This window comes from Chiloscyllium punctatum, chromosome 49, assembly GCF_047496795.1.
Source record: "Chiloscyllium punctatum isolate Juve2018m chromosome 49, sChiPun1.3, whole genome shotgun sequence".
Classification (NCBI taxonomy): Eukaryota; Metazoa; Chordata; class Chondrichthyes; order Orectolobiformes; family Hemiscylliidae; genus Chiloscyllium; species Chiloscyllium punctatum.
The window spans coordinates 58,862,597-59,078,550 of NC_092787.1; the positions used below are offsets into that span (position 1 = coordinate 58,862,597).

Genomic DNA, 215,954 nt, shown 5'->3' on the forward strand with positions numbered 1-215,954 from the left:
CGAAACACAGTCAGGGTGACTGTGAAGAAGATTGAGGATCATACACCACTCGACCGCACCCTGTTTATTAAGAAGGTATTGTTGGGATGCTGTGGGTTTGCTGCAGCAGAGGCACAATGTACAAAGACCGGTGCAATGGGGGAAAAAACACGCCAAATGCCACCCTCACCCTGATGGCCACCTTTGTGTGTGGCTGCATCAAGCTGTGCGTAGATCCCCGGTACGCAAACACCAAGTGTCACTATGTACTGAGGTTCTACCTGTCCCCGGTGTTGTGAAGGATGGGCCTGGCCTCGCTGCCACGGAACGCTCCAAGTAGTTGGACCGTTCCATATCACCTGTCCTTCGTGGAGAAATTTATGAGGAAAAACACCTTTGACCACAAGTTCATCAGGAAGTGGTCAGCAGGTAGTGTCCTTGAGACCCTTCGGGAAAAGGAGAGGGCGGATCCTATCGAGCGGTTCCCTGAGCAGACTGTCAAAGCCATTTGGCAGAATGCCTCATCGCCAGAACTTTCCAACAAGCACCAAGACGTGGCTTGGCTGGTGGTGAGAAGGGCTCTGCCTGTGAGATCCTTTATGCACGCCCGGACTTTCTGCCGCACCGCCCGCTGCCCTCGAAGTGGCTGCGGGGGGGACGAGACTGTCACACACCTCCTTCTGGAATGTGCCTACACAAAGGAAGTCTGGAGAGGAATGCAGTGGTGCTTGTCGAGGTTCGTCCCGAGCAGCGCCGTGACGTGGGACTCCGTGCTCTACGGCCTGTTCCCTGGGACACACACCGAGACGAACATTAACTGTGCCTGGAGGATCATCAACTCGGTGAAGGACACTCTCTGGGCGGTCAGAAACCTGCTGATCTTCCAGCTGAAGGAGTTGACCCCGACTGAGTGTTGCAGACTGGCACATTCCAAGGTCCAAGACTACGTGTTGAGGGATGCGCTGAAGCTTGGCGCAGCTGCTGCTGCCAAGGCGCGGTGGGGAAAGACAACCGTGTAAGATCGGCCTGCCTAAAGAAGAACAGGTGGCCCATGCGGACGTTTCTTGGGCTCTGCTGATGCCTCAGCCAAATATATGTGCATAAGATTGAGAAATGCACAGACCTGTGAAAAGCAATGATAAATTCTGATCTGTGTTTGTAAATTTTGACATATGTATGGCATGACCAAATGTACAGACCATCAAATCATTTTACGAATAAAGTATATTTTTGAAATAAAAAAAAGATGTATACTGCCTGCAGGAATTCCCTGGGGCAGGCTACTTTGATGTGACCTTCAGAAGTGTGAAGCGTGAAGCAGTGCGAACAGCTCCTGAAGGTCTTCAAGGAGAAGGAAGGGGAGCCGCTGTTTTCCATCGTGTAGGCGACCCCATTGTGTGTGCTTCCTGCACAGAGGAACCGGGTTGTTACAATCCATATGTACAACCCTTACGTTCCAGCGGCTGATGTCCTGACCTTCCTGGGAAGGTACATCCAAGTTGAGGGAGAAGCCACTGATGTGATCGACCCCTTTGGGATCTGGACCAGTAAGCGGCAGGTCAGGGTAACTCTGAGGGCCAATGACAGTGGGAACATCCTCCACCCACCCTCGAGCTTCGCAATCGGAGGGAGCAGATGCTACCTGACATATGCAAGGCAGCCGAAAGTGTGCCGAACCTGCGGGAAGTCGGGACACGAGGCGGTGGATTGCAAAGTGACCATCTGCAGGAACTGCAAACAGGAGGGTCACTTGACTAAGGACTGTCAGGAAGAAAAGAGCTGCAACCCGTGCGGAGAGGCGGGCCACATGTACAAGGCCTGCCCAAGACGGGGAGGCCCCACTTACGCACAGATGGCTGGAGGTGGCAATGTGAGCCGTGGACCCCCAAAGACCAGTAAGGTCCACCCGGACAGCAGGGAAATGGAGTCTGGTGGCACCCAGAAAGAAGAACAGGCTGGAGTGGAGGAGGCGGCAGCCAGCGGAGAGACACAGCAGCTGATCCTATCTCTAGCCGGGCAGATGGAAGAAATGGAGGAGGAGGTAATCAAGCAGGCGGAGGAGTGGATACCTGTTAAAAACAGGAAGAGGAAATCTTGCCAGGCCCCCAAAGCCCCCCAGCAAAAGGGGAAAAGACAGCTGCACGAGGGAGGGACGGCCAGCTCTTCGGAGGGGGAAGATGGACGCAAAGAAGGCCATCACCACCAGAAGAAGAGACAGAGCGCCGTCGGTAAAGAGGAGGACATTTCCTCCCAACCAAGAAACAACAGACCCCCCCGAAGTCCACCCTCCACCCAGTGAGAACCAGGGGGTACCCACTGCCCCACAACTACAGGCAACCGAGAGCTGTGATCCTCTGACAGTCCCATTGTCAGACACAGAACTGGACAGTGAGGACCCTTGCCTTGGCTCAATGACACCAGAGCGGGTAAATGACCCCAGTGAGGAGCTGGATAGCTACCTCAGCCCAGCGAAGGTCCAGCAGTTCGTGCTTACCTTGGGGATGTAGACAGCCACCCCAGAGACAGGACAGTCAAATGGACAATGGGAACCCCATAAACTGGGGGTTAAAGAAGTTTCATTTGCTTTCATATAACAGGGGACCCACTCTTTAGGTGGGTTCCGCTGAAACCACAGCCAAATACCAAGAGACTGGATAGTTAATAAAGGTAACTGTTAATAGGATAACTGTGAATTTGATTAATTCAATTTGTTCTTTGTAATGTTAAGACATGCAATGTGTATAACTATAAACGACATGGAAAATTGTACAAGTACCAAAGATTTATTTACATGAATAAAGTATATTTTGAAATTAAAAAAAGTATGCATGCTGTCTGTGCACAGAGTCTTGGCATATGTGACCAGTTTGAACGGGCCTTGGGGGCCAAAGTCAACTGAGGCAAGAGCAAGGCTATGCTTTTCAGGAACTGGGCCGACCAATCCTTGATCCCCTTCACCGTCAGGACTGACCACCTGAAGGTACTGGGTGTTTGGTGGGGGGTGTTGGGAGGAGTGTATCTGCAAAGTGAGGCAGAAACTGGGCAGATGGAAGCTACAGTCGCTCTCCATTATGGGAAAAAACCTGGTCATCAGGTGTGAGGCAATGTCATTGCTGTTATACATGGCACAGGTCTGGCCTATTCCCCGAACCTGTGCCGCTGCAGTCACCCGGGCCATCTTCCAATTTATATGGAGATCAAAGATGGACCGGGTCCGAAGGGACTTGATGTATAAAGATCTGGGCAACAGGGGAAAAAATACACCCAATGCCACCCTCACCCTGATGGCCACCTTTGTGTGTGGCTGTATCAAGCTGTGCGTGGATCCCCGGTACGCTAACACCAAGTGTCACTACGTACTGAGGTTCTACCTGTCCCCGGTGTTGCGAAGGATGGGCCTGGCCTCGCTGCTGCGGAACGCTCCAAGTAGTTGGACCGTTCTGTATCACCTGTCCTTCGTGGAGAAGTTTATGAAGAAAAACACCTTTAACCACAAGTTCATCAGGAAGTGGTCAGCATGTAGTGTCCTTGAGACCCTTCGGGAAAAGGAAAGGGCGGATCCTATCGAGCGGTTCCCTGAGCAGACTGTCAAAGCCATTTGGCAGAATGCCTCATTGCCAGAACTTTCCAACAAGCACCAAGACATGGCTTGGCTGGTGGTGAGAAGGGCTCTGCCTGTGAGATCCTTTATGCATGCCCGGACTCTCAGCCGCACCGCCCGCTGCCCTCGAAGTGGCTGCGGTAGGGAGGGATGAGACTGTCACACACCACCTTCTGGAACGTGCCTACGCAGAAGAAGTCTGGAGAGGAATGCAGTGGTGTTTGTCAAGGTTCGTCCTGAGCAGCGCCGTGACGTGGGACTCCGTGCTCTACAGCCTGTTCCCCGGGACACACACCGAGATGAACATCAACTGTGCCTGGAGGATCATCAACTCTGTGAAAGACGTTCTTTAGTCTGTCCAAAACCTGTTTATCTTCCAGCTGAAGGAGTTGACCCCGACTGAGTGTTGCAGACTGGCACATTCCAAGGTCCAGGACTACGTGTTGAGGGACGCGCTGAAGCTTGGGGCAGCTGCTGCCAAGGCGCGGTGGGGAAAGACCACCATGTAACGTCTGCCTGCCTAAGAACAGGGGCCCACGCAGTCATTTGGGCTCCACTAACGCCTCAGCTAAAAATATGGATGGTCAATGTACAGACCTGTATATACGAATGATAAATTCTGATCTCTGTATGTAAATATTTACATATGTATGGCATGACCAACTGTACAGACCATCAAATTATTTTATGAATAAAGTATATTTTTGAAATTTAAAAAAAAAATGCTGAGATAAACATCAACCGCACCTGGAGGGTCATCAACTCTGAAAGATGCTCTTTGGTCTGCCCAAAACCTGTTGGCCTTCCAGCTGAAGGAGTTGACCCCATGTAAAGTGTTGCAGACTGGAATGTTCCAAGGACCAGGACTGTGTGTTGAGGGACATGCTGAAGCTTCGGGTAGCTGCCACTTAGGCAAGGTGGGGAAAGACCACCGTTTGAGGTCTGCCTGCAGAAGAAGAATAGGGGCCGACTCAGTAATTGACCTCCACTGATGCCTCAGCTAAACACCTCTATGGTTAACATACAGACTTGTAAACACAAATGACTCAATCTGATCTCTGTATGTAAAGACATGCAATGTATGCATATGAATGGCAACACCAAATATACAGATACCAAAATATTTTTATGAATAATGTATTTTTTGATATAGTAAAAAAAATTCAGACCTTGGGGCTCTCATCGCGGATAAAAACCTGGTCATCAGGTGTGAGACACTCCTAGTGTTGTTTGTTATACGTGGCACAGGTCTGGCCTATTCCCAGAACCTGTGCCGCCGCAGTCACCCAGGCTATCTTCCACGTCATGTGGAGATCAAAGATGTACAAAAATCTGGGCAAAGGGGGAAAAAGACACACGCCCATTGCCACCCTCACCCTGATGGCCACCTTTGTGTGTGGCTGCATCAAGCTGTGCGTGGATCCCCGGTACGCAAATACCAAGTGACACTACGTACTGGGATTCTACCTGTCCCCGGTGTTGTGAAGGATGGGCCTGGCCTCGCTGCCATGGAACCCTCTGAGTAGTTGGACTGTTCTGTATTACCTGTCTTTCCTGGAGAAATTTATGAGGAAAAACACCTTTGACCACAAGTCCATCAGGAAGTGGTCAGCACGTAGTGTCCTTGAGACCCTTCGGGAAAAGGAGAGGGTGGATCCTATCGAGCAGTTCCCTGAGCAGACTGTCAAAGCCATTTGGCAGAATGTCTCATCACCAGAACTTTCCAACAAGCACCAAGACATGGCTTGGCTGGTGGTGAGAAGGGCTCTGCCTGTGAGATCCTTTATTCACGCCCGGACTCTCTGCCGCACCGCACGCTGCCCTCGAAGTGGCTGTGGAGGGGACAAGACTGTCACACACCTCCTTCTGGAATGTGCCTATGCAGTAGAAGTCTGGAGATGAATGCAGTGGTGTTTGTCGAGGTTCGTCCTGGGTAGCGCCGTGATGCAGGACTCTGTGCTCTATGGTCTGTTCCCTGGGACGCACACCGAGATGAACATCAACTGTGCCTGGAGGATCATCAACTCGGTGAAAGACGCTCTTTGGTCTGCCCAAAACCTATTGATCTTCCACCTGAAGGAGTTGACCCTGACTGAGTGTTGCAGCTTGACACATTCCAAGGTCCAGGACTACGTGTTGAGGGACACGCTGAAGCTTGGGGCAGCTGCCGCCAAGGCGCGGTGGGGAAAGACCACCGTGTAACATCTGCCTGCCTGCCGGGGAAGAATGGGAGGCCCATTCAGTAATCGGGCTCTGCTGATGCCTCAGCTAAACACCTGGATGGTTAACATACAGACTTGTATATACAAATGACTCAGTATGTAAAGACATGCAATGTATACATATGATTGGCATCACCAATTTTACAGATACCAAAATATTCTGGGTTGAGCTGAAATCTAAACTGCAGACATTGTGTCACTTTGGGGAAAGGGAAGATAGCCTGTCACATTGCTTCACATCCCACAGGCTAAATAATGCAAATTTAAACTTGCTCTATGATCAGAGACAGGAGGGTATGATTACAGCTGAGGCAGGTATGACAACTCAGTGGACTGGGTTTGAAGACCCTCGACCTCTGCAACTGTTCAACAGATACAAGGTACTTGTAAACTATGTGGATGAGAAAGGGGACTGGGGTGTGATGGAAAAACAGATCACAGTATTAACGTACAGGAAGCCATTCAAGATGGGGAGGAAAGGTAAGACCAGAAGTGATAGGAACACAAATAAAAGCAATAGTAGCAGAAGCAGGAGTAGCTGAATTAGGGGAATAGATATTGTTCTCTGCACTCATGAATGCAAATCCCAAAGACTATGTTCCTTGCTTGGTGCCAGGGTTAAGGACATCCTCAAATTCCCTTTCAAGCTATTCACCATCCTGACTTGGAAATATACCACCGTTCCTTCACTGTCAATGGGTCAAAATCCTGCAATTCCCTCCCTAGTGGCATTGTGGATCAACCCATAGAGAGTGGACTGCAGCAGTTCAAGGAGGGAGCTCCCCACCACCTTCTCAAGGAAAACTACGTTCGGGCAATAAATACTGGCCTGTCAACGACGCTCACATCCTACAAAATGAACAAAAAGAAAATCGCCCAAGGCTGGAGAGGAACTCTGAGTGAGAGAAGAGGGAGCCAGTTGTTAACAGCCACATTGGTATTAACAACATTGATAGGATTAAAAGAGTTTGAATAGTTCGAAGGTAAATTGAAAAATGGAAAATCTAAGGTTACAATCTCAGGTTCACTACTTGAACCAAAAGCTCAAGTTTAATAAAGTCCAGCAGTGAAATACACAGCTCAAAAATTGATGTGGGTGGAATAGATTTTGGTTCATGGAACACTGGTACTAGAATAGAAAGGAGATGTGTTGGTGGGATGGGCATTATTAGAATCATTCTGTGACAACTATCCTGGCAAGTCAGGAACTAGGGGCTTAGTAAACCTTTAATTAGAAGATGGGGGGTGGGGGTGGGGGAGGTGGAAGAGGGAAATGTAAGTTTACTAAAGGATTTGAATACATTGCAGGACAACTATTTGGATAATACCCAGAGTAAGACTGAAGGGTCAGAGTATACAAATTTAGAAAAACAGCAGCAAATAAAGTCAAAGGGAAACCAGAAGAAGAGTGTATTTGTGATATTTGCAATAATGTTAAACAGGTAAATGACAAATCGATAGCCAGTTCACATCTCTGCAAATTCTTATTTCTATTAGAACATAAGAACTAGGAGCAGGAGTCGGCCATCTGGTCCTTTGAGCCCACTCCACCATTCAGTAAGATCATGACTGGTGTTTTCGTGGCCTTAGCTTCACTCACCCACCCTCTCCCTATAACCCTGAATTTCTTTTCTGTTGAAAACAGTATTGATCTTGCTTTAAAAACATATATTGAGGAAGCCTGAACTACTTCATGGGGCAGGGAACTCCACAGATTTACAACCCTCTGGGTAAAGAAGCTCCTTCTCAATTTGGTCCTAAATCTGCTCCCCCTAATCTTGAGGCTATGCCCTCTTGTCTTGGTTTCACTCACCAGTGGAACATGCTCTCTATCTATCTATTTCCTCCATAATTTTATGTTTCTTCAATCTTCTAAATTCCAGTGAATATAATCCCAATCCACTCTGTGTCTCCTCATAAGCCAACCCTCTCAACTCCAGAATCAACCTAGTGACCCTCCTCTGCACCCCCTCAAGTGCCAGTACATCCTTTCTCAAGCAAGGAGACCAAAACTGCAAGTAGTACTCCAGGTATGGCTTCACCAGCACCCTATACAGTTGTGACACAACCTCTTTGTTTTTAAATTCAATCCTTTTAGAAAATGAAGGACACAATTCCATTTGCCTTTTTAATTAGCTGTTGCCCCTGCAGACCAATCTCCTATGATTCATGCACAAGGACACCCAGGTCCCTCTGCACAGCAGCATGCTGTAATTTTTTTTTTACCAAATAATAGTCCTTATTACTGTTATTCCTACCAAAATGGATGACTTCACATTTATCAACATTGTACTCCATCTGCCAGACCTTTGCCCATTCACTTAAATTATCTATGTCCCTCTGCAAAATTCCATAGTCCTCTGCACACTTTGCCCTACCACTCATCTTTGTGTCCGCTGAAAACTTGGGACATACTACACATGGTCCCCACCTATGTAAATTGTGAATAATTGCGGTTCCCAACACTGATCAGAGGCATTCCAATAGTCACCGATTGCCAACCTGAAAAGCACTCATGTATTCCCACTCTTTGCTTCCTGTTAGTTAACCAATTCTCTATCCATGCTAATACCTTAACTGTAACACCATGCATTTTCATCTTGTGCAGCACATTTTTGAATGCCTTTTGGAAATCTAGGTGCATTACATCTACTGTGTTCCCATTTGTCCACTGTGTTTGTTATGTCTTCATAGACGTCCAGTAGATTAGTTCAGCAAGACTGCCTTTCATGAACCCATGCTGCTTCTGCCCAATGGGACAATTTATATTGCGATGTCTTGCTATGTATTCCTTGATAATAGATTCAAGCATTTTCCCCACTATAGAAGTTAAGTTAATTGGCCTATAATTCCCCATCTTTGGTCTCCTTCCTTTTTTCAAACAGTGGTAAACAGCAAATATGATGCCAATCTGCTGAAACTGCTCCAGAGTCCAGAGAAGTTTGGAAAATTTCCGCAAATGCATTTGCTATTTCCACCACCATGTCTTTTAGTACCCTGGGATACATTCCATCTGAACCAGCAGACTTGTCCACCTTTAGCTCCATTAACTGGCCCAACACAACCTCTTTCATGATAATGATTGCTTTCGGGTTCTCACCTACCTTCATCTCCTTGTCAGTATCTGGCATGCTATTTGTGTCCTCCATTGTGAAAACCAACACGAAATACCTATTGCCTTGAATAAATGCAGACCTTAGTAGGCTACTGATTTGTAATTTGTTGCTGTGCGCAATCACACAAAGGTAAAAACAATGACTGCAGATGCTGAAAACCAAATACTGGATTAGTGGTGCTGGAAGAGCACAGCAGTTCAGGCAGCATCCAACGAGCAGCGAAATCAACTTTTCGGGCAAAAGCCCTTCAGCAGGAATAAAGGCAGTGAGCCTGAAGGGTGGAGAGATAAGCTAGAGGAGGGTGGGGGTGGGGAGAGAGTAGCACAGAGTACAATGGGTGAGTGGGGAGGAGATGAAGGTGATAGGTCAAGGAGGAGAGGGTGGAGTGGATAGGTGGAAAAGAAGATAGGCAGGTCGGACAAGTCAAGGAGACAGTAACTGAGCTGGAAGTTTGAAACTAGGATGAGGTGGGAAAAGGGGAAATGAGGAAGCTGTTGAAGTCCACATTGATGCCCTGGGGTTGAAGTGTTCCGAGGCGGAAGATGAGGAGTTCTTCCTCCAGGCGTCTGGTGGTGAGGGAGCGGCGGTGAAGGAGGCCCAGGACCTCCATGTCCTCGGCAGAGTGGGAGGGGGAGTTGAAATGTTGGGCCACGGGGCGGTTTGGTTGATTGGTGCGGGTGTCTCGGAGATGTTCCCTAAAGTGCTCTGCTAGGAGGCGCCCAGTCTCCCCAATGTAGAGGAGACCTCCCATTCTGGCACTTTCCCCTGCCACCGCAGGAACTGTAAAACCTGTGCCCACACCTCCTCCCTCACCTCTATCCAAGGCCCTGGATCACCTGCACATCCAGTTTCACCTGCACATCCACCAATATCATTTATTGTATCTGTTGCTCCCGATGTGGTCTCCTCTACATTGGGGAGACTGGGCGCCTCCTAGCAGAGCGCTTTAGGGAACATCTCCGAGACACCCGCACCAATTAACCACACCGCCCTGTGGCCAAACATTTCAACTCCCCCTCCCACTCTGCCGAGGACATGGAGGTCCTGGGCCTCCTCCACCGCCGCTCCCTCACCACCAGACGCCTGGAGGAAGAACTCCTCATCTTCCGCCTCGGAACACTTCAACCCCAGGGCATCAATGTGGACTTCAACAGCTTCCTCATTTCCCCTTTTCCCACCTCATCCTAGTTTCAAACTTCCAGCTCAATTACTGTCTCCTTGACTTGTCCGACTTGCCTATCTTCTTTTCCACCTATCCACTCCACCCTCTCCTCCTTGACCTATCACCTTCATCTCCTTCCCCCACTCACCCACTGTCTACTCTCTCCCCACCCCCACCCTCCTCTAGCTTATCTCTCCATGCTTCAGGCTCACTGCCTTTATTCCTGATGAAGGGCTTTTGCCCGAAACGTTGATTTCGCTGCTCGTTGGATGCTGCCTGAACTGCTGTGCTCTTCCAGCACTACTAATCCAGCAATCACACAAAGCCAAGATTATTGCATAAAGTTAAATAAAAGCATTACTTCAAAAGAACACAAAAGACTTTTTTCACGTACCAGTTTTAAGTAAATGTTTTACACAATCACGTTTCATCGTTTCTGGAATATTTTGTGGGTATTATAACATGTGCAATATCACAGTTAAGACTCTATATCCATTGTTCTTTTGATCTGTCCATAAGGAAACCACATGCTGGAGTAGAACAATAGTTTTCACTTTTGTGGTGCTTGTATGATGGGAAAACATGCCAAGGTTGGAAATAGGACACCCTGTGCAAGGAAAGATCAAGATGGTGACTGACATCAAAAAGAGATGCATTTTCTGGTGTTTAAAGGATGAGATATGTGGGTAGGCAGAGACGCGAAGTTGGGAAAGTGAAAGATTAGCCTCTGATTAAATAAAGGCCTCAAGGTGGGAAGATGTTTAAGTCTCACAATTCAAGGAGAGTTGGGGTCTGGTGGCAGCAGGGAGATTAAGGAGATAAGAATGGACAAGATAATAACGGAACTTCAGACAAGAATGTCAAGTTTGATTTTGAAGAATTAGGGGATTGGGACACAATGCAAAATAGTGAAGTTGGATGTGATAGGAACTTGTGTTTTATGGTGAAGTGAAAACAATGCAATGGAATTTGAATGAGTTGAATTACAAAGGATACAGGATGAGAAGATCGTGAGGATACCATTGTAGTCAATAAATGTTGACAGCTTTTAGTGACTGATGAACTGAAGTGGGTGAGGTTGCAGAGATGAAAGCACATGGTGTTTGTGATAGGCATGGTACAGAGCACAGGGGTGAAGTGCACACTGAGATTGGAGACCATCTTATTCAGCATGATGACATAGTGACAAAAGACAGGGGGCATGTCCATAGAGTTCATGTGGAGGGGAATAAGAACATGTATTCCACACAGAAACCAGACAGCAGTGAACCAGTTAAACTCCAGCAGTTGCTTTGATACCACCATGTGCATCTTGTGAGTTTTTCTACATAGAAATATAGTAAAGTTATGGGATTCTATTGCCAAATAACATGTTTAAAGTCTGAGTAATGTTTAACTTACTGAGGTTAGAACTCTGTTCATGGACATGTAATCAAAGATAGGAAAGGGTTCCATCTAATATTGATACCCAACGAGAGGTACCAGATAAGGTTGCGTCTCAAATCTGGTCAAAAATCTGAAGTTGTCGTCTTTAAGTTATGGAATGGACTCCTACCGTACTGTCCAGGTTTCCAGTCTCTCCAGAGCATTTTATCAAGGCACCACAAGGACTGAGAGGAAACTCACTTGTATAATTTGGAAGACTGCCAATTTTTGTTTAAATTAAATAAGAGCACGTGATTTTACTTGCTTGCAGTGGGGCAGACAGGAAAAGTTCCTTAGTTATTTAACGTCAGTGAAGTATTTTTTGAGCTCACATGGAAGTACGTAGATGGTGCAGAATGAACTCAACACTATTTACAGGTTGGACCTTTGAGATCCTGAAGTTGAAAAAAAAGTGTTTTGGCAGTCTGGTACAGATCCTGATCCAATTCAGGGATAAGCCTGCTTTGTTCAAATGAAGGAATGATTAAAATTCTCCACCATGTCCAATTTTAGGTCAGGTAGTTGTGATCAGTGTGGCCAAAGGTAGGTCACATAGGATTCAGAGTGAGCTTGCCAATTGGATACATAGTTGGCTTAATAGCAAGAGACAGAGCATGGAGGAGAGTTGCTTTTCAGACTGGAGGCCTGGGTCCTCTTTTGTTTGTCATTTATGAAAATGATTTGAATGAGAATGTAGAAAGCATGGTTAGTAAGTTTGCAGATGACACCAAAATTGGTGCTGTAGTAGACAGTGAAGAAAGTTTAAGATTACAAAGGGATCTTGATCAAATGAGTCAATGGGCTGAAAAATAACAGATGGAGTTCAATCTGGATAAATGTGAGGTATTGCATTTTGATACAGTAAACAAGGGTGGGGCTTATACAATTCCTTCCCATCTATCCGCTCCACCCTCCTCTCCAACCTATCACCATTACCCCCACCTTCATCTACCCATCGTGCTCTCATCTACCTTCCCTCCACCCCCACACCCTCTCCCATTTATCTCTCTACCCCCTTGGCTGACAAGCCTCATTCCCGATGAAGGGCTTTTGTCTGAAACATCGATTCTCCTGCTCCTATTGTGCTGCCACATTTTCCAGCACCACATTCTTGACTCTGATCTTCAGCAACTGCAGTCATCACTTTCTCCTTATACAATTAATGGTAGGCCCATGGGTAGTATTGTAGAACAGAGGGACGTAGGGGGTGCAGGTACATAAATCTTTGAAGTTTGCTTCACATTGAGACAAGATGGCTAAAAAGGCATTTGACATGTTTGCCTTCTTTGCTCAATCCTTTGAATATAGGAGTTGGGACGTCAACTTGAGGTTGTCCGGGACATTAGTGACGCCTTTTCTGGAATACTGTGTCCAGTTATGGGAAGGATATTATTAAGTTAGAGAGGGCTCAGAAGAGATTTACCAGGATGTTGCTGGGTATGGAAGATTTAAGGTATAAAGAAAGGCTGGATAGGGTGGGACTTCTTTCACTAGAGTGCGGGAGGTTGAGAGGCAAGTGTGTTTAAGTTTATAAAATAATTAGGGGGTATAGATAGGTAATTTTTTTTCCCTAGAATGGGGGATTTCAAGAGTAGGGGGCACATTTTTTAAAGGTGAGAAGAGAGAAAGTTTAAAAAAAAGACAAGAGGAGCAAATTATTTACACAAATGATGGTTGGTGTGTAGAATGATCTTCCTGAGCAAGTGGTGGATATGGGCACAGCTGCAATGTTTAAAAGATATTTGGATAAGTTCATGTTTACGAAGGGTTTGGAGGAATACGGGTTAGGAGAACACAGGTGGGACTAGTTTAGTTTGGCATGGACTGGTTGGACCAAAGGGTGTGTTTCTGTGCTGTATGATTATATCCAGTGAGAAAGACATTCCAAGATGGCAGCCACCAACCTGCCCATGGAGGCAGCCTGATGATTGTATGATACACTGCAGCACTGGACAGTAAAGAAAATTGTGTCCCACATAGCTGCCTGCTCCCCCTGCAGACACCACTCTCCAACAGCACAGAGGCCCCGCCAACCTGGGGCTGAGCAGAGGCCTGGGATCTAGCAATCCTGCGTACCAGTGGCCTGGGATGTCTTGCCCTAAACCAACTGTTTAACTGATGGCATGGGGTGCTATCCATACTGTGCTCTCATACTTTCTACACTGACATTCCTAATATTCCCAATAAGATGTCAGTATCCAAGCTAGTTGGGGGAGAGGGGCGTGCAGCTTTGTTAATGCTTCTTGAGACATCCATACACGTCCTCAGAGACCAAAGAGGTGACTTCTGGAGAAATTGATCATTTCACCATGGTCTGGTGGAGATACTGGTGACAGCTGCAAGACAAGGAGGAGGATTAGGCATCATAGTCAGGGATTAAAACTAGTGTGCAATGAAAAACATTGACAGCAGGGTTACTGAGAGTGTTACAGTGGAATAAGGAGTGGGACTTACTCTGTTGGTGAGATATGGATGTCTCAGCATCCCCATTAGAAGCAGTTCTCATCTTTTCATGTGAGGGCCTGGATTCTCTCCTAAAGTCCAGTACCTCTCCACCCATATGGGCTCTCTCTGTCCCATTATAGGCGGTTCACTCCTGTAACGAAAGGGAGGGACTGAGAGAGGTGAAATTGGCTGGTATGGCTTTTGGTACTAATGCAGATGGAGGAAAGGCAGTGAGGTGTCTTAAGGCAGTACAGAGGCCATGCAAGGTTAACAGTGTGGGAGATGCAGGAGTGAGCGAGTGAGGGAAGATGCAGGCAATAATGAGAGGGGCAGATCACATGCCTAGTTGGATGCAGTAGAGTGTGTATGAGACAATAGAGAGGAGTGCAGCATTCACCCTGACACAGCCCCAAAAGTAATCAACCTTCTTTCAGCACTGCTGGTGAATCCTTCTGACTGTATAGCTGGCACTGACTTGGGTGGTGCCCCAGGTTCTGGGTTACTAACCTATTTCTAGTCTTTAGCCCATACCCCTCTAAAAACTTTTCATATACCCATCCAGATACCTTTAAAAGCTGTAACAGTCCTCACATCCACCACTTCCTATGGCAGCTCATTCCATGTTTGCATCACCATACATGTGAAAAAGTTACCCCTCAGGCCCTTCTTAAATCTTTCTACTCTGAACTTAAACCTATGCCGTCTAGTTTTAGACTCCCGCACCCTTGTAAAAAGAACTGGCTGTTTACCCTATCAATGCACCTCTTTGTATCGATTTTATAAGCCTCTACAAGATCACTCCTCAGCCTCTGATGGTGCAGGGAAAAAAGCCCCAGTCTATTCAGCCTTTCCCTATAACTCAAACCCTCCAGTCCTGGCAATGTCCTTGTAAATTCTTTTCTGCACCCTCAAGTTTAACAACATTCTTCCAACAGAAGAGCGACCAGAATTGTATGTAATCTTTTAAAAGTGGTCTAACCAATGTCCTGTACAGCTGCAACATGACATCCCAACTCCTATAACCATGTTCTGACCAATGAAGGCAAGTGTTCCAAATTCCTTCTTCTCCACTCTGTCGACCTGTGACTCCACTTCCATTAGAGATAAGAAGAATTTGATATTATTTTATGAAACAGGTAAAATTGAAGAAAGCTCAGTATAATTAATCCATTTTGTACTCTCCACAATGACCACTAACACTTAATCTTCTCCTCTATTCTTTCTCTAGTGTCATTAACCACTCTGCCTTTGTATTGGAACCCATACCATTTGTTCCACTTGCTCCTCTTCCCCCTTTGTCAAAGATATAAATACCATCAATGTCCAGCCACTCCAGTTTCAAAGTCATACTGAACTTGAAGCATCAACTCTTTTTCTCTCCACACATTCGGTGAGACTTGACGGGTTTCTCCAGTGTCCACGGTATTTTGCTTTTAGATGGTGCTGAGGGGGCATGTTTCTGTTGTGGAGGAATCTAGAACTAGAGCAATAGTTTTAAAAATAAGGGGTTTTAAATTTAAGTGAAAGATGAAGAGGACCCACTTCTCTCAGTGATTGGTCTTTGGAATTCTCTTCCACAGACAGCAATGGAAACTGGGTTATTGAATACATTCAAGATTAACTTAGACAGGAGCTAAGTTAGCAAAGGAGTAACAGCTTATGGGTAGCAAGTAGGAAAAATGGAATTAAGGCCACAATCAGGTTGGTCACTATCATTGAATGGCTGATCACCCTTGATTGGTGAGTGAACTTCTCCTTATCTATGATTGAGAAAATTTCAAATTTAATTGGAATTCAACCATTTTCTAAGAATCAAAAGGACAGCTAGGTCATGTTGATAATCTGTAAAGGAAATGGTAAATCAACAACAGAGTAGCGGGAAATTTAAATAGAAGATGGGCAAGGCAGGGTTTAAAATAAATGAGTCAATAGAATAAAGTCCGTTAACCCAAAAGACCACCATTCCACTTGGGTCAGAAATATCTTACTTCGAATATCTGTCAGACTATTACTGTTTAAGTAACATTTGTTCAGCTGATAAACTGGCTGGGTAAAACAGGCCTACATTTGATATTGCAAATTTCAATGCACAAGCATTTCAGTGCACAATGAAATATTTATCTGGATTGTGATCATTCATGATCAGAGCCAATGTTGTTAAATCGCTCAAAATCTGGTCTTTGCTCATCTGTCTGTCATAATATTTCTGCAGCTACTGATATATTCAACTATGACCTCTTCAATAGTAGTCATGCCCTAAACCCTAAGCCCTCTCTCTGACCCCAGTTAATCACCCTGCACCCTCCTTTCTCCAGCCCAAACATGGCCCTCACCTTCATTCCCTCAACTCTGGTGGGTGCAGTCCTGAAGGATAGGACTGTTAGATCTAGCCAGACCTCATAAGCCACAACTAGATCCTACTTGTTTCACAATCAGTGTGATAAAAAAAACAGTAAATATGCGGACAAAACATATTTATGGTCAGTTTATCAACAGTTCACACAATTAATATTAGAGTATATTTTAAACTGAAAAGTCTAAGCTGTTTGTTGGCTATAATGCTTGTGGAGACATTGATGGGGGGAGGGGGGAAAAGAGAGAGAGAAAGAGTGAGGAAGTTGAGAAACAACATGGAGTCAACACACTGGAATTTTCAATGAGGTATAGAGTCCGAGGCCTTATTCATTATGACAGAAAACTACTGATTTCTAAATGGAAAAGAAAACACAATAACAGACATATTGAATGAATATCCCAAGTTAAATCAAAAGGAAGTAATAGGGTAGAGAGAAGGCTACTTTTCTGAACTGTCTCAGAATCAAATGTGATACTATAAGCTTCAAAACCTCAATAACTTCACGAATTGAAAGAATTAGCGATAACTCTTTGTGGAATAAGTTGTTTCTTGAAATGAAGGTGATAAGGAGAAACCGTTATATAGGATTAAAAACAACATGTGAATTAAGCCTCCGTGGGAAGGGGGGAGTTGAAGCAATGTAAACAAACTGTTCCTGGGAGTCTGCAGGTAACACTGTTGATTATCTGCTCCCTTGTGATAAATCTATAATTAAGCCCGCAGAAGGAATATACTGAGGTAAAGGGGTAAACTGCAGGAAAAATGTTCTTAACAGACAGCTAACCCCAAATGTAACAAGGAACAGGGAAGTTACTTCTGAGAAGGTAGCAAGTTACAGACTTCAGGTCTCGAAAAGAGTAATCAATGTTGGGGATGAAAGAATCTATTGAATCAATAATGTCACATTACAAATTTGAAAATTATATAAGAATCTAACACCAGAACAATTCAATGGCAAAACTTTGAAGAACACTGCACAAGAATTGAGTAGCAGGAAGTGAGGACAACAGATGCCGGAGATCAGAGTCGAGAGTGTGGTGCTGGAAAAGCACAGCAGGTCAGGCAGCATCAGAGGAGCGGGAGAATCGACGTTTTGGGCATAAACCTTTCATTAGGAATGGGGCTTCATTTTCCTGATGAAGGGCTTCTGCCCAAAACATCAATTCACCTGCTCCTCGGCTGCTGCCTGACCTGCTGTGCTTTTCCAGCACAACACACAATTGCACAAGGATTGAACCGTGGACACATCCAGAAACAAACACTGTTGGTTGAAATCCTGGCTAGATTGCACTATTAGTTGTGTAGTAGTCGGGCTGGGTTGTGAAATTTAACTTGCTTACTTGAGAGGCCTGTCTTAGTTTGGTTGCTACATGCAAAAAGGTTTAAATCACTGTTTCAGCACTCAAATGCGATTTTTAAAAAATAAGTAGCTAAATTTAAGGTAACTTGTGGTAATTTACCACAATACTAGAATTTATTCACTATGGTGGCATTAAGACATCATATTTGAAAAACACAGTGAAGATGAGGCAGGAAGTTAGCCCTGGTCTAGTTGAACGAGGAACAGACTCAAGGGGTGATATGGTTCCTGTGAAGCATTAGGGAGAAGTGAGAAATCCATAATGAACAGAATTGTCTTGACAGCAAATTCATTTCCAGCAAAATGGCAGAAGCAAAGTCAGTTAAAACATGCCTGCAATAGAGAGAAAAAGCACAAGCAATTTTACCAGCTTAACCAAAATTACTAGTAATGGTGGGCAGAAAGATCAGCTGATCATTTCAAAACAGAGACTGATGAGATATTTGCTTCCATCCATTTGGGAGTGTTTACTGTCCTGTAAATATAACTAGGATCTAGCTCTGCATTATATAGCAGAATATGGCTTCAGTGTCTCATTTTCCACAAGTTCTGGTTAAGAGCCAAGCAAATATATAGTTTAATTTAGTTAAGTTTACATTTGTTTGCTTAGAAAAAATAGATAGATTTTCCCAATACTTCCCATGCTTTTTTTACTCATCTTAACAGTTTTAATAGACGCTCGGTTTGGATTTACCAAGGCCATTCAGCTCCTAACCTGATGTCAGCCTTGGACAAACATGGACAAAACAGCTGACCTCTGCAGGTGAGGTGAAAGTAATTACTCTTGACATCAATGTAGCACATGACCAAGTCAGCAAAACTGCAGTCAATGAGAATTGGGAAAACTCTCCACTGCTTTGAGTCACATCCACAGAACATAATGATTGCTATCCAGGGTTAATCATCTCAATTCCACAATATTGTTGCAGGATGGTGCCACAGTTCCAACCATCTTCAAGTAACATTCACAACTCACAAATGCTGGGAAATGACCAAAACCCTTGACATTTACTGGTATTTCCATCACTGAATCACCACTTTGCTTACCAGGTATTTTTGGAATGTTCTCTATCAGAAAGACTCTTGCAAAGATTTAGTTTAAGTTATATTCCATTTCCCTATTATCAATTCCAGTCATATCCTCCAAACATTCCTGACTCACTTTTAACTGCTCACCTTTTTAAAAAAAAAGGTAGAAGCTCTTGCAGTTTGATTTTATGTTCCTTGCTACTTTACTTTCATAACAAATTTTCTCCATTTTCATTAGCTTGTTAATGATCTGCTGCCAAAACCTCCCAACCCTCTGGCATTCTATTAGCTTTCACCACTTTGCATGCCTTAGTTTTTGATTGGATATAGACTGACTGACTTTTTAAACTGCAATGTTTGCTGAGCATTATGAAATATCTGCCACAGGTCATCTACTGACCTTTCCCCCAGTTTCCTCTTTTAGCACATTTTAGATAAATCCTTCTTCATATCTCTGCAATTACGCTTAAGCCGAGGACACTGGAGTGAGATCCAAATTGCTCTCTGAAACGGAATTTGAACTTCCACCATGTTGTGTCACTGCCCCTTAGAGAGTCCTTAACTAGAAAATCTCTTATTAATCTCCCCTCTCAACACATGAACCCTATAATTGTTCATTTCTGGGTAATTTGTGTAATTACTGCTCAAAGAAATAATCCCTGATGCACTCTTTCATGTTACCCTCATCATATGACTTGACATGTCAATGTACATTTTGAAAGCACCCATTCAAATTGCAATGCCCTTCTTATATGCTTCCAATATTTCCTGATTTATTCTTTGCCCTACAGTGAGACAACACTTTCCAGACTATAGACAATGGCCACCCATGACTTCTTTCCTCATGTAATTTCTTATTTCTACCCAAACTGATTCCACATCTCAATCTATTGCACCTATATCACTACCCACCACGGCACTGATACCTTCCTTTATTAACAATGCTACCACATCTCCTTTTCCTTCTGGACCATCAAATATTCATGAACAATGAGTTCTCAATCGTTCTCCCCCTCAAACACATCTGTCATGGCTATCAAGTCATATTCATGAATTTCAATTTGTGTCGTCAATTCATCTTTGGATTCAAGTTCACTACAAGAGGTGCACACAAATACAGAAGCTGAGATTTCAGTTCAGTACTGTTGAAGGTGCTACATTTCAGATGAGGTGTTAAATGGAGGCCCCATCTGTCTGCTCGGGTAGATGTGAAAATATTTCATGGCACTACTTTGGGGTTTACCCCTGGTATCCTGGCTGATACCTATTCTTCAATCATGGAACAAATATAACTGAGCCATGGTCAAATTGCCACTTGTGGAAACTTGCTGTTTGCAAAGTAGCTGCAAAATTTTCTCCATTAGGGAACACACAAAGTATTTCCAATACAAGGGCTGCACAATCGCGCAATGCTGAGTACTACAGCCTCACAGCACCAGGGACTTGGGTTTGTTTCCACCACCGGGTGACTGTTTGTGTGGAGTTTGCACATTCTCCCAGTGTCTGCGTGGGTTTTGTCCAGGTTTCCTCCCACAGTCCAAAGAAGTGCAGGTTAGGTGAACTTGCCATGCGAAATTGCCCATCGTTGTGCAGGCTAGGTGGGTTGGCCATGGGAAACACAGGGTTACAGAGATAATGGAGTGGGTTGTGTTTGGTGGGATGCTCTGCAGAAGGGTGGTATGGACTTGATGGGCTGAATGGCCTGCTTCCACACTATAGGGATTCTATGATAGTTTGGATTGCTCAATGTTTACGAAAATGATAATGTAAGCCCATTTTTCTTTTTTTTAAAAAAGGGTATGACCCTCATGGATTCCAGGTCCTGAGGTGAATATCATTGTGTTCTTCCTTATTCTCCAAATGAATCATAGTCGAAGCCCTAGTAATCTTCGAACCTTTTCCCTCTGCTTACAGCACAGAGACTGAAAAGAAAATCTTCTGTTTAATCAAACATACACACGAAAAGGTAGTTTGATCCTGACAAAAACTTTATTAAATGTATATTTTGCAAAAAGGCAGCTTAATAAAATACTTTGAGCATTTATAGGAACCCACATCTCAGGGGGAAAAAGGTAACATGATCACTGATAGCATTATAAAACCATCAAATTTTAAGCAGCAATAGAGAGACCAAACAAAATAAAGTGTGCCACATAGCGAACTGCCTGTAACTGGGATTATACAGAACAGTGCTAATGTGCCCAAGTCTGTACATAGTATGCCTTTTAATAAAATTAAAAGATCATTTATTGCTTAAATTCATATCTTTTTCCTTTTCTGTTCAGTCAGCAAAAGCACTTAATCATAATCTATGATACAATGGAAAAGCCCATTTAGTATCAAACTAAAGGTCATGCCATGAAGCATCAACTGCTCATCCCAAGGATATTCCAGCAATACTTAGTAGTTAAATAAGCATTCACACTAATAATATGAAATAAAATCTCTTAAATAAAAGCAAGTTCTTTCTTAATGAGCAGGTCATGGAATATTTGGCCTAAAATCATGGCAAAGAATTGGCAGAATGATGTTTTAAAAAAAACAAATTTGGACCCCTTTCACCAACAGAAACTATACTCCATAATTGTTCTCTCTACTCCATGTTAACCTAAATATTTCTGACAGCGACACAATGTCAAAGCTTGTCATCTTGCACCCTTCCGAACAGATGCAAGAATACCAAATTTCAAAAAGGAAAACAATTTATATTTCATAAGTAAACTGCTCCCCCTCGAAATTCGATAATCTTGCATCAGTCTTGTTTTGTGCAGAAAGGACGACCATCAGCAGTGTGCCACTTTTTCCCAGCAATAGACAAGATCTGACAGGTTTGTCACGATTTGCCCTTCAACCACATAATAATAGGAACTTGCACCCTATTCACCATCTTGCCTTAAATTAAACAATCCTGTAACCAGCAAAATTTAGTGTCTAGGTTGTTTGAGAATGCTGGAACAGACCTGCCAACCTGCTCTGGAGAGACAACTGAAGAGAGATTCTGCGTGTAAAAAAAAATGCATCTGAGAGTTTTTTGCCATCGTTTATGCTAATTCACTTTTCCGTGAATCATTTAATTGATCTACAATATCACAGCCTTTATTACAATTAATCATTGGGGCACTTTAGGCAGATATGTCAACAAAACAATGGATAAGGCTTATTCAATCATTAGGCAATGTTGTATGACAGAACTACTGACTGTCAACATGGCAGCCAATATTTCTGTACAGGTTATTGCTGAACAATCTATGGCACAAAATTCACAAACTGATAATACACTATGAATCGCACCCAATTCTAGATTGTAGGTAGGGTTTCAGAATCATATTCCAGAAAGGTGCATGTTGGCTTACAGTATTTCCCTTAAATAGCTAGCAAATCATAATGTCTATGTTATTTATTCTTTTGTGATGTAATGGTGTCATTTTACATAAAATAAACAAAAGTAGTAATTCTCAGAAATATTCAGATAAGAACATCTACCAGTAACAAGTTAGCTTTTGTGTTTCATGCATTGTAGAAAAGTGTAATACTTTAGTTTGGCATACTAACTGACAATAGCAGTGTCATCCTGATGTGAAGTAACATTTTCAATTTAATTAAAAGGAATCATTTTCTCAGGATGTTATCATGAAGTGAACAATGGCGACAACAGCAGCTGAGCATTTAAGGGGGGGGGGGGGGGTAGAAAAAGGGAGTCTGATCCTGTTGCACATTTGAGTGGGAAGCTAACCACAATGAGAAAATTACAAACCACATTTGTGCAAAAATGCAGGTTTATGTATAATAAACCAATCAGGAATCAAACAAGAAAATACATCAGCTCAAACCAAGTAGATCTACTGAAAATGCTTCAAGCACCAGAAAAGGAACCTACAATGAAGAAGAAAAAGGGTAGACAATAAGCAAGACATACTGTCGTGACATGCAATACAGAACAAGGCAATAATCCACAATGCACTGTATGGCCAATTAGATATTTCACTCAAGTAATCGTAAAATGTGAGAATGAACAGAAGAAAACCCATTTAGAGTGACCCTGAAATTCTGTAGGCCTTCTGCCAATCTCCTGTCATAGTTATGGTAAGGGACCAGTACAATTCTGATTGAATTTCAGGGCCATTCTATCACCACTGCATGAGTTGGGAGACTGCATTCAAGGTGACAAGCCACACAAGTCCTTTTGGAGCTCCAGTACTGATGGCAGACAAAGTGTATTCTCCTACTATTAAGATTCGGATTCTGTTTCTTGTACTTTATGTGCCTCGTGAGAATCTTCTGCTGCTTCAGTGATCTTTGAAGAAATCTCCTCTCCTGTTTCTTTATCATTAGAATCTTCTTGGCAAAGAGTCACATTCCCTGGGTATGACTCCTTTTCTTCATGCAAGGCCTTTTCTGGACCGACTGTAGAACTGCAGCCAGCTTCTGTTTTCTCAGGAGAAGATTGGAGACCACTCTCGCCACCGGAGGACTGTACTGTCGCCTGCTGCTGTTCTTGGAGCAACTTGGGACTGATTTCTTCAGAAGGGTTTCTCTCAGCTACATTTGCGTTCTTACAAACCGCTCCATTGCTCAATGAGCTCTCTGTCGGTGCAGGCACTTCTGTCGTTTCAATTTTAGCAATTGTCAGCAGGTCGCAAATCTCTTTCACACTATCAGGAGATTTGACTGGGCTGCAAGACTCGGAGTCATCATTTGTGACTTGTTCCTCGTCAGATACTTCCTTGAGGTCATCCATAACTTCAACTTCCTCGGGATGGGAAACACCATCATCTTGAATCATTGACACGACCTGCTTCATCCTTTTCCGTTTATCATTTGCATCAGCAGGGCTGCCACTTTCTTGGTTGCCAAACTCATTGTTCCAGTTGATAGGTTGCTCTTCGAGAAGCAAGAGGTTGGGATCGCTGTTGGACAACACTATGCTGTCTCTGAAGAGGTTGTGCTTTCTTTGAACAGCTGCTTCTTTCACAGCTAAAGCAAAAAGAAAACATTGTAACAGTTACTAACATTGTATCAAAGCAACCCTTCTTAGGCTGATCAATTTATTAAGCAATGTACAATTTGCTGCGGAAAGTGAAGCATGCAAAAATAAATTTTGTTTTGTAACCTGTTAGGATTATTAGTTGCAAGACAACAAATACAAGTGCCTATAACAGAGGTAACCATATAGGTCTTTCACACAGGATTTTTGCAATTCATGATGTCAGTGATTTTTAAGATATTCTACGCTGGCTAGCAAAACAGTCTGCTTCAGTGCAAATGCTCACTATCTACTTCTTACCAGGTAGATTCTCTATACCAAACTGTGATACAGATCTACTTGGGTGAAAAAGAGTTTTGTTTACAGCTCAGTACATACCAAATAACCAGTGTTTTATGTAATTACATCTTCGATTATACAGCAGCAATGGGGCAGGATTGAGAATACTTCACTGAATGGTTTCACATCCATGTTGGAACAGGAATTCCAGTGTAAAACCACAAGTGGTTAATTCTGAGCCTGATATTTATCCCATGGTTGTTTGGGAGACCTTGCTATGCACAAATTGTTTGCTGGCTTCACTCCATCACAATGCTCACTGAACTTCAAAATAAATCCCATTGGTTGTGAAGAACTTTATAACATTGGATGCTGTGGAAACTATCATAAAATCAGAAGCTTTCTGGACACTAACAATCCTGACAGGTAGTCAATACTATTGCAGTGCTTTTTTTTTTGAATTGGTCAATTCCAAAGCAATTGAACAGTTTTTTCCAAATTAAGTGACATAACCAAGTTGGCACACCGACCACACCCATAATTCAAAAAGGAAAAATCTAACCATAATTGAAGCTTGGTCTGATAAGCTCTCTTCACAGTAAAACTGAAACTTACATGACTAGATATGTGCAACAACTTAAATTTTGAAGGTCGGATCAGCATTAAAGGGAAGGGAAATAATCTATATTTGGAGATGCCGTTGTTGGACTGGGGTGTACAAAGTTAAAAATCACACAACACCAGGTTATAGTCCAACAGGTTTAATTGGAAACACACTAGCTTTCGGAGCATCGCTCCTGACGAAGGAGCGACACTCCAAAAGCTAGTGCGCTTCCAATTAAACCTGTTGGACTATAACCTGGAAATAATGTAAGTGATGTAAAGTGCCAAGTACCTTTCTCGACAAAGGTCTCTCAATTAATCATGTTAGTGAGAAGATGGGAGGGATTGGTGTTGGCACTGGATTATTCTGTGCCAAGAACTAGTAGTTATTGGATTCCTAGATCTGATCTTGCTTTGTCTTGTAAACAGACAAAGGAAACAGAGGCCAACTACTTTGTCTCATTAGCAGGCAAAAAGACCATTCCAAATGCAATCAAAAATGCAACATGGAGACAGCCTGCGTACAAAGGGGCTTATTGCATGGCGATAGAACTACAAATAACACCACCCAGGGTCTTCTCAAATGAAATTCTCAGGAATATGACATTTATTCGACTTGTCTTGCACATAATCATCCCACCCAGCAAATAGCTAGCAGACTAACAAACTAAACTGTATTAGGATCAAGTATTCTGATGAAGTGTGACAAAATAATCTGGCTGAACTAGTCCACTCCCTGTTGTACCTGCTCAAGTGTACTACCTTTCAAACCATTGTAAATTATCTTGCAAACCCTATTTCAGATCCATATCTAAAACTGGGTTGTCGAGCTGGGAATCCTCATTTCCATATTATGTAAGGGAGCAGTGTTAAATTTGACAGAGCTAGTTAGAAAATTGTGTTGGGCAAGGATCCTAATTTTTTTCACTGTTGGATACTTCACAGTTACAACACAAATGTTTTTCATGAATTACCCTACAATTCATCATAGCCAATTCCCTTTGTTTAGAAGCCTTTAGTACACATACAGTTGGTGACATTGTTTTGTTTTTAAGTACATATATCCAAACTGAGAGGAAGCAGCAGAAGTTTGTGCTATTGGAAAAATGTAAGGGATGAGCCGAATATATCTTACATCTTATAGTCTGACCTGCAGCAAAGCCAGAAGGGGATACTATGAGTCCAATCTACCAAAGATGTAACTTCTCTCAGAGTTGGTAACCATTTCCCCATATTGCCTGTTATCATAATTGATGAGAAAACCACACCTTTATTTCTGTAGTAAATTCACATTAATGTACATCACTTTAAGGTTCTAGTTTATTAAATTATCTCAATTTTTCAGGTGCCTCATCTTATGCAAACTAATAAACTCCTGCCGAAACATTTTCTTTTTCACCTTACAAAAATAATCTTACCTAACATTATGTCTTTTGAGACAGATTGGAGAACCACCTCTTCAAATATATTATCTACCAGGATAAACTTGGAAAAGTCCTCAAAGATGTATTCTTGAAATTTAGGTAGAGCCTGTGGAAAGGGATTAAAATCAGTCACTCACTAAGGACATGTGTGGAAGAGCTTTCAATGTGACTTGAAGCAAGACCGTCACAATGTCATCAGTCTGCTTTAGATTTAAATGCACAATTATCGTTAAAAATACAAATTCTTCTGAAAATAATTGAGGCTTATAAGGAAATTAATTCAAAGTCTTCCTGGGTTTGAACATTCTAAGTTGTCCTTGGATAATTTATTTAGCTTTGTGAATCACAGTACCCCTACAATGTGGAAGCAGGTCATTTGGCCCATTGAGTCCACACCGACCCTTTGAAGAGCATCCCTTCCCCCCCCCCCCCCCCACACACACACACACACACACACACACACACAAAATATCCGTGTAACCCTGCATTTCCCATGGCTAATCCACCCAGCCTGCACATCCCTGGACACTATAGGTAATTTAGCATAGCGAATCCACCTAACCTGCACATCTTTGGACTATGGGAGGAAACCCACATCGACACGGGGAGAATGTGCAAACTCCACATAGTCATTCGCTGGAGGGTGGAAATGAACCCAGGTCCCTGGCGCTGTGAGGCATCAGTGCTAACCACTGAGCCACCGCCTGCCCAGAACTTGGAATGTTTTAAAAACAAGGATTGATCACAATGAGCATTGCGCATTTCACTTCTTTTTGGATGTATTTTGCTTAGGATTGATCTTGAAGGAAATAAACTTTCATTACAATACGCTGGTGCATCAGATAATAGGGCACCAAGTGTTAATGCAAAGATATTGCTGCAAACAAATGTAAAAATGTGAATTTGCCAAAAACTTGAAGGGAGCAAGAGGCTCTCATTATTGTTTCAACAGATTCACATATTACTCTTTTGTTGGTGACAGATGTATCACTTCAATACAATGGGTGACATTGTAGTTTTATGAAGAAAACTCGAAAGCTCACCGTGTTGACAGATGATGAGAGCTTCTTTAGCATGTATGGAATAGTAATCTGGAGCAGTGCTTCTCTGAAAAACTTCTTCCTGACGGTGCTGCTGTCGTAATCATATTTCTGGACAAAAATAAATTATTATTTTATTGAGGCCAGTAACATGGAGACAGTGGGGACTGAAGATACAGGAGAAATCTGAGTTAATAAAGTGTGGTGCTGGAAAAGGCACAGCTGGCCCAGGCAACATCCAAAGAGCAAGACAGTCTCTCCTGTAAAAAGAGTGCAACACAGCTTACAGGAGTCTTAACACTTATTTAGACTTCTATAATGCTGCGCTGAAATGCCAGTTTTGTTTATCAAATCTGCCAACTTATTTCTGCTTGAGATTTCCAATGATTAGAAGACGGTAAAGTATCGAAATATTAATCCAGTCTGTCCACTCCAACATTACTCCAATTTTAATGTTTGTGGGGAAATCTCAAAGCAATGATCAGAGAATTAACACTGGAATATTCAGGAACTAAATGTTAGGCTTATTTTTCTGCATTATGAGCCACTAATGTATCCTTCTGGAGGAGATTATTGGTTGCCCTACAACTTGTCCACACTTGTGAATTATGAAACTTGACTCAAGTGTTAGCCAAACTGATCAGTGAACAATGAAGAGAAAGCAGGCTAAAAAGTATCTATTACAAACAAAATTTTCAAAGATATCTTGCTGAGACAAAAATAAGATTCACTCAGTGTATACAAAAATAACACCAAAATACTCGAGTCACTGGAAATCTGAAATTAAATACACTGTAGGTTTGACAGCATCGGTGGAGAAAGAAAAACCATTAACATTTCAACTTGAAATGTAAGTTGTTCCCAGAACTTCTCTCTCTACAGATGCTGCTGCCAGACCTGTTGAGTATTTCCAGTACACTGTTTTTATTTCATTTGGTGTACAATGGTTAATTTTATAAAGTAATGTTCACGTCTGGACAAGTTATAAATTAGTTATTTTCATGCAACCATTTTTGCTAAAGTATGATTACAGCTAATTAGTAACAGCTGTGGTGATTGGAGGAATCAAGGATTGTACTCCAGACAACAGGAGTCACTCTCCAAGCTGGTGACTAATGAAAAGTTTACTTTGTTATTGAAATAATTACATTGGGTAGCTTTAATTTCTACAGTTTGAAAAAGGGTCTCTCTTATCAAACCCCATTGATTTACAGTAAGATTCCCACACAGCTACAGCAATGCTCAACGTGAAGTTGTCCAAAAAATGAATTTACCTTTCAGCTACCGTGATCGGTTTTAAAAGTTATATATCCAATAGGCAGAAACTAAAAATTGCAAGACACAAAAAGAAAATGGTCTGACTGCATAATTTACATAGTTAAAGTTGCAGGAGAACTTAAGAGATACATTAACTAGTTTCAAGTTAGCTTTATTGGTTCAATTGAATACAAACTGACAAAAGTCCCAGAAAGCCTAGTCAGCATTATTGAAACTGCGATAGTTTGACTCATCACTCACATTTACCAAATTCAAGTTTGAATATCCAAAGAATATATGTACCTTTGCCATAAATCAAACCAACACCCCACATTCTGATGCGACTGTACCTCATTTTTAACTTCAAAAAAAATCGTACTCATATTTAATCACCTTCAGGATCTTAAAGTGTTCTATAGTAAAAATTGGTAACCCAATTGTATTACATTTACCTAAATCAATGTGTAACAAAATGGAACAATGGCACAAATTCAGCAACCGTTCAGAGATATGGTACTCTTAATGGAAAGTTGCTATTACAATGGAATCTGAATGCTTCCTTTAGCTATTGGCTTTAAAAAAAGATAATTTTGCAACTTATTGAGGGAATGCAGACTGCAAAAGCAGAAGCCATCGTGAAGAGGATTACCCTCAATTTCCTGTGGTGGGGTGCAGTTTTGATACAGAATGGAGTTGAGCAGAATCCGAGGTCAGAACCTCTTCCTGAATCTTGGGGTTGGAATCAATTGCAATGACTAAGGTGGGCACAGGGCACTGACGTTTAGCCCAACAAGCTTGGAGTGGGCACGGTGTCTCAACACCACTCCATCTCAGAAATCACTATCACAGCTAAGGACTAAGAAAATCTCAGGCTTCTAGAATGCCTTGGTCAAGTAAAACAACTGGGGGTACTAAAACGGGGCTCTGAGGTCAGGGAGAGGATAGTGTAAAAGGGAAACTGTCCATTGATAGGAGGGTGAGGTGGGTGCAAAATCTGTCTATTTCCCACACTCACTAGAATTTAGGAGTCAGGGCAAACAGGCTCAAACCTCAGTGAAGCTGCATCTTGTCACAAACTCCTGGAGCTACAACGGAAACCTTATATTTTTATCATTTCCATTATGAGGATTTCAGAGTCAATGTGCTCAGTTACCCCAGTGCGAGGTTATACATTATGTTGATGCAGTGATAATCAGAGACTTCCATCTACCCAATAACCCAATTGGCTTTCGGCCTCACCTTCAGAACTCTCTCCTGGATGCGCTGGATTGTCTTGCACAGCTGTTCCTTGTCTGGGGAATGGCCAAGATCTTGGTGGAGAAGTTGCTCAAATGTATACACGGCATTATCCAAAAGCTGAAAATAGAATATAGTATCTATAATAATTTTCCATGCCCCAAACCCATTCATTATCCACACACTGCTCCCCATGATACCATCCAAAAACACATGAATTTCCATAAGTACTCTGACTGTCCTCCGTACTATCCCATCACCATCTCCTGCAAACCCCTCCACTGTTTCAATTGTCAGATTGCTCATCCAACATTGAGGACTGAGGTTGAACATAAATTTGAGTAAGTTAAATATTTGGAAGTCTGAAGCCATCATCTTTTGTCTCTGCTCCCTTGTCACTAATTCCACTTCCCTCCCTGTACAGGCCAGAATGTTGGCAATCCCGGTCATATTTGACCCCAAGATGGAGTTTTCAGTCACATGACGACACCATGACTAAGACTGCCTATTCCAAATTCTGTAGCATTATTAGTCTTCAATGTTGTTGCAGTTCTTCTGCTTTTAAAGCCCTCTTTCAGGTTTGGCTAAACTGACACACTCTGCATCCCATGCTCCATGGACCATAAGTAATCCAAATTGTAGCTAACACAAATTCTCTTCACACATCGCTTCCTTGCTTACTGACCTACCCCAGCCCCCGCAACTTTCTTCCTTCTCCAATTACTCCATAGCCTTCCCCTTTTCAACCTCTAACCTTCTCAGATTACACTCATATCTGCACCAGTTTGGTCTCTGTGTACCCTGGATTTTAATCACTTCATCTGACATCCTCAACCCAGTCCCCAAGCTCTGGAACACTCTGCTGAAACTTTCAGCCCCTCTGCCTCACTTCCCTGTTTCAGACACTATGTAAAAATCTTCCAGTGACCAATCTTTTGGCTGGCTCACCATGCATGTACGTGACTTGCTATGACATTTTATTTTATAATGCCTTCCTGAATTACCTCAGGATAATTTCTTACATTGACACAGTGCCAGTAGTTGTTGTTGTAAACACAAAAAGAAAGCAGGATGCACTGAATGAGTTCTAAAAATATATATAATGCAAATAGAGACACTAGTCCAGCTGATAAAAGACTAATCAGCCAATGAAGTAGCTGAACAGACGAAACAAAAAGTGTAATGAGCACACATTCAACAATCCAATTTCAAATATGCTCCTTTCAGCCAATGGCAACACACTTTGCTTTCTACCTATTAACTTGTGAATTCACTTATTAATGTCTTTTCAACTAAGCCTTCTAAACATCATTTTGTCACTCAGATATTTTCTATAACCATTTAGGTTTGGTGTTTAAGTCTGGGTTACTTTATCCTCATTAACCATTACAGGTAAGCCCACCAAAGTTGGAGAGGAATCAGAAATTAATCAGACAAGCCTTGTAGAATACATCTCCTTTGATAAAGATAGCCATTGACATACAGACACTGTATTCTCCAAGCTTCAGATTTGGATAGTGCAATTATGGAGTCAGAGTCATACAGTGTGGAAACAGACCCTTTGATCTAACTCATCCACACAGACCAAACATTCCAATCTGACCAAGTCCAATTTGCCAGCTTATAACCCATATCCCTCTAAACCCTTCCTGTTCATATACCCATCCAAATGCCTTTTAAAATGTTGTAATTGTAATAGACACTACCATTTCCTCTGGCAGCTGTACAAGCATCAGCCTCTACATGAAAAACTTATCCCTCAGGTTCCTTTTAAATCTTTCCCCTCTCACCTTTAAGCTATGCCCTCTAGTTTTGGACTCCCTTAACTTAGGAAAAAAGACCTTTGCTATTCATCCTCTCCATGCCCCTCTAGAAGGTCACCCCTCAAGCTCCGATGCTCTAGGGGGAAAAAAAAACACAGCCTCTTCAGTCTCTCCCTATAGCTCAAATTCTTCAGAATTGTTTAGCAAGGAGATTTTAGTCATATGCCGTATTGAGGATTGACCCAAGAGGTAGTTGTGCAGAAAATCAATTTTCTTTTTCATCTGGTTTTAATAATAATTTAATGTTCATCATAAATCAATGCTCAGTTACCTTTGGCCAAAACGATTTGAGATATTTTCATCATCTCTACCTCAACACTAGAGGGAGTGAAAGATACTTCCTGCCTACATTGAAGAACTAATTTGCCAACGGCGTGTTATTAGGGGGGGAAAAAAACAGGAAACAAAACAGGTGGCCTAACTTAGAAACATTAATTTGAGAAGAATCTGAAGGATATGAGCATTTCTTTTGAAAGGATGACAGGAATCCAGAATATAAATTAGATTGTGACTTAATAGCTTTGATCTAAAATAGATTTTATTAGCAACTATTGGAGATTGGAGAATTTCCTCGAAGCATGTTCAGTTTTAAAAATCAACTGAAAAACCTATTCATTTTCTGAAACCCAAGAGAAAACCACCTTTTTACACGTGGTGTTAATGGAGTTGACATCGCTACCCATTTTGTAAAAACAAAGACAAGTAACAACAAATCAAGCTCTTAATTCAATCAGGCTAGGCAAACAGAACAGACCTCTCTCAAAAACACAGACCCATTTTATAATCCCAATTTGATTTTCTTGCCGAGAAAGGATATATAAGCTAAGCTTCCTGGAGGCCAATAACTATTCAAAATGTAACTCCATTTGTACATTCTGAAAAGGCAGTACTGCATTTTCACTCTTAAAGGGAAGTAAACTCCACTCTGCTACCTTTTATTTGTGCCAACATCAGGAAATTTGGTTGGAGCACATTTAATCTGTTCGCATGGTTAGTGCTGATTACTTATTGTCACACAGCACGGAACAGATGCTTCAGTTCAACTTGTCCATGCTGACTAGACATCCCAATCTGATCTAGTCCCATTTGTCAGCATTTGGCCCAAATGCCTTTAACCTCTTCCTATTCAGATACCCATCCAGATGCCTTTTAAGTGTTGTAATTGTACCACCACGTCTTCTGGCGGCTTATTCCATACACTTACCACCCTCTGCATGAAAAGGTTGCCCCTTTTAAATCTTTCCACCCTCACGTTAATCCAATGCCCTCTAGCTTTGGACTCCCCAACCCCAGGGAAAAGACTTTGTCCATTTATCCTATCTATGTCCCTCATGATTTTTAGAAACCTCTACAAGCTCTCAGCCTTCCACACTCCAGGGAAAAAAGCCCCAGCCTTCAGACTCTCCCTATAGCTCAAAACCTCCAGTCCTTGTTCAATGCTCAAGCTTAAATCACACAATCTTTAGTTGAATCTTCATCTCAGGCAAAAGCCAAATATGACTTTTTCTGAACGAAGTTAGAGCTTCAGTCTTCTGAAGAGATTCCTGGTATCAGTTTAGCCAAGGAGGCCATAAAATTGCTGCCATGTAGGCCAGTGCAGTTTGAATGATGTACAGGGGTATTAGTCATTCAACATGAAAATTCACAGACATAGCTAATGATTTGGCACCATTGAAAGGATGTATATCACAAAAGAGCTTTACTACTGCTACAAAGTTTGGGAGGTAATAATTTTATGTAGATTTAGTACGGTCTCCCAACCCAAATAGACTTTCCAATTCTTAGATTTCAAAACACAAACCGCCCAGATGCTCCTCCAACAGGTTTGCCAACGTATTTACCCTTCCACATCTGTTGGACAGCCGAAAGATGAAACATTACTTGACTGAATGACATTTAACAGCCATGTAGTCTTTCTCCCTTCTCTCGTATTTTTGAATATTTTCTTATAGCACCATAAAAAAGCAATAGAAGAAAGAAAATAATTATTTTCAATGCTCCTATAATTTTCCTCCAGCTTTGCTCAGGATTATATCCTGGAGACTTGGCAAATCCAAATTCAAATGAATAACAGGGGGCCAGACTACATATATAACAACAGCACTAGATACTTTGTGGGTCAAGTGTGAAGGATAATTTTCATTTGTCCATCATTCTACATTAATCCTGAGGATTTTGGTTCTCTATAATCCTTTGACTTGCAATCCACACCAAGCAGTACCGTCTGGAAACAAATGGTTTGAACCTCTTCACTAACAGTCATTAACAATTGACTGAGCAGATTGCCAAAGCTTACCTCTCTCATCAGAATCTGACCGCGCTGGACAAACACCGCTGGACTGGAGAGATCAAAGCGTTGCTGAAGGCCCTCAAGCTGTGGCTGCAGCTGCTCTAGGTGCTCATAGCAGCTTTGCATCTTCACTGGGTGGTAAGGTAGCACGCTCAGCTTTTCCATGTACTGGAGATCACAATATAACAGCAGTCAAGTACTCTTCCTGTTTTAGGACTTTAGCCTTAATGTCTGCTGCTCATCAGAAAATGGATCCTTTTACCCATTATTAAATTTAGTCTATTACAGAGTCTTATCTTTTTATTTGAAATTATGCCTTTGCAAACCTAAATATCAATTCTGTGGAATTTGCAGGGGTCTTATATTTTGTAGCTTTATATCAGACAGATCTGTTACTGGTTCAGAGATTGTGCGCAAATTTTCTTCCCTTAAGGACATTAATGAACTGTATGACCTTTTACAATAAACAGTAGCCATTAGACTAGCTTTTTTTTAATTCCAGATTTTTATTGAATTAAAATTTCACCATCTGTCATGGTGAAATTTGAACTCATGTCCTCAGAATGTTAGATTGGGATCTCGTTTACTAATCCAGTGATAATACCATTACACCACTGTCTGAAATAATGTCAACTTTCAAAAGCAGTTATTTCTTTGCAAAGTAACTATAGAACAAACATATAATTTGATTTCATTATTTTGTTTCTAAATATGTTACTAATATTCTATTCCAGAACGCAAATTGAAGGACAGGACTTTAGCCAATCTTCCGAGAGTTCTGCATTTACCTAAAGAGTTACACATTACAAGCAGACAACTCCAAACACAAACCATACTTTTAGTCTCATCTACGCATAGGAAACTAACTTTAAAAAAAAAAGTCAATCTGTTCAGAGATGTCATTACACACCTCTGGAGTAGGTAAGACACTACCACTGTGCCACAAGACCTCTACTAACTGAATGTTCAGTTAATTCCCCCCCACCAATGTAGAATAAAATGCAATTAATATGGCATCAGCAGTTGAGGGAGAAAGAGACAGAGGGACAACTTGAATTTATAATATACCTTTCACAGCCTGAGGACTCAAAACGCATTACAATCAACTAACTGCTTTTTGAATTGTATACAAACACAACCCATAAAAATCTGTTAAATTATTAGTTAACCAGTTTTGGTTGATAGTTTAATTCTTTATCTGAAAGGCAGCACTACCCACAATATCATATCCTCTCAGTTGTGACAGTGTAGACTGAGAGCAATGTCTGAATTTGGCCTTGAACTATGACATTTCTCTTCTGAAGAGAACTTTTATCGCTTAACCAAACCATATGAATTAAAACAGTACGCTTTGACAAATTGCTAAGGAAACATTTTGACCTTCTATTTCACCAACTTACAGAGAATAAAACAAGAATTTAAATTGTGAAGACACAATCTTATGACAGAGTACAACAAAAACTGAATATTGGAAAGAAAATCAATTATAAAGTTTATAGACCTTTTCATTGAAATCTGATTAGATTAAAATTTAAGCAACCATCAGAGTAGGGAAAATGTGGAGGAAATGGACGGGGATAGTGGGGATGAGACAGCAATTTGAAAGTTGTGCTCCGCATTGTTTTCTCAGGTCAATGTATTACTGACCCCACAGGGAAGGGAAATTACTTCACTGGATTCAGTGTAAAAAACCAGAGTGTAGACAGCATGCAGCAAGGGAACTTTGGGAAAACAGAGACCTGGATATAAATTGTTTCAGTATGGGAAATTAAGTAAAGGTCATACAACTGGAAAAAAAAACAAAAAGCTAAAACCCGATCCCAGAAGAAAATGGAATAAAGAATTTGCAGCTACAAGCATATATTAGCAATAGCAATTGCAATAAAAACACATTCAGTGCAAGCCAGTGAGGAATACCAGAATTGTGTTAAAGGCTGGATTTCTGGAGGAAACTACATTTGAAATGGAAAAAAGTGATTTTTGCCTGCATGGCAGATTTAAAAATACACATGGAACCAGGATAAATTAGCACAGAATTTTCCATTTTACTGCTTCCCTAACAATGAAAAGAAAACAAAGAAAAGTTAGCAAAAAAAAAGTGAGAAAAGGTACTGTCTTTCAAATGAAAAATTAAACTGTCACGCAAAATTGCCCAAATTGACTTAACTGGTCATTATCTGATGTTTGTGTGATATTTGTATACAATTCAAAAAGCAGTCATTTGAACGTAATGAACTTTGAGGCCTCCTAAGGTTGTGAAAATTATAATGTAAATACAGGCTCTGCCTCAATTGCTAAGTATCTCAACTTATTTTTCTCCTGGTCTAGTCTCTTCCCACCTATATAGAGCACCCTTGATCATTATAACAAATTTCAGTTTCCTAGTCCCAACTATCTCCTCTTCAACATGAACATCCAATTCTTCTACATCTCAGTGTTCACCATGGTGGTCTCAGGGCCTCCACTTCTTCCTTCAACAAAATCCCAAACAAACAGTCTCCATCTAACACCTTCCTCCATTTGGCGGAGCTTATTCTCAGTGATTAGTTTCTCCCTTGAACTGGTCTTGTGTCCTCTAAGTATAAGCTGTGGTTATAGGTTCCCAAATGGGCTCTAGATATGGCTCTTTTTGCTGGTGGGTGAAAGAAATTCCTTGCTCCAATTCTACTTGGGGCCACTCCCACATCTCCTTCTGGTATATTATGCCTGAACTGGTGCTGCTCCCAGCTCTTACTTGGAACTGGGGAAAATAAAAATCAATATTTCTTTCTCCCCCTCTCTCCCATAACCATGATAATGCTTCCCTTGTCCTTACTTTCTATACTACTAGCCTCCATATTCAAAGGATTGTCCTCTGACATCTCCAGTTATGAAACCATCACCAAATGCACCATCTCCTCTGCTATCAGCATTTCATAGGGACTATGCCTCTGTGATATCTTAGCTCACTCTTTGATTACCTCCAACACCTCACCAACCTCTCATGGTTCTTTCCTATCAAATTACAGGAAGTCTAAGACTTGTTTTCTTTAACCTCCTCAAAATGTTCATGGTCCCAAACACACACTCCAAGTGTGGCAGGGATTTATTTGAATTTTCTTTTCAATCTGGTATTTGCTGCTAATAATGCAGTCTCCACTACATTGTGGAGACTAAATGAAGATTGCATGATGGCTTTGCAGTACAGATCCACTCAGAGTGCAAATATTACCCTCACCTTCTAATGGCATGCCAATGCAAGATACCATCTTGTTTTATTTCAGAGTTCCAAGATCTGAAGTATTTTGCTTTTCACCAAGGAATAGGGTGGGTTTATCCAATAGGTAGGTCACTGGTTTTATAGTAATCAGTGAAGGGGGGAGCAATCACACTTGGCTTTTATCAAGGTTGTGAACACTAGGTTTGTCGAACTACTAAGACCATTATCAGCTGGTTACAGAGAAATTAGGTCAAAGTAGTTGCTCTATTATAGAAAAAGAAGCAAAAATCACCGGGCACCCAATGGTTCAAGCAATCCCATGTGGAAAGCAGAAGAGGAAAGAAAATGGAATCGGTGAATGTAACTGTCCAAAATGCAGCACCTCACATTTATCTAAATTAAACTCCATCTGCCGCTCCTCAGCCCATTAGCCCATCTGATCAAGATCCTGTCATAATCTCGGATAACCTTCTTCGCTGTCCACTACATATTCAAATTTTGGTGTCATCTGCAAACTTACTAATTATACTAACTGGGGGTTCAGTGATGTTTTCCTTCCAAAGGCAAGAATAAATCTAGGAATTTCAGCCAGTAAGGTTTCTTCAGCCATTGCCAAGTTACACAGGGTACAATTTATTCTGGACTCTCGCCTTCCAAATTTGGAAACACAAAGTCCCAACAATGCTAGTGCCAGGTAGCAGGGATCTGGCTTTCCTCCCAAGTCATACAAATGGAATGTGTTACAAAGTGTATTTAGAGCTCATCAGCAGCTAAGTTCCATTTTTTCACAAGGCTGGACAACATAAGCTCACTTGGTGCTTGAAGGAACAAGTTAATTACTACAAGTCATACTTTAAATCTGATCAAATTCACTCATACCCCAATAGAAGACAGCAAAAAATTCAGTGGATATGGTTTGCATATCTTTTCAAAAAGCCATTTAAATATAGCAGACCTAAGACAAAAAACATTGATGTGGAATTTAGAGGTATGTGCCAGACAGAGCAAACAATGGACAGTTTGTCAGTTTCCTCAATATGGACTACATGGTTACATCCAAGATCCAGTCCCATTATGCAAACCAGATTTCAGCAAAGTTAGTTATCTTCATCAATTAGTTTCTCCTCCTCCTTTCTTAAACCTAATCAAGGGCAAGGTGCTCACATCTAAGAGGACAAGAGTTAAGTATTGAAACTTGCCATTGTGATATTCAAAATCCAAAATTAACTGCTTTACTCAAACCAAATGATTGAAAGAATTGGCATCTTCTACACCCTAACAGCAGCCAAGAGGTCAGTGTTATGACCTCATTTCTTTTCCATCCCCTTTCCTCAAGTCTTAACTTGCAATAAACCAGCTAATCCTACTTCAGCACACAGTGCTGTGTTGGAATTTCTCACCTCTCCCAGCTTGTGCTGGCCTCCTTCGTTCAGAACATTCTTGTTCATTTCCACAATCTCCTTGAAGAACAGGTCTCTGACTTCAGCAAATCCCCTGCTGGTTGGGCCCATCAAAGCATCAAGGATGGATGAGATATAAGGCTGCACTTGATTTCGAACACAAGCTTCGGCTTTAGGCATTACGTAAACTAAACCAGGAGAAGAAAGCAAGTTAGTATGAACTCGGATCAAGAGATGTTAAAATACAGCAATGTATGAAGCAAAAGAACAAATTTGCATGAATCATCCTTACAGATCAGAAAGACCCACTCGGATTCCAGGAAGACAGAGCAACACCCAACATAAAAACTACTAAGTTAATGCGGTTTAATATTTGGATAGGAATTATATATTTATTTTGCAGCTTCTGAAAAAAATGTCAATTGTGGTCTTGAAAGTAATACAAGGCATATGGGGTATCAGAGAGATGGAGGTTCAAGAAATCTGTACAGGGAATTAATAGCAACACAGAATGGTCAACATGGAGTCAAAACCCTACAAAACTGGAAGCAAATTCATCAAGCAAGTTGTTTAGCATGAATCCTCTTCAATGTCTGATCATAGCTTCTGAAGGTAGGGGTGTTTGTAAATTCTGAATCTGGTGTTATGGTTTGATGGCAGAAGTAAATATCAATTAAATTTTCAGATGAAAAAACATGTAATCTTTCTTTTGTGCTTGATATCAGAACTTGCATTTGGGTTAGTAGAACAGGCATGAGCTTCAGAATGAAAGTGAACATTGACAAAACCAAAATGATACACATTTGAATAAAAAGAGTCTTATTCATTGAAGGAAGGCAACTAAAACAGCAATGAAATAAGTAGTGAGATAAAGGGTAATGACGGATGAGTCTGTAAATAGAAAGACTAGACAAATACGAACCAGAAAACTGAAGAAACAAAATCAAAAAGGACTTGTTTTGGAGTGTTAGGCAAAAGTGAGGACTGCAGGTGCTAGAAACCAGAGTTTGGATCAGAGTGGTGCTGGAAAAGCACAGCAGGTCAGGCAGCATCCGAGGAGCGGTAAAATTGACGTTTCGGGCAAAAGTCCTTCATCAGGAATGGAGGGTTGTTTTGGAGTACTGCTTGCTATGGATGAGGTTGACAGGCAGGAGGCTAGAAGAACACAGGAAGCCAGGCAGCATCAGGAGGTGGAGAAGTTAATGTTTTTGGTGTAACCCTGCTTTAGCACTGGGGGTGTGTGTAGGCAGAGCTGCAGATAAAGGGGGTGGCAGGGGCAGGGTGCTGAAGTGTGGATAGGTGAAGACAGGTGGAGGGTACAACCTGGTTGGTCAATGAGAAGAATGAATCTAGTTGGTAGCAGGGAGATTATTTGAAATTGGAGAACTCGATGTTGAGTCCTCTGGTCTATGGATGAGGGACTTGGACTGTGCAGACTACCCAGTTGAAACTAACTTGCTAAATAACATTGAAATGGGGACTGGAAAAGAATAGAAAGGATCAGCTGGATATTAAAAGTAACAAATGAAGTGTGGAGAATAGGGAATGAATAAATAAATTTTTTATTTGTAATTAGGAAAAGACAGAGACTGGATAAGGCACATCTTGGAAAGTAAAAAACTGGAAAGAGATATAATGAAAGGGGTGGGGGAGAAGACTAAACAAAAAAAGGAAGAGAATGGAAAAGAATATCAATACTGGAGGACTTGAAAATTGAAGGATATTATTGAAAAGTGAAAAGGGCCCATGACAAGAATCTGCCTTCTTGTGTGGAACACACATTATGGTGCTGACAAATCAGACAAAAAAAAGATGCAAAAGCACATAATAACAATTAGTAGAAACAAATAAAAGCAAGAAGTAGAAAGCTCAATGTAATCGAGAGAGACTGGAAAAAAAGCTACAGATGGAAAGGGAAAAGTGACTATAATACAATCTGCTCTCATAATAACACCATAGCTCCATTCCTGCGCGATCCCACATTGTAAGAAAATTGCATAATAGCAGCACCACTTAAACTAACGGGACCAGAATCGGGTTATAGCCAATACAGATAAGGAAAGCTCACATTCTACAACTAATGGTCTAAATTCTTCAATCGCATTATAATCAATTCACGTTGAAGACACTCGTGTTATAGCAGAACCTACAGTAACAATAAATGGCAAAGCAAAAGGAACTGAAGATCTGACTAGTGAATAGGGCAGGAATGCACAAGAATTTGAAAAAAAAACTCAAGATGAGACAGAAGATCATAAGAACCAGGAGCAGGAGTAGGCCATCTGGCCCTTTGAGCCTGCTCCACCATTCAATATGATCAGGGCTGATTGTTTTGTGGCCTCAGCTCCACTTACCCACCTTCTCACCATAACCCTTAATTCCTTTATTGTTCAAAATAAAGTTATCTTCGCTTTAAAAACATTTACTAAGCAACGTCAACTTCTTCACTAGGCACGGAATTCCATACCTTTACAACCCTCTGGGTGAAATCGTTCCTTCTCAATTCAGTCCTAAATCTGCTCTCTTTAAACTCTTGAGGCTACGCCCTCTAGTCCTAGTTTCACCTGCCAGTGGAGACACCCTCTGTACTCTAGAGAAACATCTTTTACGTTTCTAGAAGATTCACCTCCCACCCCAAGTCTTCTGAATTCTAATGAATATAATCCCAGTACAAAATCCCGGTCTTTCTGCAAAAGCCAACCCCCTCAACTCTGGAATGAACCTAGTGAACCTCCTCTGTACCCCCTTTAGTGTCAGTATATCCTTTCTCAAGTAAGGAGACCAAAACTGCACACAGTATTCCAGATATGGCCTCACCATCATCCAGAACAGCTGCAACATAATCTCCTGCTTTTAAACTCAACCCCTTTAGTAATTAAAGACAAAATTCTGTTTGCCTTCCTAATTTCTTGTTGTACCTGCAAATCAACCCTCAGATTCATGCACAATGACACCCAAGTCCCTCTGCATAGCAGCACACTGCAACTTTTGCAATACAAATGACAGTCCTTTTTACTGTTACTCCGACTGAAATAGAGGACTTCACATTTATTAACATTGATCACATCTGCCAGACCTTTGCCCACTCACTGTATCTATGTTTCTATCCAAAGTTTCACAGTCCCCTGCACACTTTGCTCTGCCACTCATCTTTGTGTTACCTGCAAACTTTAACACACTACACGTAGTCCTCAACTCCAAATAATCTGTACAAGTTGAGAGCCCAGAGAACTTTGGAAAATTACCACCAGTGCACTTGCTATTTCTCCCAAGAGACAAGTGACAATTGTGCCAGCAATGATCATCTCCCTTTGACATTCAATGGCTTTACATAGAATCTCAACAATGTGGAAACAGGTCATTTTGGCCCAACAATTCCACACTGACACTCTGAAGAGGGTCTCACTCATTCCCCACAACTATTACTCGACAGTTCCCTTGACTAATGATTCTAACCTACACATCCCTGAACACCATGGGCAATTTGGCATAGCTAATTCACCTAACCTGCGCATCTTTGCTCTGTGGGAGGAAACCGGAGCACCCAGAGGAAACCCACGCAGACACAGGGAGTGTGTGCAAACTCCACACAGACAGTTGCTAGAGGCTGGGATTGAATCAGGGTCCCTGGCGCTGTGAGGCAGCAGTACTAACTACTGAGCCACCGTGCTGCAAATTGACACAATGGTGTCCATCTCACCAGGATACAATGGTGAATGCATTTGAAGTGGAAGGGATAAATATCTCTAAATTGATAGACAGAAAGTAATGATTGGGAAAGGGAGGAGAGAGAAAGAGAGGGTAAATGGAAATGGATAAGTGTTTCTTTTTGAGTAATGGCATTCCTGGGCTTTATGTTGTCATTAATGTGATGCTCTCTATTAGAGCAGCAAGTGTGTGGAGGCTAGCTGAGAAAAGCTAAATCTTGAAGTAAAGGTATCATTGGAGTTAGCAGAGTGGTGAGCAGCTGTGTTGTAAAAGCAATCTTGATGAAATGGAACAGACTGATCCAAGTAGTGTTACAGCAGTTCTATTTCGCTGGACATAACTAGTAAAATTATTAAGGGAGATGGAGTTGGAGGCAAATATTCATATTAATGAGAGAAGCAAAAAGAATAATTTCTGATTTTTCCAACAAAAAGTGGCATAGAAATGTGTTCTGTTTTACAACTGAGAAAATATGCAAGTTTCTCACCATTAGAGCGTGAAGGCAGCAGAGAAGAGGAATTTAGATTAACTGAAAGTTAACTGTAGAATGGTTTGTGTTTTATACCAGGGCAACATGATATCCTGAGATGTTCAAGCCACATCTATGCTGCTTGTAGTCAGCATTTCTGATACCTCAAAGTGGCCAGGTTAGTGACAAACATCGAGTTGAAAACAGAAAAATATAAGGAAGAGACAATGGCAAATAACGCGGGATTTAGAAATCACAGCCACAATATAGTTTAAAAGAAATTGCTAGAAAAAAAAAGTAGTCAGTAGGCATCAACACAATGTAAGTAACTGACCATTAGTCCAACTGTACAGTTTCAACTCAAGAATTTAGTAACTTAAAAGAAATAATCCAAAGAATTTCCTGGTATGTACTATTATGGTTTCAAGGGTATAAATCTTTTGAAAACAAGACAAAGCCATGAAGTGGATGAATACATGTGCCCTAGTAGAAATCTCCATTAACAGGGCAGTAGCCAATTTATCATGAATGCTTATGTTTAAAATCCATGTTCAAAACACTGGCAGCGTTCAACGTCATTTTATAGCATTCAAGTTTAAAAACTCCACTTCTCTGCTTGCACTTCAGTGGGTGTCAAATCAAAGGCTGGGCTACCCATTTTTATAAAACTTAGTCTGTCAAGTTCTATACTTTGCAGGCAGAACCTTTTTTCATTAACGGTTCTTTTCAAAGAAAATACTTATTCATAATACAGTTCTACCAGTTGTGGAATAACTGATTGAATGTTTGGTACTAGATGGACCGGAGGATAAGTAAACATGTGCAGATCAGAGTCAAAGCTCAAAGCTTGGTCTATATTGTTCCAGTTTGCCTATGAATGGTATCAATCTTGTGATAAAATCTATTTTTCTTTTGTTTCCATTTACACTGCCAGCCAATCAGTATACATTGCAGCATTCAGGGAACAGTATATTCCACTCTTGCTTAGTCAAGTGGCTGGGGTTCGTGGCAAGTCTTTCAATAGGTTAACAGCATCAGTTCAAGGTTGACTGAATAGTCAGTAAGGAGAAAGTGAGGACTGCAGATGCTGGAGATTAGAGTCGAGTGTGTGGTGCTGGAAAATCACAGCAGGTCAGGCAGCATCAGAGGAGCAGGAAAATCGATGTTTTGAGCAAAAGCCCTTCATCGGGATGAAACCATTTGTCAATAATCATTTCATCTTTGCTTGATTAAATTTGGATTAACTTTAATGAATTTATTTTGTTTCCTAAAGAAACCCAGTGGACATATTTCCATAACTGAACTAAACGCACACAGTCTGATAGATTCACTTACATAACTATCAACCACTACTTTTAAATTCAAGCTTTGATAGGACCACTGGAGGAATGGGACAAGCAAACAAGTCAGTTTACCCCTTCAACTTGTTCTAAAGCTTTTACACAAGAAAATGACTTGTGAAACATAATTCATGTATACAGTGACAACTTGCAAGTTGCATTATTCACCAAAAGATGCTCATGAGCTCGGTATCATCGATTCTCTGGGAAAAAAAAGACAACGTGAAGTCAGTCTGACTATTAACTCTCAAATATCCCCAATCCCATTGGTTGGAGATGTGGCCTGACCTCTGATTTTGTTTCCCACATGCTCCTTTGAACTGATAATTTGGTCCATATCTGGGCGAATCCTGCTTTCCAGTCCAGGACGGGTTTCCTCACACTTCCGTAAGACAGCTTCATATCGGGCCTTTGTCTGCGCCAGAACCATTTTATGCACAGCTTCGGTGAGCTAATGAAAACAAAGGCAGCAAAATTCAAATGCAAACAGCTTTATGATGTTAAAAGTAATTTTATCTTGCTTCCAGTCAATTTGTGAGCAGAATCATAAAAGACTGTTAACCATGTTAAACGCCAAATGTTTTACAACTGCCAAATGAAATGGTTACATTTACAAATGTAACCATGTTACATGACTCTTGGATATCATCAGGCACTTGGAATCTCAAGGTGACATGAATGCTTGACCATAACTTTATTTTAACAATTTAGTACAAATTAACCAGCAGCAAAACTGACTCTCATTTGGTGATAAGTTACTTGGTAGATATTCTGAACTCAGTTATAACCACAGATTTACTTGATGTTGGCCATTGTATTTCAATTTTTTTAAATTCACTTACCAGGTCTGGGCTTTGCTGACCAGGCCAGCATTTATGGCCCATCCCTAACTGCCCTCAGGGCAGCAGTGGCAAGCTGCCTTCTTGAACTGCCACAGTCCACTCAGTGCAAGTACATTCAAAGTGCTGACAGGAAGGGAGCTTCTGAATCAGAGCATTGCACAAAGGACAAAGCAAAACATGAAGCATTAGAGAAACTCAGAAAAAAAGAGTCAATGTAACAGGGTCACAGTACACAGGGGAAAGGGTTGAATCAATTTGCTAGTTAAGGGTTAAATTTAAAATACTGAAAACTAAAAAAGGGGGAAGCCACAAATATACAAAGGCAGGCTCAGAGTGGAAGAACCACACTATCAGCAAGATAGTGCCAGCCTTGTGTGAAGTACAGGTCATGCCTCTATAAACTGTGGAAAAACAATAGAAATGTGAACATGTCATAATACTTTATAAAAAGCAGATGCTGTTTACATCCAGAGTTGTTTTTACACTTCATAGTGATAAAACTAGCACTCCTTGTGTATGCATGAGAATAAACAATTCTTTGACTTGTTTCCTGAGTTTATCAATTCATCAAGTTGTATGGCAACAACTGGCATTGCAGAACACATAAGCAAACCTATCAGGGGGGGAAAAAAAAAAGTTAAAACAAAACAATTCTTTTTCACAGCCAGCTTTAGAAACTGGTTACTTTTTAAACTGGGCTGGCTGTGTGTACACCAGAAAACATGGAGGTAGCTCTGTCTCAGGAGGAACTGTCAGGGTAAAGAAATGTTGGGAATGTTAATAACAGAAACAAGCTTCAAGATAGTAACTCATCCAGAAAATTAGATGAGAACTAATCTTTAGCTGCATCTAATTTTTCCAGACGTTTGTTGGGGTTCCAAGTTTATTTTGGGGGTAAGCAAGTTTTCTCATCGTTCTCTTGTATTAACCTTCAAACATCTTTTTCAAAAATGATAATATCTTCATGAGAAGCCTCACAAAGCAATTTTTCAACTTCCTCTCTATATAAAAAGTGTTGGTGTAAGCAAGTTTAATCTTCAACCTGCTGTAAGAGTAGATGCTTAAATTACAGATTCTAAGAAAAATAAGCATTCAATCTTTTCTGCTCGTTGAGAAAGATTATCACCTCAAATTCTGAAGCAGAAAGCGTTCATCATGTGAGAATATTTACTGAAATGCTGCTAAACAAAACATCAAAAGCCAGAAATAAAAGCAGTTTTCTTGTCTTTTGCTTATTTAAATGGTAATAACTTTGTCCCAATACAAGTTATAATAGAAGTTGTTTGCAGCTGCTGCCTGGAGGCATCTGCTTTCAGAATGCAAGTGCCCATTTGGTGAGCTACATCAACAAAATTGACAGATGGTTGGCTGAAACCAATTTCAAAAGACTGGCTCATCCAACAATTATTGGCACAAATCTAAAGATTCTCATACTCACATAACTCAGACATGTTTCAAGGAGCAGGCATGCATGGCTACAAGTTCCATCCCATTCACAATGGCATCAGACAAATTGAGAATAAGGATCGTGTCTCATATAGTGGGGCTTTACACAGACCAGTGATACGATGCATTGTTTGTATTGTACTAAAATGGTAAATAAAAGCTACGTCCCATTCACCTTACCCCATAATTAAGTTTGCAACTTCAACTTCTACACGAACAGAAATCTTCAAATAACAAAGGAGGCACATGAAACCTGAAGAGATTTCCATTTCATTAAAACCAAACTAACCCTTTGACTCCTGAAAACATTAGTTATTGGTGGAAGCATAAATTAAATTTAAACAAGATAAATGCAGACCTGACTTTTTTTCAGCTTGAATCACTGGCTGTCCAGTAAAACTCTCGATGTTTTATCATTTAGTGCTGTATTGCTTCAGAATTGAGAAAGCAAGCAGCAGACGAACATGAATGCAAGAGGTCCACCTTGAATGCAAGTAATACAGACCGAAATTCAAATCTCTTTGAATCAAAAAGGGGAGGCAAACTACGTAGTCTATCTGAGCAGAAACTAGAGTCGTCTTTGTTTTCATCCCGACTTCTTAGCTGTTGCTGGATGCTAGATTGACACAGAAAAGACTGCTGCAAAAGTGAATGCTCTGATTTACTTCAGGCATGTCTATATCTTGACAAATATGAAGAAACCCTGGTGTGGACTGAATGAAGATCTTTTATGTGATGTAGCTCTGTGTGATATGCTCATTTCAGGAGTACAGAATTATACTCTGATATTGTATTACATACTAGAAGTCAGAAGGAAACAATTTCATTTAACAAGTTGACAGACCAAAACATCACTGTTATGGATCTTGCTGATGATCTTTTCCTTGTTCAATGGAACATGTGTTTTTAATCTTTTAGTTCCCCACCCAATTACCCACCTCCAAAATCAATAAATGCTGTGAATATAACACAGCAAGTTCAGGTAAACAGATTCTGGGCTACACAATGGCTCAATCATTGTGAAAAGGCACAATGCCAGATTTAATCCTTATGTGCAGTAACCCATTGAAGGAGCCAACAAAATAATATCTTACACATTTCAATTCATAGCAAAAAAGGATTGGCTATTGTCAGCACATTAATAAATATCCCAAGTTGCAAGTTTAAAAGTTAAAGATGCATATAAATCACTTGAATGGCAAAAAGGAGAAAAAATTGGTCTTTTCACTATCTATTTAGTGAGCTGCACACTTTAGGAAACTGGTAACAATGCCCAAGTGGCCAGGGCTTTGATGCTGACTCAATTTGTTATGACCACCTTTTGGGGGAGGTAACTCTCTCCCACTTTAGACTTTCCACTTGGTCAGCCACAATAAATACTTTGATTTCTATTTACATACAGCTATCACATTCAATTGAAAAATTGTATGAGCTAACATGAAGGAACTGATTATAGATTTGAGTGAAAGATATCAATTTTATCCCAAAATGAGAGAAAAAGAGGCAAAATGAAACAGGAATAACAATTTTAAAACATTTCTGACACAGACAATGCAAAATAAGATCTTCTAACTGCACCAGTTTTAGAGTGTTGGAGCTGTTAGATGTTAGCAGGAGATCAGAGTTATTTAACAGGTGATTTGGATTCTTCAACAGTACATAGAACATAGAACAATACAGCGCAGTACAGGCCCTTTGGCCCTCGATGTTGCGCCGATCCAAGCCCATCTAACCTACACTAGCCCACTATCCTCCATATGTCTATCCAATGCCCGTTTAAATGCCCAAAAAGAGGGAGTAGTGAAATCTGTAGCTATATCTTCATAAATGATTGTTTCGCTAACCACTGTTTGGGATAAGGAGGGAACAGGAGGCAATAGAATCCTTACTACTACCTAGCCATCTACCTTTCTGTCAATTTTGCTCAAAAGCAGCTGCTGAAATACAGTTTCCTTTGTATTCCATAACTAGCTTATTATTTTCTTGCAAACTGGATAACACAAAGGCAACCCTTCATGTCCAATATCAGGCACATGGAAACAAACAGAAGATGCCAGTTTCTTGACCTCAATTGACTTGCTTCGGTGTCTGTAGACAAAATTATATTTTCAGTTCTGATGGTTTCACTTATTCCACCTTAGTTTCCTAGTGTCCCCTCAATTTATGTTTGGGTGATTTGTGGAACTATTTTAGGTCAGCATTTTCTCCATCCAAAAGTCATTTTAGTCCATGAAACATTGCCAGTATTTAAAACCAAATGATACATGTTGAAGATTGATAGCTCCAAAATTTAACAGATCTGGCTCAAATTTCAAATTTTCCTTTCACAATGTCGATGCTAGTTGACTGCAAGTACAGAAGTGCAGCTGTACTGCTATGGGACTCAAACTACAAAACATCAGAAACATTTCACTGATTTCTTTCATTAGTGTATAAAAAAAAGTGTCTTTTTTTTTAAAACCTGCAGCACAGGGGTGTTCAGTGGCTGTGGTGAAGCTGTGACCATTACAGCACACCTAGTCCACACAAATACATCAACCCACTAACACACAAATCGGGGGGTTTCAGTTGGTTTTTAAACACCATTTTTGCATATTCCTACAAGGGTAAAACATGCCTTTCAACTTATGCCCAGAGCCAGGAGATACGATAGGAGATACGTTCCTGTTGAGCAAGTAATTAGATTGCTTTGCAGCTGTGCCTTTTGAAGTCTCTCTCTTTGAAGCTTCCTTGGTCCCTGCGAGGTGCAACATTCCATGGATTCACACAATCCATGGATTCCGGTTTTACAAGTTACATTATCATCAAGGCTTGGCTTGCAATCTTTGTTTTAAAAGAAAATACATTTTGTCTAAAAGTTCAATATGGCCATAAGTTATTCAGGGTTCTGATCCACTGCTATTGCAATGAGGGGCAGACTTGATATTAGTTATTTTTCTCCCTGCAAGGGGGCACAAAGCAGTCAATCATGCATTATCCAGATTATTTTAGTAAGACTGGGAAATGATCTGGGAAAGAAATCACTGCTCAAAATAAACACATAACAGTATCAATATATTTTGCTGTTGTATCTCTCCTATCAAGCATGCATATGTACTCCTAATGGGATGCAGGGAAACTAGTAGATACTGCATTTGGACTTCCGGATGCATTTGACAAGATACGTCTCAAAAGGTTAATTCATAAGGCTAAGAGCCCATTATGTAGGAGGTAGTTTATTGGCATGCATAGAAAATCGACTCATGGGCAGGAAACAGACTGGGAATAAAAGTTCTTTTTCAGTTTGGCCACCTGTAATCAGTAGTGTTACACAAGGATCAGTGCTGGGACTGCAACTTTAATGACTTGGAGGAAGTGAAGATATAAGGGAGGGTAGGCTGGGATGTTTATTCACAGAGGTTAAGGATGATCTTATCACAGTCTATAAAATCATGAAGGACATAGATAAGGTGAACAGCAAAGGTTATTTCCTTAGAATGAGTTCAAAAGGAGGGGGTGTAGGTTTAAGGTGGAGGAGAAAGATTTAAGGACCTATATAAATGATTTGGATGCGAGCATAAGAGGTACAGTTAGTAAGTTTGTAGGTGACACCAAAATTGGAGGTGTAGTGGACAATGAAGAGGGTTACCTCAGATTACAACAGGATCTTGATCAGATGGGCCAATGGGCTGAGAAGTGGCAGATGGAGTTTAATTCAGATAAATGAGAGGTGCTGCATTTTGGGAAAGCAAATCTTAGCAGGACTTATACACTTAATAGTAAGGTCCTAGGGAGTGTTGCTGAACAGAGACCTTGGAGTGCAGGTTCATAGCTCCTTGAAAGTGGAGTTGCAGGTAGATAGGATAGTGAAGGCAGCATTTGGTATGCTTTCCTTTATTGGTCAGAGTTCTGAGTACAAGAGTTGGGAGGTCATGTTGCAGCTGTATAGGACATTGGTGAGACCACTGTTGGAATATTGCTGGCAATTCTGGTCTCCTTCCTATTGGAAGGATGTTATGAAGCTTGAAAGGGTTCTGAAAAGATTTACAAGGATGTTTCCAGGATTGGAGGATTTGAGCTATAGGAATAGGCTGAATAGGCTCGGGCTATTTTCCGTGGAATGTCAGAGGCTGAGGAGTAACCTTATAGAGGTTTATAAAATCATGAGACATGGATAGAATGAATAGACAAAGCTTTTTTCCCTGGGGTGGGGGAGTCCAGAACTAGAGGGCATAGGAGAGGGGAAAGATATAAAAGAGAGCTAGGGTGCAACATTTTCACGCAGAGGGGGTTACATGTATGGAATGAGCTGCCAGAAGAAGTGGTGGAGGTTAGTACAATTGCAACATTTAAAAGGTATTTGGATGGGTATATGAATAGGAAGGGTTTGGAGGGATATGGGCCAGGTGCTGGCAGGTGGGGCTAGATTGGGATGGGATATCTGATCAGCACGGAGGAGTTGGACCAAAGTGTCTGTTTCTGTGCTGTACATCTCTATGACTCTATGACCTAAGGGACAATTCTTTAAGGCGATTCTTAAGGTGATTCATTTCTGTGTATCAAGGGGATCAAGGTTTACGGGGAGAAAGCGGTAGAATGGGGTTGAGAAACCTATCAGCCATGATTGAACGGAGGAGCAGACTTGATGGGCTGAATGGCATAATTTCTGCTCCCAAGTCTTCTGGTCTTCTAACATCTTTGTCATCTGTAAATTTGGCTATAAGTGGAAAGGCAAGTTGCAAAACAGATACAAATAATTGGGAGAGGTGTTGAGAGGTTACTGAAGTGAGCAAAAAACAAATGAGCAAATGAATTAAAATGTGGGGAAACATGAAGTCGTTCATTTTAGAAAGGTGAACAAAAGAACAGGATTATTTAAATGGAGAGAAATTGCAGAACACTGCAACACAAAGGAGGTACTTTTACATGAAAAAAGATGCAGCAGGTAATCAGGGGGGCTAATGGAATGTTGGCCCTTATTTCAAGGGGTTCAGAGTAGGAAGCCTTACTGTGACAGTGCAAGGTGTTGGTGGGTGCGACCACATTTGAAATATTATTTAAAGAAAGATGATTTCATTGGAGGCAGCTCAGAGAAGGTTCACTTGGATAATCCCTGGTATGGAGGGATTGTGTTATGGGCAAAGATTAGACAAGTTAGAACTCTACTCACTGGAGTTCAGAAGAATGAGAGGTGATATCATTGAAATATATAGGATTCTTAAAGGGTCTGACATGGTAAATGCTGACGGGATGATTCCCTCATGGGAGTAAGGTGGGTCAGAGTCAAAATGAAGGGATGCCAATATAAGATTGAGATGAGGAGGAATTTCTTCTCTCAGAAGAGTGTCTTTGGAACTGCTTACTGCAGAGAGGTGTGAGGACAAGAGGACTTGTGTAAATTTAGGGCTGAGATAAATAGATCATTGACCAGTAGGACAATCAAGGGTTACAGGCAAAGTGCAGGAAAATAGACAAGAAGAATGTTGGATCAGCCATGATCCTCTTGAAGTGTGGAGCAGGCTTGAGGGGCCAAGCAGCATTCACCTGTTCCTGTTTCTTCTGGTCTTAATGTAATCACAAACTATTAAGCAATTTCAACAAAGCTAGCCACAATGTGTGTTTATAAAATTTGGCCATAATAAATATTCAATTCAGGAGAAATATATATGCTACAAATAGTGTCTGAACATTTACTTGGACGTGTTTTTTTTAACTAGGTAATCATTATTTAAAACCAAGCAGGCCAAAACTTCGAGCTCATTATCATTTCTTAGAAGTGAATGGCGCAATTAATTTGGTGGCATCGTGTCCAACTGTGACATTTCAACCTTCCAATTAGGAGTTAAATACCTTCCAAACAAGAAATTCATCACCATTATGATATTGTAATGTTGTATTCCCAACAGTACCCTCACCACAAGCTTCACAAATTTGTCGGAGGTTTAATTATTTTGGAAACAGCTACAAAGAAGGGAGAAATTCAGTGAATAGGGCGGACCAATGACAATGAAGATACTTACCTCTTCTTCATTTCATGGCTGCAATCTTCATTAATCTCTGACTGAGGCACAGATCCCTCAATCTAAACTCTATGCCTACTCTTTATAATGCATCCAATTCAGATTGGTGCCCAGCATAACCACATGGATATTTCATTAGAACAAATTGCTAGAACAAACAAGTTTTTGATACCAATGTAATTGTCAGTTGTTTCCAATTAAGTTGTTATTTAAACACGAAGAATGACATTGCAACAATGAAGACTTCTGTACTACATTATCAGCATTCTGTCTGGCACTTATAATTGGTGACATATCTCAACTGCTGTTGTACTGTACAGCATCACAGTTTGTGTTTCATTAATTTGTATGGAAGCCTTCCTGACACCAAAACCTGTAAAAGCACCTTGAAATCAAGTTTAACATTCAATTCAAAACACATCAATACATAAAACTTCAGTTATGTCTCACTTTGATAACAGTCCCACATTACAACCAACTTCATTCCTCAAAATAGGATTGGCAATACTGTTTGCTTACTCAGTGATACCCCCCGCCTAGTAAGTTAAAGCACCAACTAACCCACCTTCCATTTGTCATCAAGCAATGTAAAGGAGTTGTGTTGTATTCAACTATAGCTCAATAAAACCCATGAGAACACAGCTTCACTGTTGTCATGTCTCTCCATTGTTACTGCATGACACACACCCAGCCAATAATCACAGAACATAATTACATTGCACTCTCAGCATGTTACAATTTAATGGATTCTAAAAAATCAGAGTTCTGACAAGTCAGTTTCTATTCTGACTAGAATAGTAGCTGTGAACTCAGTTGTGGACCGTCTGTTGGTATAGATCTTCAGCATACTTAGAAACGCTTGCACTGGTTTGGATAGGATAGTTTCAAAATGAGCTATTTTATTCTGAATAAAGTCTTTATGTCAAGCACACTAAGGATTTTCCTTGGTCCTATTACCACTTGTCAGAGCCCCAGTCAGAACCAGTGAAAGAAACTAGATACCAAGCGATAATAAATGGTAGCTGATCATTCTGCTCAGAACTTTGACTTCATTAAATTACAGGCTAGAAAAGGATTTATCAGGCATTTCTGATTTCTAGAGACTGGATGACAAACAGTAATTACCGCTGGGAATTCAGCTCAGATTCCATGAAGGTCTTATGGCACAGTCCCAAACTCTGGGCTAGAACATATGGCTCAAGTCTCACCTGTCACAGGTAGGTGCCATAACGTATCTGAACAGGTTGGGAACAGGTCTGACTGAAAATTATATGGCATTGGAGGACATTTAATCCACTTGTACTTTGGAAAAGATGTTCTAAGTAATCCCACAAGATACATTTTCCTCAGAGCAGAGACTAGAAAGGTTGGGACTTGTTTCATAGACTGTAGATGGTTGAGGAGTGACCTTAGAGTTTTCTCGAATAATGAGAGGTTTAGATAAGGTGAATGGCAGGTGTCTTCTCGCTAGGGTGGGGGATTTCAAGACTAGGGACCTATGTTTAAGGTGAGAGGAGAGTGATTTAAAAAGACATTTGGGCAACTTTTATATTAAAAAAAACAGGGGTTTGTAAGTGGAATAGACTTTCAGAGGAAGTGGTGGATGTGGGTACAGTCACAACGTTTAAGAGACATTTGGATAAGTACATGAGTAAGAAAGGTTTGGAGGGATATGGGCCAAGCGCAGGCAGGGTTAACTAGTTTAGTTTATGGTTGCTTAGATTAGTTTAGATTATGGTCCAACTAGTCCATGCTGACCAAAGGATCTGTTTCTGTGCTGTACGACTCGATAACTCCCTGCACATTCACATTTCTCTGCATGCTCCTCCAAACTTTAGACAGCCATACAAACAGAAATTGCTAGGGAAACTCAGCAGGTCTGGCAGCAGCTGCGGAGAGAAAGTGAATATCTCTAAAGACAGCAGTGCACAAATCTCTCTATAATTTCTCAGTTCTCAGGAGAATGTAAATGCACGTGCCTGTGCTTGTACAAGAACTGATAATCATTCAATTTGTTTAGATACATACATTCAATGAATAAATACTCACCAGAATCCAGGCCCTCTGTCGGTCATGAAACTTGCCCTTTAACTTTGGTTGGATTGCAGTTCCCAGTTCTGGTAAAAGCTCCTCCATTACCAGATTACTTATGATCTTGAGGGGAGAGAGAAAGAGAAAGAAAGAAAAAAAAGACTTGATAATGATCTTTGCCAATAACTTTGCACCACTACAAGTGCTTCAAGTGGCAGTGAGATATTGGATTCATCAGTTTTACATCACCTAAGCTCAGATGGCCAACCAACATTTCCAGAAGAAACTGGATTCATTATCTTTGCTTCCATCACCAACACAGCCTGAAAAATCACTCATCACTGATGGAACTTCTTTAGTTTTCTTATCATGATGAATCAAATTAAAGACATTACAAAACTTCAACTGCACAACAAACTTTAGCTTTCCAATACAGAATGAAACCTAGATTAAAACAAATAAAAAGTAATATAGTCGTCTAATGTTCTTGATTCCTTTGTCCCAGGTTTCCCTTTATGCCATTAACACTCCCGAGAGAGCTTGGAGCAAAGGGGCAAGCAAGCGAGTGTAAAGTGCAAGTGTCTGAAAGTGGAGATCTGAAAGATGCCTTGACCAAACAGGGCCATTTTTAGTATCCCTCACATAGTAACACTGATCAAAATTTATTTTGAAAATAACTGCACTAAAATGCTGGGTTTATGAGGTGATCTTGGCCTACATTACAAATGCGACTCTTGCAATAAGTGGTTTAAGAAAGGCACACAGCATGTGCTATAAACAGAGAAAAGACATCTTTTGCACATTAGAATACTTGAGCCAACGTAATAACCAAAAGAACTTGGTTGTAAAAGTAAATTTACACAAGCCATCTGCTAAAAATGATAACTTTCCATATCACCCATTCACCTCGAATGGTTCAGCAATGAACACTTTTTTTTTTATTAAGTCATAAGATGTTTGCTGAATAAAACATTTCAAATTAATGAAGAAATTGCATTCTCTTACATAGTACTTCCATAAATTCCACCAAAGGCCTCATGAACAAAACAGAACTTTTTGGTAAATTTTAGTTGACAAGAACATTACCAGATTTTGACTGAAAATTAAACTTGGTGAGCTTTTGGAACAGAAGGTTTGAGAACAAAACCAAATGAGGTCATCGTGTTTCTGTATAAAGGCACTAGTTCTTTTGGGAGAACACTTGAGGGAGGAAGAAATAATACTGAAGGTCCCAAAAACTGATCAACATTTGCAAAGATTGGATGAAAAAGAAAACAGCTTCCCAGCATATGCAGCTTTTCCTGTGGTTGCATTTCCTATTTGGAATACTGGAGGAAATTCCAACCTATTATTTACAAAAATGGTACATGCATAAGAAAATATAATTGCAGGAATTTACTTTGAGGAAGGATGGAAATAATTGTACTTACATGTTTGTTTGCTTGGGGAAAAGGATATTAGTGATTGAGCAAGTTTCAGATTATAAAGAAAACTGACACTGAACAATTTGCTGTTGAGAGAGTTGAAATGAGGCACAACAGTTTAAAAATGTCAGAAATAAGGGGCATTCAACAGGGGAGGATGGGAAATGTTTCACTCAAATCCTAGGCATTTTGTCGACTGGTTTCTGAGGAAAATATTACAGCATAGACAATGATAAAATAGTAACATCTATTAATCAGCAGGCTGTGGGTTACAAATAACTGCATTTTGTCCATTGGGTTAACTTTAGCTTTTGCCAACAAACAATTGGGACTGGCGCTATGGTAAATGTTTGCCATTATTTCGTAGAGCACCAGCTGATAAGAGGTTCTCCTTTCATTGGCTAGTCATGGTACACAAAATTGCCAGAAAACCCCCAAGTAAAATATTTTTTAAAAAGTGCATACTTGTTTTCCAAATTCTCTTCCCTTTCCTGAAGGCATTGGTTTATGCCACTGCAAAGATTTGCCAACCTGGGACGTCCTTTCTCCCCAAAGAGCAATCCTTCATGAAACCCCACACACGCTAGCACCTGTTAAAGACCAATTCCGACTGCAGACAAACACTTTCTACTACGTTGAGGAAGATGGATTTTTTTCTGCTCCCAAATCTGGTATGGAGGCTAATTCTTAATGATTCAACATGCGATCTGATAATGAAAGACTCCTGGTAAAAAGAAAGAGATTTATTCATAGAAATCAGGGCAGCCTTAATAAAAACAGGTGGCTTATGGTGGGGAAAACAAAATCTAAAATAAGTTTAAATACTCATTGCCCCTATCATGGTTCTTGATGAATTCGTAACTTGGTGCTCAATTTCATTGTTCAGCCAATAAACTAAAACTTGTTTAAAAGACCACTCAGCACTAAAGTTGAAAGTACAATTGGGGACAAACTGAAGTTAACGGCCAATTATTATTACTGTATTAAAAGGAAACAAACAATTGTGGATGCTGAAAACCTCAAACAAAAACAGAAAATGCTGGAGAAACGAAGCAGGTCTGACGATATCTGTGGAGAGAAAGCAGATGGAACTTTCTAAGTGCAGAACTGATTGTAGCGAGGAAAGAGGGCATATCAGCAGGGCACAAGTGAGACTGACAGACGAAAAATGGATAAGGGGAGCCTGGGAAAAAGGAATGCTGCTGATGGGGACCATTAGCAGATAAAATTGAGTTGGCTGTGATGACAGTAGCCCATGTGATGACAATAGCCCATGTAATGATAGGGTCTGGTGATTGAGAGAGTACTCAGGCCCTCAAATTATTCACTAACTATTGGGCACACTACAGTCTTCAGAATCCAAGTAGAAAATGAGATACTGTTCTTCAAATTGGACTGAGCACAGCATCAGAAACTTAGGGTTGTTTTTGTGACCAGAAATTAGGTGTCTTGCTTTGTTTCCCCACTTTGTGGAACACCAACATTCTGTCTGCAAAAACTATCCTGAGCTTCCTGTTGCCTGCCACTTCAACACAGTACATTCTCTGACCAACACTTGTGTCTCGGGCTTGCTGCAGTGCTCCAGCAGCGCTCAGTGCAAGTTGGAAGAACAGCATCTCATCTTCCGCTTGGGGACCCCGTGATCTTCAGGATTCAATTTTAAGTTCAATAATTTGAGGGCCTGAGCATCTTCTCCTACACACCAAGCCTCGTCAGCACATGGGCTGCTTTCATTACAGTCAAGCCATTTCCACCCACTCATGGTCTCCTATTAGCAACGGTTCTTTCTCCCAGGCTCACCCGAATCCATTCTTTTGTCTGCGCAACCGCGGTTCTCGCTTTCTGGGCTCCATTTCCACCTATTTCTCTCTCCCCCACCCCATCTTCAGCATATACCAACATTTTCCTCGTTACAATCAGTTCTGAAGGAAGGTCACTGCACTCGAAACATTAACTCCATTCTTTCCCTTGACAGATGCTGCCAGACCTCCAGCAATTTGTTTTTATTATTACTTTACTGTTGTTAGCTTCAGGAGAATGGCAGGGAGGTCCGGAAAGGGGCCATGTTATCAGAAGGTCAAGAAACACTAGGGGATCGATGGTATAATTTCTCTTTCTTTATAAAGCTTTTGCCGAAATTTCAGCTGTGGCTTAGTTCTTTGGAGAAAACATGGCAGGCAATCATGAACAGAAACTTTGGGAAAGGGAGGAGGAGGATGTGGAAAATATCCAACCTTAATTCAATTTGAATGTAACAAAAAGATAATAGTTGGCTTGATACCAAAAGCTGACAAAGTTTAAAAAGTACAGAATGTGATCCATCACCCTCTCAGTATTCTGAATTACACCAAGTATGCTTTGTGAGGATATAATGTTACTGGGAAAAGTAAGTGAATACATTTAATGGACACTCCATTATACCTGGGCATATTCAGAAACATATGGACATAATCCACTGCTCCATAAAAGAGACAGATTTTTAGCTCTCCATTTACATTACTGCTGAGGACTTGATACTTTACAGCATCTCAAACTAACATGTCATATGACAACACTTTTGCAGGGAAAGGAAGGAAAGACATCTTACAGCCTAGCTTCACAGCGGCAAAGTATGCACCATAAATTGAACAACTTCGCTGCATGGAAATAGAAATTCACAGGATTTCTTTAGCTGTTGAGGTTAAAGCACCTCAGGCAGTGGAACAAAAAAAAAACATCATTTCGCATGACCTCTGACTACACCCATCAAATATCTGAAACCACAAACCTTGCAGTGGAAAGAGTCACCTGGCTTCACTGCTCAGAAAAAGTCACCAGTAGCCAAATACTAGGAAAAAGTGGGGCCTGCAGATGCTGGAGATGAAAGGCTTATGCCCAAAACGTCAATACTCCTGCTCTTCTGATGCTGCCTGACCTGCTACGCTTTTCCAGCATCACACAGTAGCCAAATACTGTCTGTCCTTTTAAGACTGCATCATAATTCACAACTTAAACCCAGAATAGAGAGGAGACTTTATCAGAAAACAGAAAAGTTGCAGAATAGCTGAATTTCCATTTATCATAGCATTAGGGCTTCTACTTAATTCATGACCACTTCCACCGCATGTGAATTTCTTTCTTTGTATATAAATAGCAATCATGAAAAGTTTAGAGTGTCAATTCATTATGCAGATCCAGACCCTGAGCAGACTGTCAGGATTACTGATGCACATGGCTCTTCAGCCAAGTTATAGAAGCAACAAGAGTTACCAATAGTACAAATGACAGACTGGTCAACTCATGGCTCAATAAGCATTAGTGCAACTGTCTCCAAATAAAACTGGTCCCATTTTCTTTCGAAAAAAATGTCAGATCAACAAATTGAAAAATGTTGAATTTAAATAAGTGCATAGGTTTTATCTTATACCTTGCAAACCGCTAAGAGAAAGCCAATTAGCATCTGAACCTTGAATTGTAGAATCCTTACAGTGCATAGGAAACCATTTGGCCCATTGAATTGACACCAAACCATGAGAGACTATCCCATTCTAGACCATCCCTGTAACCCCACAATTCTTGTGGCCAATCCATCTAATCTACACATCTTTGGAAATCAGACACTTGGACGAAATCCATGCAGACACGGGGAGAACTTGCAAACTCCACATAGACAGCAACCTGAAGCTGGAATCAAATCCAGATCCCTGGCACTGAGGCAGCATTGGTAACCACTGAGCCACCGTGCCATCCCAGTCACGAGAACAAGTCTTAATATTTCTTGGTGAGCATTAGCCCTCCTGTCTAGATCCAAGTACAATATTCTTAAAATCTTCATGGAAACAAGAGAAGCTTTGGTTTTATTCCATTGAAACACATGGTCATAGGTTCAATGTTTAGGAGATGTGGCATATAACTATGTTAAATTTCTGCAGAGAGCTTTACAGTTAACTTCCCAAAAAGTCAAAAGGACACAAACTTGTACTGTGGCTCTTGAAAGTACAACCACATCTGTACCCTATAAAGCAATGCCAAGTGATTACTAATAACGGTCCCAATCAGCAGTCAATACCCACATTCACAATGAGCGCAATGTCTGCCAGGATCCAGGAACTCTTCACTAGAAGAGAAGTCAAAGCAGTCTTTTTGCTTCTTTACAAATGCATTCCAGGGACCCTGTTGGTTAATTTTCTAAATTTGTTCAAGCAACAATTGTTCTAGCTGACTACCCAGCCTAAATGACTGCCATCCTCCACTCCCAGTGAGATACCACTAGTCATCCATTTGGTATCTTGCAAAGATGACACACAAGTCTAGTGCCTTGGTTGGGTGAAAAGGCTGGCATAAACACACCTGACACATCATATCATTTGCATGTGCCACACCCCTTGTACCTCAATAGAATAACAACATCTTATCATTGGTGATCCCTTGCAGATCAGGGTGAGGCTGCAGATGGCTGTACTGATCAAAGCAGCTACTTCAAGCTCCATTACACCTGGGGCAAAACATGGCCATGGGAACAGGGTGGGCGGGATGTTGGTGTGGCAGCACGCTCCTTCCACTTGGTTTCTGCTTTTCTCCCCCCAACGGTAAGTCTCTAGGTGCTCTACACCTTCCCAGATGCTGCTCCTCCATTTTGGACAGTCTTGGGCCAGTGATTCCCAGTGTCTATGGGAATGTCACACTTCTCATGCGAGACCTCGAGGGTATCCTCTATGCAGCTGGGGCTAACCTGCCTTTTCGGGGCTGGGAGTAGAGAACCTGCTTGGGGAGTCTCATGGCGATCATGCTGACGACATATCCAGCCCATCGCAGCCAATCTAGGGAGGTGGGGGGGGGGGCATGTCAGTGCCTTGATGCTTTGTACCAAAGGGGGAACCATTCACCCCTTCATACATTATCACATCATGCTCAGCACAAAAGCTCATTACAAATGGAGTGGGTGCACTGAGCTTTAACTCTAACTTTCTCCCCTGTGCTAAAATGCAAATATTCCTCTTGAGATTAGCCTGAAGAAAGGCCTCTTGTTCAGATTTTAACATGGATTAATTTCATTCTCTGAAAGCAGATTTGTTTTGGCAAGAACTTTTTTTGCTGCACAAATTAATCTTTGTAAGTATTCATCACTCCAGAGAGGTTTGGCATCACTGAACTTTAGGAATTTTGAACTTCTTCACAATACACAGGGATTTTTTTTGTCGTCTTGTATCACCTAGCTGACTTTGAGAAGAATGTCTACAGAGAAGACTATGCACAATATCAACTTGGGTAGTAGGCCTTTAGAGTAATAGAATTTGGTTATGTGGCAAAATTCCACCTTCTCCCTCAGAGAGCTTTGGACAAAAAGGATCATAAACTCTGTTTGTGCAGTGTATAATTTATACTCTAAAGTCTGCAATCTTCTGCACAACTTTAGGGCAAATTGTTCCCAAAGATCTCAGACCACTAAGTAAAAAGGCCAGGGTGATGCGGTGGGTGTGTGGTACGATTTTCATGAATTGTGACTATGTCGAGACTTGTGCACATTGGTTGGTTCTGGATCGTTGGCATCTGTAAGGGATAGAAGCCAAGGTGAGCTTCTATATTGACACTGCAGTGTGATTCTGCCAACGCACAAAAACATTGATCCATTGCATGCCATGTTCTCCTAGCTAGTACCACTTGCTGAGGTACATGTCTTTAAGATGCATAGTGATAATCTTATGTCCTCTGTTGATTTTAGGATTGAGTGGTCACTGTCTTTTACAGGATATTAATCGTTGGAAAAGCTTCTGATCACCATAGATCATTGACATTTTATGTGAGATTAACAATATGGAAAGCTTGGCCAGCTTCTGAAATTTGTCTTTTGCTTGATCCACTCTGAACTACACTGATATGTTTGCATTTGTTTTAATTTATTCACCCCTGGGAGATGGGCATCATTGACTGGGACAGTGAACCCCTAGTTACCTTGGAGGTGGTGGTGAGCTGCCTTCTTGAACTGACATGAACCTTAATTTTCTCAAAGCCAATAGCCATTCAACAAAGGTGCAGAAGTTGGCTATTAGGAACATCTTTTTTCAAGCCCAAAAAGATCCACTCTAAATACATTAACTGATGCGAGGCAATTACTAACTTAACCAGCCTGTCAGACAGCTCCTCTTCAGAAAACAAAATCACATTCATTTGCTTTATTGTGGCATCTTCCAACCAACTGTTCATTCTCTTCATGATAGAAGTTGGAATATGTCCATCTTCAAGTTTTTTTTTGGGGTGGTCTGAGTTTAGCAGATGTTTTTGGAATCTTTGCAATTACCTACAGAAAGACTAGATGGGGTACTTCTGTGAAGCACTGACCCCTGCCATCATTATTGGCAAGCAAAGTTTCTCCACTTCGTTTCTCAGGATTAGTTATTGCTTGATCTGTACAATAGAACTGCATACATGGTTTGAACAGCTATAATTCAACGATTGTGTCACTAAACGCACACGCCACAATGCGCATGTTTCTGTTATCTATGATTCCGCCTTAAATATTTTGCCTTGTCCACCCCTGACTGTGTGTCTGTAATTAAAAACTGCCACTACAATGGCATTATTCCCTTCAAGACTACTACTCAACTGGCCTCAATCCTTTTAAAACTCCTGCTTTCCTAACAAAGTTCTTACAGGAACTAAAACAGAACTTGCTGTCAAAATCCCACACGTCTGGCAGTATCTTTGGGGCAAAAAGCAGAGTTAACATTTTGAGTGGAAAGTGGAGTCGCAGGTAGATAAGATAGTGAAGGAGGCATTTGGTATGTTTCCTTTATCGGTCAGAGTATTGAGTACAGGAGTTGGGAGGTCATATTGCGGCTGTACAGGACATTGGTTAGGCCACTGTTGGAATATTGCATGCAATCCTGCTCTCCTTCCTATCAGAAAGTTGTTGTGAAACTTGAAAGGGTTCAGAAAAGATTTACAAGGATGTTGCCAGGGTTTGAGGATTTGAGCTATAGGGAGAGGCTGAACAGGCTGGGGCTGTTTTCCCTGGAGCATCGGAGGCTGAAAGGTGACCTTATAGAGGTTTACAGAATCATGAGGGGCATGGATAGGATAAATAGACAAAGTCTTTTCCCTGGAGTGGGGGGAGTCCAGAACTAGAGGGCATAGTTTTAGGGTGAGAGGGGAAATATATAAAAGAGACCTAAGGGGCAACCTTTTCACACAGAGGGTGGTACAGGTATGGAATGAGCTGCCAGAGGAAGTGGTGGAGGCTAGTACAATTGCAACATTTAAGAGGCGTTTGGATGGATATATGAACAGGAAGGGTTTGGAGGGATATGGGCCGGGTGCTGGCAGGTGGGACTAGATTGGGTTGGGACATCTGGTCTGCATGGACGGGTTGGACCGAAGGGTCTGTTTCCATGCTGTACATCTCTATGACTCTGAGTCAGAAGACTCTTCATCAGAAGTTAATCAACTTTACAGGCATGTAATAGCAGGTTTCTGCCTGTCAGTGGTGCAAATATTTAATAGGTTGTAATGACGACATCTCTAGCATTTATTGTTTTGCCCGATTTGGTGAACACAATTTCAGAACAGACTGATGTCTGGATATTATTAAGTGCTCTTAGGCTGTAATTATTTCTATAGGAGGTCTGCAGCTTTGCTTTAGGATCATTTAACTGTGCCTTTTTAAGAAATAAAGGTCAGCAGCCTATAGTGTTTGCTTTCAATAAGAGGAATAGGCACTGTGCTTCAGTAGTCAATAAAGTGTGGCACTGGAAAAAAGCACGGCAGGTCAGGCAGCATCTGAGGAGCAGGAGAGTCAACGCTTTGGGTAGGTCCCATCATCACGACGAGAGAGGGGGAAGGGGGCTGAGAAATAAAGGGGGAGGGGGGAGCTTGGGGAAAAGAGGTGGGTTGGCGATAGATGGATGCAGGTAGGAGATGGTAGTGATAGGTCAGTGGACAGGTGGGAAAGACGACAGACACGTAGGTCAAGTCTAGAGGGAGGGTTGGATTTGGGACAGGGTCAGGGGAGGGGAGATTTAGAAACTGGCGATTTCAATGTTGAGGCTGTGTGGTTGTAGGCTCCTGAGGCTGAAGATGAGGTGTTCCTCCTCCAGTTTGTGGGTGGCCTGGTTTAGGTGGTCTAGGCCCAGAATAGATATGTTATTGGGGGGAGATGGTGGGGACATTGAAATGGATGGTCACATGATGATGGGGTTGGTTGGTGTGTATGGACCACAGATGTTCCTTGAACCATTCCGCGAGTTTACGCTCAGTCTCTCTGACGTAGAGGAGACCACATCAAGAGCAGCAATGTAGTAAACGAGGTTCGAGGATATGCAAGTGAACCTCTGCCAGTTTTGGAATGATCCTTTGGGGCCTTGGACAAAGGTGAGGGGAGACGTGTGTGCGCACAGGTTTGGCACCTTTTGTGGTGGCAGGGGAAGGTGTCAGGTCTGGAGAGGGGGTTGGTGAAGAGTATGGACCTAATGAGGGAGTCACAAAGCGAACGGTCCCTACAGAACACAGATTGTGGTGGAGAGGGAAATATTTGTTTGGTGACAGGGTCTGACTATAGGTGAAACTGGGGGAGGATGATGGGCTGGTTTAGAGATTAGTGGGGTGGATTCTATCCTTATTGTGGTTGGGGGATGGGGTTTGAGGGCAGAGGTGTGGGAAATGGAGGGAATGTTGATCACTGGGGAGGGGAGATTGCAGTCCTTGAAGTATCATTTCGTAGCATTTAGTTTTAATTGTATATGTAATTTCAGCAATTTTGAACAAGACACTAGATCAAAAATGCTCTTCAACCAGTTTATCCAATATCTACCACTAAGGTACTGGCCTTTCTTTTAGACAGCAATTGCCTGCGCCATGAGTGTGACTCCAGCAAGATGTTTTATCTGATGCAGCAATGATAATATTTTCTCCTTATAACATTGTAAACTGGATTGGAGAGATTGAATATTGAAGAATCTAACAACTGTTTATTATAGCTAATTATTATATAAAACATTTCATTATCAATCATCTGTGTGTCTGAAATAGTATTAAGTTAAGAGCAGTTTGCTTTCAAGTGATACTAAGATGGAGTACGAGATCTTTACACTTTAAACAGTGATGATTTCCTAAGCATGTATCTTCCAGGATTCGGGATGGTGGGACATAATACAATAGCTATCTTCTAATTCTTCAAAACACCTTTGACAACTGTGCAAAGGTCCACAGGCAAGGAAGTCCCATTCTTTTGGCAGAAGTGCTGTTAGGGTATTAAAAAAAACTTTAGGATTATTAGAGGAGATAAGGGGAGCCCCACATAAAACTGTAAAATTTTCTTTATATGAAGAAACAATAAAATATTTCAAATAATGTACAGGAGAATTAGTTAATTTTTCTGAGGCAGGATGTCCTCACCTCCACCATCTGATACCGACCTATGCCTTGCATTTATATAATTCGATATTGTAAGCTAGAAGGAAGATGGCATTTTAAGTTCATCACTGATTAAAGCTCCAAATGTATCTCAAGCTCATCAGAGATTCTCAGCTCATTCACTGTGAGCCCTCTTCTAAGAGATTCACTTCACATGGCTACTCCAAAAGTACATCTTGGATATTCAGCTTTTTATTTCAGCTTTATTTTCCAAACTGGTCTTAAAAATCACACTTCACCAGGTTACAGTCCAACAGGTTTATTTGGAAGCATTGCTCCTTCATCAGGTGGTTGTTGTGTGCTTTTTAACTTTGCCCATCCTAGTCCAACACCGGCTCCTCCAAGTTTTAAGACATGGACAACAGCTTTTGATAGAAAACAAAATTCAAGTTTTGTCTCTTGAATTGAAGAACTGTGTAGGAGTGTATTATTACATTTGTTTGTTCTCTGGGCCTTGGGTTTAATTCGGATTGTTTGATAGGCCACAGTGAAATACGCTCCACCTGGGTAAGAGTCTGGTGATCTTACTCAGAATGGTTATAGGTTAGAAGTGTGGTAATGGGAAGTACACACACATGGATTTGAAAGTAGGTGTAGTGACGCTATGTTTCAACAAAATAAGTGTATACAGACTTGAATTTGATTACGGTCAAGATTAGAGTGGCACTGGAAAAGCACAGTAGGTCAGGCAGCATCCGAGGAGCAGAAATTCGATTCCTGATGAAGGGCTTTTGCTTGAAACATCGATTTTCCTGATCCTCAGATGTTGCCTGACCTGCGGTGCTTTTCCAATGCCAGTGTAATCTTGACTCTAATCTCCAACATCTGCAGTCCTCACTTTCCCCTACTTGAATTCAATTTTGCTCATCCTGGGAATCGTTTAAAGAATACAAAGCTCTTCTAGAAACAGATTGAACCAAATCGATATTCTATTATTCCTGTGATAAGCGCCTATTACAAAAAGGGTAACCCAACTGCAATAATGATAGTATCACTGTCACAACACACAAGCTGAACAGTTCTAATACAATGACGACTAATGCAGACCAGAGGATGAAATAATGCAACCGTGAACAATATTTTCACACAAAAACTTTATAGGGAAATAGGTCTTCAATGAGCCAGATGATCCCTTCAGTTTTCTCATTTCCTGTTTCAAAAAGGTGACAAAGTACCCCTTTGTTTCAGGCATGGTCCTGGAGCAGACATGAGCCATCTAAACCTGTGGATCACTAATTTCATATCATAGGACCAATATATCCATTCTCTCACGACACACAGTGTCACATGGTCAAACATTAAAAAAAAGCATGGAACAACAAAACTAGCTGTGGGCTCCACTGTGAGTTAGCAAACTGCTAATTCTGTACCAGAGTAAAATGGTGCTGGCTCAAGTAGAACAACAGTAATCATCATCACGCTCCACAGTGCAATAAGCCTGTTCAACCACAACCATTAGTTTGAATTTACTCGTGCTGATGAATTTACAGCTGCTGGTATAAATCTAACATGTAGAGAAGCAAAAGGAAATAACTGCATCCACATCCTTCGGGATTAGGGGCTCACATGAGGGGTGAAAGAAGAGGTGCCACATGTACACAAGAACAGTCTAGTCTTGTAAAATGACTGCAAACAGTAATTGAAAGTATTCTCCCCATATATTGTTCCAAAGGCCACTACAAAGATCAATACCTTCTACAAACTATGAAGTCACCTTGCTTTGGTGGGTTTAAGGCCATTGACAGTGATCATGTTTGATTCTGTTATATTGTTGTTTGGTTTTAATACATTACAATGCAAATGCTTTCATCTGTAACGACACTACACCACTCCAAAGACCATGACACCACATCCTTCAATTCCTAAATTCTTGCAATTATAATCTTAGAGACAGAGAAGAGGATCTGCTTTGGAAGATTCAGATGACATGTCATCTGAACCCCTGGGAAGTACTTCCAATTAGTCAGGTCACTATAACGGACTAGCTTCAGTCATTATCTCACTGACCCTGCTGACACAGACCGCCAATCTCACTTGCACTTGTCAAACACACCCCAAGTCCTTCAAATGCTTGGGATTTAATAATGTGATCATCATAAACAGTGTTGGCATTGGTGAAACTGAGATAGCTGGTATCAACTACAGGCCTGTACTTCATATCCACAAAGAAAATGGAGAGGACAGCATTAGTTTGGAGTTGTTTTCTAAAGTAGTTTCCAGGCTAGAAATGGAGACAGCTGTATATTTGGATTTGCATTGGCTGCTGTTAATTAGCAGCCCCATTAAGATGTGACACTCTACCAAATTACGTAAACCACTTCATGTCCTGAATCAGTCAGTGGGAATGAAGTGTGGAAGAGAATGAGTGGAATATCTTTCACACACTGATGTGACTGGTATCTTTGATGGGGCTACTGGCACTTTATTTTCAGTGGCAACGTAGAAAAGAAGTTGAAGCCTGAATAAACTATCTGGCAGAAGGGAGGTAGCGTTTAATGTATTACAGAATGCAAGCACAATTAGGATTTGACATCACATTATAAGTGAGATATAGTCGAGAGTGTGGGGTGCTGGAAAAGCACAGCAAGTCAGGCAGCATCCAAGGAGCAGGAGAATCAACGTTTCAGGCATAAGGCCTCCTACTGCCCCCTTGACTATGACCTCACTTCCCATCACCAAGCCATCAAAAATGCTGCCTGACCTGCTGCACTTTTCCAGCACTACACACAACTCTGATCTCCAGCATCTGCAGTCCTCACCTTCTCCCCATTATAAGTGAGATAGCTTACCTGTGCTTGATTACCACACAGCATGTCCCATGTGCCATACTGATCTTTTGACTGACGGTACAATCGGACAGCATCTGAGAAGGCTGGAGTCTCTACTTTGCAATCCTCAGGCAATCCTGTAATACAACAAAATGCTTACATATTAAAATATTACATTGAACAACTCAGGTTTCACACAATTTTAAATGGTTTATATTGCTGCATGATTGATATATGGCTGACCAATTGATTGAGTCATGGGGAAGAGGGGGGTGAAGAGCAGAGGTTTACAAAAGGAGGCTGTAAGTCATATATTGCTCACCTTTTACTTGCGCTTTCCAAACCTATTCCCACTAGTTTGCCCTCCCTTCACATTCTCCACACCTTTCTCAGCTTCAAGTGTTTATTTCATTTTCCCTTAAACAATGGAATGCCTATGCCTCACTCAGTAATAATTAGCATTGCAGATGCCAACAATTGTCAATTAGATTGTGCATAACCTTTACTCTCACTGACAACTTCCAGTGAAATACTTGCATTGACTCAAAAAAAAGGCCTTTTCCATAAAATCCACAATGTTGCTGCACTTCTACATGCAAAGGATATATATACTGACAGTATTTAGCTCATCCCGTTCATCAGCATCTTTCTGCCATCAAGTGTCTGATCCTAGTTTAGAATCATAGAATACCTACCACAGGCCCTTCATCCTCTCAAAACATTGCAACATAATTTTAATGTGAACCAAAAAAAACCTGATTATCATTCTATTAAATGCCTTTCTGAAGAATGTTTTGGTCTTCCTTGTTGTCTTCCATTTCCAACAGCAGGTAGTGTGCTGAGATTTTAGTTTGCCTGGAGTGAGGGGGCTCAGAGGAAAAGGATATTTGGTCAAGAGAGTGGAGATTTTCGTTTTGGGCATTGCTGGTCAATCTGGCATTTGCTTTTGAGATGGTGGTGAGGAGCTGCCTTCTTAAACTGTTCACGTGCTGCATGTAAACCTACAATGTCCTTCGGAGGTAATTCCAGGAATTTGATGCAACAAGAGTGAAGGACAACTATACACTTACGGCTCAGGATGGTGAGTGGCTTGGAAGGGAACTTACAGGTGGTGCTGCTACCCTAGACCTACTAGATGAAAGTGGTCATGGGTTTAGAAGGTAATACCTAAGCATCTTCAGTGAATTTCTGTTGGACATCTTGTAGGTAGCAGCAGCAGCAGTGTATATTGAGTAGTGGTGGGGGTGGTGATTAGATTACATTACATTAGATTACATTACAGTGTGGAAACAGGCCCTTCGGCCCAACAAGTCCACACTGACCTGCCGAAGTGCAACCCACCCAAACCCCTACATTTATCTCTCACCTAACACTCCGGGCAATTTCGCATGGCCAATTCACCTGACTTGCACATCTTTGGGACTGTGGGAGGAAACCAGAGCACCTGGAGGAAACCCACGCAGACACGGGGAGAACGTGCAAACTCCACACAGGCAGTTGCCCGAGGCGTGAATTGAACCCGGGTCTCCGGCGCTGTGAGGCAGCAGTGTTAACCACTGTGCCACCATGCCACCCACCAGTGGTAGTAGTGGAGAGAGTGGATGCAGTGTCAATCAAGTGACTGCTTTATCCTGGATGGTGTCACACTGCTTGAGTGTTGCTGGGGCAGCACCCATCCAGGCAAGAAGGAAGTATTCCATCACAATCCTGACTTGGGCCTTTAAACGGACAAGCTTTGGGAGTTAGAAGGCGAGTTATTCGCAGGATTCCTAGCCTCTGACCTACTCTTGTAGCCAATCTGTTCATATGGTGAGTCCAATTGAGTTTCTGAGTCAACCCCCAAGCTTGTTGATAGAGGGGGATTCAGTGATTGCAACACATCGAATCGCAAGGGCAGTGGTTGGATGGTCTCTTATTGGAGATGGTGATAGCCAGGCATTTTTGTGTGTTGTGAATATCACTTGCCAGTTTTCAGCCCAAGCCTGGATATTTTCCAGATCTTGTTGCATTCAAACATTGACTACTTCAATATCCCAGGAGTTGTGAAAGTGCAATGTTCAGCACCAAATCAGCAACCATCCCCACTTTTGACCTTATGATGGAGGGAAGGGCATTGATGAAGCAACTGAAGATAGTTCGGCCGAGTGGCCTGAGCGTAACCCAAACTGAACTTTAGTGAGCAGGTTATTGCTGAGCACAGGTCGCTTGACCGCACTTCCATTATTTTACTAATGATTGAGGTGTAGTCCTCTGGGGTGGTAATCGACTGGGTTGGATTGGTCTTGTTTGTGGAGACGTCATACCCGGGCAATTTTCCATATTGGCACTGTAACTGTCCTGGAAGTGGTTAGGCCAACTTCTTTTTTGAGCAGTCAATGAATATAAAAGTTTGTTCCTTTTGCTGGTTGCAGGATCTCAAGCTATCCTAACCTCGGTTGCAATGACGTAGGTTTACAGCATAACAGTTCAATTAATTCCAAACAACCATCCTAGAGAAGTTCCAAAAAGAAACACAAGGTAAAAGGGCGTAATAGATGCTGATCTTCAGGAGTTTTGGCTTAGAACACATTGTTGGTGCAGAGTAGAATGAAGCTTCAGGTCAATTGCAAAAAAAGGTCAGCAATGTAGTAAAATAGTGAACTTTTTCAACAGTGTTCTTCACCCCCATTAAATGACACCCCCACACAGTCTTATTCTCCCAAAGAAAACAAAATCACAAGGTTTCTCAAAGTCATGGGATCAGCATAAACCACATTAAACACAGTATTTATAACTGCAGAGGGAATTATAAAAGGATGCACCAGTGACAGCAAAGGGGATTAGATTGGAATAAGGGTTTACTTTGTTCATGATGCTGACATCAAACATCTCAAGTTTTTGGACTCTCAAAAAATCTTTACACAAAGAGGATTTTCACAGAAGCATAACAACTGGTACATATATAAGAAACAGTTAGCGTTTACAATTTTGTGACCAAACCCAATTAATTAAAAAAGGGAGAAATTAATGACGTTCAGCTTTGAAACATTTTGCCTGAAAGCAACTGTACTCATGATCTTATGCTTAAGGCATAAGATATCAAATAAGAACTTCAGTACTCTAAATTATCAAGCCTTTAGAGAGCCTTCTGTTTATTGTGCACTGTGTCACACTTTGTCAATAATACCCTTTTTTTAAATAAAGAAAACAGCTTATCCTCCAAGGAACAAAAAAATGCAAAGAGATCAGCTAGTGGGGTTGAACACCTTTTACGCAATCCTCCGAACTCTCACTGTTCAACTGCTATGTATAACCCATCAAGCAATGTCCATTCAATGCAGATTAAGAAAAACAAAGTTACTTACAAATCAAGGAAAACAATTGATGATAGCAGAGAGACTGTTTAACTTCTTCACTTGCTATCTTTGAGAGATGCTGAAACGGTTTCTGAATTTGGACAATCAATTCGCTTTAGTCAAAGCCAAATTAAGTCTGCAATGTATGAACCTCAGCTCCATAGTGGCACTTTTGACTCAGCCAGCAGGTTCGGACTTAAAGTTTCATTCCAGGGACTTGGGTACAATTTTCATAAACATTTCTGAATTACTGATCACACTATACAGACCAAGATCACATCTATCACATGAATCATTAAACGAAGGTCCACTCCCCGGTCAGATGGGCATAAAAGATCCGATGGTACTTTCTTTTTAATAAAACAAAAAGAGGAGCAGGGGTATTCTCCTGTGTGCCCTTGTCAACATCTGGTCCTCAATCAAGAATCAAAAGGATTGCTAGTCATTGTATTGCTGTTTGAGAAACCTTGCTGCATAGACGTTGACTGCCATGTTCTACACTTGATTTTAAATAAACCTCATTGTAACTCAAAGAATGTTACAGCCAAGGGTCATGAAAGGTGCTATATAAATGCAAGCCTGCCTTTCTCATACTGACAACATGTAGAGGGGGAAATAATTATCCTGTGCCAGTGACACTAGCTTGGGAATGCGTAGTAAATACACATTTGCAAAGATGGGAGGAAGTTTGAAAGCCGCTCAATTAAAAACAAGGGCAATAAGCTTGTGGTCCTCATGATAGCTTCCAAATTCCAATCCATTTACAAGTATAAACCATCAGGGGAATTTAATACTAAATTGTTTCTGTTGGCAATCAGTTATTTGTAGCTGTAATGACATTACTCAAACTGTTCCATCAGGACTTTCAAACTTGATCAGCAACTGTGTATTGATAAGAAATATACAGCAAATTTTAAACCGCTTTGGTTCTTGATTATAGTAAAGATGATGTCAGAAATCTTTATGTAAGTCAGAAACATCTGCTTTAAAAGCACAGCTTTGGAAAGTTTCCAAAAGTCAGGATCCTCCAAAATGGCAACTGTTCACTGAACTGCAAAACAAAATCTCTTGAGTATTGTTGTGATTTGGCTAGGTTGTTTACTTTTTTTTTCACAAATAGAGCCAACATGTTGTGCTAGTTACATGTATTCCTTATACATTCCATTTCTTTACAGAGATCGGAATTAATCATTCGTATGTACAAATCGACAGGTTGTCACATTGAAAAATTATTAAGCAGCAGGATCTAAACTCCAACGTATAAATAGGGGTATTTAATTCAAGGTAAGATAATGTCCAGAAAGGAAAACAGTTAAGAAAAGAAAGATGGGATTCATGGGGAAGAGATGATGAGGACAAAAATTAAAATTAACCAAGCTTTGTGCCGTTTTAAATGAATGAGGCTCCGCATTTATAACATGGAACGTTCAAGAACGTAGAGTTTAATTCCCAGTAATCAAGACTTAGCATACCATCCAAAAACTTCCTTGTGTTCAAATACACAAGTTCTCACATTTTCTACACTGTTTGGACAGTAAGTACCACAACTTTGTGATGTTACCCATGCTTTCAAAAGCTGATGTCATTTCAGGGTGAGCTGCTGTGTGCATGAAAGAACTGATTTCCTTCTCCCTTTACAATTTCCAAATTTATATTGAGTGTCCATTTGGCCTCTTCTGCTAAGAGGTGAAAAAGGGTTCCGTACCAGGTACATCTTTCTGGTACTCCCTAATTTTAAGAATTAAATTGACTGAGCTATAATGAAGACACTCAGTCCAAACCACATCCAATCCTCCTTTTCTTATCTGTTCTGCACAAGATTCCACACATTCTTATATGAAGATTACACATACATGTTTAAATCTAGTATACTGACATTTTAAAAGTTTCACAAGATGACTGGATGGGTTGGGTTTGTTTTCCTTGGAGCAAAAGGATGTTGTGGGGGTATCTGAATGAGGTTTACAAAATTATGAGGCACAGACAGGATAGATTGTGAGAATCTTTTCTCCTTGCAGATGTGTCTAAACCCAGAGGGCATAAGTTAGTTGAGGAGGAAGTGGCTTAATGTAGGTCAGTGGAAGTATTTTTCACCTAGATGGGAGTAGAAATATGCAATGTGCTGTCTGAAAAGGGGAGTGGAGGCAGGTACTCTTGCATCAGCTAAGAAGCATCTACATGGGCCAGGGCATTGTAGGCTATGGACTAAGTACAGGTAAATGGGATGAGTGTAGTTTGATGTTTGTTGGTTGAATTAGACAGAAATAGGCCCTTCAGCCCATCATATGACTGAATTTTCAGCCTAAGGTATAGGAAGGATGAAACGATGGATGTTCAAACAATCTCATGGACATCTCCTGTTGTAGACCTCAAATAAAGAAAGTGAGGCATATTACAGCCAGTAGCTAGGATGTCATTAGGTTCTGTCCATCAGAAGCCAGACTTCCCCCACATCACCTCTCCTTCTGCCTTTCTCTCCTTCCAATTTACCGAGTCTCAACAAGATGCTCAGAAGCTCCTCTGAAAGGCATATGCTGGAGCCTCACCCCACCTATGAATAGCTGACAGGAAGCCTTATAATCATGTGAAGAGAAAAAGGACAGTGTACAAGTTGGAAAGAATAAATCATGCAGAAGGATTACAAAGGGAAATAGGGCAATTTAGTTAAGTCAGGAGTTATGAACCATTACCCACAAGTAAGAAATCATAGAAAAATGAAACACATGGAAGTGGTTACATATCAACGCAAGTGCAGATTAAACTATAACTCATGCACGGTCATCCTTCGGAAACACTTGCATGGGAAGGCAGATAGACAGCATCTGGCATGACTCATGTCCTGTATGGTCAGGCTTTTCTAAAGGACAGCAGATGCCAAGGAAATACTACTGCAACTTTACTGTATGCAAATATAGATAATGCCTCAAAAGAATATCCTCTCCCCTTTGGGGTTCCATGTTCAATGCAACTCTGAAATTTGATAAGACACAATGTAATTATTTCTCTGGCTTGTGTCAATGAATCAATGAATACACAATACTGCTGGCAATTGACATTGATTATTTCCAAAAAAACTGTTGAATCTTTTCACCTTGTACTGATAATTCACAAGAATATTAAAGTTAAGTAAAACAACATTTTTATACTACACGTTGACTGGTTGGCAAGTGATTGGTAGAGGAATTACCATGGAGAATGCATCAGTCAGACCGTGATTGACAGTTCACTGCATAGCTTTGGTTAGATTTCAACCAAGCAAGTTGTCTGATCAGTTTATTCTTTCGGGTAATGGCTTGACTATAGAATGGCTGTCACCAATTTTGATCAGTTGAAACAGGAGCAGTACAGTGTGTGTGTTCTATCTGTCTGAACATAACAGGACCCCATGCATTCACTTATTTGGCTTCCTTTAAGCACAATGCATCACACTGCATGTCAGACTGGCAATCTTAAATTGGTCATCAGCGTAATTCTAGTACAAGTGTGATTTAGCAAATGTTGCCCGAAAAACAAAATCATACATCATTTGGAGTTTTGTAAGCACGTATTCATTGGGTGTGGTCAGCATCTTGCCTGTCACAAAGCCAAATTAATTCAATTTGCTTTGACTTAACACAAGGTTTATGCCATTTGATACAACCCCCCAGTTTATAGAGTCAGAGTTTTAGCTCAGAAACAGACCCTTTGGCCCAACTCATCCACGAGGCCAGATATCCTAAACTGATCTAGTCCCATCTGCCAGTATTTTCACCCATATCCCTCTAAACCCTCCCTATTCATTTACCTTTCCAAATGTTGTAATTGTACCAGCCTCTATTATCTCATATGGCAGCCTATTCCAGACATGCATCATCTTCTGTGAAAAAGTTGTCTCCCAGAACCTTTTAAATCTTTCTCCTCTCACCTTAAACCTATGCCTTTGGAGTTTTGGACTCCCCTATCCCGTTCATGCCCTTCATGATTTTCTAAACCTCTATCAGGTCACTCCTCAGGTCTTTGGGCCATCCAGCATATCTATTCAATATCATACTCGCACTGAAATGCATATATCACAAAATTGACTTAGGAGTTACGTAGAATGCCATTTTGGCTTGATGGCAGAGCAGATCTTATACTGTATACTGCACACACACACAAATAGGCTTCAGGCTGGAAGGCAGAAAGCATACAGCAAAAATTCCCCAAAATCAAACCACTAACCTGCAATTGTTTAGCACCTTTAACGTCACGAAATGTCCTGGCAAAGTACTGCAAAGGACATTATAAACCACAGGAGGAGATATTAGGTCAGTTGACCAAAAGCTGAGTCAAAGTAGTAAGTTTTTAAAAAGTTTCTTAAAAAGGAGGAAAGCAACCTAGATAGATAGGGATGGAATTCCAAATGTTGGGATCCATACAGTTGAAAGCATAGCACCAACAGTGAAGCAATTACAACTGGGAATGCAAAAGAAATCAGATCAGTCGAGCATGGATATCTTGGAGGACTGTGTGAGTAGAAGAGCAGATATAGGCAAGCACAAGGACTTGGAAAGATGGGAAGAAACAAGGAGGAACTTTCACGTCAAGACATGGCTATGAATTAAGACAGCGTAAGCATACTGGATGACTTCAAGTTGATGTAATGCAGAATGTGGGCGACCGGTCAGGAAAATGAAGTAATGAAGAAAAGCAAAATGAAACAATAGAGAAAGAGAGATTTAGCACAACATGCCTATACTGAAAGCAATGTAAAAGATTGTGTGGAGCTGTGTGACAGAGTCCATGAGGCCAAGGATCTCATGTTCCAGACATGCTATACTTCCAAACTTGTAACCTCTTCCAGCAGAAATGGAGAAACTAGAATTCGAACAGTCACTGTAAAAGGGTATGAACAGTGATAAGGTGATATGCAGATGTTGATTGTTAACCTGGCAAAGAAAGCAGCCTGTAAGAATTATCATTACAAGGGAGAAGTTGGAGGACAATTCCCCCTACTGTGATTGAAACAAAGAAACTTTTATGACAATTTGCTTTGAACTTGGAACTACACAAAAACAGTAACATAAATGAGAAGGGAATTGGTGAAGTACTAGAAAAGGAATACATTAGCATAGGGAAATAAAAGCAAGAAATTAAGATCAGAATCAATTCAGGTTGACGAACTAGTGCCAAGAGACATAATTAGCTGATTAGCACCAACACCCATTCCCCACTTTGCTCCACATTCTCTTCCCATGAAATACAAAGAAAATGATCCATTTGAGTAGTTTGTAATACTCAGAAAGACCAAGTTAAAATTCCATTACCATGTGTACTGTACACACTAGCTCCTTTCAGGACAGTGACCTTATGAAAATCTTTTCCTTCCAAATTAAATCTGCACTCAAATACAAGAACATTTGTACCAAAAATTACTTAATCCAAAAGGGAATGATTTAAAAAAAATAGAGTTTATGGAATGCCTGACACAACAAACTTTTGCACTGCATGCCTATCAGAACCTTGGACATAGTCTAACAGCTGAAAAGTGAAGAATCCTAGAAATATGAATCACTTGACATTTCTCAGAAAAATTGCCTTAAAAAAAAACTCAGCTAGAAACCAAGGCTGAGAAAGGGCAATCGTTGAGATCAGCTATTCTAGTTTTCTTCCCTTGGTGCTTGACCAGATCAGGGCGAAAGCAAATATTGGAGCCATATCACACCCAAAATAAAACAGTTAGTGAGTTGAGCCCCAGGGAATGGAATGTCATGTCCAATGATTACTTGCTTGGTGAGAAGATATAAACTTGATTATAAATTTACATTGCTGCAAAAAAATCTAAAATAGCACTTTCCTTCCACTCCCAACCCTTGAAAGTCTCTTTGACCTGTAGGAAGTGCAGTTTGGTCTTTGAGGTCAGGATAGGCAGCATTCCAAGAAGAATCGAGCATCTTCCCCTACTGGCCATTGAACCTGTGGAGGCTGTTGTACAGATCCGGGTTCTTTGGCACCGTCCTATTAGCTGACAGCCACAGAGGCCATTCTGAACAAAATGAAACTTGCTTCAGTCCCTGCGAAATGCATCAACCAGTGAGACGAACAATTATACCAATCACAAGCAACTATTGGATTAAGCCTTACCTCATGAGGCTCACAGATACATTTTGGATTGAATGCAAATATTCTCCCAGTCTAGGGACTGAAGTCTCAAATTTAGGCACTATTATTAAAACGTGTTAGAGCTGGATGAAGTACAAGATATGCAAATACAGCTGATCACAACTTTCATCTGGAGCAGGATTACTTCCTTGAAAGAAACTGTCTTCACATTTAAAGAAAATCAATTCTCCGCACATCTCTGGATATTGCAGGGTGCATGCTAGCACACTAGAGGGAGCACAGAAGAGGTTGGTTGGGATATTGCCAGGAATGGAGAATTTTAGCTATGTGGAGAGACTGGACAGGCAGTGTTAATGAATTTGGAACAGGGGCAGCCAAATGGAGATTATAATTGAAGTGTTCAAAAATGATGAGCCTAGACAGTGGGAATATGTGGGACTTTAATTAACAAAGGGATGTCAGTAACCAGGGGCAGACACACAGTAACTGGCAAAAAGATTTGAGGGGTTTGAGATAGGCATTTTTTCACTCAGGTGGCGAAAGGGGGTTTGGAACACTCTGCCTAAACAGGAAGAAAGCCTCATAACTCTGAGATACACACAAGTCTCAATCTAGATGGCAAGAAACCAACTGTGAGAAGGCAGAAACAAACCAGAAAGTTCTTTTCACCCAGCACAGAGACGGTGGGATGAAAAGCCATCTTCTGTGCTGTAAATCTGTATTTCAATGCCTCTCAAACTAGATTTTAAGATTGAAGCAGCCTACTTTCTTCACGAACTCCCACTCAGTGAGGAAGCCTCAAACTATGCCCGACACAGATAGGTAACAGTCAAAGCTATTTTGACATTGGCGAAAGCATGTTCAACATCCCATGTGGTTTGAAAAATATTTCAATCCGAATCATTTAATGTGAGCTTTGCTCCTCTCCACTTCACTATTTAGAATGTTTCCAGATCAACATCATGGCAGTCAATTTCCTGAATCACTTGACAGACTGTCTGCATTAACCAAACCAACTGAAGCTTGCAGTGAAAGGTTCTGTGCAGCTTATTGTCAGTGTTTTGAAATTTTTTAAAAATCTGCTTAAACATCAAGCACCACCAATAAAACCAAGAGGCAGATGTCTTCCATTGCCATGATTCAACAATGTCAGAGGATCTTTGCTCTACTCCCATAATTACACATGGCCATTGAGACCCTCATTTGCTTTAATTATGTACTATAGCGTTTACAACGCAAAAACAGGCCACTCAGCTCTCAGGTTGGCTTTGTGCTGAGTATATGCCTCCAATATCTGACCCCATGAATGCATCCTAGTCCCCTCTCAAGGCTGGATAGCTTCCCTTGAATGTGTCAGTAACATTAATATCAACTATTAGCAGTGATAGCTACACTCTTTGGGGATAGTAAGGACTGCAGATGCTGGAAAGTTAGAGATGATTAATTGTGGAGCTGAAAAGAGAACAGCAGGTCAAGCACCTTCATCAGGACGAAAGGTCCTGCCTGAAACGTCAACTCTCCTGCTCTTCTGATGCTACTTTACTTGCTGTGCTTTGTCCAGCTCCACACTTTATCAACTTCTGTTTGGGGACAGACACATCTTCTCAATTCCACACTGGATATATCAATGACTGTCACAAATATACTAGCTCTGGTTTCAGGTTTCGAAGTGGAAACGATGAGCAGAGTTTTCACTGGAGATCAAAATGAGACTCAAAAACTTGCACTGGTTGGGAATGCGGGGGAAGCAGTCATTCACTGGTGATTAAGGTGATTATCCTCAGACTGGTCAATTCGTGACAGTGGGTAGATTAGTGAACTTACATGTCCAACAGGTAAATGTGTAGATTCCATGCAATTTTGATTTTTGATATTTGATACAGTGACCCTTAGGTGCTCTATGCCCTAATTATGTTTGATTAGTACATTTCAAAAACAGTAGGCATTGGGGAGCCAATAGAAGACTTGCCAACTCAAACACAGCAGCAGGATGTTCTCTCAGGTAAGTGAATGAGAGGGTGCCCCAAGACTGAGACAATCTCGCTCAACATTTTGGAAGCCTATAATGCACAAAGGCCTTTGCAGTGGATCCACCATTACTGCAGGGCTACCCAAACTGGGAAGTATGCAGCTGCTGCTAAAACCAGACCCCATTTCTCAGCCTGTTTTGGGTGCTGATGGTTTTTGTCTGCTGCTAGAGATCTACCGATTGGCACTGTCCTCATCTCTTCCACTGTCTCCCCAACCATCCATGGCAACCTGGAGGCTGATGGGAAAAATTCCAGTCACCTAACGATGGATCATTAGTTAATGGCTACTTGCCATTTCCAGGCATAAAGCTCTGCAGCTCTACATCCCTCCTCATACATTTCCAGAAAAAATTGTTCCAGGGTGGAATACAGCTGGTGACCTGGGACATTGGGCAGGGGTGTGAACTTTCTCACCAGCCCCCAGTCACTTTCCTCATCTTCTCCAATCAGAGACATTTATATAATCTTAAAGCCCTTTATCTGTTATTGCTCTGTTTTCTCTTTATGATTTTTGAATCAGACCTCTTCAATCCTTCCTGAAAGTTACACTCCAGTAACTCTTCCCCCATCTTTAATAACTCAATATCCTTTTTTATAATACAGAGACAAGAATTGCTCACAACGCTATATAAGGGATCCCAGTTACAGAGATGTACATACACAAGACCCAGGCAATCAGCATGGGCTAGTAAGTGTCAAGTAACATTCTTGCTCAGTGCTGGGCAATCATCCCCAATGTGGGGATCTAACCACCTCCACTTGACATTCAATGACATTACAACCAACGGATTCTGCACGAACAATATGGGGGCTTCCACTGCGCAGAAACTGAACTGGACAATCCATACACTGACGAGAGTGATAATAAAGCATAGCAGGTCAGGCAGCATCCGAGGAGCAGACATGAGCCCTTCATCTAAACACTGTGGTGACAAGGTCAGAAGCTAAGATTCCTATGGAGAGGCACTGACATCCTACATCTCCCTATTTCCATACTCCCTCTCTGACTCCCCAAGCCTGTCCAGCACTATTAGCTAGCTTGATGCAATACTCCCCACAAACCTGGATGAATGCAACTCCAACAAAACAAAGTCAACACCATCCAGGACAAGTGACTGACCAAAAATGTCCCTGAACAACAGGTTGTAGCTCTAGTTTCAGAAGAATTGCTCGTCCAAGAGGAATGCTCATGTTAAAAAGCAAAAAGAGCTCTGTGCAAACATTTGTGAGAGCTTTCAATTACATAACTACAACAATCATTTTCATCTTGGTATCACCCGACTACCTCAGCTTAGCTGCTGAAACCATCAAACATGCCTTTTCCACCTTCAGATACTCCACACTCCCGATGGTCTCCCCATATTCAACCTCTACTTTAGCTCATTCAAAACTCTGCAGCCTACATCCCAAACTGCATTGGGTGCCTTTACCCATCACACCTGTATTTGCTAATCTATACTGACTCTTGGCTGAGCAACACTGACTTAAAAATTCTCATCTGTTTTCAAAACCTCAACTGGTCCTGCCCTCCATATCTGCAATCCTCAAATTCTGGCCTCAGCAGCATCCCGACTATTGTTGGCCCATTGGTGACTATGACTTCAGCTGCATGGACCTTCAGCACTGGAATGGTCTTCCTAAACCTGTTTACACACACCTGAATTATATGAAGTGAGAGAAATAGCTGCACTGAGGCTGGTATCCCATCAAGTCACCGTTTATTTACACATGACTAGACCTTGACTTTAGTACTGCCTCTTCAGACCCAGCTACACAGTGTCAATATCTCAGACGCTCCCCTTTTAATCCTCAGAAGCTCCCTGATTGAACCAGATGGGTGGCATGTTGGCTCAGTAGTTAGCACTGCTGCCTCACAGCATCCAGGTCCCAAGTTCAATTCCAGCCTCAGGTGACTGTCTGTGTGGAGTTTGCACGTTCTCTCCGTGTCTGCGTGGGTTTCCTTTGGGTGCTCTGGTTTCCTCCCATAGTCCAAAGATGTGCAGGTCAGGTGGATTGTCCATGCTAAATTGCCCATAGGTTAGGTGCATTAGTCAGAGAGAAATGGGTCTGGGTGGGTTACTCTTTGGAAGGTCAGTGTGGTCTGGTTGGGCCGAAGGGCCCGTTTCCACACTGTAGGGAATTTAATTGTTCCGAGGTCCAGCTGGCTGACCTCATTACAACTACTGCAGTGGAAAATGCTCTGGAAAGTTGATGCAAGCTTGTCTGAAATGTTTCGAGCCTGACTTAGTTACAAATGCTTTTGGCCCTGCATGGACTACACAAAACCCTTGTTTAGAAAGTCTTCAATTTAACTATCTTCCATTATCCAGCTCCTGTCCTGTAATTTAGTCTCACTGCAGCATATAAATAGTTGAGGTATATAAACCATGCTTTTTTTTAAATTGACTCTGGCAGAAGACATGCACTTTACAGCCTTGTACTGTTATCTAATTGTAGACAATGATGGCAAGAACCAGAGCTAAAAATTACAACCACCTGATGAAAGAGTAGTGCTCAGAAATCGAGGGCTTCCAAATAAACCTGTTGGACTATAACCTGGTGCTGTGATTTTTAACTTTGTCCATCCCATTTCAACACCGGCACCTCCAAGTCATAAGAACCAGAGCAATGATAATCTTCTCAAAATGTGCCACCCTGCACTTCATGTTGCATTACTTATTCTTCTCTATGCAAAGATCCTAATCTCTTAAACTGCAGGGTCTCTCTGTTAACATCTGTCCTGTTCCAAGTGTCTGTTGCCCAGCACTGTGGTTTTATGTTGTAGCTGGTTCCAACTTCAGAGCTAGAGCTCTGCCAGGATATCAACACTATACGTGGCTTCGCCTAGTTTACATTGCCTTCACTCTGCAGGGTGCACTTTGCAGCATATTTCATTGCAGTGGGCAGACTGGGGTCTCTTTACTTCTGCAGACTCCACAGCGTTTGCCAGAAAAATGCCAGAAAGAGGTTGAAGTGCCCGTGGCAAAATTAGAGAAGAGTTGAATGTGAAACAGTATTGAAAAGAGACCCCAGCCAAAAGCAGCAGAAACATTAGCTGTAGAACAGAGATCCAAACCTGGAACATGGAATAAACTTAAATTACCTCAGATAATAACAGCTTTAGTAGGATAGCAGTTTAACATTTCCAAGCTATTTATAGTGTACTGCCTCCCAAGTGGTAACTTGGGAAAGAAAACGGACCAAAAAGTAACAAATGTTTTCTAAGTAAATGCTGGCACCATCCTTCTTTCCTTCTCTGGGTCTAAGGACCCACTTAGTTAACAATGGTAGAGGAATACCAATACAGAGTGTTAATGAGAACAAAAAAAACTCACCCTAAACTTTTTTTTTGCATGATTGCATTCAGGTACAAGTTTCATTAGCAAATTAGACATTGCCATTGAGTTATACGGCATGGAAATAGACCCTTCGGTCCAACACATTCATGCCCACCAGATATCTAAATTAATCGAGTCCCATTTGCCAGCACTTGAGAGACCTGGAAGACAATTGGGAGACCTGTAGATGGAAGTCTTCACCCTACAACACCCTAATACGTTCCACCTTTTCACTCACTCAAATCCGTACGGAATCATCAGATTGAGTAAAGCTTAATGGAGGCTCACACTTTGAGAACCTTTGTTTTATCGCGGCAGCATCTTCCAGTTCGGGCCAAAGGAAAGGCTGGTAGGTATAGGGAGTGCTGGATGACTAAAGAAATTGAGGGTTTGGTTAAGAAAAAGAAGAAAGCATACGTCAGGTATAGACAGGATAGATCGAGGGAATCCTTAGAATATAAAAGGCAGTAGGAGTATACTTGAGGGAAATCAGGAGGGCAAAAAGGGGACATGAGATAGCTTTAGCAAATACAGTTAAGGAGAATCCAAAGGGTTTTTACAAATACATTAAGGATAAAAGGGTAACTAGGGAGAGAATAGGGTCCCTCAAAGATGAGAAAGGGGGCCTATGTGTGGAGCTGCAGGAGATGGAGGAGATACTAAATGTGTATTTTGCATCAGCGTTTACTGTGGAGAAGGACATGGAAGATATAGAATGTGGGGAAATAGATGGTGCCTTCTTGAAAAATGTCCATATTACAGAGGTGGTGGCACTGGATGTCTTGAAACACACAAGAGTGATCAATCCCCAGGATCTGATCAGGTGTATCCTAGAACTCTGTAGGAAGCTACGGAAGTGAATGCTGGGCCCCTTGCTGAGATATTTGTATCATTGATAGTCACAGGTGAGGTGCCAGAAAACTGGAGGTTGGCTAATGTGGTATCACTTTTTAAAGAAGTGGTAAGGAAAAGCCAGGGAACTATAAACCTGTGCGCCTGATGTCAGTGGTGGGCAAGTTGTTGGAGGGAATCCTGAAAGACAGGATGTACATGTATTTGGAAAGACAAGGACTAATTAGGGATAGGCAACGTGGCTTTGTGCATGGGAAATCATGTCTCACAAACTTGATTGAGTTTTTTGAAGTATCAAAGAGGATTGAAGAGGGCAGTGTGTTCGAAATGATCTATCTGGACTTCAGTAAGGCATTTGACAAGGTTTCCCCATGGGAGACTGGTTAGCAAGGTTAGATCTCATGGAATACAGGGAGAACTAGCCATTTGGATACAGAACTGGCTCGAAGATAGAAGACAGAGGGTGGTGGTGGAGGGTTGTTTTTCAGACTGGAGGCCTGTGATCAGTGGAGTGCCACAAGGATCGGTGCTGGGTCCACTACATTTTATCATTTAATTAAATTATTTGGATGTGAACACAGGAGGTATAATTAGTAAGTTTGCAGATGACACCAAAATTGGAGGTGTAGTGGACAGCAAAGAAGGTTACCTCAGATTACAATGGGATCTTGATCAGATGGGCCAATGGGCTGAGTGGCAGATGGAGTTTACTTTAGATAAATGCAAGGTGCTGCATTTTGGGAAAGCAAATCTTAGCAGGACTTATACACTTAATGGTAAGGTCCTGGGGAGTGTTGCTGAACAAAGAGACCGTGGAGTGCAGGTTCATAGCTCCTTGAAAGTGGAGTCACAGGTAGATAGGATAGTGAAGAAGGTATTTAGCATGCTTTTTACTATTGGTCAGAGTATTGAATACAGAAGTCGGGAGGTCATGTTGCAGATACACAGGACATTGGTGAGACCATTGTGTACATTGGTGAGAAATATTGCATGCAATTCTGGTCTCCCTGCTATAGGAAAGATGTTGTGAAACTTGAAAGGGTTCCGAAAAGATTTACAGGGATGTTGCCAGGTTTGGACGATTTGATCTATAGGGAGGCGCTGAATAGGCTGGGGCTGTTTTCCCTGGAGCATTGGAGGTGGAGGGGTGACCTGATAGAGGTTTATAAAATTACGAAAGGCATAGATAGGATAAATAGACAAAGTCTTTTCCCTGGGGTGGGGGAGTCCAGGACTAGGTGGCATACGTTTAGGGTGAGAAGGGAAAGATATAAAAGAGACCTAAGGGGTAATGTTTCCATGCACGCACCACCTTCTGCATGAAATGAGCTGCCAGAGGAAGTGGTGGAGGCTGGTACAATTGCAACATTTAAAAAGCATCTGGATGGGTATATGAATAGGAAGGGTTTGGAGGGATATGGGCCAGGTGCTGGCAAGTGGAACTAGATTAGGTTGGGATATCTGGTTGGCGTGGACAAGTTGGACTGAAGGATCTGTTTCCATGCTGTACATCTCTATGACTTTGTATGACAGGTGCTACCTGTCACATTTAATTTATTGGAAACCTGACTCTCTCACCTCACATTTAAAAGAAATTGGAAAGACTGTACAAAGTTATTGATTCCATCAAGGGTATTGCTTCTACATGACAAAACAAATGACTCATATGCAATATGACAAGTATGGTGGGTGATGACCAAAAGTATTTTTTAAATTTATAAAAAGCAAAATAGTTACATCTTCCTCAATAGCCTAGGCTCCCCCTAGCTTTCCAATGCAATCTTTATATCTGACTCTTGAAGCGGTTACAAAAGGCTGGGCCTGTTTTCATCAGCATGCCCAGAATTTCATCAGTACAGCTCTTTCCTCCCAGAGATAACACACGAACTACAAGTAGCAGATGGGATAAACATTGAAAACTCAACTGTCCCATTTGAATGCCTAAGCTTAGTGCAATGACATCACTTTGCTAGTACTGTTGTTGAGTCACAGTGCATGCCTTGCTATATAAATGCGGCATTTTTCATGATCCTTTGAAGTACTGCCACTACCATCATGGAAACATGCCTTATGGAAATAATTAGTCTTTATTAACTGTATATAATTCATTATACAAAAAGCTGATGGTTCACCTTTGGAATGTTCCCTTTAACAACTTAATTAAACTACTCCTACATCGGGTAGGGTGGTTAAGGCTGACTTTACTAGATCTTTTCCTTTGCTTTCTTTGGCATACTCACAATGAACTACTGGAATGCAGGAAATCATTAGGAAATTTTAACAGTGAAGAGATGACATTCAATTACAGGGCCAGCCAGCTTTGGGATTATATATCTTTTAACATTGACTTCAAATGGCTGATGGAAATACTGGACTTGCAGTCAAATGCACTAAAGATGTATTTTATAAAAGTATGGTGATGTAGAAGTACACCATATTACCAGATGTAAGAGGTGGCCTCAGATACCTAAGGGAATCAACTCTTCTTCACGCTTATTAATAGCCTAGAATAGGATAGAAAGCCAGAGTCAAGTGTTGGAGAGGTTCAAAGGCAGCAGGCTCAATGTTATTGGGGAGAAAGCTCAGCCCCCGGGGAGGTATACTGAATCCACTCAGGGGAGAAGGACACTTCAAGGTTATAAAATCAGGAGGGCCATGGATAGGGTGAATAGCCAAGGTCTTTTCCCCCAAATGGGGGAATCCAAAACTAGATGGCATAGGTCGAAGGAGAGAGGGGAAAAATTTAAAAAGGGACCCAAGGGGCAAAATTTTTCATGCAGAGGGTGGCGAGTCAATGAAATGAGCTGGAATAGTAGAAATTGGTATAATTACAACATTTAAAAGACATTTGGCTGGGTATACGAATAGGAAAAGCTGAGGGGGTAATGAGCCAAAGGCTGGCAAATGGGACGAGATCAATTTAGGATATCTGATTAGCATGAAGAAATTGGAGCGAAAGGTTTGTTTCCGTGCTGTATCTCTTTATAATTGACTCTATAAATGGGATTTCAGTGTCAACAGTTAAGGGGTCATCCACTTTGAGCTGTAATCGATTGGGCCAGAGATGTTTTTCTGAATGACAAATAGCTAGAAACAATGGAGGTCTAAGAGAGACTTAGGGGTCCATGGACATGAAAATCAAATATCATAAACAAACACAGTAAAGGCTGTTTACATCTGGAGAGCAAGAACATAAAACAGTGGAAATGATACCACAGAGACAGAAAATCCGGTCGGACCACAGTTGTTTTACTGTGTTCAGTTCTGGGCACTGCACCTCAGGAAAGCTTCAAGGCAGGTACAGCACAGTTTACAGAATGATACCCTGACTTTAAGGTTAAAATGAGGGATTATACAAACCAGGCTGGCATACTTTGCAACATAAAAGATTTGGTGTCAATCAATCCAAGTTTTTAAGATGTCACAATTGAACGAACAACACAAATATTAGAGAATGCTTCTTCTAAGGCTTCCACCGCTAAGGAGCATAATGACAAAAATTAGAATCAAACCTTCCAGGAGAAATATTAGAGAACATTTATACATACAAAAAACAGGTAGAAATTCAGAATGCTGTTTCACAAACAGCATTTGATGCCAGGCCAATTGTTAATATTACATCCAAGACAGTGAAGGTGGCATTTGGTATGCTTGCCTTTACTGGTCAGTGCATTGAGTATAGGGGGTTTGGAGGTCATGTTGCAGCTGTACAGGACATTGGTTAGGCTGCTTTGGAATACTGCATGTAATTCTGGTCTCCTTGCCATAGGAGGGAATGCTGTGAAAGGGTTCAGAAAAAACTTACAATGACATTGCCAGAGTTGGAGGATTTGAGCTATAGGAAGAGGCTGAATAGACTGGGGCTATTTTCCTCGGAGTGTCAGAGGTAAGATAACCTTATAGAGGTTTATAAAATCATGAAGGGCATGGAGGTGAATAGCCACGGTCTTCTCCTTTGAGTGCAGGACTTCAAAACTAGAGAGCATAGGTTGAAGATGAGAGGGGAAATGACTTAAAAAGGGACCGAAGGGGCAACTTTTTCACGCAAAGGATGGTGACGATATGGAAAGAGCTGATGAAGGGCTTTTGCCCGAAACATCGATTTCGCTGCTCCTTGGATGCTGCCTGAACTGCTGTACTCTTCCAGCACCACTAATCCAGAATCTGGTTTCCAGCATCTGCAGTCATTGTTTTTACCGTACGGAAAGAGCTGCCAGTGGAAGTGATGACGTTTGGTAGAATTACCACATTTTAAAAGGCATCTGGATGGGTGCATGAATAGGAAGAATTGAGGGATATAGGTCAAATGCTGGCAAATGGGACTAGATTAATTTAGGATATCTGGTCAGCATGGACGAGTTGGACAGAAGGGTCTGTTTTAATACTGACTCTATGACTCTAAGATTAATAGACTCTTGCTAACCATAAGATATTAAGAGACATCGGGCACAGGCAAGTATACAGGGAGTTCAGTTGAAGTCAGTCACTGACTGACAGAAGAGACTTCAGGAGATAAAAGGTTTACTCTTCTGTTCCTAAACTAATATGTAGACACAGAGCATTCTTACCAGTATAATATTTTACACCAGCAGGAAAATTTCCATGGGTGCAATAGAGCTACCAGCTGCAGACAAGGCAAGTCAACCACAATAGCATTCAAATTCTTAACAGGAGTCATTTGAGTCAAAGGTTGTCTGGGTCATGCTGGATTGGTGAATTTTGAGTGAAAAACAAAACAAAAACTCAGGAAATGTGTTTAGTGATGAGAACAATGCAGAAAAGGAGACCTGCTGAAAGACCTCACTCCCAGGGATGGGGGTGGTGCAGGAATTTCACAAAACAAATCCACTCCAACAGAAGAGTGCTGTGCTGAGCAAACCTTCCCAGAGATGGGCAGGATGTGTTTATTCTCTCAAACTAGTCATATTCTCTTACAGGTTTCCATTACAGTTTCAGAATATGTAATGCAACTCCAAAAAAAAATGTAAATTTACTTCACAGAAGCAGAAGGAAAGTGTTGGCGCACTCTTTCAATTCCCATATGTTTGCATAAAATTGCTTCCTAATTCTCTGCCTTCTAAAATTCTGTTAACTTAAAATCAAACTAGAAGTAAAGACAGTCATGGATTTTAGTTTGTTCACACATGAATGAGGTAAAACCCATACACTGGGGACATTTTGTTTAGTCTGTCTACAAATAATCTTGCGTCTGATCAAAGTAGCCCATCACAGAGCAACTGGTCAATTTCAACAAAAAATGCAAACTGAAGATATGTTCAGTGCACTGCTTTCTGCATGTGATATCCAGTTATCCTACTTCTAAATAAACAGGCCAGTGGAATCTAGCTTGCCTACCAAGCGCCAAGTAAACACCAAACAAGTCAGTACCAATGTATAAGAAGCAGAAAATCCTTGATAAATTTATTGCTTGTTAATTAAGTGGTATTTTAATAGCTTGACGCATCTCCAAGTTCTATCTCCAGCTGGCCTCAGTGACCATGAAAAAGGAATTGCACTATTTCGATTTAAGAATGCCAAAGAATTTGAAAATAATTTTCCGAAAAACATTAAAATTCTCCCTTAATCTCATGTATATCCCAATCTTTCTGTAAAGTTATAAACAGTGAATACAATCCTTTCAAAATAAAAAGCCATAAAACTATTTCACAACAGTATTATCAGTTCCTAAGCCTGGATAGTTGTTACTAGAGCCAGAACGAAACAACCCAGAAAGGTGAAATCCTCACTAATGAGCTTAACAGACTCTTTTGCCAGCTTTCTTCAGAAGTCAGTGCCATCACTTTGCTACTGATCATAATACTTGACCTTCGTTTAATCACAAATGTCTCATGGGTGTGGCAAGCTAGCAATTATACTTTTAGCTCGGGTTTAAATGCTGCCTAAATTCATGGGAGCCAAGTTTGCCTAGTCATAATGGCCTTTAAAATTAAGTGGAGCAATTTTACCAGAGCCACAGCAAACAAATCTTAAAAAGTCATGATCAGCAGTAACTTGACAATGTCATATGAGAATAAGATCAGTCGTGATGCCCATTTTGTGGTATTCAAAGCTTAATGATGCAATGCTTGCTCAAGTAGGTATATAGAATGCACAACAGGAGCAGAAATTAATTTGCCACATGAATTTTATTCCATACGTGCCATGTGCTTGATGGTGACACCAGAAGTCAAACAGTCAAAACTCTCCCGTTCCCCAAAAACCAGTATCTTTTCTACATGAGCCAAGATCAGAGAATTACAGAATCCCTACAGTGCAGAAAGAGGCTATTCAACTCAAGTCCACACAGACCCTCCAATGAACATCCCATCCAGACCAACCCCTGCATCCTGTTCCCCGACCCCGCAGTGGGTTTTTTTTTAAACCATGGCTACCCCATCTAACTTTTACACCCATGGACAAGGGGCATTTTTAAAAAAAAGTGACCAATCCAACTAACCTGCACATCTTTGGACTGTTGTAGGAAACCAGAGCACCTGTGGAAATTCATGCAGAATTGGGGAGAACATGCACACTCCACACAGATAGTCATGCGAAGGTGGAATTGAACCCAGGTCTCTGGCACTGTGAGGCAGGCTGAGCCACTGTGCTGCCCATAAGATTAGAGACTGTCAGATAGTTCTGAGTTTTGAGCAATGAAAGGGAGTGTATCAATGATTCCTGTCTGTCATTTAATTAAACGATATTTCTAACGACCAGTATAATACAATTGATTTAGATACAAAACACCCTGTCTTCACCTTGGCTTCCAGAAAAAGGTTCCTCCAGCAGCATGGGAGGAACTTTCATATGCTACAGTACAAGCACTGCAGCACTTCAACGGTTTAGTGCACTTTAAACATGGTTTTTTTTTCCATTTCATGACCTGCATCTGCTACAACCAGAGAATATAATTTCCTCCTATCCCAGTGATAGATGTTGACTAAAAGTAAAATGCTGCATGCTATACAAACCAGACTCCAATGAGTATATATTGCAAGAACAAAACTATTATTCTTGTTGTTTTAGGAAGTGCTATTTTGATTAAGGACACTCATTTGTGCTGCAAAATAAAAGAAACATCAGCTAAAAATTTCAAAGAACCATTGTTTAAAAAAAAAGTATCTGATCATGCCACGTTGACAAGGCTCAACATTAAAAGGGACAGACTGATCATACTTTGATTGAAGACAGTAACAATTCAGCTACAGTTTAAGCTCAGCTAAAAACTCATTTTACAAATTCAAACAGATGCATCTGCTGATAGAACATAAACATATAACAGTACAGCACAGGGACAGATCATTCAGCCCACCATGTCTGTACTGACTACAATGTCAGTCTAAACTAATCCTATCTGCCTGCACATGGTTCACATCCCTCTATTCTCTGCCTGTTCATGTATTTCTCTAAATGCCTCTTAAACCTTGCTACCACATCTGGTTCTATCACCTCCCCGGTAGTATGTCCCAGGCACCTACCACCCTCAAAATAAAATTTGCCTTGCACATCTCCTTCTAAATTTCTCCCCTCTCACCTTAAATCTATGCCCCCTAATATTTGACATTTACACCCCAAAAAGACACTGTCTATCCACCCTCTCCATTTTATACACTTCTTTCAGGACACTCCTCAGCCTCTGATGCTCTAACAAAAACAATCCAACCTTATCTCACCTCTCCTGACAGCTAATATATTCCAATCCAGGCAACAGCTAGGTAAACCTCTTTTGCACTCACTTCAAAGTATCTACATCCTTCCAATAGTGTCATGACCAGAACTGCACATAATACTCCAAATGTGGCCTTACTAAAGTTTTACACAGCTGCAACATGACTTACCACCTCTTATACTCAATGCCTTGCCCAATGGTGACAAGCATTCCATATGCTTTCTTTACCACCTCATTCACTTGTCTTGTGATCGTTACAGAAAAGTGCATAAACTAACTTCAACACTGTTTCAAATTTACAGCTTGAAGTCAAGATCGCATTGACATATTGCTGTCAATCCTCTGCATGGGCAGCATAAATCTATCCAGTTCACTTACATTCATGATTTTATGATTAAACTATAAACAGGCAAAACATTTGAAACACAAACAAGGGTTAACGTGATAGGCAAACTAATTTGAATCTCCTGACTACACAGATCACACACCCATGACATGGCACAATTTCAAACTAAAGAGATTATTAAAGGCGTGGGCAAGGGTCTGGCAGAAGGAGTACTGTGTTGGCAAATGTGAGGTCATTCAATTTGGTTGGAACAACAACAAAATGGACCATGATTTATACGGTGAAAAATTGCAGCATGCTACTGTGCAGAAGGACCTGTCCATGAATCACAAAAAGTTGGTTTGCAGGTGCAGCAGATAGTTAAGGTAAATGGAATACTGTCCTTCATTGCTAGCTGGATGGAGTTTAGAAACAGGGAGGATATGTTGCAGCTGTAAAAAGGTGCTGGTGAGGACACACCTGTAGTACTATGCCCAGTTTTGGTCTCCTTACTTCAGTAAAGGTGTACTGACACTGGAGGGCCTGCAGAGGAAGTTTACTATGTTGATTGCAGGGTTGAGAAAGTTGACTTATGAGGAGATATTGAGTAGACTGGTACTATATTGATTAGCGTTTAGAAGAATGGGGGGGGGGGGGGGAATCTTATAGAAACATAAGAAATTATGAACGGAATAGGTAAATTATAAACAGGGAGGTTATTTCCACTGGCGAGTAAGACTAAAACTAGGAGGCACAACCTCAAAATAAGGGAGAGCAGATTTAGGATTGAGTTGAGGAGGAACTTCTTCACCCAAAGGGTTGTGAATCTGTGCAATTCCCTGCCCTGTGAAGCAGTTGAGGCTACCTCATTGAATGTTTTTAAGCTAGATTTTTAAACAGTAAAGGAATTACAGGTTATGGTGACAGCGTGGGTAAGTGGAGCTGAGCCCACTCAGAAAAGATCAGCCATGATCTTACTGAATGGGGTAGCAGAGGCCAGATCACCTACACCTGCTCCTGTTTCATATGTTCTTATGACTATCACTAGGTGTTTGCATGGACAACCACTCCCAATAGTATACTGGGCCAGTACACATGCTCCTGCTCTGGAAATAACCAGACCATATTTGCATGATTTGTCAATATCTCATGAGCTTCACTTGAAAAAGCTTGATCTTTGAACAAGTTGCACTTAATAAAAAGTCACATGTCATCAACACCTTACCATCAAGAGACCAGAGAAAACAGCGATTGCAAACAGAAATGAAGTGGAGAGACAACTTACCATTGTTAAGGTGGCGAACACAGTCCTGAAACACAGCATGCCACTTCTGCTGTTCTTTCTCTGATATAACACAGAAATAGTAATGCTGCTCATATGGGTGCCATAAGATGGTGCGATACTCAGTTGGCCACTTCAGAAATGGAGAGTTACTGGCTTTTCCTTTGATTCCTAGAGAAAAAGGAAACATTGCACTATTTATTTGGCATGAGATCCTTTCTCTTCACTGCACTACCTTCATATCCCTCCTCTTGGGTCGTCACACTATATTCAGCACAAAGTTAGTTAGTAAAGATAGTTAAGCAACCTAGCTCTAAAATGACCACAGGATGCAGAGGGAAACTAGGGAATTAACTTATTGTCATTTCCTTTCATTTTGTTAAAAGAAAAGCATCTTTACTTCAATTGAACTTCCCAAATGGCAAGGACAGAGTTGAAAATTATATGCGCAAGGATGACAAGTACAAATCTTTACTTTCTAATATTACTGACAAATTCAAAGCTAAGCTTCATCCAACTTTGCAGCTGTATGAAAGTTGAATACAAACATAATGCAGATTCCACTACAATACACTGCATGCTGTGGTTCTATTCTGTTGTCCAAAACTCCACTAAAATCATTTGTCTGACCCGCATCACTCCAGAAAGCAGAAATCTGACTTGAGGAACTGTAACATTTAGCTACCTCGAGATAGAAAAATGCTCTCCAAAACCAGAGCAAATTAGTCAAATGATCTTTTCCAGTTTCATTCTTATATTAGACACTGAGGACATTTGTCTAAATTGCTGTTGCAAGAGATCAGAAAAGAGCACATCTGCTTCAAAGCCTCAGCTCCAATGAGCAACAAGTATGAACAATTTGAGGTCAAAAATTACATTTGACAGGCTGAAAAATAACTGTTGAACAACCTCAATTTTACATGGACAATTAAAAACTGCAGCAATCCTGAAATCTCAGTAACAAAAGAGGAAAATGTTCAGCTGCCTATTTTAACTGCAGGGCCCTGTATCTTTATGGCTTTCTATCCTTACAAATGACTTTGCAAATCAAGCAACCTTGCTAGCAGCTCACCTGGGTTCATTGACAAAAGGTGTCAACATGAGCTTAAATATGTGCAATAAGACAATAGCCCCCAGTGACAAACAAACCAAGTATTTCAGCTTTAAGAGAAGAGGTTGGAGGGACACAGTTTATTTAAGAGGGTAATCCAAAAGAACAGACACAGTCACTTAGTTGTAAATAATCCAATGTTCAAAAATCCTTTACACATAAAATCATTATACGGAGGTGGCTTTTGAAGGTTCGATAGTCATAGAATAGGATTTCTCAATTTCCTCTCCAAGGTTACTTCACTCCTCATCCCACTTCTTCATTAGCCTCACTTTCCTTGACAATCCCACAAGTGATTTCTCATTCTTTCTCCTCTAACATGAGGAAGAGCCAAAACACAGTACTGAAAACTTCAAAAAGAATAAACACAGTCTCCCAATTTCCTTCGATCTTTATCAAGCTAAATATTGCAAATTCAAGGGTTCTGGAAAAAAGTCATATTGGACTCGAAAAATTAACTTTCTTTCTCCACAGATGTGGGCAGGCCTGCAGAGTTCCACTAGCAATTTCTGGTTGTCTCTTCAATCGCCTTCCCTTGACAATCTCAAAGCTTTTAAACCAGCTTCTACTCCCTTCAACTTTGATGTTCTACAACATACACTTATTTTTTAAAAATTAGAAAAACAGTTTCTTTGAAAGATGTGCCAAAAAAGCGAATGAAAGGATAGGTCAGGGTACCTTCTAGAGGCTATGAAGTTAAATACAGTGGATTTTCAAAGAGACTTCGAGTTCAGGTGCATAAGTCATTAAAATGTCACAAAGTGCAGAATATGATCAAAAAAGCGAATGCAATGCTGACCTTTATATCTAGAGAACTGGAGTACAAGAATACTCAAGTTATGCTGCAGCTGATAAAAAACTCTGGTCAGACCCCACTTGGGTACTGAGTGCAGATCTGGGCACTACACCTTAGGAAAGATATGTTGGCCTTGGAGAGAATACAGTGTAGGTTTATTCACATTCAGCTCCTCTATTCTTCCTGCTAATGTGCACATTATATTCTGACAAGTTTTTGACCACTTCTTAAATTTGTGTATATCCCTCTGTAGATTATACCCTTTATAATGACACGGAGGAAAGAAGCAAATGCACTGCAGCCATAGTTGCAGGTGAAAATTTACATGTATTTGGAAAGGCAAGGACTAATTAGGAATAGTCATCATGGCTTTGAGTGTGGGAAATCATGTCTCACTAATTGAGTTTCTTGAAGTAACAGAGAGGTTTGATGATGGCAGAACATTGGACGCGGTCTATATCTATACAAGGCTCTGCATGGTAGACTAGTCAACAAGGTTAAATGACATACAAGGAGAACTAGCTATTTGGAAATAGAATTACCTTGATGATAGGAAGCAAAGGGTAATGGAGGAGGGATGCTTTTCAGACTGGAGCCTGTGACCAGCGGTATGTCCAAAGATCAGTGCAGCGCCCACTGCTTTTTGTCATTTATATAAATGATTTAGATGTTAAAATTTGGAGGTATAGTTAGTAGGTTTGCAGATGACACCAAAGTTGGAGATATAGTGGACAGTGAAGATGATTACCTCAAAGTACAAAGGGACCTTGATCAGGTGGGCCAATGGGCCAAAGAATGGCAGATGGAGTTTAATTTAGATAAATGGGAGGTGCTGCATTTTGGAAAGGCAAATCAGAGCAGGACTTATACACTTAGTGGTAAGGTTCTGGAGAGACCTTGGAGTGCAGGTTCATAGTTCCTTGACTGTGGAGTCATGGGTAGCCAGGATACTGAATAAGGCATTTAGTATACTTGGCTTTATTGGTCAGTGCATTGAATATAGGAGGTCACGTTGCGGCTGTACAGAACATTGGTTAGGCTACTTTTGGAATATTGCATTCAATTCTGGTCTCCATGTTATAGGAAGGATGCTGCCAAACTTGAAAGGTTTCAGAAAAGATTTACATGGATGTTGCCAGGGTTGGGGGTTTTGAGCTATAGGGAGAGGTTGAATAGGCTAGGGCAATTTTACCTGGAGCGTCAGAGGCTGAGGGGTGACCATATAGAGGTTTATAAAATCATGAGGAGCACAGACAGGGTAAGTAGCCAAGTTCTTTTCGTCAGGGTGAGGAAGTACAAAACTAGAGGGCATAGGTTTAGCGAGAGAGGGGAAAGATTTAAAGAGGACCCAAGGGGCAACGTTTTCAACAGAGGGTGGTGCATGCATGGAATGAGCTGTCAGAGATGGTGGTGGAAGCTGATATAATTACAGCATTTAAAAGGCTTCTGGATGGGTATATGAATAGGAAGGGTTTAGAGGGATATGGGCCAAATGCTGGCAAACGGGACTCAATTAGATCAGGATATCTGGTCGGCATGGATGGATTGGACCGAAGTGTTTGGTTCTGTGCTGTATATTTCTAGGACTCTGACTCTAAATGCCTTCTGAAAATGTTTGCCAACATCCTATCGAATCCAGTGGACTTATCGTTCTTTAGCCCCAATAGTTTCCTTTTGTCCCTAATAGACACAACATCCTCCAAGACAAAGCAGTTCTCCTGGTATCAAAGGATCATGAAGCCTTTGAACGTAGCTGTTGTTTTTCTTCCTTCAATCCCACAAAAAACAGGGCCAATGAAGCAATCTGAAGGCCAAGGATAGAATGCTTGAAAAATTGAGCCATTTCCTGGATTGGGGCACAAATCAGTCAAATTGTGGCCTTGTTTTGAAAGCAAATGGGGAAAAAGACCTCAAAAATAACAATGAGAAAGAGGAGAATTTCAGGATTTAGGCTTCCCTTTTAGTTCAGCCTGGACTGAGGAGTTCCAATTTCCACAGAAGTGCAGTTAAATGAGGCATTAATGTATAAATCTCGTTTGATCAGGAAACAGACTACAATGGAACGCAGAAAATATTGTTTATTGCCAGTCTTCAGTTTTCAAATAGAAGAACGAACAACATGTTACTTAGACATTAATTACAATGCATTAATTACGTATCCTTTAATCCTTTTCAATTTCTGAAACCACTCCATTAACATTATTGCAATTTTAAAATGTAGCTACTGCGCAGAATTAAACCTGCAACAAAACACATTCTGTCTGATGTCAGCATACATGAACATAAAGGAGCAATTGGCTTGGCAATCTTTCAGATTGGCACCAGGTCAATGGTTACCTAAATTATTTATAATTTATAAAGTTTGGCACTGCAAAGAGAAGTGTCAGCGTGGAGCACACAGCATTAAGTTTGCTTGCATCTGCCTCAAGAACAGGTTATTGCTTACAATTTGGGTCAAATCTAATTAGGCTAAAGTGTGACGATCACTATTGTTAAGAGATCAGAAATGTTGAAGAACGGGTGAATAATTGCGTACAAAAACTACTTACCTTAAAACAGAAAAATGGAGGCTGGCTGAAAAAAAGGGAGGATCTGAAAGCACCTCAAATAATATTGGAGAATGTGTCTGGATGAATTATCTGATCAAAAATATCATGTTTATGTGGTAGGGAGGAAGGAGAGAAACAGATGAAGTGGGGGTGGTGAAAGAAAAATCAATAACAAAAGGAAAGGCCTGAAAAATGAGAACACAATACTGAAGATTCATTCTTACTTTGGCACATCAAGTTGACACTTGTCCAATTTCCTCCTTTATGTATGAGGAACACAGACAGGGACATCAACAAAATGGAGGTGAAGGAAGTCAATTAATAACCTGATTAAGCCTTATTGTCTTTTAGGCAAAAGTGAAGACTGAAGATGCTGGAGATCAGAGTCAAGATTACAGTGGTGCTGGAAAAGCACAGTAGGTCAGGCAGCATCAGAGGAGCTGAAAAATCAACGCTTCAGGGAAAAACTTTTGTCTTTTGTCAGTTTTGGACTTCTTTGCCAACTGAGTTTTTTTTTACAGTCACTATTATTGCAATGTGGTAAATTGAGGAGAGGAGTAACATTGCAAGCAGTGGAAGTGTTGAATTGGTTCCAGTAAAAACCACAATTCTATGAATAGTGAGTGGTGAATGGTCTGTAATGGGAGGTTTTTGGTTCTATTAAAAAGTCACCTGGGGAATAGCTTTCCTTTAATTTCAAAAGTTGTCTGCTAATAGCATTTAGTCAGTGTTGCTTTTAGTTCATTTGTTACAGTAGAAGTTTTGAAACTTGAAAATCATGTCATGCAATTCCTTTAAGGTAATCACTCTTTGCAAAAGTTATCAGTTTCTACAGGATACTAACAGCAACAATGTGCAAAAAGCAAAGTGTTCAATTATAATGCCAAATTTTAATAATGCTCTTTGCTTTACATTTCTACCCATTTGAAAGATGTGTCAAAAGACTTTAACAAAATTCGACAGTCAAAAATTTTGACAAACGTATCATTGATTGTCAATTTTCATTCAAATAAAATAATAGTCATTTATCCAAAATCGATGGTCAGGAAAAGGCTAGCTGGTTTATTAAGTCTATTATCCTCCTCACCATTTCATTTCAGTACTTCACACTAAGTATCGTTAAGAATCACTCTGCAGTAGTTGGACCAGCATAATTCAGCACTTCTTGGATGCTGCCAACCCAGCCCACCCATCAAGCAGTAAAGATCAACTTCGGCCAACACCTATCTCAGGATGTGCAGCTAATTACCAAACCTGGGCCAATTTCCTCTTTCACCTTCATTTGTGTGCTCCTCTTTCTCTGCCTAGTATTTACACCTTTGTGGGGTTTACCTGGCATACTGTTGTTAATCAATTCCAGATACCGATCCATCGACTTCAGCACCTTGTAGCCTGCGCAATTAATTACTCCCTTCGGACTTGCTCCTCTGTCATAGGCCTGCATAGAGAGGAGATTGACAATGTTAATAACCAACTATGTCATTTATTTTAAGTACAGAGTAGTCTTAATTCTTTAAAACCAACAATTAAAAACTCAGTAGGTGATTTACAAAACAAGGTTGACCTTGAAGGAACAAACTAATAAGAAATCATTGCTTTCTCATTTAGCTTTTCCACGGAGCTCTATTAAGTTGTCATGAAACCACAAAGAGCTCTGCTGTGAACTCCCACCAGCAACAAATAAAATCTGAGTAGATATAAAAGGCTTTAGCCAATTTAATCATTATGTCTTAAAATCAGGGTAGCCCAACCAAAGGATAAATTAAATGCAGCACTTCATCTCTCCAACATCCCACTCCTTTGACCATGTTGCCCCATCTACCCACCCATTAAAGTCCAAGCAACTCTATTCTTTTCATATTTGTTCCTCATTCACTAGTTCTTCCAATTTGAACTTTGTCACCTTGGCAAGTGTAGTGTTTTCCCAAATGGCCATTCCTGGTAATTTGTGGCATTTGCCACCTCTATCAGTATGTGGTACAGGGCAAAAGTCTAGGTAGTTCACTGCTACCAGTCATCCCTTGTCTTTGCTGATCTAGTGATTAGTGCAGAGGGTACAACATAACATCTACAGACACTTTTTTTGATAACAGTATGGTTATATCAGGTCTAAAGCACTGGATTACAACTGAGCAGTGTTTCTTCTAACATTATGCCATGCTTCAAGTGATCCCAGACATGATGGACTATGTGTCCATTATAACTCTGGTCAAATGCCATGAGACAATGATGTCATGAGCATGTCAATGATATACTGACATACTAATCTTGAAACACAAGCAGAGTCAGAGTCAGTGTATTTGGAAGTCATCTCAAAAGCAGTATAAAATTGATTGCCCATTAATCCATATCATAGACGATGGGAAAGCAAGGATGTCTAACATGCATAAACAATGTTTCTATTCTAACACCTCATCCAAAACAGAGGGAGGAATGCTCACAAACAAAATAGATTACGTTGCATGAAATAGTTTTTCTTACTTTTCAGACAGATCCATTCTATATAGTTACTTTTCAACAATTAAACAAATCATAGAAATGTCCATATTCAATCTTGCAAGAAAACCACTGAACATAAAATATTTCTCTTGTTAAAAAGTTGAATATGCCATGGGTGTCAAAGGCCATGAATCAAAAAACTGACTCCATCAAATAGTCTTGAATTTCAAATGTTATTTAATCAAATGATTGAAGCTCCACTTCACATTTATGCAAATACATCCATCAAACCAGAGTGGATATTGCAAGACTCCCAGCAAGAATGAGAGGTCTACCATAGTCATTTTTTATCCAAGGATAGAATTGACCAATTGACAGATAGAGTTGTGTTGGGTTCTCATCTCCTTGGTCAGCAAAAGGTACAAAATTCAAATGTTTGTCTAGTATCATTAATAAACACCCATCAGCAGCGAGTAAAAAAATGACAAGAATGGTTAAAAGGTAGTTAGAATGTAAAATCTACATGCATTTGGATGATTTTCAAATATTACTGTGTGGGGTACACTGCCTGGCTTGAAGCCTCTTCAGCAAGCTAATTAGGTCTCTACTTCAAAAAAAATACAGTGACAGAAAGAGATAGTGTGTATTGGAGGGAAGGGGGAAAGACAATCAACTCTCATAACAGAGGTGGTAAATGGTTTCAACATACTGCAGACTGCACAAACAAACCAAGAATTGCCTGGATGGATACCCTTAGGGTAAGGCAATTAAGGGGCACAAAATCTAAATCTATATGGAAACAGCTTTAAAAAAATGTTAAAGAAACAACAGCAAAAGAAAGGTTCAGGAGCTGGAACAAAGTGGGCAGAATTTTACTTTGGAGACTGAGTGTGGCGGTGTGTGGAAAAGCAGGAACTTTTAGGTAGTGGGTTGTGTTTTCCTATGCAATTATATTCTCTGCAGCTCAGTACATATCTGTTGAGTGTGGGGTATGGAAAAGCACAGCAGGTCAGGCAGCATCCGAGGAGCTGGAAAATCGATGTTGTTTCGGGCAAAAGCCCTTGTGTGCCTGTGTAGAATGCCAAATATTATAGACAAGCAGAAAGTTCTGCAGCCCTCTGAAACCTGAAGGTTTCAGACATCTGGGTACCATATTTACAAAGGCATCTGGATAGGACTTCACTTCATACAATCTAGGAGCACTCAACCTCAGCTCAGCCTCTCCACTCATCTCTGGAGATGGAGGGGACCATAAAAGAGTTGTGTCACATCCTTTAACAATGCTTCACGTAGGCTGTCCCAGCAAGACAGGAAGCTCTTTTCCCCATGGATAGCCACAAGAGGCCATTCTGATTGGCAAAAGCCAGCCTGAGCAGAGGTGGCTGCCAGGATATTACTTAAGGGTACCTCAAGATGACAAATGGTCTGCATGCTGTCCACTCGATGCTTCACGCTTTTATACAAATGAGTTTACATTGTAAGATTACGAATGCAGAGAGACGTCATTGGAGGTTAGGCACTGGGGGGGGGGGTCTACATTGTAGACGTGAGGCATCCAACCAATATCTACATGTTGTTACAGTGACCAATGGAGCAAGCACTAAAACAGTACTATCGCTCTCATCTGCCAGTTTTCACTCTAAACATAAAAAGGAGCTATAACACACAGCAATTCATGCTCCACCAGATCAGTAGCCTTTCATGTCAACTAAGAGAATGTACAGATCTGATATCCCATGAAAGCCTTTGGTAAAAAGCTGAGGACGTATCAAAAAACGGTCTTTTGAGTAGGGATCCCTTGTGAGTACAGCCTTGCTTCCTTGCCCTAGTCAGTTTTGCTGGTGCTAGCCTTGCTTGGGTAGACTCATTAGTCCAATTAGGCTTCAATCCTACAAGTGCAAGTGCTCAAGAATAAACCAGGCTGCATATGACTGGCTTCTCATGAGGTGATCAATGTGGAAAGATTTCAGCCTTAACACCAAGTGCTTGGTTCTGAGGAAGCCAAGTAATCAAAGCAGTTGGAGCTTGGAGGAAGAAGTCTATTTTGTTTTTTGTACATCGGTTTATGAACACAAAGTTGCCTGTTTATGGCAAAGAATGCTACACCTATGAATGCAATTCCAGTGGGCTGGGGTGCTAGTAAATATTCAGGATATGCTTATGAATGTAAAACATGATTATGAAAAGCCAGGAAAGCAGCAATACCAAACTGAATTTGGTGTTTCCTACACAATGAAACCTTCCCCTGCCCACCCTTCTGAAAGCTCTGAGCAATCGTGGAAAATTCTATCCAGTGTGTTAAAAGCGAACCGATTAAAATATATTGTTGAACAGAGGAAGAAAAATTCCACCACACTTACTGCAGAGCAAAATCCCAACAAGAGAGAGGAGAACAATGCATCAAGGTACTGTTCTGGTTACTGCAAGGAGTAGGAGAACAAAGGAAATTTCACAATTTTCAATACCTGATTTATGAAATGGTTTTGGGGGGAAAATGAGCCTTGTGGTCATGTGCCTGGTCGAGTAACCCAGAGGGCTGGATTAATAATCTTACACCCAAGTTCAAATCCCACCACAGCAGATTCAAGGACACTGAAGAGGAGATTACGGGTGCACAGAAATGAAATTCTTGATTGGAGTAATGCAATGTCGAAGCAGTCATAAATACAATCAAAATGCCACTTGTGATCTGTGGTTGCTGTTAAATCATTTGATAATTTGTTTGGATTAACATTTAACTTTTTGCTTGGGTTTATCTTGCAGGGACATAAACTGAAATAAACCATACAGTCCCACAAGTCATTTTTGCAAAGTAGAAGGACTCATTGACCACAGCAGAAGCTGCAGAATGGAGTGTACATCAGTTCAATAGGCAGATGTCTATTGGTCACCTGCACATTTTGTGCATTGGGAAGACTTGATGTGAGATTTGAATGATGACCTATCATTTCTCAGGTCACCTGTTCGCCCCATATTTAAGGAACCTTTTTAACTTTGGTTCAGAATCTCTCATATAATGTGTATTTATCAGTACTTGAAGCTAACAAAACTCATTTGCCATGGGTGGAGTTTAGCTGTTTATCCAAGACATTTAGTCATCTGAAATTATTGGATTTACTTAGTACTTTTCACAAGTATAGACACTCCCAAAAGGTTACATAAAGTATCTTTGTGCCTTATTCCTCAGACTGAAAGATATTTGACTTGTGTAGAATAATTAAAGTTAAAATTAATGTCACAAAGAATAGGCAATAACATCTGTCCATTTTCAATAAAGCAATTACTTGTTAACCCCAACCTGACTTGTGTGCTAGCTACAATATCAATGTTTTTCTTAAGCTCTCTTCAAGGATCTACAAAATGGCCCAAAATGTCACCACATTTCAACAATGAGAACAAATAACAGGTGAATAATGGATTCTGGAATAGTGGTGCTGGAAGAGCACAGCAGTTCAGGCAGCATCCAAGTAGCTTCGAAATCAATGTTTCAGGCAAAAGCCCTTCATCAGGATGAAGGGCTTTTTCCCGAAACGTCGATTTCGAAGCTACTTGGATGCTGCCTGAACTGCTGTGCTCTTCCAGCACCACTATTCCAGAATCTGGTTTCCAGCATCTACAGTCATTGTTTTTACCTAGGTGAATAATGAAGGTAGACCTCTGGAAGGACTTTTGTAGTGGTAGTGATCCTTTGAGCCAGGAGAATTGTGTTCAAGCTCCACCTGCTCCAGGAAGTATGTAATAATATCTCCGAACAGGTTGATTAGAAACTAAACAGAACTAGAATTTGTCAAACGGCAACAAATTCAAATTAATAAATAGATTGGCAATAGAACCTGTCAAACCTTTTAGCTTTATTTTCATAGTTTGCTGGTGTTGTCCTTTTAAAAAAAAAATGCTGCACTTTATCTCTTCATCTGTTATAGGTGCAATGCAACTCCCATAGAAGATAAATTTGAGGTGCTGCATTTTGGAAAGGCAAATCAGAGCAGGACCAGGTTCTGGGAGTGTTACTGAACAAGGAGACCTTGAAGGAGTGCAGGTTCAAAGTTCCTTAAAACTGGAGTCCCAGGTAGACAGAATAGTGAAGATGATATTTGATATGTTTGCCTTTAATGGTTAGTGCATTGAGTATTGGAGTTGGGAGGTCATGTTGCAGCTTTACAGGACATTGGTTAGGCCACTATTGAAATACTGCATGCAATTCTGGTCTCCCTCCTATAGGAAGGATGTTGTGAAACTTGTAAATCTTTTCAGAACCCTTTCAAGAACATTTGAGCTATAGAGAGGGGCTAGTAGGCTGGGGCTGTTTTCCCTGGAGAGTCGGAGGCTGAGGGGTGACCTTATAGAGGCTTATACGATCATGAGGGACATGAATAGGGTAAATAGACAAGGTCTTTTCCCCAGAGTATGGGGAGGGGAATAAGAAAAAGTCCAAAACCAGAGGGCATAAATTTAAGATGAGGAGGGAAAAGATTTAAAAGACACCTCGGGAGCAACTTTTCCCACACAGAATATGGAGCGTGTAGGAATGAGCTACCATAGGATATGGTGGAGGCTGGTACAAAAACAAACTTAAAAGACTGTCTGGATGTGTGTATGAATAGGGAGGGGTTTAGAGCGATATCAACCAAATGTTGGCAAATGGGACTAGATTAATTTGGTCTGCATGGAGGAGTTGGACTGAAGGATCTTTTTCCATACTGGACATCACTATGACTATGACACAGATGGCCTGTGCTAGATCTGCTGCATAAAATGAGACAGGAGACCACAACCTATTGAGAAACTATTGATAATAAGGAACAATTAGAAAGACCAACCTCTTATCATGGAGTTCAGTTACTAATACTAGTGAAAGCGACTCTTTAAGTGGTTTATACGTTCAACAGGTTGTGAGAACTCACTGACAGGTGGGGCCTGAACCTAGCCCTTCTAACCTAGAGGTTAGAATGTACAACAGAACCTCCTGAAATACATTGTATCATTAGCCAATCAAGAGGCTTATACCTATATACAGATTAATGACAATTTACAAATGATTCCGGAATTGGTCATTAGTTACCACCATTACATGTTTAAATTCAGCTATTTTTCAGCCACATTCCTGGGAACACCATTTCAGATGGCTATCATTAAAATACATTGTGGCTCCTTGCTGTAGATTTAAAATGGATCCTTTAAGTGCCAGAATTTACAAAGCACACAGTTATTTATATTCCCAAATGCATTGTATTTAATAGAGGGATAATATTTTCAGTTACCGTACATTTCAATATATGGGTGAGAGCATTGCGTCGGGCACAACGAGAAAATTGGGACATTATTGTCGACAGGTAGCCCTGGCTATCCGAAAGTGGAGCGTCCCCCAGAAACTTTTTGCAAGCCGAAAATACTCGCATCCATCAATTTTGGTCCAACATAGGTGTCCCCTCAGTTGCCAGTGTTGAAATCCAGTTCCCTGATCAAGGAACTGATCAATGTCTCTTTAAAACTGGTCTTCAAAGTTTGAGAAGATTTGTAGCTCGGGTGCTCGTTGTGGTGGCTCTGTTTGCCGAGCTGGGAATTTGTGTTGCAGACGTTTCGTCCCCTGTCTAGGTGACATCCTCAGTGCTTGGGAGCCTCCTGTGAAGCGCTTCTGTGATCTTTCCTCTGGCATTTATAGTGGTTTGTCTCTGCCGCTTCCGGTTGTCAGTTCCAGCTGTCCGTTGCAGTGGCCAGTATATTGGGTCCAGATCGATGTGCTTATTGATTGAATCTGTGGATGAGTGCCATGCCTCTAGGAATTCCCTGGCTGTTCTGTTTGGCTTGTCCTATAATAGTAGTGTTGGCCCAGTCGAATTCATGTTGCTTGTCGTCTGTGTGTGTGGCTACTAAGGATAGCTGGTCGTGTCGTTTCGTGGCTAGTTGGTGTTCATGGATGCGGATCGTTAACTGTCTTCCTGTTTGTCCTATGTAGTGTTTTGTGCAGTCCTTGCATGGGATTTTGTACACTACATTGGTTTTGCTCATGCTGGGTATCGGGTCCTTCGTCCTGGTGAGTTGTTGTCTGAGAGTGGCTGTTGGTTTGTGTGCTGTTATGAGTCCTAGTGCTCGCAGTAGACTGGCTGTCAGTTCAGAAATGTTTTTGATGTATGGTAGTGTGGCTAGTCCTTTGGGTTGCTGCATGTCCTCGTTCTGTTGTCTTTCCCTTAGGCATCTGTTGATGAAATTGCGGGGGTATCAGTTTTTGGCAAATACATTGTATAGGTGTTCTTCTTCCTCTTTTTGCAGTTCTGGTGTGCTGCAGTGTGTTGTGGCCCTTTTGAACAGTGTCTTGATGCAACTTCTTTTGTGTGCGTTGGGATGGTTGCTTTCGTAGTTTAGGACTTGGTCTGTGTGTGGGGCTTTCCTGTAAACCTTTGTGGTGAATTCTCCGTTCGGTGTTCTCTGTACCATCACGTCTAGGAATGGGAGTTGGTTGTCCTTTTCTTCCTCTCTAGTGAATCGGATTCCTGTGAGTGTGGCGTTGATGATCCGGTGTGTGTTCTCTATTTCTGTGTTTTTAATTATTACAAAGGTATCATCTACAAATCTGACCCAGAGTTAGGGTTGAATTTGCGGTAAGACTGTTTGTTCTAACCTTTGCATTACCGCTTCTGCTATGAGAGTCCAGAGATGGGGGAGCCCATGGGTGTGCCGTTGATTTGTTCATATATTTGGTTATTGAATGTGAAATGTGTTGAGAGGCACAGGTCCAGTAGTTTGAGTATGCAGTCTTTGTTGATAGGTTCCCCGTCTTGTTGTCTGTTCTGTGTGTCGAGCAGGTTGGCTATTGTTTCTCTGGCTAGGGTTTTGTTGATAGAGGTGAACAGCGTCGTTACATTGAATGAGACCGTAGTTTCTTCCTTGTCTATGTGTATATTTCTGATGATGTCCAAGAATTCCTGTGTTGACTGTATAGTGTGTCTGGATCCGCTGATCAGGTGTTTCAGGTTCTGCTGTAGTTCTTTCGCCAGTTTGTGTGATGGTGTCCCTGGTAGTGATACTATGGGTCTGAGTGGGATGTCTGGTTTGTGCAATTTAGGTAGTCCATAGAATCTGGGGGTGTTGTTGCTTTCAGGTTTCATTCTCTGTAGGTCAAACCTCTGTAGATGTTGGTATCTGCAAGTAGTTGTTGCGCTTTTTGGATCTACTCTGCTTTGTCCAGGATGACCGTCATTCTGCCTTTGTCTGCTGGTAGTATGATTATGTTCTTATCGTTTTAGTGATTTTAGTGCTTCCCTCTCCTTGGTGTTGAGGTTATGTGTTTGTCTTTTCCGTGTTATCAGGGGTACGATACTTTGTCTCACTGTTTGTTGTGTCTCTTCTGTCAGTCCATTGTTTGAGTGTGCATTCTAGTGCTGCTAGGAAGTCTGCTGTCTTGGTGTCCCTGTGGTTGTAGTTGAGTCCCTTGGCCAGTATTGTTCTTTCCATGTCTGTGAGCTGTCTGTGGGAGAAGTTTCTAACCCAGGAGTGTGTTATGGTGCCCTCTCTGGTTGCGTTAGTTTGGCCATTTTTTCCTTTTAGCGCCTTTTTTTGCGGTGTGTGGTCCTGTTCTGTACTGTGGTGATGGCCTGGGTCCATTCCTGATTGGTGGTTTTTGAAATTAACGATTTGTGGCGCGCAATTTCTTGTCTGTATTTGTGTAGTCTGTTGTGTGCATTGTAATCATTACCTGGATCATCCTGAATCCGTTCTGTCTGGACATGTCCCTGGCTTGTGGGTTGTTGACTGGTGGTCTGTATCTGACACATGGTGGAAGGATTCGATTCTTTCGGCATTTGTGCAGGAACCACTCTCAGACAACAACTCACCAGGACGAAGGACCCGATACCCAGCATGAGCAAAACCAATGTAGTGTACAAAATCCCATGCAAGGACTGCACAAAACACTACATAGGACAAACAGGAAGACAGCTAACGATCCGCATCCATGAACACCAACTAGCCACGAAACGACACGACCAGCTATCCTTAGTAGCCACACACACAGATGATAAGCAACATGAATTCGTCTGGGACAACACTACTATTATAGGACAAGCCAAACAGAGAACAGCCAGGGAATTCCTAGAGGGATGGCATTCATCCACAGATTAAATCAATCAATAAGCACATTGACCTGGACCCAATATACTGGCCACTGCAACAGACAGCTGGAACTGACAACCGGAAGCGGCAGATACAAATCACTATAAATGCCAGAGGAAACATCACAGAAGCACTTCACTGGAGGCTCCCAAGCACTGAGGATGAAATGCCTGCAACACAAACTAAAACTGGTCTGTCCATTACTTACTATCCCACAAATATTTGGAGTCTTAGATGCTTGTGTTCAACATATAGCAGGTTGGTTACAATATGAAAGACATCCAGCATATGGTATGAAAGTGTAATCAATTTTCACCCTTCTAAACCAACCATAGCTATACAGTTTGAAAGTGTATACAGAACAACCTTAAATTATTTGAACGAGACGGGCAGGGAGTATTTTGTTCGATAAGAGAGTTTGGATAACAGATTGTTCAGATAATGGTAGTGTTTTTACAGGACCTTGAGATCTTGTTCGGATAATCTGAAATTTGGATAATTGATGCTCAGATAATCGAGGCTGTTCTGTAGTTGTCAAAATTGGCACAGTATTTGGGATGTTCACTGGATCCAGAACAATGCTTTTTGAAGAGCAGTAAATTAATCAATCATCTTTTTATTACTTGTGGTACATTGATTCTCAGGTGGTCATACACAGTAAAAACATACCATTTTGCCATCGTAAAATGCCACATCATAGTCATCATGTACAACGAAGTATCTGTTCTTCCACTTCCTGTTTACTTCCATATACTGGTAAAGGTTGCCAGAGAAGATAACTCTATCCTTTAATGGGGCCTGCAGGAAATTAAAAGTAAAAGAGATGAATTACTCATATTCATTATTCATCTACAAACTACTTTTATCTTCATTGCTTAACCACTCAATGAAATAGCTTTAAACAGAACTTATCAATAAGTTTATAGAATGTACCAAGATTAGATATGGCAGACATATCATTTAATTACATATTATAATAATTGGGTTTTTTTAACATAATACTGACTACCTTCATGACAGGATTGTATGCACACAATTCAAATACAGCCTTATGATAAAAAGCAATGTTTCAGATTGAAAACTTTGAGCATCTTAGAATTGGAGATTTTCAATATCATTGCGGAAAACCAGAGTTACCAATTGACAGTTTATATTCCTACTAATTTGTAATACATTTAGAACTGGAAAACTTTACTTCCAGCTCTGCAGAGCACGGTGGAAAGCAAGTTAAGGACAATGGAAAGGGCATTTACAACATAGAAGAATCTGTACCGAAGCAAAACTAAAAAAAATCTCTGGATCCCATGGCTATGACAAGCTAATGTAAAGACCAATAGCATTCATACCAACCAGTTAGCTTCCAAACGTCACACTGGAAAGTTGCTCTGAAAGACATCTAAAAAGACCACAGAATTTCATTGTGCTTGTGGATTTCAGAGCTGTGCACATGCACAAGATTTGCAGCAAAACATATGCACGTATTCTGCAAATCTATCAATTTCAGTGGCACATTATATAGCTCAGTAATGTTACAAATCACCAGTTTGGCTAGGTCCGGATCGCATGCTCAGTGCTATTTGGTGGCAGACAGCTAAGGAGATGTAACATTATACAGTGGAGGGAAATTATTAATTGAAGATGCACAACATGACTTTGTCTGAAAATATCCAATTGTTGCAAGCTATTAAAAGTAAATGCTCTGATATTATCATTGGAAAAAGAAGTTTCTTTAAGGCAGTACTGAACTACTTAAATCATCTTGGCAGTGAAAGTTGTCGAACACTGCATACAAAGAATGGCAAGTCACTTTAAGATTATTGGATTCTTAAGGTAAGCGACAAATCAGAAACTCAATTTGCTCAGTGTACAAGCACAACTTCATCCCATTTCATCAAAGTAAGGTAAAAGTTCCTTCTCACTGTTGGTGGCAATTATAGGCTTGCTTGCTGTTTTCGACTCAGTGTGGGAGCTTTTGGTTATAGAAAAGTTCAATCAAATTTGATTTGGCATATGCACTTTTATTTTCAGAGTTCAAAGGAATCCCTTTCAGAATGAGCTTCAGAAGTCCGGATTACAGTAACCTCAAAACTCTGGAAAATGAAACATGTCAAAAAGTAAAACATTACAGGGCACAACTAACCCACCACCACTGGAAAAACTTTGAAACTTCAATACTCTCATCCCACTTTCACAAAATTCTGGACGCACTTTTGCATAAAAGTTTAAGTTGTGTGGACTTGATTATCTCACTTTCCTCCTTTAAGGCATATTTTAAAATCTCTCTGGCTAACATTTGGGTTGTATGGCCTAAGATCTGCCTATGTGGCTCAACAATGCTACTTACAATGCTCCTGGGAAGCACCTCAGAACTTAAACTGCGTTTTTTAAAAAGTGCAGTAAGTACAAGTCATGCTGTTGTCCCTTTCAGAATGAAATGGAAGATATTCTGGGACATCTTAGCTGAATTTACAGTTAGTGCTGTTGTTCTCCTACATAACCACTGATGTCCAAGTCATAGGACAAAAGCCTCGAGATTTCAGTTTCAGAAGGGAAAAAGAAAAGGGATTGGAATCATGAGATTTAATCACAAAAACATCCTAGTCATGTACCATAAGAGAACTCAACTGATCTACTACCACAAAGGGATGGATCTTTGTTTGATCCTATTTAAGAGCTGTTAGTTCAATTACATTTTTATCTGCCTTTGGATAACATTCAGAATTGGCATAAATGCAATAAAAATCTTTTAATAAAATGTTTGTTAACTTCCATCAATAATTACTTCCTTGTTCTCAATCCCTTCTCCCAACCTCCCTGCATTAAGAGTTATGTTTTTCAGCACCACAAAGTTCCTTGAACTGCACACCCCAGTCCAACACTGACATCTCTAAATCATTCCTTGAACTGGTTTGGTTTATGCCACAATGTTCCCTGCGACCCTACTTTAAAAATCACTTCACTCAAGCAAACTAATGCTGACTGAGTCGTTCTCTCTTCTCCCATCCATCCACAGCAAAGAATAAAATGAACCATCTTCCACTGAATTAACCCCACCCAAAACTCAAGTAATTAAATTAGCTCATGACAGGAAGGAAGGCAAACGCCCATGTTAAACAAATACTTCCTTCTTGTTGGATGTCAATTTATTTCACAGGTCATGCCAATAAGTCATCGGACTGCTCTGATGGCTCCACATTTCCCAAATGTGCAGCTGTGCTCTTGCTAGTATACAAAGCCGCAAATGTGGATGAGCCATTATTAGTCATATTCCTACTTTAGACAAGTTTCCTGTGACATGGTGGTAAGGAGTCAAAAATGTTCACAGCTCAGTCAGATTTCAAACTGAAGCAAAGTCTCTCATATTACCCATACAGAAATCAGAGCAGAAATACAGACTTCTTTGAGAACGTAATATAAACTAGAGTACTTCAAAAGATGCTAAGGTTATAATGCCAAATGGGGTCAGTTCAGCTGGCTGGACAGCTGATTTGTAATGTGGAGTGATGCCAACAGCGTGGGCTCAATTCCTGCACCGGCTGAGGTGACCATGAAGGACTCTCCTTCTCAACTTCTCCCTGCCTGAGGCAAGGTGACCCTCAGGTTAAACCATCACCAGTTGTCTTTAATAAAACAGCAGCCCTATGGTCCAACGAGACAATAGTGACTTGACTATAATATGGTCTACAAATAGTGCAGGCCCAAAACCTCAAATCTCATACACAGTCCACTTACACTTATTCCTTCGTTATTAGCTGGTCTAGAACATTAAGTTAGGGTGTCATTTAATTTTACCAACAAGGACTATTGCTTTTCAGAATTTCAACTGAACATCCACAAAAAATGTGCTAGTAAATGCCATACTAATCCACCTGAGGCAACAGTGCTAAAAACTGAGCCACCGTGCCAGAACCTGGCCCATGCCCCTCTCAGCCCTTCCTATTCATATACCCATCCAAAGGTGGGTATATTAAAGGGGATGCCTTTTAAATGCTGTATTTGTACCAGCCTCCACCACTTCCTCTGGCATTCCATACATGCACTACCCTCTCTGTCTGAAAATGTTACCCTTCAGATTCATCTTAAAACTTTCCCCTCTAGTTCTGGACTCCCTCACTCCAGAGAAGAGACTTCGTCTATGTATCCTATCAATGTTCCTCATGATTTTATAAACCTCTAAGGTCACCCCTCAGCCTCAGACACTCCAGGGAAGACAGCCCTAGCCTTTTCAACCTCTCTCTCCAACCCTAGTACAATCCTCCTAAAATCTGTTCTGAACACTTTCAAGTTTCACAATGTCCTTTCTATAGAAGGGAGACCAGGAGATTGCATGTTCAAGAATGAACAGTGGGGAAACAAATGTCTTTCTCCCTCAGCTCCTATCTGATTTACCAGAGATCTAGAATCATCCTTTAGCTTCAAGGTGGTGGTTAAACAGCTGTTGCTGTTTAATACGGTAGTTCAAAGTTCAATAAGCACCGAAAGGGCGGAACAAAAGGCTTAAAACAAGTTTAATCTTCAAACTAATTCCAAGTATTTTGTATTTATTCTCAATCATTTTTTGGAAGCAAGGTGATGGTCATGGTAAGGGCGAGCAAACCTCACTGCTCATTTTAAGTAGACTGGCATTCGAGGAAAAGATTCACCATTCAATTACTGACCCTAACCCAGACCTCAGCATGGCAGTTTGACATCCCCAAGGCAAGGCAAGGTTTCAAACAGCACCATATTTGGAAGCTGTGCAACATTAGGCCAGTTTCTATTTAAAACTTTCCACTGTATGGATTCCGGTGCATTAGAGATTTATAAAGTTGCAGAGTTTTACTCAAGAGAATTAACCCAGAATACAATGGACTAGTTCAGGATTAGGATTCCTTAACTGCTCAATTTCAAAAGGAATTCACATCAGAAGAGCTTCCCATATTCAGATCATTTACAATGTTTCTCAACGACCTTTAATTCTATCTAATAGACCTAAGTAATGGATCACCAATTTAATCTCAAAAAGACAGCTCAATGCAGGTACCACACTCCAGTGACTATACCCTACTATCTTTATTTGCACACATACAGGACCGAAATAACAATTGCAGTGTTTCCAGAAACAAACTTGCGTCCCAAGACACCATGGTTGGTAAACCTGTAGCACTACCCTAGAATTTCCAGGTTAGTGCTACCAGGAACACAAACACAAGAGGCACATTGAAGGATTTTAGTAAACAACGCTTTAGTTTGTTTAGCTAAATGGATATTGAATATGGGAGAAAATAAACAAAAAATGGAGGAAAAGAATCTGTTACCCAATTGGCTATGGAAAGGCAGGGCACCATAATTGGCAGTATTGCGTGGCCAATGACAGATATTTAGGGACCAGACAATTAAAATGAAGTCATGACATCGCCAGGAATACATGCAGAGACTGCAACCCTAGGAACTGCACTTAGCAGATTTTGTTGGGAACCCAAATATGAAGAAACTACTTTTTACTCCCCACCCCTGCCCCACCATGGGAAATTGGTGTATACTATGTGAAAATAACTGAAGCAAAATTTCATTCCCAAATACCTAGGGTTTTTTGTTAAGTTTCACACAACATTTTCCCATTTGGTCACTTAAACCTTCATCTGTTCCAAAATGCCTTCATGAACAGCCCAGATTTAAAAAGGCATTGAAAGGCAGGTGTCCGAAATGCACATCACATAAATCGATACACCATTATCAAGACCTTAACTGCTTTAAATAGAAACTCCCACAGGTTAAAAGCGAACAAAGTTGATGGCAATTCTGAGTTCTTCTGTTGTTATACGAGACTTTTTTTTTCAAGAAAGCTATTTTCCGAACAAGATGAGGAACGCATGCATCTTAAAATGCATTTAAGATTGAATAATATGGTGAGGAATGCAGTTATAAAACCACGTGCGGTCTGACATGAAGCAGAGCAAGACATGTCACGGGGACAAAACTGGGTATCTGCAGCAGTACAAGATCCAGCCCAGTATTTAACTGCTCTACCTGGTTGTCAAGGGACCTCCTGGAACCCTCAGCCTCTGCAGAACCCATCCCCCAGTTAATCGGCCCAGAGTGTAGGGATTCTCTTGTCCCTTCTCTCAAAATTCATTTCGCAGCTTCTGGAATACCTTTTCGCACATGCACCCATCCAGGCATGCGCAAAGAGGGAGACTTTAACTCTCAGCCTAGCTGGAGCCAAGGTAAGTAGATTTTCACCTGGCAAATCTCCAGCTGAACCTCAGGCTTACAGCTTCAGTGTAATTAAACTCAAGTCTTGCCAAGTGAATCACTTCAGTCATCCATTAGGAATCAATTGTCAATGACAGTATTGAATATCAGGATTGCAAAGAGGTAATTTACACAAGTAACTTAGATCATGTGGTAAACTCTTGATCAATTCCTTTACTCAACAGAATGTCATTTCTACATATTTCTGTCAATTACCCTTGGGGAAAACCAGTATTGATGGAACAGGCAGCTTTAAATATAGCATGAAATATTGAAATACGAAACTAAAATGATAGGAACTTTGAAATGGCTACACTGCAACTAACTTGATTTCAGCTAAAACTTTTGTCAAATAACTGAAATTTATTTCACCAAGAATTTGATATTCAATTAGATAAATCACAAACAGCAAGAAGTCACAATAAGCTTCGTCTATAGTTAACCACCTTAAGAGATATACAAACACCTTCAAACCAAATATCAAGAGATTGTAAAAACTATTGACAAGAGTGCATTTGGTCATAAAATCACGTGCATTGCATTGAACAAAACTCACGGAATGTGAGAAATTAAAGTTGCCATAAAGAGTCAGAGTCAATCTGAAAATCAAATACATTGAAACATTTGGAAAACCAACATATGCTTCATACACTGCAGATGACAGAAACTCAGATTGTAATAACATTAAACACTAGAGATTGTTGCATGCTGTACATCCAGTATCCTTATAGAATTAGGTCAGATGGTAAGAACCAAGATGGAGGAGAGTGGAAACTGGTAATTTGGAACAACGGAGAAGGGAAACAGGATTCAGTTTGACAATTCAAACCATGTTTCTTTCTGGATTCAAAAGATTCATAAATATCACCTTGTGATAAATTAGACATTAGATGTAATATTCCAATAAGCATGATAGGATAAATAGACAAGTCTTTTCCCTGGGGTGGGGAGAGTTCAGAACTAGAAGGCATAGGTTTAGAGTGGAGAGGGGAAAAGGTATATAAGAGACCTAAAAGGCAACTTTTTCTTGCAGACAGTGGTACTTGTATGGAATGAGCTGACAGAGGAAGTGATGGAGGCTAGTACAATTGCAACATTTAAAAGACATCTGGATGGGTATATGAATAGGAAGGGTTTGGAGGGATATAGGCTGAGAGCTGGCAGATGGGACTAGTTTGGGTTGGGATATCTGGTTGGCATGGACGAGTTGGACCAAAGGGTCTGTTTCTGTGCTGTACATCTCTATGACTAAGTAGTGAAATGCAAGCTCGATTACAAGTTAATGCCAGCATGCAAGTTAAAGTTTAGTGACTCACAGAACTTAAACTCATGTAAACCGAATATTATTTTTGGTATTTTAATACTGCAATGAATGAAGCCACATGAAGGGTCGGGGAAGAGGTGCGGATTGGAAAACAAAATGAGAGCTCCATACACCATTTGCAGGATTGATGCTGCAGTATCCATCAGGTACAAATGGGCAGAATGATAACTGACACTAAACAGATGTAAATGTTTCCTATTTTGTAAAGCTAATGCTCAAGTTAACAGTAGAACATAGAACATAGAACATAGAAGAATACAGCGCAGTACAGGCCCTTCGGCCCTCGATGTTGCACCGATCAAAGCCCACCTAATCTACACTAACCCACTATCCTCCATATACCTATCCAATGCCCACTTAAATACCCATAAAGAGGGAGAGTCCACCACTGATACTGGCAGGGCATTCCATGAACTTACGACTCGCTGAGTGAAGAACCTACCCCTAACATCAGTCCTATATCTACCCCCCCTTAATTTAAAGCTATGCCCCCTTGTAATAGCTGACTCCATACGTGGAAAAAGGTTCTCACTGTCAACCCTATCTAACCCCCTAATCATCTTGTACACCTCTATCAAGTCACCCCTAAACCTTCTTTTCTCCAATGAAAACAACCCCAAGTGCCTCAGCCTTTCCTCATAGGATCTTCCTACCATACCAGGCAACATCCTGGTAAACTTCCTCTGCACCCGTTCCAGTGCCTCCACATCCTTCCTATAGTATGGCGACCAAAACTGCACACAATATTCCAGATGCGGCCGCACCAGAGTCTTATACAACTGCAGCATGATCTCAGGACTCCGGAACTCAATTCCTCTACCAATAAAAGCCAGTACGCCATATGCCTTCTTCACTGCACTATTTACCTGGGTGGCAACTTTCAGAGATCTGTGTACATGGACACCAAGATCCCTCTGCTCTTCCACACTACCGACCATTAGCCCAGTACCCCATCTTTTTGTTACTCTTACCAAAGTGAATCACCTCACACTTAGCTACATTGAACTCCATTTGCCACCTTTCTGCCCAGCTCTGCAGCTTCTCTATATTCCGCTGTAACCTGCCACATCCTTCCTCACTGTCTACAACTCCACCAACTTTCGTATCATCCGCAAACTTGCTCACCCAACCTTCTAACCCTTCCTCCAGGTCATTTATAAAAATGACAAACAGCAATGGTCCCAAAACAGATCCTTGCGGAACACTGCTAGTGACGGCACTCCAAGATGAACCTTTGCCATCAACTACTACCCTCTGTCTTCTTCCAGCCAGCCAATTCCTAATCCAAACCTCCAACTCACCCTCAATGCCATATCTCTGTATTTTCTGCAGTAGCCTACCATGGGGGACCTTATCAAACACCTTACTAAAATCCATATATACCACATCTACCGCTTCCCCCTCATCTACCTCCTTAGTCACCTTCTCAAAGAATTCAATAAGGTTTGTGAGGCACGACCTGCCCTTCACAAAACCATGCTGACTATCCTTGATCACATTATTCTTATCCAGATGTGCATAAATCCTATCCCTTACAATTCTCTCTAAGACTTTGCCCACAACAGAAGTGAGACTCACTGGCCTATAGTTACTATGATTATCCCTACTCCCCTTCTTGAACAAGGGAACCACGTTTGCTAGCCTCCAGTCCTCTGGCACTACTCCTGTAGACAAAGAGGACACAAAAATCAAGGCCAATGGCTCTGCAATCTCCTCCCTTGCTTCCCAGAGAATCCTAGGATAAATGCCATCAGGCCCAGGGGACTTATCTATTTTCACCCTTGCCAGAATTTCCAACACCTCTTCTCTACATATCTCAAAGTCATCCATTCTACTTATTAGTGCCTCAATATTCATATCGACAACAATGTCCTGTTCCTGAGTGAATACTGATGAAAAGTATTCATTCAGTGCCTCCCCAATCTCTTCAGCCTCCACACGCAACTTCCCATTACTATCCTTGATTGGACCTATTCCTACCCTAGTCATTCTTTTATTCCTAACATACCTATAGAAAGCCTTAGGGTTTTCCCTAATCCTACCAACTAAGGACCTTTCATGTCCCCTCCTTGCGTACTTCATTCAAGACTTGTATTAAAAACACAACATGCTGGTCATCTGTGTAAACACTGAAACATTCAACACAATCTCAAACTAGAATAAATAAAATGATGAAGGGTGGAAAAATAACTGACTGTCCACTCAGGGGTCGGGGGTTCAGGAGCTGAAGGAATTCATTTACATCATTAAATCCCTTTGACCTCAAACCCTCCAACATTTGAAGTGCAGGAAAGACAGCAGCCAATCTGCTTACTGCAGGTCACCACACATCGCAAGAGAATGAATGACTGGACCATTTGTCTCAAAGTGCTGGTCACAAAACAGTATTGATCAGGACTAAGGAATTCCCAAAAATAATACACGGGATCTTTCACACAGAGGCACTGAACTTAGTTAACATCTCACCCAGAAGGCAGGGTTGTTAAAGGGGCAGGTCAGGTGGAGATCAGTCCAATTCACCTCCCACACATTTACCTTCACCCCTTCCTTACCCTCACTCTCCACCCAGTCTCAGCAGAGAATGATCATTTTGAATGCAATTCTGGCCACTTCCTGCAGGTTACCACCACCAAATCTGAGGTGGTGGTGGGTGGTGGTCAGCAATATGTAGCACATTATCCACCCAAAGTAATCTGCTATGCCATACAAAACACGAATGTACCATTTTGTCCAAGTATTGGGTTTCTCATATCACCTTAACCATTAAGGACACAATTTTGCTAAGTACTGTTAAAACTTAAAGCTATGCTCCTGTGCCCACGCAGGAAGGAAACACATGATATGGAACCAGAATTCAAGCCCATGTCGATTCCTGTTATTTTTCGTTTAATGGCAAGATGAAGAACAAAATGAGAGCAATCAAATACTTCCTGTAAAACATCAACTGTTCTTCACAAACTCCTTCTACCATTATCAGATTATCAGCTTCAAGACTTGCTAATGCTGTTGAACTGAGAAAAATGAGTCAGTCAGTCAGGATTAAGATAAAAATAACCCAACACCAGGTTATAGTCCAATAGGTTTATTTGGAAGTACCTGTACGAGCTTTCAGAGGTAGCTGCTTCTTCAACAGGTATTTCCAAAAGCTTGTACTTCCAAATAAACCCTTTGGACTATAACCTGGTGTTGTGAGATTTTTAACTTTGTCTACCCCAGTCCAACACCAGCACCTCCAGTCAGGATACACATTTACAGAAGGGCTTTTGTGGTGCAGTGCTCATGTTCCTACTCTTCAGTCTGGGCTTCAAGACCCACCTGCTTCCGAGGGACACAAGAAAACCACTGAACAGGTTGATGTAAACTATTTACCCCTTTACACAACAACCTGAACACTACACAATACAAAACTTTATTTTCACAGGATGTGGGTGACACAGGCTGGGCCATCCTTGATTGCCTATTGCTAGTTGCCCTCAAGGCAGTGAAGGTGAGGTACCTCATGATACAAGATACCCTTCAACCAAAGGCAAGGAATTTTAAACCATTGAGGTTGGACTAAATACACTCAAGCGTCACCCTGCTAGAGAAACCAACTACTGCAGAATGCTAGTCAATCAAGATTTGGAGTTTTACCACAAAATGTGTCAAATAAATTCACAAACATAAGCCAGTAGTACAAAACTCCAACATGAGTGAAAGAGAGACACCTAGTTCAATTTTCCAATCTTTTGGTTTTAGAGTAGAGTAGCTTTTATTTTGACCATAGAGTCAGAGAGATATACAGCATGGATCAGACCCATTGGTCCAACCTGTCCATGCCGACCAGATATCCCAACCCAATCTAGTCCAACCTACCAGCAACTGGCCCATATCCCTCCAAACCCTTCCTATTCATATACCCATCCAAATGCCTCTTAAATGTTGCAATTGTACCAGCTTCCACCACTTCCTCTGGCAGCTCATTCCATACATGTACCACCCTCTGCAATGAAAAAGTTGCCCTTTCGGTCTCTTTTATATCTTTCCCCTCACACCCTAAACCTATACCCTCTAGTTCTGGACTCCCAACCCCTGGGAAAATACTTTGTCTATTTACCCTATCCATGCCCCTCAATTTTGTAAACCTCTATAAGGTCACCCCTCAGCCTCCGACGCTCCAGGGAAAACAGCCCCAGCCTGTTCAGCCTCTCCCTATAGCTCAAATCCTCCAACCCTGGCAACATCCTTGTAAATCTTTTCTGAACCCTTTCAAGTTTCACAACTTGTGGGCAGCACGGTGGCACAGTAGTTAGCACTGCTGCCTCACAGCGCCAGAGACCCAGGTATAATTCCAGCCTCAGGCGACTGACTGTGTGGAATTTGCACATTCTCCCCGTGTCCGAGTGTTTCCTCTGGGTGCTCCGGTTTCCTCCCACAATCCAAAAATGTGCAGGTTAGGTGAATTGGCCATGCTAAATTGCCCGTAGTTAGGTGAAGGGATGAATGTGGGGGAATGGGTCTGGGTGGGTTGCTCTTTGACGGGTCGGTGTGGACTTGTTGGGCTGAAGGGCCTGTTTTCACACTAAGTAATCTAATCTAAAAAAAGTCATCTTTTCGATAGGAAGGAGACCAGAATTGCATGCAATATTCCAACAGTGGCCTACAAATGTCCGGTACAGCCGCAACATGACCTCCCAACTCCTGTACTCAATACTCTAACCAATAAAGGGAAGCATACCAAACGCCTTCTTCGCTATCCTATCTACCTGCGACTCTACTTTCAAGGAGCTATGAACCTGCACTCCAAGGTCTCTTTGTTCAGCAACACTCCCTAGGACCTTACCATTAAGGTGTATAAGTCCTGCTAAGATTTGCTTTCCCAAAATGCAGCATCTTCAACTGATACAGTAAAAATGAGACAGCGTTCTTCCAGAATGGAGAGTGCTACATGGACAACACAAACTACACAATCATACATGGCACAAAGTGTAAAACACAAGTTACAGAGTAATAGAAGAATGATAAATAATAGACATTTTTTGAGCAGCAATTCAAAGTTGTGCAAAGAATTTGAGATGGGAAAGAGTCCGATCATACTGTGTTAAGGAACCGGTCAAGGACTTGGAATTGCTATTTAGAACATCCCGTTTTGATACTTTCTGACTCCAAAAACAAATATTAAGAATCCACTTATTTTCCAGCCTCAAAATGTAAAGCTAAAGCTGCGGGTTCACAAGATAAAGTGCAGTTCACAAGGAGTTAAATATGCAGTTTGCTAGGATCAGATTTTGTGACTGCCAATGCTGTTTGCTTATTCACTAGGATCAGATAAATTAGGTTTTAAAGGCAAATAATAACCAGCAGTTCATGAAGGAAACAGTGGTATCTGATCCCCATTAGTAAAAGGATGGGCTCAGAGTTCCTGGAACAGCTTGGTACATATACTGCATCTGCAACAATCTCTGCTACAGTAGCTGCCAGTTTTACATAACTTCAATAAGGAACTTGTTTTGCGGAAAATTTGTATTATCTCCTTCACCTGATCAAAATACCATAAAATCCACACAAATCTTAATCTGCTTTTGGAATCCTTACCATGTGGAAAGAGGCCATTCGGCCCATCAAGTCCACACCAGCCCTCCAAAAGAGCATCCCACTCAGACTCATCTGACTACATTATCCCTGTAACCTGCATTTTCCATGACTAATCTGTTTAGCCTGCACATCCCTGGACACTACGGGGCAATTTAACATGGCCAATCCACCTAACCTGCATACCTTTGGACTGTGGGAGGAAACTGGAGCACCTGGAGGAAACGCACAAAGGCACAGGGAGAATGTCTGTGCAAACTCCGCATAGACAGTCACCAGAGGGTGAAATCAAATCCAGGTCCCTGGTGTGGTGAGGCAGCAGGGCTAACCACTGAGCCACTGGCACAGTCCCCCAAACTGAAAAATTGGAGGAGGAGACTTGACGATGTGAGATGTTAATCCAGCACACTAGCTACTCAACAAACAGCAGCATTGCAAAGCTAGAAACATCCAACATCCACCTTTGCAAAGACAACAACTGATGAATCACCTCGCCAGCAGTGAGATCTTAGGATGTATGAACAGCTGCCATTTTTGGTCACATTCACTGCAATTGAAAAGTAAGAAATTGCATCAGTTATGGACATCGAGATGCACAAAAAAGGTACACTGTTTAAATGCAATCTTGAACTGAATCGCTTCTGATGCTGAACCTTTTGCTATCTGTTACAAGTGTCTAGTTATAAGAGTAAGGTCATGAGCTGATCAACTCAGTCAGTCAAAAGGAAGTCTAGCAACAATTCGCTCAAAGTCCTCCAAAATGACATCTTGAAAATGGATAAATTCAAGAGGATTTGAGTTTTTTTTTTGAGCCAAGCATGGAGAAGGCCTTGCTACACTGTTGGGACAAATTGTAGAACAGTTTTCAAAAGTATTAAGGGGAATGGGAATGGGGAGTCATTAAAGGTTTCAACAACTTCCTAGTTCAGAATATAAATTGTGTGTTTGAGGCCCTGATCCAGAATTTATTCCAATGAGGAATAACTGTGCACAAATTTATATTCCATATTTAGGAAACTGCACTGACAATCAGTAAAATATCAGTGAAATTCCAACAGAGGCAACCAAAAACGCTTGCCAAGTTATGAGGAAAATTGGCATAGAGCAACAGTATTCTGACATTACTTCCTTTTCATATGGGAAATGATAGTATGGGGAAATGTAACTGGATGAAACTAACGTTCTGGCAGATATGTTCAGGTCCCAGCAGGTAGCCGATGATTTAATCCTGGAACATAAAGCTAAACTTCAGAGTCTCAGTAATGGCAATCATTATCCATTGCTGTAAAAACCATTTGGTTTATGAAGGGTGACTTAGTTTGGGTAAGAATGTCATTTAGGGAAAGGAGTCCTTACTTGACCTGGCCAAGAGTCCAGAGCCCCCAAAAATGTGATTCTGAATTACACACTAAAAAGGCTGAGCAAGCCAGTTTCTTTAAGGACAACTAAAGATGGTAGCATCTGGCAGCCTACCCTGCAATGTTCACATCGTAAAGAAAGAAAATATACGCATTATGAAGAGGTTTTTAGAAACTGACATTGCTTTCTTGGCCTGAAGTAATACAAAAAGACAATAGGCTAAAGACTTGACTTGCTTGAATACAATTTGCTGTTCTTTGTGTAAGAATCACTGGCCGAATCAATAAAATAGTGGCATCAAGTTCTCTATTCACTTAATTTTTTAAATATTGTGTCAATTGTGTAAATAATACTGGAAGGTTATGCACAACTTCAACCTAACTGCATATTTGTTAACAAACTCTTAATTGTATGAGAACAAAACACAACCTACCAGACTAACTCATCTGCCAAATGCTGTTGCACGACAATTGTCAGATCTTGTGGCATGAATCAAACAGTGGAAGATTCCAAAACTGTCTTGCATTCCAATACCATTGAATCTTTTTGATAAAATACTACGCAGTTGAAAGGGAATGACATTCAGGACTAGTGTTATGAAGTTGAAGGTGTGCGCTGAAAGCTAGCAAGCACACACCCACATCCACATCCACATCCACATAAACGCCAACATCCCTCTAGTTACCATCAGTTCTGATGAAGGGTCACTGTATCCGAAATGTTAGCTCTGATTTCTCTCCATAGATGCTACCAGACCAACAGCTTTTCTAGCAATTTCTGTTTTGTTTCCGATTTCCAGCTTTCGCAGTTCTTTCGATTTTATTTTTTGAAATTTGATTCCACAGACTGTCAATATCTTTAAAAAAAAAAATCAAAGAACTGCAGATTGCTGAAAATTGGAAACAGAAACTGAAATTGCTGGGGAAACTCAGCAGGTCTTGCATCACCTGTGGAAAGAAAGCAGAGTTAACATTCAAAGTGAACTCCAGTTCTGAAGGGTCACTGGACATGAAATGTAAATTCTGCTTTCTCTCCACAGATGCTACCAGACCTGCTGAGTTACCCCCAGCATTTTCTGTTCTTGAAAGAGATGATGCCTGTTGCACCCTGCCACCTTGGCTATTTTTGAACTAAATCTATGGTTTCAATCCAACTGGATGATACTCTACTATTACAACACGGTGGTACTAATTAAACCAAGCACACACAAGATTACCTTGCCTCATAATCTGTTAAAGTATGAGTGACAGAGCTACCCAAATTCCATTATTTAAAGAAGAAATACCAATTTTAACTCTAAAAGTGAACATTAAACAACTATTTACAACTCTAAGCCTCCTTTCTCTTAAAGGGTTGTTATCTACCTACACTGTATAACAATATCCTGATCCAATAAAAGCCCCTATTAAAATCACAGCAACTTAATTTTCAAAAACAGGCAGTGGGTTTCACCTCCAGTGTCAGTCTTCCTCTGCTTGTAGATCTCCCTGGGTCATCTTCCGTCTTCTGCTACAAAGACGTTTCATATGAAAAAGGTACCTTTGACAGAGTGTGGTGAATAGCAGTCGGTGCTTTCTCTGGCTAACTGTCCAAAATGGCTGCTTTTTTAAAATACCCGAAACATCAGATCATTGGTGAGATGTTGTCAAAACAGTAAAATTCAAATTCGATTGGGTTACAGTATCATGGGTATAATTTAAACTGGTTAAATTTGAACTGCTGTAAAAATAACTGAGGTATCTAGGTTATAGCCAGATGCTGCATGTTTCAGCAAATTTGAATTTTACTGTTTTGACAACATCACACCAACGATCTGATATTTGGGGTATTTAAAAAAGCAGCTATTTTGGACAGTTAGCCAGAGAAAGCACCAACTGCCATTCAAAGACTGCTATTCACCACACTCTCTGTAAAAGGTACCTTTTTCATATGACGGTAACTAGAGGGATGTTGGCGTTTAGGCGGACGTGTGCGTGTGTGCGAGTGAGAGATGTATGTGTGTATATGTATGTGAGTGAGAGAGGGGTTTGTGTGAGGGGGAGAGCGAGCGCAGAGAGTGCGAGCGCAGAGAGAGAGAGAGATGCGTGCATGTAAGTATTGTTGAGGTGGGGGGGGGTGGGGGGAGGGGTAGGGAGTACACTAATAGGTGAAGATAGAGTGCAGAGAGAAGAGCAGATCAACAAAGGTGTGGATAACAAGTCTGTCCAGGAGAATTGCTGAATATATGCCGTATATTGCTGAATATATGCATTTTTACAATCTGATCAGAAAACTCAATGCCAAAACCTCTCATCCGTTAAGAAGCTTTGAGTGTGCAAATTGACTTGGCCGACATGGAGGAACAAAATATCCCAACCTCCAGACTGTTAGCAAAGGCCTGGCAGAAACACACCCAGGGCAGACCTATGCTTCATCAACCCATGGATGACAACAATGGCTGAAACCACACAGGAAACAGAGACCAGGAGAAGGAACCAAATCAGTATTCTCCTTTTAAAATGTGGTCCATTTAATAGGATGAAGTACAAATAAAAAGCAATGGGACCACACTATCCCTTCAAATTGAACAAATAAATTGAAGATGGCTAAACAGGTTGTAGGTCCCACATTGAAAGGAAGAATGTGAACATTTTCATGCAGAAAGTACAGAAATGAACAACTAGAATGGTTCCAGGAATGAGAAGCTCTAGTTATGAGAATTGACTGAAGAATCCAGACTGTTCTCCTAAAGGAGAAGCAGATGAGGAGAGATCAGACTACAGTTTTCAAAACTGTGCATGGACTGGACAAAGTAGATAGAAAGGAGCTGCTTCCATTTGTAGGAGAGAGAGAGAGAGAGAGAGAGAGAGAGAGAGAGAGAGAGAGAGAGAGAGAGAGAGAGAGAGAGAGAGAGAGAAAAAAAAAATCAAAGGAGCATGGATTTAAAATGACTTGTAAATGGTGATGCCAGTGTGATGAAGAGATGTGAGAAAAAGCTTTTTCTCATTCAGCCAGTAGGGAGGGTGTAGAATGTGATGGCCCTGGAAATGAGGATTGAGGCATTCAAGAGGAGGTTGGATGGTTTTATGGAAGAAATGATGTGCAGGGATATGCGGAAGAGAGAAGAGTTTAGCATTAGATAGAACTATTTCAGGCACGTGGGACTGAATAGCCTCCTTCTGCACCCTGGTAGTTCTCTTGAAATTGAAGTTTAGTTCCTTTTCACTGTTTGAAAATGGCATTAGCCTTCCATCTTTGTTGAGAAACCTAACAGGCCAATTCAGATCAAACTTGCTTTCAACAATTGACAAATGGCTCTTCCCAGGGAGTCTCCATAAATAACTGCAGAACTAGAGCTTCCAAAAAAAAAATCAACACTTAAGCTGAATTAATAACCTCCAATCGGAAAAGCCTCAGCTTACTTTTCACACTAATTGGGCCAGGTTTATGCTGTGGAGCAAGCATTTGGGATGGTGAGTCAGGAATTAATCCAGGGTCAGATATCTGCTGATGTGCCTGGGCAGAGTGCAGTAACTGTTCACAATGTTGTTGAAAGGCCACTGAAAAAAAAAGACTGCCTCAGAGCCAAGGAGGCAGATGCTTTCAGTTATCTGGGTATTAGCAGACTCGAGATGTGTTTTCTCAGGTGGCCTTTCTTCTGTGGCTACTGCTTCTCGGAGTCCAGTGCACGCCTTGGACTCAGTGACTACTTCAAGGTCTTTTAACTTTTTAAGTGCCGATTTTTTTTCTGACAGCTTACACACCATTACATTTTTTCAAAAAAAACACTTTACTAGCAGCTTATATTCAATTTCCAGATGTCAAATACTGACAAGCAAAACATTCCACACAGTCAAATACAAATGCCTGGACTTTTTTTTTTAAAAAAAAGCATTTCTAGTGCCTATTGGAGTGGGAAAATATTTGTCCCAAGTTTCCATGCATGCCCATCAATCAACTGAGGTAAACTTCCCAAGGAATTGTTTGAAATACTAAATCTTTCATTCCTTAGCTTCCCATACCTCGAGATAGCCTATGGTCATGAAAGACACTATATAAAACACAAGTCTCGCTTTTTGAAATTCAACACGAGCACAATGCTTTAAAACGGGTCAATTCACAACATCTGGGGCTGCACGGTGGCGCAGTGGTTAGCACTGCTGCCTCACAGCACCAGGGACCTGAGTTCAATTCCCACCTCGGGTAATTGTCTGTGTGGAGTTTGCACATTCTCCCAGTGTCTCTGGTTTCTTCCCACAGTCCAAAGGTGTGCAGATTAAGTGAATTGGCCATGCTAAACTGCCCGTAGTGTTAGGTGAAGGGGTAAATGTAGGGGAATGGGTCTGGGTGGGCTGTGAACTTGTTGGGCCGAAGGGCCTGTTTCCAACTGTAAGTAATCTAATCTAGTGTCAAAATTGTAGCAAAACGGTGACTGTCCCCCAGTGCAGTAATAGAATAAAAAAATGCCAGTTCAGTTTTGTTCCACCATGCCTCCTGCCCACAATGATCTCAGAAAGATACAGCTCATTCATCTCCTGCTAATGACGTGGCCTGGAACCCAGGAAAGTTTTTCTGCAACCACAGTCAGATTGAAGTCAGTGCAGTGTAAAACAACTGAATACTCTGACAGGAAGGCGAGGAGTACTCATTTGGTATACAGTACAAAACATTAGAGGGAGAAAGGTTTAGTCAAGTTGTGTGATTACTATAAGCTGTTGCTCTTTGCTATTCACCTACTTTCTGATGAAAAATCACTGCTTCACAATCTGCTCTTTCAGGCAGTACTCAGAGCATCAGTACTGTGCTTCTTGAAAACTCTCAGTCTGCTACCACACAGATGCCATTCTGGTGACAAGGCAGTTAGTTGGATGAACATTTTGTCTTAGACCGGAAGCCAAATTTACACAGTTTTGGAGGGTGCTGTATGTACATCTGTAAGTTATTGAGAAGCATGGGCTTCTGTCCTCTACCAATTATATCATGAACAGATGTCTGAGGGATAGGGACAAAGCTACAAATGTTTAACTGTTGCAGTGATGTTGTTGTTGGAAGGCAAGTATCAGACAAAAGTCGAGAGAAACACCTGTCTTTTAACATAGTACCAGGAGATGCTCAAAACCATGGATTGAATAGGAAGGGGAGGCAAGGATCTCAAAATTGATTTCGCAAAAGGATAGTGCCTCTGAATTCAGCACCTATTCATGACTTTTGGGTCAGAATCAGACATGGGATCTGAAACAATAATCTTCTGGCTAACTTGATTGAGTTTTTTGAAGAAGTAACAAAGAGGACTGATTAGGGCAAAGTGGTAGATATGGACTTCAGTAAGGTGTTCGACAAGGTTCCCCATGGGAGACTGGTGAGCAAGGTTAGACCTCATGGAATACAAGGAGAACTCACCATTTGGATACAGAACTGGCTCAAAGGTAGAAGACAGAGTGGTAGTGGTGATGGAGGGTTGTCTTTCAGACTGGAGGCCTGTGACCAGTGGAGTGCCACAAGGATCAGTGCTGGGTCCTCTACTTTTTGTCATTTACACAAATGATTTGGATGCGAGCATAAAAGAGGTACAGTTATTAAGTTTGCAGATGACACCAAAATTGGAGGTGTAGTGGACAGTGAAGAGGGTTACCTCAAATTACAACAGGATCTTGATCTGATGGGCCAATGGGCTGAGAAATGGCAGATGGAGTTTAATTCAGATAAATGCAAGGTGCTGCATTTTGGGAAAGCAAATCTTAGCAGGACTTATACACAATGGTAAGGTCATAATTGTTTGTAATAAGTATATCAATTCTTTACTTCTTGGAATATGGAGTTCCGTTTAACATCCCATATTCTTTTAAAAAAAAACCTAATATGTTTTTATACTCAAAACATTCACACCCTGCCAGCACAAATTAATCACAACACCTGAAGAAAAAATGTATATTAAATTTCCGAAAATAAAGGAGAATGATTTTACCATAAAAAGTTATATTAATCCCTCCACCAATAACATTGGGACATTGACTTTCAGATATTAAGAACTAGAAGACTAACATGGAAGAATGGGGTTGATGACGTACAGGTTGCTCTAATATTATATTGTAAAGCAGGTTCACTGGGCTTTATGGCTTACTCTTGCGTATATTTGTCATCACCTTTGATTAAACTAGATAACTACAGTACATAACTTCCTTTATTTTCCACTTAACATTACAAAGGACCATAATGTTAACATTTAACTTTATTTCTTTATTTTTCTAATTATACCAAGAACAACGGTAATGCTTTACTTCTAACTTTGTTTCTCTGTGTAATGACTCGTACCCAAGTTTTGTACCTAAGGTGGTGCTGTACATGGTGACATGGCACACTTTTCACTGTACTCATGTACTTGAGTACGTGTGAGAATGCAGCTTTAAATCAAATACATCCCAACACCCTAAACAGGTATGCCAACTCAAATTAGCTTCCCACTCTCGCCTCCCTCCCCCAAACAATAGGCCATTAGCACAAAAAAGACCAAAACGCACAGTTGTGGATTAAAGGATGAGGTAAAAACAATGACTGCAGATACTGGAAACCAGATTCTGGATTAGTGGTGCTGGAAGAGCACAGCAGTTCAGGCAGCATCCAAGTAGCTTCGAAATCGACGTTTCGGGCAAAAGCCTATTCCTGATGAAGGGCTTTTGCCCGAAACGTCGATTTCGAAGCTACGTGGATTAAAGGATGGCAGGTGACACGTGACATTAAACAAGATTTCATGGATGCTGTTCCCTGCTTATTTGTTTACAGTTACCTCATGAATACCTGACTAGATTATGTGAGGAATGATGTGAATTCTGTACTAGTGGATTCCTGTCAGGATATTTAAAAGGGCCATGTAACAATATTAGCATTATTTTATCCAGATTGTATATTTCACCCAATTAGGTGTAACATTGGGCATTAAGAGGGTACACACCATCATTCAAATTATTGCTCTGGACATAAAATATGTCACTTCTCTTTCAAATATCAGAATACAACATTACAGAGCTTCCTCCCAGCCACAAAATTATATTATCTTGCAACCCCAAATTCAATTTTAGTTCTTCACCCCTGCCCAACTCTCCTCTATTTTAATGCAAGTAGCTCATTGACCCTCCTTCCTGAAGATTTGAAATTTGCAGGTGCTCAAACGACAGGCAAGTCAAAAAACAAAAGCAATGTTGCATTTTACTTGCCTTTCTTTGAAGAAGTTGAGGCTGCGGTCCACCATTTTCTTCAACCTCATATCGGATCTTATTGAAGAGAGCTAATGGATACTGCTCATCATAGAACTGGAAAAACTCATCCAGAATCTTGCCAGTCCTTTCTGAAAAAGAAGAGAGTGATACAAAACTGAGTATAGTTGGAAACTATGTAATTCTCCCACATACACACATCGAAACAATGAAAAATCTGTTCATTTCTCAACTGCCTAAAAGTTATAACTTGAAATATTTCAAAATACCTCATTTTCATTAGAAATAATTTTACACCAAAATAGAAATTTCTGTTGAAGAGAAAAATGGTGGAGCTCTCAAATGTTACACATTGCCATTGTTCAAACTGAAATTCTCTTCATTTCCCTTTGTCATCACCATGAATATTATGGGCCATGCGTGGGCAAGTTGTTGGAGGGAATCCCGAGAGAGAGGATGTACGTGTATTTGGAATGGCAAGGATTGATTACGGATAGTCAACATGGCTTTGAGCATGGGAAATCATGTCTCAAACTTGATTGGGTTTTTTGAAGTAACAAAGAGAATTAATGAGGGCAGAGCAGTAGATGCGATCTATATGGACTTCAGTAAGGTGTTCAACAAGATTCCTCATGGGAGACTGGATAGCAAAGCTAGATCTCATGGAATACAGTGAGAACTACCCAGACAAGTTGACAAAAAAAACTCATAGGTTTTGGGAATATGATTGACCTGGATAATAAACATTCAAGCCCAAAACATTGTGCAATCAAGAGGGTAAATTTTAAGGAACAGCTTGGAAGTACTACCTGTGTGATGTAGAGCGCGATTAATAATTAGTGAAAATACATAGACCTTACTTCGATCTAAAATAAGAATTAACACTGGTAGAGAAACTCAGCAGGTCTGGCAGCAACTATAGACAGAAAGTGGAGTTTTCTCCATCTCCAGCATCTGCAGTTTGCAGTTTTATTTTGATTCAGGTCTGAATTCAGGTTTGAAGGAATGCAGGGTGCACTTTTGAGCAGGCTCAATCCTTATAGTGTGCATGACAGTCACATGGAGCTCAGGTACAGGATAAAAATAGTTTAATATCACGTCAGAGACAATAAAGTTGTGAAACTGCAAACTATTTGCAAACTTTCTAAGTGGAATGGTGATAGTTTTTCAATACTTGCGATCAAGAGTAAATTGTTCCCAGTTCCTTTACAGTTTAACAGTGCTCAAGGAAAACTGCCTGATCCTTAGTGTCACTATTTTCTAACGGGGGTCAGTTTAGCTCATTTGCTGGATGGTTGGTTGCAACGCCGTATCGATGCCAACAGCATAGGTTCAATTCCCATCACTAGCTGAGGTTACGGTGAAGAACTCTCCTTCTTATTTCCTCCATCCGCCTAAGCTATGGTGGCCCTTAGATTAAATCGCAACCAGTGGTCTCTCTAATGAGACAGCAGCCCAATGGGCTGGTAAGACTCTGGTGACTTGACTGTCTAATTAGATATTGCACACATCAGTGCACATCCCATAGTCACCTCTTTCTCACACCCAGCAAACTGGAGAAATGGCACTGATGAACTGTTGACTCAGCATTTTTGTGCAATGTGAAAAAAATAAACAGTTGAAAGAAAGTTTGGATTTGGATGCAAACCAGTCAAATCTCTTTTTAAAAAAAAAACTTTCAAAAAAAATCAAAACTGAACATGATTTGTAGCCTTTTAGTGGCTCAGTTAAAAAGATGGCCAATTTTCTTTTTTTAAAAAAACAATCCTCAAGCCAATCTCCTTCAGTGTATTTTTAGTACAGAACAGCACTTTCACTTTGTCTAACTGGCAAACTTGAATGCCATGAGATCAACAATCAAATTGGTGAATAAACAGCTAGTAATTTTCTTATACACTCCTTCAGTTTTATCCTACAATAGGGTTTCATCAACACAAGGACAGTATAAACAAGGCTGCAAGTTGAATTCAAGACATAGTCATTCTCATGCAGGCACAGCATTCCAGGTGTTGGCCTTTTAATGAAGTTGATAGAACAACAGTCCTATTTTCCTGGGACCTGTACAGGAATGTTCTAGAACTGTAATGGAGCACAAATTCAGCCTTTGTTATTACTTGGTCATATGTATGATGCTGTTTACAGTTACACCAATCTGACAAGTTCAGTCATATTATACCAATGTAATTTGAACACCTTCCTAGTTCCCATCCGCTTAACAGGCATGTGGACGCCATCTCCAGGAAATTAAGAGGTTGGATAACAAACCAATGTCAAATATTGTAACAAGATCGGATGATTACCATTCAATATGCATAATGGGATATTGGGTGATTAAGTTACAAGCCATCTTTTAATTCAGATCTTCTAATGAAGTGAGAAACTTGAACCAAAATGAGAGAAACAAGAGATTCAGTTACTGCTCTTAATCATAGCCCTTTTTTTCTTGCTCCATGTGAAATCTAGAATAGCTCTATTTTCAGAAGGCACTTTATTTTTAATGGTGAGATACAGCAAAACACCAGGTGACAAGTGAAAATAAAATAAAAATCACTGGATAGGAAAAGTAGATACTGTGTACTGCATTATGGTTGAGATTAATGCAATTGTCTTCTCTGGTTGTGGATCAACAGACATTTCACCATTTTTCATACAACTTATAACACACAAAGGAGATCATTCAGTCCATTTTACTGATACTGGCCATTACACAGCTATCCAAACAGTCGTACAACCCTGCAATTTATTATTTTCCAAATATTTACAATTCCCTTATCAATGTTGCTTTATTAATAACTTTTTTATAAAATTGTCTGGAAACTGTTCCCCTCTGTACTCTTCTCTGCAGTTTGCAATAATACATTTGGCAGGGGTTGTGGCTAAAATGCTGTGGGGATATTAGACCAGACTAAAACTTATCCATTGCCAACTTTTCGGAGAATTCATGGCTGCACAGCAAATAAATTATGTTGAAAATTTGATTTAAGTCTTTACGCACAAGAGATGAATTAATGTATACAGTAATAATTCAAAATTACAATGTAGGAGTTGCAAGAAATATAGTTGTAAAAGAAAAGTTAGATTTTCAGTTCCCCAAAACAGAACTCATTAACTGATGGTTTGGTTCCTCTGCTATATAAAGGCAGCTTTATACAAAACTGCTCATCTATTCTCTATTCACTAGTCGAGAACAGAGTGGAAATTGATGTCACCTCACAGACTGTGTGACAGAGACAATAGAGCAACCTGATTCAAACCAGACCACGTGACTGAAGGTGAATGGAACATTGATGTAGATGGCTAAAAGTCTATTATAATCTTTCAAATGCTCCTTTTGTTAAAAGGAAACATTAAATTACATGAAGAGCAAAATAACCATCTGGACTTTTCTTCAAATTTGATATACATGAGCTAGATCATGAAGTTGACTATACATTAGAACGACAAACCGGAAATATACCTCCAGTTGCACTAACATTGAAGACGGCATTTATTTTTGCAAGCAGATGCTGGGAACGAACAAGTTAAACTTGACCAGAAGGAAAGGAAGATCACCAATTGCCAGAGAAGTGAAAATGTGGAGAACAATGCTGCAATTCACTGTTCTAACAATCTCACCAGCTCGTCGGTTCATTTTGTTCTTTCACAACAAGCATTTTTGTGCTGCATGTTAAACAGTTTGGCAGATCGATCAGGTGATGTGCACTGACCTTGCAGCATCCTTTGTGTGGCATATTTTAGACCATGACATGCACAAACTAAAGAAGAAACAACCCTCTCTGGCTATCTTGGAACTTGGCATTCCTGCATCTCAGTCATTGTGCAAAAAAATCCCACAAACTTTAGTTCAGAGCTTACAATATAGTCAAAACGTATGAAGTTTATCAATGCATGATTTGCAACAAATGCAGAATGAACAATCTTACTTTATAGTGACATGTAACAGACAGTCATAAGATATTAGGGTGGCAAATGCAAAAGGATATATTTAAATAAAAACAGAAAATGTTGGAGAAAACCTCAGCCAGATACACTGGACTGACTTCAGCACAGTCTTCCAAAGCAATCTGAGGAATGGTTAACAAATGCATGTTTATATTTAAAAATAAACATATGAATTGGAGCCTTGTTGACTGTCACCACCCATTTCAAAACAAGCCATCAATATATACTCTTGTAATTTTTTGACTTTATTTTCATGACTAACTTTGCCTCAGCAGTCGCTAACATGGGCGTCAGCAGTCAGAAGAAATGGCAAGGAATCAATTTCCTTGGCTTCTTTGGCATTCCACATCTCAAATGGAGGTGAAAAATAAAAAAGGTCTTCTGAAAGTTCTGTTTTATGTCCTGAGTAAAGTGTGCACTTTTGTTCTTGTGAGCATGTGTGAGTGTACAAAACAAGAGAAATTGTGCTTTTAATTACAAGTGCACAAAGGACTACAAATACTAGTGTATAATCGTATTATTGTATTTTGCATCGGTGTTTCCAAATCTTTGATTGAGTTTAAAGGCAAATAGAGGAGAAAGATCATCTTTTTCCACCATAGCAGTGACTTCCCCTCTAACTCTAAAAATCTGAATCAAGATGACTTCATTTATTTAATGCAGCCTGATAATTTATTTGCTTATTAAGCTTTTTCTTCCTAGAAAGCCCTGCCAAAATGTTAGAGCTGCGAAAGGTTTCTGATCCTAGTTAGTGAAGCAGTAATTCTCACAGTCTCTGCCAAGATGAGTAAAGTCTGGAATACTTCTGTGCTCCAAGTATTTACCCATTTCATTTCAGAAGATATTAGCCCAGAGAATTCCGACACACTCCTGTAAAGAAATTATAGAAGCATCCTTCTGGCCAGGCCTCTGCTGCTGTGACAACTGCAAAGGATGAACCTCAGAGCACTCGTGACAGGCAATTGCAAAGCACCAGGCAGCAGTAAACTACAATGGCAACTAGAACTGGGTATTCTGGCTTGAGACAAGGACCTTTCCCAAGTCTAAATTCCCTGGATATTCTAGAAAACAAAGAAGAAATAATGGTGTTCGAGTGCATTCCAGGATGTTTTGAAAGGGGCTAACGAGGTATAATGATTCCTCAAGCAACAAGTACACCCACAGTCTTATTAGGGAACAAGTGAAGAAATGGTAATATCGTTCTTAGTCAGGGTGGTGTGTAACTTGGAGCAGAATTTGCAGGTGATGGTGGTCCTATGCATCTGCTGCCCTTGCCCTTCAGGTGGTAAAGGTGGTATACAAATGACAACATCAAAACACACAACTGAGATCAAAATGCCCTGTGCTCTGCAGAGAAAAATCTAATCTACTACTATTCATCTGAAGGTTGGCAAATTGTAGCTCAGTCCTGTTTTACCAATACTTAATTGACACATGTACTTCCAATAGAGATTACTGTAAAATTATTAGGAATGGATTCCTTGACTGACACTCCCTTTCTCAAGTCTAGGTTTTGCAGCCTCTGCTGTCACAAATCAGATAAATCAGCACAGATCAGGATTAAAACCTTTCCCTTCCCTTATGGCTCAGCAATAAAAGTGGTTGAGGTCAATCCAAAACTAGAGTCTTAAATCCGAACAAAAGAAACTACAAAAACAGGAGGCAAATTGGCTGTGCTAGATTGGCAACTATGTTAAAAATAATGACAGTAGATAGACAATGGCTAGCATTTAAAATGATTAATATTGCCCACATCAAATTTACATTGCTTTGAGCCACAAACACTCAGCAGGAACAACAGTCCAACTGTTGCTGCCACAAGATATTAAAGGTAGCATTAGATCAAAGAAACAGGTTAATAAAGTTACCCCCAAAAAGATAACATTGAATTCTAAAATGCTCCCAATCCTCAAAAGGACTAATAAGCTCATGGAGAAAATAAAAGACGTAAGTAGGGAAAACACAAAACATGCTATCAGAGCTTATGCAAAATAGAAATCAGAAAAGTTAAATATGGATTCATTATATATTCTTGTGTCTCCATTTGTAATGAGGAACAAGGGAATGAAGAGAAACTAAACAAACATTTTGCCTTCATTGCAGACAATATAAAGATTGCCTAGGAATACCAAAGGAACTACCAAAAATAGGGAATGGAGGAGAATTATTAACAGGTGGTACTGGAGAAATTAATAGGACTGAATGTTGATAAATCATTTTGACCCTGATGACTTAGATCCGAGAAACAATAAACTATAGAATAGTGGATGCAACAACTTTCAGAACTGTAGAAGTTCTGGAATGGTTTGTACAGATTGGAAGGTAACAAATGTCACCCTACTATTTAAGAAAGGAGCAAGAGAGAAAACAGGGAACTGTAGACCTTTCAGCCTAACATCAGTTTCAAGCATTTTCCCTACTATTCTGAAAATAGAAATTTAATGGTAGGATTGGATAGAGTCAATATTGATCTATGAAAGGGAAATGATGCTGGACAAACTGGAAGGGTTTTTTTTGAGCATGTAGAAAGCAAAACAGGTAAAGGGAAAAACATCAGTGTAAAACAGCTTATAGCACATTGACTATTTAACCAATTCTCAGCCTGAGAACAGATGGAATAAACTGGAGATAAGTGTTAAGATGTGCCTTAGGAGGAGGAAACAAAGATTAATAGAGAAGTAGCTATGTCTAAGGAGGGAGTGACAGATCATAGGGACTCGACAGCTGAAGGCACACAGTCAAACCGGAGAAAACAAACGGGGATACTGAAGGGAGGATAATTGGAGGATTGCAGATGTGAGAGTTTAGTGCCAGAGGAAGTTAAAGAAGTAGGAAGTAGAAAGACCATGGAGAAATCTGAAAAAAAGAGGATAAGCATTTCTTTTAAAAACAGACACTTGGCCTAATCAAGGATCAATATTGGCGAAGAATGCGGAGTAGCTGGGACTTAGTGTCTTAAGGACACTGGCAGATTTTTGGATGCCCCAACATTCCTGGAATATACCACGTGGGAGGCTAGTTACGAAAGTTTGGAAGTGTCAAATTAAGGGGAACAATAAAAAGGGATACAGAATGCTTCCTTGAGATTTATCATCGGAGCATCACCACAATAAGGATGGAATACATCACCGATTATTCATGACAACTGGCAGTGGGTAACAAATGAAGACTTGACAGCAATTCACACACCCAGAGAACTTAATTTTGCAATTTAACTTATTTTTCTAATCAACCTGTTCAGAGATGTTCTGACATCTCTGGAACAGGTACGACCTGAACCTGAGCCTCCTGGTTCATAGGTAGGGACACTACCATTGTGTCACAAGAGGCACCTTCCAGAGAACTTAAAGTGAGGAGCAGAATGGCATTCAAATGCATATGTCTCACATTCGTTCAATATATCTGGTTGATCTGACACGCAGGATGAGAATTTTTTTGAGCTCCACGTGCAATAGAATGTGACATGTTTAAAGTAAAGCTTTCCATTATTCCAGTGAAACTGGAGAGGTCTTGATGCTTTGTTATGGTGTCAGTTGCAGAATCTGAGATGTTGAAGAAACTGATTGCGCTTCAATAATTCAGTGACTTTGAAATATTGAAGGGAGGTTAGTACCATGCAAACAACCTCAAGCCAAGTCCAATCTTATTAGACTAATATTTTTAAATGAGTGTAAAGGGAAGAGTACATACACATGAAGTGGAACGCCCACACAGTTACTTGAAGAATTAAGTATAGATTCAACTTGGTCACTAGTAGAGAATATCAAACCAGCACTATGGCACTTGTTTTCATACTTAGTGGCATACATATATGCAGATAGATAACAACTACTACAGCTCTTTTATTAGTACAGCTTGGTCTCATACAAATGCTGCTCCAAAGCTGGAGGCAATAACACAATACTTTGCACATGCAAAACCTGACATTACAAATGGTTCACATCTGACAGCCTCACTTCCAATTTCAAAATGACCCACAAACTGTCTGTTCCTTCTCATTCACAGTATGTTGAACCTAACTGAAATCTTGTCAAAAGCTTTCATTATACTATTTATTAAAAATGTGGAACCAGTATAAGCAAAATTTGCATCAGCTTCAAATGGGAAGCTATGATTTGAATTTCTCTGAATGCAATCAATCATTAAGTATGGCTTAAATAGAGAAAACCAAACTCTTTTGGAGTTTGAGGACTGGTAAAATCCTCCTTCCTGACTTCTTCACAGAGTGCATTATGTCAAAGAATACAGTCACAATTCACATTTCATTTTGGGTTCTGTATAATTATTTATCCTTTTCTGAGATATGGAATTTTAAACACAAGTACATTTACAAACAAACATTTCTCAGTCTGGTTGGTTGATTTTTCTGAAAGCAACCTCATTAACTGGAATCAATGCTTTTACTGTTTGCGTCTTCAGGCCGTAGGGAAAAAAAATTCATGCGGTTTTCCAAATATGATCAGAAAACTATGTCTAACTACTCGACTAATACTGCTGCAGGGCAGGAATTGGAGTTTTGGATACTCAGATTTTAAACTATATTTCAAATAAAATCTTTAAAGCAAAAATCTGAACCATCTTTGAGCACCTCAAAAAAAGGTAGGAGAGAAATCTTCTAAACTTCAAGTTTTGGAGATTGCCCAGTTGGCAACATGGCAGTAGAGGAGGGAATGAAAGCTGTATGTAGCCATTTGTAACCAATATGGTTTAGGCAGGCTAGATCAATCACCCTTTTTTTTCCCCACTTCAGTTTTTACATATTAACTGAAAACCAATCAAGTTGTTTGCAACCTAGTGCACAACAGCAAATTTTAGGCCGATCGGATAATTTCACACAAGCTATTTCTGTACATTTTAATTGGTGATTATGTTTTAAAAAGTACTCAATCCCTTATTCATTACCAATCTAGCTTAGACCTTCCTACATCCCAGCATAGGCTAGCAAAAGCCACTGCATTGGGAGTGGAGGCTACATGGGAGGGCCAGTAAGATTTACACACTGAAAGAAGAGGGGACCATTAGGTATACTGAAGTCAGCTCCTAAGCAACATAGGAGAAATGAGTGTTAAAGTGTTTTGCCAACAATACACCGTTGAAGGTAACAGACCTGAAACATTAATACTGGTTTCTGTCGCCACACAAGCTGCATGTGCATTTCAGCTACGTTTTACTTCAGATTTCCAGCATCATAGTGCTTAGCTTGCATTGTGCTCCATTCTCTGACAGTCAGGAATAGGAAAGTTTGCAGAATGAGAGGTAATTCTATTGAGACACAAGATTGAGGGAGTTTTGCAGAGTAAATGCTCAACCTTGTAGGTAATAAGAAAAGTAGGGGCCAGGATTTACAAATAAGAAATCTCCCATTTACTTTGGAAGTGAACAGATAAGTCTTCCTTCAGGAGGATCTTCAGTCTTCGGAATTCTCTTCTGCATTGAAACGAGGGCTGAAATTACTGAATTTATTCAGTGTGGAGCTGGACAGATTTTTAACTAACAAAAAGGAGTTAAGGATTATGGGGGACAAGCAAGAACCCAAAAAGGTCACAATCAGATCATGATCCTACTGAGAGGCAGAACAGGCTTGATTGGCTGAGCGATCCACACATGTTCCTCAATGCTTAAATGGACAATTATTATTCATTCGGCAACATTATATGAAAGCAACCATTGACGGTATAATACTGCACAAAAATAGTTTTACTTAAACAAAGGAACATTCTTCAAAGTGACATTTTTTGTTTACATGGTCGGATTTGAAAAGTTTACTTCCAATTTTCTACCAATGCCTGATGTTAGATTTTAATCCATTTACTCATGGGTAGTGAAATGTGTATGAATAAAGCATATCCCAAGAAGTTTTCATTGCTAAAAATATATTAGTGACCTCATCTGTAAACAGTGACTCAGTTCCTCTTTCTCACACCAGCATGTGCAGTTACCTTGCAAGTGGTGATTTAATCTGTCCTCATGATTTCAGTAAAACCCGATTAAGAACCAAGCACCCTGTACTCCGAAACTGATGTTGCAGGAGCTAGAATTGGAATGCATTATGTTAACATGGCGGGTGGTGACATTAACTTGAAAGAAAGTGCGCTTTGAAGGAGGAGAGACCAATATCTTCATTGGAAAGAATATTACACTCAAGCTCTGCCAGAAGAAACTGTGCCATGCCCAATGCAGTGTCTCACTGGAGAGAAAGCCTTTCGCCACATTGTATTTTAACCAATTGCCTGTACAAAGTAAGATCAAAAATAACAGTATTACACCATAACCAGGTTGTAACATATAGCCTGGAAAGGAAGCTGAAAAAAAAACAAAAAAAAACGCTCCTTTGAATACCAACAGGTTTAAAAAAAACATTTTGACAAATGCTAAGGCTGATGAATTCGGGATTTATCCTGAATCTCTGATGCCCTCCATTGCAGTAAGATGTAGATTTACACCCCATAATTCTTGACATAACTTCTCAAATCAGTCATTCTACAGTGAAAGATTTCTGAACGCAGGAATAAAGAAGTGCATTTAAAAGCAGTTTATATGGACGGATACATTTTCAGCCCTTTTGCTCATGGTTCACATGTCCCACTTTTTGCACCATGCTATGTAACTGATACCAGGCTCCTTTAAGAAAGTTACCAGCCTGAAAAATAGCTTTGACTACTGCAGCAAATAAAACTGGCTGTTTTCCTGCCATTGCCAGCACCATAGCTTCAAGCTGCCAGTCAAGCTGTCAATCACAAACCAGGGTTGTGGCTTTTTTCTATAATCAACCTGTTCTGAGATGTTATTACACACCTCTGGAGCAGGTGGAACTTGAACCAAGGACTCCTGGCTCAGAGGTAGGGATACTTCCTCTGCACCACAGGAAATCTAGTTCCTCCAGATATATGATTTGTTTTGCAGTGGTCACATGTTCCTAAGTACAGTGAAATGTTTTGTTTTGCGCGCAGTACAGGCAGATCATAGCAAACAAGGACAAACAGATCATGTAACACTCACAAAGAGCGAAGCATATAAGGTTATGGTTACACAGGAGGTACACAAAGCAAGATCAGTATTAGATTTGAAATTAGAGGTCCATTCAGCAGTTTAGTAACAGCAGGGAAGGAGCTGTTCTTGAACCTGTTGGTACCTGTGTTTATGCTTCTGTATCTTCTGCCTGATGGAAGAGATTGGAAGAGATTATAACTGGGGTGGGAGGGAACTTTGGCTATGTTTCTGCAGCAATAAGAATTGTAGTAGACTCCAAGGGAGGTTGGCTTGTGTGGTGGTCTGGGCTGTAATCACAACCCTCTGTAGTTTCTTATGGTCTTGGACAGAGCAGTTGCCATTCCAAGCCATGATGCACCCATAGAATGTTTTCTAAACCCATTTGTGTAGTTACAAATATGAAATATTCTATGAAACAGCAGATTATAATATATATTTTTCAATGCAATATTAATCAGTTTATTTAAGAATGGCAACTTTCTACAGTCTACAACTGGAAAGTGACTTCTAAAAATCATTTTAATAAAGTACTTCTTTACCTGTGGGTACCAGATGTTAAAAATCACTGAAAAGTACCACAGAAAACTGCAGTAAAAGCCCTTTGTTAATTTCATCAGTAAACATTAATCCATTTCCAAGTAAACTATATATTTAACTTTCAATTTAAAAAGGACAATGACCTGTGCACCTATAACACACCACTGATTTGAAGAACCTCCTCAATCAAGCCCAACTGACAAAAACTCAAACATCATTACTTCATGGTTTGGCTTCACATACATTGTTTTTTTAAACCAAGATTGACAATCACAGGAGCTATGTCCCTTAAATGCACTTTTCAAACATAAAAGAACTTTATCTCCTTGAAGGACAAGGGCAGCAGGCACACCGAACACTAACTGAAAGCTCCCCTGCTGTTTCAACATTACCGGATAAAATCCTGGTACACCTTCTACAGAAGATGGCCAGTAGTGGTTCAAGAAGGCAACTTGATTCTGAAATGGCAATAAGTGATACAAGATAAGTGCTGACCTTGCCATCATGTCCAGTGATTAAATAAAAGCAAACTTAATCTATAAAATCCATTCTCTCTCAGATCTGGCAGATTTCAGCTGAATTGCACTGACAGCCAGCTAACTTGATGTCTTTGTTCAAGTGAAGAAGCTGACCGTTCAAGTTAATGTCTTGGTTTCTCAAACACCAGGCTGTATGAGTAGAATAGCAGCATTGGGAATACAGGAGCTGGAAACAAACTGGTTCATTTGCAGTTTTTCAGAGCCAGCCACTACATACATGCAGCCAACTCTAGATGTAGAGTTAGACTGTAACCAGTACGATTCTGTCCATTATTCCAAAGAATCCTAACTTGAAAGGTTTGGAAAACAAAGCCATTGAAAAGAGTACTTAGCCTTTGTGAACTGCCTCAAAGCTGCAGTGTTATTTGAATTCTGAAGGTAGATTTCTCATGGGCAGCATTGAACAGCATTCAGAAAATACTGGCCAACTTCACGAACCAAATTATGTCAGCGTGTATCACTGGATTATTTACAGCAACAACAGTTTCAACCCAAAATGTCAAAAGCACTCCACAATTTAATGCACTTACTTAAAACCCAAGCTGGCTATATTTGTGTAAAACAATCCCTTCTTTTATTTTGAGGTGGCTCCTTCTTAAATTGAAAACTGGAATGCAGTGCTGTCTGAAAATTCCAAACGTGAAACAACTCAATTCAGGTTTTGCTTAATTGATTATGCAGCCAATCATATATCCAGACTCCGATCTCCAATTTCCTCTTTATGCACAGAACTAGGCAGTACAGTCCTACACAGAATTTAAAAGCTGCAGCGGTGATAAAGGTAGGTGCATAGCGCCTTGCAAGTGGAGTCGTAGGTAGATAGATAGTGAAGGCGATATTTGGTATGCTTGCCTTTATTGGTCAGTGCATTGACTACAGGAGGTCATGTTGCGGCTGTACAGGACATTGGTTCAGACACATTTGGAATATTGCATGCAATTCCCGTCTCCCTCTGACGGTAAGCATGTTATGAAAGTTGAAAGGGTTCAGAAGAGATTTACAAGGATGTGCCAGGGTTGGAGGATTTGAACTATGGGAGATGCTAAATAGACTGGGGCCATTTTCAATGGAGCAGAGACTGAGGGGTGACCTTATAGAGATTTATAAAATCACAAGGGGCAAGGATAGGATAAATAGACAAGGTCTTTGCCCCAGGGTGGGAGTCCAGAACTGAGGACATAGGTTTAGGGTGAGAGGGGGGGGGGGGGAGTTTTAAAAGGGACCCAATGGGTAACTTTTTCATGCAGCGGGTGGTGCGTGTATGGAATGAGCCACTGGAGGAAGTGGTGGAGGCTGGTACAATTACATTTAAAAGGCATCTAGATGGGTATATGAACAGGGAAGGGTTGAGAAAAATATGGGCTAACTGCTGGCAAATTGAACTAGATTAATTTAGGATCTGTTTGGCATGGATGAGTTGGATCAAAGGGTCTGTTTCCATGCTGTACATCTCTCTGACTCTATGATTATGACTCCATACGAACGCATAATATTGGAGATCACCTTAACCTACTGTTTGTGACTTCAGAGGAAAGTGAGTTAAAGCAGCAAATTATCAGTTCTTCAGATCCCCAACATACTCGATTCTCCCCCATCTCCAAATTTTGCACCAAGGAAAAAGGAACTTGCACTTCCTGTCAATGCATTCTGGGGAGTACTTAACATCAAACACAGCAAGGTCCACAAACTGACTAACAAAGCAATTTGTAGTGATTGGAACGAGGTCAGTCAGGTGGATTTAACAAAAGGAGTTTCCTGATTGGACCATGTTAACAGCCCCAATCAGGGAGCTCTGGCTGACAGATATAATCATGAGTGCCAGGGGTGCTGCTCACTCGAGGAGCCAGCTCGGAGTTAGTTGGGTCAGTGTCATTACTATGCACATGTAAATAAAGGGTGACTTGGTGATGGGTGATGGGATATGGGCCATCATGGAGTTATTTCATTAGTGATCAAATATTTTGAAAGGTAATGCATAATTGTTAGTCTATATAGCAGAAGGCAGATGATCCCAGGTTAACTTCATAGCTAAAAGGTGGCACTTCCTCAGTACTGCTGTCAATTGTCAAACAGGATTAAGTACCTCAATTCTGGACTGTGGCATGAACTCAACATTTTAACTCAAGCATTTGGGCATGGAACCAAAGTGAACATTCAAAAGGGTAGACTTATGGATTATTACAGCATTTTCTGGTTGTCTTGGAAAATTCACTGAATTTTAAAAAGATAAAGTTATTGAAGGTACAAAAAGATCCCTTAAGAGAAACATCAGAGGCTAAGGGCAAGAATATGTATCAAATATTCTGTTGCAAAGGGGGCAAGTTTTAAGAAAACTATCCCTCAAGTTTTAATTGCCATAAAACTGCACAGATGAGTTATAGCTTAACTGACCTACTGACAGTTCTAATAAATTAACTTGCCCTCACTGTCAATAGGGAGAAGATTCTCAGTAGATTAAAAATAATTTCTTTTCAAGATGCTGTTTTTACAAGAGTGAGACACAAACTTCCACAGGATTGATTTACACATCATTTCGTAGCTCCCATACAAATAGATCCCAAGAGTAAAATTCAGTGAAGGAAGGAACAGCTCATGTATGCATGGATTTATCAACTATCAAAGCTTGGGGTTCCAAATGTTCAAACAATGTCTGGAATCAGAATGCTTAAAACATGAAATGGCCAATTTGTGTCACCAACAATTTACAAAAGAAATATAACTCTTCGAAAAATTCCATGATTGGATTTTACAAGTAGCACTACTTGAAAAAAAAACAGCCTCTTCAAGTATCCCTCTACATGCAATTCATGTTAAAAAGGTAATTACAGGCTCACATTTCTAGAAATAAACATTTACAAGGGTTCCCAGGATACCATTAACTGGAATTGATTACAGTCATCTGCTTTCACTAACAGTAAAGACCCTGTAATGGCTGGACATGAGAAAACACTTTTTTTGAAAGAAAGCACAACAGTGAAGTAAACTTGGAATTTTGACATTATTAGAAAAGCTAATTGCTAGCAAGGAAGAGATCTGCTACTTCAATTTAAAACTGACAATCCTTTGTAACAGAATCAAAAAATAGCAAAGGGATAGAATTAGTTTATTATTTTATCAGAAACAACAGGCACTGCTAACAGCAATGAATGCATAAAATGTGATTGCTTTCAGCACCAGAATATACACAATCATTGGCATCAACTTCAGAACCTGGATTGCTTCAAACCTCACCACTTTAACCAATTACTGTATAAACTTTTATGGGCCAATTTCAGTTCTTGACTCACTGAAGTGAGCGCATGCTAATTTTCCTTTAGTTTCAGCTGGAGCAGTGCATCTTTGACTCTCCCCAAAGTCTCCACCCAGACAGCATCAGCCAATCAGACAAGTACCATTGGCAAAACCTGCTCCAATTAAAAGTGAAATTAAAACATTTCATCGTTTGCTGAAGAACTGGCAAAACAATGCACCCAGTGGTGACAAAACCATCTCTTCTTCCCTGGCTAGTTCTGGAAGAAGATTTCATGCATCACCTCTTATCCACAAGGGATGTGCACTTCAACTAAATTATATTTTTAAAAGAATAAAAATGTAGTTACTTGTTTTCTAGTTAAGGTGGAAGCCCCCACAGCAAACCCCCACCAAATGAGAAAAAGTGCCCAGCTAAAATGATTTTTCTCAGGATTCCTGGTTTCAACGTTGACAAGAATAATATCTTTTGAGGCAAACATCGAAAAGCAGCAAACATCTCTATCAGAAAGACTCCAAGCTGCAGAGCTGTATCATTTTCATGCTTGGGCTCATTTACACAGCAGACATGAAGCACACTCAAAAGTCTCCCGTTGATAGTTATGAACAGGAGCAGTCTGTTCCATAAATGGGAATTAAATGGATGGTGCATTAGGGGCTTGTGAACTTGGATTGCATCCAGAAACACAAAGTTCACTTGCCATAATCATGGAGCTGTATATGTCCATCTCCTCTCCATCAGTCTCCAGCCATCTGAATGCAAGGTGAAGGACATTTCAGTTCAAGTAAACCACAGTCCATCTTCAATTTCTGGTTGCACCTGTTAACCCTTCTAACTGCAATCTCATAGTCAATCTGGAGGAGTAGAACCATGGCTTGAACCCAGGTTGGAGTCACTCTCTGTATCGTCAAACCAATAGTTGGCTTAATTGGTAGCACACTGGTTTTGGAAATCAGCACGACAAAATTCACACTTTTCTAGAGAACAAAACTAGAGGCTAGTACTCCAAAGAAGTACCAAAAAGGAGCGTCATGCTACAGGTAATACAATCTGAACGAAACACCTTCTGCTCAGGTAGACGGAAATCCCATGACACGATTTCAAAACAGCAGCAAGGCAAATCTCTTGACAAAGTGGTGGATGTGGGTACAATTACAACGTTTAAAAGACATTGGGATAACATTAATTGGAAAAGGTTGGAGGGATGAGACCGGGACAGGCAGGTGGGATTAGTTTAGCTTGGGTTATGCTCAGCATGGATTGGTTGGACCAAAAGGGTCTGTTTCTGTGCTGTGCGACTATGAAATTATTTCCACTGTCCAGGCCAAATTTTGCCCCTAAAATCAACATCACAAAAAAAAAGCTTTTCTGCTAATACATGGTGAACTCTTTTATACAGCAGTGTAAAAATGTTGATGCTGTTTGCCCTATGTTATATTGGAAGTTAGTTAGCTCAGCTGGCTGGATGGCTACTTTGCAATGCAAAGTGACGACGACGACGACGACGACGACGACAACAACAACAACAAGGGTTTAATTCTCCAATCATGAGGTCAGTTTGAAGGTCCCACCTTCTCATACTTGCTCTTCATTGGAGGCGTGGTGTCCCTCAGGTTAAACCACCACCAGTCAGCTCTCTCTAAGGAGAGAGCGCACCCTGATGAACCTCTAGTTTTATGATCACTTTGTTAGAAGTGTGCTAGAGGACATTTCAATCAAGGCTTTCAAGGGGGACTTCAATGGCTATTGATCATAAAGTGTTAATGAAATGCACATCTTTCCTTGGCATTCCATGGATGTACTTCCATTCAGTTTTGCAAAACGCCCATTTTTTCCTTCCCCAATATCCATAGTCTAAACCACGTGATAACATCTAAAAAGTGGACTCTCAAAATGCTATCTGACCCCACCCCACCCCTTTCCGGAATTTACTGTTTATCAAAATTCTTATAGCTTAGGTCTGCATCTACTGTGTGCATATGATCACTATTTTGTACTGCACCAAGTGGCACCTGGAAATCATACTCTCACCCTCTCATTTGAATCTTCCTTGCTTTCTTGCCATTCGAGTCCAAAATAGTCTTCCACTCAATGTATTCCTCAATCTTCACAGCATCACTGAATTACGCAATTATATTCCTAACCTGAGGCCACCCACACCTCTCCTTCTAGAATTCAAATGCCTCTTCAAGGCCCTCTGTGTTTCTCAATTACTTTTCCCTCTTGTGTTCTACAATTCCCATTAATCACTCCTCCTGCTCACTCCAACTGACCTGAAGATCTCATTTCATGTAGGATGCACACAATTAACGTGTTCCACTCGGTTATAAGTCACTTGATTCATTCTACTGAAGGATTTTAAATAAAACTAATTCAGATTTTTTTTTTTGTAAAATAGATTTGAAATCACAAAAACCAGAGTTGTGGGACATGGGCATCACTGGCTGGGCCAGCATTTATTACTTGTCCCTAGTTGCCCTTGAGAAGGTGGTGGTGAGCGGTCTTCTTGAATGACTGCAGTCCATGTACCATAAGAAAACCCACAATGCCCTTAGGTAAGGAATTCTAGGATGTTGACCTGCTCTTGTAGCCACTTTTCATGCAGCGAGTCCAGTTGAGCTTCTGGTCAGTGATAACCTCCAGGATATTGGCAGCGGTTATTTAGTGGTGATACAGTGATGATAACATTGACTGTCAATGGACAGTGGTTAGATTGTCTCTAACCAGTGATGGTTGTAGCCTGGCATTTGTGTGGCATAAATGTTACTTGTCAACCCATTTTTCATTGCAGTTGAACGCAGACTGCTTCAGTATCCGAGGAGTTACAAATGGTGCAGAAACTAATTAAAGAAGAAACTGGAGTGAGTATCAGGAGGAAACCCACGAGGACATGGAGAGAATGTGCAAACTCCACGTAGACAGTCATCCAAGGTTGGAATCGAACCTGGGACCCTGGTGCTGTGAGGTAACAGTGCGAACCACTGAGCCACCATGCCAAAGGCTGACACACTCACCTCTCCTCTGGAATTCAACCCTTTTGCCCATGTTTGAACCAAAGCTGCAATGAGATCAGGAGCTGAATGACCCTGGCAGAACCTAAACTTGGTGTTAATGGGTAGGTTACTGATGAACACGTAGCACTGTTGATGACATTACATTACTAATAATAGAGGGAAAACTGATGCAGCAGTAATTGGATGGGTTGGACTTGTCCTGCTTTGTGTAATGGGCAATTTTCGACATTGCTGGGTAGATGCCTGTGTTGTAACAGTGCTGGAAGAGCTTGGCTAAGGAAGCAGCAAGATCTGGAGCACAAGTTTTTGGCACGACTGCCAGAATTTTGTTTGGAGCTAGAGATTTTGCAGTACCAATGTTTCCAACTGTTTCTTGATATCATTAGGATTGAATCAAATTGGCCGAAGACTAGCAGTCCTGACATTGGGGACCACTGGAAGAACCGTTTAGCTCTGATAAGAGTTTTTAAATGGCTCATAACCGTAAAATTGTATAAATCTGCAGAAAACAGTACAATGAGAAATAAACTTTGATCATGCATTGAGAGCCTGCCCAAATCATAAAAGTATCAAGTTATTTGGCTGGGTGCCTATCAATAAGCTGTTAGACTAAGTATTATGTTGCACAGAAAGGAGTAAAGGCATGGTACATCTTGCACTATTTACTTAATCTTTGTCATAGGAACAACAATATTTCAGTGCCTAAATGGTACAAGACCACAGCGCCAGATTTTATAGTTTCTTACGTCTGTTTTTCTTCTTAATTTTTGGCGAACTAAGTATCTCAGCAGAAACTAATCAAATTCCACCTTAAAAATAAAAGGTTTAAGCAATTCCAATTGAAATGTGAACCCAATACCTGGGCGATACAGATGCTGTTAACTGAATCTAAACAGTGCATCAACAATACACTGAGACGATGCTTTGGCTTTAAGACATGCATTGTGTCCTGGCTCTTTTTGAAGAGGGATTTTAAGGCACATGCGCCAAGCTGTCTACTCAGCCACTGAAGTAAACAGTTTGAGGGGCATTTGGGTATTTTTCCCTCATAAGTTGAAACAATAGAAGCAGCCTGAGTGAGTGGGGTCAAGCTCCCACAGAACCAGGACTTTTAGTTTCCAGTAGTAGTTGTTGCTGCTGGGTCTTGACACAGGGTCTTTTTACTCACCCTTATGGGATGTTGCTAGGTTGGAACAGTTATTGTTCAGTACTTAAATAATTAGGTTAGATTTTATCTACATTATGGAAACAGGCCATTTGGCCCAACAAGTCCACACCAATCCTCTGAAGAGTAACCCACCTAGACCCACTTCCCTCTGACTAATACAGTGAACATTATGGGCAATTTAGTTTGGCCAATTCACCTGACCTGGACATCTTTAGATTGTGGGAGTTAACTGGAGACATGAGGAGTGTGTGCAAACTTCACACAGACACAGTTACCCGAGGCAGGGATCAAAACCCAGGTCCCTGGCGCTGTGAGGCAGCAGTGCTAACTGCTGAGCCACCATGACACCCCAAAACCATAATCTATTATTGGAATGTTCAGTGAAAGAATAGTTAAGTTATTACAATTTCTTCTCTCTGTTGTTGAATTTTACCTGTAGTGTGTGAAAAAAGTTGGCTTTGCTCAACATAGACTAGTTTGACCGACCAAATTGCATCTGGAACGCAATGCCTGAAACACTTACCTTTAATATAAGAAAATAAATTAAGGAGTCTACACTTTCTGAATAGATTTTGAGGTGGCTCAATCTGGTCCATAACACGCACATATACACACTAACTGATCATCTACAATCTTACTGTAGTCAATGAATTAAAACACTAATTCACTCAGTTAAAATAAATTGGAGTAATTCTAGCATCAGAAACAAACTTTGAGTAAATTATCAAATTCCAGCCAACTAAGACTTTCAGCCCTTGGCGGACTCTTAGCTAGAAAGATCAAACATTAAGTCAATTAAAATCTTGTACACTGTTAATCCATGAAGTTCATGAAATGGTTGATGCATCCATTATTGTTTTTTTTTAAAAAAAGGTGACCTCTTACACCAACATAAAGCTAAAACAAAAATCACTACAATGGTCTAAGACTGAAAGGAAACAAAAAAATTGTCAGCTACAAAGATTCTACTGAAATAACAGATCTTGGTACGAAACATACATATTTGTTCTCAATTAAGAGATTCCTCATGGGATCCTCTTGTGATGCATGGTATTGTCCCTACCTCTTGTCTGGGAGGCCCAGGCTCAAGTCCCACTTGCTCTAGTGTGTGTATTATATCATCACTTAATAGGTTGGTGAGAAAAGTACTGAAGTAATTCCTTTCAATGGATAATGTATCACCTTGCTATATCCAGTTCTACTCCTTTGCAGCCTGGAATCCTTAATTAGCAAGTGAAATATTCCTCAGATAGGAGGTTTGGATCAAAACTTGAACCTGGATTGAAACTTGGATCAAAACCAGCACTGGACCCTGACATTTAGGAATCATGCAGAGAATCTGTGCTCCAGAACTCGCCAACCCCTAGTCAATCCAGTGCAGCAAAACATTGACATGTACCCAGCAATGTGAAAAATGGCCCAAGTATTTCCAGTCCACAAAAAGGTTGCATTCATCTAGGCCAATCACTGTCTTGTTAGTCTACTCTCAAACAAAGGGATCAACTGTGTTGTTACATAGGCACACCATGGGTATTGCCTATGGTTACACTGCTTTTGCCCTCATTACATCCCCAGTCAAAACGCAGACAAAAGAGATCAACTCCAGATGTAAGAGTGACAGTGAGTGCTCTTTTCATCAAGGCAACATTTGTTTTCTACAGCATATCTGAAATCAGGGGGAAAACCGCAGTGGTTGGTGTCTTAGCTAGTACAAATGAAAGACAGTGGCGGTTGTTAGAGGTTAATAATCTTCGAGGGAGCTCCTCAGTGAAGATATTTTGTAACAAACTTTTTCAGAGATTATCACACACCTCTGAAGTAGGTGGGACTTGAACCCAGGCCTTCTGGCTCAGAAGTCGGGTCACAACTACTGCACCAAAAGAATTGTCATGAGTTCCTTAGAGAAATCTTCAGGCTTAACTGTCTTCAATTGCTTCAATTACCTTCCTTCCATTAGAAGGTCAGAGGTAGAGATGTTCAGCACCATTCACAACTCCTCAGATAGTGAAATAGCTAGTGTCCATATCCAGGCTTAGGTCGATAAATCTCAGTAACTTTCATACCCAACTAATACCAGGAAATGACCATCTCTAATAAGAGACTATAACTCTTGCATCTTGTAGTAACAGGTGTACCATCTACAAGGTACAATGGTACAACTCACCAAGGCTTCTCTGACAGAATCTTTGAAACTTGTGACCTCGACCATTTAGAAGGCAGAGTGCAACAGACACACGGGCACACCACCAGCTGCAATTGCACTCGGACATACACCACACCATCCTGACTCGAATTTATATTGCTTTTCCTTCACGGTTTTGAGTCAAAGTCCTGCGACTCCCTCCCAAACAGGATTATGGATGCACTTATATCCCAAAAAGCACAATAACTCAGTGCAGCAGCTTAACACCATCTCAAGGACAATCAAGAGTGGGTAATAAATGCCAGCGTATATCGATTAATCAATTGAAGATAAACAACCACAGATGGACAGCCAGCAAGATGCAGGAAATCACAGGATCTCAGCAACCAATTCACCCGCCCTGATAGCAGCAAAACAAAAACCCTACAGCTTGACCAAGGTTAAGAATTTGGTGTATGCGAGGATTGCACGTTGTGTAAATTGCACAACATGTTGGAATTTCAGTTTCCAGTGAAGGTCACAGCTAACCAAGCACGGAATTAAATATGTGGTTTCACACCCACTGCAACCAAACCACTATCAATTAGTAGATGCCCAAAAGTTAACTTTCATCAATCTAATGATGCACAGATGGAGGGCATTATGGAGGTTTCACTTGAACACTTATAAAAAGGACACACAAATCATATGGTACATTGGTAGTGCCCCTACCTTTAGTGCAGAAGATCTGGGTTCAAGTCTTATCTACCACCAAGGTGCACCCAAATAGGCTGATTAACTTTTTTTTTGAGTAAATGGGGCACGGAGGGCTCAGGCTGATGGGGTGACCAGGTTTGGTTGATGCCATTAAAATCCACACCTCAAGATGTCTAGTGACTAGCTCATGGACAATATTATCTACACTTTCAAAGTGATGGTGGCTCTTCGCTGATTGCATTGGTGGAGTTGAGGCAGCTCAAGAGTGCAATGGACTCCCACCCTAACTGGACCCTCTTTTGATGGAATTTCACATTGGCCAAATTATGGGGTGTAGGTTCCCAGAGATTGTGATATCTGGGCCAGTCTCATGGAGAAACCCTCTGGGCCATTCCCCTGTGCAAGAAGTATGGATTGTCGCTGCACACCCTCCAATACCACCATGTGCCCCATCTTGCCACCGGAGGTGATGGCATCCTCAAGGGGAAGCTTTCTATAAGGAAGTGTTCCCAGTGACCATTATTGTTTTAGTGTGATGCTGCCCATAGCAATACGCTGCAACAGGAGGGTAAGGTGGCTCATGGACTCGAAGGCTGCCCATGTGTGCTGTGGCCTTGATATGTCAGTACTCCAGATGTATACTAATCTGGTACAGAGGGGCATGGGCATATCAAGAACCTCCCCAGTTAGCTTGCTCAGAGGCCTGGTCAAGATTGGACAAGACATTGGTTTGGCTACTTTTGGAATACTGTGTGCAATTCTGGTCTCCTTCCTATCGGAAAGATGTTGTGAAACTTGAAAGTGTTCAGAAAAGATTCACAAGGATTTTGCCAGGGTTGGAGGTTTTGAGCTATAGGGAGAGGCTGAATAGGCTGGGGTTGTTTTCCCTGGAGCGTCAGAGGCTGAGGGGTGATCTTATAGAGGTTTATAAAACCATGAGGGGCATGGATAGACAAAGTCCTTTCCCTGGGCTGTGGGCAGTCCAGAACTGGAGGGCAAAGGTTTAGGGCAAGAGCGGAAAGATATAAAAGAGACATAAGGGGCAATTTTTTCACGCAGTGGGTGGTATGAGTGTAGAATGAGCTGGCAGAGGAAGTGGTGGAGGCTAATCCAATTACAACATTTAAGGCATTTGGATGGGTATATGAATAGGAAGGGTTTGGAGGGATATGGGCCGGGTGCTGGCAGGTGGGACTAGATTGGGTTGGGATATCTAGCCGGCATGGATGGGTTGGACTGAAGAGTCTGTTTTCCTGCTGTACATCTATGACTCTAAGATACCTTTTGACAGCTCAAAAGTAGTGGGCTTTTGAGGGGTCTGTTTTCACTGCAAACATATGCTGTATGTTTAAAACAAAATCTTATGCACCTGCACAGTTACTGTATCGTCTTTGCACGTGAAAAACAAACATTTGATTATGGCATTCCCTGCAGTTGCAGTTCTTAGTTATACAGGACGATACTTAGATGCATTGAAGGCACAGAGGGTGAACAGACCCCCATTGTATTTGGTAGAAAGTGCTGATACGGTGGGAACCATTGGAGTGGTTTGTCTGTCCCTTTTGTGATTACAGCTACACTGTGATCTTTGCAGTGTCTGCTGGCACACTCAAGGCCTTATAACCGTTGGGTGCCACAGGGGTTGGAGTACAATCTTTCCAAGCACAATAACAATTGAACCTAATTGCTGTGAACACTGGATGTATTACAGTGCTCTTTTAAGAGATATTCCACTTATAATTGGGTTTAATTCCGTCAAACGCGGCTAGCTTCATTTAATTGGTTATTTTCGAAAGAGCAAAAACAAAAGAGGCACATTTATTTCAAAACAAAAACAGAAATTTCAGGAAAATCTCAACAGGACAGGCATCATCTGCGGAGAGAAATCAGAGTTAACGTTTTAGGTGAAGTGACCCTACTTCCAGTTCTGATGAAGGGTGCCTGCCCAAAACATCGATTTTCCTGCTCCTCAGCTGCTGCCTGACCTGCTGTGCATTTCCAGCACCACTTTAATCTTGACTGGACTTGAAACATTCAACCTGATTTCTCTCCAAAGATGCTGCCGGACCTGCTAAGTTTTTCCAGCATTTGCAGGCCTTTATTTTGACACATATTTAAACTCGGGCAGTGTGTGTTGGTATTATTCCTCTGTGAATAAATGTAATATGGAGTATGGAGCTGGCTCCAGTACTACCCTTAGAAAAGGGTTTTCCAGAAAAGATCATTTGGAATACTTAGGTGGCACGGTGGCTCAGTGGTTAGCACTGCTGCCTCACAGCACCAGGGTCCCAGGTTTGCTACTTGGATGCTGCCTGAACTGCTGTGCTCTGCCAGCAACAGTGATCCAGAATCTGGTTTCCAGCATCTGCAGTCATTGGAATCGAACCTGGGAGGTAAAAACAGCTTCGGGTGACTGTCTGTGTGGAGTTTGCACATTCTCCCCAGTGTCTGTGGGGGTTTCCTCCGGGTGCTCCGGTTTCCTCCCACAGTCCAAAGATGTACAGGGCAGGTGAACTGGCCATGCTAAATTGCCCGTAGTGTTAGGTCAATTAGTCAGAGAGGAACGGGTCTGGGTGGGTTACTCTTCAGGAGGGTCGGTGTGGACTCGTTGGGCTGAAGGGCCTGTTTCCACACTGTAGGGAATCTAATCTAAATCATATTCTAAACTTTTGTCAGGTTATTAACAAACGTTACCACATTGAGTTTTAAAAACTCAGTAGCAGTTAGTCTTTAGAATTTAAAATAAAAACACACACTCAGGCAAACATCTTGTACTTTAAACATCTTTTATACTTTAAATGTCTTTTGGGCTTGTCCCAAATTACTCAGATTTATGTGCACAAAATCATTTTTTTTACTGCATTGATCTTATCGATTTCAAACTACTTATGCACAAGAAACTTTCTCTCATGCAATGAAAATCAGGTAAGTACACACTTCCCTTTGAAAGCCACTCCCTTCAATATTTCAAAAGCCTTGCTTTATTAAGTTTTCAGCAATAAGTTTGATTCTTGGCACCCCTCAGGGAAACTGGCTTAACCATCAGCCAAACGGAAATTCATTCTGCTACTCAGAGGTCTAACCCCTCGACTGCCGTAAAGGTCTGCAAATCCCCAACATTATTCACCACTTATAGCTAAAGGTAGAAGACTTCTGACCCCAAGTTAAATCCCATTCCAGGGATTTGCACACATTTTTAAAAATCTCAGCTGACACTGCAGTGCAGTGCTGTGCATAGGCCATGATGCAGTGTCAGAAGGTGACTGTGTTGAGAGATTAACCAAAAGGTCTCAGCTCTCCTCTAAAGTGGACCTAAAAACAAACTTTACCTGGCCATTTTCAGAAAAGGATTCAGGCATGTTTTCCTCTTGACTTCACCAATTTTTATTCCTTATTTAATAACATTAAACAAGATTATATGGTCTCTGCAAGGTAATATGTGCAATCTAGTTTACAATGGAGGTCATACATATTGTAGATCAGTGATTAGGTTTAAAAAAAAAGTGTCCTAAAAGAGATGTAACATAAATGCTCATCTCCTTCCTACAATATTACTCTCAGCGAGTAACTTTTCAAAATTAAAGCATTACAAGTACAACTGACTCCCTGACAATTTCAATAACATAATAAAAAAAGCAAAAGAAATGAAGTAGTTTGGAGGTCCTCACCTTCAGATGTAGGACATTCATAGAAACTGGTCTAAACTTTAAAAAGCCCCAAACTAATCAAATGAGAAATCTTTAACAGTTTATTTGTCCACCTTCTATTTCATTAACCAACTTCCTACTCATGTTATGATGTGCAGTACATAAAATCAAAACCCATGAAAAATAAAGGTAGATTGACATGAGCAAAATAGAATTTGGGGGAAGTGAAGTTTGGTGAATCAAATTAAACAGATTATTCCTGATTATCTACTCTTCGACCCCCTTGGGCCATTACACGTTGCTTGGAATTCAGGATTATCGGGTAACATGTTAACATGGTCTCTAACTCCAATGACTAGTGTACTTCACCATATCCCAAAGAAGCAGGCTGACTCATTAACAAACACCCTGGAGGACTGCAGACTTATTGGTGCGAGTCCTTGACCATTCATAATGACAGACTTGTTCAAATCACATACCAACCATTGTGACAGGAATTACTGACAGATGGCTTTGCTACTTGGGAGATAAAAATACTTTCTTTCAAGTTAACTTCAGTTGCTGTGCTGCAGTCATTAGGGCAAATCAGATTCTCAATTCGAAAGAGATGTTGTGGCATTATTTCCAGGAGGCACATAAAGGGCCTGAAAAGAATAAAACATTGAGTGGTTTTGTTCTATTTCTCTTTGTAATGAGATTGAAAATGATGATCCTAGGTTGTATAATATTTCAAATTGTCTAAGAATGGTGGGGGAGGAAGGAAACAAATAGACCAAGTTTTAAAGAATACATGTATAACAGCTGCAATCTGTTACAATGCAGACCCAGCATACTCACCACTAACCTAACAATAGAAAATACACAGATAGCAACACAGTAAAGTAGGAGGATGCAGTATAATACCAGTTTTAGTATAAAATTCCAAAACTTTGGTACCATTCCTACTTCAGTGTTCCAAACCCCTTTAAGTACTGGTTTAACAATAATCAGTGATGGGGCCTAAATACTTCTCAAAATCAGATTAAAACACTCGGGCTGCTCCATACCCTAACCAACAGCAACCTAGGACATCAACTCTGACAAAGCCAAGGATGAACTTCTCATGTACAGTTAGTTACTTTGGATAACAGATTGAAATTTGACAGTAAATGCGCCAGACCAGCAATTACAGATTGGCACATGCTGCAGGAACCATTGGTATTGGAAGACTTGTCTATTTATTTTGCTACTCATGCAATCAGCACTGCAGCACAAGGTGAGATTAATGGCCTTTTAATGTTGCCCAGTCTTCCATGCAAGTTGCCAGTGTGAAATTCTCGCCTTGTGAAATACTAGGGTGCTTCTGGCTATTCTTGACAGAAAAGGTGCTAAATGGCCTTTTTTTTTAAATGAACACAGCAAGAGCAAGAGAAAGAGATTCTGATAAATTTAGTTTTAAGACAGATCACCAGAATAGCCATAGAATCTGCTTTCTTTTTAAACAGTGTGTATTCCAAGTAACCTGAGTGCTGAACAAACTAGTTTTGTAACTCAATTGATCACAGAGATGTGAAATGTGAAACCTTTAACCAGTTGAACAGTTTAGGAGTTTTGTGAGTAACCCACTTTGCTCAGTTTGGATACATTAATGTGAACAGGATTATTTTATTTAGCAACATCCATTGGTTAATTAAAAGGCATTTTTCCATCTTTGAGATTTACACCATCTCACAGGCAAGCAGAAGACCCTGGCTTCAAATCTGTTCAACAATACTTCACTCCTGCTCCATATCTCAAACACATTGTCTTTTAACACTCAATTAATATTAAACTTCCCTCGATCAAATCTTATCATTACATCACCCCAGTATCCTGAAGGAATTGGTTTCATTGGCAGATGTAATTTAACTCGGGGCTAATATTTAGAGATCATTAGTTGCTTTGATCGTTAGTAACATTCGGCTACAAATTGATCCACATATTTTTAAAAAATGATCCCCCAAATCAGGCATTCCCACCCTATTTTTAAGTTACGAATTTTACTGAAAACTCAATAAATACTCCAAACACCATAATTTTACTTTTTACAAAACAAATGGGCCAGCCCTCTGCACAATTTGCTTACCCCTGACATACCCAAATGCTTCAGTGTCCTCATATAATTCAGCTCATCCAAAACCTGTTGCTTGGACCATAATTTGTAAGTAGTCCCATTCCCTATTAAGTCCAGTACTCAGTACGTACATCAATTCCAGAACCAAAGTACTCATTAAAATTCTCATCCTGGTTTCCAAATCCCTCCCTAGCTTCACTCTTCCTTTTCTATAAGGATCTCAAACTTGGCAAAACCACTTCATACTTCCAATAATAACCTCCTGCCCATCAATTTCCTTTGTCCTACCACAGGCATCTATGCCTTCAGCTGCCTAGAGCCAAGGTTCTGGAATTTCCTCCACTGATTATCTCAACTTCGGGAAACCTATTTGCCCAGTGTTTTGGTAACTTTTCACAATCCTACATTGGTACAGCATGGGAGAGAGCTATTCAGCCAATCAATCTGCGCTCACTCTTTCAGCAAGTGATCCAACTAGCCCTACTTTTTTCCCCCCCAGAATGAGGCATATTTTTGAAAGCTATGAATGAATCTGACTCCAGCACCTTAACAGGTAACATTTTTCAGTTTCTAACAGTGTTACACAAATATTCTTCACCCTGCCCTAGAATCACACATGGCTTGGTACCAAATGTTTTGATTCTTTCCGGTGATGTTGGCATGACTGGCAAACATTTGCTGCCTAGTCTCAATTGGCCTGCAACGGATTATGTGAGGGCACTCCCACAGCACTTGCCTGTCATGGCTTGGTACAAGGTGGCTTACACAGCCATTTCAGAAAAAAAGGTAATTAAGAGTCAACCTCACTGCTGAGAGTTGGGAGTCACGGGTAGGCAAGATCAGGTAAAGATGTCAGAATCCATTCCCTCAAAGTGAACTGGTTGGGTTTATAAACATCAATCCATGATGATTTCATGGTGTCATTATAGCTTTTCAAAATCAGAGTTATAACTAATACAATGCCAATTCCACCAGTTGCCATGGTCAACCAGTAGGGTTCCAATAAGGATTTAGCTGGGACCTCTAAATTAGTTGCATTATTAGATTATTGATAAGTTACATACCAAGTTGCAAGACATTTCACCACATTAGAAATATACGCAGTAGCACCTTTTTTAGTTACATTTTCCTTATTATTCATTACTTTCTTCCTCAGATTTATTTTTAAAATCGTACACACTCGAGTAATAGTCAATGTAAATGTCGACCTCCTATTTTTGCCCAAATAACCTGAAATTTTACATATATCTCAGTCAACCCTAGTTCTTCACAGATAACAGTTCAATGTTGGAGTCAGTGCGCCAGCTGTCATGTCCCACTCCATTGTTCCAGTCTGCCAGTTGTTCCACTCTGCTCCCAGTCTTCCTGTTCACTGGCTGTTGTGCTCTGCTCTGGGTTTTCAGAATTACCATAATTCGCTGATTTTTTCTTTACTCATTTAGAGATCAATTGGGCTGCTGCTGATGATACAGTATGAATTTTGACAGGCATGAATTTAAGCTACTCAATAGTAGTATCCACGTAATAGTCGACTCTACAAATTTAAAAAGTAGCCAAAACAATTTCACTATTACTCGAGCATATATAGTAAATCTCTTTATTTTGTTCCTTTCCCAAGACAATTAAATCTTCTGTCTACATAAAAGAGACTGACATTGGTTTATAGTCCTCCATGTGCTATGCTGAGCAATGTTTCTTCAACTACTACTACAACAGAGAACTTGACAATTCATCATTCACCACATTTTTGCATTTCAGGAAACTTGAGTACGTACTAAGGGGCAACGTTTTCATGCAGAAGGTAGTGGACCGAAGGGTCTGTTTCCATGCTGTGCACCTCTATGACTAATTTGACTATTAATTTTGCTGGTGCAAACCATGCAAAGAGACAGCCATGATGGCTGAAGAGAAACATGATACATGGAGGATATAAGCAGTGTTTCCAATGAATTGAACTTACAGAAGGTGCCAGATATAGAGGCATAAAAGACTGATCCAGCAGCAGATACTAATGAGATAGGAGCACAGCTGCTAACGCCACAATGATAGAAGTAGATAACCTTTTACATTGGAAAGAGTGGGTATGTTTGGGAAGATGCAAGTTCAGACAGACATTCAGAAGCACATTTTGGGAGTTAAATGGACAAGAGATAAACAACCAGGGTTAGCCTCAATCAGGTCATTGGAGAGTGAGGAGGATTAGGCCAACAGCAATCTATTAAAAAAAAGCAATTTAACAAAAGAAATGCCAACACATTCAAAAGTGAATACAAAAACATTATATCAATGAGAGGGGTAGGCAATCAGGCCTGGTATGTATCTGCGAGAATGAAAATGACACCATTGTTAGAACTGGCCCAGATATTACGGGATAAATACCAAATGGAACATGGCAAGGCCTCCTTCAAGGAATGATGAAAAAGCAGCAGTGGAGAATGTGAAATCACGTTTGACAAATTTACTTGAGTGCTTTGAGGGTATAACGGTTGATAAGGGGGGCTGTAGTGCATTTGGATTTTCAGAAGGCATTTGATAAGGTGTCACATTGAAAGTTTATTGCACAAGATAGGAGATGATGCTGATGGTTATGGATGAGCGTACATTAATGATTGACTAACACAGAAGCCAGAGTCCAGGTTTACAGATTATTTTCAGATTGGAAAGATATAATTGGTGGAGTACCAGAAGGTGCAGTCCTGGGACTTTAACGATTTAACATTAATATTAAATTACTTGGAGGGGGGGGGGGGGGGGGGGGGGAGGAGGCAAATAATAATGCATCCAAAATTGATGATACCCTATCACCTGTTTGCGAGAAGAGAGGAATCTGAATGTAAATAGTTTGAGCAAGTAGGCAAAAACCTGCCAGCTCAAGTTCAACATAGGAAAGTATGAGATTATGCACTCTGGCAGGAAGAGTAACAAAAAAGGCTGACCATTAGTTAAATGGAGAGAGACTCCACAACAATACAGCAAAAGGGTGTTCTTGTGCATGAAATACAAAGTAGTTATGGAACTTCAGGCCCTTATTGCTCAGGGGTTGGAATTTAAAAATAAGCAAATGTTGTTACACCTGGGAGTATTACCCAGAGGTTTGGTCTCTGTATGTAAGAACGAACATACTGGCATTGGAGGCAGTTCAAAAGGAGATTCATGAGGTTGATTCTTGGGATGAAGTGGTTGACTTATCAACAGGTTAAGCCTTTAGTCAGCAGAGTTTAGAAGAATAAAGGGATGACCTCACTATCATACATGATTGAGAGGACTTGGCCTGGTAGATGTTGAGATGATGTTTCCACTCGTGGCGACAGACATGCATTTAAACTGAGACATTAAGGAACTTCTCCTCCCAGTGAAAGGGGAATTTTTTTAAAAAAAATGGAGGATGAAAAGGAGCAGACACAAGAGAGGAGTTGAGGCCTGGGCCATAATCTTTTGAATGCTGGGGAGGGCCAGAGAGGCTGAATACCCTACTCCTGGCTTCCTTGTTCTGATGTAACAGCTTGAGAAATCATGCCAACTTATAGTCAAAATATGTGGGGCTGGAAAAGCACAGCCAGTCAGGCAACACCAGAGGAGCAGGAGAGTCGACTTTGAAAGCAGAATCTCTTCATCAGGAACGCCGACACTTTAAGCATAAGCTCTTCTCCTGTTCCTCGGATAATGCCTGACCGGCTGTGCTTTTGAGGCCTGACTCTGATCTTCAGCATGCGCGGTCCTCACTTTCTCCATGCCAAATTATAGCAGAGTCAAGGATGAGGTTTGGTAGCTAACTTAGTTAATCTCATCTCTGGCTTTGCCTTAAAACAAATCAGTGGTGTGTGTGTATATGTATATGTATGTGTGTATATGTATATGTGTGTGTACGTGCGCGTGCGTGTGCGCGCGTGCGTGTGCATGTATGTATGTATGTATGTATGTGTGTGTGATTTTCAAAAAGGTACTGCAGATGTGTTGAATTTGAAACCAGAGAGAGAGATGGGAGTGGCCCATGTTCTCTGCCTTGCAGAGGAAGATAATGAACAAGTGCTCATCCTCTTCAAAGAATAGACTTATCTTCCTTACTTCACCCAAAGGGGTTGATGTTATTTTTGCTCTTTAATATAAACATAGTCACCTGATTTGTCATTTTGGCAGAGGGTGGATTTGAACTCAATGTGAGAAGGTGCCCCATGAGAAGCAGTTTGTTTTTAAGTCTGTCACAGTTGGTTTAGATGACAGTAGAACGATATTACCTCTTGTTGATAAGCTGGCAAAAATGAGAAAGAATTCTGGCACGGGAAAAAACTAATTTTTCAAACCATCAGTCTCAAACACTCCTAGAACGGATTTTGAAAAACTATTTCCAACTGCAGTTTATGGTTTAATCTCTGCCTTGACAGCCCCAATTGTATAAGTATCACACAAGTCAAACAGTTAGTCACTGCTGAACAGACAAATCAGATTGCATTGGTTACAAAATCCCCTCGAGGTTTCAATCTTAGGCTCTCCTGTGAAAGATGGGTTTTGACTGTGAAAGATATAGATTGACTGTTGGCATCATAGGGAACTGAGATCTGGTACAGGGACAGGCAAATGAAGTGATTTGTCACAAGATTGCTAAAAATAACAGTTAACGTCTCCAGAAAATATTAATCATGCCTGCCCAAAGATTGTTGGATAGGACACAGAAGCACGACAAGAGAAGAACTCAGAGCATTGGGAAAGATAGACAACCTTTAGAAAGAACACACAAACCACCCTGAAAAAAAACTAAATTTTACCAATTCTGTTGGCTGCAGAATAATGCATAATCAAATCCATCACTAGATTTTTAACATATTTTTCATCCTTTTAGGAACTGTTCCATTGAGGACATTTGCAATGGAATGAATTGAGCCAATATTAAAAAAAAAGAGTACAGAATGTACTGGATTCAATGACCTGAACCCAAAAATTATCAAGCGAATAGTTTCCACACTGCAACACGTACCCATCCTTCAGATTGTAATCGCTGACCTTCAAGAGGCAGCAATATTAATCTTATCCTGAACCCTTCCCTCACTGCAGCACAATGAAGTCCTGTTCTCTTGCACAATGTTCAGAATTTAGAACAGCAGCATTATCCCATTTCATATTCCGTACAGCAAAGTGGTTTCTCACAGAGTGACTCATCTACAAAAACGTTACCATGTGTGCTCCAAGGATAGACTTTAATACCACAATGACTCAAGCGCTAAGTTTTCTGACATTTTAAGGACAGTATTACAAAACATATGTCCAGTTTTAAGGTCAGAAAATAACATTGAGAAAAAGTTTACAGCTCATAGATACAAGTTAGTTTTGCAGTTGACTAGGTCTTGTTAAACTTTCTCCATGCCAGGGACATTTACACAACAGAACAAGGGTGTAATGAGTTTATACTGGGAGGTTCAGCTCTGTTGCAAGTACAAATTAATGTGTCCTTATTATCTGTCACTAAAATATGGAAAGTAGAGGTGGTTCAGCCAACTGCTGAACTAAAAATGACATTTTCCTGGGCAACAGTATTTTATGAAAAAGTAATTCACCAACACACTCAGCTTTTATCAGTTTTCAAAAATTAAAAAGATACCAACCTGTCAAACAGCACATTTTGATATAATGTATGTAATCTCCTAGATTGACCACTTACATCTTTTACAGCATTTTTCACACCAAGGATAAAGTAGCAGCCCCTGACAACAGCCCAAGAAATTTCATGAACAACCTTTGTTGTACAGCCAACCACAAATGTTCTCCAATTTCAAATAACCTTCATTCCCATCCCCATACTCCCTTCCCAGCCCCTCCCCTCCCCTCCCTTCCATTCCTCTCATCAACCCTTGCTTTTAGCCACCAACCGGATTCATTCCTCCCATCGACCAATCAGGTCATACCCTCTACCAGTCTTCACCTATCCCCACCTCAACACCCTGATTCCTCCCCATCCCCTTTAGATGCAGCTCCCCTTACACCCACCCCTAGTCCTGAAGAGGAGTCACACCTGAAACATTGACTTCACCTCCTGATACTGCCTGCCTTTGTGTTCTTCCAGCCTCCTGCTAGTCTAAACACAAATGATAGACATTTTTACTGCAAAAAGTTAAATTTGATAGTAATTCAAGAACATTAAGAAAAAAAAACAATAGCTCAGCTAGGTCTTAAGAAATTCATTTGCATTCCATCAGAGTCAAAGTGACCTGATACATTAAGAATTAATTTTGCATCTGTATCTAACAGTACAGACTGGATTAAAAGCAGCACCAAAGTGTAAAGTCTTCACTGGGACAGTTTATAATTTACAAAGTTAAATGCAATAATTGAGGCTATTCTTTTTACTGTTCAGATTCCATGATGGAAAGTTATGTTTTGGTCTGGGTTCATAACTTATTACCCCAGATTTTGCCTTCTGGTTAGGGACGAGTTAACATTTATTTTTAAGGTGACAAAGGGCAAGTTCTAGGTGGCTTAATAAGAGAATGAAGTCGTAAGATTCAAGAGTTTTGAACTAACAATACTTTAAATGTTAGAACATAATACAACCTACAATCCAGTATATAACATTTTAGTAGTACCCAAAATTGACAAGCCATAAAAACTTAGATAACATATACAGCGATCAACATCCCATAAACACAAATAGCAAAGTTTTATCAAGACAGATCTCAGATTTCTCATCGAGCCCACAGGACATTAATGATACCGCAGGTCAGTAAGTCTCATTGATCTTCACATCCTATTACAGTTTTTCCACTTTTCCTGCTCTGGCCTTGAAGCTCCTGCCCAAGAGTTGCTCGATCATAGACTGTGAAACAACTGCTTCCATTCTGATCGATGTCTTTCCTTTTCTTTCGTTCATATGCCCTTAAAATTCAAAAACTACACTCCAGTACTAATTCACCAACTTTTCTCGGACTGAGAAACTATGTCCCTTCCCTGACTTCCAACCTTGTTCAGTTGTATGAAGCAAATATTGCATATGAAACTTTACACCCTCAGCGACACTGGAGCATTAATGCACACAAAGCTTCTTCCAAGCCCCTCTCAGTTAGTGAACTAGTGATCCTCCCACATTCCTATTTCTCAAGATGTGAGCCCTGAATACAAAAAGCGAGGGAACTTGTCAACACTTACCTGCAGGACAATTTTAAAAAAACTCAGCAATCCAAGCATGGAGTCTGCCCATTTCTACCTGGAGTAATTGACCTGGGCATAAAGATGGCCATCAAAAAAGCCAGTTGCACATGTGTAAATGGGCACGGTAATAAAAGTTACTAGCCTCACGCAACCTTAAACCAGAATACCTTTGCACATCAGTGGCTGACAGCATTGCACTCAAAGTGTAATGATGATAGTATCTGAATGGCCCTAATGGAGCCAGATTTCCACATACGCAGCTCTGCCCAAGACAGAGAATCTGGGAGTGGGAGCACAGACTGTTAAAGTAGTATTGGCTATTCAAGCATTGCAATCTTCATGATGGGAGTGCGAGGGAATGTGCAACGAAGCAACAGATGGATCACAGCTCTGAGCGAAATGTACTCTTAAGGGAGAACTGACTGTAGGCCTTTGCCCCACACCTGGCACTCAGCTGCCACTGCTTCACTGAACATCTAAGGACCAACTAAATAGATTGTCCTTCTGGTTAGGAGGCAGTTGAGTCTGTCACTTAACAGTGCCATAGAAGTGGCAGAGTGAGTTTCTGCACACTAATTGCTTGGAGTTAAAAATCTCTCAATACCAGTTTATAGTCCGACTGTTTTATTTGGAACCACTAGCTTTCAAAACACTGCTCCTTCATCAGGTGATTAGGGGCAGCACTCCAAAAGCTAGTGCTTCCAAACAAACCTGTGTTGTGTGATTTTTTTTAAACTTTGTACACCCCAGTCAAACACGGGTATTTCCAAATTATAATTGCTTAGAGATGGTGTTCTTGTGATATAGCTATTTCTGTCCAACTAATCCTTCCCTCGAACTATTGTTCAGTGACAATTGAACTGCCCCAAGTTACCATTTTGTCACGATCCTGGCTGATGTCATTAATGGACAAGTCAGATCCCAGACTAAATCCAGTTTGGTAGATTGTGTTTTATTTAACAAGGTGGTCTTTCACTGAAAATGCAAGCACTCAATGCTGCATACTCAATTTTATTATGCAAAACAAAATTAAGGCTAACTCTGAATAAAAGCACCAAGTTAGGGAGCACTGAACAGTCAGATTAGGAAGGTGAGAGGTTGACTATCTGATTTTTGCAAAGATATTGACTGTAAGCTAGGAGTAACAGTGAGGAAGAAATTGTGAATATTTATTATATAAATTGGAAAGAAGACTCAATGTAAGTGACAAACAATGGAAACTTTCTCATACAGAATGCTAAATTTGAACCAGTGAAGTGAAAAGCTGCTAATCCAGGTGAAACTCAGTGGAGTTGTGTCCCATTTTAAACTTTAATGTCAGTGTATTAGATACTACAGAACAACAGGTTTTACTGGTTAGAGTACTGAAACTGGAGAACGAGGCATTGTTTAATTTGCTTGGGAGAAAGCGAATTTAAAAAAAGGTTTTAAAAAAATTAGGAGAAAAGCAAAAGGAATCAGAACATAACAGGCAGTTGATATAAATGGAGTTTATATAAATGGAGTTGATATGATTAGATGCTGACTGGGGTTTTTGGCGTGCTAGTGTCAAAGATTGCATTAGCTAAATGTTGCTCTGTAAGCTCCACCAAGTTAATGGTGAAACCTGGCTATTGTGGTGTTGTGGTCATGTTCCTACTTCGGAGCCAAGAGGCTCAAGTTCAAGTCCCTCCAGAGGGAATGGAACAACATCGCTGAACAGGTTGATTCAAAATTTCTAAAACATGGCAACGTGCACGAAGTAGGAACAAAGTGGTGAAATTGATGCTGTCACCCCCTGTACTTCAAGTTTTCTGACTTGTGCTTCCGGGATAACAAGACAGTTACTTTCTCAAACCACGGATTACACCGATGGAGGTCAACAATTCCAATTTGTTAAAAGTCATTAGCTCGTTCAGCTATTATGAAGTAGCCTTTCATCAGGTTATGATCCAACTCTGTAGGCTTGATCCAATGTGCTTGAATGTGCAGGTGTTTGTTTGCAAACATACAGGTGTTATCTGTGGCTAAGTGCAATTTACTAGAGTCAAAGATTGTGTGGCCAAATCCCAGTTCAGAAATACAAGCACAAAATCTATGCTAAAAATCACTACACCAGGTTATAGTCCAACAGGTTTGTTTGGAAGCACTAACTTTTGGAGCGCTGCTCCTCTTCAGATGGTTGGTGAAGGAGCAGTGCTCCGAAAGCTAGTGCTTCCAACCAAGCCTGTTCGACTATAACCTGGTATCATGCGATTTTTACTTTGTGCACCCCAGTCCAACACTGGCATCTCCAAATCAAAATCTATTCTGATGCCATAACGCAGTACTGAGGGATTACTACTTTGTCGGAGGTGTAGACAAGTCACTAAAACAAAGCTCTGATTGTTGCCCCCTCTTCAAAACGCCAAACAAATTCCAAATAAAAGACTACTTTTCACCTGACCAATTTTACCCTTGAACCATCATTACCACATTGAGGGAGCTCTGTGTGTAAACAGATTGCCAGCTTTTTCTACATGAGTCACTGTTGTGTGCCTGGATTTCCATTTTGGAGGCAGGTACCAGGTGTCATCAGGACAAGTTCTGGCTTGGCCCTCCAGCCAAAGTGGGATTGTTAATTGTAAGTACAGGCTGCTATCAAGCCAGCCCACATGGGGGAAAAACAAACAGCTCAAACAAACTTGGCATTCAATGTGACCAAAAGGAGCTTGTATGTTTAAGGTAGGCAACCCTGAAAAGTGGAAAATGAGAAGTATTGATTATGAATCCTGGAATCAGGTCCTGGTTGCTGTTTTCAACCCTCCATGGAGTCTCCAGGCTGACAGTGCAAAAATACTCAAAGAACTGTAAAGAACTTTGGGATGTGTCGAGATCCTGAAAGCAAATCTTTTATCTTGCAAGATCAACAAAAAAAAACTCAGATGAACTACTGATCAAGGTTGGTCAACAAAACAGTGGTTTTTCAAATTTGCAACAAACATTCAAACCCATACATCTGGTGATTAAACAAAAATGTCTATCATTATGGCAGAATTAGTTGCTTCTGTATGCAGCAACAAATATCCCACAAGTTCAACAAAAATAATTATCAGACACACATAATTGTGTGCACTCAAACCACATTAGGTCTGTTTTGACTCCTAGCTGACAAGTGATGGGCCAAGTGATGGCAGGTCACCATCCAACTTTAAAGAATTAAAAATCACAACACCAGGTTATAGTCCAACAGGTTTAATTGGAAGCACACTAGCTTTCGGAGCATCACTCCTTCATCAGGTGATTGTTTGCAAACATACAGGTGTTATCTGTGGCTAAGTGCAATTTACTAGAGTCAAAAGATTGTTTGGCCAAATCCCAGTTCAGAAATACAAGCACAAAATCTATGCTAAAAATCACTACACCAGGTTATAGTCCAACAGGTTTATTTGGAAGCACTAACTTTTGGAGCGCTGCTCCTCTTCAGATGGTTGGTGAAGGAGCAATGCTCTGAAAGCTAGTGCTTCCAACCAAGCCTGTTCAACTACAACCTGGTGTTGTGAGATTTTTAATTTTGCCCACCCCTGTCCAACACCGGCATCTCCAAATCATGACAACTTTAAAGACTTTGTCAAGATGCCAGTTCCTACGGTTATTGATTGAGTTTCCATTATAGAAGGATTTTAACATCATGTATCTGTAGTTTCAGTATAAAATGGGATTTATGGTTAGACCATGTCAAGGAATGAATGAACACAATCAGTGCCGACATTAAAAAAAGTGCTGACTATAATGAACTGAAGTCAAGACAGTGGACCCAAACCATGTGTCATCAAAAGGCAAACAAACAAACAGTTAGCACTACAAATCTTTGCTTCTCTTGTAGCTATCTCAACCAGCGATGTTGCACCCTCCAGTTCCCATCATTCTCACATCTTATTTCCATGACTAGCCATGCCTCAATTGTGTGTACCACAAAATTCAGAATACCATTCATAAACTTTACTGTGCCTCGATCACCAAGACACTCACAAACCACCTCTGTACAAACTTGTAGTGGCTTGCCCTGATATTTCTGAGCTGTGATTTCAAGCTCAACCTGCAAATATTCCTTCAAAGCATTGGGCGGGAGGGAAACTGGAGAAAATGTCAAGTTATTACAAAAATAAAATACTGCTGATGCTGGAAATCTGAAATGAAAACAAAATGCTGGACAAATTCAGCTGGTCGGGCAGCATCTGTGGAGATGCACTAAACTTTGATCTGAAACATTAACTTTTCTTTATATATATTGCCTTTTCTTTTTAATAAAAGTAGCTTTTACTGTTGCAGGCAGACACTGCTCAAGCAATGTTTCTGATTCTGGTAGCATTTCTGTCAAGCTGATGATAAAAAAAAAAGTTGTATTTATACATGCTTTTCACAGCCTCAAATTATCTCTGTCATACAATTAAACAAAGTATTTGACTGATGCTTATTGTTAATATATTGATGCTACAGCTCTTTTGATCCATGCTTTATGGATGGATTAATCTAATATGGTTGCCATCAAGTTCACTGGTCTGCATTGTTTCAAACGATCCAAAGCCATGGAGCAAAAAAGGAGGAGATTCATATCTGCAAGCTGCTAAACTGGTTAGTGAATTCAGAATTAAAGATTACATTCGCCTCAAAACCAAAATGCAGCGCGTATTCTCTCAAAAGCAGAGCAAAGAAAACACTTCACTTCAGCTTCTGCCAACAATGACATATTTATCCTGGATGTAGGCCACAATACTGTTGGCCACACCCACATCTCAACAATACACTCCCTTTACATTCAGGCCTTTCCTTTGGATACAAGTCCAAGCACGTTGCCACATTGTCAGACAATAATGACTGTTAATATGGTGCTGGGCTAACCTACATTTGCAAACTAGCATATTGGGCAGACAAAAATAATGAGTGGGTTGCCTGCGTGCAATTGGGACACTGAAGCGAGGGATGTGCGAAAGATCAGCTTTGTGTAATCTTCCATTTCAAAAAAGGAAGAATTTTCCTGCAGATGAAGCAAATTAAAATTTGTTTAAAAAAACCAAATTAACAGGACAATTAAAACTCACCTTTTGAAAATTCATTCCACATACTTATCAGCTTTAATCATGCAATATTTTTGTACACTAGGGCAGTCACATCAATGAACACTCCATTACCATAACAATTTACCTGCAGGTGTGCAAACAAGATGTAAAACTGGGTGGAGTATTACTGTTTGATTCCAAAAATATGCACAGTACAATCCTGCAATGAAGCACCCTCTGGAGGTTGGTATAGTGATGCCTCTCTTCAGCAATACTATCTCCATTCTACCACAGGCATCAGCAGTGAACACAGATGTTGAGTGGAGGAAACATATGTTCCAAAACAAATGGGCGGCATGGTGGCACAGTGGTTAGCACTGCTGCCTCACAGCGCCAGAGACCCGGGTTCAATCCCCGCCTCAGGCAACTGACTGTGTGGAGTTTGCACGTTCTCCCCGTGTCTGCGTGGGTTTCCTCCAGGTGCTCCGGTTTCCTCCCACAGTCCAAAGATGTGCAGGTGAATTGGCCATGCTAAATTGTCCGTAGTGTTAGGTAAGGGGCAAATGTAAGGGTATGGGTGGGTTGCGCTTCGGCGGGTCGGTGTGGACTTGTTGGGCTGAAGGGCCTGTTTCCACACTAAGTAATCTAATCTAATCTAAAAAAAAGCACCTTCTCTAAACATTGAATCCAGAGCCACATATATACCTTAAATCAAGTTTCAAATGCATCAGGAGCTCATTGAAAATTTCCATAGTCTGAAAAGCTTGATGTCAACAAGGGAGGTATTGCACATACCTAACACATCACCATAACTGAAAGCTAAGAGGCCTTCCAAATTACTGAAAAGACAAGACAAATTTCCTTGCTGCATTTTGTGAGGAGCAAACACTCAAAAGATTTTAAATTATGAAGATTTTCAAGACCAAAAATACAGCAAGTAGTTCATGCAGTTTCAATTCATTGCATCGTTTCCTTGCTGGTCACCCTAGATGAGGTTAAATGATCAGCCTTTGTAATACGGCAATCAGGAACACTAGCTTCAGTAAAAGGACTGCGGCGAAGACGGCTACTTGTTGGGAACTGGTACAGCCCAGTCAGATCACATGGAAGTGTTTACAGCAAGAATGTATCCTTTTAGGTTTATTTCCTATTTTCATCTGTATATTTATACTGTCATGGAACTTCTTTATTTTCTCTATGTTTTGTACCTGAGATTTGTATCTAGGTATTTTGTGCCTAAGGTGGTACTGTGGTGGCAACATTGAAAGGTGTACAATGTACTCCCATTTTGTAACTAGAGTACACATGACAATAAATACAAATTCTAATTCTAAATGACAACCAAAATTCTTTGCGCCCAAAAAGGATATAAACTCTTGCTCAGCTACACTGTTCCCCCAACATTCTGAGCTAGTTGCTCAACTGTAACCAAAGTATTAGTCAACTGTCCCATTCGCACCCTATTTGGATATGTTACCTTCTCACATTGGACCCTGACTGCTCCCAAAAAAGTGACTCACTCTAAGGCAGCACAGGGCTGCCCTTTGACTGTGTGTTGGCCGATATGCTGCTTGCACAGAGGAATCACTCAGCACTGGTTCACGGAAGGCTGCATGGCTCAGAATGAGAACACCATGATCTTCAGATTTCAATCCAGACACTTGAATGCAACACACCGAGATCATACTTCAACACCTCTTAATGTTCACAGGAATGTTACAAATTAATATTTGTAGAGATGGTGGGGAGAGGGGGTGTCAGGAGGAGAAAGGAAAGAGAGAAATAAACTCCTAATTTTCTTCTCTTCCAGTCAGTGGGGTGGTTTTAGAATAGTGCATTTGCAAGCTCTCTTTAGCATCTCGTCAATTGAAAGAAAAGCAGCAACAGACACTTGGGTTTACAAATTAGAATGATTTATTCATACATTGACCTCAACATTGTTGAAAACACTTCCTTTCTAACACATTCAAAAAAAGTAACATTTAAAAGTATTGCACTTATACAAATATGTTAAAGCTAAAAGAATATAGTTAATGGTTTCTACGCTCAGCATGCTATCACAGATCACGTGACATATGCCTCCACTTTAAAACATAGTTGTGACATCCAAAAATAGCTGTAATCAGTCAGATATCCAAGTTGTTGCAGAATGCTCTCAAAGGGATGAATGTTCAGAAGGTCATGAAGCTAGACATTTGTGGCTTCCAATATGAGGAGGTCAAATTCCTTTACAGATGGATTTCAGCTACGCAATCAGATTGGGGTTTTTGTTTGGAAGACTAAGATTTCAAATACTGTAAATGATACTGCCTAGTATCTCTAGCAGAATATCTGCTCTGCCATCTTCTGCAGACTGCCAGGGGTCCAAATTAAAACTAGCCCTCACCAGCAGGTTACAGTCACATGTCCCGTATTAGTCTGTCTGACCGTCTGTCAACGCAGTGGTTTGCATGTTCAATGACGCCATTACTCGATAGGAACTAGTACAGTAGTAGTCTGTCATGATTAGTCTGCAGATAATGGTGTATTTCATTGTCTTTTGTGAAACACTGATCTTAGAGGTTAGAAACCCTATAGCTCTACCTTATTCTATTTTTGAGGTGGACTTAGAAAACAGCAGGTGTGACTTCCACAGATAACATTTGCCCTGGTATTTCCGTTCAGGGGGAGATCAATGGCACAATTCAAGTAGAATGTTCCAGATTAGTTTAGATTAGATTAGATTCCATACATATGGAAACAGGCCCTTCGGCATAACAAGTCCACACCAATGGTCTGAAGAGTAAACCACCCAGATCTATTCACCTACCCTATATTTACCCCTGACCAATACATCCAACACTATGGACAATTTAGCATGGCCAATTGACCTGACCTGCACATCTTTGGATTGTGGAAGGAAACTAGAGCACCTGGAGGAAACCCACGCAGACACGGGGAGAATGCGCAAACTCCACACAGACAGTCGCCCAAGGCTGGAATTGAACCCGGGTCACTGGCGCTGTGAGGCAGCAGTACTAGCCACCGAGCTGCCAAATGGACCCAATGGTGTCCATCTCACCTGGATACAATGGTGAATGCATTTAAAGTGGAAGGGATAAATATCTCTAAATTGATAGACAAAAAACTAAGTGGGAAAGGGAGGCGAGAACATGGGAAACAGATGAAGAACAAACATTTCAATCGCATATGCACTAAGTGACTATCAATTGAACAGCAAAGGCTGTCCCCATTGAACTTGACAAATGAACTGAACTCTGTTCTACTTGAGTTTCAATAGCAAAAATCCATCAGCTGTGAACAATGCTTTCAGGTCGAAAATACAAGTGTTAGTAAAAAAATTGAAATTGTTTCAAGTGCTCAAAGCAACACATAAGCATAGTGAAGTAAATGTTTAACAAACTTCTTAGAAGATAAAGGTTCATGCCCATTCTTCCGTGCTTATGCTCTCCTCCTCATCCCTCCCTCCCTCCAACCCAACTCATCGACTTGGTTCAGCTGTTTTCTTAGATTGCCTGTATTCTAAAAGCTTGCAACCTGATTCAGGATCCTGAGGAATAAAACAGGAAATATTACACTTGGCATGAGCAGCTTAAAAAAATTCACTTCGAGAAAAGAAGATCACTCAATCTCTTAGTCCCGCTCTTCAAATGGATCATGGCTGATCTGTGCCTTGATTCCATCCATCCATCCATCCATCCATTAGGTTAGAAGAATTGGCCTTGCTAAATTGCCTTTAGTGCCCAGGGATATGTCTATAGTGTTGAAGGATATGGTTAGTTAGATTAGCCATGGGAAATGCAGGGTCCCAGGAACATGGTGGGGTGGGTTTGGGTGGGATGCTCTTTGGAGGGTCAGTTGGATTTGGTGGGCTGAATGGCCTGCTTCAACACTGTAGAGATTCCATTATCTGCATTTATTACATAACTCTTGGTATCTGACTGACGTTTGACATTTTGTACTGTCTGTGCACCCAGATTTGAGAGGGTGGTGTGTTCCAGATTCACTCCCTTTTCTGTGAAGCATTCCTTCATAATATCAACTTGGCAAAGCCTCACTTCAATTGTTATGCTGAAAGATGCAATTATTGTAAACACTTCTATTTGACCACTCCTTAATCTTCAACTCTGTCTGGAATACGAGTCCAGTCTATGCAGCCACCTTCTTAAGTTAACACTAGCGAGTGAGCAGGACATCCCCATCCCAGGGCGAATCGGTCTCGGTGTTTACTATTGTCTGAACAATCCACGCTCATCAGCAGACCTCATCCTTATTGAGGCTTCGTCTTTGCCACAGTTAGTTTAACAATATCATGTTACAGGATGTCCTCTGTTTGTCACACAATATAAATGGATAGTTTGGGAAAATAAGCTCAAAAGCAAGCAGATGCCAGTAGTGACTAAGCCTAAAGCCGATTGTTCCAACTGTGTTGATCGCCTTGAATTTGTGGTGATTGCTTGTCCAGAGCCTATACTTTAAAACTTGCAATAGGTTAGAATGCAAACACCAGATTGCTGCACTTTGTGGTCACAACAAGGAATATAGTTTTTATAAGCAGTTAAAATTAAAAAAAATGAACATTTTAAAAGACGAAACACTTAGTATCGTTACCATCTGTCAGATTACAGACTATTAAATTTACTGCATTATAAACAATAAAGTCACATTCTTCATGAAAGGAATGCCTTGTACCACCTACAAAATTACAATAAATCAAATCAAAACTATTTATAGTCATACCAACATGATGAATAGCTCTTCTGTCATGGAGCACTAAGTTAAAAACTCATTCTATGTTGTTAAAATGTTAATACAAAAACCCTCAAAACATGACAAAATAAAATTTCTTATTTTATCCTCTCCAGTTTAAAGGAACCAAAGTATGTGATGCTCAGATATTAGACTTTCAATACCACAAGTTACTGAATCCCTACAGGGTGGAAGCAGACCATTCGGCCCAACAAGTCCACATGACCACCCAAAGTGCATCCCACCCAGACCCATCCCCAACCTATCCCTGCAACCCTATATTTTCCATGATTAAACCCCCTTACCTGCACATCTCTGGACATTATGACTATGATAAATTGCCCATTCTACTTAACCTGCAGAGTCATAGAGATGTACAGCATAGAAACAGACCCTTCAGTCCAACCCGTCCATGCCGACCAGATATCCCAACCCAATCTAGTCCCACCTGCCAGCACCTGGCCCATATCCCTCCAAACCCTTCCTATTCATATACCCATCCAAATGCCTCTTAAATGTTGTAATTGTACCAACCTCCACCACTTCCTCTGGCAGCTCATTCCATACATGTACCACCCTCTGCATGAAAAGGTTGCCCCTTAGGTCTCATATCTTTCCCCTCTCACCCTAAACCTATGCCCTCGAGTTCTGGACTCCCTGACCCCAGGGAAAAGACTTTTCCTATTTATCCTATCATGATTTCATAAACCTCTCTAAGGTCATCCTTCAGCCTCTGACGCTTAGGGAAAACAACCCCAGCCTGTTCAGCCTCCCTTTTGCTCAAATCCTCCAACCCTGGCAACATCCTTGTAAATCTTTTCTGAACCCTTTCAAGTTTCACAACATCTTTCCAATAGGAAGGTGACTAGAATTGCACACAATATTCCAACAATGGCCTAACCAATGTCCTGTACAGCCACAACATGACCTGTACTCCCAAGTCCTGTACTCAATACTCTAACCAATAAAGGAAAGCATTCCAAACACCTTCTTCACTATCCTATCTACCTGTGACTCCACTTTCAAGGAGCTATGAACCTACACTCCACGGTCTCTTTGTTCAGCAACACTCCCTAGGACCTGACCATTAAGTATATAAGTCCTGCTAAGATTTGCTTTCCCAAAATGCAGCACCTCGCATTTATCTGAATTAAACTCCATCTGCCACTTCTCAGCCCATTGGTCCATCTGATCCAGATCCCTTTGTAATCTGAGGTAACCCGTTTCGCTGTCCACTACACCTCCAATTTTGGTGTCATCTGCAAATTTACTAACCGTACCTCTTATGCTCGCATCCAAATCATTTGTGTAAATGACAAAAAGTAGAGGACCCAGCACCGATCCTTGTGGCACTCCACTGGTCACAGGCCTCCAGTCTGAAAAACAATCTTCCACCACTACCCTCCGTCTTCTACCTTTGAGCCAGTTCTGTATCCAAATGGCTAGTTCTCCCTGTATTCCATGAGATCTAATCTTGCTAATCAGTCTCCCATAGGGAACCTTGTTAAACGCCTTACTAAAGTCCATATAGATCACATCTACCCCTCTGCCCTCAAACCTCTTTGTTACTTCTTCAAAAAACCCAATCAAGCTTGTGAGACATGATTTCCCATACACAAAGCCATGTTGACTATCCCTAATCAGTCCTTGCCTTTCCAAATACATTTACATCCTGTCCCTCAGGATTCCCTCCAACAACTTGCCCACCATGGATGTCAGGCTCACTGGTCTGTAGTTCTCTGGCTTGTCCTTACCACCCTTCCTAAAACAGTGGCACCATGTTAGCCAACCTCCAGTCTTCCGGCACCTCACCTGTGACCATCAATGATACAAATATCTCAGCAAGAGAACCAGCAATCACTTCTCTAGCTTCCCACAGAATTCTAGGGTACACCTGATCAGGTCCTGGGGATTTATCCACTTTTAACCGTTTCAAGACATCCAGCACTTCCTCCCTCTGTAATAATGGACATTTTGCAAGATGTCACCATCTATTTCCCCACAGTCCATATCTTCCATGTCCTTTTCCACAGCAAATACTGATGCAAAATATTCATTTAGTATTTCTCCATTTGCACATCTTTGGACTGTGGGAGGAAACCAGAGAACCCAAAGGAAACCCTTACATACACAGGGACAATGCATAAACTCCACAGACAGTCACCCGAGGCTAGAATTCAACCCAGGTTCTTGGTGCTCTGAGGCAGCAGTGCTAACCACTGAGCCACCATGCTGCTCCGAAAAGAAGTTCTATCATTGTTGAGATGTTTCATGTTCTAACTACTTAAGCTGTATAAAAAGGAACCAATTAAGTTTTAGGGTTTTGGTCAGCCGTACGTTCTCTCAAAAGCGTACTCCAGCTAAAATAGGTACAGGCACACAATCCTTTATCCAAAATCCTTGGGACTAGTTATTTTTGGAGTTTGCAATAAATGACATTTTCACAGTGAAATAAAAATTATCTAACAGCAGACGCATGTGCGGCTAGTACGGGCACTGAGACAATTGATGCCTGCCAGTGTGGGCCACACCGCCATGTCACATCTGAGTAACATGGTCCGAGTGGATGTGGAGTTGGGTCACCTGTTTGTACACCAAAAGGACACTCCACACTCCATGAAAAACATTGCGGAGATTTTTCAAATTTTGTATTGAAGATAGTGTACCTGTACTGGATCATCAGAACAGAAGACTGTTGCATATGTTCAACGATATTGCCATGTGGGATTTTTCACTCAGCAATGCACTATAATAAAGTTGCACCTAAAACTTCCTCTCTGGGAACAGTCAAGACATTCTCTGATCATTCCAACAGTCATTTTAAGTGAGCACCCTCTCATTCTCACTTGCGACATAATAATTCAAGAAAATTCTGATTTGCTAATGGGGGCTTCAAATTACAATCTTTCAAAACATTAAATATTAAAGAACTAAATGTGTCAAATCTGATTAATTTAATCAAGTGCCTAATCATGATCTTAGTAGTTCCGAAACTTAAATAATAGCTTTTGAAGTGAATTCATGGTTAGGACATCGGCAAACATGGCAGAAAACATTCACACGGCACCTACAGATAGCAACACATATTTACCATTCTCCAGTGCATGTACACAATGAATACTTTCAGTCTTCCTTCAAGTTAGAGTTCACCAGAGAACCATTTGTAAATTCAATACTTCCAGAGAATTGTTCACTTTATCATACATATCTTTAACTTGCAGCACCTTCCATTTCAGAAATGTCAGGAATGATTTAAATCAGGTCACTCCATTTAAGAAAACACATCTCATACATACCAATCACACCCTGCAAGATACAGCACAAGTTCTCTGTAGCACAGTAACCAAGTATCGAAAATGATCTGCTTTTGGTGATCAGTTTGAAGGGAAATATTGGTTGAAGCACAGAAGAACAGGCTTTTTAAAAATTCATTCATGGGATGTGGGTATTGCTAACCAGGCCAGCATTTACTGTCACTCAATCTATAAAGGCCCAGAGTGCAGTTAAGGGTCAATTACATTGCTGTTGGCTTGGAGTCACATGTAGGCCAGACCATGTAATGGAGGGCAGTTTGTTCCCTATAGAACATTAATAACCAGATGGGTTTTTCCAACAATTGACAATGACTTCATGATCATTAGACTCTTAATTCTAGATTTTTACTGAATTTAAATTTCATCTGTCACAGCAGGGTTCAAACCTGGGTCCTGAGGGCATTATCTGGATCTCTGTATTTATATAGGTAAAAACAATGACTGCAGATGCTGGAAACCAGATTCTGGATTAGTGGTGCTGGAAGAGCACAGCAGTTCAGGCAGCATCCAAGTAGCTTCGAAATCGACGTTTCGGGCAAAAGCCCTTCATCTCCGTATTTATACAGTCAAGTGTTAATACCACAAGGCTTCAAATAATGACATTAGTTCTAATATTTGCAAACCCCCCCAGTGCATGAATTAAAGCCGAATCTGAAGGAAAGCATCTCTGACAATGCAGAGGGTTCCCATGCTCTAGCGCACAGCTTAGGGATGGTGATTAAATTAAGGGTGTGCAGTTTGAACTCGACACAATTGCTGAGTCTAAAGTGGCGCTAGTAATAAGCAAGTGAAAGAAAGGAGAGGGGTGTGCCAAATTATATCTTTGACCTCATAACATATGTTTCTAATATAATCACCTGTGTTGATGTTATAGGTCGGATTCCATCAAAACCAAATAAGAGCATTGGGTATTATTTCAAGTACTTTACCCAGTTGTTGAGATTGCTCTAGATTGGTTTTGTACTGCAGCCTTAAAAAAAAGGAAGCAGTTTGCCCTGAGCAACTCAGTCAGCTTTCTGAAAGAAACAGTTACCTATACTCTCTTGTTCCTTCCCCTATCCCAAATAAATCTTATTTCTACATTGGTCATACCTCTTTTGGGAGTTACTCTTGAAGATTCTTTCTTGCAAGCAGTGCACTCCAAGTAATAACGATCAGCAAAATTGGTTTCTGCCCCAACACGCTTCCAAATTGTTTTTAAACTGAATTACATTCCCTGGCTCCTCTGGTTATGGTACATTCTGACACAGGAAATAAATTTGTACGCATTTATCAAAACTTCAGGACCTTGAACATCCCCATTAAGCGTCCTTAACTAACCTCTCACGCTCCAAGCATAGTATCACATGCCCATTGATGGCACTCATCCTTTAGGAGCTTGGTAAACTCTCTGCATCCTGCCCAAAACTTTGAGGCTGTTGCTAAAGTGCAAAGAATTGGTCACACTCCAGCTAGTGTTCCACCAATATCTCTAAAAGGAGGTCATATGTAACTTGCATTCTTTTTGTACTCCCCTTTAATTGAAAGATCAAGGATCTGATTTATCTTAACAGCCTTAAACTTTCTCTGCCACCTTCAAAGGCTGTGGGCACGCAACCTGAGATCAGGTTGGAAGTTTACTTGCTGAGCTGGTGGATTTGTTCTCCGACATATTGTCACCATGCTAGGTAACATCATCAGTGAGCCTCCAATGAAGCGCTGTGTGTGTGTGCGCGTGTCTGTCTGTCTGTCTGTCTGTCTTGGTCTGTTGTGGTGGATGATATCATTTCCGGTTCTTTTTCTGAGAGCTTGGTAAATAGGGTCCGAATCGATGTGTTTGATAATGGAATTCCAGGCCTCTAGGAATTCCCATGCATATCTTTCTTTAGCCTGTCCAGGATAGATGTATTGTCCCAGCCAAACTGGTGCCTCTTGTTGTCTGTGTGTATGGATACTAGTGATAGCTGGTCATGTCTGTTGGTGGCTAGTCCATGCTCATGTACCCTGGTGGCTAGTTTCTTGCCAGTCTGTCCAAGGTAACATTCGTCACAGACCCTGCAGTGAATTTTGTATATGACATTCATTCTGCTGGTTGTTGGTATGGGGTCCTTTAATTTCATCAGCAGCTGTTTCAGTGTGGTGGTAGGTTTGTGGAGCACCATGATGCCTAGGGGCCAGAGTGTCTGGTCATCATCTCAGAGGTGTGTCTAATGTATGACAGGATGGGTAGAGTCTCTGAGTATGTTATGTCTTGTTGTGGAGGAAACGGTGGACAGCACTTATCGAATACCCATTGTTCCTGAATACACTGTATAGGTGTTTTTCCCTCAGCTTCTCATAGTCCCTGGGTGCTGTAGCTCATTTAAATAATGTCCTGATATAGCTCCATTTGTGGGTGTAGGGATCATTGCTCCTGTACTGGAGTATGTGATCAGTGTGTGGATTTCCTGTGAACGCTGGTCTGTAGCTCTCCATTGGCTTTTTGTTCTACTGTGACGCCTAGGAAGGGGAGTCTGTAGTTGTTCTCCTCCTCTTTGGTGGACTTTATACCGGTAGGATGTAGTTTGTGTGTTTGTGGGTTTCTTCTAATTTGTTGCGTTTCGTGATGACAAAGGTGTTACCCACATAGGAGACTCTCAGTTCCTGTATACACTATAAATTGAATCATTTAGATAAATCGCCTCCATGCATGTCCTAATGTTACCAAATATGTACAGTATACTGGACTTAAAATGGTTGAACATGAAAAGTATATATATGAATGTACAAAATTAAAAACTGATTAGTTCATTTCGCTGTCAAGCCATTTGGAAATTATCACTTTCAATTTATCAAATGAGTTGGGTTGACTGGAAAACAAAAACAAGACAGACACAGACACTTTTAACCAGTCCTTAGAAATGTAACAAATCTACCATTACTTGAATTTTGAAGACAGAGACAGCTCTAGTTCATACTCTACAGCAAGGAAGAAAACCAATACAACAATCAACTTGGTTCTATATTGATCTAATACATTTCTCCACATACCAGAGATTTGATACTAAGAAAGAAATCCTTTTCCAGCAAGAGATCAATGTTTTTCCATATGGGGTGGGGGGGGTGGTGGTTTGTACAGTAATCTATTGCTGTTTAGGACATGAGCTTAGAATTCAGCCACAAGGGACGAAAACTCACCCCACTCTATATCCATATGCTAGAGTCCAACAGGAATTGAAATTGGACACAGTCACTCCAGCTCCTTACTGGTTTTGACATTAACACAAGCTTCTCATACACAAGAAAATAAAAAGTGAAACAGTTACTTGTGGGATACTGTCACTGTGGTTACATAAACAAACCTTAACTCCTCTGAAGTTGAAGCTACACTGTTCCAGAGTGCAGAAGGAAACCCCTACGTAATGACAAACATGATCTAACTGGAGATACTGGTTACACAAGGAGTCATTGCTTACTGAGCACTAATATTTCTACTTGTGCAATGAGCAAGAACTTTAGGTTAAAATTCACTCCAACTAATTTAGAAGTGGAGTCAGACCCAGAGCTTACCTTGATCCCACTTGCACCTGTTAGAAGGGAGGCAACATGAGAGGTAGGTGGTGAGCTCACGTTACAGTGTTTTACCTGATGCAGCAATACTTGTGTTCTCACCCATAATGTGAAAAACTGGACGTGGTAGTCATGGCACTTAGAATCCTTTAGCCATTTGTTACAGTCAACAGGTACAAACATTGCTGTCACTGGCAGAGACCTGGCTGGGCTAGCATTAAACTATTAGAATGCAGTACAGCAACATGGCTTCTAGTAGCATGTCATGCTTCAAGTGTCCTAAGGAAGATAGAGTCAGATCTTTATACCTTTGAGTCACATGCTACGATACAGCGGTGATATCATGAGAATGTCTCTTATTACTGACGTATCAACCATGAGACATAACAAGGGGCAGGTGAACATCTGGTTGACAGGATGTATTTTGGTCTTTGAAAGGTGTCATTGAGGCTACCTGCCTCACTTTTAATACTAAGAGCTGGTTGGAGTTGAAAGGGCTTAAAAAAAAAATCAAACCCAGAAGAGTAGCGTTGTCACAACCCTGAAGGAGCTCAGGAAAGAGGTGTATTTTTCTCCAGATCCCACAAACTATTTAACAAACAAACAAACAAAGTCTTCATCCACAGATATCCCACCCACCATCACCAGTTGACACCACTCCAATCAGGACCTCACTCATAACCATCTTGCCCCACTTCCCTTCTCCCTGAGATCACAGGTCAAACCCTCCTGACCTTGGCGTCCAACACATTGCCTGTGGTCAGAAACCCCATTTGGGGGGGGTGGGGAAGGGTGAAATTTATGTAACACCTATCACTAGTGCTGACTGTCTCAAAAAGTACCGATCACCATTTAAGTAGTTTGGACTGCAGTCACACAGTTATAATGCTGTAACAAGTTCACACATGGCATGATCAAAAAGAAAACAAAATGCTAATGATCTGCTTTTGATTGAGTAAATATTGGCCTATAGAACAAGGATAAAAAACCCTCCTCCCCTTTCAAATAATACCATGGAAATCTTTGGAGTCACCCAAGTGGCCACATGAGGGAGGGTCCTCAATTTAATGATTCAGTGGAAAGACTGGACCTGAGAGTGCAGCACTCCTATGGTATACTGTGGAGCAGAGCTTAAACCCAGAACCTTGTGATTAAGAAGAGTGCGCTACCCAATGAGGAATGCTGACAAAGGAAAAAAAAGATTGAAGTTTAAAATATAGTTTAAAAACTGCAGGACATACAGAAACCAGTTATTCCAGGATTCAGAAACAAAACAAGAATGCCCCCTCAACAGTAACCACCCAAATGAAACATTTCTTTCTCTTATCTCAAATCGAGGCCTTTAACTCACACACAGAGCAGTGTACTGGTTGGACATAGATTTGATATTTTCCCGGCGCCAAGTTGCTGGCAAGGATACACCTCACTGAAACATGATCTCACTTCGATGACCATCCCATCTTAGCTGTATGTGAACAGGGTCAATCTCACTCATAGCAACAGCGTACGAGCAGAGTTAGTTAGAAAACGGTGGGGTGTACCATCCAAGAAAAACAGCACAATTATTCACAGTTCATTATTCCTGTCATGTTCTCTAATGATAACCAGCAATAGGTTTTTTGGCATTTCAGCAATTAATTCAGACCTTACACAAGGTGGTACTGAGTACCTCATGCCAAGTCAACAGCAGATTAAACAGAGGGCCCCAACATGTGATCTTGCTGGAATTCATGATGTACTGTTGTTCAGACAGACTATTTGTGTTTTTGAAACACTGTCAAAAGTCGACTACAGATTCCAAATAGGTATTCAAAAGATTAAAGACTTCAGATTGAAAGTGAAATGGCTCATTTTTGTTTTGTGGAAAATCCTGTTCATAAGAAACATTGATGATCAGGAAGCCTTGCCACTACTTGTGATTCTTAAGAACTTCTGAACACACCAGTTCTAACTTGCAAGGCAAAACATCCCAGTATCAGTGCACTTTGTGACTATGCATGTGGTCTCACTCTACACAAACAGTTCTGGAAATGTGCACGTTTGATACTGCTCCACAGTTTTGCCTTTCAATCTCAGATGCAGGGGGCGAGCAGTAATTGCAGGAAAAAACATAAAAGCAAAATTTGCCCTGAAGTCTGATTTGCAAGACTTCCGTCGATATAAAAACACTTTGAAATTATATATCTAAATGAAAAATGAATTAAATCTATTTTAAACACCCATAACATAAAAAAGGCCCCAAATTCAAAGCCCTAGACATTTCATAATTGCTGCAAACCTTAACAAGAAATCTATTTAACAACTTAAAACAAACTTTCAATTGCAGATTTGTACTGATATTACCCTATACACATCAAGCAGAGACTTCAGGGGTCACAGATTTCACTTCATTACAGTATATCCTTCCTCTCACATGTGCACACAGTAGTCTTTACCAGAGGAGTTAAGTTGGTTTTATTCACAGCATTTTTGTATCTCCCAAGTTGTTTCGGTGACGAGGGATAATCCCATAAACGTAGAAACCTTTCAACTTTCTCGTCAAAAAGGTACAAACTCACTGCAGCTAATTAGCAAAACTGAAAATAGTTTCAAATGAGTGATCCTCAGCCAACAAATTCCTGATGAAAGGCTTTTGCCCGAAACGTTGATTTTCCTGCTCCTCGGATGCTGCCTGACCTGCTGTGCTTTTCTAGCACCACTCTGATCTAAATTCCTCAGCAGTTATGCAGCAGAAACAAACATCCTTCCCAACTGTTCTTTCTTTGAGAAAAAAAAACTTCAAATTGGTCAATTTCCTGAACACTCAATCTGCAGCTTTATTCAAGATGTTGCTTTCATGCACTCAACTCATGGGGACAGCAGTTTCCCAATGAGCAATGAGAAAGCCATTCACTAGTTAATAATCTGAATTTACAATACCCTACAGGTAACAGGAGAATTAAATCCAAAGGCGGCAAGACATTACACTTAATGGTAAGGTCCTAGGGAGTGTTGCTGAACAAAGAGACCTTGGGGAGCAGATTCATAGCTCCTTGAAAGTGGAGGCACAGGTAGATAGGATAGTTATGACGGCGTTTGGTATGCTTTCCTTTATTGGTCAGAGTATTGAGTACAGGACTTGGGAGGTCGTGTTGCGGCTGTACAGGACATTGGTTAGGTCACTGTTGGAATATTGCATGCAATTCTGGTCTCCTTCCTATCGGAAAGATGTTGTGAAGCTTGAAAGGGTTCAGAAAAGATTTACAGGAATGTTGCCAGGGTTGGAGGATCTGAGCTACAGGGAGAGGCTGAACAGACTGGGGCTGTTTTCCCTGGAGTGTCAGAGGCTGAGGGGCGACCTTATAGAGGTTTACAAAATTATGAGGGGCATAGATAGGATAAATAGACAAAGTCTTTTCCCTGGAGTCGGAGAGTCCAGAACTAGAGGGCATAGGTTTAGGGTGAGAGGGGAAAGATATAAAAGTGATCTAAAGGGCAACCTTTTCACGCAGAGGGTGGTATGTGTATGGAATGAGCTGCCAGAGGATGTGGTGGAGCCTGGTACAATTGCAACATTTAAGAGGCATTTGGTTGGGTATATGAATAGGAAGGGTTTGGAGGGATATGGGCCGGGTGCTGGCAGGTGGGACTAGATTGGGTTGGGATATCTGGTCGGCATGGACGGGTTGGACCGAAGGGTCCGTTTCCATGCTGTACATCTCTAATGACTCTAAGAACTAGTTTTCAACATCATCTGTTGCAGAGTAATTTAAACCTTTTGAAGGATGGTGAGATAACACCACATAGCCTACTGGAGCACAGAAGGCAAACATTCAGCTTTTATGCCTATGTGGGCAAGGCCATTCAGCCCCTCTGACCTGTTCAGCCATTCAATAAGATCATAGCCTGTTCGACTGTAACCTCAAATCCACATTCCCACCTACCTGATAAATGTTCATGCCCTTGCTTATCGGGAATCTGCCTCTGCCTTCGCCTTCAAAATATTTAAATATTCTGTTTTGACCACCTTTTCCGAAAGGGAACTTCAAATACTCTCAACCCGCAGATAAAATTACAGTTTTTCCTCTTGTAAATGGTTGACCCTGACGAACAAGCAGTAACTCCAGGTTCTAGCTTTTCCCAAAAGAGGAAACATTCTCTCCACACCTGCCCTAACAAAATCCTTTCAGCACCTTGTGTTTCAATTTAGTCTCATATCCTCTCATTTTGTCTGTCCTCTCGTAATTATCCATAAATAGTGCATTTCTTTTCTTAAAAAAAGGAAGTTGGAGTCTAGCCAAGTGGTTTCCAATGACGACTAATATTTCTCATCTCCCCAAAACTTTAGTTCACAATTTTGAAACTATCGTTTTGGGTGATTGACTCGCTCAGCTGAGGAGATAACCTTTCCTTCTAGACACTTTGTAAACCTATCACGAAAACCTCTTTTCAGAGAAATTAACCCCTCAGTACCAAGGAGAATCATTCCTAACCAATTCCCGAGTGGTTGGAAAGGTTGAAGTCTCTTATCCCGGGCAAACATCCTCTATAACTTTCCGAAGGCCAATCTTCTTCACTCAAGAGTGACCAGAGGGGTCTACAATACTCCGGCTGAGGTACAGTCAGTAATTTATCAAGTTCAGCATGATTGGCCGTAAAAAGTAAAACAATGCCACTATATTTTTTTTATTCACTTTATAAATTTAACTACTCACATTTAAACAGGCAATTGCATTGTTGAAATATGTCCCTTGAAGTTTGGGAGAAGATTAGCAGCTCGGGTGCTCGTTGTTGTGGTTCTGTTCGCCGAGCTGGGAATTTGTCTTGCAAACGTTTCGTCCCCTGTCTAGGTGACATCCTCAGTGCTTGGGAGCCTCCTGTGAAGCGCTTCTGTGATGCTTCACTATAAATGCCGGAGGAAACATCACAGAAGCGCTTCACAGGAGGCTCCCAAGCACTGAGGATGTCACCTAGACAGGGGACGAAACGTCTGCAACACAAATTCCCAGCTCGGCGAACAGAACCACAACATATGTCCTTTGACCCTAGATTCTGAACAGTCAAACGCAGTTTCTCCACAATTACCAGTGTGGAGAAAAAAAGAAATGAAGTTCTTTTTCAACTACTCTGACATTTCAGGAAAAGCCAGACTGGGCTCCACTTGTTAATTCTCATTGTCTAACACTTCAGTTCAATGCAAATCCAAAACCTTTTTATGTAAAAGTTGAGATAAGTAACAGTTGCTTTGGCTGTTCAGCAATCCAAAGGTCCCACACAGATTGGTAAATTAAAATGTAACCACAAGTGTGGGGCTCAACAAACACAAAATCAAAGGAACTGCACAGAAAGCACCAAGGTACTCCAATACTATTAGCAGGTACACAGAGGTATTATAACATCAACACCAATGTAAAGTGGCTTTCCTTGACAGAGGATTGCAATGATTCATACACATAGGGTGGCACGGTGGCTCAGTGGTTAGCACTGCTGCCTCACAGCACCAGGGTCCCAGGTTTGATTCCAGCCTCGCGCAGACTGCCTATGTGGAGTTTGCACATTCGCCCCGTGTCTGCATGGGTTTCCTCCAGGTGCTCCAGTTTCCTCCCACAGTCACAAAGATGTGTAGGTCAGGTGAATTGGCCATACTAAATTGCCTGTAGTGTTAGGTGCATTAGTCAGAGGGAAATGGGTCTGGGTTACTCACTCTTCAGAGGGTCTGTGTGGACTTGTTAGGCCGAAGGGCCTGTTTCCACACTGTAGGGAATCTACTTTAATCATAATTGTATCTGTAATATAGAGAAAACATGGAGGCAGATATATCACAGAAAAAAAATTACACCGGAGTCACACACAAAAAAGTCAAAGACAGTTTTAAGGAGCAACTTAAAAAAAGGTGGAGTGAAGAGCAAAAGGTCGGGGGGAGTTCAAAGTGTGAACACGAGCTTAGGGAAAAAAAATTGGAAATAAGCAGCATCACAAAGAAAGCATTGCTTTGGAATCTTGGTACCATAAATGGAAACTTAACACAATGTGACTTTTTCTCTTCCTAGATATTAGAGATGCTGTTGTAAATTTCATTTTTAAATCTAGTTAAAATTATAACAGCTGACATTTTGACAATTTGTCACAGTGCTAGTTACAATTTTAGTGTGGTGATATATCTTACAGAAGTTCCCAATCAAACAAAAACAAAAACAGTCAGTACTTCAGGTCTCCTGTTAAATCCCAGAACCACAAAGCAAAATTACTGCTTTAGCATTTGTTCTTCCAGTTGTGCTGACAAGCAGGAGCCAGACATCACAGCAAATTAAAGGTTTAAAATCATGAAGAGTTTGCTAGAATGTACAACAATATTTAGCCATGTGGGATCCATGCAGCGAGAGGACAACGAGAACAAAATTAAAGCATGTTGTAACAAAAATGATAATGCACAGAATTACAAGTAATTAAAATGCCATTGGAATGAGGGAGAGTCTGGTCAAAAGCAGAACCAATTCTGGAAGTTCTAGTGTCCACAGCAGGCATTACTAACTCCTAACTCCTGCCACAAAATGAGGCTATGGTCAAGAGTGTGATGCTGGAAAAGCACTGCAGGTCAGGCAGCATCGGAGGAGCAGGAGAATCAATGTTTTGGGCATAAGCCCTTCATCAGGAATTCCTTACTTTCTACCTCTCAAATGAGGTGATCTCAAGTTCACTTGGCTCTCCTAACCCCACCACTGTCTTACAACAAACTATTTGGACAACCTGACATTCAGCCACTTAAACTTGCATATGTCCCACTTATTCTACTAGACAACTTGTCCTTTCTTCACTTCTGCTCCATCATGCTGATACATCCCAGGATTACACAAGAACCACTCACACTTGCCATCTTTTGCCTTACTCTTAAAATACACCCATGTCCTCAAACTACATTCTGTTCCTTCCAGTCAGTACATCACTCATTACTCACTGGATAAACCCACTACATAATCGAGGGAAGCCACAGAAGAACATGGTAACAAACTTGGTTCAGGGAGTGGGATGGATTCTAACCATTTGACAGGAAGCTGTTGGCATTTCACTGTCCATCCATTTCATATGTTAAACTCTTGACTTCAATTAAACAAGTTAATAAAAGTGAGCTGGGATCCACTCAGATCCCTAATGGGTGGATCATCAGGTCCAAATCACCACCTTGTTTTCTCGACATTGCACACAAGATTAAATCATCTCAATCACATTCCATGGGTGAATGTTACATGGAGAGGGTAAAGCAGGAGGAGAAACTGGAAGCCCCTTTAGACAAGCTGGATACAAAGTCAATTTTCAGAGGCTCGAGCATGGATTCAGCTCTGGCCACAGAACCAACTGCCCCAGAACCCACAGTATAAACAAACAGTGCCAACTACTGGATAACAATGCACTCAGTTGATATCTTACTCAAACAGAATTGCCACCTCCATAAAATAAACCTGTATTTCACAAATACCATGTACCATTTCAACATTCACTGGTGTAAAACTTAGTGCATTTTCACAGTTCCACAAGAGGGTTCAAGGTCAACATCTGGGCCAACAGAACATTAGATCTGGAGAGTTTATTCCAAATGAGAAGAATTCTGCAATGTATTCAATGTCAGCTGTGAAAGTTCTTCTCGAGAGAGGACGCTTGAGGTATCACTGGAACAAAAAGAGTAAGGGAGAAGGATATACTGTCCTATACTGAGTCCCAATAAATGATCACTATTCTCCTTTCTGAGCACTGAAAGGGGGCTGCCATTAAATACTTTCCTGCTTTAATACTGTCTCAAATACTTCTACTGTGCTATATTAAGACTTCATGGTTAACATTACCACTGAATATCCTCAGTCATCAGTTATAGCAAAAGAAAGGAAATCCCAGGGAGTCCATAACATCTTGCTTCTAAAATGGAGATGACTAATGAGTTTTGTGACTAAACAATACCAATTTACATTGTTTCATTCAAGCGTGGAAGCAGTGCAGACATTTTCATTTTAAAATGAACTTTATATTGCTTTAACATGCCACTCAGTGAATGACTGCAATTAATAATTAAAAAGGCTGTAAAGTTTTAGTCTCAGCAGGCTGCCTGTGAAGGTCAAGCCTTTCAGAGTGAAGGTCCTGGTATGAACAGGGTGAATAGAATGCACGTCCAAGACCACGACACAAGAGTATCTGGGTTTCAGTTGGACTTGTCTGCTCGGTCATCTAAAAGGGGTAACAGTGGAGATGGGAGGGAAAGAATGGAGAGAACATAACTGAACTCCAAGCTTTCCCAAGGGAAGGATGAAAACAAAATGCACCCAAGGTTCCCAGTAGTTATAATACATTTTCAGGTATATGGAAGTACACATTCAGAAAAGTGTATCTCAATTATAGCAGACATGAATGAACTTCTATACAGAGAAATGTGAGGCAATGCATTTTTAGTAGCGGAAACACAGACAATTCAGGTTCGGCAATACAAGTACAAGGGGAGTACAGAAGCAGAGGGTCCTTGGGTTGATGTCAATGATTCTCTGAAGGTGGTTCGGCAAGTTAAGGCTTATAGGATCCTAGAGTGTACAAATAGAAAGACTTCAAGTATAACAGCAAGGAGAGTGATGCTACACCTTGACAAGTCATTGGTCAGACTACATTTGGAGTATTGTGTTCAGTTCTGGGTGCCTTATTTAAGGAAGGATGTTAAAGCACTGGAGAGATTGCAAAGGATATTTACTAGAATGATACCAGGAATGAGGAATTTACAATTAATGGAAGATTAGAGAAATTAGGCTTATTTCTCTTGGAACAGAGAAGAATAAGAGGTGATCTTAAAATTATGAGCAACGTTTACAGGGTAAAGAAAGGTATTCTGTTTCCAATAGTTGGTATGTCTGTAAGTAGGGCTCTCAATTTCAAGACTGTCACTGAGAGGGCTCAGAGGAGGATGAGGAAAAACATTTTTACTCAGTTGTTAGCATTTGGAATGCGCTGCCTCAGAAAAGTGGTCGATTCAATGAAAAGATTTCAAATGAGAGCTGGGTACATATATTTGAAAATGATGAATTGAGGGGGCTACAGTGTCTGAAAGCCAGTACAGATGCAACAGGTTGAATGGCCCCCTTCTGTGTTTTAAGATTCTATGATTCTATAAACATAGAGACTGGATTATGTAATACAGAAGTAGGTACTTGCGTACCTTCACACACGATCCTAAATAATGTAAAAACATCTGTAAATGGTAATTCTGACACGTCAATGTAACTATACTAACCACAGATGCAAAATTTGCATTTAGGTATTGGCAAAAGGTTTTAAAACTAATGAGGCTTTACAACCATCAGAAAAAAAATGATCATGGCACAAACACGTTTCCCCAGATGGAATAGGAAACTGAAAGGCCTTTCAAAAATGGTTTTATCTGCCCTTCAACCCTTTCCTGTTCAGACAGGCAAAAACATCCTACAGATAACTGGCCAACAGCTTGAAATACTTGTTTGACAAAATGAAAAATATTTTACTTCAGGAATTCATACATTCTAATTTGGTTAGATTTTAAGTATTATACATCCACAGATCTATTAGTCAGTTATCCTATCCACTACCTTGACCTCCATCAAAAAGCTTCAGGAAGACAGTCCTGGGAAATTCCAGAGTCAATCGTTGTCTAGTTTGGGTGGAGAAAGAGCCACAAACTAGGTTCAGTATCTCTGACTGAAGGAAGAGAATAAAGCAATCTTCACTGCATTACTTTCAATCAAAGTCATTTGCGTTGGTGTGTGTTTAGTCCCAAATCTCACATCCTTACCCTTGTAGCAGAATTGTAGTTTCCACTTTTGAGACCATAATTCTGGCATCAACTAAGCAGGAGCTTCATTTCACGAACAGGGAGAATATTTGAAAGCCATTTGCAAAGTACCTTGAATGTTCAAATGTCGAGTGACATTTGTCTAATGAGGTAACAAAAGTGGATCTTAGTGACTTTAAAAAATTGCTATGTTAACTTTTTAAAAATCAGAAAAGGGGAAGGATTGAGAGGGAAAGCCAATTACCAAAGAGGAAAAGATTGCCAGGCCTCAGCTGGACTTCTCTCAACAGGTGTTCAGAACATTTTGCATTGCAATTCAGTCACAGGAAGTGCAAAGAATTAGTTTATGCCATTATTTCCCTCCTCTTCTCCTGAAAGATTTACTCATTTACTCAATCTGACAGCTTGATCAAGAACAGAGGGAACACACAAACAGCATATAGCTGCCACAATGGTCAAATTGATGAGCTTTCCCCACTGGGAACCAACAGTCCAATTAAAACACCATACTATAAATGGAGGGATGGCGCTGTATTGCCAAGATCTGCATCTCATTACAACCGACCCCATTAAAAGGAAGGTGGTGTTAAAGAATCTCATTCAAACGTCTTTTCACCATCCATGAGGGGCCTCCATGGAAGTGATGCTGAGTAAAGAGCTGTTTCACAAAGAAAAACCGTTCCACACTACACCGCAAAAAAAAAAAATCAATAGAGAAGAGGTCAGAGACAGTATGAGCGACAAGTAGTTGGGTGAAGAGCCAGGGACTCAAACTTTGATAAACAAACCTTATTTCCCATCCTCTCTTCCCATGACTTGAAGTCAACCTTTGCTTAGCCTACGGACCATAGTACAGCCAGTAGCAACACCAACAGAAAATTACATTCTCAAGGAAACCCAAACTCAAACTGGGGTTACCTATCCTTTCCACATGCCAATCAATTCTTTATTAATAGTTTATACCAGATATAAAACTTTTACTATCAATACCAAAGGGAAACTAAAGGAATCAGTGAAACAATTTAAAATCTGGACTACATGATGGCACAGCATGCTGCAGTTCCATGGTCCCACATATTTTTTCTTAAATTGTTGAGGCATGGGCTCAGTTTTTTTGTTCGGGTCCAGGGTGAGATATAGGAGTGGACAGTTCAGGGTCACTATGTTGTGTTTTACATTTCCTATGCAGGATGCCTTTAAGACTCACTCCATGTCATGGTCACTAACCCAACATGAGAACATAGGTCTCAGACTCCATCTGTGTTGAGATGTCTTGAAGGATGACACTGGTGAAAGCATACGACTGTTTGTAACTCAATAGCTTAATATTACCCCTTACACTGAAATGCTTGTGACTGTAAAACATACATGTCAGGAGCTGTAATAAAAATGTCTGTTGAATTCTTTCAGCATCATGTTACCAATGCCTGCTTATGTTATTATAGGAGATAACAAGTATTTCTGCATCAGACATGAATACCCTGCTGGAGGCAAAACTCACAATAAGGCAGTAGCTTGCTCTTGTTTTCTCAAGGCTTAATCTAATGATGGAAGTTCTTCAGAAAGAGTTCAGTAAAGGAGTTGGAAACACATTCCGAATTGTGGCCAACGAGAGTTAGCGCTATCGTATATTACAGTCAGTAATAAACTGAATTAGAAATTCAGAGAATGTGAAACTTGCTAAAATAAATAACAGGTAATTGGTATAGATGTCTTTAATACTAATCTAGGCAAGTACCAGTCAGAAAGAAATACCGTATAATGATATATTGATGGGGGCTTGATAAACAATGGTGAGAAGAAGTTTATGCAGAGGTTAAGCATTAGCTTAGACCTGTAACATTCAATAAACCTGTTGTTTCAATAAAACTATACTGCAAGCTACTTCTTAACCAAGTCATTGTTCACAATTCTCAGCCAAATAGTGCACTATGAAAATTTAAATGTAAACATGAAAGGGAATGAAACAGTTCAAGCTCAGGAACATGTTAGACCCTACAACAATTTTAGGATTCATGTATGTCCACAGAATGAATAAATTTGGTTCTTTTGTTTCAGCTTTGCATTATCTGATCCCCTAACGTATTTCACAGCTTTTTAACACAATACACCACCACAAATTCTAGGCATCAAGCCAGTTGTCAAGTGGTTCGTACTGGACTATAGGATTTTTTTCTGAATGGTAGGTTAGGCTAAATACTTCATTTTCTCAAGCACCAGTGCAAGCACACTTGGACAAAGAAAACATTGCCCCTTTCAACTATATAGTTAGCAAGTCCGTACAGACAAAAAGTGAATTACACGTGTAATTACAATTACAAAGTGTAGTGCTGGAAATGCACAGCAAGTCTGGTAGCATCACAGGAGCAGGAGGAGAAGGGCTTCTGCCCAAAATATCGATTCTCCTGCTCCTCAGATGCTGCTTGACCTGCTGTGCTTTTCCAGTACTACACTCTCGAATCTGATCTCTAGCATCCGCAGTCTTCATTGTCTCCTACGTAATGACAATTCTCCTTTATCTTACTGATGCTACTAGATATATATTACTCCAATTCCTAAACAGTTCCAAAAGTGCCAAACAAATGTAAAAACTGGGTGTTGCTCCATGCACTGCTTGAATCACTGTGATGTCATTTATTTTAAGAATCTGGATGTTGAACCAATGTTAGCTTGCTTCTGGTTTAGAAATATCAGGAATTGATGGAGTGCATGTTATGGGGAAAAACACATAGCTTGGAAAACTTTCTGGTTTGGTCCACAAGTCTCGCAGGATTTAGATGCCAGAATGCAGTCTTTCCCTGGAGGAAGAAGTTAGTTAAGAAATGCTGGAAAAAAGATTACCTCAGTGCAAGGGTTTTAGATTACTTACAGTGTGGAAACAGGCCCTTCGGCCCAACAAGTCCACACCGCCCCGCCGAAGCGCAACCCACCCATACCCCTAACCTAACACTACGGGCAATTTAGCATGGCCAATTCACCTGACCTGCACATCTTTGGACTGTGGGAGGAAACCGGAGCACCCGGAGGAAACCCACACAGACACGGGGAGAACATGCAAACTCCACACAGTCAGTCGCCTGAGGCGGGAATTGAACCTGGGTCTCTGGCGCTGTGAGGCAGCAGTGCTAACCACTGTGTTTTAGTTGACTCCGGTTCGGGAGTGCTTACATATAACCCTGTTGAAGTTATTTGAAGCTAAGAATATCTAAATCTCAATTGTGAGACAAATCAAGAAAAAGGTAATCAAACTCTTGAGACTGGGAATTAAAATAAACATTGGTAAATTTTTACCTATTAAAATAAACAGTTAAAGCCAACCCTACATACAGTAGAGAAGTTACTACCATCTGATATTTCGGTACCATAAGGGAAATATGGGATTTTGTTGTGTTGTGGTTTGAAATCAAATTAATATGTATTCTTCAGTTTATTAATTTGTTTCATAATAAACTTATTTTCTGGTTCAAACCAAATCTGCAGCACTCAGTTCTCTTATTGAAAGACCATCTTGTTAAATAAAATACATCTATTAACTCAGATTTCAGTGTGGGGTCTGACCTGTCCAGTAATAACATCTGCTAGGTTCATAGTGTAAGACTTAACCATTGTGAATGAAAGGAAATATGCATCAAGAGTTCTATATAGAATGCAATACCGTGTACTGAGTTTACAAATAACACTAATTGTTTGGAGAGGTCACTCAAGCCATCATTTCCGCGCTGGCTCTCTGACTGAACAATTCACTTAGTGTCAAAAAGTGTGGGGTCAGAAAAGAACAGGTCAGGTGGCATCCTGAAGGGCTTATGCCCAAAATGTCAACTCGCCTGCTCCTCAGATGTGGCCTGACCTGTTGTGCTTTTGCAGCACCACACTTTGACTCTGTCTTCAATTTTTTTAGTGTCACTCTATAACTATGCATGCTCTTCCTTTTCAGATAACATTAAATGCTCCAAATGAACTGTGCACCACATTCACACAATGCATTTCAGGCCATAATTTTTTGCTATGTTATGTTCTCTGTTTCCTCATTGGAAAAAGAAGCAAAGCAATTAATTTAAACACATGTCACTGTTCTCAGACCTATCATGAGTAGCAACCATTTGTCCCCATCTACTCTACCCAGGCTGCTCATGGTTTTGAATACACGTCAACAAATCTCATTTCAATCTCTGTTCTACTAAAGGAAAACAATACCAACTTTTCAGATTCATCTTCATAAAGTGGATTTTCTCAGCTGTGGTATCAATCCTGTAAACCTCTTCTGCACTCTCTTCAATGAGGTTACATCCTTCCTAAAAGTGGTGCCCAGAATATCCAGGTGAAGCTGAACAACATAACTTCCTTGCTCATGTAGTTCATGCCTTTAATAAAACAACTTCAGATACTTGCATGTTTTATTATCCTCAGTCTCAAACTATCCCACCAGCTTTAATGACATATGCAAACAAATATCCAGATCCCTTTGTTCCTGCAGCTACTTTACAGGTTTATTGGAAGAATGTAGAGAAACAACAAAAACTGCTGCGTTTTATCAGTCACCTGTTCACCAAGATGCCTTACTGAATTAGTTCTACAAGACTCTCCTCTTAGCTCACAATGCTTCCAATGTTTATTATGCACAAATTTTGAGATTGTGCCCTGTGAACTGAAGTCAAGGTCATTAATACATATGAAGGAAAACAAAAGGGATCCAAGATTGAGCCCTGGGAACTGTACCACAAGCCTTCCTCCAGCCCAATATCCACTAACCACAACCTTTTTTGGGAGTCATTCAGCCAATTTTGTATTCATCTTGCTCCCATCCTCCCACACGTGTAAATGCCCCTCTACAAACACCAACAAGCAATAGTTTTACCTACAGTTCTGCTGTGCAGCATTACAGATGTCTTCTGGAAGTTGGTATACACCACATTAACAGCATTACCCTCCTCAACTAATGAGAGGTAACAATTTCCCCTGAAGAAACCCATGTTGGCTTTCTGTACTTAATCTGCATTTGTCCTTGCGACTATTCATTTTGTCTTGAATTATTGTTTGTACACGTTCCTCAAACACTGAAGTTAACTTAACTAGCCTGCAATTACCGGGCTCATATTGACACCCACATTGGGTACTACTTGAACCCACGATTATATTTATGAGGGTCACGGAAACTAATACATATATTTGGAGCTAGTCCTTGTGAATTGAAAGCTGTAATTTTAAATCCAAATGCGTAAGAATTTCCACGCCATTAGATTCACAGACAAACTGATGAAAATTCATGTTACATTGTGAAAGTGCAGTCATGAGTTAAATCATGGTATATTGTCCTTTTACAAGCACTGTAACACAAATAGACCATTTGTGCAAAGTTCCACTGACAGGAAATCTGATCCTGCAGTACTGGAATGTTTGCAGAAACATTCTTAAATTCCAGTCTCCACTGAGGGCTTGTTCAACCATTAAGAACAACAAAGCTTCATCTATAACTGCTTTTCCAGGAGACAGTTCAGGACGTTTAATGTCTTCTCTGAAGTGATTTGGCAGGATTATGTGGAGGAGGGGAAAACATGCGAGTTACTTTGAAGCAGAAGAAAACCAAAACCTAATCTTCCAGGAATGTTAACTTCAAACTGAGGTGGCAAGGATATTGAAGTTGATTATGGCAAAACCAATCCAATATGGTTAACTGCAGGCATGAAAACTAAACATTGTTCCCATGAGCTTTCTGAGGCTAACAGCTGGCAACTGTTTCTCAACTGCTGTTGAACATAATTCAGGAACTGGCAAGTCTCCATATTATCCAGCAATCTGACTTAAATCCAACTACATGGACAACAAGCATGGGGTTATAGAAGTAGCCATAGTTTACACAATGGTCATTTCTATGTTGAGTTCAAAAAAATAGGATTACAATTCACTAGGAAGTATTCCTTTAATTATAGCTGACAAACCGCAATCAAAATATAATTTTCATTTCTACATAAATTCACTCACACAAGGCACGTACGTCTTCATTAGATAATCTGGTGAAGTCGGAGAATTCTTCTCACTTTCTCTCATGATATCCCCTATCACTGAAAAAGTAGTATTAGTTCTTTGGTCTCATCAGAACTACTGAGCAGAGAACAACTGATTGGTCTTTGTTTCTTGAGACTGTGTACAAGAAGCAAATTTAATTGCTTCAAGAATTCCAATTTGGCGAAGATTTATAAATTCAGCATGAGAGGGGGGATCAAACCAGGAAATTATTGCTCAACATCACTTCACAGTATTTTAAATCATTGTTGTCTACTGCCTCACCATTTGTTTAAATGGACCTGGTCTTAAAAGTATGATGATTGAGGGATGAGGAATCTAGATATGAAGAGAGACCTTGGAAGCTTTCATTCTGGAGCCAATGAGGTGAAAAGTTTGATCAGAGATTTTTTTTAAAAAATGTTGTACAGGTGAACAGTGCTCTTTTGCAGTTTTCCAATGGAGATAATTTACAAATTTATCATCAAAGAAGCTAGGTCCAAAGAATTTTTTTCACGCACTGGAAGCGTAATGTGGAATTGTCTTACACAAAAGAATGTTGCAATAAGGTCCACGTTTATTTTCAAATGAGATTAAAAACTACAATTTAGCATCGCTCTTTATCAACTACATGGAGTGAACACAGTAGGTGACTCATTTCCAGAAAAAAACAACAGCATGGACTCTGTTTTTGTGCAGTAATATCCTTTTAAACTTTGCTTTAAAGCTCTGAAACGTTTCCAAAAGTAAAATTTGAAAACAGCTAGTTACCGTACAATGTTTCAATCTACAATAAAGAGTGTTTGATGGTAACGCTCTCCTCTACAAAGATAGACAACATGATTGGCAAAACCACTGAAGTGCTGAAACCTAGCTCCTCTCAAAATTTACGTTCAAATGATTTCAACTGTTTTAGCCAGGATGTTTATTTTCAGCCAGCATCTGAAGGAACTGCAATGGGGAGAGATTTAAAACCAGATTTCCTCCAGGCACTAAAAAAAGCATGTCTATTTATGTTGCATTTTCAAGGGACTCTGCAGAAAGAGATCTAAAATTCAGAGATATTCAGAATTTATATAATGCTTATAAAAGTCATGCATTGTTGATAATAGTATATTAAATAGCGCACAGGAAATAAAAAACCAATCCTGTAATTTTAGCAGCTTGGAAACAAATAAGTGAGCAGGAATAAACAATTCAGTCCACAGAGTCTTCCCTCCCACTCTTAAACCACGGTTGGTAATCTAACTCAATACCAGCCATTTTCCCACACAACTCTTATCTTGGAATATCATTAGTATCTAAAACTCTCCATTTTGAACATACTCAATTATTGAAATTCTCTATCAAGATCTCTGGGTGTTGAGATTCACCACCTTTGCCAAGAAGAAATTTGTCATTTCAGTGAAAAATTACATACTCCCATAATCGGAGACTCCGTCCCCTGGTACTAGGCCACCCACCCCTGGGGGAAGACCCATCTTCGTTACATCAAAGATAAAGCAGAAGGAAGTCACTAGGCTTTATAGACACCTCATGTTTCATTAGAAGGTGTTCAAGAATTGTATATAGGAGAAAGTGAGAGCTGCATATGCTGGAGATCAGAGTCGAGAGTGCAGTTCTGGAAAAACACAGGTCAGGCAGCATCCAAAGAGCAGGAGAATCAACATTTCAGGCAATAAGCACTTCATCAGGAATGAGGCTGGTGGGTCGGGGCGGGATTAGTGGGATTGGCGGGGGGGTGGTGGGGTGGTGTAGGGAGGGAAGAGGGGAGGGAGGGGAAGGTAACTGGGAAGTTTATAGGTGGATGAAGGAAGGGGGGGGGGGAAGAGAGAGAGAGAGAGAGAGAGAGAGAGAGAGAGAGAGAGAGAGAGAGAGAGAGAGAGAGAGAGAGAGAGAGAGAAAAAGAAAGAGAGAGAGAGAGAGAGAGAGAGAGAGAGAAAAAGAAAGAGAGAGAGAGAGAGAGAGAGAGAGAGAGAGAGAGAAAAAGAAAGAGAGAGAGAGAGAGAGAGAGAGAGAGAGAGAGAGAAAAAGAAAGAGAGAGAGAGAAAAAGAAAGAGAGAGAGAGAGAGAGAGAAAGAAAGAGAGAGAGAGAAAAAGAAAGAGAGAGAGAGAAAAAGAAAGAAAGAGAGAGAGAGAGAGAGAGAGAGAGAGAGAGAGAGAGAGAGAGAGAGAGAGAGAGAGAGAGATCAGGTGGGGGGGGTGGTGCCAACTTGGGAGGGGTGGAAATATATATATAGTACAGGGAAACTTTGCTATCAATAAAATCTGCAGTTACATCAGACCTTTATGTCCTCTTTAAAAAATAAAAGACTTCACAAATCATGAAGTGCTTCTGCAAAGTCGTTGTAATGTTGCAAATGTGGCAAATTAACATAGTAAGGCCTCACAAATGAAATAAAAATATCCATATTTATGTTTGTATGAAAAGGTATGGGCTGAGGGATAAAATGTTGTGCAAGACACTAGCAAAATGCCTTTGTTCTTCAATAAGCACAACCAGAAAGTCATTCACACCCAAGTACATGAGGAAACCCATATTTACAAGCAGAATATATTTAACCTAAAAGACAGCACCTATAATAGTACAACAATCCCACAGCAGTCCACTGAAGCGTCAACTTTAATTACAATTCAAACTTCCAGTTTGAACTGTCACTCAGAATCAAATGCTACCATTGAGCCAATGCTCAGAGTTAATTAAATCTCAAATTTTCCTAATAAACATAATGAGTGAGTAATAGCTTTGTTTATGTAAAGAATCACTGATATTTTGATGTGATACAGTTAACTGGAAGTCTTTTTAAAAGATTTGAATCCTTCACATGAGTTTCAGTGGAGACTGAAAATTGAACTTGGAACCGCGTCATCAATATCCCATGGTTATATCTTGCCCGAGTTCTACAGCTCCTTTTGAAAGGAACATTGCCTGTTTATAAACAGGCAGTTTCACTACCAACTTGAGTTCCCCATGAGGGAAAAAAAACCAGAGTGTTTTATTTAGAAAATGCAAAATTAAATATAACACACTCAGTCCCAGATGGTACATGAATAAAAGTTAAACAGCGGATTTGATATAATGAACAATTAAACATAAACACACAGCTTGGCTGAATTGCTGAAAATCTCACCACGGGTGTCAGAATGGTATGGATATACTGCGAGTCTAAGACAAGAGGGTTTAAAGCAGACCAGCACTTCGTCATGAAGAGAAATATTACATCTGCCTTTTGAAGTGATATATACAGATCTTATTTAAAATAGGCTAGGATAAACCTAACCTTCCAACAACATCTGAAGTCTATTACTGGCAGTTCAACTTGCTGCTGTTGGAGACATTTTGCTTTGTGCACAAGGCTGCTTAATCATTCATAGGATGCTGACATCAGTGTTAAGGCCAGCATTTATTATCTTGCTTGGTGAACTGCCTTCTTGCACTGCTGCAGTCTGTGGTGAAGGTACATTCAGTGATATTAAAAAAAAGGAGTATTAAGGGTTTTCACCCAATAATGAAGAACTTGGAATAGTCAGCAACTCAATGCAATTGCACATGGACTTGGTGCATTGTCATTTCTAACTCATGTTCATCCATCTGCTCATTAGATCGCTATTAACTCAATCACTTTACTAATGATTCCTCCTCCTTGCTTTAACTGTGTAAAGACATTTCTCCCAAATTTATGACTGCATCTATATTTTTGCTGTTTTCACCCCTCCCAAAAAAAAGGATGAAACTCATGTTTACAGCCAGAATATCAATACCTTCCATAATTATGAAGGCCTCTATGAAGCCACTCTTCAGCCTGACAAATCATTGTATTGATGTCATTCTCAGTCTGCTTACATGAATCAGACTGTATGAGAAAAGGATCTTGTTTTTTTTCTCCAGTGGTTAGCATTGGTACCTCATAACACGAGGGACCCGGGCTCGATTTGCACATTCTCCCAGTGTCTGCTTGGGTTTCCTCAGAGTGCTCCAGATCCCTCCCTCCCCGACAGTCCAAAGATGTACAGGTTAGGTGAACTGGCCATGCTAAATTGCCCATGGTGTTAGGTGCATTAGTCAGAGGGAAATGGGTCTGGGTGTGTTACTCTTCAGAGGGTCAGTGTGGACTTGTTAGGCTGAATGGCCTGCTTCCACACTGTGGATAATCTAACCTAATCTTAACTCCGAACATTGCTTTGGTCCCTATAAATGTTCTAAATTGTTCTAAATCTACTATCTAAATTTAAGTTGTTTTCTGGCCTAAACGTTGAAGGTTAACTGCTTGGAAAACTTCTATTTTAAGTACATTTGGTATTTTACATCAAACGCCAAACAGCTTTCTATTGATTTAAGTCTCATTAGTTGCTAGTGTTTACTTCCAGTACAGTAACACTCAAGCTTGACAGCCTGTTCAAGTGTCAAATCTACTTAAAAATGACAATAGCCTAAATTAAGAGAAATAGAAACCCTTCCATCAGGGTCAAATTGCAGGGTCTATCATCCTTAGTGTGTGGCCCGGTTTCAATTATCTTATTGATCGTTTGCTTGTACCTCATGTCACTTCAGTGCAGAAGCCTGTTGTTCAAGTATCACAAGGCTGAACTCCTCTCCTGTGTACAAGCTGAGAAAAGTAAACAGTTATTGTTGAAGTGCCTTTAAAAAGGCGAGGGGTTATAACCAATTGAAAATGTTCAGCTTTTGCAATGGAATAATAGCCATTGGTCTCCTCAGCTTTAAAGTTTCTGCCCAGTCAGGATCTAAGCCTTTAGGACACAAGTTTCTTACTTGCTTTGGGAAAGATCTGTTTTGTCAGTCTCTCACAAAAACAAAGTGATTCAATTCTGACACAGGGGATGGTTGTGTTTGAATGCAATGTTAAAAAAAAAGTCCTGTGAGTGAAGTTATCAGTAACACATCACTAAAAGTCAACATGCTGCACCCGAAAACATCCAATTATCTGAGATTGCCTCAGTGACTGCCCCACAAACCAAAATTGAGGAGGTGGCCTGTCCAATGGGAAGGACTGGGAGAAATACATGTTGAAACATGCCTTTCAGATTAGATAATGCACAGCAAAACCTATGTTGATGTGCCTTTTGTATCATCACAAGTTAAACTGCCTATATTAACTCTGCTACAACCTACGAGGCATTCAAATGGCAACATCTAAGTTGTATTACCACAAAGCAAAACAAGTAGTTAGAATGACTTGAGGCCTTTGACATAAAAAGCACAACACGAGCAAACTGTCACATGTCCGAAAGCTTGGCATAGCCATTTGAACAGACTCCTTTTTAATAGGAAAATGTTGCATTCCTAGGGTTCAGTGTTTATTTACACACTGTTCACATTGTCAGCGGATTATTTTCATAATGCATATTTAACCTTCAAATAAGAGGGAAGGAAAACACAGATCATATTAAAAACAACTAATTTAGAGTCAGTTTACCGAGAAATGGCAAATTGCTACTGGTATTAGGGAGATAAAGTATTTCTGTTCTTGCCATTTAATCCGAGTCAACTTCTTCTCTCACAGTAAAGAAATTGTTCTATTGTAGTTTAATATTTATTATTGTTCAATTTAGAGATGGGCCCCTAAAAAGGTTTGTGTTTCTATTCTAACCTCCCTATGATAAAGCTGGTCAGCATGTTCAAGGTTGAATATTTCACTGCAAAAGTAAATGGACTTTTAGGCAACAAAACCAAATGAGCAGCTTAAGCAGCTTGACTTTGTCATTTTAAATACAACATGTGATTTTACTTCATTGTGACAATATTCCAGCCATTGCATTTGGCATGTACATTTTTGGTTGACCAATTGTAGGGGGACAAAATTCCAGGAAGCAAAAAAAAACTCAACAGTTAGCTTTTCATAATTACATTTCAGTGATTTCTTTCCGGTGCCTTCCTTCCCTGTAACGTCTCAGAATGTCTTCAAATTGCATTACAATTAAGAATTCACAACAAAATCAAATGCACATACAAAAACAGACTCTTTGGCCCATCAAGCTACATTTAATAAGTTCATGGTGGACCGGTGTTTTAAATTCTACATTCCCATCTACCCTCCAATGAGAATCTATCTCCACCTTAATAATATTCAAATGGTCCCACCTTCAGAAGGAGAAACTAAAGCTGCACACCAAGTTTCTCAAGATCCCTAAAGGGGGCAATTGGAGCGACAGAGTCAAATGTACAGCACGGAAACAAACCCTTCGGTCCAACCTGTCCATGCCGACCAGATATCCCAACGCAATCTAGTTCCATCTGCCAGTACCTAGCCCATATCCCTCCAAACTTTTCCTATTCTTCCATTTTAATATAATGCCCCCTAGTTTTGGATTGACCCAAAAAGTGAAAATGGCCTGTTCACATTCATCTTGTCAAGATCAATCATACATCTTGTACATTTTAATCAAGTCACCAATCACATCTAAAACTACAGTGCAAACAAGCAGAGTCTGTCAAATGTATCCTTATAATACAGCCAATTTAATCCATTATCAAATCTAATATCTTTCTCTGATTTGCCTCCAATGCATTTACATCCTCCCCTACAGAGGCCAAATCATTGTACTATATTCAAGATGGGGGTGTCACCAATGCCTTCTATAACTGAAGTCTAGCATCCTTATTTTGATTTTCAATGAAAGGATAGCATCGATCAACATTCTTGATCACTTGCTTTCATTCATGGGCCAGTATTTATTGCAGGTGCCAAATTGCCTCACGAAGGTGGTAATGAACTGCTATATTGAACAGTCACAATATACTAGTTTAGGTACACTGACAATACTATTTGGGAAGGATTTGACCCAGTGACATTGAAGGAATTATGATATACTTCCAAACCAGGATTTGGTGTAGTTTGGTGGGGAACTTAATTGTGGCATTCCCACATATTGCTGCCCTTGTCATTCTAGTGGGTAGTGGTTAAGGTTCTCCAAGATACTTTCTAAAAGAAGCTTAATAATATTCTGCAATGCATCTTATAGATGGCACACTCTTATGCTACTGAGCATCAATAATGGAGGGACCAAATGGCACCACATTTACAATCAAGCAACTACTTTACCCTGAATGGTATCAAGCTTCTGCAGTGTTGTTGGAGCCACACCTGTCAAGGTAAATAGATTCCACCAAACACACGACAATGTCCACGATACCGTTTCTGCCGAGTTGTTCTACCTGCATACCAACTTGGTGCATCTCATGCATTAGAATGCCTAAATGTCTCTGCTGCTCAAGATTCCAGACACAATCTCTAAGTAATACTGTTTTAATCATCCTTCCTGCCAAAGTGGATTAGCTCACAGTTTCCACCTTATGCTCCATCTGCCAGACTTTTGCACACTCACTCAACCTATTGACATCTGTTGGTAGCCTCCTACATGATTCGTCACTTTCTATGTACTGAGAACAGAGTCCACCCAGACTCAAAGACCTGTCAATCCACAGTCCAATCAATGTGCCATGTATTGTTTCTCTCATGAATACCTTTCACAAAATTTTTATCTCTCCCTTCCATCTCCTAATTTACACACATTAGTGGAACTTCTTTTATGTCCTTATGGTATAAAGCAAAATAATTAGTCCTTTCATCTGTCATTTAATTATCATCATCTATTAATTCCCATTCTCACTTTAAAAGGACCATCTGTTTTTGCATACATGCAGAAAAATTGTCTCAAAATTCCTCGCTGGACTTCTCACACACTAAGTTTCTTCCTCCTGATTTTTTTTTGGTCAAGTGCTGTTACTCTTTATATTTGACCCATTATCTGACCTGAAACCATCTTTGTGCAGTAGTATGTTTTTACCTCAGTTTGACGCTTTTCCTAACTTCTTTAGTTAATCATGCCTAGTATCTCCTCCCTTTAGAATTTTTCTTCACAGGTGAAATACAGTAACCTAAATATTCTGAAATATTCACTTGAAATACCTGCCACTGTATCTCCACTGATCTACCCCCTTGTCCAGTATGCCAATTCACTTCAACTCGCTCAAATTTTCATGGCCATAGTTGCCCTTACTTCAATTTAAAATATTAATCTTGGAGCCAATCTTTTCCTTCATAAGCTAGACATTAAATTATTGCCTGCAAAGAGGTGTCTTTATATCATTCCCACCACAATACCAAGTGTAAAATAACCTGCCTGCGTTCCAAAAAAAAAATCTGCTGCTGCAAGGAATGCTCAAAAGCATTGCATAAATTCATAATCCAGGCTGCTCAAGCCAATCCAGTCTCGGTAAAAACTGGAAAATAAATCAAAGTCACAATGTTATTGCTGTCTTTCACAAACAAGCACATAATATTTCTCACATTGCACACTCTGTTACAGGGATCTATGCCACTTCCTCTTTTTCCACTACTCTTCCTTGTCTCCATCCAAACCCATCTTCCATTTTGATCTCCCGAATCAAGTTCATCTCTGACAATCACAAAAAAGTTACATCTTCATTAACAGTACTACCCCTTCACCTGTCTTCCTCTATTATTGTGAATGATAAATATCCCTCAATACTCAGAACCCAAATAACACTAAATAGCTATTAGATTGTAATTATTTACATCAATGAATTTACTTTGTTATGAATGCTAAGCACAGATATATTTTGCTTTGTCCTTGTTATTTTTGTAACATCTAGTTCTGACTGTTGCTGTATTCCAAGATCTTTTCCTTGGTCTCTTCCTGGTATTCTCGGACCATCATTTCCACACATTAATATTTTCTTCTCTTGCCTTTTCTCTACTCTTTGATGTGGCATACATTACACATATGAACTGTTGCCTGCAAATGAACAGCTACATGAAAATGAAAACTTCACAATGAAAATGCTGGTTTCCATTGTACATGGAACTTTAAGCATTTTAAATACTATTTTAAATAAAAACCAGTTAACATTGTTAAAAGATGGCCCTCACAAAGAGGTGAAGCAAGCTACCATATTCTTAAAATTGTAAAACTGGAATAATTCAGCTGGTGCAGTTACTTAGTTACAGCATGACAAAACACCAGAGATACTTGTCTAAGAAAGGCATAGTAGGAACAATTCAAATCAAGTTACAATGCAACTTCTGGTTGCATTAGAAAGCAGAAAGTTTGGAAGAACTGCTGCAAGCAAAACAACAGGCCTAAATTTCACCCAAGATTCTGGAGGTTAACAAAACCCAGCAAACAATTCCTTATAGATATTTCACCCTGATCAGAAATGTAATGACACATCTGAAGCAGGTGGGGCTTGAAACTAGGCTTCTTTGTCCAGAAGTAGGGACACTACCTCTGCTCTACAAGAGATCTGTTAACATTTGCCTGGGGTTGTGGATGACTAGGCCAGTTGTACCAATTGTCACCACCTCTGCAACATTGCCAGTTATACTGTGCACTGCAGTGTTTCACTTGACAAAGGGGGCTATGTTCATGATAGTTTGACCAATACAAAACTTCCCCTGCTATTTCAGCAAAGGTTTGCCTACTTAAAACAGTATCCTCTTCTCTACAGAGGTAGATTTCAGATGAACATTTTAAAACACCCATATACCATAATCACATTGAGGACATGCTATTAAAGTAAGTCAGTGAAAAAATAAAGTTTTGATCAAATAAATGTAATGCTCTAATATCAGTGCTGGTCCTCACTACCACACCTTCCCCCGCCCCCCACCTTCCCCAACAAAATTGCCCTTTTCTGCTATCAGAGTACAGATAGTGGAGGGAATGTCAAAACCCACTGCTAACTTATTCCTGGTTGCTTTCTATAGATTACTCTTCGAGGAGAAAGTGAGGACTGCAGATGCTGGAGATCAGAGCTGAAAATGTGTTGCTGGAAAAGCGCAGGTCAGGCAGCATCCAAGGAGCAGGAGAATCGACGTTTCGGGCATCAGCCCCTGAAGAAGGGCTGATGCCCGAAATGTCGATTCTCCTGTTCCTTGGATGCTGCCTGACCTGCTGCACTTTTCCAGCAACACATTTGCAGCTTCTATAGATTACTGGTCAAGATACCCCAGCAAAAGGATAGGGTTTCTTGGAGCCAAGTCTAAATTGAGTGCTGAACTGTTTAAGCAAAGTGAAAGCCATCAGACCAAGGCACACAGGTGATGACAAATTTCACTCAAGCTCATGAGAAAGTTAAACAGGTATGATCTTTCCTTGGTATCAACAATGTTAGTTTAACATTTTCTTCATTACTGGCTTGTTACTTCTACTGCTTGTAGTAAGAATCCAACTAATAAGCAAATAGGCTAGTGCTAAATGGAGCAGTGTGACAATTACAAACACCCTCTTCATTTTTAACCAATACAGATTTAGGAATCGCTACAAGCACTAATGCATGCTTAGGCAGTTAATATAACAAAGCCTTCAAGATCAAGTATGGTGAAGTTAATGAGATAAGGGACTCCAGCTGTCGATCTGCTGAACAAAACATTTCAAGGACAGTCAAGTTTAGCACAGCTGGCAAGACATCCATATGTTCAACTGACTAGTGAGGCCACAGGATATATTAAAAGCAATTGGAATCAAAACACAGAATTGCAGGAGACCAATAGTCTGGTCAGTCCCTGAATCTAAGGCAGAATTAACAGACCTGGTTTCTGTCCAAAGTGATTCAAAAGGTCAACCCACTAGCTATCACATTCTTCTTCAATGAGATCGTAGTACATCTCTACACAGCACAAAGTTGTGGTACACTGTAATGCCACGTTGAACCAAAAAGTGGACAATACCCATTCTAAAAGGCAATTTCAGCAGAAGGTTATCTAGGATTCCAAAGAGATCTTGATCAATTGAGTCAATAAGCCAAGGCCAGGCAGATGGTATTTAATGTGGATAAATGCAGGGCTTTGCACTTGGATAAGATGAACAGAGAAATGACTTACACAGTTTAATAGTAGGGCTTTGGGGAGTGTTGTCAAACAGACAGACCTAGAGAGGGTCAGTAGACAGGGTGATAAAGGCGGCGTTTAGTATGCTTGCCTTCTTAGTTCAGAGCATGGAGTATAGGAGTTGGGACGTGATCATACAGGATTTTGGTGAGGCTGTTTTGGAGTAATGAAGTGCATTTTTAATTGCCATGTCATAGGAAGATTATTATTAAATTGGAGAGGGTTCAGAAAAAGATTTAGCAGGATGTTGCTTCCCCTCAATGCTGCAATGGACAGTCAGCCTGATTTATCCCAAAGACGTTCAGTGGGACTTCAACACTCAAATCTCTTACTCAGACAGAGTGCTACCAATAGAGCCACAGGTAACATTATAGAGTATAACCATTACATACAAACATCATACTGCGCTACAGATACAAATCAATCATAAGCGTTGGGTATTTGAGTTGCAGTATGAACGAACAAGCACATTCCAAATCTGCCAAGTTGCGTGGCCAAAAAAACACAATTGTAACAAATTGTAAAGAGGGAGGCCAACTTAAAGAGAGCTTTGCTTTAATAATTGCATTTTAGATCAAGCATTACGTGGTATAACACTTTGTAATGAATGAACATCAACCTCTTTTCCATCAGCAAAGCCTCAAGTCAACTGCAGGCCTTTTTTTAAAGAAAACATTTTCAAACACATCCTTGTTATAATGCATCAAATAGTGAAAACTACTGACCACAAACCATCATTCCTATCAGCAATTTATGCAGTGCAACAAGAGTAAAGGTCAGTGCACATCTGAATTTTCAGTTTATGGTCTTGGAGGACAAAAGTCGCTTGCTGGAAGTACAAGTTTAGCGAGCCACTTGTTATCATGTTCTGTACATGCTATTGTTAACACTAAAATTCAAACATGTCAAACTCTAAATTACATCCTCTCATCACTTGTGACCATTTCACATTTCAGTTTAGCACCTCTCAGTTTCCTAACTTGCACAGGCAAAACTAAAGTGCTTCAATCAATTCCACCTTATTATCAAAATTTAAAATGTGAGAAGAGGTCCTAACATCACAATTTTCCTTTAACATTAAATTATGCAAACACACTGGGTACAATTTTCCTCCATTTTGTCAGAAGACAGATTTAGTCTCAACTACATGTGAGGTGCTATGGAAGGTTGACTCATGCAATATTAATCACAATGTTTGTGGGTGGCATGGTGGCACAGTGGTTAGCACTGCTGCCTCATAGCGCCAGAGACCCTGGGTTCAATTCCCACCTCAGACAACTGTCTGTGTGGAGTTTTGCACATTCTCCCTCGTGTCTGCATGGGTTTCCCCTGGGTACTCCTATAGTCCAAAAAAAAATGTGCACGTTAGGTGAATTGGCGATGCTAAATTGCCTGTAGTGTTAGGTGTAGGGGAATGGATCTGCGTGGGTTGCTCTTCAGAGGGTCAGTGTCGACTTATTGGGCTGAAAGGTCTGTTTCCACACTAAGTAATCTAATCTGATATTATGATTTATGCATCTGTTTAGAAATATGCACATTTCTACTCACTTATTTTCCCAAAGTAACCCATGGTGCCTCTTTCCTCCCAAATCCCTCTATGAAACTCAGATTAGCAACCATTATCAGCCTCGTGCCCGAGGAAATTAGGTACTTTTACATAACCAATTTTCACTAGGCATGAGCAATTATGCGCTACAGGGTTCCAGGGCTCATATTCAGTGCAGCCAATCACAGCTAAAATCAAATAGGTTTGCTCTCCTCTATTCCCCACACTGATTCCAAATCTTCAATCATCCATTATGCAAACCTTCACAAATTCCAGCTTTTCATTTGAACTTTAAAAGGACCACAATCTATGGAAACATTTTTAACCATAGCTTACCACTTAGAAAGCCATATTATGCAGCTTCCAGTTAAGATGTTTTGAGAAACCACAATAGACTACTGGGTGGATAGTTTCACTACTTCAAGAGAAGAAAAACTACCAATTCATAGCCTGATTCAGTTTCAGGACGACATCTCACATATTTGCACTGACTGATATATAGTTAATCAGCACAGTTTGCAGTTAATATCTTTTGGAAGCAAAGAAATTATTCAGCAGCTTATCAGCAGTTTGATCATTTAAAAACAGTCTCATCTTGAATCTCTATACTCAAGTGAAAAGCAGCTCAAAACAGACTGCAGCCCTTTGAAAGTCCCAGACACCTGAGTAAAAGGCACATATTTCTCATATAACATTTTACTGAAAGAACTTGGTTAGTACGCACAAGACCCCCAGTCTTGAATCAGACATTTAAAACGATGACTCGCTACAGTGCCAGATGGGCCTAAATTTCTGTCCGAGAACTCATTAAACCACAAAGGAAGGGTCCAAAGAAAACAACCCACAGTCAGAGCTGTGGAATGCTATTTTTAAAAAAAAAACAGATTCTGCACACAGGAGTATTACCAGCCTGAGAACATTTCTGTTCTAAAAGTAAATCATTCTTCCTTGATGGCAGCTCAAGTACCAACTATTTCAACAGGCTTTTTTTTTGTATAATCTGCAATGCACAACGTGTCACTTTGAGCGGCAGTAAGCATAGCAGCATGGTAGCTGGGATAAAATCCCACAGAAATCAAAACCAGAGCCACTGAAATACAGTGGCTGTGCTTCCTGAAGAGGTCAAGAGGTGACATAATTGCAATGTGTGATGCATACATGGTCTAACTTGTTCAAATTGAACCAGTTTCTTGTCACAACACAATGGAATTTTGACATCAAAAAATCCATAATGGAATGTACAAGTCCAGACAATACTTCATTCAGTAAGTATCTCTGGCTTTACAGCACAGGGTGTTGGTCATTCACTTCTTTCATCTATAAGAATTCTTCATAAACTTTTGGTCTTTAGCCACCAAAGCTGTGTAACAGATCACCACTAGTGCAGGAAATAGAAGAACATTAAAATACAAATCCTGTTACCTTTTAAAATATATTATATAGGCTGCAAATACAGTCTGAGACATTAGGTGAAAGGTAACAAAGTGAATTACACAGAATGGTTATATATTCTATGGAATAAAACTAAATACAAATTTCACAATTATGCTGTAAAATAACAAGAGACTGAAGCAAAATAACCCAATTCCTGTTTCACACTACTCCACCCTATAATACAGTTTTCATAAATACATTGCAAGTATATTGTACCTGCAAAACCTTGCCATTAAAAAAACAACCAAAAATTCCAGAGATGTAAGATATGCAAATTCACACAAACATTGTTGCAATTCAAGCCAGGTTCATTTATCTAAAATAACTATTTTTAGCCAATGCAATCATTCACTAAATCAGGGTCAATTATCAGCTTCAAATATTCAGTAGAGACAACATTATAATTGTGTGTATGCTATCACTAAGTCCAGTTTCCCCATGCTATTAATGTGGGTGCTAAGAACAGTCACATTTTTTTTCAAATCAGTTATGACTTACGCTTCATCAGCACAGAAGATTGAATAACTAGTGAAAATCATTCATTCATTCATTTTTAATTCATGGGCCATCACAGCATTGCTGATAAGGATATTTATTAACGGAGGTGGATGTCATAATGTAATGCCATATTGAATCAATGCCATCTGTATGGTGGAACTGATGTTATCAAATTAAAATAAAAATTGCTGTTATTAACTAAGTGAGAGACAAAAAAAACTGCCGATGCTAGAATCCAAAAAGGTACACAAGCAGGAGGCTGAAGCGTTGACTTCTCCACCTCCTGATACTGCCTGGTTTGTTGTGTTCTTCCAGCCTCCTACTTGTTAATAACTAAATGTTCAAGCTTACTTTTTACTTCATTTTAGCAGACTGTAGATTTCAGCTCATTTGGACCAAAGTTCACATTTTAGCCTCCAAAACAATGATCTGTATTGTCCCTAAACTGTTTACTTTAAACTTGGTCATGTTATTCATAACCACTGGCAGCATTTATTCACCCCATAGCTATGTGGGTAGACCATCTCAAACCAAAGCAATGAGGTAACTTCCAATCCTGTTGAAAAACTAAAGGGTAATTCTGAAATACTTGCTATATGTCAGAACACCCAGGTTTCACTCCGCCACCACTTGTGCTGAAAGCAATACATTACTTCATATCATTAGCATTAATAAGCACCCAACAAAGAGAGCACTGTAAGAAATTACAGCCTTCAATAAACTATCTTCCACCCAGTATGACTTTCTCATAAACCTAGCTAACACCATATTGATGTTTCCCCCCTCTCTGCAAAAAGCACAACAATGCTATAAAAAGGTAATAGTTACAAAGGTTATATTTTGAATATACTTTGAAGGCACTACCTTCCCCCACTGAAGTCAAGGAATTGTCTGGCACCTTGTGTACACTTCTTTACTATGAAAATGTTTGGAAAGAATCAAAAGTTGATTTCAACAAGGAGATGATCAGAGGAGGTGACCATTGCTATAGCTTGGGATCTGTCTTGTGCTCAGTTAGAAAAATTCATACAAACGATCAACATGATGGAAACTACCAGCCCACAGAATTCAAATATATTAATGTGTCCTTGTTAAGGGGCACGAGCTTCTTCAGGTGGTGTTTTTTTTTTAAGATTTAGATTCCCTACAGTGTGGAAACGGACCCTTTGGCCCAACAAATCCACACCAACCCTCCAAAGAGCAACCTACCCAGGCCCACTCACCTACACTTACCCCTGACTAATCCACCTAACACTATGGGCAATTTAGCATGGCCAATTCACCTAACCTGCACATCTTTGGACTGTGGGAGGAAACCGACACAGACACGGGGATAACATGCAAACTCCACACAGACAGTTGCCCGAGGCGGTATTTGAAGCCGGGTCCCTGATGCTGTGAGGCAGCAATGCTAACTACTGAGCCACCATGCCGCACTGTGGTGTTTGTCAGCAAGTGCCCATCTTCTACATGAAGACAGAATAGGAAAGATGAAAGAAGAATTCCCTAAAATACTGGCTAAAGAGCAGTAGGACGTCTTTACAAGCTACTGAGATCGACACATTATGACAATGTTGGTGTGCCCCGGCCATATAAGTGAGCCACCTTCAAACGTCATGGGAAGTATTTTTTTAAAAAATATAGATAATACATCATACCTAACCTGCTAAATCTTAAAATTTTCAAGTTAATTACAAATAGTCGATTGTCTGCTGTAGAAGTGTAGGTTCCAAAGTCTAAATCTTAGATTACTCATAAGATCTTCAGTATCACTATTTCTTCCTCAATTGATAGTGTTTAATCATTTCCTAATCGCCGTAGTGCCTGAAGATGTGTCTCAGAATATTCCTAGCGCCAGGTGTATCACAAAGTGGTGAGCTTTCATCTTCCCTAAACCAAAACAGTTACTGTCAGTTTTGAGAAAACCTGCAGACAATGAATGATAGCTCTTCACTTGTAGTTCACACACTGAAAGCCGCAGCGCAACATTAACAAGCTGGCAGCATCTTTCTGTGTGACTGAAGAGAAAACACAGTCAACAGCAAACAGACAAGGTGTCATTTGTTTTGTTTGTGGCCAAGTCGAGCTCTCACCCACTACACACAGGCCAAGACTGTTCTTGACCAAGTCTCATGCTGCTGTTTAAATGGCTGAATCAGACTGGAGAGGCACACAAACAGAATCCAATGTAAAATTGTGGGGAAACATTAACCCCAAGTGACACAGACCAGGGCTGTTCTAGTTTGAACCAAGTCTTTCTGCCGAGTTAGTCACTCAAATATGGCAGTGACACAGGCTAGGAAAGTAATGATAAATGGAAAATCAGCACTTAGCTACTCCACCATTTCTCACTGATTTCTCATGGAAAGAAAACCAAGAGTGAAAGAATGAAAAATTGGACTTCTGTCTGCTGTATTCAAGCTGCTCTCATTCATGCTTAAAACATGAAGAGGTGCTCACTTTAGTGAAATACCAACAGAAACATTAAAACCACAACACCCTCATTCAAGCCTTTGGTACTGCAAATTTCACAGTTTCCAACAGTGCTCCTGTACTCCACCCCTGCATTAAATGTTTTGCTCACACAGAACTTTGAGTAAGACAGGGTGTGGCTGAAAAGTTCTATTTCTTGACTACATTTTTGGAGTATTGGATGCAATTCTGGTCTCCCTCCTGTTGGAAGGATGTTGTGAAACTTGAAAGGGTTCAGAAAAGATTTACAAGGACGTTGCCAGGGTTGGAGGACTTGAGCTATAGGGAGAGGCCGAATAGGCTGGGGCTATTTTCCATGGATTGAAAGAGGCTGAGGGGTGATCTTATAGATGCTTATAAAATCAGGAAGGGCATGATATTTTCCCTGGGGTGGGAGAGTCCAAAACTAGAGGGCATATGTTTAGGGTGAGAGGAGAAATATTTAAAAAGGGACCTAAGGGGTAACTTCTTCATGAAGAGGGTGGTGCATATATGGGATGAACTGCGAGAGAAAGTGGTGGAGGCTGGCACAATTACAACATTTAAAACACATTTGAATGGGTACATCAATAGAAAGGTTTGGAAGGATATGTGCCAAATGCTGGTACATGGGACAAGATTAGATTAGGAGATCAGTTCATCATGAAAGAGTTGGATCAAAGGGCTTGTTTCTGTGATGTACATCTATATGACTCTACTTCTACTCATCATTCTCATGGACTCCCCGTTCCTCTGCGCAAAAGCTTTACCCCTGCCTTGTACAAAAGCTGACCTCTATTACCTCCTGAGGTCTTTGTACATGGAAGCACCAATGTTGGCATCCATAATACCCTCCTTCCACTCGCCCAGCAATGGCACAAACCTTCAACCTTTTAACCTAGGTGCTTGAAAACCTCTTCTTATGCTGGAACTTAAACTTCTTTAAAGCCAATACCACCTTTGGCTCAACTGACCAGTCTGCACTGCTGTCTCAGGACTTCCTGAGGTCCTAAATAAACAAGCTAACACTTATTGGAACCCAGTGTACCTGGCTGCCTCTAGGAACTAGAGGAGATGCAGATTGTGTTGTTATTTAATTGGAAACCACACTATCGGATTCCTTACATGTGCAGTTTAGTAACTATAATAACTGGAGTTAAGATAAGGGTTGTAAAATTAACGGAATATTTCTCATCTTTCAGATATGAACTCTGAAACTCCACAAACAATCTCAATTATGTGTTTCCTGTAATTAACACACAGTAATACCGCACATCCCTCCACTGTTTCATTGTATAAAACCAGTTAAAGGGAACCTCTCCCTGCCCAGAAGACGAATCCCCTGGTAAGATAGAACGGAAACCCAGTCCCGGGTTGTGGTTACTTGTCTTTCTCGCCTGTGTGGTCCATGTGGAAACATAAAAATTATCTGATGGGGTGAAGGTGGGGAGAGAAAGAAAGAGAGAGAGAGACACACAGCCGGTCAGCTTCTCGGCCAGTAGCCTCCCCAGAGAACAGCATTGAGCACTTCAGAATGCTGCCTGTTCCCCATCAATATCCATCAAGAAACTCACACCGGGAATTTAAGAACAAAACAATTCTCGACAAACAAAAGTTTCACAGCATTCGGCTCATTTAGATCTTCACGTGAAGTTTACCAATCTGGAAGTTGCCCAACGCGAGGCAGACAAATCTCTGAGTTCACATTAGAAAGCTCCGGCTTGTTGCTCATACCTGTGATAAACTGACGCCGGTTCTCATCAAGGTGAGTTGAGATTACATCTCCCATTGCGTCCCACTCTCCGCACAGCACTGACCTCCCCCTGCAAATGTTGAGACTAGCCACCCAACACAGATACAAAAGCTTCCCAGAGAGGCGAGACTTGGGAGCTCTTTGCACAAGCGCAAGGGAAAGCTCCAAACACTTCTCTCCCCGCTCGACACACCCCTCCCTTATTCCTTGTTAAACAAGTTTTAATCTCACGGCTGAATCCTTACATTCCCCTCCCTCCCTCTGCTCGGGGTGGGGTTTAAAAATGACACATGCGCTATTACCTTAAACTTTCTAAAGCTGCAGCTCTTACACACACATGATTTTCGGGCACAACTAAAAAGGTCGGATCAGAGTTATAGTGTACATCCTTTTGCTGCAAAAGCAAAACAAATGAAGAGCTTAAACCAAGGAGCAGGGCCAACTGTCTGAAGCCCCCTGCTGGGGAACTCAGTATTTAGTATATTCTAGACTGAGATTGATAGATTAGGTAAAAACAATGACTGTAGATTCTGAAAACCAAATACTGGATTCGTGGTGCTGGAAGAGCACAGCAGTTCAGGCAGCATCTGCTGTGAACTGCTGTGCTCTTCCAGCACCACTAAT

At 40.6% G+C, this 215,954-nt stretch overlaps 1 protein-coding gene across 1 annotated transcript; it reads right to left on the minus strand.

Moving 5' to 3' along the window:
• Positions 1 to 20,665: 20,665 nt before the first annotated feature.
• On the minus strand, positions 20,666 to 215,553 carry niban2a (niban apoptosis regulator 2a). The gene is made up of 14 exons (XM_072565549.1): positions 215,312 to 215,553; positions 129,239 to 129,369; positions 108,230 to 108,358; positions 98,345 to 98,450; positions 92,560 to 92,727; positions 67,666 to 67,781; positions 54,084 to 54,188; positions 44,036 to 44,198; positions 38,231 to 38,418; positions 33,638 to 33,799; positions 29,522 to 29,638; positions 27,029 to 27,136; positions 25,980 to 26,091; positions 20,666 to 23,669 (listed from the first exon to the last, which is right to left on the minus strand). The coding sequence occupies exons 1-14, from the start codon at positions 215,364 to 215,366 to the stop codon at positions 22,924 to 22,926; spliced, it is 2,406 nt and encodes an 801-aa protein (XP_072421650.1). The 5' UTR covers positions 215,367 to 215,553; the 3' UTR covers positions 20,666 to 22,923.
• Positions 215,554 to 215,954: the final 401 nt, after the last annotated feature.

Bases quoted from the DNA above. Each gene is read 5' to 3' on its own strand.
- niban2a (XM_072565549.1), bottom strand. From the start codon at position 215,366: ATGGGAGATGTAATCTCAACTCACCTTGATGAGAACCGGCGTCAGTTT. The intron at 44,199-54,083 runs GTGAGTATTTAT...TGTTTTCATTAG, and splicing joins GACAGAGGGCCTGGATTCTG to CTCACCGAAGCTGTGCATAA. The intron at 29,639-33,637 runs GTAAGCTTTGGC...TTCTATTTTCAG, and splicing joins GTCAGATTCTGATGAGAGAG to CTTTTGGATAATGCCGTGTA.